The sequence below is a fragment of the Hyperolius riggenbachi genome, chromosome 6, assembly GCF_040937935.1.
Source record: "Hyperolius riggenbachi isolate aHypRig1 chromosome 6, aHypRig1.pri, whole genome shotgun sequence".
Lineage (NCBI taxonomy): Eukaryota > Metazoa > Chordata > Amphibia > Anura > Hyperoliidae > Hyperolius > Hyperolius riggenbachi.
Window position 1 is genome coordinate 104094692 of NC_090651.1, and position 288358 is coordinate 104383049.

The 288358-nt window shown below is 44.3% G+C and overlaps 3 protein-coding genes across 4 annotated transcripts; all 3 read left to right on the forward strand.

The window, feature by feature from the left end:
• Positions 1–11455: 11455 nt before the first annotated feature.
• Positions 11456–139801, forward strand: TLCD4 (TLC domain containing 4). 2 transcript variants are annotated; one of them, XM_068242589.1, is made up of 7 exons: positions 11456–11616; positions 55896–56056; positions 62816–62905; positions 94274–94332; positions 98652–98746; positions 133790–133863; positions 138966–139801. In XM_068242589.1, the coding sequence occupies exons 2-7, from the start codon at positions 55902–55904 to the stop codon at positions 139279–139281; spliced, it is 789 nt and encodes a 262-aa protein (XP_068098690.1). In that variant the 5' UTR covers positions 11456–11616; positions 55896–55901; the 3' UTR covers positions 139282–139801. The 2 variants fall into 2 exon arrangements, with proteins under 2 accessions (XP_068098690.1, XP_068098691.1); XM_068242590.1 differs by lacking the exon at positions 11456–11616 and adding an exon at positions 50116–50159.
• Positions 139802–171885: 32084 nt separating this feature from the next.
• HCCS (holocytochrome c synthase) lies at positions 171886–193673 on the forward strand. Its single transcript, XM_068239755.1, has 7 exons — positions 171886–171992; positions 186487–186612; positions 189521–189669; positions 189756–189904; positions 191352–191471; positions 192028–192114; positions 193313–193673. Exons 2-7 carry the CDS (start codon positions 186492–186494, stop codon positions 193509–193511), a joined length of 825 nt encoding a protein of 274 aa, XP_068095856.1. The 5' UTR covers positions 171886–171992; positions 186487–186491; the 3' UTR covers positions 193512–193673.
• An 11174-nt stretch (positions 193674–204847) lies between these two features.
• Positions 204848–216877, forward strand: RWDD3 (RWD domain containing 3). The gene is made up of 4 exons (XM_068242591.1): positions 204848–205043; positions 209070–209545; positions 212775–212890; positions 215986–216877. The coding sequence occupies exons 1-4, from the start codon at positions 204956–204958 to the stop codon at positions 216095–216097; spliced, it is 792 nt and encodes a 263-aa protein (XP_068098692.1). The 5' UTR covers positions 204848–204955; the 3' UTR covers positions 216098–216877.
• Positions 216878–288358: the final 71481 nt, after the last annotated feature.

A 288358-nucleotide genomic window follows, 5' to 3' on the forward strand; every position in this document is an offset into this window, starting at 1 on the left:
ATGTCACTGCCTGTTTGAATTACATTGGTACCTATGCGAATTCGCATGAAAATTCGCATACCATAGCCGCATGCGAATTTCCTATTAAATACATTAGCGGCGATTCGCATGCATTCCACTCGCAGGCGAATTCGTTGGCTCTTTTGTGCGTTTTTTTACCGCTGAAAAAAAAACGCACCTCAACAACGCTACAGTGGAAACAGGCCCATCCACTTGCATTACATGTGCGAATCCGCATGCGTTGGACGCATGCGGATTCGCGATAGTGGAAACGAGCCCTGAGGCTAGAGATTACTGGACAGTTCCACCAGCAATGAACCATGTCAGCGTTAACAAAACTGCAATGGAAGCATTGTTGGGCCCACAAGGCTTTGATTTCGGCAACTTTCGAGGGGTGACGTACCAGTGATATAGAATTTTATAAGCTTTCTCTTTTATTACTATATTTGATGAGCTTCAGATGTGGCATCATTTTTATGTTTCCAAGAATAGTAGGAACACCGGATTCATGGAGTAAGTAAGCAGGGTAAGATGATGGTAATATGTACTGACGACCACTAGATGGTGCAAAGTACTGTTTATAACTAGAGTTGGGTAATGAGACACTAATAAATTTGAGCTGATGCAAATTGACAATTTTAGGCAGGTTTATGTAACTCAGAACTGGACCTACCAATCAAAATCATCCTCCACAGCATTTGACTGGCTCAACTCTGAGCTGCACAATAAAGGTGGTTAATGAAATTCTGTCTTGTGTGCAATTTTTATGAAATATGGGATTCAGGCAATCAAAACTGTCAGGAAGCGCAATTGATCGGCCCAATTCCAAGCTGCATATAATTTGCATTAAATTGGCATGTTCACACTGGAACTACTAACACTACACACTGTCCATCTCCACGGCAACGCAGAACTACCTCTCCACTCTAAAAGATAAGGCACCGCATGAAAACCTTTAGGTGAAAAAAAAATCTTCATTACAATTTACAGAGATCCTAAAAAAGCCTGAAGATTTACGATTGACGTGGATGAACTTTCAGGAAGCACAGAAAAGGTTAAAGCCTGGTACAAACTTTCAAATATGATTGGCCACTCACTGACCAATCTTACCACTTCCGTGTAGTAGGAGGTTCAGTAGATATTGAATACTATGAATAGATTGTATAGGTAAACCCTAATACTACAATGAGGTGGTAAAATTGGTCAGTAATTGGCCAATCATAATTGAAAGTATGTAGTCTTTTCACAGCTACTGATAAGGCTAATCATACTCTGATGTAAACAAACACACACAACCTAGTGCAATGGATTTCTACAGCATTTACAGTATATGTGGAAGGAAAACTTTCTATTGTGTGCTGTGCAAGAGTTTGAGGCCGCTTTAAAATTAACATAGCATTTGCATCAACTGAAAATTAGGATCTCACTGACTGTATTAGTAGCTTCATCAAAAAGACACATCAGTCTGCAGTCATCAGGCATGAGCATTCATTTCCTTTGGTAAAAATACCCCTTCACACAAGATACTGTCCTACTAGCAAGTGCACAGAGGTACTCATTCACTGCACGCTGCTGCTGGTACAACATAAGCAACACTGAATTCCATATAGTGGGGCTGTCACAAATGCAGTGTCTAACAAGAATTTTGTATTGTTGCTGAAGGCGAGTCATGGCCATGTAGGATTTTTGGAAATGGGCAGACACTTTCCGGGCATGCTTCAGGATGTCCTGGAATCCAGGGTACTTGTACACGAAATGTTGCAAGATGAGTTTTAAGGCGTGTGCCATGCAAGGCACGTAAATCAGTTTGCCATTTCTCAGTGGAGACAACAGATTGGAACCGCTGCCATGCACGACTTTACCAGCACTGAGGTTGTGTGGGGTCAGCCACTCATCGGCCTGTATCTGCAGAGTGGACAGCAGTCCCGGTTTGGCTTTTAGCCTCCAGACACAACATCCGCAAGACAGCATGATACTGTCGTACCAGCATAGTGGAACAGACACTGGAGAGCACAGTGGAAGACGAGGACTCGGGTAGGAGGTGAAGAAGAGCCTGGCCTGCAAGTGAGTCATGGCGGTGCCACTGACTCCACTTTACAGTCCCTCTTTCCCCACTGTCACCACCATGTTTACCCAGTTGGCAGTGAAGGTTATGTACCTTCCCTGCCCGTGTTCTGAAGACCAGGTGTCTGTGGTCAGATGGACCTTAGCTCCAACACTGTGTGCCAGAGATTGGTTCACCTGCCACTGTACATGCTGATACAGGTCTGGGATGCGTGTCTGGAAAAAGTATCTTCTTCCAGGTACCTTCCACTGCGGTGCTGCAATCCATAAACGGTTTTTAACTCCTTAGATTCAACCAGCCGGCATGATAAAAGCAGGCAGGCTAGCAGTTCTGACAAGCCAGCTGTTAAGCATTAAGCAAGAGGGTTACTTGGTGACATCATTTTTGCCCCCTCAAACATCTAAGGGATAGAAAGCTGACCCTGTGACAATGACCATGAAGTGGGCAGGCTCGAAAGTGGAGAGGAGGACATCTGGGAACTAGGGAGAGGAGAAGGAGGGGATATGGAAGGTGGAACACAAGCAGGCTGCGCTTTGACAGCTTCTTTTTTTAAAGGCTTCCTGCCACAGGGCTTTGTGATGGGGCTCCAGGTGCAAGGGATCGTGGGCTCCCTGAACCAATCAGTGTGCCTAAAGGTCCGTACTCACAATGCAATTTTTATGGGGACTTTTTTCATGATGGGTGACAGTTTTTCATAGCGAATGATCGTTTTCACGATATTGTGTAACATTGTTTAATGAAAATTAGTTAAACGATGTTTAGTGATGTGCGCAATTGCGCCTGTTACGGCGGATTACTGTTACCGATTGCTTAGATCCCCATTGCTCGTTGTGATAATTTTACCAAGATCATTCAAACAATCATTTAAATGATCATTTGTGCCAATGTTATGGCGGTAGAGAAGATGGATCGGGGCATGATCGCTGGTCACCGCTAATCTCTAATCCATCAGCCAATCACCATGCGGGGATTGAAGCCGCATGGTGATTGGCTGGCTGCAGCACAGCTGCAAACTAACTAGGAATAATTGCCCAGACCGGGTAATGTTTACTTACACCTCTGCCTACTCTCACACTGACCAACACGAGAAGTCCACAGCACCACGTCAGTAATGTATAGCTCTTTTATTAAAAGAAATACAAAGAGATAGCCATAGCAGCGACAGACGCTGTTTCGGACAAAGTCCTTCCTCAAGCTGTATCAGGCTCTCTCTGAAATACAATCCAATTGCTACTCCTATATATACTAGCTGTCAAAACGACATAACCAATCAGGATGCAGGGTATATGGAGGACCTGATGGGGAACTGCAAGAAAGCCAAGTAAGCTACACCCACTAGGATAAAGAGCCAATCACTGTCAGACCCAAAAATTCAAATATTCCCTTACCTCCTCCTTCCAACTGACAAAAATGTGGAGGACCTGATGGGGAACTGCAGCTCACTCCCCGTGTGCCATGCCAAAGCACTTCCTGGAACGTCATGGTGACATCATGACGTACGCATTGACGCATGTGTAAACGTAAATATACGCGTCAAAAAACTAGAGATCTATCAATCGATGGCAGAGGTGGAGAAAAGAGAGAAGTTCCAGAGAGACAGTAACGATTACACGTCTGGCTTTGTGTATGCGTGGCAAAAAGTCTCATTTGGTAGGGGCAGAAGGCCTCCTATATCAAAACCAAAGAAACCTCGACATACATCTAAACGGGCACCTAGATCTGGTGGAGGTGATAATTCTACTGATGCCCCGATGTCGTCTGATGATAGCGCTGCTAGTGGCTCCCAACGAAAAAACGACGTGGTGGTAAGCGATTCAAGCGGAAACAACGACGGAGTACGCATGCCATCATCCAACAGGATGAACTTGAGAGAACGAAAGAATCAGACCCTCCGTTAGTTGTAAATATATCCAGTTATCAACTGAATGACACGGAGTTACGAGTATTGAACCATGGCCTTGGATTTTGTCCAACCAATCCGCCTGACTTTTTCCTCATTGAACAAGAGTGTTTCCGTTTTTTACGCAACGTCAAACTTAAAGTTTTTTTCGCTAATAATTCTTTTTTGTCTAGACCTCGATCCTCTGAGGAGGGAACTTTTTCAGCTAGAGAATTTGGCCTGAGAAATAAAAGTTCTTTCTCTCCGCCAAGCAACCCTGCAATTGACATGTTCGCTTCAAGAATTCTGGAAGATATACAATCTCTGGAGCGTAATTTTCGTAGTGGACATTTACAATATAGGTCCAACATGAATCAATCTGACAGGATTGCTCTTCAGAGACTGCAGGCGAATTCTAACATCACTATTAGGGCGGCTGATAAGGGGGGAGCAGTGGTGGTCCTAGATACGAGCTACTATAAGGAAGAAATTTCCTCTCAATTGAGTCAATCTGATGTCTATAAGAGACTAACTGGTGATCCTATTCACCATATACGCAGAAGAATACAGACTGCCTTAGATCAGGCCTATTCTAGTAATATAATAGATGAGGATATGCGTAGGTTTCTACTATGTGACCACCCTGCAACCCCCCAATTCTATACGCTACCTAAGATCCATAAGAACCTACTCCAGCCACCGGGGAGACCCATTGTGGCTGGGGTAGGTTCGATTTTTGTCCCTTTGGCCAAATTTTTGGACAAGTTATTGCAACCGTTTGTTGTATTATTAGATTCATATCTCAAGGATACAACCATGTTCCTTGATAAGTTGAGGTTGTTGAATGTCGGATCTTCTGATTTTTATTTGGTAACTCTTGATGTAGAAAGCCTCTACACCTCCATCCCACACGATGGGGGTGTAGAGGCTGTGGATTGGTTCTTACTTACCCAATCGGATCTCTCTGAGGGGCAGAGAAAATTTGCTATTTCTCTACTTAAGATTATATTGGAGGAAAACTATTTTGTCTTTGAGGGCGTATACTATCAACAGTGCAGGGGGACCGCCATGGGATCAAATGTGGCCCCCTCCTACGCAAACCTTTATATGGGCCTCTTTGAGGAGGCATTTGTCTACACTCATGAATATTATCGTAGGCATGTTGTGTGCTGGTTACGATATATATCGATGATATATTTTGCGTATGGAGGGGGCCCCAGGAGGCCCTGGCGGTCTTCCTTAATGATCTTCATGAGAGCTGTCCGAGTATTCGGTTGACGGCGCATGTGCACCCCGATCGTGTTGCCTTCTTGGACACTATGGTGATCCGTTCTGGAATGACATTCCAAACTGATCTATTTGTCAAACCAACTGACCGAAATTCTTTGCTGGAATTTACCAGCTTTCATCCTAAATCTACCCGTGAACATATTCCGGGTGGCCAGTTGGGTAGAGTCAGGGGGATTGTCTCTAATCCTGCCGTCAGGGAGACCCGTATTGTGGAAATGAGGGATAAGTTTAGGCGTAGAGGTTACCCTGAATATACCTTAGATGAATTGCCTTCACGTAGGAAACGTGCTTCTGGGCCAAGACTCCCCTTTGTTTCCCGTTACAATACCTGCAGCAATCAGCTGGGGTCTATTGTGAGGAAACATTGGGGCCTCTTGAAAGAATCCTTTCCTCATATTGAGGAGTTCCGCTATCCGCCCCTTTTCTCATTTAAGCGGGCCCCTACAGTAAGAGATAAAATTAAATCTAGGCCTGTTATCCCTGCGGTGACCTCTAGAAGGGGCACTTTCCCGTGTTTAGGCTGCCATTTATGCAGCCATATTGTGAGGGGAGATACGTTCGCGCATCCATCCAGGTGTGAGAGGTTCTCTATACGGGGCCTCTACACCTGTGATTCTTCATATGTTGTATATTTGCTTAGATGCCCTTGTGGGTTGGTGTACGTGGGTGAAACCACACAACGACTGCGCGAACGTATCTCCTCTCACAAATCTGCTATTAGAACACTTAATATGGAACAAGCTGTTTCTCAGCATTTTACTGTATGCCGCCATACGGTCTCGCAACTGAGAGTTCAAGTCATAGATGGGGTTCCCAGCGACTTTAGGGGGGATAGAGCGAAGGATCTTCTCAGGAGGGAAGCTTTCTGGATTAAACGCCTGGGAGCACTGGGTAATAGCGGACTTAACAGGGACTATGATCTCTCTTTTTGTATCTAACTCCGTTGTCTTCGATACTTGGTATAGCTTGGTTATGGGTGGAGGTTGGGGGGTGGCATGCTTGTGATATATTGTGATCCACAATCTCTTTCTTTTTTAGTGTAAGGGGTTGTTGGTTTATATCTATGGCTCTAATATTTGTAATGTGTGTCTCTTTTATGTGGTCGGGATGCAGATAGGATATGGGGGAACCTGTATTTTGACTTTTGATATTCACAGATAGGCCCACTTTTCATCCATTAATTTTTTATGGGTGAACATACTTTGGCTAATGTAGGTTAGCATGGTTTTTGATATCCCCTATTGTCATGCCATCATCACTTTGCATATTGCACGCTCTATATTTGTGTACATATTTATTGTGCCTTTTTGCATTTTTTCTATTTCCCACTTTTGGGATTCATGCGGACATTTTTACGCATGCGCAGACACTTGTACGCATGTAATCATGCAGATTTTTTGACGCGTATATTTACGTTTATGCATGCGTCAATGCGTACGTCATGATGTCACCATGACGTTCCAGGAAGTGCTTTGGCATGGCACACGGGGAGTGAGCTGCAGTTCCCCATCAGGTCCTCCACATTTTTGTCAGTTGGAAGGAGGAGGTAAGGGAATATTTGAATTTTTGGGTCTGACAGTGATTGGCTCTTTATCCTAGTGGGTGTAGCTTACTTGGCTTTCTTGCAGTTCCCCATCAGGTCCTCCATATACCCTGCATCCTGATTGGTTATGTCGTTTTGACAGCTAGTATATATAGGAGTAGCAATTGGATTGTATTTCAGAGAGAGCCTGATACAGCTTGAGGAAGGACTTTGTCCGAAACAGCGTCTGTCGCTGCTATGGCTATCTCTTTGTATTTCTTTTAATAAAAGAGCTATACATTACTGACGTGGTGCTGTGGACTTCTCGTGTTGGACTTTGCTGACCCTCTGAGGGCTATTGGGTCTTTCCACTCTAGCACACGTCTGTCCCCATTCGGGTGCTGGTCTATCCAGTTTCTACTCTCACACTGAAGCCTCCCTCTACCTATGACTTACCCTAAAACCCTCAGGTGTCTAACCCTAACCACTGCACCCCCGCTACCTAACCCTAATCCCCTGCATAAGTATACCAAGCCAGAAGGAGGAAGTGCACCATGGCGAGGCTTGCAACGCGACCAGGTTGCTTCGCTTGCAAGCCCTTTGAAATGCAGGGCGGGCATTGTTCCTGTCAAACTGCTTTCAAGTCAAGAGTTGAGATCCGTACACACGCCGGACTGGAAGCAACGACGGGTCCGTCGTCACCTCCCGCTGGGTGGGCGTTCCAGCGACAGTCCGGCGTGTGTACAGTCTGTCTGCAGACTGATACGGCTGTTTCTGAGCGATCCACCCGGCGGATCGATCAGAAACAGCCGTATCAGTCAGCCGACAGACTGTACACACGCCGGACTGTCGCTGGAACGCCCACCCAGCTGGAGGTGACGACGGACCCGTCGTTGCCTCCAGTCCTGCGTGTGTACGGACCTTTAGAGTTCGGTTATTCTTCAGTTGATGTGTTCTGCAATATTACCAAAGGTCTGACATGAGAAGTGAACCAAAGTATAATCTGTGATTAAGCGTACGGCCTGAAAGAGAGAGAGATAACAAAAGCCATGGAGATAAAGAGAACCTGTCAGTGAGAGATAACTAAGTTTGTTAATCTGTCAGCATTAAAGAAGATAAGTGGAGGAGGAGTTTCATTGCATCTTGTAATACTAAAGTGTGCTACAGTGAGAAGTGGAGTGATACCTGACAGAGATAAAGAGTCAACAAAGTGGATTTACAAGTTTTGCAACGTTACAAAATTAGAACTTATTCAGCCTAAAGTTCAAATTGCATATAAAGAGAGTTATATTGCGGGAGGGTGATATTGATGGTATAGCTGGGTGTATTGGTCACTTTCGCACTTTGATTTATTTATTTTTATCTTTATAAACCTTTTTGATTATTTGATTTACTCTTCATTTTTGTTTGTTATTTTGGGAGGCCCTATCCAAACGAGTGGTGCTCAGGGGTGTAGTGAATTGAGAGCTACAACATAAAGAGTAATGGCTCGTACACACGCTGCACTAAAGTCTACGACGGGTCTGTCGTCACCTCCCACTGGGCGGGTTTTCAGCAGACAGTACAGTGTGTGTACAGTCTGTCGGCAGACTTATAAAGCTGTTTCTGAATGATCCGCCCGGCGGATCGTTCAGAAACAGCCTTATCAGTCCGCCGACAGACTTTAGACACGCTGTACTGTCTGCTGAAAACCCGCCCAGCGGGAGGTGACAACGGACCCGTCGTTGCCTTCAGTACGGCGTGTGTACGAGCCTTTAGAGTCTAAGAGATGGACATTTGTTGGATGCCATATTGCCAACTAACAAACTGTGGAAACTGTTCAGTACCATATTGAAAAGAGTCATGAGTTCCCCAAGGTTTTGCTGAGCAATATAGCTTGGACTTGGTTTCAAGGGACTGAGACTGTTTAGGAACTGAATTGCTCAGTAGACCTGTCCCTACCCCAAGCCCCTATGCCCCAGTGAATGGTACTGTGATTTAAACATGCTGTAAAGTGGTTAATGATTGTACAAGAAGATCTGTTGTAGCTCAATTTCATCTAAAAGTTTCTGTGTAACTTAACCTTTTTATTCCGCAGCTTTTACCGGTGCACCGGCTATGAAGAGGAGAAGACTGTGTTGTTTTGACCTATGATTTGCAAGGGAAGTGTATTGTATAGTTAAAGTGTAACTGGATGAGTGAAGCTACTGGTGACCACTGTTAGGTCACAAATAAATCCTTGGTAATCGTATCTGAGTCAGTGTCTGGTGGATTCCTCTCAGCTGGGGCTGAGTGCTAACAGATAAATCGGGTTACAGATTCTTTACAATTTGTGATCTCTGGTTTACTTTAAGGTGGCCATACATCTCTTGACATGGCTGGTGATCGACCAGGATAATCAGTGCCGCCAAGGGCATGCTCGATCGACGATGCAACCAATTTTGGTCTAAAATCGGTCGCATGTATCGATCGGAAATGCTGCAAGATGTCAGGCCATCATGGTCGATCGGGTGCCCGGCGGTAACGGGGAGTGATATAGGGGCGAGCAACAAAACCGAAGCCGCTGTTCCCCCCGTTTATAAATGTGCCCCCTGTGTGTGCATGTATACATTACCTGTCCTGTGTCACCCACCACAACGTAGTGGGCGACACAGGACCGGCAATATATGAATACACACATGGGGGCACATTTATACACTAGGGGTCAGTGGTGAGGTGGTGGACAAGAGATTTCATGTTGAAATCAGTCAGGAATCGGCCTGCGGTGTATGGGCAGCTGACAGATTTCTCTCTAATTAGATTTGAGCACATTGGTTGCAAAGAGGGTTGAAGACACTGGCACTAAATGCAGCAGGGACAGATACAACCACACTGGGCTTACCTGCAGCGTGCTCCATAAATATTCCACAATTCAGTCAGGTAGAGATGAAGAGAGATGGGCACAGCTGCTAAAATACCCTTTATTAGTAACACACAAGTTACAACAGTGGAAGGATGGCGAAGTCTGACAGCTGTTTCGCAGGGACTAGCCCTGCTTCATCAGAGTCTCTGATGAAGCAGGGCTAGTCCCTGCGAAACAGCTGTCAGACTTCGCCATCCCCCCACTGCTGTAACTTGTGTGTGTCTACCCAGCCACTAATAAAGGGTATTTTAGCAGCTGTGTCCATCTCTCTTCATCTCTACCTAACTAGATTTGAGCACCGATAGATTTGTTTCTTGGTTGAATCTGTCCATTATCGCTAGGTGTATGGGCAAGTTAAAGGAAACCCAAGGCGACAGGGATATGGAGGCTGTCATATTTATTGCTTTCTAAACAATTACAGTTGCCTGACAGTCCTGTTGATCTACTGGCATAAGTAGTGTTTGAGTGAAAACCCTGGAACAAGCACATGGCTAATCCAGTTAAAACCTGAGTCACAGTACCTGATCTGCTGTATCCTTGTTCAGGATCTATGGCTAAAAGTATTAGAGACACCGGATCAGGAGGACTGCCAGGCAACTGGTATTGTTGGGGGGTGTCAATCTTACCTGTCTGACGTCTTCTTCGTCCGTCCCTCGGCGCATCCCACGATGCGCTCCAAGCGGCGGTCAGGTGATTACAAACACTTCCTCCTTCCGTGTTGAAGGAGGAAGTGTTTGTAATCACGTGACGCACGTGGGGAGCGCATCGTGGGAGGCGCCAAGGGACGGACGAAGAAGACGTCAGACAGGTAAGATTGACAACCGCACAGGTTTACTGGGAGATATCCGGATAGCAACTATCCGGATGTCTCCCGGTTTCGGTTTTGAGCAGCCCTAATGGCAGCCTCCATATCCCTCTCACCTTGGATCCACACTATAAGCGTTTTTGTGAGCACTTGCATTTGATTAGCGCTTGTTAAAAAAAATCTCTCCCATTTACTTTTATTAAAATTGCGTTAAAAATCGCAGCGATTGCATATGTTTTTCCATCTACACGATCGCGGTTATTTCTACAGCGATTTTAATGAAAGTGAATGGGATCGATTTTTTAATAAGCGCTCAGCAAGGGCTAATCAAACTCAAGCACTCACAAAAGCGCTTATAGTGTGGATCCGGCCTAAGTCTGATTGGATTAGCCGCATGCATATTTCAGGTTTGTAATGCAGACATTATTAATGCCAGAATGATCAACAGAGCTGCCAGGCAACTGGTATTGTTTAAAAGGCAATAAATATGGCATCCTTCACATACCTGCCACTTCAGGTGTCATTTTAGAAACAGTCTGATCGAATATCAATAGAAAACCTGCCACTTCTAGCCTTGTACCCTCTCACCCATGTTTGATTTGAGTAAAGAATGATTGTTTTTGTTCATTGTTTGTTCAACATATCGCCTGGGAGAGCCCTGTTCTTTAATAGAATTCCATCTGATACAAGTTTTTCACCAAACAAACGTCTAATCTATTAAACCCATCTTACAGTGTATGGGAGGCTGTAGTGTGGGCTTCCTCCTCTCTGAATGGGGCCACCTGATCACAGCAGCCAGTGATGGTGAGCTTGGCACAACAGGGGTTACCAGAGCGGCTGAAACCTAATCCAGCAGTAGCAAGCAGCAGCTAGATTGCAATACAGTGCAGCCCAGTGGCTGCTTCTCCAGCGGCAGCATCCCCTCTCCAGCTCTGATCACCGCCTCCTCCTTTCCTGCGAGGCTCAGGGAGGGGGCGGCAGAGCACAACACACAATATTCCCATCCACTCACATTGAATGATACACAGTGTCAGCGATCCGAGCTCCATTCCAGCCTGCTGCATGTGGACGCCTCATCCTCCTCCCCGCATCAGCCAACATGATCCCCTGCAGCTAGGACAGCTATGAGCCCACCAGCCTCACACTGGGCTTCATGTAGGACCCCTTCCAGCAGGTAAAGCACTGTTGCTTATGATCGCTAGGCCTCCTTTGTGCTCATTCATAGCCAAGGGAGTCCATCAGCCGTGTCTTATTTGAGTGGAGGTCTGATATGTATTTACATTTCTGCTATTCCTTTGTTGCAGAGGCATAACCTACAGGGGGGCAGTCCCTGCGACTGCAGGGGGGCCTCAGAGCTGAAAGGGGGCCCTAAGTACTACTTCACGTGCACAGATAAGGGGGTCCATGCTTCAGATCAGGTGTTATTGTGGCTATATTTGTTATGGGTGTGAAGGGTATGATGTCCACACTTGTTATATCACTCCTGTTAGATGGGCCACCAGGCTCTGAGTGTCACTAGGGGTATGCAAGGGAAATGGTGTTAACGTTGGGGGGCCTCAGTAAAGTTTTGCTGCGGGGCCCCTAGATTTGTAGTTATGCCCCTGCTTTGTTGGGCACACTTGGCACACTTGCTCCAGTCAAGCACTGATCGCTCTGTGCTGTGCTGGATTATTTGAATGATGTTTAATTAAGACGTGTGTCTGGGTAATGGCTTGTCCTCATTCTAGTTCATCAGTCTGTGTGTCAGATGTGTGCAGTGGTGACATTTGCAGGATTCATATGTTTTGCAGTGGGGAATGCAGCCTTGCCATGTTCATGCTAAAATAGTAAAGTGAACTTCATTGTCCCTGTGGCTAAAACTTGTCTCGGTAACGTTTATTTCACTTGTTCCAATGTTCCTATAGCTCTGGCTTGTGTATATAGCACCTGTCACCAAGGGAGCTTACAATCTCCTATACCACCACAGTTTTTGGATTGTGCCCTTATCTCTATTTTTAACTGTACAGTGCTCTAAAGTGAGAGGTATATGGAGGCTGACATATTTAAACAATGCAAATGTTGATCATGTGCCTTTTAATTTAGCCATAAACCCTGAACTAGCTTTTAGGTGTGATTCAGACACTACTGCAGCCTAAGAGATGAGCAGGATAGGACTGCCAGGCAACTAATATTGTTTAAAAGTTAAATGATACCTTAGTTGTTGCCATCTGTATGGAGAAGGGGACTGAGGAGAACGGGGGAGCGGTGGGCATCAGGAGAGCCCACTTACATATGCCTGCTCCCCCATCTTAAAGGAGAACTGTAGTTAGAGGTATATGGAGGCTGCCATATTTATTTCCAGGCTATCCTGCTAATCCTCTGCCAATAATACTTTCAGCCATAGGCCCTGAACCAGCATGCAGCACATCAGGCGTTTCTGACAAATTTGACAAATCTGACAAGATTAGCTGCATGTTTGTTTCTGGTGTGTTTCAGACACTTCTTCAGCCAAATAGACCAGCAGGGCTGCCAAGCAACTGGTATTGCTTAGGAAGTAAGGACATAAATATGGCAGCCTCCATATACATCTCACTACAGTTCTCCTTTAAATTTCATTAGGGCTAAGGTTTCCTTCAATAATAATAATAATAATAATAATAATAATAGTTATAATAATAAATGTGGCATCCACCATAAATACTTCTCACTTCAAATTATTTTAAGTGAGAATCAAACTCAGGAATAGTATTGAGCTGAAATTTTCTTTTAAAGGGGTTTACACTTACCTGGGGCTTCCTCTAGCCCCCTTGAGGCTGCTCAGTCCCTCGCCATCTTGCCGGGCCGCTCCTGTCTCCGCTGAATGGCCCAGTACTGTGGCTAAGTTGCACTTCGTCGTGCATGCATAAAAGCATGCGCTCCCCCATTATGCAATAACTACCATGCAGGCACAGAACCCTCCCAGCTACAAGAGTGCAATGGGGGAGTGCGCAGGGCCAGGCTGCTCACGCGTGACACAGCCAGAATATCAGGGCTGTGAAGTCGGAGTCGAAGAGTCAGAGTTGGAGCAATTATGGGTTCCTGGAGTCAGAGTCGGTGATTTCATGAACTGCGGAGTCTGAGTTAGAGTTTTTTGTACTGACTCCACAACCCTGCAGAATATCAGGCCATCCAGAGGGAGACAGTAGCGCTCCGGGGAGATGGGGAGGGACCAATCGGCCTCAAGGGGGCTGGAGGAAGACCCAGGTAAGTATAAGGGCTGGAACCCACAGGAGCGCTTTTGGCAGCGTTTTGGCAGCACTGCGATACGCTAGCAGTTTGCCAAAACGCTGGGCTAATGTTAATGGATGGGGCAACTTCCACAGGAGCGTTTGCGTTTCCCAGAAACGCAAACGCAGGACCTGCAGCATTTTGGGAGCGTTAGCGCTTCAATGTAAAGTATTGAAACGCTAGCAGAAACGCTCAGCAAAACCTAAACTGAGCAGTTTTGCTAACGTTTTGCGTTTCAGCACACTGTAACAAAATTAAAAATAATTCACAGGACCAATCAGGATAAAAACGCAAAACGCTACACAACCGCTGAGGAAAAAATACAATGTTGCAAAACACGACCAAAAACGCACATGAATCCGCTTGCAAACCGCTCAGACAAAACGCTAGTTGTTGCGTTTTGCGTTTGCGGTTTTCAGTGGGTTCCAGGCCTAAAACCTGAGACCTCTTTGGTGATTAGAGCTAGTATGATTTTGGTAACCCAATGAGAAAATCTATAGGAACAGTTCTCCAATCACAGCAACATCTAAAACTTGCAGCATTGTAATTAAATGAATAGTGTGATCATCATATTATTACAACCTATCTGAAATCTAGGAGTTTGAAAGGGTGCTGTCCACCTAATCATATTAGTGAAATTGCCTTATGGACTTTCTCGCTGGGAGACCTAAGGGCCTGTTCAGACTATGCGCGTTCCTAGCCGTTTTCAGTGAACGTGTCTGGGTACCAAAAACGCATAGAAACGGCTCCTAATGCTTTTGAATGGGCTAGTTCACATGTATGCGTATGAGACGCACACGTTTCTTATCCGCATTGCTGCATGCAGTTCTGTGCGTCACGCATAGAAACGGACGCAATGAAAGTCTATGGACGCGTATCAAAAACGCGTACTATTGCATTTTTAGCGTACGTTTCCTCTGCGGTTCCCATAATTCTTTTTTTCCCCTGGGTCACGTGTTTGTGCAAAACGCAATAGAAAACGCATTAGAACGCAAGAAAAACGCATGCGTTTTTCAACTTGCGTTTCTTTGAATTTATACGCGTTCTACAAACGCTGACAGTCTGAACAGGCCCTTAACCATACTAGCTCCAGGAGATTTTCTTGCTCTAGTCTAGAGGAAACAGAATTCCTGTGGGCGCAATCAGTAATTTGCACAGAGCTTGACAAATTTGGAAACCAGTGATTGAGTTACCAGTTAGATTTTTTTATTATTATTAAAGGGAATCTGAAGTGAAAATAACCTTACGATATAACGATTTGTATGTGTAGTACTGCTAAGAAATAGAACATTAGTAGCACAGATATGAGTCTAATGTTTCCAGTACAGGAAGAGTTAAAGTGTACCAGAGTTGCTGAAATGAAGTTTTTTTTATAAATACCTGGGGCTTCCTCCAGCCCCATAAGCTCGGATTGCTCCCATGCCATCATCCTCCGCTGTTTGCAGCTCCGGTACCGGGTCCCGTCACTTCAGCCAGTCGCGGCCAGTCTGACGTAAGTGAAGTGCGTATCTCTCTTTGCGTATCTCTCCAGCAGCCACTGGGGAGTTACGTAGAGAGTGCACTTCTCTTGTACCGCGACTGGCTGAAGTGACGGGACCCAGTACTGGAGCTGCCAAAGGCTGAGGACAGCAGCGAGGGAGCGATCCGAGCTTATGGGGCTGGAGGAAGCCCAGGTATGTATAAAACTTTTTCATTTCAGCAACTCTGATTTCTTCTAAGAAAATTCAGTTGTTATCTATGCAAAAGAGCTTCTTTGAGCTCTGCGACTTAATAAGTCGTGGACAGCACTGTCTTTTGAAGCACTTATCTCAACTGTGTCTGTTTCTTCTTTGTTTATGATCTTTCTGCAGAGAAAAGTTCAAGGGGTCAGTAGCCTGCTCTGTGAAATCATGTAAAATGCTAAGTGTATTGTGGAAACAGCAATTAGAGAATGATGCTATGTTATAAGAAGAAAAAAAAAGCTATATACTTGAAAATAAAAATGAAACTTTTGTTTGCTACTAATGTTCTATTTATTATCCGTATTACACAACCAATTCATTATATCATATTTTTTTTTATTCGCTTCAGTGTCACTTTAAGGCATTCACTATTTGTACTGGTAGGGTACCTGACATAAGCTTTCAGAATCTGATTAGCCCAATGTAAAGTTCCTGTGCAGGCCGGGGGAACTCACGCACTGTGTACAGTAAGAGAATGTGCTGTGTCCACATTCATATTGGTGCACATCCCTATTCAGGAATAAGCAGCAAATTTGGAGGTAGTATGGTTGAGGTGATCCAGCATGAAAGTATATAGAGAAGTTCCACTAACATGATTGGGTGGACAGTACCCTCTCGAACTGCAAGGTATCAGAAAGGTTGTAGTAATAATACACCCACACTATTTGGCCTATTAGAAAGCTGTAAGTTTGTAGACATTGCTGCGATTGGAGAGCTATGGACTTTGGCTGGCTCACCTCAACCATACTAGCTCTGAAAATGTTTCTAAAATGCAAAACCCCACTGACTGGAAGTTGAAGATGTGATGTACTAGCAAATGAAATCCACCTGCTATTGATCATAATGCAGCCATGTAACCTAAAGCTCATCTGAACTGACCCCATGATTGTTAAACTGTACATGATGTGTAGTATGGAGTCTAAATACTTAAAGCTCCCCATTTGCATGGGCTTCCCCCTTGATGTGAGGTTGAGGGGAAGCCAATGGAGTGGCGCATGCTGTGTTCACTCCACGCCCCCTGTAGTTCCTCTCTCACACCCGCATGTGTACAACATCCATGGGGAGCGTTGTGGATATGCGTACTTCAGAAGTGTTGCTCATACACAAAGCCAGTTGCCCATCCAAACAGGAGGACCTGTAAGTATTATTATTTTGTGAGCTGAAGGTAAACCGTGTCCTTTAACTTACCTGGGTCTCCTGTAAGCTTGTATGTCCCTTGCTGTCCTCCTGGTCCTTTTCCATGATCAGCTGTTTGGCTTCCTACAGCAGTCAAGTCAAGCAGTACTGTGCATGCTGCTGGCCATGGCAGGGCGCGTCCTTAATCGCACTCCCGTCATGTTGTTAAAGTGTACCAGAGCTATAAAAGTGTTATACATACCTGGGGCTTCCTCCAGCCCCATGCGCACGGATCGCTCCCACGCGATGTCCTCTGTCTTTTCCCTCTTCGGTACCTCTTTACAGACATATTTGGTCATTATGTATTTTTTACACCTCTTTACTGAACGTATTTATTTTCACAGTAGTGGGACTTTATTCGTCTGCCAGGGAATTGATCTACATCAGTGGCTTTCATTTGCTAGCTCAGATTCCACTTCCTGTTTCAGTGCAGATTTACATGTAAGGAGAATTCTACTCACATTCTATCTCAGGATCTTGGCAAGAATTTTGTGCACCGCTACTGTTTATAAAGGCTCGTACACACGTGCAACTTTTCCGCATAACCAACCCAACCACATGAGCGACCACACGAAAAAGCCATTGCACAACATTTTCCACACACCAACCAACTGAACGAACTCATATGCATACTATGCACGCAAGTGAATGACAGACTTCACGATGTGGCCACATTCAAAACAAGTACAAGTCATTCAAACTATATTAGCCCAACAGTCGTGAAAGTTGAATTGCCTGTTGTATCGGGCATACTGCCTGTTATCAGTCACTTTCTAGTTGTTTGTCACACGTTCACAGACCAAGTTTGGACAATAATTGGGGGGAAAGTTCCATGTGTGTACGAGTTTTAAAGGACAACTGAACTGTCAGTGCACCTAGTATGAACCAAGCCTTTAAGGACAACTGATATGGAGGCTGCCATATTTATTTCCTTTTAAGCTATGCCAGTTGCCTGGCTATCCTGCTGATCCTCTGCCTCTAATGCTGGGTACTCACGGTACGATTTTCCGTACGATGGATGGATCAGATAGATAAAATCCGTCATGTCCGATATTGCTCCCGATCGTTTCCGCGCTTGATTTCTCATAGCGGTGAATGGAGAAAGATAAGAAAAAGTTAAACGAATGCAGATAAGAGAATCAAGCGCGGAATTGAGTGTGGAATCGTGTCAAAAACGATCGGGTCGCAAAATCGCACAAAAAAAGTAACGTGTACCCAGCATAATACTTTAAGCCATAGACCCTGAGCAAGCATGCAGCAAATCAGGTGATTCTGACTGGATTAGCTGCATGCTTGGTTCTTGTGTGATTCAGACACTACTGGGGCCAAAGATCAACAGAACAGCCAGGCAACTGGTAGTTTTTAAAAGGAAATAAATATGGCAGCCTCCATATCAGTTGTCCTTCAGGCTGCTTACACACGGGGACGTTACAGGCGCCTGTAACGCTCCCCCAACGCACAGCAATGTAACACAAGTGGGCTGTTCACACAGCCCACGTTGTGTTACATGTAACGCTGCACGTTGTCGGGAAAGTGCAGCATGCTACGGCGTTAGAGCGGCTATAGCCGCGTTAGACTGTTTGCACATGCTCAGTGGGGGGGCGGAGAGGAGGCGGGGAGAGCCAGCTACAGTAGCCGCACACATGGCTACTTAATATTCACTGCACTGGCGGCCGCTGATTGGCTGGCGGGACCACGTGATGCGGAGTGTCTCGCTCCGCATCACGTGGTCCCGCCGGCCAATCAGCGCCACTCTGGGAGACCTTGTAGGGATAGAGCCGCCTAACGCGGCTCACTTTACCGTCCTTTCTTGCAGCACCATACGTTGTGTTAGGTGCACGTTATGCGACCTTAACGTGGCACCTAACGCAACGTCTTGGTGTGCAAGTAGCCTAAAGGTTTGGTTCATATAAGGTCCACTGCCAGACCGTTTCACAGAGCTGACCACAGCAGATCAGCGGACGTGCAAAATAGACTTATTCTTTCCTATAAGCCTGTTCACACATCTCTAGGTTTTTGTATGGTTTCCACAATGGGCAAATCAAACCTGCACAGCTTTTCTATGGCAGTGGATGCATTGCCATCCATCCAATAGAATAGCCTGAATCCACTCCCAAGTGCAGCAGACACTGCAACAGAGCTACACAGCACATCTGCACTATTCAGATACTGTATACTAGTGCTTTGCCTCCAGTAAACCTAGTTTGAACCAAGCCTCAGTGTTAAAGGGACTCTGAAATGATAGGGATATGGATGTCACCCTCTTCATTCTCTAAACAATGCTAGTTACCTGACTTTTAAATTGATACTCTATAATTTTGAGTCACTGGGCCAGAATGAGCATGCAGATCATATGCTTTCACTCTAATCTGACTCCACTGGCTGCATGCTTGTTGCAGGTGTTTGACTCAAAATCAACCACAACCAGAAGCTCAGCATGACAGCCAGTCAACTGGCATTGTTAATAAGGGGATGAATATGGCGGCCACCAAATTTCTGTTGCTTCAGAGTCCCTAGTACTTTTAGCTTGTTGTAAACTGAAAATGTATTTTATTGATAAGGTCTGAAAACATCTCCTCCCTCTAAGAAAACTCGAGTAAAGTTGACTGAATTGGGCTTCTGTCTGGTAATCCTTTCATAAACCCATATACTTGCTTTTGACAAGCATTTGTGTTGGTCTAGGCTTATGCTTCATACAAACAGCCTTACTATCCATCTGCAGCACTCACTTTATATAATAAAGTAGAAATTAGCCCCCACTGGTCTCCAAAGTAGAAGGGCACATTTAAACCTAAATAATGAACACACGGCAATGCGCTAGCCATCACTATGAATGTGGCTGCTGTGCTGGTTATAATGAATGTACGGTAATCATGGCCTTATGAAAGACATGCAAATAGAACTTGGTAAAATGCAGGTGGCATAATAAAATGGGCATAGTTTGAAAGGGACTGGGGTATAAACCAAGACCCTTTGGCTGCTGTCATTTCCCACCCACATAACCATATTCTGGTTTTTGCAGTGATGCATAAAATAGGAATGGTCAATATGATGCTATTTGTTCGGACGAATTCACATTTTGTATGCAAATTTCCGTAGCTTGAAAATGGGCCATTCGAATGCCAGCTTGCTGGGATTTAATTGGGCTGTCTTTCCAGCAGCATAAATCTGCAAAATCCTGTATGAATTTGAACCAATTGCATCTCAATGGCCATCCCTTGTAAAGAAAAAAAAAACTATGTATGACATATTCCTCCACCTCATGCCTGAAAGTCCTTTAGGGACAAGGTTTGGATGTAAGAGAATACATCATACCTTGGTTGGTGAGGTGACAAAAAAAGTGTTTTCTTCCAAATGTGTGACCTGCAGGATTATTGCCTAGCACTAAACTGACCCCATTCTCCACTCTCCTCTGCCTAACACTAACCTCCCCTCTACTCCACCTAACCCTAACCTTCCCACCTCTCCAGATTCTGTCATGTCCAAAAAAGTGACACGACACTAGGAAAATGGTGAGATGGCAGGAAAGCCATTGTACACATTGGCCGGCCAGTGTTGGACTTTGGCCTATGATGTTACAACTAAATTGGCCATTTTGAGAATGGCAGACCAGTTCCCACTTTGGCCGCCTTCTGGCTTTGGCCGTAACATGTACATCCTCATAACACAAGGGCCCATATGCAATTAACTTTTTCTCCTGAGTTTTCTCCTAGGATATTTTTTTTTTATCTTCCATTTAAATCAGCACTTTGCAACTAGAAATGTACCAAAACGTAGGTGAGAAAGTACTATCAAAATTATTTTAAACATTTTCATGTTTACTGGTGGTTTAAAAAGTATTTTATTCACAATTTTTAAAATATCACCTCAGAAATAACTCAGGAGAAAAAGTTAATTGCAAATGGGGCAATTATGTCTCCAGTACTGAAGTCTGTTGTGGCCCTGGTGTAGACTGCAGGTTTGTTTTCTGCTGGTTTTCTTTTTAGCAGTGGAGACCATTTACAAATGAAACCAGACAGATTCACTTTGAGGGCTGATTTCCACTATCACGAATTCGCATGCGTTTCTCGCATGCGAATTCGCATAGCAATACAAGTAAATGGGACTGTTTCCACTTGTCAGGATTCCTTTGCGTTTTTCTGTGCAGAAAAAATTCGCATGGCAGAGCCATCAGCATTCGCATGCCGCATGCCGCTATGCGAATCGCATACAATGTATTTAATAGGAAATTCGCATGCGGTTCGGGTATGCGAATTTTATGCGAATTTTCATGCGAATTCGAATAGGAACAATGGAAAATCACACCGGCACTGCCATGGTTAAATTCGCATACATCGTCATCCATTCGCATGAAAATTCGCATAGACCCGCATGCGAAATTTGCATCTGCATGCAAATTTTTACCGTGGCGATTCCCACCGCACAAGTGGAAATGCAGCCTAAAGGCAATATCCAAGCACAAGTCTATCTTATGATAGCTTAGCAGACTACCCAAGGCTTGTCTTTTTGTGTGAAAAGATGCTATTGCATTGAAAAAAATGTTGTTTTCAAAAGTTTTATTGAGTTTTGAAATTTTAAAGATCTACAAAAAATGTTCTGAAAAGTGACTCCCTTGGCTTATATGCAAGTCAGTTGAGCAGAACAGATGGTGGCGCAAGTTTTGTTACTGGCAGAGGAGCATAAGGATCGTGCACTAGTAATCCTGTGCTTGCCTGCTAGTTCCTTGCTCTGCCTGTGCCCCCCATCCCCTGCAACATGGTGTGTAGAGTGCGCTGCTCAAGACTACCTGTGATCCCTGGCTTGTGGAGCAGAGCGTGCAAGCAACGTGTCAGTGGTGCAATGATCAGGGATTCTTCCTCAGTGGCATTCATTTTCTCATATCTATGACCCCATCTAGTGGCGTCTTGAGACACAACTATCATCCCTGGGGCACATCTGGCTATGGGGAGGGGGGGCTGACTTGTACTGAGGGCACATCTGGCTACTGTGGAGAGGGCTATACTAGGGAGGGAGCTTATATGCGAGTCAATCACTTTTTCCTGGTTTCTGATGGAAAAGTGGGTACCTCGGCTTATACGCAGGTCAGCTTATATGCAAGTATATACTGTAAATACTTTCTGCCACAGACTCAAAACAGCTATGGACATCAGTTGCTGTGACTGAAGTCTGATGAGATTAGCCTCCAAATCCTCACTACAGAGTCTTTAAAAATGTTATCATGTGACCTGAAGTGGCAAAGCGTATAGCGAAACAACAGACTAGGGCAGCCTTTCTCAACCTTTGTACCCTGGAGGAACCCTGCAAATAACTTTTGGATCTTAAGGAACCCCTTGCATTTATTTTGCAGGAAGCATGGTTTTTAAAAGTATGTGTGACTGTTTATTTCACTACCCCCTATTACAGTGCCACTCATTTAGTACAATTTAGTGCTTATTTTTACAGTACTCCCTATTCTAATGTGCTCTATTATAATTCTCCACCACGATGGAGGAAAATGCCAAGAAACCCCTGCAGAGTCCTCAAGGAACCCTGGTTGAGAAAGCCTGGACTAGGGCTATTTTATTATTATTTATTTAGCGACAACATCTTTCGCAGCACTGAACAGAGTACATAGTCATGTCACTTAACTGTCCCTCAGAGGGGCTCACAATCTAATCCTTACCATTGTCATATGTCTATATCGTGTAGTGTATGTATCGTAGTCTAGGACCAATTTTAGGGGAAGCCAATTAACTTATCTGTATGGTTTTGGGATGTGGGAGGAAACCAGAGTGTCTGCAGGAAACTCACACAGACACAGGGAGAACATACAAACTCCATGCAGATGTTGCCCTGGCTGGTATTAAAACCTGGTACCGAACGCTGCAAGGCGAGGGTGCCAACCACTAAGCCACTGTGCTGCCCGTTTATGCCTCTAATCATACTGCTGAGACTATGTGGGGGGCGGGCTACAGGCTGAACTCTGTGAAAATATTGCTACCTACAGCTGTGCCAGTCTGTGACCCCGGAAGTGGGTGGTGAAGAGGTGCGTGAATGTTTATGTCCCACCTCCAGCACATGTATTTGTAGATCTGCGTAGGAAGTCAGTTGAATAACTTTTAGGCTTTGTTGACATCTAAAATCGAAGTCGCTGACGTCAGCGATTTTATTTATTTATTTTTGCACATTATTTTCACCCTCCCACCGCTCCACTGCGGCTACGATTTTGTGTTAAGCGCTTTATCAAAGTGCTTTTTCAGAGCGATTTATTTTTTCACTTCCTGAAGCAAGTCGGAAAGTGAACTCTTTGACCCGGAAATTAATAAATACAATGTATTTATTCTTAAAAGCGGGAACGCAACCGCCGGATAAAGTGATTTTTGAGCGTTTTTCTTTTTTCCTATACCTTCCATTGTAGCAAAATCGCCCTGAAAATGGTACAGGCAGCGCTTCTCTGAACGGAAAGCAGAAAGATTTCATTGCGCTATCGATTTTAGGGCATTTTTAAAAATTGCCGGCGCTCAAAAAAGACACAAAACCCCCTAGGTGTGAACAAGCAGTTAAAGAGAACCCGAGGTGTGTTTAAAGAATGTTATCTGCATACAGAGGCTGGATCTGCCTATACAGCCCAGCCTCTGTTGCTATCCCAAACCCCACTAAGGTCCCCCTGCACTCTGCAATCCCTCATAAATCACAGCCATGCTGTGAGGCTGTGTTTACATCTGTAGTGTCAGTCTCAGCTGCTCTCCCGCCTCCTGCATAGCTCCGGTCCCTGCCCCCGTCCCTTCCCTCCAATCAGCAGGGAGGGAAGGGATGCAGGCGGGGACTGGAGTTCTGCAGGAGGCGGGGAGAGAAGCAGATTGACACTATAGAGATAAACACAGCCAGCTCTGACAAGCTGTTTGTCAGCAGCGTGGCTGTGATTGATGAGGGATTGCAGAGTGCAGGGGGACCTTAGGGGGGTTTGGGATAGCAACAGAGGCTGGGCTGTATAGGCAGATCCAGCCTCTGTATGCAGATAATATTCTTCAAACCCACCTCGGGTTCTCTTTAAAGTCAGGAGCCCAGACACTGACCACTTCCTGCTCCACAGACTGTCAGGTCTTTTTTTAGACTGACTCCTTCTGACCTACACCCCCTTCCCTTGCGATCCCATTCTTGGTAAAATAGACCCCTGGCTTAAAATTAATGAAAGGTTTCCCTAATAATTTAGCTCTGCACTTAGGACAAAGTTATTGTGACCTCTGTAAACACCAACTCTGAGATAATGCAAGCTGCAGCAGCCTCTCCCATAGAACCTGAGGTCGGCTTCACACTGCAGATTAGGGTTGCTGCGGTATGACGGTATCCTGCGGTTTGATTGTGCATGGTAAACATACTATGCACAATCCCGTTTTGCCGGTTTTAGGGGCGGGGCATCGGGGGGAGAGCGGCGCATCGGCGGGGAGAGCGGGCAGTAAATCACCTTCCTAAGGCCACATGCGGAGGTCATCACAGGGGGTGCTGTTATTAACATGATGATGCTTGGGAAGAACAGATAGATGCCGCGTGTTGGCTGAAGGCAGGTGAGTTGTTCCTGTCCACTCTCCCCTGCCGCATGCTGGAGGCACCTATACCTATACTGGGGGCAACTATACTAGCTATCTATACTGGGAGTAACTATAAGTATACTGGGGACAAATATATATATATATATATATATATATATATATATATATATATATATATATATATATATATATATATATATATGGAGGCACCTATAATGGGGGCAACTATGCTAGCTAGCTATAATGGGAGGAACCTATATCTATACTGGGGGTAACTATATTGGCTACCTATACTGGGGGCACCTATACCTATACTGGGGACAACTTTACTAGCTATCTATTACTGGGAGGCACCTATACCAGGGGCAACTATACTGGCTACCTACACTGGGGCACCTATACTGGGGGCAACTATACTGGCTACCTATACTGGAGGCATCTACCTTGCTAACCTATCCTAGGGGCAACTATACTGGCTACCAGTACTGGAGGCACCTACTAGACTAAGCTGTACTGGGGCACCAATAGCTGGCCAGTTTGGGTATTGGCCGGCCAAATCCTAAAGTTTTCAAGTTCTGGCCATAACATACATAAACTTTAAAGTGTACCCGAGCCAAAGCTTGGGTACAAAATCAGATACTTACCTTAAGAGAGGGAAGCCTCAGGCTTCCCTCTCTACTCTCTTGCCCCCAGTCACGCCCCCCCCCCCCCCCTTGAAAGATTAGCAACAAGGCAATCATTTTGTAATACCGCGATACCGGCATACCGTGATTTTTTTTTAGACTGTTATCATACTGTCATATTGCATACCGTTGCAACCCTACTGCAGAACCGGTCTTCATGGATTACCGTGTTAGTAATCCCTGTATGACATCTGGCCAAACAGGAAGTGACGCTCACTTCCTGTTTGGCAACCGATGATGTGTGGTAGTTTATTTCCAAAATACGCTTCCACCCATGCGTGACGCAGATAACTGCGGCAGGTTTTTAAAATGTACGCACATTACCATAGGCTTACATGACTTCCGGCCCACTGCAGGTCGTTGCAGGAGGCGGGAGGTAACGTAGGTATTGAAATGCGTTAGATAGGGCACTTCCGGCGCAGCATACTGCAACGTGAGGAGTGTGAACTCCCCCATAGATTAACATGATGTGCAGTAAATTAACCGCACTGCACTGCCTCAGTGTGAAAGGGCCCTGAAAATGACTCTCTGAACCCAGCAGCTTCTGGTCATCTCAACAGCTTTTCAATGTGGAATGTTTAGCTGCTGAAGCCTCATTTCACAGATAAATATAACACTTGAGCGCTCTGATTACTGAGCTGTTAGATGGTATTTTTAGATCTGTGAATGGAGATGGCCTTTAGATAAATCAATTTTAATCAAGGAGCTTATAGACAGATAAAACAAGCCCTGTCACTGAGCGTCTACACAGAACTAGGGAAACATCTGTGGCGGGAGCAGAGCAGTGAAGCAGCTGTCGTTCAGCACGGTTGTAGAGAAGATGAAATACTGCAAAAGGTAATTCTGTGTTGTTTGTGCGGCTGAGCAATTGGCAGTTGTAAAGTAAGACCACTGCATCAGCAGCATTGGAACATTTTCCTTTTAAAGTGGACCTAAACTCTTGCACAGGACAGAAGGAAAACATATAGAAATACACCCTATATGTATTTTAGTGCATTTAGCCTGTCTAATTCCCCCTGTGATGTTATCAATATGTCTGCTTCCATGAAAGCAGGGAGTAGACACACTGTGCATTAATTGCAGGATTTGTATCAGCTGTAACCAGGGCTGTGGAGTCTGTACAAAAATCTTCGAACTCCGACTCCTCAAACCACTGACTTCAACTCCTCTAGGTACCCAAAATGGCTCCGACTCCTTGACTCCGACTCCTTGACTCCGACTCCTTAGTCTAATACTTACCAGGGCTGTAGATTTGGTACAAAAATCATCCAACTCCTCAGTTTATGAAACCTCCAACTCCAGGTACCCAAAATGGTTCAGACTCCTCAACTCCGACTCCACAGCCCTGGCTGTAACAAAGAAATGTTTTTCTTTAAAGGTTATCATGCTGTTGTGTATCTTTTAGAGCAGAGAGGACGGTCTGAGTTCAGGTCCGCTTTAATTTCTGATTTCAGTGAAAAGCGGAATACTTAAGTGAACCTTATGTTAATCATACGCATGTTGATAATGGCTCAGTTGTTCAAGTGAAAATCGATTGGGCAGATGTGATCGATTCTAAAGGCTCATACACACATCAGACCATAGTCTTTGGAAAATGAAAGATCACAGACCAATTTTACCCCCTACCATGTAGTATGAGAGCCATACCTACACAGTCTATTCTATGGAGCTGAACTCCCCATCAGACAGAAATCTTTGCAAGATGCTGCACACACAGATGCTGTACAGGCACAAAAGATCCGTTCCTGCAAAATGCATTCATAATATATGATATCTGCAGATCCTCATACACACCTTGTTTAACAGACATTCATCTGCAGATCAGATCCACCAGGATGGATTTTCAGATCTGCAGATGATTGTTTGATCTGCAGATGAATGTCAGTTAAACAAGGTGTGTATGATGATCTGCAGATCTCATAGACTATGAATGCAATTTGCAGGAACGGATTTTTGGCAGGAACAGATCTTTTGCAGATACTGATCTTTTGTGCCTGTACAGCATCTGTGTGTGCAGCATCTTGCCAAGATTTCTGTCTGATGGGGAGTTCAGCTCTATAGAATAGACTGTGTAGGTATGGCTCTCATACTACATGGAAGGGGGTAAAATTGGTCTGTGATCTTTCATTTTCCAAAGACTATGGTCTGATGTGTGTATGTGGCCTAAGGCCTTGTCATGATTAAAGGACAACTGAAGTGTGAAGAATATGGAGGCTGCCATATTTATTACCTTTTAAACAATACCAGCTGCATGGCAGCCCTGCTAGTCTATTAGGCTAAAGTAGTGTCTGAATAACACCTGAAACAAGCCCGTGGCTAACCTTGTGAGATCTGACAATAATTTCAGAAACGCCTGATCTGCTGAATGCTTGTATAGGGTCTATAGCTAAAAGCATTGGAGGCAGAGGCTCAGCAGCTTAATATCCCTCGCTTCAGTTGTCCTTTAAATTTCAGCAGAAACAAAGTTGACCTGCTATCATTTATGCCACTCAATGCAATAAACACAATGTTTAAAATGGCCCTACTTGAGGCCTGTTCACACTAGGTCTGCTGCAAGACCGCTCAGAGCGGACAGTAACAGGCTAACAGACATCCGTTCTTATGGCAAACTATCAGCCTGATCACACATGTCTGCCTCCACTATGGTGGAGTTAGCCTGATTTGTTTCTGCAGTGCACAAGCATGACCTGTAAGCTGTAGCCAAACAATAGCCCCCAGACCCAACTATGGGAGGCTATGGGGGCCTGTTTCTCCTCCCTCTTACCCTGCAGAATAGCGCTGAGAGATGTTTAAAGAGACACTGAAGCAAAAAAAAAAAAAAAATGATGATATAATATATTGGTTGTGTAGTACAGATATTTACTAGAACATCAGTAGCAAAGAAATATCCTCATATTTTTATGTTCAGTTATATAGTGTTTTTTTTTTTTTTTTTTTTGGTCATTTTTTAATATAACATTCTCTAATAATTGCAGTTTACACACTACTCAGCATTCTAAATGATTTTACAGAGCAGGCCAGTGAACTATTGACCTGTCCTCTGCAGAGAAAAAGAAAATACAATGACTGACAGTTGAGATAACAAGCTTCAAAAGACAGAGCTCTCTGCGAGTTTGAAAGTCATGGAGCTCAATGGCTCTTTTGCATAGATAACAACTGGAGTTTCTTAACTCTTCCTGTAGTGGAAACAATATTAGACTTATGTCTCTGCTTCTAATGTTTTATTTCTTAGCTGTACTACACATACAAATAATTATATCATAATTTTTTTTCCGCTTCGTTGTCTCTTTAAAAAGAACCGGAGGTGATAGGGATGTGGAGTCTACCATATTTATTTAATACCAGTTGCCTGTAAGTCCTCCAGATCCTTTGCCTCTAACACTATTGGCCATAGATGCCAAACGAGCATGCACCAGATTAGGTACTCTGGATTTTACTGGATTCGCCAAATGCTTGTTCCAGAGTTTTGACTCAGACACTAATTATGCCAGAAGATCAACAGGGCTGCCCGGAAACTAGCATTGTTTACAAGGAAATAAATATGGCAGCCTCCATATCCCTCTCACCTTGGGATATTAATATTAACTTGCTCCTGCTGTGTGTGATCTCCTCTTCCTCCTGGTAACCGCATACTATGCTATCATCTTCCGATGCATGTCACGTGATTGGGAGCGTGAGGATAGCGGCGTAGAGCGCGTGGCTCACAGGTGGAACGATGCATCATGGAACAGATAGCTATTACAGAGCTCCCTGTGCTACTATACAAGGGGAAAGGTATTTAATTAGAGTGACTTGCCCACTGCTAGTGCAGGGGCCATATGATCATTTTGCTTGGGAGTATGAGGGAGCTGTTGTTTCACCCCTGTTTGTACTTTTTTTTTTTATTATTAATATTTTTTGGGGGGACAGTGGATGTGACTCGGTTTATCTCATAGAATGGATCGAGAGCGACGGACATTGTCATGGACCTCTGGAGTGATGTACTCCACTACTTGGGCAGAGTGTGAACTGAGACTTAGAGTATTCTATTATAACGTAACTTTGATACATTCCGTGACATAGATGGAAGCCATGCATGGCACTTTGTCGCCTGGTCACATTGGCACTCACACTGCTGCTGGTGAAATTCTGGGCGGCATTAATTACTATTACCCATGCGCGGGTGATGCACTGTAGCATTGCGGCTATAGCTACACCAAACGCAGACGCGGCACATGACGTTCGCAGACAAGCCCTGCCTCGCTTGGAAGGTGTTGATGCCCTATACCAGGGGTCAGGAATCTTTTTGACTGAGAGAGCCATAAACGCCACATATTTTAAAATGTAATTCTATGAGAGTCGTATGTTTCAAACTGGGACAGTGCACATGTGCAGCAGAGGGCTCACGTCCCTGTTGCCATGGTGATGTGTATACAGTTGATCCGCTGGGCAGCAGAAGTGTCAGACACGTCCTCAGCTTCTCTTGAATTTCATTAACATCAGCAATTTCCCCGAGAGTCAGACAGGAGAAATACCGACTAACAGCTTGTACAATTAGCTAGCTGACTTGGGGGTTGATTCACTGTGTAAGATGAGTTCCCTGCACTTTGGCCCGATAGGCCGCCTGTCAAGTGACAGGCAGCTTTTTGGGCCAATCAGAGTACGAGGATCCCGTCCTACAAAGTCACTGGATCTGACAAGGTCCAGGGTGGGATAGTTGGAGCTCCCGTTAGTTTTGGGGGGAGCGCGAGAAAGCTAGTAGTGCATGCTACAGCAGTAGCTTGCCTACCTTGAAAATTTTACTTGCACTGTCACACTATGCGGTGCTGCTTGAGCAGTGTGGAAAAGTGAATCAACTCCTAACTGTGAGCCAGATGTAGTAATCAAAAGAGCCACATCTGGCTCCTGAGCCATAGGTTCCCTACCCCTGCTCTATTTGTGTGAAATCGTATCAGTAATAATGCCATTCAGTGCATATGTTCAGTGAATTTATGAGTCCCATGTGTGATCTGTACCAGGCCAAAAGTGAGATCTGATCTTTCACCTTGTCTCTTGTGGAAGCACTGGCTCTTATGATGGAGGGAATAAGCAAAGGACTGCAGGTTTTTCTGTAGCATGGCTGGAATGTGGAAGCAGAACTCGTAGAGCCGGTTTGTGTGCAGTCTTGCTGCACGATACCCATATCTGGTGACTGATAGGTGGGTTTCACCTCATTTTAAGAGAACGTCACTTCCTGGGGCTGCAGACGTTTTGCAATACTACTTGCGGTTGTAAGGGTGGAAGACACCATGACAGTGCAGAAACATTGGATCAATCTGCTGACTAACCGCATAACTATCACAGCTAAACTACTAGTGCAGCTGTCTTACGAATGTAACTTTGCCCACTGACATTGTATGAAAACACAAAGTATCATCATGATCAGACCGGAGCATCTGGCATATGCATGAAAAAGTAAACAAAGCTTGCTATAATTATAGAATAACTCCAATGCAGAAGGCTACATTCAACATGTTTTGCAGGTGTGTTTTCCTAATGGCAGGGCGTGCTGTGCGTTTCAGTGTCACCGTTATCAGCACTTACTGCAGGAGAAATTCTGTACCAAAACCACTATTGGTTGACCTCTGCAGAGTTCAGGACTAATACATTTGGGGGGGGGGGGGGGGGGAGGGGTGGTGGGTTGGTTGGTTGGTTGGTATTCAGCTTTGTTGCACTACTTAGCACATATTGCACTTTGTGAATCCTCTGTGTTACTTTTATCGTATGATAATAATGAATGCATTTTACATGCCCTACCTCCCTGTATTGGTTGTTTTTAATGGTTTTTGATTGGTGGTTGTCCAAATAAATGATGGATTGATTTTTTTTTGCCTTCACCAATTTGGTGCGGTGTATATGAGGTTCTGCTTTCTGTAGTGATTTCATATGATTTTTTTTGTCCTGTTCTGTACATTCTGGTAGCATGCATTATAATAATTTTCATGCTACTAAATAATATTGTTTCTGTGGCTTCCCTAAACTCTTTATAGCATAGTGTTCAATCCCCCCCCCCCCACTCCCCCACTGATGAAAGCTTTTGTTTGCTCTCTGCTAATGTGTGCAGTAAAATAATTATAGCAGTTCTTTTCTACCTGAAATGTCTGTGGTCGGACAGGCCTCAGGCCTCTGATAAAATTTTAAATGTAAGAAGAAAAGGTAGAATTAAAGTTTTTTTTTTTTTATAATGAGCCACATAGTTGGTATGCATGTTTAATGTGCTATTGAGATGCCCTGGGTGCTAAAAATGGTGTTTGGTTCACTTCAATTACTTAATCCTATCTGGATGGATATTTCCAACCAGATAGGCTTCACTACTGCCGCTGACCGCGTGCGCTCCTGCCCCCTTCCGTTAGCCCAGAGATCAATTAATGAGAACACAGTTCCCATTCATTGATCTAAGTCCCCGTATGAAAGACTAACGCGTCTAGGAGACGGCTCCGTCTTTCACAAAGCCCATTCTGTACCGTCCATGCATTACCTCTGTTTTGCGTACTACTATGCATACAGAAGTGAGCTGCGAAGACATCTTGTGGCCAAATAGTAAAATTACATCTGGAAATAAAAATTTCCAGATAATGACATTTTTTTACTTATAAAATTAGCCCCTTACCTCCCACACTCCCCAATAGCTACACCATTTTTTTGTTAAAATAAATAAAATATATACAATAAAAAAAAAACATAAATAGTTACTTTAGGGGCTGAACTTTTTTTTTAAGATTTATGGATTTATATATGTAAGTTATATTACTGTTATTTTTTAAATTATGGGCTTGTAGTAAGTGATGGATGCAAAATTGAAAAAATGCACCTTATTTCCAAATAAAATATTGGCACCATACATTGTGATAGGGACATAATTTAAACTGTGTAATAACCAGGACAAATGGGCAAATAAAATACATGGGTTTTAATTATGGTAGCATGTATTATATGTATCATTAAAAATTGGAATTTTTTCATTTTTTTTTCTTAATCTTCCTGTTAAAATGGATTTATAATACAATAATTCTTAGCAAAATGTACCACCCAAAGAAAGCCTAAATGGTGGCGGAAAATACAAGCTATAGATCATTTTGCACTCCAAATTGACAACTGATGGTCAAGTTGTAAGAGAATCACATGTGAGAGCGGCGGCTGCTCTGCAGTGACGGCGCTGGAAGTGCTCCCGCTCTCTCTCCGTGTCAGAGCGGTCAGCTGTTTGATGTGAGAATATATCGGCACCTGGTCCTGGGGGGGAGAGGGGGGTCGGGCAGACATAGGCATGCTCTGCATGCTCATCAGTATCTGATATGCGGCTTTGCGTCCTTAGCTTGGGCAAAAGGCTACATAGTAAAAAAATTAGATTGATTTTTAAGTTCTGCATTGGCTTTTTGGCTCACTTAAAGAGACTCCGTAACAAAAATTGCATCCTGTTTTTTATCATCCTACAAGTTCCAAAAGCTATTCTAATCTGTTCTGGCTCACTGCAGCACTTTGTACTATCACAGTCTCTGTAATAAATCAACTTATCTCTCTCTTGTCAGACTTGTCAGCCTGTGTCTGGAAGGCTGCCAAGTTCTTCAGTGTTGTGGTTCTGCTATGAAATCCCCCTTCCAGGCCCCTCTATGCACACTGCCTGTGTGTTATTTAGATTAGAGCAGCTTCTCTCTTCTCTCTTATCTTTTACAAGCTGGATAAATCGTCCTCTGAGCTGGCTGGGCTTTCACATAGTGAGGAATTACAGACAAGGGCAAAGCTGTTTGCAGGAAGAAAAGAGCAGCCTGAAACTTCAGTGCATGAGAGATGCAGGGGGAAAGAAACACAGAAATGATCTCTTGAGATTCAAAAGGAAGGCTGTATACAGCCTGCTTGTGTATGGATGTATTTTGTATGTGTGGACATACTGTACATCAACCTACTTCCTGTTTTGGTGGCCATTTTGTTTGTTTATAAACAAACTTTTTAAAACTGTTTTTAACCACTTTTAATGCGGCGGGGAGCGGCGAAATTGTGACAGAGGGTAATAGGAGATGTCCCCTAACGCACTGGTATGTTTACTTTTGTGTGATTTTAACAATACAGATTCTCTTTAAATACTAAATAAAACATTGCAATAGAGATTTAAATTTTATTTTGGGGGCTAACAGTTACTCTTTAAGACGAATGCTTGTACCTAGATTACTAGAGGACACTGTTAATCTTGTGGATCCCTTGCTTCAGTGTGTCTAAACTGTTTTGGTGGCACAAGGGTGGATATATGAAATATTCAGGCAGATGGCTTTACTTTAGTGTAGGTCTGTGTTAGCAGATGATATTTTAGATTATCTTCATGGAGTGATGCCATCTCCGGTTTAGCCCCTGGTATACTTCCCAGTGGGTGATTCATTCAGAAGATGTCATTTGATGTTCACTAGCTTTTTGCGACTGCTGGTGGGGAAAAAACTTGACCTAATTCTCTTTCCAATGTTTAGGACAAGAATTTGGTCTCCATTTGGTTATCTATCAGTTCGCGTAAAAGTTTTTGTATTTAGTACCATACAATCACTTAGTACCATTTCTGGTTACAGTGGACCTATTCCGTGATCAGTGGCCAGCAAGGCTACATTTGAGGAACCCTCAGCTGCTCATACCCAGCTAATGGTTATCTGCTGAGATCTTGCAAAATCCGCAGTCATTCAGCCCTTGATGTGCATGTCTAATAAGTGCTGAAAAGCAGCTGTAACCACTGTTGTCCACAGGAATTGGTCATTATCAGATACTGTATGGTGGATCTGAGGATGCCAAATGGCAAAATGTTACCCAACGCATGAGCTCCCAATGATCATTGATGCTCATTGAAAAGAAAGGCTATCCTGTCTGGTGTGACTCCATGAAGGTTTGCAACACAGTAATGCAGCTTGTGTATGGGGCTGCACAGCTGCAAATCGATGATCGATCGACATGTAGATTTTGGCAAGACATTTAATAAACACAATTCAAACAATGTGTGTGTGTCCAGTGTAGTTGTGGAGATTGCACCACTAGTTTGTTACTAAATGAGGCACATGTAGTATCATTTTAACAGTGACAAATTGTAGAATACATTTTGGTGTATCTTAAAGCTTGGATCCACGTCACATAAAAAATAGGTAGGGACAAACACAATCAAAACATAAAAATGTCATTTTTAATTAAAATGATGATCAAACTTGGGAAAGTTTTAGCAAAACTACAGGAGACATATGTGGTAACTGTAAGGCTTGGTGGTGTATCCTCCACAGTCAGCATGCAACGCATGAGCTGACGTGGAGGAGGTACACACACCAGCACAAGGAAACAGGCTATCCCTAGTATAGTGGAGGGGAGGACTGACTCCAAAAGGAGATTGTGGCGCACAGAGCCGGTGCAGATCCGACAGCCACAAACAATGCTTTCGTTATAACGTCTCAGCGCAAAGTAGCGCTGAGCGCATAAACCAGAACTGAGGAGATCATGACAGGTAGACAGAATGAACGCTTGCTAGCTAGCTGCTACTTAGTGACAGCAAGCGTCCACAACAAGACAGACTGGAATGAGGCAGCCAATGCGTTTGCAGCGATGGCGTGCCTCACAAAGACAGGACAGGATAGTCAGGAAATAGCAGGATCAAGATAGATGAACGTAACACAGACAAAAATACAATAAGTATGTTTTCCTAGCGTATTACAATTACAGCTATCAATGAAACTATTTGTAACGTCTGACTAACATATGTATATATCGGCAATGAACCGATATATGACATAAGCAGGAACACTGACTTAGACTGGAGCAATACAGGGAACAGGACTCAGAAGGATTCGCTATCTCTTCGCAGAGATGAACGCAATCCACAAATGGTAACAGAACAGGATTCAGAAGGATGCGTTATCTCTTCGCAGAGATGAACGCAATCCACAAACAGTAACAGAACAGGATTCAGAAGGATTCGTTATCTCTTCGCAGAGATGAACGCAATCCACAAACAGAACCAGGAGCAGGGTAACTAACTCAGCACGGGTGATCACGATACGCGCAACCTACCAAAACGTGCTGGAAAGCTGACTAACTGCACACAGGATATAAACAGTTCGTGTACATATACATCAGCGACACTGATGTATCCACGTAACACGAATACAAGGAAAATAATAAACGTGCTGGTATGCATATATATTGGCAATGAACCAATATATGATGCAAAGACCAGCAAAGTATCTTTAGAACAAGAACCACGATCGAGGGCTGAAGCAACAGCAAGACAGGCTTAAACTGAAGCTATGAAAACCCGAGGAGTCCTGCAGGAAGCAGATCTTTATACTGAGGTCATCCAATGGGAGCAGACATGCAGATTCCCACACAGGTGAATGATAATCAGTCACAAGCTGACAGCAGGGAAAGGCAGACAAAGCTATGCAGCTTGCATGGAAAGAGATCAGAACTGCCTGAGCTGCAGCACTACTACTTCCAGCAATACCTGCTGCAGCAGCGATCATGACAGTAACATTTTAACCATGATAAGTAGTAGTAGTAGTAGAATAGAGTTTAGAGAGTTTTAAGGTTGAGGCCCATGTTTTCTTTTTAGTCACAAACTGAACCAAAAGAAATTACATTTTTGGATATTCTGTACCAAAATAGAAGACTTGTAAAATGAAAACAGTGACAGAATATAAAAGAAAAAACATATATCGTTACCTTAGGAACTTGGCTTTTTAAATATGTATGCCATGAGGGTATATTACTATTATTTTTGCAAATAAGGTACTCATCGATAGTGTACAATGAGAACACCAAAAATCAGAAAAAAGACTCCTTTATTTCCAAATACAATATTGTCACCATACATTGTACTAGGAACATAATCTAAATCAGCGTTTTTCAACCGCTGTGCCGCGGCACACTAGTGTGCCGCGGGATGTTTCCTGGTGTGCCGTACAGGTCTGGTCTCTCGCCAGACCTGTTCCTACTGTAGGGCGCAGGAGGGGGGAAGCAGCGCTAGAAGGAGGGGCAGTGGAGGCAGCGGTGGGGAGGGAGTAAATATCCCCCCCTCCCTCACCTGGGACCCCTCCTTCTGCCTCTCTCCCCCTCCATTTAGCGGTGGCAAGTGCGGGCTCGGCGGCGGGGAGGCATGCGGAGAATTACTCACCACTTCCGCGTTCCAAGCGCCGGCAGCGTCATGTCGTCAGATCTCCGCCTTCAATGCCGCCCACTGTGCTTCCTGATTAGCGGAAGCACAGTGGGCGGCATTGAAGGCGGAGATCTGTGACGACATGACGCTGCCGGCGCTTGGAACGTGGCGTGGTGAGTAATTCTGCGCATGTCTCCTCGCCGCCGAGCCCGCACTTGCCACCGCTAAATGGAGGGGGAGAGAGGCAGAAGGAGGGGTCCCAGGTGAGGGAGGGGGGGGGGGGATATTTCCCCCCCTCCCCACCGCTGCCTCCACTGCTCCTCCTTCTAGCGCTGCTTCCCTCCTCTTGGGCATCTATACTGGGGGGAACTGTACTAGCTCTTCTGGGGGCAATTAAACTAGCTATACTGGGGGCAACTAAACTAGCTATACTGGGGGTAACTAAACTACCTATACTGGGGGCAACTAAACTACCTACACTGGGGGCAACTAAACTAGCTATACTGGGGGCAACTAAACTAGCTATACTGGGGGCAACTAAACTAGCTATATTGGGGGCAACTAAACTACCTACACTGGGGGCAACTAAACTAGCTATACTGGGGGCAACTATACTAGCTATACTGGGGGCAACTATACTAGCTATACTGGGCACTTTACTGGCTATACTGGGCACTTTACTGGCTATACTGGGGCACTACCTACCCATACTGTGCACTATACCCCCCCCCCCCCCGTTCCCCGGAGAAAAATGTGGTCAAAGTTTTCCCCGGGCTGGAAAAGGTTGGGAACCACTGATCTAAATGTTGTAATGACCAGGATGGATAAATAAATAAAATGTATGAGTTTAACTTATAGTTAGTACTGTTTATTGTAAAGCTATAATGGATGTAAATGGAGAAATAGTGTGTTTTCTATTTTCCCCCTTATTTTCCCTTTAAAATGCATAGAAAATAGGGTAATTACTAAACAAAATTATCACTCAATAAAAATTTGGTCCTGGAAAAATACAAAAACAGAAAAACATTTGGCAATCTTCCGCGGCACTTCCTGGCATCGTTGCGTATTGTCGTGTTTTGACCCCTGCGATGTGACACGAAAGCACGGAGTGTAGCAGATCCTGGGCGCTACATGTATCATCTGGAACAAAACGAGACAATGAAATTGACCAAATAACTGGAAAGGCCAGCATCATTCAGCAACCAAATGGATGGGCACCTCTAAAATAGATGGATGTCAGGAGAGAGAGTCAAGCACCTCATTCTGTCATACAGAAATGGGAGGAGGGAAAATGAGAAGGTGGAAGCATGACCATGCGGCTAACTTAGCAGATTGAGGATTATGATTTTTTCCCCAGGAAATGTAAAAGCACCGTAGCTTAATCCTGCTCATAAATTAGAAGAATGGCTTATAACTGTCAGAGTAATAAATATTACAAGAGTGGAGATGATCATTGAAGTAAATAAACAGTGAAGAACAGTAAACTATCACTAGGATAACAAATATGAAAGCAGCCATCACCTGCGTCATTGCACAGCTGCAATGCGTGATCATGTATCAACATTGTAGCCTACAATTTGTAGGACAATTTTTCCTGGATCTTGGGTTTAGTGAGTCAGGCTTGCTGGCATGAACCGCACCAAGCTGTGGAAAGACAACATAGTGAACTGTAAGGGCCCATTTCCACTATACCTAGGCAAATCCGCACAGAAGAAACTGCAAATTCAAATGCTCATTCGAATGGGCAGAATTCGCATGCGTAACCGATTTTTAAAAAATATTTTTTGCTATTTATCAATATAGACATTTGCAGGTGAAACTTGCAGACAAAACACATGAAAAACCCAGCGAAAATGCGTAAATGGCATAAAAAATTGCTACAGAGGCTGTCGTTTTTTTTCGCCTGGGGGGAGCGAATTTCGCCTGTGATGGAAACAGGCCCATTGAAATACATTGCGTATGCGAATTCACATGCGGGTAATGCACGCAAATTCACCATAGTGGAAATCAGTCTTACAGGGAGCCTAAACTGAGAAGGATAGGGATGTTTCCTTTTAAACAATACCAGTTGCCTGGCAGTCCTGCTGATCTCTTTGGCTGCTGTAGTGGCTGAATCACACCTGAAACAAGCATGCAGCTAATCCAGTCTGACTTCAGTCAGAACACCTGATTCTGCATGCTTCTTCAGGGGCTGTGGCTGAAAGTATTAGAGACACAGGATCAGCAAGAGAGTCAGGCAACTGGTTTTATTTTAAAAGGAAAAATCCATATCCTTCTCAGTTTAGGTTCTCTTTAAGGGCAAACATCTGTTCCGGGAATGTAAAGCCCCATACAAACTGGGAATGGGAAAGGTTCACACCAGCATAAAGAAATGGCGGTTGTCGCCAGGACAACAATGGGTGATGCCAGTTAATATAAAGACACGTTCACACCAATGCTTGTGACGACATTCACACCAATGTTTGTGCTTGAGCCTTGATAGGTATTGAATCAGAGAAATTGCCATAAAAAAAAAAAATACTAAAGGTGGCCACTAACGATCCAATTTCTAGTGAAAAATCATTTGAGCGATCAGATAATTCTGATCAGAAGAAAAATCGTTCACTACACCATCAGCGAACCAGTCTTTCCTTCCTATCTATCACAACCAACAAGAAAATCCAAATTTTGGTTTGACCCAAATCCAGTCGGACGATTATTTTTATAATCGTTCATAATTGATTGTGCCCATCAATGAAGATTATTTACAACCAATCCGATTAGAATTTCTAATCAATCTAACGATTTTTTGCTATAAATTGGACAGTTAGGGGCCACCTTAAGTCGTACGTGCTGTGGCATCAATTAATGGTTTTATTATTAGTATTTATATAGTGCTGACCTCTTCTGCAGCGCTTTATGGAGTATATATTCCTGTCACTATCTACCTCAGAGAAGCTCACAATCTAATCCCTATGACAGTCATATGCCCATTGTAGCCTAGGGCCAATTTTAGGGGTAAGCCAATTAACTTGTTTGTATGTTTTTTGGAATGTGGGAGGAAACTAGAGTGTCCAGTGGAAACTCTTGCAGACACTGGGGGAACATACAAACTCGATAGCAGATAGCGCCCTGGCTAGGATTCAAGTTGGGGACCCAGTACTGCAAGGCAAGAGGGCTAAGCACTACGTCACCTTGCTGCCCAGTGTTTTGTTTGTTACCTATGGTTTTCCCATTGCACCTTGCTGCTAGTGTGAGCCTAGCGTTAGTTTGCTTGAAATGATTACTCAGGTGAGTACAGATGACCACTGATAACTTATTAGCGATGGCACATGCAGGAAAATTATGCCTGATCGCTACTGTTCTATACTTCCTCACTCCCACACATCCCATCTCACTTTTCCATAGAGAACACAGAGATGGGCAGATAATTGAACTTTGTGCTGTACAGGGAAAGGCGGTCTAAAATGGTAGGTGTTGGCCAATCATTATGAAATGTGTGTGCAAGGCATAGATACTCACCAAATCCTTTCACGGCAGTGAGTTGGAATCAAACGATTATACCAACCTAGTATGTGTCCAATCCCTGTAAATATAATGTTTAGGAATAAATCAAAAGCTTCTCGTTTCTAGGGATGAGCAAGAAAGCCTCTGGCAATCACATGAGCATTTCCTTGAACTTTAGGTAGTCATGAAACAGTATTACAAATTAATCGATCAACGAAATGATCAATAAATTTGTGATTATACAAAAACAATCAATATATTTGTGATTGGAATCTGGAGCCATGCAAATACTTTGCTGTAACTTGTAACTAAAGTACACACAGTTCTAACCTATCTGAGGCCCCAATCCCACTAAGCAAGTATAACGGTTCGATTCGGGGGGGGGGGGGGGGGGGGATGTGTAAATGGATCCTATGTTACAAGGGAACCTAAAGATAAAAATGTGCCCCCAGTTACCTCTGGCTTCTTCCAGCCTCCTTATGCCCTCCTGGTCCCTTGCTGTTGTTGTGCTCTGTTCCATTCAGCCGCTGTACCCATCGGAAAGCTGTCTTACTGGACCAATCGTGGGCTACTGCACACACACGGCATTAGCAATTGCAACTTTTCCGAACGCTCTTGGCCAAAAGAGTGTGATCAAAGAACAGGAGGACTACAGGGAGCTGGGAGAAGCCCCAGGTAGCATAGGATCCATTTACACTTGGCATTTAAAGCGGGTCGGAATGGGAGCAAGTTGAGTCCAATACCATTTTTTTCAATATGGATCTAAAAGCAGGTGCAGATGGGCGTAGTTAAAGAGAAACTCCAACCTAGAATTGAACTTTATCCCAATCAGTAGCTGATACCCCCTTTTACATGAGAAATATAATGATTTTCACAAACAGACCATCAGGGGGCGCTGTATGACTGATTTTGTGCTGAAACCCCTCCCACAAGAAGCTCTGGGTACCGCGGTACTCTGGGCAAACTGCCACAATGTAACAATGTTCACAGACAGGAATTAGCTGTTTACAGCTGTCTCTAACAGCCAAAACAGCTAGAAGCAGCTACATAACCTGCCCACAGTAAAAATGTCACCATGTAATACATGTCAGAATGTGAATCTGGGAGAGGAAAGATTTTACAATGAGCAAACACTGACTAAATCATTTATACATAATTATGGTAAAAAATGAAGCACTTTTTTTACTACATTATTTTCACTGGAGTTCCTCTTTAAAGGATACCCCAACTGAAATGTGACATAATGAGATAGACATGTGTATGTACAGTGCCTAGCACACAGATAACTATGCTGTGTTCCTTTTTTATTTCTCTGTCTGAAAGAGTTAAATATCAGGTATGTAAGTGGCTGACTCAGTCCTGACTCAGACAGAAAGTGACTATAGTGTGACCCTCACTGATAAGAAATTCCCCTTTTGTATCTCTTTCTTGCTCTCAGAAGCCATTTTCTGCTAGGAAAGTGTTTTATAGTTGGAATTTCTTATCAGTGAGGGTCACACTGTAGTCACTTCCTGTCTGAGTCAGGACTGAGTCAGCCACTTGAATACCTAATATTTACCTCTTTCAGGCAGAAAAATAAAAAAAGGAACACAGCATAGTTATCTGTGTGCTAGGCACTGTACATACACATGTCTATCTCATTATGTCACATTTCAGTTGGGGTATCCTTTAAAGCCTATAAGAATGGATAGTGTCTTCCTACTAGGCTGTAACCGTACTAGTGTACCTTGTTTACTTATTTATTGTATTTATAAAGCACCAACATTTTACACAGCGCTGGACATTAGTTAGGGTTACAAACAATATTTAGGGGTGACATACAGCAATAAGACAATACAGGAAACTCATGCAAACCAGATCACACAGCACAGTATGAGCACAAGCTAATGCTTAGTCAATCACTGGACGGGAGCATGGAGATTAGGCTAGTCGAGTTCACTCAAGAGCTCAGATCCATAGGATGGGTGTACAGTAATGGAGGTGCGTGAACAGGTAAGAGACACAAGAAGAAGTACTCTGTCGAAGGCTTCCAATCTAGAGGGAGAGGTATGGACATGAAAGGTAGGGGACCACAGTTCAGCTGCGGGTTTAGAGCACTAGTGAGGGGGGGTAAGCCCCGAATAAAAATGTGCATTTTGAGGGCCTTTTTGAAGATGTCGAAGGAGGGCGCAGCCCTAATGGGGTTAGAGGTAGGGAGTTCCAAAGTGTTGGAGCAGCTCTTGAGAAGTCCTAGAGTGGTGCATGGGACTGGGTGATGCGGTAGGTGGTCAGGCAAAGTTCATTGGAGGAGCGGAATAAGCAGCTAAGTGTGTACCTCTCAGTAAGATCGGAAATGTAGGTTGGGCAGGTTTTGTGGACAGATTTGTAGGACCAGCGCAGTATCCTGAATCTGATTCTGGACTGGATCACAATATCACAGCAGGTGTCGTTTTGGCATAAGAGAATACAGACAATGCATTTCCACTTGTGGCGTTACAGCACTTATCCCCATGATAGTATCATGTTCATCACAAGATCACAGAGGATTACGTCTGAATTTAAGTTTTGAGTTAAACTGCGGGGTTAATGTGTAATCCTACAGCTATATGGCAGATTTTTTTATCTTGGATATTGGAAAGAAAAAAAAAATGATAAAAATGTTTGTTATACTCAGGAACACATGCATGTGTTGGGCATCCACTGGGCGATGCTTTAATATGCAATGGAGTGCATATAATCTGAGGGTCCTCCTTATACTTCATTAAAACTGAATCTGCCTGAGCTAATTACTGCACTCTTTTGTGAGGTACATACACACCTATGCCTAAAGCAAGGATACATACACTACTTCATACATACATATGACTATGGTTGGCATTAGATTGTGAGCCCCTCTGAGGGACAGTTATGACAAGACAATATACTCTGGACAGCGCTGCGGAAGATGTTGGTGCTATATATATACAGTACAGACCAGAAATTTGGACCCACCTCCTCATTCAAAGAGTTTTCTTTATTTTCATGACTATGAACATTGTAGATTCACACGGAAGGCATCCAAACTATGAATGAACACGTGGAAGTATAGTACATAACCAAAAAGTGTGAAACAACTGAAAATATGTCATATTCTAGGTTCTTCAAAAACTCTGACCTCCCCTATACCTTGTCCCCTAACACTGACCCTTACAAAACTACACCTAAACCCTTGGCAGATAATTACCTTATGTGGTCTTCCTTTTGTCAAGCATTGGTAAATTGCTATGAGCAGATACCTGGCACTTGGCTAATCTATAGGGGAGTCCTGGAGCCCAACTGCCCTCCAGAAAAAAAGCCACTTGTCTATAACTTTGTCTGTGTGTTTCTCTTTGGAGAAAACTCAGAAGAAAAAGTGAATTGCATATGGGTCCATTGGTCCATGGGTCATATGCAATTAACTTTTTCTCCTTTGTTTTCTCCTAGGTGCTTTTTTCAAACTTGTCAATAATATGCCTTTAAAACCACCAGCAAGAAGAAATGCTCAAAATAATTTTTATAGTTTTTTTTCCCAAGTACTTTATCAATTGCAAAATCGTGAAAAGTTATTTGAAATACTCTAGAAGATGAAAAATTATCTCCAAGGAGAAAAACTCAGGAGAAAAAGTGAATTGCAAATGATGCAGGACTGCCAGGCACTTGGTATTGTTCAAAAGGAAATGCATATGGCAGCTTCCCTATACCTCTCACTTCAGGTTCCCTTTAAAGAGAAACTGTAGTGAAAATAACCCAATGAATAAAATTGCTTATTTTTTACAATAGTAATTTATAGATTATTTAGTCAGGGTTTTTCCATTGCAAAGTCTTTCCTCTCCTTGACTTACATTTCGAAATATATCAGTGGTGGTGACATTGCAGTTGGAAAAAGAGGCTTGGTCATGACATCACACTGTGGGAGGGGTTTCACCACAATATCAGCCACACAGACCCCCCTGATGATCTATTCGAGAAAAAGTAAAGATTTCTCGTGGGAAAGGGGGTATCAGCTACTGATTGGAATGAAGTTCAATTCTTGGTTAGCGTTCCTCTTTAAGCCTGTATAGATACTGATAGGTGCACAATAAAATATAAGTAGAGTACAGATGCTGAGTGTTTTCTTTTTGTGTTTTGTTTTTTTGATCTGAAATTCTGTTTCGAATATAATACTTATAATTTATACTAATCAACATGATTGCATTGAGAATTTGCCTTCTTTGTCTTTTTTTGGGGACTAGACAGGCTTTAAGGAAACTCTTTATCTTCTTCATTGTCATAGCAACACGGGCCTAGTTTGGCGTGAATCCTTGCAAGCTGAGTAAAAGAAGCTATTCAGTCTAGCCAGCGTGTCTCCCTATATAGCCCATTAATGTTGGGAAGAAAGTCACATTGCATATAGAGTGGCTGCTACATTCCATTCAGCACCTGCCAAACAGGAAGCATGTGGCTCTTAACCATTTCTTGCCTAGATATCTGATCTACCGGTGTCTTCTGCTGTGAAGCCTGGACTGCAATACATCAGCACTATAGCACAAACCCTCTTAGAAGTACTTAGACAATATATGCAGATTCTGTGCAAAAATAAATAGAAGGTTCCTTTCAATCAGTGTAGCTCAAAAGGTTTAAATAATATATTAGATCAGTATCTTATTCCGGTTTATAAAATATGTATGAAAGTGTTTAAAGTCTCACGCCAAGCACGGTTTTAAATATACCATCTAATGGCTTAGTAATCAGAGTGGCCAAATGTTAAGTTTTGTGTCACAGGGAGGCCTGTGCATGGGGGCTGTTATCTGGCCATTATTACCGGGGTTATTTAAAGGGGGGGTTAAAACAACTGCCAGGCATCGGTTGGGGGGGATCTGATGATGGGGACACATCTGGTTAACCTGGGGGGGGGGCAACCTAATACTGGGGCACATCTGGCTATAATGGGGGAGCACTAATCTTGGGGGCACATCTGATTATAATGGGGACCATTTTATCCTGGGGACACATCTGACACTAATGAGGGTTGTATATCCTGGGGGTGCTACTGTCCACATTTGACTGTACTGGGGGACTGATATTGGGGACGTATCTGGCTATACCCGGGGGGGGGGGGGGGGGCTGCTACTCAGAACACATCTGACACTAGGGGGACATAAAACTGGCGACATTTTTTTTTTAATCACAATGGCGTTTTATATTTTTAAACTGGAATTGGTAAAGACTGAGAAATAATGCATTTTTTTTCTCTGTTCCCCATGCAAATGCCTAGACAAACATTTCTTTGGAATAAATACCCCCTATTGAAAGCCTAGTTTGTCTTGAAAAAAGATATATAGCTCATTTAGGTGTAGTGAGTAGGGATAAAGTTATTGCTGATTAAACAGGGACATAGCTAAAGTGTCAAAACAGGTCCATAAGAGGAAAACAAGGTCTGGATGCGAAGTGGTTAAAGTAGCCACACACATCGCAGTCTGACTGTACAATTTTTAAACAATCTTACCAACATCCATTTACTATAGAACTAATAGATTCACTGTGGCTTGGATATATTTTTCAGGCTGTCTCTTATACTACATTTTAGAGTTTCAAACAAAGTTGTCTTTTTATACAAAATATACAATACTAATTTTTTTATTACATATTTTTGTAAGTAGTTCAAAACACTTTCAGAGCACATTAAAAACCACCAAAAAGCATAGTTTATACTACATGTCCAAATCCAGAGTTGTCCAAAAATAAATAATTTATACACATTTCACCATGTTTAAAGCAGGACTCAACTTACACACAAATTCAACAGTCCACTAATGCCCAAATCAGAGGATTGCCTTTGTGATGTGGGTGAAGAGTGTTTCTAGATCACTAATGAGATATCTGATCAAAGCACAAGGAAACCCATTTTTTTTTGTGTGGGGTTTAACTCTGCAGTCAGCCATTAGATGGCATATAAAGGTAGTATGAATTTAATTTCGCACACATTTTTTTTCTGTATACTTTAAAGCAAAATTATAAGCCATAGTTAAGTAAAAAAAGAAAACACATACATCAGAAGATAATACTACTGTAGTTTAACTTGCACAAGATATTTTGTACTGTCCACAGTTTGGTTTTGATCATTTATAAAGTGAAAAAAGGGAAAACTATTCTTGGCATGTCCCATCTTTAGTGCCACTGATTGAAGCCAATCCTGATGTCATTTTCTCCCTTACTCTGTTTTGCTCCCCTATATCTTTTGTGTACATTTGCATGCCCTCCTCCCAGAGTTTACAGACACTTTTTTTCTGAGATCCCCGCACAGGCACAGCTCATCCTATCAGCTAACTCTCACCAGCAACTGCTAGCCCCTTCCTCTGTTGCTGGCAATGGCAAGATTAAGAGCCAGGGGACCTAGAATAGTACATAAATTATGCTACTTTTATACTTATAAATAAGAGCAGTACATAAGGCAGCACAGTTAGGGTCATAAAGATGTAAGTTTAGTAAACGCATTACAGTGATTTTCAAAATTTTGATTTTTGCAGTTTAATACCACTTTAAATCTATACTAAACTTGTCATCATACATTTCATATGTTGTAAAAGCAACAATCTTACCATCAGATTCAGTGCTGTTTTGTAAAGCAAAGTGCAAAATGTGGTGCTGTGCACGGTCTGCCGACTGCTGTTTCAGGGCTGTACTGTGCCTCATGTCAGGACTTAGATCCACAATACTGAGCTTGTACGGGAAACCACTCCCCTCTCTTGATCAAATCTTCAACTCAAGGCTGCGCTCCAGAGCTAAAAAAATAGCTAATGACCCGTCCCACCCAGGCTTTCGCTTCTTCAGCAGACTCCCTTTAGGCCGGAGATTCCGTTCCATCTACACCAGGACCACAAGGCACAGGAACAGCTTCTTCCCCTCAGCCGTCAACTACCTGAACTCTTGAACTCTAAACCTGATCGCATGGAAGCATATTGCTATGTAAATGTGCTCAAAGGCGACCAATTGCTGGAACTGTATCTTTGTATTGCTGATGCTTGCATGTAGTTGTATTGTATGTCCTGTTCCTTTTCTTCACACTTGCCCTGTACTTGCCAAAACCAATTCCGGGCACAGCCCAGTCGTGCTTGGCGAAATAAAATATTCTGATTCTGTGTAGACAGAGGTATCACCACATCACACCTCTGTCAGGTCATCATACATATGCACTGCATCATGGGAGCTTCACCACATATACAGTCATCTTGGCAGTTTTACCAAGATACATACAATGAAATCTGGAGCAAAAGTGAAACAGGTGACTGAAGCAACCAGTCAGAATCCTTGTTTCGTGTAACATCTGATTGGCTGCCTCGTGCAACTGATTCACTTTTGTTATACCTTTCTTGATAAAACCAGGGCTGTGGAGTTGGTACAAAAATCATCCAACTCCGACACCAAGTCCTCAGTTTATGAAACCACCAACTGCACTCCGACGCCAACTCCATTCAGTTACCCCAAATTGCTCGGACTCCTTAATCTAATTCTTCCTAGGGCTGTGGAGTTGGTACAAAATTCCTCCAATTATTCAGTTTATTGAAACCTCCGACTCCAGGTACCCAAAATTACTTTGACTTTACAGCCTTGGATAAAACAACCTATTTTTCCATTTAATAAGCACATTGTGATTCATTTATTAAGGTTGGTGCAAAAGAAAAACCAAAAACTAAAGCAGATTGCCTAAGAAATCGGCCATAATCTTTTTCTGCTTTACATAGTTACTGTCTGGCGCTAATCCGCTTCAGCTTAATCGCATCTGTGTCTATACAGGGTTTGGTCTATAGCATCATTTGTGTGACCTGTAAGCTGGAGGCATAGTTTGACTCTTATACAATAACTAATGATTTTTATTTAACTGCAGTACTTCTTGGTTCCGTAGGCGACCTATTTTTATCCATTGGGGGGAATCCAGGAACATTCCTGGAATTGCCTCCGTCCATTGCCATGTGTGGACCATTTGCAGGAAACATTCCCATATTTACATAATGTTGACAAATGCTGTAATTAACAAACGGCAGGAAATGTGTGGGCGGCAGCATGACTACTCATTTTGTGCAGCCTCTTGTATCCATTGGGCACTTGATACATGTCTGCTGGAAATAAAAGGAACATGTGGAGGGTTATCTTTTGTTTTCCCATTATTAAAACAACTGGAACTGCATGGAGTGTTGTGATAATAAATAATAATTTATAAAACATCAACATATTCCATGGTGCTGATTGTGATAGGCCAAACATTCTTCTACTATACTAATTGGCTTCATCCAAGAGGGCCACTAGACTGAATAATTAACACAGCTGTTCTTTGTTTGGATAAGCTTCTAGAGCAATGATGGCTAACCTTGGCACTCCAGCTGTGACAAAACTACAAATCCCATCATGCCTCTGCCTGCCCGAGTTATGCTTACAGCTGTCAGAGTATTGCAATGCCTCATGGGACTTGTAGTCCACCACAGCCGGAGTGCCAAGGTTAGCCATCACTATTCTAGAGACTGTGATTTGCTCATCTCCTTTCTCTTGCATGAGCTCAATTTGCATATTTGTCCCTTTTTTGGAATCCCTGATAGTGTGGTCTTAACGAAGAACTGTAACCAAGTATTGAACTTCATCCGAATCAGTAGCTGATACCTCTTTTCCCGTGAAAAATCTTAACCTTTTCTCAAATAGCTCATCAGGGGGTCCTGTATGTCAGATATTGTGGTAAAACCCCTCCCACAGTTTGATGACCTAGGTCCTGACAGTTTCCTGTCTGTGAGCCTAGTTGCATTGTGGGAAATAACAGCTGTTTCCAACTGCCAAGCAACCAGTATCTCCCTCTGTGCATATGTATTGGTATATCTATAAAACAAAAAAAACAAAAAAACTTTTGGCCTATTGCATTGTTAGGTGGTGGGGTTATAGAAAATTGCAGTTGGTGCTGTCTGTTTTTATTCATGTCTGCCAGTAGTTTCATGTCTGCTAGTAGTAAAGATAATTTTTTGCAGGCCGATTGTGGAGCAAACAACATGAATAAATGACATGGTGAATATCAACTTTGCAATATACTGATTTATTTTCTGCGCCTCATCGCTAAATTTAATTGAGGGATTTTTTTTCTCCCCCTAATCTGTAACTACATGATTTGCTAAACGTATTATATCTTGGAAATAATCCCTCCAAAAAGTTCCAGTGAAAAGCAATGGTCCCGGATTACTAGATGTACATTTTATTTTTAAGTGTGTTTGTATTGGATTTCTGAAAACGAAACTAGTAAACTATTGCCATGGCTGCATATTATTTCCTCCGCAGTGCTGTCTGCTCTCACAGAAAGGACTCCTTTGAACGACTGGTCAGCAGATCCCAGGTTTGGATCAAACTCTAGCCTTTGCTGTCGGCACACACCCTATCACTCGCCATGTGTAATCTCTGCCTGCCATCTGAGTTGTTTGAAATATCAGTTTATGAAATGGGTACATTGAAGGTGTATATGTAGTGTAATGCGGCTTGGATAGACCATTCCATGCAAGAAAGTTCAGCTGAATGTGCGGAGTCATGTCCCTGGAGAGTGTCACAAGTGATGGGGGATTGCCCTACTGAGGTAAGGCTGTATTACAGAGACCCATGACTGAAGCACTTAAGGGCCTATTTCCATTACATGCGGATTCCAAATGCGAATTTCCGCATCAAAAATGCAACATGTTAGTGAATGGAGCTGTTGCCATTCAATGCGAATTTTTGAACATGATGTGGTACAGAAAAAAATCTGGATGGTATGTTGCATTTTTCTGCATGCGGGTGGGATCTGGATGCAAATCGCAGCTAATGGAAGTCAATGGGGCCGTATAAATCCACGTTACAAATGTGGAAATTCGCGTTGCGAACGTGGATTTACCCAGCAAACACGTGACATATTTTCACATAAAAGCGGGTATGCGGAACGCGTATCCGCATTAAAATGGACACGGATTTCCGTATGCATTTCAAACGCATGCTAGTGGAAATGGGGCCTAAAGGATATCGCTGAAGCACGGCACCGCAGCAGAGCAGCCGCCTGGACGTGAGCATCATGTCCGGGCGGCTGGAATGGTTAAGGGAGTTGCTTGTTTTGTCGTGCGGTGTGTATTATTATCATGTGCACGTCAAGGTGTAACTTTTTATCGCTTAAATTTGTCTTCTCGTTTGTACTGAGCGTCCTTGGTTGAGCGTGTGTATGTGGCTTTAGGTTCATTGGATGGGGTAGAAGAGGGAATGGAGAATGGAGGCACCTTCCCTGGCTACCTATACTAGTGGGGCCACTCGCTGGCTTACTATACAGTTTTCTTTAAAGCCTGTCCAGGCACGCACCTATGAATTGGCCGCCTGTAGATTTGGGCGCAAGGTAAAGCCAATAAACGGCTAACCCTGCTTCTGACCAAGTCCCGGCAACGTTAATTACTATTCCCTCTACAGACTGCCAAGGATAGTGGGGGAAAGATGTAATTCAGCTTCCAGCTATTGCTGGCGGACAAATTACAGCGTTTGTAGTAATCTGAGCTCTGTCTTTTGACGGCGCCCAAATTATTAACTGAGCGCCACTATAGCCGTAATTCCTATTACGGCCTATGGTGGTGCTGGCTGTGCCCAAATCTCCTGCACTGTTTTTACAGTGCTAGGTCTTGGCTACCTCTCCATACATAGGTGTAGCAGATGTTAATAAGATAAGGATTCAGAGAACCAGTTCCCCATCACCACTGTTGCAGTCGGTTAAGGCAAAGCAAGGCATAGTGTGAAAGGTACAATAAAATGATATACTAATTCGTATGCATACATTATATGAAAAAGTGTAGAAACGTATCACTTGATAGAGTCCTTATTGTGCCAGGCTATCTTTAGGATCAATCTATACACAATCCTTTCATGACTGGGTTATGTGCTTGTAGCGCTTGGCCTTCTCATTCTGCTTGGTGAATGAACATATGTAAAAGTCAATAAATGTACAGACTATTGATGACTGCAGCACAGAGCTGTCATATTTTTTCTGAGTGCCTGTGGGATAGTCTAGAAACAATGCACATATTTTATACGGTAAACTAACCATGAAATGCCGCTGGGCAAAGGTTAGCAATTCATGTGAACTGTAGGTGAAAATGTGTTTACATGAACGCTTATGGTGAGGGATTCTGGTCCATTACCACAAAATATCCAGGTTTTCTTCTGTATCCTAAAGGCCACCCTGTGTCGTATAGAACCTGATTTCTTGAGGGGGGGGGGGGGGGGGGGGTTCGGCTGCTCCAATATGGGCCACATCAGATTCTATTTGTTGTGTTGTTGAGATTCTTGGCAGAGAAACGGCAAGTTCAGTTACTTGGCCATTTGCCGTCTCATAAGCACAATGCCACCCTGATACCTTGTGTGAAATGCAGCCTCTGCAGCTAAGAAAGCTAATTACATAATTTGTTGGGTCTTTGTGCAAAATCTGAAATTAAAAAGACATACTTTTGACATGGAAATGAAAGTGGGAAAGTCACCTATGCATAAAGACATAACAATGGGCAACGGGCGTAGCCTGAGAACCGCTCCGTAGGCCCTTTAAAGGCAACTATGGATGTGGGTTAGTTTAGGTGTCCTGTAGGACCAATTTACACCAGCATGGTAAACCTGTGTTACGTTACTTGGGGTAATGGAAGTTTATGGGCGATGCACGTAATGTAACAACGGAGTGTGGAGTAAACCGAAGGTAATCCCCGGGAATCTCTGACAGACTTCCTGCCAGCAGGGAGTACGTCACAGAGCATGGCTGCAGTTGTGCAGGAAGAGAAGAGCATCTCTGATCAGATTTCAGATCTACAGGATCCAGATGCTTCCCACTTCTTAGGTAAGCATTTCCTTTTTTGGCCCTCTTACACTATAAAGCTACAAAGTTGCATAAAGGCTCCAGGAACCGGAAGGACAATTTAATAGTGGGGACACAGATGATGGTAATAAACCCCTGAGTTTATAACACATATTTTACCCTACCCCCAAAAATCTTGGAACTGGAATTATGTATTGTTCTATTTTAAAGCAAATCTGAAGTTAAAATTTTTAATAAAAAAAACACAAACAAACACAGATACTTGCCTAAAGAGAGGGAAGGCTCTGGGTACTATAGAACCTTCCCGTTCTCCTTACGGTGTCCTCATTCCCCCGCAGGCTACTCCATTTGAATCTCCCACAGTGGGAGACTTCAGAAGCCTTCAGAAGCACTCGGGCTCCCAAAGACCGGTGACACTGTACTGCTCACGTGCGAGAGAGGGCGCCTGCGCCGTACGGAGCAGCTCGTCTTCGGAAGCCTGAGTGCTTCCGAAGACTCCCGAAGCCAGCCCAACACGAAAGAGAGGCTTACCTCTCTTTAGGTGAGTATCTGGTTTTTTTTGTTTTGTTTTTTTCTTTTTCACTTCAGACTCCCTTTAATGACTTGTAACACTGTCGATCCCGAAGTTGTTATGGGCAACCTCCAAAACTTTTTATTGTTTATACATCAGACAAATTGAGGTGAGTGGTAATACGCCACACCAGTACAAAAAGAATCAATAAAAACAAGTAGAGCTATGTTTCTGTGAGAATAAGTCCTATATTTCCTGGGAAATGACAGGCAGCTCAGTGTGGGGTTTTGTGTATCTACTGGAAATGCAGCCTGTTTCTCCTCCTGAGTAGCAGATGTTGTTGAACTTCAATGAACGTAGATTGTGAAATAGCTCTATATGCTGCCAATTCTCTGTTTATTTATATCATTCACAGCTCATTCGTGGTGGAAGACTTGGTCTAGGTGTGGTAACTGCTAAACAGTATTTCCTAGATAGCATTAATCTGGCAATTTATTTTTCCTTTCAATTTACTGGTCCTCATTTGCAGGCGGCCACACATCATACATTTTTTTTTTAATTTAATTTAAGAATCTGTACAAAGACGGACAACTAAATTAATCAGAGGGATGGAATATCTCACCAAGAAAGGTTGAACAAACTGGGTTTATTTAGCTTGGAAAAAAGGCGACTGAGAGGTGACATGATTAACATGTACAGTATAAATACATCAGAGAGAAATACAAAAGCATGGCAGATGAACTTTTTGTCTCTAGGATTGTACAATAGACAAGTGGACTTGATGTGTTGGTGGAGGAAAAAGTTTTTGTCATCTATTTAGAAAGTGGTCCTTCACAGTGAGAGTGGGCAAAATCTGGAATATCTTACATCTGGAAGGAGTTATGGCAAACGCTATTCGAAGCTTTACTTGCATTGAAGGGCATCCACGGCTATAATTCCCCTGTATTATTTGGGATATGTGTGGGTTTAGGATGGTGGGTGTTTTTTTTGTTTGTTTGTTTTTTCTGGTTGAACTTGATCAGTGGATGCCTTTTTCCAACCAAACTATGTAACTATGGAATTACAATCATTTTTCTCACTGAATGTAACAGTTGAAAAATATGAGTACCGCAATGTATCACACCCAAACTTTTAGTTTTTTCTGTACAACCAACCATTTTTATTGCTGTACAATTGAATATTTTTATTGTATCGTTTGGCCACCACATCTCTTCTTTTTGACAGAGATGGTCGACTTCTGCTTAAAATCTCTTAAATGAGGATTTATCATATGTCATTTGGCTGCAATTTGTGAATAAATGCTTTAACAGGACAGTGCCCGGTTCTTTCATCTTTATGTTTTTCATAATATCAAAAAATCCAGTGCATTAAAAACTCAATAAAACTGACCACGTTGAGACTAGGTGTAATATTCAGACACAGCCGGCTGTGTTCACCCATAGCGTATTTCAGCAAGCATTCCACAAACATACATGGGATCCTAAACCTCACAAACAGTCCTTCCACGATATCGATATAGCTCACTATAGAGCCAAGATCCTTCCAGGTAATGCTATGCAAGTGTCTCAATAATTTGTATAGAAGCCGCCAAGCAAGTCAGCAAGAAAATGCCACAGTCACAAGGAGCAAAGCTTCAGTCTAAACTTGCAGCTCAAGCCAGCTAATAAGCAAGGATAGCCATATGCAGCTGCATCGGATTGCAGCAATGGACTTTGCAGGAGAAAAACACAAGTTTGTCATGTACAGTCACCTCCTTGAGGCTCTCGCCCTCCTGGGGCTGATGATTTCCTCATGGTAAGTTCTGAGCTCCGGTGTGCTTTAAACTGAAGCTTTGCTCCCTGTGACTGTGGCATTTTTCTTGCTGACTTGCTTGGCAGCTCTATACAGTTATTGAGACACTTGCATAGCATTACTTGGAAAGATATTGGCTCTATAGTGAGCTATATCCATATCCTGGAAGGACTGTTTGTGAGGTTTGAGATCACTTGTATGTTTGTGGAATGCTTGCTGGAATACTCTATAGGCCCATACACACGTCCGGACGTCAAATCAGGCGTGTGTACAGTCCGTCGTTTGGCTGATAAGACTGGTCTTGAGCGATCCGCCAGGCGGACTGTACACACGCCTGATTTGACGACTGAACGACGGGACGTCCAAACGACCCGTCGTTTAAAAGAATCAGACGTGTGTATGGACCTTATGGCTGAACACAGCCGGCTGTTTGTGTCTCAACCATGGTCAGTTGTTTTTATAGGGTTTTTAATGCACTGGATTTTTTTATATTAAAACAGAATAAATTTAAAATATTGTGGTGAACATTAATTGAGCATTGACAACAATCAATTTTAGTGGTATGGATTGTTGAGATTGGGTCACCTTCCCATTAATTTGGGTTTTTATTACAAATAAAACGCCTTGAATTCTGCAGCAGTTTTTTGTATATGAAATATGGATTTAGGATATTATTTTTTTTCTGCTAATAGAGAAATCGTGGAGAAGTATGCAATTGATTGGCCGGATCTATTCTTATGTGATCATGTGTCAGAACTGGCATGTAATCGTATGACCGCGTCTAAAAACGGATCACTTGCTTCTCAATTTCATTTTGCAAAATTTAGATAGGAAAATCTGACCATCTGTAATTATTTGTAATAACTATGCAATATTGCAAGTCTGATTTATATATCATTGTTGCAATAGAAAGAACATTCCACCCAACTTCCGCCTGTAAGACACACCCCTTGCCACACCTCTAATTATGCTTCCATCCATTTTTTTTTTACCTAAAGGGAATCTGAAGCGAGAGATTACAGTGGATGACGTACTGTATATGTTTCCTTTTAACCACTTTACCCCAAAGACGTTTTTACTCTAACGTACAAGAGCGATTTTTCCCTTTCAGTGCTCATCCCTTTCATTTGCCAATAGCTTAATTACTACTTGGCAAACACTGACTAAATCATTTATACATAATTATTGTAAAAATTAAGCACTCTTTTTTACTACATTATTTTCACTGGAGTTCCTCTTTAAGCAACTCCTAAAACTTTCCAGTCAATCCAAAATGAATTCTAGTGTTTCTGATGTAAAAATGCATTTAATTGAGCTTAGAGTCTGAGCCAGACAGCATCTTCGATTTTTTTTCTTTTTTATATGTTTTGCTGTTAGGGCCAGTTTAGTTTAAACGCTGTCCATAGACAGTCACGGGCATGATTGTTTACCGTTCGCACAAACGCCACGCTTGATACCGCCTTTTAGGTTCATCTTGGATGCTACATGTAGTGTAGTGTGTCCAGGATCGGCTAACACCGGTGCTTTTGTGCCCCGCTGCAGGGTTCAAAACGTGACGCCAAATTCAAATGACAGGAAGTGCCGCCAAAAGTTGCCAAATGCGTTTCTGCTAGCTTGCAAAAAAGCATTTGAGTCAGACGCTGGCTGGTTCAGACTCCCGTCTAAGCCTGCCCTTAAGGCTCATACACACGTCCAACATGCACACAACCACATGACCATCATGACGAACCACATGACCTGTACGTACACATGCCTAGATGGCTAAACAACCAACTCAATTAACATACTGCGCAAGAGGACTGGCAGACTTTACACATTCACGATGCGTTTTTTCAGTCGATTTCCCGTTCGATTCTCTTACCTTTTCTTATCAATTTCCATTCACTTCTATGAGAAATCGAGCGGTAAAACGAACTAAAATAATAGCGGATATGACGGAAATTATCAATCGAACGAAAAAACGTAACGTGTGTTCCTAGCATAAAGTCAGATGACAATCAGGCTGCAGGTTGGCCGTGTGTACTTTGCTTTAGTCATAAAGTGTTACTGTCTATAAGGATGGCATTAGGACTTTCTCTTGTGTTGATATTAGATCTTTACCTTAGTTAAGATCCTTGAGATTCCGTGTCACACTGCAAGGTGTTTTTACTACACGCCAGTGTAATGGAATTCCTAATCAATTCTTTAATGTATACTTACACAGTTCAAGGGAATTAGTTAATGTGTCAAGGAGTTTAAACAGTGCTTGAGTATAACGTGCTGCATGGGAGGACAGCAGTGCTGGAACTACACTGAGGTAGTGTGTGAAGTAGCATAAACGGTCTTTCAACAATATCGGCCTTAATCTCAACTATTTTTTGTTTCTCCCTGCAGATTACCATGCCTAATTTCAGCCCGCTGACTGTTTGCATCTCTGCAACAAGCTTTTCCATATCACAGCTCCTGTTCCATGTCGGTAGTTCTTGGTTCTCCACACGTTTGACTTATGGCTTCAGCAAGCTCAGTTCGCAGCAGAAGATTGAATGGAATTCCAGGTATACACAAAATGCCATGTACTGTAGGTTGTAACAATGCTTTAAGTGTAGCAATCTACCATGTGATTGTGACTCTTGCTCTACAAGTTATAGGCTCGTGAGTCAGATGACTTCAGTTAAATGGATGTGTACCCATTACAGGTGACTAAACCACATGCTTTGAAGGGCTACAAACGTTTATATCATACTTGGTGTGAAGATGAGCTTTAACCTAGGATTGAACTTCATTCCAATCAGTGGCTGATTCTCCCCTTCCCACCAGAAATTGTTACCTTTTCTCGATAGATCGGGGGGGGGGGGGGTGTCCGTATGCCTGATATTGTGGTGGAACCACTCCCATAATGTGATGTCATTCCCATGGCCCTGACAGTTTGCTGTCTGTGAAGCTTGTTGCATTGTGGGAAATAATGTAGTTTTTCAACTGTCAAGCAAGCAGAATCTCCCCCTGTGGATAGAACTCTCAGTAACGAACATTCCGTACAAATCACCTGGCAGCAGTAAAGATGTCACCACATGTGATACATTTCAAAATGTAAACCAGGGAGAGGAAAGATTGTACAATGGACAAACACTGACTATTCTATAAATTAGTACGGTATTGTAAAAAAAAATAAATCCAATTTATTAAATGTTCTTTTCGATACAGTTCCTCTTTAAAGAGACTGTGTATCAAAAAAAAGTGACCCCTGGGGGGTACTCACCGCAGGAGGGGAAGCCTCAGGGTCCCAATGAGGCTTCCCCCTCCCCTGTAGCTGCAGGCAATCCAGCGCTGGCTCCCCCGAAGAGTCCAGCAATCCTCCCTCGACAAGCCTTACAAGCGCTGATTTATTTACGTCTCCTGGCTCCAGCGGGGGCACTTTTGCGGCTTTCCGGACGGAGATAGGAGAAAGTAGCCGATCTCCGTCGGGTCCGTTCTACTGCGCAAGCGCAGGAGACTTGCACCTGCGCAGTAGAGCGGCCCGACGAAGATCGGCTATTTCCGCCTATCTCCGTGCGGAGAGCCGATACTGCGCCTGCGCTGGAGCCGGGGAGGTAAATATTTACATCGCCGCCGTTTCGGAAAGATTTTCTCCGCTGCCGTGGTACCGAGGAGGACGGGCGAAGCCTCAATAGGATCCAGAGGCTTCCCCCACCCGAGGTGAGTACGCCCCCGGGGAGGTTTTTTCATTACAGATTTTCTTTAAATCAAAACTGTAGGCAAATAAAAAATAAAACCAAAATATATATGGAAAGTAACAGATCTGCGTGTCTTTCCACAACCGGCTGTTTCATGTGTAAATGGAAGTCCTATCTTTATGTATACAGCCATTCACAAGAGTGAGCATGGACTAATGGTGTTTGGAGCCTAAGTCTGAAGTCCTTTCCCTGCACTCATACTTGCTTTGTATTCCCAGAACTCAATATCCTCCCATTAAAGGAAAGTAAAAATACTCCTGTTGAGACATGTGAGCAAACTGAGCACCTTAAAAAGTGCTAAAGGCCCATACACACGCACAGTCATTGTCACCCGCCTAGGATTGGGACTTGATCCCTCAGGCTTACATTGCTGGGCTAAGGCTATGCAGACAGCTCACATGTAAGTGACGTGTTCTCTTTGCAAGGGGGGTGTAGCGCTGTGGGTGTGACCGCACACGGTGGGCGGGGTAAGTGGGGGAGAACAGTGTTCTCAGTCATCGTGATCTCCCTGGATGGAGCGCTAGGCAAGCATTCGGGGGCTGGTGTACACACGCTGGATTCTCGTCAGACGATCGTTGTCAGGCGTCTTTACTGGGTGTGATTGCAGATGATGTTCACAGATTCTGTTACCTAAGTAACAAGGGTCTGGCTACTCACGCAACATCTGGTCCTGCATATGGGGTTGTATACTTGTAGACAAGTCAGAATACCTAAGCTGACCTCTGTCCACCTCCGAAAGTACATACAATGGACATGTGGGCATCAGAGTTGGGGCCAGTGCACACAAAAAACGTAAAAGCAAACGCTTATCGCTTTTTTAACTGATTTTTTTAAGGCGATTCCAGGCATGTGCAGAGTGATTTTCTAAGCATGCCTAGCATTTTTTGGAGCGTTTTGGTGTAGCGTTTTTTATATTTTGTTACAGTAGAGCTGTAACTGAACAGTTTCTGTAACAAAAACGATTGGAAAATTGCTCTGATCTAGCACTTTTCAGAGCGATTTTCCACTTTCCTATACTTAACATTGAGGCTGAATTGCCTCAGAAATCAGCAAAAATGCTGCAGGACCCGCGTTTGCGTTCGGGGAAAAAAACTAATCGCTCTGGTGTGCACCTTCCATTGCAATACATTAGCCAAGTGCCTTTCAAAGCGCAAGGGTTTTTAAAAACGCTGAGAACCGCTCTTGGTGTGCCCCAGCCCTTAGAGAGAGAGAGAAAAAGGTGGGATGGACTGATGACTCCCTCCTTACAGCAGCCGCGCAGGAAGCGCTGCTGTAATACGACATGCTGCGAAGAGGAGAGCTGCGGGTGGAGGAATAGAAGGAAGGAAGCGGACGCCCGCTCATAAGGTAACAGGAGCGGCGGCCGGGGGGGGGGGGGGGTCACCTCTGCTAGCTACACTGGGGCAGCTATACTGGGGTAACTACTAGCTACACTGGGCTAACTGTACTGGGCTAACTGTACTGGCTACACTGGACTAACTGTACTAGGTATACTGGGCTAACTGTACTTGCTATACTGGGCTAACTATACTTGCTATACTGGGCTAACTGTACTTGCTATACTGGGCTAACTGTACTTGCTATACTGGGCTAACTGTACTTGCTATACTGGGCTAACTGTACTTGCTATACTGGGCTAACTGTACTTGCTATACTGGGCTAACTTTACTTGCTATACTGGGCTAACTGTACTTGCTATACTGGGCTAACTGTACTTGCTATACTGGGCTAACGGTACTTGCTATACTGGGCTAACTGTACTTGCTATACTGGGCTAACTGTACTAACTATACTGGGGTAACTATACAACCTAACTAACTATACTGAGGCAACTATAGTCCTTATACAGGGGCAACTGTGTTAGCTACCTATACTGGGGGTAACTATACCTAGATACCTACTTACCTATATACTACACTCAAAATCAGGGAAAAGAGGGGGGGCTGCCGCCGCCACTAACCACGCCCCCCCCCCCCCCCCCGAGGGGGCCCCAAAGAAAATTTTGGTCGGGATAGTGGGCCCCGGGCTTAAAAAGGTTGGGGACCCCTGCCCTAACAGCCTCCTGGTTAGCACACTGTGAAAATGGAATGTTGCCCACTTGAGCCATAGGTAAACTTGGACATTACCTTGCATATAAGTTGTCCTTTCAGTTATAACTGACAGAAACTGATATATAACTGACAACTGATATATTTAAGTTCTGATTAAATCTTGTCAGAAATGGAAGGGATCACTGTAAGCGAGGCAAGGTAAGTATGTAATATTCATTAGCAGGTGCATCGTGTTTACATGACATATTTTTACTTGGTTCAGGTTCACTTTAAGGCCTCTTTCACACCAAGATGTTGCGTTTTAGGGGACGTTAATGTCGCATAACGTGTCCCTAACGCAACACATGGTGGTATTAAAGTTGGACGTCAGATTGAGCCGCGTTATGAGGCTCTTGGTGCTATCCTGGGAAGTCCGGATCTTTTCAATGATTCGGATGATTTGAATCGGCTCATTGAAAAGATCCGGATCTTTGAACCGAATCTGTTTACTAGGGAAACAGGAAGCAGGGGTGCAGGAGAATGAGGGCACATTGAGGGTGCTAATGGGGAAGGGAGAGATGCAGCAGGAAGATTGTGCTTGTGCACAGAAGCTGCAGTTCCTGTTTCTTCCAGACATCCACTATGAACCAAATCCTTTATTGTGATGATCCGGATGATTCAACCCACAAAAAAGATCCGGATCAAAGATCCGAATCGTTCATGATCTGGACAACACTACAGTGCAGTGAATATTAATTAGCCATGTGGCTAGGAACAATAGCGGACTCTCCCCTTACTGAGCATGTGCAAACAGTCTAACGCAGCTAAGACCACCTATAACACACAGCATGCTGCACTTTCATTGAATGTCCAGCGTTACACTGTAACGCAACGTGGGCACTGTGAACAGCCCATTGACTTTTCATTACTGTGAGTTGGGCTGCGTTACAGGCTGCTCTAAGGTGCGCCTGTAACGTCCCACTGTGAAAGCAGCCTTAAGTAATCCTCCATATGGACTGTATTGTAGCTGACTCAAACCCATTTTCTTGCCTTCGCTACTTCCTTCCGAAGTGTACCTCAGCTAAGGTCATACAGCCCTGTTACTGGCTTTTGACAATTGTGCACTTATCAGTGGCTTGTAAAACAGATCACCGGTGCCATATGGGATGCTGATGGGGTTTCAGATTATCAGGGAACTTCTGGTTTTGTATAAGGCATTTCTTGGCCTGGCGTTCCCTGCAATGCACAAATGCTTTTTAGCTTTGAATTTCACTGACTGCAGTCTCTGGGTGTAATCTGATGCGCTGAGGGGGAAGTTAAAATAGCGTCTCTTTCTCTCTTGGCAACCGAACAAATGAATGGGCAGTAATCTACAGAGCTACACGGGAAAAGAAAAGTGATACAGGTTTTGGAAACATGATTTTGTAACGAGAGATTATTTTTATTGCTATTATCATTACTATTATGTATTTTATTTATTCCTTGTGGTAATCTTATCTGTCACGTATGCTGAAGATGAATGTCCGCAGAATCTCAGATATAGCATACAACTGACTGAGAGGGATAGGGAAGCTGCAATACACATTGCCCGGCTATCCTGATAATCCTCTGTCTCTAAAGGCTCATACACACATCAGACTATAGTCTTTGGAAACTGAAAGATCACAGACCAATCTTACCACCCTTCATGTAGTATGAGAGCCATACTCTACACAGTCTTTTCTATGGAGCTGAACTCCACATCAGAAAAAAATCTTTGCAAGATGCTGCATACACAGATGCTGTACAGACACAAAAGATCAGTATCTGCAAAAGATCTGTTCCTACCAAAAATCCATTCCTGCAAATTTCAATGATAGTCTATGAGATCTGCAGATCATCATACACACATGATTTAACTGACATTCATCTGCAGAATAGATCCACCAGGATGGATTTTCAGATCTGCGGATGATTGCTTGATCTGCAGATGAATGTCAGTTAAATCATGTGTGTATGATGATCTGCAGATCTCATAGACTATCATTGCAATTTGCAGGAATGGATTTTTGGTAGGAACAGATCTTTTGCAGATACTGATCTTTTGTGTCTGTACAGCATCTGTGTGTGCAGCATCTTGCAAAGATTTTTTTCTGATGTGGAGTTCAGCTCCATAGAAAAGACTGTGTAGGAATGGCTCTCATACTACATGAAGGGTGGTAAGATTGGTCTGTGATCTTTCAGTTTCCAAAGACTATAGTCTGATGTGTGTATGTGGCCTTATACGTTTAGCCATAGACCCCGGACAAGCATGCTGATCAGATGTTTGACTTAAAGGAACACTATCAATAACCAAGTGTTCTAAAATTACAATGTATAAATAATGTTTAAGTAGCTGTGTAAGCACTTTCCTACTTTGCATTTTAAATATCAGAGACAATAGCTATAATTTGTTGTAAGTTGTAGCTGCATTGGAACAAATCATTAGCGAAGGGGAGTCTGTGCTTCCTGAGAAATGTGACACAGCCGGTGCTGGTCTCTGCATATCTCAGAACACTACAGAGTTTCTCTTTGAAAGCCAACAAAACCCCTGCCTATGAAAATCCTGCCTTGGTATAACATTTCACACATAATTACAAATGCTTACTTTATGCATTACTTTATTAACAAGATACATTCCCTCTGATCTCAGTTCATTATTCTCCTCAGACAGCTCATTCAAAGAGACAAGCAGCTGCAGTTAAAGCTGGTGACACTTGTCATCTGCTAAAGATATAAAGTACACACAGGATAAACAGATGTAGGGAGAGGGATCCCCCCTCCCTTTACCTTCAGTCAGGGAATTGGGAAGAGATAAATAGGGGGAGATATACAGCAGTACTTGGGAACACTTATTACATATTATTCCCACAACAGTTTAAAACGAATGTTAATAGTATTCCTTTAAGTTTGACTGCATTAGCCAGATGCTTGTTTCAGGTTTGTGATTTAGACACTACTGATGCATGAGAGATAGGACACCAGGAAACTTCTATGGTTTAAAAGGAAATACATTTGGCAGCCTCCATGTCCTTCTCAGGTGAGCTGTCTTTTAAAATCTGAAAACAGAAACTCCTCCATGTGTGCCGCTGCTCCCACTAATCACACAATAATTACATTGATTACAGATATGAGATGAGAGTTGATTCCATGTTCAGTTGGTGCAAAATGTTATGCAAATGTATGCTTTTGCATTTGATTGGCTCATTTTTAAGCTGCATACATTTGCATCAACTTGGATTTATTTGCATCTCATTGGCCATCCCTATTGTTGAGTTCTTTTTAGAGGAAGGGGCATGTGATATTGGCAGATGGGCACTGATAAACATTAGGGCATTTGTGCTGATTTTCAACCTTGTATGAGAACCTTTTAACACTAGAGTAGCAAAACAGATCAAATTTTTGTGTTTTTCTGAAATTCAATCAAAATGATGCGGATGTTGTGTTGTAGGTGGACAAGAAAATGTATTTTATATTCTTTATCATCAGTGGTTGAAGATTTCTCCATGTGACTGTAGCTTCTTTCTTCCCCCAGGACGGTGTCCACATTCCATGCACTAGTAGTCGGGTGTTTCTGTCTGTATATTTTACTATACGATGATGCCGTTAATGCTGACCCAGTTTGGTAAGTGATGCTGCCTTTTATTGTTTTATTTTAACCTCTTTAGCATGCAGATGACAGAGGGCTGTTAATGGTTTGTAGCCCACAAGTCCATGCCAAATTAGTTTTGAGGGCATAACCTGACACAACATTTAGGCACAGCATGTAAATTGAAAATCTGATACCACCTCTCCCTTAACGTGGCCACACACGATACAATAAAATGATCCGATTTTACAGCAATTCGATAAATCTGATCAGATCTCCTGTAAAAATCTAAAGCTTTTTGTTCATTCGATTGAAAAATCTGATCAGATTTCCTGGTTTATTTTTCTATTTTTATCGATCCGGAATGCTGGAAAATTTTCTTCAGTTTTTCTATACATTGTATAGTGTGTGTTAGATTGTCAGTTTATTAATATACACACCCTATATTTATCATAAAATGCTGTTCCAATGAATTCTGCCTTCTCATTAGGTGTCCAAAGTATTTTGTTACAATCAGTCAGAAAAATTGATTGCAATTCTTGAATTGAACAGATATTTAAAAAATTGTATGGTGTGTGGCCACCTTAAAAGGAAATCTAAACATTTTTTGGAACAAATGCTTTGTGAAGCAGGCGAGCTGATTTAGCTAACAACGTGTCATACAGTGTACAGTCGGAGCTTTGAGTGTGGAGTTCACCAACCAATGTACTCTCTGATGGCTGCAGGTGAGCATGTCATAGAAGTCTGTAGAGATGGTTAATATGATGCAAATGATTCTGGCTGGATTTAGGCATTCTTTGTTTATCTCCTGTCCTTCAATGAACTGAAGGTTTCTTGTCTCCCAGCACCACGGTCAGAACTGGTTCTTCTTCCCATGTGGGCCACCGTATCAACCTTTCCTTCCATTAATAGGATTTATGAAAACAGTGTTTTAAAGTGTGGTGCACTTTTTACTCTAGTCACACCTAGTAAAGTAAGCTTAGAAATTTGAAACCACATTTTCTTTTTATAGTGCAAGCTAGGATCAAGGTAATAAAACCAATGTAATAAAAAGCAAAGATGTATTTTTGTAAAAAAATGTTCTCTAGTTAAAGCCATGGTTTTCCAGTAGTAATATATGCTCGTGAGAGTTGGACTATAAGGAAGGCTGAGCGCCAAAGAATCAACCTTTTTAGAATTGTGGTGCTGGAGAATCCTTAAAGGACAACCAAGGTGAGATAGACGTGTACAGTGCCAAGCACACAAATAACTAGGCTATGTTCCTTTTTTTCTTTCTCTGCCTGAAAGAGTTAAACATCAGCAATGCAAGTGACAGTCCAGGTCAGACTATACTATAGCATAACCCTCACTGATAAATAATTACAGCCATAAAACACTTTTCTGTCAGTAAATGGCTTTTGAGAGCAGGAAAGAGATAAATAATTCATAGATTTGAGCTCTAGCACACTTCAATGAAGGTGTCATTGAGCAGAGACAATGAAATTGTAAAAACTTAAAAACTAGATTTAAATATAAAATAAAACTGTGCGATATCTAAAAAAAGTCATTTTTAGGTGAAGGAAGATGAATACAATTGTTTTTCTCATCCGTTTATTTTCACCTCGGATGTCCTTTGCTACTTATGTTCTATTCATTATCTGTACTACACATACAATTTATATCATAAGGTTTTTTTCGCATTAGTGTCACTTTAACCACTTGAGGACCCACCCTTTACCCCCCCTTAAGGACCAGCGCTGGTTTGATTGATCTGTGCTGGGTGGGCTCTGCAGCCCCCAGCACAGATCAGGGTGCAGGCAGGGAGATCAGATTGCCCCCCTTTTTTCCCCCCTATGGGGATGATGTGCTGGGGGGGTCTGATCTCTCCTGCCTGCTGTGGGTGGCGGGGGGGGGCACCTCAAAGCCCCCCTCCGCGTTGAAATTCCCCCCTCCCTCTCCTACCTGCTGCCTCCCCCGGTGATCGGGGCTGCACAGGACGGCTATCCGTCCTGTGCAGCCTGTGACGGGACGTCCCCTGTCACATGGCGGCGATCCCCGGCCGCTGATTGGCCGGGGATCGCCGATCTGCCTTACGGCGCTGCTGCGCAGCAGCGCCGTACAAATGTAAACAAAGCGGATTATTTCCGCTTGTGTTTACATCTAGCCTGCGAGCCGCCATCGGCGGCCCGCAGGCTATTCACGGAGCCCCCCGCCGTGATTTGACAGGAAGCAGCCGCTCGTACGAGCGGCTGCTTCCTGATTAATTAGGCTGCAGCTGGCGACGCAGTACTGCGTCGCTGGTCCTGCAGCTGCCACTTTGCCGACGCACGTTATGAGTGTGCGGTCGGCAAGTGGTTAAATAGTTCACAAGTTACTACATTTTATGGTATACACATTTTATGGTAATTTTATGCAGACTTGACTTGCACATTACTTGTCAGGATAATAAAAAAAAATAGCTTTCATCCATTGCCCTACACGGCAATAATCCATCTGTTAGGCTTGGTGGTATATTCTCTACAGTCAGTATGTGGTGTATATCCTGACGTAAAGGAGGTACACACGCTAGCACAAGGAACCAGGATATCCCCAATTTAGTGGAGGAGAGGACTGACTCCATCAAGAGATGTGGTGCACAGAGCAGGCGTAGATCCGAACAGCCACAAACAATCCTTTCACTATAGTGGCTCAGCGCAAGGTAGCGCTGAGCGCATAAACCAGAACTCAGAAGATCAGGACAGGTAACAAAGTGAACGCTTGCTGAACTAGTCACTTAAGTGACAGCAAACGTCCAAGATAAGACAGACTGGAATAAAGCAAGCCAATGCGATTGCAGCGGTGGCGTGCCTCACAAGGACAGGACAGAATAGTCGGGAAATAGAGTCAAAGAAGGCAGACGTAATACACACAAATATACAATAGGTATGATTCCCTAGCGTACTACGATTACAGCTATCAATGAAACTACAAACGACTGACTGACATATGTATATATCGGCGATAAACCGATATATGACATAAGCAAGGAACACGAACTAAGAACTGGAGCAGGACGAGGATCAGGACTAAACTAGCTAAGCACGGGGTAATCACGATACGCACAACCTACCAAAACGTGCTGGAAACTGACTGAACACAGGATATAAACAGTTCGAGTACGTATATATCAGCGACACTGATGTATTAACGTGACACGAATACAAGGAAAATAACAAACATGCTAGTATGCGTATATATTGGTGATGAACCGATATATGATGCAAGACTAGCAAAGTAGGAATTACTGATAAACAGAACAGGACTTAGAAGGACTCACTGACCCCTTTGCAGGAGTCAGTGCAGTCCACACGAGATCTAGGAGCGAGGGGGCCGAGACAGAGTAACAGACTGATCTGAAACTATGATAGCCTGAGGAGCCCTGCAGGAAGCAGATCTTTATACTGAGGTCATCCAATGGGAGCAGACATGCAGATTCCCACACAGGTGAATGGTAATCATTCAATCCTGAGCTGGCCAGACCTGCAGAGCCACTGCATATGGAATTAGCAACTAGTTTGAGTGCAACCCAAACTATGCAAGCAAATGCATGTAATGACATCAAAAACTGCTTGTCTTCAATAAAACTGCAGCCAGCAGTACATGCTGCAGACGTGATCATAACACCATCAAACACCAACGTAATCATTATAGCCTTTTGGACATGACTGTCATGTCCAAAAGCCTGCTGCTGCTGCGCGCCCATGCGCTCCCGTGCCGCCCCCGTTAGCCCGGAGATCAATGATTGGGAACACAGTTCCCATTCATTGATCTAAGTCCCCGGTAGAAGGACCGACAGCTTCTTATGAGAAGCCGCGTTCTTTCTGAACAAAAATAAATAAATCACGTCGTCCTTATACTTCCTGTAAGCGAGAGTGCTCACTTACAGGATGGAATTTAAAAAAAATGACTGTGGCTATCTTGTGGCCAAATAGCTAAACTACATGTACATACATTTTTTTCCACACAAAACACAATAAATTACTTTTAAAATTAACGGTTTACCTCCCAAACCCCAAAAATGCCAACAAAAAAAATAAAATAAAAAAAAATTACAATTAAAAAAAAAAAAAAAACATAGTTACTTAAGGGTCTGAACTGTTTTAATATGCATGTCAAGAGGGTACAGTATATTACTAATATTTTGGTGGATGAAAAACTGAATAAATGCACCTTTTATTTCGAAATAAAATATTGGCACCATACATTGCGATAGGGACATAATTTAAATGGTGTAATAACCGGGACATAAAATGTGTGGGTTTTAATTATGCTAGCATGTATTATTTTAAAGCTATATTGGCTGAAAACTGAGAAATAATGAAATGTTTTCTTAATATTCCCGTTAAAATACATTTAGAAAAAATCTTAGCAAAATGTACCATCCAAAGAAAGCCTAATTGGCGGGGGAAAAAATAAGCTATAGATCAATTCATTGTGATAATTAGTGATAAAGTTATTGACGAATGAATGGGAGGTGAAAATTGCTCGGGTGCATAAGATGAAAAATGACTGAAGACTGAAGTGGTTTAAAACCTCATGATTGCGTAAAGTACAGAATTAAAGCACATGAGGTACAGTTACCACATGTGTGAAAATTTTATTACCACAATTACTGAACAATTGTAGCCAATAAGTGACATTATGTGACAGGGATGAAACTATTGTGATAGTAGTTTGTCTAGCTGGGAAGAGGTAGAGGGTGGCTGTCGGGTGGGCCCAGCAACTTACCATCACTTTGATACAAGTTACACACTCGGAGCAGGTGTTGAAGCCACATTTATTATAGTTGAGGGACATCACGGGGACCGCATTATGGGGAAATCCTGGTGATCACACTTGTTAATTGACCTGGTGGAATGGGCCCCACAGCCATGCGGGTCACCAAAGTGGAAGGGGTATAAACATTGGGGTACCCCACCTAAGTATTTCTGGGCATCCCATAATCTGTAGTTACAGTACTGGAACAATGTCATTCTACACACTTATCACCTCAAGAACAATCTGTCTGTTCAGCTTTTCCAGTGACATTTTATGACAGCTATAATGGAGGGGTCGTGTGTAATTATTTCTCTACAGCTTTAGAGATGTTCTGTTTGATGTGCTGACTAATAATTTGTTCTTCTGAAACTGCTACAGACAAGCTGTGTTTGAGCACAAGAGCAGCTGTTACTAGAGATCTTTCAAGCTTCATTTCTTCCAAAATGGATGAGTGCTTTCTTCCACTCAGGCAGAAGAATGCTCCAGAAACACTACAGTCCTCTTTTCCATACAACACATCTATGAAGAGCTGTTGTTTGGGTTTCATTTCTATGAACTTGTTTAAACTGCCACAAATGCTTAAATCCTAGAGATGCCGTTACAGTCAACAATATCTACCAGAGATCTCCGAGTTGCTTTTGTGAACCATATAAGTACAACTTGCGTTTTTGGAAAAAAGTAAAGTTGTCCATACATCTAGCAATGGATGGGCAGATGGACCAATAGACGGATCAAACCTGATATAAGAGAAATCTGCCCTTACACCACAGGCCCTTTCCCAATAGATTTCAGCATGAAATCTATCAGGAATCTGCCTAGGGGTATCGCCACCTGCTGCCTGGCCACTTGCCAAATGTAAATGCCTCCCCCATTGCCCGTGACTCCCGACCTTTCACCTATCCCACTGCCGTGACTCCCAACCTTCTCTGGTGTCACCACTGAGCCCCACTACATGGCCCGTGCGTCGCATGACGCATGCGCCTGCTGCTAGATAGCAGTTGAGCCATGGCAACGGGACAGGTGAGATTTGCACACAATTTTGAAATGTTATTTGAAGTTTTATTTCATACTATTTCATATCATTAACTTAATTGGTATTCTCAGTAATTACGGAAAGATCAGATGAAAATGTATATAGCTGACAGAGACAAGACAGAACAGGACAAGAATGTAGGAGTCAGAAGACCTGGAACTCATACCTAGGCTAGATAACCTGATTGAATGTAGACAGGACTTGGTAAGGCTGTGACTGGCTTATGCCAGTATATGCTTCCTAACAAGACACAGGTGTTGTCTAATTATTGGCAGCAAGTAAGCATAATTAGGAGCCTGAAAACTGCAGTGAGAAATACGCTGGTTCCCAGTGGAACTGAGCTGATAGGACTTTCTCAAGCTCATGTTCACCACTTATGACATTTTTCTCCACTTTACTGTTACTTTAGTACAAGTTTGTGAGGCTGTTATTCTCTTGCTTTACACCAATTATTTGCCTCATTTTTATTTTCATTGCTTTTCAGTAAAGATTGATTTCTCAGTTTGTTTGTTTTTTGGGTACTTATCCGTTAGCCGGGCGCATCCGGCAGGTGGCGCTAATTACTATTCCCCCTCCAGGCCGACATGGATAGTAGGGTAAGATGTAACTCTGGTGGAGTTTTGTCGCCACCTAGAGGATGCGCCCGGCTAACGGATAAGTACCGTTTTTTGTGTGCAAGGACTGTACTACTTTTCTGCTATTTTTCCAAGTTTAGTTTACCATTGGAGAATAACTTTTATTAAAAAACAAAACACAAATGAAATCTTAGATCACCACTGTAAATGGGCCCCATAGTATACAGCAGAAAGGTGCTAAAAGTGTACCTGATACCATGAAAATTAAAAAAAATATAGATACCTGGGGCTTCCGTGAGCCCCCTTCAGGCTAATTGGTCCCTCGCCATCTTCCCAGGCTGCCAGTCCAGCCACGCAGGCTCCCCAGACGCGCTCCTGGGGCTGGGCTGCGCATGCACAGTACATCCCGATTCACGGAGTTAATGGGGCATATAGCGGAGGATCTAGGCAGCAGAAGAGGACAGCGAGGGACCCATTAGCCTGAAGGGGGCTGGAGGAAGTCCCAGGTATCATGTATACATTTTTTTTATTTTTAACCATCTCAGATTTACTTTAACTACCTAACGACCATGTCACGCCAATGGCCGTGAACACCCCAATAGGCGTCAAGTCCTGGGGGTGTGTTTTGCAGGAGATCTGCGCATGCAGCTCCGCTTGAGTCTTTCAGCGGCTATCGTCGATAGACTGTTAGATGGTGAAACCACCGTCTAGTTACACGGTACAGCGCTTCGATCTACAGCACCGATGTACTGGGGACAGCCGTGTCAGTCGGCTGTCCCCCTGGGAGACACAGGAGTGATTGGCTGATGCCTATGACAGCCGATCGCGGTGATTGGCTGGCGGGGTAAGGGTGGGAGGGATAAAAAAAATCATAATAAAAAAGGGTACATTTATTTAAAAACATACATAAATAAATATACAAATAAATAAACAAACATTGGGGGAGCAATGAGAGCCCACCAACTAAAAGATCAGTTGGTGGGCAGAAAAAGGGGGGGGGGGAGGGAATCACTTGTGTGCTGAGTTGTATGGCCCTGCAGCGAGTCCTTAAAGCTGCAGTGGCCTAAATTGTAAAAAATAGCCTGGTCACTAGGGAGGTGTAAGCCTGCGGTCCTCAAGTGGTTAAAGAGGCACACGACATATACAGCACACAACATATAGAGCAATGTAACACATTATTCAGGATACCCAAGTTTGTTAATAATCCTGATTTCAGCATCAGAATTGACTTATCGACAAGCTGCAGGTAAATACAAGGCTAGCCTGGCGCTTATTACGGGGGGCGGGGGGGCAGGGCTGGTGGGCACAGCAGGCCCGGCGGGGGGGACTAGAGGCAGCTATAGATACAGAGGTATGTCATTGTGCAAAGGACATGTGTAACAAACGTTGGAGAAGCAGTTGCGGTGAACAGCGCTACCACCGCAGCTGCCTCCAGCTCTCTGCCTAGCAATCTATCAGTGCTTCGGGCGTCTAGCACGCCGAGGAAGGGTTTGTCAGTTGCACATAAGGTCGCCTTATCGCGTGTGTGCGCGCGCGCACAAACAGGACCCTTATGCAGGGAGGAGACGCGTCGGCTGACCGGCCGGTCGGCTGACGTCAGAGGAGACGCTCACCGCTCCTAATTGGCTGAGAGGAGTAGGCGTGACGGAGGGGTCTCCTCTGCTTCATAAGCCAAGCTGAATTACTCGCAACTTGTCTGCTGTTGCGAATACTTCGTGTTAGCGCTCAGACCTTAGATAGTTCCGGTGTTCTTTGATCCGGGAGGAAACCGGGGATTTCACACAAGATAGGAATTGTTTGATAGCTATAAGATTATTCTTTACTGTGTTATTATCTGTGCATGACTCTGGCTCGTTTTGACTACTCTTCTGCTCAGTGATTCTGTACCTCTGCCCATCTGATCTTGCTGCCGACTCTGCCTGTTTAAACCTTCCTGTCTCTGCCTGCCGATTTTGTACTGCATCTGTCTGTCTGTTGCCTACCTGATTAGTTTGACCACTCTACTCTCACCAGAGGGCCCTTGACTGTTAGTACCCACCAGCTCCTCTGGTGAGGTATAGCTAAACCTATCAGTACTACTGTTGCACCAATCACTATACTTGCTATTGCTGTCACATCAGTTGTCTGATATACCTGCATTATAGGTGATTCTGCAGATCACCATATAATCAGGTATATATCTGCATTATAGGTGATACTGCAGATCACCTAATAATCAGAATTCTGTTTCTTGCTGACACAAATCGTTACAACATGCCTCTGTGTTCTCTTTAAGGCAAAATGGACATTTTAAAATGTCCTTTTTGTGCTCTAATTAGTGAAAATAGAATCCATGACGGCTGCTGAATACAAGACAAGCCCCAGTGTGTCAGGCAGAATCCAACAACACAAATTCAGCAAAGGCCTAATGCAGCAGTCACATCTATCAATCTTAGCTGAAGATGGTGTACTGCGATTAGCAAAGAAATCAAAAAGGTTTACCAGCTCCTGAATTACAGTGTAAGGTTGTTATAATGGCGGGTACTGGGTAGCCGGACAATGTCCCATCCGATTCAGTCACAGGAAGTCAGGTGAACACAGTCCATACAGCATTATGCCTACAACAGGCAAGGTCCCAGAACTTTGCACATCAGCACTCCGGAATGCCAATCAATGTTCATGGTTTAGTAATAAATGCATTCATAAAAATAATCATAAGTGTAAACAGTTTAATGTGCAAAGAATAAATAAATAAATCAAAAACAAACTCATAAAGGGTGTCCCAAATTACAGGTTATCACAAGAAAGCTCTCTGTTTCAAAACCCAACAGTTTCAAGTGACCCAACTTGCAACATCAGAAAAACACATCCGTGGGCACCAATTGATATAAGCAGACTTTACTCCTTTAGATATCCGCATCAGCTTAAATGACAGTAAAGATCTTCATACGTCACCGTTTGTTGGTTGCTGTACAGCTCATAAAGACAAAGGGTGGTCCTTTGTTTCAAGTGAAATGTCTGCTGATGTGACTCCATAACACCTGAGGATGCCAGTGTGCGAAACCGGTTGGGTTGGATCACAGGGAACAAATTTCCTCTTCCTCTGAATTACAGGCTACACAGCAAGCTCACGGTGAACCAGAACTCATTGGAGTAGGGGCTACAATGGACTTGAATGCCCTGTTACTAAAATGCTATAGAAAAAAAAAGTTTGCTTTCTTAAAACAGAAGGTATTTGCAATAATTCAGGTTGGAGTGAGCTCCAAGATGTCTCGCAGTGCATCACTGCTGAATATATGCAAATTATCCATTGTTGTCCCTGATAGCTAAACAAACCTCTAGATCCGCTGGAATGCAATGATGTGTCAGCTTGTTAATATTACAGAGCCACACTAATCCAACATGCATACAGACTGTTCGGATAAAACCACAAGTGCCTTTCTAGGAGGCACACTTATTACTAAACTATGCAGCTAAAATGATCTGGCTTATGAAATCAATAGGCTGCTTCCGAATTTGTGTGCATGAAAAAAGTCTGTAGTAACTGTGTCCAAATCCTCATAACGGTGCACAAGTGTCGGTGTTCGTCTTGGAGATGGATGGCCGGCATTCGTGGAAACCCGCCCTTAACCACTTCGCTACTAGGGGTTTTTCCCCTTCTGTAACAGAGCAATTTTCACCTTTCAATGCTCCTTACCATTCATTAACCAATAACTATATTACTACTTATCTCAACGAAACGATCTATATCTTGGGGGGGGGGGGGGGCACCAATTAGGTTTACTTTGGGTGGTACATTTTGCTAAGAATTATTTTATTCTAAATGTATTTTAATGTAAAAATAAGAAAAAATATCATTATTTCTCAGTTTTCACCATTGTAGTTTTAAAATAATACATGCTACCGTAATTAAAACCCACACATTTTATTTGCCCATTTGTTCTGGTTATAATATTTAAAATATTTCCCTAGTACAATGTATGGCGCCAATATTTTATTTGGAAATAAAGATGCATTTTCTAAATTTTGCGTCCATCACTAATCACTAACAAGCCCATAATTTTATAAATAACATTAATAAACCCTTTTGACATACATATGATCAGTCCCTAAGGTAGCTATTTATGTGTTGTTTTTTTTTTTTATTTGTCAATTATTTTTAATTATATGTACAGTGCTGCCCATAATTATTCATACCCTTGGCAAATTTTGACTTAAAGTTACTTTTATTCGACCAGCAAGTATTTTTTTAACAGGAAATGAGATAGGTGTCTCCCAAAATCAGGCATTATTATGGAAAAAAACATTTCTCAGCTTTTATTTACATTTGAGCAAAAAGTGTCCAGTCCAAATGTATTTATACCGTTCTCAATAATCAAGAAGAAAGCCTTTATTGGCTATTATAGCAATCAAACACTTCCTATAATTCCAGACCAGCTTTTTGCATGTTTCCACAGATATTTTGCCCATTCATCTTTAGCAATGAGCTTCAAATCTTTCAGGTTTGAGGGTCTTCTTGCTATACCCCTGATCTTTAGCTCCCTCCACAGATTCTCAGTTGGATTCAAGTCAGGACTCTGGCTGGAGCACTCCAAAATATTAATCTTGTGTGTTTTTAAGCCATTGTCATGCTGAAATGTTCACTAGTGCCCAGGGCCACGTTTCTCTGCAGACTGCTTGATGTGGTCGCTGAGAATCCTCATGTATTGCTCTTTTTTTCATGGTGCCGTTTACTGTGATTAGGTTCCCTGGTCCATTGGCTGAAAAACACCCCCAAAGCATTAGGTTCCTACCACCACCATGTTTGACAATGGGGATGGTGTTCTTTGCGTTGAAGGCTTCTCCTTTTTTATGCCAAATGAAGGAAATATCATTGTGACCAAATGATTCATTTTGTTTCATCTGGCCTTAACACAGAAGACCAGAAGTCTTCTTCTTTGTCCAGATTAGCATTTGCAAAGGCCAAGCAAGCTTTTGTGTGCCTTATCTGGAGAAGTGGTGTCCTCCTTGGTCTGCATCCATAGAACCCAGCAGTTTGCAGTGCCCGTTGTATTGTCTGCCTTGAGACATTTCCACCAGAAGAGCCCAGATTCACTAGGATGGCCTTGGTGGTGTTTCTTGGATTCTTTTTCATCTCTCTCACTATCCTCCTGGCTAGCACAGGTGTCACTTTTGGCCTCCGACCGCGTCCTCTGAGATTTTCCACAGTTCGGAACATCTTGTATTTTTTAATAATAATTTGCACTGTAGCCACTGGAACTTGAAAACATTTAGAAATGGCCTTGTAGCCCTTTCCTGACTTGCGAGCAGCCGCAATACGCAGCCAAAGGTCCTCACTGAGCTCCTTTGTCTTAGCCATGACTGTCCTCAAACCAACTGCAGAGAGCTGCTGATTTTCACCTGTTGAGTTGATGTTCTTTGGGTTGAAAGCTTCTACTTTTTTACGCCAAATGAAGGAAACATCATTGGGACCAAATGATTCAATTTTTGTTTCATCTGAACATAACACAGAAGACCAGAAGTCGTCTTCTTTATCCAAATGAGAATTTGCAAAGGCCAAACTGTGCTCCATTTCATTCATCTCCACGCTAACGGGCAGCAGTGATAACAGGGAGAAAGCATGGCAGCCATCGTCAAAACAGACGAATATCTTTGTCCCTGGGCAGGAACTGTAGTCCTGCAGGACGTAGATATACAGTCTGTAACCACTTAAAGTGGATCCCAGATGAACTTATATTGCATAATTGTGTTCCTTTCCTATTATTTATAGGGCATTCTTCAAGCCAAATACTTTTTTGTTTTTGTTTTAATACTCTAATTCCCTATAAACTAAACAAGTCACGCCCACAGGTTTTCAGAGAGCCAAGGCACTTTCAGATAGTAGCAAGGGCTCATGGGAGCTCAGTCTGGGCAGGAGGAGGGGGAGGTATTACTAGCCAGAGATTTCAGAGGCAGAGAGGAGGAGGAAGAATTAGGTTTTTTGCTCAAGATGCAGATAAGCCTGCCTCCGTGTAATGTTTACAAACAACATGTCTGCTGTCATTGTATCACAGGAAGAAATAATCATATTCTATTAAAGCTGATGCAGCTAGATTTGCTGTGTAAACTATCTAAACTTTAGATAAAATATATAGAGAAGTTACTTGTTATAGTTAGTTTTTCATCTCGGATCCGCTTTAAGTGGTTAAAGAGGAACAATAACCCAGGATTGAATTTCATCCCAATCAGTATCTGATGCCCCCTTTCCCATCTTTATCTTTTCTAGGACAGATCATTGGGCAAGGGGGCTTGGGTCTGTAGGGCTGATAATGGGCTCTATTTACAAAACTTCTCATCAATGACTTATTTATCACCTAATTGATAAAAATAAACTTTCAGCACCTTTGCAACCCAAATAATCACTCGAAGTAAGTTGTTCCTGATTAACTTCATTTCAATATTACTTTTCTTACCTCAATTATATTATAGTTTTGCTCTTTGTGAGCTTACACATGTAACATAGATAAGGTGAAAACAGAGGAAAATCGGTGAAAAATCTTTGTGAATCATGCCCATTGTTGAGAAACCTCTTCCATACTGTGATGTCAGGACCAAGGTTTTGACAGATTGTTGTCTGTGAACCTCATTGCATTGTGGGAAATAATGGCTTTTTCCAACTGCCATGCAAGCAATATCTCCCTCTGTGCATAGAGCTCTCAGGAAACAAGGATTTGGTACAGATCACCTGGCAGGACTAAAGATGTCACCACCAGTGATACTGTGTAGAATGTTAGTCAGCGAGAGGAAAGAGTTTACAATGGGCAAACACTGACTAAATAATCTATAAATAAATATTGTAATAATAATTTGTATTAATTATGCTATTTTTACTCCAGTTCCTCTGTAAAGCGGAACTGTAGATACATTGTAAACACACTGTTTCACTTACCTAGGGCTTCTGCAAGCCCCCAGCAGCCATCCTGTCCCGCGCCGGTTCTCCATGAGCCTCCGTTCTCCTGCCGCCGCTCCGTTTTTTGACTTGTAAGTCGAGGCCAGCGCAGCCCTGCCACGCGTATCTTTTCTTTGTGTTCCCCGCTGCAATATCGGTATTGCAAACTGGAACACGAAGAAAGGATTTGTGTGGCCAGAGCCGCGCAGGCGCAGTTGCCTGCCGGCAAAACCAAAAGTAGCTGGCGGCGGGAGAACGGAGGCTCGTGGAGAACTGTTGCGGGACTGGACGGCTGCTGGGAGCTTGTTAAAAATGTATCTACAATTCAGCTTTAAGTTTAGGCATCACCTCTGGGGGGTGGTGAGCTGTGTGAGTGTAGGGAGAGCTTACTATGTGATTGAAGTAGTAGGATATCAGTACATTTACCGATATTCTACTGCCTGCTATTTTCTGCACCCTTTTCAACTGACATCTTTATCAAATGTATGCAGAAGTGTTCTCTAGATTCTCCCTTGAGTTTTGTTTGAACAGTGTAAGCTGCTCTCATGCAGATGTGCTATCCTTGTGTAAGCTGGTCTCAGGTAGAGGTGCTGTCCCTGTGTAAGCTGGTCTCAGTCAGAGGTGCTATCCCTGTGTAAGCTGGTCTCAGTTAGAGGTGCTGTCCCTGTGTAAGTTAGGCAGAGGTGCTGTCCCTGTGTAAGCTGGTCTCCGGTAGAGGTGCTGTGCCTGTGTAAGCTGGTCTCAGGTAGAGGTGCTGTCCCTGTGTAAGCTGGTCTCAGGTAGATGTGCTATCCCTGTGTAAGCTGGTCTCAGTCAGAGGCGCTATCCCTGTGTAAGCTGGTCTCAGGTAGATGTGCTATCCCTGTGTAAGCTGGTCTCAGTCAGAGGCGCTATCCCTGTGTAAGCTAGACTCGGTTAGAGGTGCTGTCCCTGTGTAAGTTAGGCAGAGGTGCTGTCCCTGTGTAAGCTGGTCACAGTCAGAGGTGCTGTCCTTGTGTAAGCTGGTCACAGGCAGATGTGCTATTCCTGTGTAAGCTGGTCTCAGTCAGAGGTGCTGTCCCTGTGTAAGCTGGTCTCAGTCAGAGGTGCTGTCCCTGTGTAAGCTGGTCTCAGGTAGAGGTGCTGTCCCTGTGTAAGCTGGTCTCAGGTAGAGGTGCTGTCCCTGTGTAAGCTGGTCTCAGTCAGAGGTGCTTTCCCTGTTTAAGCTCGTCTCAGGCAGAGGTGCTGTCCTTGTGTAAGCTGGTCTCAGGCAGAGGTGCTGTCCCTGTGTAAGCTGGTCTCAGGTAGATGTGCTGTCCCTGTGTAAGCTGGTCTCAGTCAGAGGTGCTGTCCCTGTCTAAGCTGGTCTCAGTCAGAAGTGCTGTCCCTGTGTAATCTGGTCTCAGTTAGAGGTGCTGTCCCTGTGTAATCTGGTCTCAGTCAGAGGTGCTGTCCTTTTGTAAGCTGTTCTCAGTCAGAGGTGCTTTCCCTGTGTAAGCTGGTCTCCGGTAGAGGTGCTGTGCCTGTGTAAGCTGGTCTCCGGTAGAGGTGCTGTGCCTGTGTAAGCTGGTCTCCGGTAGAGGTGCTGTGCCTGTGTAAGCTGGTCTCAGGTAGATGTGCTATCCCTGTGTAAGCTGGTCTCAGTCAGAGGCGCTATCCCTGTGCAAGCTAGACTCGGTTAGAGGTGCTGTCCCTGTGTAAGTTAGGCAGAGGTGCTGTCCCTGTGTAAGCTGGTCACAGTCAGAGGTGCTGTCCTTGTGTAAGCTGGTCACAGGCAGATGTGCTATTCCTGTGTAAGCTGGTCTCAGGTAGAGGTGCTGTCCCTGTGTAAGCTGGTCTCAGTCAGAGGTGCTTTCCCTGTGTAAGCTTGTCTCAGGTAGAGGTGCTGTCCCTGTGTAAGCTGGTCTCAGGTAGAGGTGCTGTCCCTGTGTAAGCTGGTGTCAGGCAGAGGTGCTGTCCCTGTGTAAGCTGGTCTCAGTTAGAGGTGCTGTCCCTGTGTAAACTGGTCTCAGTTAGAGGTGCTGTCCCTGTGTAAGCTGGTCTCAGGTAGAGGTGCTGTCCCTGTGTAAGCTGGTCTCAGGGAGAGGTGCTGTCCCTGTGTAAGCTGGTCTCAGTCAGAAGTGCTGTCCCTGTGTAATCTGGTCTCAGTTAGAGGTGCTGTCCCTGTGTAATCTGGTCTCAGTCAGAGGTGCTGTCCTTTTGTAAGCTGGTCTCAGTCAGAGGTGCTTTCCCTGTGTAAGCTGGTCTCAGTCAGAGGTGCTGTCCTTTTGTAAGCTGGTCTCAGTCAGAGGTGCTGTCCCTGTGTAAGCTGGTCTCAGGTAGCGGTGCTGTCCCTGTGTAAGCTGGTCTCAGGTAGAGGTGCTGTCCCTGTGTAAGCTGGTCTCAGGTAGCGGTGCTGTCCTTGTGTAAGCTGGTCTCAGGCAGAGGTGCTGTCCCTGTGTAAGCTGGTCTCAGTTAGAGGTGCTGTCCCTGTGTAAACTGGTCTCAGTTACAGGTGCTGTCCCTGTGTAAGCTGGTCTCAGGTAGAGGTGCTGTCCCTGTGTAAGCTGGTCTCAGGGAGAGGTGCTGTCCCTGTGTAAGCTGGTCTCAGTCAGAGGTGCTGTCCCTGTGTAAGCTGGTCTCAGTCAGACGTGCTGTCCCTGTGTAATCTGGTCTCAGTTAGAGGTGCTGTCCCTGTGTAATCTGGTCTCAGTCAGAGGTGCTGTCCTTTTGTAAGCTGGTCTCAGTCAGAGGTGCTTTCCCTGTGTAAGCTGGTCTCAGTCAGAGGTGCTGTCCTTTTGTAAGCTGGTCTCAGTCAGAGGTGCTGTCCCTGTGTAAGCTGGTCTCAGGTAGAGGTGCTGTCCCTGTGTAAGCTGGTCTCAGGTAGAGGTGCTGTCCCTGTGTAAGCTGGTCTCCGGTAGAGGTGCTGTGCCTGTGTAAGCTGGTCTCCGGTAGAGCTGCTGTGCCTGTGTAAGCTGGTCACAGTCAGAGGTGCTGTCCTTGTGTAAGCTGGTCTCAGGCAGAGGTGCTATCCTGTGTAAGCTGGTCACAGGCAGATGTGCTATCCCTGTGTAAGCTGGTCTCAGTCAGAGGTGCTTTCCCTGTGTAAGCTCGTCTCAGGTAGAGGTGCTGTCCCTGTTGGTCTTAGGCAGAGGTGCTGTCCCTGTTGGTCTTAGGCAGAGGTGCTGTCCCTGTGTAAGCTGGTCTCAGTCAGAGGTGCTTTCCCTGTGTAAGCTCCTCTCAGGTAGAGGTGCTGTCCCTGTGTAAGCTGGTCACAGGCAGATGTGCTATCCCTGTGTAAGCTGGTCTCAGTCAGAGGTGCTTTCCCTGTGTAAGCTGGTCTCAGTCAGAGGTGCTGTCCCTGTGTAGGCTGGTCTCAGGCAGAGGTGCTGTCCCTGTGTAAGCTGGTCTCAGTCAGAGGTGCTGTCCCTGTGTAAGCTGGTCTCAGTCAGAGGTGCTGTCCCTGTGTAAGCTGGTCTCAGTCAGAGGTGCTGTCCTTGTGTAAGCTGGTCTCAGGCAGAGGTGCTATCCCTGTGTAAGCTGGTCTCAATCAGAGGTGCTGTCCCTGTGTAAACTGGTTTCAGTCAGAGGTGCTGTCCCTGTGTAAGCTGGTCTCAGGTAGAGGTGCTGTCCCTGTGTAAGCTGGTCTCAATCAGAGGTGCTGTCCCTGTGTAAGCTGGTCTCAGGCAGAGGTGCTGTCCCTGTGTAAGCTGGTCTCAGTCAGAGGTGCTGTCCCTGTGTAAACTGGTTTCAGTCAGAGGTGCTGTCCCTGTGTAAGCTGGTCTCAGGTAGAGGTGCTGTCCCTGTGTAAGCTGGTCTCAATCAGAGGTACTGTCCCTGTGTAAGCTGGTCTCAGGCAGAGGTGCTGTCCCTGTGTAAGCTGGCCTCATGCAGATGTGCTATCCTTGTGTAAGCTGGTCTCAGTCAGAGGTGCTGTCCCTGTGTAAGCTGGTCTCAGTCAGAGGCGCTATCCCTGTGTAAGCTAGACTCAGTTAGAGGTGCTATCCCTGTGTAAGTTAGGCAGAGGAGCTGTCCCTCTGTAAGCTGGTCTCAGTCAGAGGTGCTGTCCCTGTGTAAGCTGGTCTCAGTCAGAGGTGCTGTCCCTGTGTAAGCTGGTCTCAGGCAGAGGCGCTGTTCCTGTGTAAGCTGGTCTCAGTCAGAGGTGCCATCCCTGTGTAAGCTGGTCTCAGGCAGAGGTGCTTTCCCTGTGTAAGCTGGTCTCAGTCAGAGGTGCTGTCCCTGTGTAAGCTGGTCTCAGGTAGAGGTGCTGTCCCTGTGTAAGCTGGTCTCATGTAGAGGTGCTGTCCCTGTGTAAGCTGGTCTCAGGCAGGGGTGCTGTCCCTGTGTAAGCTGGTCTCAGGCAGAGGTGCTGTCCCTGTGTAAACTGGTCTCAGTCAGAGGTGCTGTCCCTGTGTAAGCTGGTCTCAGGTAGAGGTGCTGTCCCTGTGTAAGCTGGTCTCAATCAGAGGTGCTGTCCCTGTGTAAGCTGGTCTCAGGCAGAGGTGCTGTACCTGTGTAAGCTGGTCTCAGGCAGAGGAGGTGTACCTGTGTAAGCTGGCCTCATGCAGATGTTCTATCCTTGTGTAAGCTGGTCTCAGTCAGAGGTGCTGTCCCTGTGTAAGCTGGTCTCAGTCAGAGGTGCTGTCCCTGTGTAAGCTGGTCTCAGTCAGAGGTGCTGTCCCTGTGTAAGCTGGTCTCAGGTAGAGGTGCTGTCCCTGTGTAAGCTGGTCTCAGGTAGAGGTGCTTTCCCTGTGTAACCTCGTCTCAGGTAGAGGTGCTGTCCCTGTGTAAGCTGGTCTCAGTCAGAAGTGCTGTCCCTGTGTAATCTGGTCTCAGTTAGAGGTGCTGTCCCTGTGTAATCTGGTCTCAGTCAGAGGTGCTTTCCTTTTGTAAGCTGATCTCAGTCAGAGGTGCTTTTCCTGTGTAAGCTGGTCTCAGTCAGAGGTGCTGTCCCTGTGTAAGCTGGTCTCAGGTAGAGGTGCTGTCCCTGTTTAAGCTGGTCTCAGGTAGAGGTGCTGTCCCTGTGTAAGCTGGTCTCAGGTAGAGGTGCTGTCCCTGTGTAAGCTGGTCTCAGGTAGAGGTGCTGTCCCTGTGTAAGCTGGTCTCAGGTAGAGGTGCTGTCCCTGTGTAAGCTGGTCTCAGGTAGAGGTGCTGTCCCTGTGTAAGCTGGTCTCCGGTAGAGGTGCTGTGCCTGTGTAAGCTGGTCTCCGGTAGAGCTGCTGTGCCTGTGTAAGCTGGTCACAGTCAGAGGTGCTGTCCTTGTGTAAGCTGGTCTCAGGCAGATGTGCTATCCTGTGTAAGCTCGTCTCAGGTAGAGGTGCTGTCCCTGTGTAAGCTGGTCTCAGGCAGAGGTGCTGTCCCTGTGTAAGCTGGTCTCAGTCAGAGGTGCTTTCCCTGTGTAAGCCAAATCCAAATCCAAATCCAAAAAAGCTTTATTGGCAGGACCAAATACATTTAGCATTGCCAAAGCAAAACAAAACAAAACATTAACATGGGGGGGGGGGGGGAATTGTGGGAATAAGGGAAGGATAAAGGGGGTTGGGGTATAAGGGACAGCATGGGGGACTGGGATATACAGTCCATAGGGGGGTATTGGGGGGGAATACAGTCCATGTGGTATCATGTTCCTCTCAGTTGGTGGCAGGCTGTGACATATCGGGCAGCTATTTGCACGGTTGTTTCCTCCTCCCCCAGTAGGATGTAGAGTTTCCTCTCCTCATCTGTGGAGGTAAAATCCTGGATGTGGGCGGAGAGTCACAGGTGCATATTTGCTGCAGTGTAGCAGGAAGTGGGCCTCATCCTCCAAGACCTCCTGGTCGCATTGTCTGCACAGTCTCTCCTCCCGGGGCTTCCATGTCTGTCTGTGCCGCCCTGTCTCTCGTCTCAGGTAGAGGTGCTGTCCCTGTGTAAGCTGGTCTCAGTCAGAGGTGCTGTCCCTGTGTAAGCTGGTCTCAGGTAGAGGTGCTGTCCCTGTGTAAGCTGGTCTCAATCAGAGGTGCTGTCCCTGTGTAAGCTGGTCTCAGGCAGAGGTGCTGTCCCTGTGTAAGCTGGCCTCATGCAGATGTGCTATCCTTGTGTAAGCTGGTCTCAGTCAGAGGTGCTGTCCCTGTGTAAGCTGGTCTCAGTCAGAGGCACTATCCCTGTGTAAGCTAGACTCAGTTAGAGGTGCTATCCCTGTGTAAATTAGGCAGAGGAGTTGTCCCTCTGTAAGCTGGTCACAGTCAGAGGTGCTATCCCTGTGTAAGCTGGTCTCAGGCAGAGGTGCTTTCCCTGTGTAAGCTGGTCTCAGTCAGAGGTGCTGTCCCTGTGTAAGCTGGTCTCAGGTAGAGGTGCTGTCCCTGTGTAAGCTGGTCTCAGGTAGAGGTGCTGTCCCTGTGTAAGCTGGTCTCAGGCAGAGGTGCTGTACCTGTGTGAGCTGGTCTCAGGTCTCAATCAGAGGTGCTGTCCCTGTGTAAGCTGGTCTCAGGCAGAGGTGCTGTCCCTGTGTAAGCTGGCCTCATGCAGATGTGCTATCCTTGTGTAAGCTGGTCTCAGTCAGAGGTGCTGTCCCTGTGTAAGCTGGTCTCAGTCAGAGGCACTATCCCTGTGTAAGCTAGACTCAGTTAGAGGTGCTATCCCTGTGTAAATTAGGCAGAGGAGCTGTCCCTTTGTAAGCTGGTCACAGTCAGAGGTGCTATCCCTGTGTAAGCTGGTCTCAGGCAGAGGTGCTTTCCCTGTGTAAGCTGGTCTCAGTCAGAGGTGCTGTCCCTGTGTAAGCTGGTCTCAGGTAGAGGTGCTGACCCTGTGTAAGCTGGTCTCAGGTAGAGGTGCTGTCCCTGTGTAAGCTGGTCTCAGGCAGAGGTGCTGTCCCTGTGTAAGCTGGTCTCAGGCAGAGGTGCTGTCCCTGTGTAAACTGGTCTCAGTCAGAGGTGCTGTCCCTGTATAAGCTGGTCTCAGGTAGAGGTGCTGTCCCTGTGTAAGCTGGTCTCAATCAGAGGTGCTGTACCTATGTAAGCTGGTCTCAGGCAGAGGTGCTGTACCTGTGTAAGCTGGTCTCAGGCAGAGGTGCTGTACCTGTGTAAGCTGGCTTCATGCAGATGTTCTATCCTTGTGTAAGCTGGTCTCAGTCAGAGGTGCTGTCCCTGTGTAAGCTGGTCTCAGTCAGAGGTGCTGTCCCTGTGTAAGCTGGTCTCAGTCAGAGGTGCTGTCCCTGTGTAAGCTGGTCTCAGGTAGAGGTGCTGTCCCTGTGTAAGCTGGTCTCAGGTAGAGGTGCTGTCCCTGTGTAAGCTGGTCTCAGGTAGAGGTGCTGTTCCTATGTAAGCTGGTCTCAGTCAGAGGTGCTGTCCCTGTGTAAGCTGGTCTCAGGTAGAGGTGCTGTCCCTGTGTAAGCTGGTCTCAGGTAGAGGTGCTGTCCCTGTGTAAGCTGGTCTCAATCAGAGGTGCTGTCCCTGTGTAAGCTGGTCTCAGGTAGAGGTGCTGTCCCTGTGTAAGCTGGTCTCAGGTAAAGGTGCTGTCCCTGTGTAAGCTGGTCTCAGTCAGAGGTGCTGTCCCTGTGTAAGCTGGTCTCAGGCAGAGGTGCTGTCCCTGAGTAACCTGGTCTCAGTCAGAGGTGCTGTCCCTGTGTAAGCTGGTCTCAGGTAGAGGTGCTGTCCCTGTGTAAGCTGGTCTCAATCAGAGGTGCTGTCCCTGTGTAAGCTGGTCTCAGGCAGAGGTTCTGTCCCTGTGTAAGCTGGTCTCAATCAGAGGTGCTGTCCCTGTGTAAGCTGGTCTCAGGCAGAGGTGCTGTCCCTGTGTAAGCTGGTCTCAGTCAGAGGTGCTGTCCCTGTGTAATCTGGTCTCAGTCAGAGGTGCTGTCCCTGTGTAAGCTGGTCTCAGGTAGAGGTGCTGTCCCTGTGTAAGCTGGTCTCAGGTAGAGGTGCTGTCCCTGAGTAACCTGGTCTCAGTCAGAGGTGCTGTCCCTGTGTAAGCTGGTCTCAGGCAGAGGTTCTGTCCCTGTGTAAGCTGGTCTCAGGCAGATGTGCTATCCTGTGTAAGCTCGTCTCAGGTAGAGGTGCTGTCCCTGTGTAAGCTGGTCTCAGGCAGAGGTGCTGTCCCTGTGTAAGCTGGTCTCAGTCAGAGGTGCTGTCCCTGAGTAACCTGGTCTCAGTCAGAGGTGCTGTCCCTGTGTAAGCTGGTCTCAGGTAGAGGTGCTGTCCCTGTGTAAGCTGGTCTCAATCAGAGGTGCTGTCCCTGTGTAAGCTGGTCTCAGGCAGAGGTTCTGTCCCTGTGTAAGCTGGTCTCAATCAGAGGTGCTGTCCCTGTGTAAGCTGGTCTCAGGCAGAGGTGCTGTCCCTGTGTAAGCTGGTCTCAGTCAGAGGTGCTGTCCCTGTGTAATCTGGTCTCAGTCAGAGGTGCTGTCCCTGTGTAATCTGGTCTCAGTCAGAGGTGCTGTCCCTGTGTAAGCTGGTCTCAGGTAGAGGTGCTGTCCCTGAGTAACCTGGTCTCAGTCAGAGGTGCTGTCCCTGTGTAAGCTGGTCTCAGGTAGAGGTGCTGTCCCTGTGTAAGCTGGTCTCAGGTAGAGGTGCTGTCCCTGTGTAAGCTGGTCTCCGGTAGAGGTGCTGTGCCTGTGTAAGCTGGTCTCCGGTAGAGCTGCTGTGCCTGTGTAAGCTGGTCACAGTCAGAGGTGCTGTCCTTGTGTAAGCTGGTCTCAGGCAGATGTGCTATCCTGTGTAAGCTCGTCTCAGGTAGAGGTGCTGTCCCTGTGTAAGCTGGTCTCAGGCAGAGGTTCTGTCCCTGTGTAAGCTGGTCTCAATCAGAGGTGCTGTCCCTGTGTAAGCTGGTCTCAGGCAGAGGTGCTGTCCCTGTGTAAGCTGGTCTCAGTCAGAGGTGCTGTCCCTGTGTAATCTGGTCTCAGTCAGAGGTGCTGTCCCTGTGTAAGCTGGTCTCAGGTAGAGGTGCTGTCCCTGTGTAAGCTGGTCTCAGGTAGAGGTGCTGTCCCTGTGTAAGCTGGTCTCCGGTAGAGGTGCTGTGCCTGTGTAAGCTGGTCTCCGGTAGAGCTGCTGTGCCTGTGTAAGCTGGTCACAGTCAGAGGTGCTGTCCTTGTGTAAGCTGGTCTCAGGCAGATGTGCTATCCTGTGTAAGCTCGTCTCAGGTAGAGGTGCTGTCCCTGTGTAAGCTGGTCTCAGGCAGAGGTGCTGTCCCTGTGTAAGCTGGTCTCAGTCAGAGGTGCTGTCCCTGAGTAACCTGGTCTCAGTCAGAGGTGCTGTCCCTGTGTAAGCTGGTCTCAGGTAGAGGTGCTGTCCCTGTGTAAGCTGGTCTCAATCAGAGGTGCTGTCCCTGTGTAAGCTGGTCTCAGGCAGAGGTTCTGTCCCTGTGTAAGCTGGTCTCAATCAGAGGTGCTGTCCCTGTGTAAGCTGGTCTCAGGCAGAGGTGCTGTCCCTGTGTAAGCTGGTCTCAGTCAGAGGTGCTGTCCCTGTGTAATCTGGTCTCAGTCAGAGGTGCTGTCCCTGTGTAAGCTGGTCTCAGGTAGAGGTGCTGTCCCTGAGTAACCTGGTCTCAGTCAGAGGTGCTGTCCCTGTGTAAGCTGGTCTCAGGTAGAGGTGCTGTCCCTGTGTAAGCTGGTCTCAATCAGAGGTGCTGTCCCTGTGTAAGCTGGTCTCAGGCAGAGGTTCTGTCCCTGTGTAAGCTGGTCTCAATCAGAGGTGCTGTCCCTGTGTAAGCTGGTCTCAGGCAGAGGTGCTGTCCCTGTGTAAGCTGGTCTCAGTCAGAGGTGCTGTCCCTGTGTAATCTGGTCTCAGTCAGAGGTGCTGTCCCTGTGTAAGCTGGTCTCAGGTAGAGGTGCTGTCCCTGTGTAAGCTGGTCTCAGGTAGAGGTGCTGTCCCTGTGTAAGCTGGTCTCCGGTAGAGGTGCTGTGCCTGTGTAAGCTGGTCTCCGGTAGAGCTGCTGTGCCTGTGTAAGCTGGTCACAGTCAGAGGTGCTGTCCTTGTGTAAGCTGGTCTCAGGCAGATGTGCTATCCTGTGTAAGCTCGTCTCAGGTAGAGGTGCTGTCCCTGTGTAAGCTGGTCTCAGGCAGAGGTGCTGTCCCTGTGTAAGCTGGTCTCAGTCAGAGGTGCTGTCCCTGTGTAAGCTGGTCTCAGTCAGAGGTGCTGTCCCTGTGTAAGCTGGTCTCAGGTAGAGGTGCTGTCCCTGTGTAAGCTGGTCTCAGGCAGAGGTGCTGTCCCTGTGTAAGCTGGTCTCAGTCAGAGGTGCTTTCCCTGTGTAAGCCAAATCCAAATCCAAATCCAAAAAAGCTTTATTGGCAGGACCAAATACATTTAGCATTGCCAAAGCAAAACAAAACAAAACATTAACATGGGGGGGGGGGGGGAATTGTGGGAATAAGGGAAGGATAAAGGGGGTTGGGGTATAAGGGACAGCATGGGGGACTGGGATATACAGTCCATAGGGGTGTATTGGGGGGGAATACAGTCCATGTGGTATCATGTTCCTCTCAGTTGGTGGCAGGCTGTGACATATCGGGCAGCTATTTGCATGGTTGTTTCCTCCTCCCCCAGTAGGATGTAGAGTTTCCTCTCCTCATCTGTGGAGGTAAAATCCTGGATGTGGGCGGAGAGTCACAGGTGCATATTTGCTGCAGTGTAGCAGGAAGTGGGCCTCATCCTCCAAGACCTCCTGGTCGCATTGTCTGCACAGTCTCTCCTCCCGGGGCTTCCATGTCTGTCTGTGCCGCCCTGTCTCTCGTCTCAGGTAGAGGTGCTGTCCCTGTGTAAGCTGGTCTCAGTCAGAGGTGCTGTCCCTGTGTAAGCTGGTCTCAGGTAGAGGTGCTGTCCCTGTGTAAGCTGGTCTCAATCAGAGGTGCTGTCCCTGTGTAAGCTGGTCTCAGGCAGAGGTGCTGTCCCTGTGTAAGCTGGCCTCATGCAGATGTGCTATCCTTGTGTAAGCTGGTCTCAGTCAGAGGTGCTGTCCCTGTGTAAGCTGGTCTCAGTCAGAGGCACTATCCCTGTGTAAGCTAGACTCAGTTAGAGGTGCTATCCCTGTGTAAATTAGGCAGAAGAGTTGTCCCTCTGTAAGCTGGTCACAGTCAGAGGTGCTATCCCTGTGTAAGCTGGTCTCAGGCAGAGGTGCTTTCCCTGTGTAAGCTGGTCTCAGTCAGAGGTGCTGTCCCTGTGTAAGCTGGTCTCAGGTAGAGGTGCTGTCCCTGTGTAAGCTGGTCTCAGGTAGAGGTGCTGTCCCTGTGTAAGCTGGTCTCAGGCAGAGGTGCTGTACCTGTGTGATCTGGTCTCAGTCAGAGGTGCTGTCCCTGTGTAAGCTGGTCTCAGGTAGAGGTGCTGTCCCTGTGTAAGCTGGTCTCAATCAGAGGTGCTGTCCCTGTGTAAGCTGGTCTCAGGCAGAGGTGCTGTCCCTGTGTAAGCTGGCCTCATGCAGATGTGCTATCCTTGTGTAAGCTGGTCTCAGTCAGAGGTGCTGTCCCTGTGTAAGCTGGTCTCAGTCAGAGGCACTATCCCTGTGTAAGCTAGACTCAGTTAGAGGTGCTATCCCTGTGTAAATTAGGCAGAGGAGCTGTCCCTCTGTAAGCTGGTCACAGTCAGAGGTGCTATCCCTGTGTAAGCTGGTCTCAGGCAGAGGTGCTTTCCCTGTGTAAGCTGGTCTCAGTCAGAGGTGCTGTCCCTGTGTAAGCTGGTCTCAGGTAGAGGTGCTGTCCCTGTGTAAGCTGGTCTCAGGTAGAGGTGCTGTCCCTGTGTAAGCTGGTCTCAGGCAGAGGTGCTGTCCCTGTGTAAGCTGGTCTCAGGCAGAGGTGCTGTCCCTGTGTAAACTGGTCTCAGTCAGAGGTGCTGTCCCTGTATAAGCTGGTCTCAGGTAGAGGTGCTGTCCCTGTGTAAGCTGGTCTCAATCAGAGGTGCTGTACCTATGTAAGCTGGTCTCAGGCAGAGGTGCTGTACCTGTGTAAGCTGGTCTCAGGCAGAGGTGCTGTACCTGTGTAAGCTGGCTTCATGCAGATGTTCTATCCTTGTGTAAGCTGGTCTCAGTCAGAGGTGCTGTCCCTGTGTAAGCTGGTCTCAGTCAGAGGTGCTGTCCCTGTGTAAGCTGGTCTCAGTCAGAGGTGCTGTCCCTGTGTAAGCTGGTCTCAGGTAGAGGTGCTGTCCCTGTGTAAGCTGGTCTCAGGTAGAGGTGCTGTCCCTGTGTAAGCTGGTCTCAGGTAGAGGTGCTGTTCCTATGTAAGCTGGTCTCAGTCAGAGGTGCTGTCCCTGTGTAAGCTGGTCTCAGGTAGAGGTGCTGTCCCTGTGTAAGCTAGTCTCAGGTAGAGGTGCTGTCCCTGTGTAAGCTGGTCTCAGTCAGAGGTGCTGTCCCTGTGTAAGCTGGTCTCAGGTAGAGGTGCTGTCCCTGTATAAGCTGGTCTCAGGTAGAGGTGCTGTCCCTGTGTAAGCTGGTCTCAGGTAGAGGTGCTGTTCCTATGTAAGCTGGTCTCAGTCAGAGGTGCTGTCCCTGTGTAAGCTGGTCTCAGGTAGAGGTGCTGTCCCTGTGTAAGCTGGTCTCAGGTAGAGGTGCTGTCCCTGTGTAAGCTGGTCTCAATCAGAGGTGCTGTCCCTGTGTAAGCTGGTCTCAGGTAGAGGTGCTGTCCCTGTGTAAGCTGGTCTCAGGTAAAGGTGCTGTCCCTGTGTAAGCTGGTCTCAGTCAGAGGTGCTGTCCCTGTGTAAGCTGGTCTCAGGCAGAGGTGCTGTCCCTGAGTAACCTGGTCTCAGTCAGAGGTGCTGTCCCTGTGTAAGCTGGTCTCAGGTAGAGGTGCTGTCCCTGTGTAAGCTAGTCTTAATCAGAGGTGCTGTCCCTGTGTAAGCTAGTCTCAGGCAGAGGTTCTGTCCCTGTGTAAGCTGGTCTCAATCAGAGGTGCTGTCCCTGTGTAAGCTGGTCTCAATCAGAGGTGCTGTCCCTGTGTAAGCTGGTCTCAGGTAAAGGTGCTGTCCCTGTGTAAGCTGGTCTCAGTCAGAGGTGCTGTCCCTGTGTAAGCTGGTCTCAGTCAGAGGTGCTGTCCCTGTGTAATCTGGTCTCAGTCAGAGGTGCTGTCCCTGTGTAAGCTGGTCTCAGGTAGAGGTGCTGTCCCTGTGTAAGCTGGTCTCAGGTATAGGTGTTGTCCCTGTGTAAGCTGGTCTCAGTCAGAGGTGCTGTCCCTGTGTAAGCTGGTCTCAGGTAGAGGTGCTGTCCCTGTGTAAGCTGGTCTCAGTCAGAGGCGCTGTCCCTGTGTAAGCTGGTCTCAGGTAGAGGTGCTGTCCCTGTGTAAGCTGGTCTCAGTTAGAGGTGCTGTCCCTGTGTAAGCTGGTCTCAGTTAGAGGTGCTGTCCCTGTGTAAGATGGTCTCAGTCAGAGGTGCTGTCCCTGTGTAAACTGGTCTCAGTCAGAGGTGCTGTCCCTGTGTAAGCTGGTCTCAGTCAGAGGTGCTGTCCCTGTGTAATGCTGGGAATACACCAGAGATTTTCTGGCAGATAGATGGTTCGATAGATAATTTCCAACATGTTGGATCTGATTTTCGATCGTTTTTCTATAGATTTTTCACAGAAGTGAATGGAAGTCGATCAGAAAAATGATTGGACAATCGAACGGACAGTAAATCTGCTGAAAAATCTTATTGTGTATTCCCAGCATAAGCTGGTTTGTCAGAGGTGCTATCCCTCCGTATCCTGTTGAGCTCCAAAAAATGCTTTTACGACTACTGTTATGCACAGAATGGATCAGGTTTTATTACCTTGTCTGCTGAGCCAGCTAATAGATTGCATAGGCATACTGTTACTTTATATTATACTGGAAAAGGGAACTGTCATACAAATGTAAATACATTTCGCCTAGCTGATAATGTTGCACTGTTTAATGGCACTTGATTATGGTAAGGAGTTGGTTATACGGCTTAATTATAGGCAGGAAATGAGTGCATGCTCTCTGAATGACAGCAATGTACATATGATGAAACCATTGCCTTGCACTGTCCATAAATAGCAGTGGCACTATTTTGGTTTGTAGGAATACAGCAAAGTCAGATTACGTCACTAGGCTGAAGCACAGCGCTGCCAGCATGTCGGCTCACACAAGATGACTGCTGCCACAGAACATAAAGCATAGCTGCACTGTGGTACAAAATCTATATCACATACAACTCTTCCACTGCAAGGCATTTCATATGCTATGAAATATTTAAATATTGCTTAATAATCTCTTTTATCTTAAAGTAAACCTGAGATGTAAAAAAAAAAAAAAAAAAAAAAAGAAAAAATATATACATACCTGGGACTTCCTCCAGCCCCATTCAGGCTCATCGGTCCCTCGTTGTCCTCCCAGGCCGCCCGGTTCTTTTGCTAGGTGGTCCCATAACTCAGCCAGTCGGGGGAACTGCACATGTGCGGCTCGGAAACACTTGTGTACCCTCTCATGCTCTTATCGCTGGGAGCGTTCTGTGCCTGCACGATGGGATAGCCCTGATTGGCTGAATTACCTGGCTGCCTAGAGGAGGAACCAGGCGACCTGGGAGGACGGTGAGGGACCAACAAGCCTGAATGGGGATGGGGGAAGCCCCAGGTATGTATATATTTTCTTTTTTTTTACGTATCAGGTACACGTTAAAGGAAACCCAAGGTGAAAATAAACTGATGACATAAACAATTGTATCTATCCTCCTTCTCTTCCTCCATAAAATTACTTTCTTTTAGAATCCCAGAGTTTAATTTTCTTATTGAACGTTAAAAAAAGTAAGTTTAATCTCGTATTGTTTCATACGACGAATACAGTTGTAATGTAATATAAATGTAAATGACACCTGCGCTAGGCTATCAGCAGCTGAATGGATAGAAGTATCCCTTATATACTCCAATGGCAATTAATAAACAATATATATCCACAGTGCTATTTAAAAAAAGTAGTTAAACCTTTAGTAAAACATTTGTAATCAGCAACATGAAGCACAAAATCTAGCAGCCCTAATGGGGGCATCTGCCCCTTTAAAACACCATACCACCTCTATCACATTCTGAACACTCACATAAACCCGCAGTGCAGTGATATATGAACGATTTATTCTTTTCATCTTTTTTCCTGCATTCAGAAGTTGTTCTCTTCCAGGAAAGAGTTTTATGGCTGTAATTCCTTATCAGGGAGGGTTACCCTATAGTCCGACTAGGTCCCGATCGGCGAGAAACTGTCACTTGAATATGTGAAAGTTTTACGTTTTCAGGCAGAAAAGGAACACAGACTAGTTATTTGTATGCTTTGGTCTATATACATACACATGCCTATCTCCTCATGTCACATTTCACCTTAGGTACTCTTTGGCCTCGATTCATAAAGCATTACCACATGCGGTAATGCTGAAAACAGCAGACTTTCCCGACCACTTAGCAATGTGTCAATTCATAAAGGCTGTTACCGCATGAAAAGCTGACATTACCTACCAGGGAGATAAATTACCGACTTGGCTGTAGTTACCTCCAACACATGTCAGTAAATTGTCAGCAAATGTCAATTCATAAAGCCTTCAACAAGCGGTAAGCCTTACTATAGTTACTGACACCTCTGGTGAGGCGTTAACAATGCAAAGTGCAGGGAGCCAAAGTCTGTGTGAGTCATCTGTGCAGGGAAAGTCTGTGCGAGTCATCTGTGCAGGGAAAGTCTGTGTGAGCCATCTGTGCAGGCAGGGAAAGTCTGAGTAATCTGTGCGAGTCATCTGTGCAGGCAGAAACTCCAAGAGAAGAGACCCAGTGTCAGGGGCCTGAACGGAGAAACAGGGTTTGACCACAGTTTGCAGTATACAGACATGAACCAGGAATTAAGGTGCAAAAATGTTTTATTGCAAATGCAATAATGCAAGCATACATACAAGCGTGAATGCAAATATCATACAACATATGCACAGCACACAATATATATATACAAATAACCCGGGAAGCAGTGACAAAACCTGGTGTCAGGAACATAGGTGACTAGAGACTCAGACCTGTAACAAAGGAAGAGGCAGACTTATATAATCCATGTAACAGGAAGCAGTTGGTGGTAATTGTCCCATTAGAGGCATCTGCAGGCCAGACATTGAACTGCAAGTCTTTTGCATAAGTAGCACACGGCCACCCACTGGAGGAAGGCAGAACTGCATAGAGTTCAGGATAGACCAGGTATATACTGCCGCCAGCAGGCAGGAGTAGGAAATACATGAGTCGTAACACCCAGCACTGTCTTCAAGTGTATTATAAGCTCTTTTATTATTTAAAGCATCAAAAGGACAAAAAGGGCAAGTCTGTGCAACGTTTCGAGAGAAGACTCCTCTCTTTCTCAAGCTGACAAGCCCTCTCTTGAGAAAGAGAGGAGTCTCCTCTCGAAACGTTGCACAGACTTGCCCTTTTTGTCCTTATAATACACTTGAAGACGGTGCTGGGTCTCTTCTCTTGGAGTTTCTGCTTGTTGTTCCTGGAGACAGAGGGACAACGACCAAAAGCACGTCGCATCTAGATGGTTGGGTGCTGCCTGTAACTACTCGTCCACATCTGTGCAGGCAGGGAAAGTCTGTGCGAGTCGTCTGTGCAGGGCAAAAGAGCAATATCGCCACACTGCTCTACTCTACCGCTTAATGGGCTGCGGTAATTTACCGACCTTCAACGGCAGCTGGGGAAATCTTTATGAAGTAGCACACAGGCCGGGAAAATACAGAGTGCGGTATTTTCCCGACAAGATTTTTTTTTTATCGCACTGCTTTTTATGAATCGAGGCCATTAAGTCTGCAGCTATTATCATTTTTGTTTATGGAATCCTGCTGGAAACCATGGCAACAGTACACTGCCTGGGGTAAAAGATGCTTGGAATTCTCCTTTCTTTCTCAATGGTTTATGAAACTGCACAAGGGAGGAAGTAAACTTTATTGTAACCTTTCAAAGCTTTACAGCTAGTTTTACTACAATGGTAAATTTATTCTGAAGGGATGCCGGAGATACTTTTATATGCATGAGTGATCACTCTTATCTCTATGGCAACTGATAACAATTGGGAAGTTTGAAGCATGTGCACATCTGCAGAACGTGGGCCTGTGACGCAGTGGAGTAAGCACTGTTGCGTCAGTCTTACTAAAATACTTGAAATGTATAGTTGTTAGAAGTATTATATTTTTCTTTGGTAAAATAGAAGTATCACTAAATATTTTTTTAAAATTTCAGGCCCACACAAGTCATTTTTAATGTTATTAAAATGACCTACAGCTTGCAATGATTTTCTAGAAACTGGAAATGACTCAAAGTATACTTCCTTGTGACCATGGTAACAATATGATGTATAGTGTACAGAAATGTTTGAAGTCTAATTTCTCTGCTTACGTGATGGTAAGAATCCCAAAGATTTATTTTATTATACTTAGACAGTCATTTCTCTGCTTATGCAAAACAGAAATATGCCTTCTTAGACCAGAAGGTATTTGCGATTATGCAGGTTGGAGTGAGCATATGATATCTCCCACAATGCATCAATACTGAATATGTTAATCATCCCTTTGTGGTGGAGAAAAAGGACCAAAAAGCCCTCTTATTAAAATGTTGTGCAAAATGGAAATATGAGGATGAAACCGTCTGTATGCATGTTGGATTATTATTGTAGCTCTGTACAATTAACAAACATATCATCACATCATTGTATTCCAGAGGTTCTGGAGGTGTGTTTCGACTTTCAGGGGCAACAAAGGGACAATTTGCATATTCAACAGTGATGCATTAGGGAGAAATCATATTCTCACTCCAATCTGAATAATTGCAAATACCTTCTGAAAGCATATTTCTGTTTTGCCTAACATTTTAATGAGGGCATTTCGGTCCTTTTTAGCCTCTTACACACTCCTAGGAGTTTTGGTTCAACATGAGCTTTCATGGCAATCTGTTTCTCTGCTTGTGTGAGGGGATTTTTTTCATCTATTACTCTTCGAAGATAGTCTATTTTTAGCACCAATCAAAAAGACAGAAAATATATGAGAGCAGTATTTATAGCAGTGTCATCTTGCAGGAGCCGGTATAACTTTAACCATCATATCCATTACATCTGTGCAGCTGATATTTTAGTCATCTTGACGTAAGGGGATTTATAGATCAAAACTGTTTGCAATGGGAAGGGCTTTCTAAATATCTAGTGCAGGAAGTTACAGTTTTTGAGAAAAAAGGATTTTTTATGTTGTTATGTCTTGTTGTTTTTCAGGGGAGATCCTTTTATGGTCAAGCTGAATGTTGCAATAACGTCAGGCTACCTCATCTCAGGTAACTGCATGATTGATCACCGTCGCTTTTCTGTACCAAGATTGCTAAACCTCAGCCATGTTTGTCCAGACTGAGCATTGCACTGATAGATGCACTACAATGCTGACCAACCTTGTGAGGAAATGGGATAAAATGTAACTTTAAATCTAAACACTGTAAAACTCAGCTCCTTAACCACTTGAGGACCACGGTCTTAAACCCCCCTAGTGACCAGGCTATTTTTTTTACAATTGAGGCCACTGCAGCTTTAAAGGTAACCTAAACTGAAAAGGATATGGATTTTTCCTTTTGAAATAATACCAGTTGCCTGACTCTCCTGCTGATCCTGTGTCTCTAATACTTTTAGCCACAGCCACTCAACAAGCATGCAGATCAGGTGCTCTGACTGAAGTCAGACTGGATTCGCTGCATGCTTGTTTCAGGTGTCGGATTCAGCCACTATTGCAGTCAGAGATCAGCAGGACTGCCAGGCAACTGGTATTGTTTAAAAGGAAACATTCATAACCCTCTGTTTAGGTTCCCTTTAAGGGCTAGCTGCAGGGCCGTACAACTCAGCACACAAGTGATTCCCCCTTCACTTTTCTGCCCACCAACAGAGCCCAGTATAGCGCTGCCGTAGATCGCTTATAGCTTTTAAAAAAAGGTTATTAGACTTTCACAAGCTATCACTTGTTTTGTGAAACCATTTTAATGTTCCTCAAGCTGTTGTTAATTTGATGAGTCTGATAGATAAGTTCATAAACAAGTATCTTGATTAACAGCTCCAATGAAAACAGATTTGTCCTTAAAGAGTAACTGTTAGGCATTAAATACAAAATTAATTTTCTAGTGCAGGCTGTTACAATAGTCAAGAGGTCGCTAACCAGGCAAATCCAAACTTTAAAAATACAAAAGGAACAGGAGCGCACTTCTAGTGCAATAAAAACTTTTTACTGCCAGGAAAATAATATAAATTGAAAATTAAATGAAAAGAAACCAAAACATGGACAGTGCATTACATCTGATATGCAAGTAGAGCAAGCATTTATTTATTTCTACTTACATATGTATTTTTTGTGGGGGGGGGGGCATATGATGGCTAACAGTTGTTCTTTAAAGTTTGCCTGACCTGAGGCAAAGCTACCTAAAGCCTCATTTACATGGTACAATTTTCCATCATATCATCATATCGGATCTATTAGATAATTTCCAACCGGTCCAATCGGATTGCGTTAGATTTTGAAATAGATTTTGCTTTGATAAGTACCCAAAATCTATCGCAAAATTGATCTGAAACAATTTGGACATCTATTCTACACAATGCAATTTCTTATTAGATCTATCTAATAGATCCGTCTATCTGATGCAAAATTGTACCGTGTAGATGAGGCTTAAAGAGACTCTGAAGCGAGTTAAAAACTCGCTTTTTAGCTTATAATCATCATGGGCATGTTTGCCCCCACTAAAATGCCGCTATTCTGCAGCTGAACGAGGGGTCTTTACCCCCCAAATCCCCCCTGCAAAATTCACAACCAACTTGGTCGTAGATTTTGCTGCTCATGGAGGCAGGGCTAACGGCTGCAGCCCTGCCTCCAAGCGCGTCTCTCAGCGGCAGATCTCCGCCTCTCCCTGCCCCTCTCAGTGAAGGAAGACTGAGAGGGGCGGGGAGAGGCGGCGATCAGGGCTGATAGACGCGCTGAGAGGCAGGGCTGCGGCCATTAGCCCTGCCTGAACAGGAAGCGATCCCCGGCGAGCACGGAGGGGATTTGGGGGGTAAAGACCCCCCGTTCAGCCGAGGGATAGGGGCGTTTTAGCTGGGGCAAGCATGCCCATGATGATTATAAGCTAAAAAGCGCATTTTTAACTCGCTTCAGACTCTCTTTAAGGTAAGCACAGAGGTGTGCTCATGCTGGATCCACATACCTCTGTGCATTGTCCCCTAAAGAGGCACTGTAGTGACCTATAGTAGAATGTAATGCATTATTTAAGATGCTCAATTTTACTAAGCAGGACTGCCAAGAACTGATATTGTTTAACCTCCCTGGCGGTACGCAGTTTCAGATGCTGTGTCCGCGGGAGGATTTTTTTAAATAGCATTTGATTTAAATGTTTAAGCTAGCACTTCGCTAGCTAAATATGCCCCCCAAGTCCTCCGGCACCCCTCTGATCCCCCCGATCTCTACTGGTAATATTTATCCGTCCGCGATCCCACGAGAGCCGCAGCGTCACTGTTTAGCTTCAGTCGTCGCTATGGCAATGTTCGGACATGACTTCATGCGCAGTCCTGATCCTCCCCATAGCGAAGCCTGGAGCTGATTGGGAGGCTGCGCCATTGCGGGATCCCTGGGAGATACGTATAATTGTGGTGATCGGGGGAAGAGTGGAGGCATTTGGGGGGAATATTTAGCTAGCGAAGTGCTAGCTTAAACATTTAAAACAAATTTTATTTTAAAAAAATCCTCAGGGGGCCATGCGATCCTCTCCAGCGGCTAGCCCGACACTGTGTCAGGCTTACCGCCAGGGAGGTTAAAGGAAATAAATATGGCAGCCTCCCTCTCACTTCAGGTGTACTTTAACCCTCCTGGCGGTTAATTTTTTATGCCAAATAGGCAGAAATCCATTTGTAACCACCAGAGTGGTAGCTACGTGAAACACCACTAGAGGGCGCATGTGTCCCTCTAGTGCGATCGTCGACGGCATCAATAGCAAACAGGGGAACGCGTATATAATGCGTTCCCCTGTTTGGCTTCTACTGTCACCATGGCGACGATCGGAATGACGTCATGGACGTCAGACGCCTCCGATCTAGCCCATAGCGCTGCCTGGAACTCATTGGTCCGGGCAGCGCAGGGCTCTGGCGGGGGCCCTCTTCCGCCGCTGCGTGCGGGCGATCGCCGCAGAGCGGCGGCGATCAAGCTGTGCGCGCGGCTAGCAAAGTGCTAGCTGCGCGCACAGCACTTTGAATGGTGCAAATCGCCCCACTAGGGGCTGAGATAGCCTCCTGCGCGGCATAGTCCGAGCTTAGCTCGGGCTTACCGCCAGGAAGGCAAAAGTGTACCTGCAGTGAAAAAAAGTGTCACAAATGGACCTCAATAGACTGACCCCTGTCCTCCTCCACTGGGCCATTCCAGCACTGGGACTTCCAAAACACCATCATCAAGCCTTTGTTGATGGCTCGCACCTGCACAGTAGTACGGACCCGATCGGGTTTAGCTTTTTCTGTGTATATCAGACTGTGTCTGTGCTACTGCGCAGGTGCAGTGCTAGTTCATGTACAGGAACGCAGCCGCAAAGTTCTAGGGGGTCCAGGAGGAGTCTAGAGAAGGATGTGGGGCACCTCTGGAGGATCCAGAGGCTTTCCTCTTCCTAGGCAAGTATCTACTGTACGTAACATTAAAAAAAACTAAAACTATTTTGATTTTACAATTATACACACACAACAGCAACATTATAGCAGTCCCCGTCCTCCAGCTGCCTTTAGACCGCATCTCTCCCCCCCCCCCCCCCATTTCAATCTTGCACAATGATAGCCAATATTTCCACAATTTGTAGACTTTCTTAGGCGAACCACTGGTTTCATATATACACTTGTAGGTGGGAAGATCTGAATTTACCCTTTTTTTTTAATCTGTCACTGTAGGTGGAACAACCTTTTCCCACTGCAAAGCAATAGCATGCCTTTCATACATCAACAGTAGTAGGGCTAAAAGTACCTTTTTATCCAGCAATGGAATATCCTCAAAGACACCCAGCAGTAGTGCTTTGGCAGTATATGGAATCTGATTGTCAAACAAACAGGATAATGTATCATGGACACCATCCCAAAATTCCTGCAACTTACAGCAAGTCCAAAAACTTATAAAATCAGTGTCCTTTTCACCAAATCTTCCCGTACGTAAGTTTTTTTTTTTTCATTGAAAAAAGTCACAGGTTTATCTACTATTTTTGGAGCGGTTTGTCAAGTATTCGGTTTCTCAAGTTTTCTTTGGCTCATTCAAACAGCTTGAGGCCTCTTGCACACTACATGCAATTTTTTCATACGATCTGATTTTTTGATTCCGATTTAAAAACGTAGCAACATGCAGTACTTTTATTAATTGGAATCAAAAATTGGATCGTATAAGAAATCGGAATGTAGTGTGCAAGAGGCCTGAGTCGGAAAGCTCCTTAGAGAGAGAGTCTGAAGAATTTTACTGTCGCTGTTGTAGGATGACATGTTTGTTCATAAATGCCAAATGTTCCTCCTCAACGATTGACCCCATGTTTCTTCACAGAGTCCTCTAACTCTTGTTGTTTTGCCTTGTATCCTGTGTAAGTGGCTGTGTTTCCTTCTCTTGCAGACTTGTTACTTATTGTATACTACTGGAAGGCAATTGGTGATAAATATTTTGTGACGCATCATGTGGCAGCTCTGTATGCTTACTACTATGTACTGGTGAGTGCCATATGAACTTATACTGCAGTAGTACAAGCAGACAAGTTGGCGAGGCTGGCTATGAATGAACTTCCCGGGCACAATGATCTGTCATGTAAGATCAGCATGTCTTAATACCAAGTAATACCTGAAATCCCAATTAGATTAACAGCAGATTAGGAGACTTAGCAAAGCCAGATTTTATTAACTGGTTGTTTCACTTGTACTCTCAGCTGTCCCCAACTAGTAGAAAGTCAATAATCAGTGCTTCAGCGCGAGGAAATGGGTTACACGGACATAGTGATTGACCGCTGCCTCTAATATGCACTGTGTGGGGGAGGGGCTGCTACAAAGGAATAGATGAGGGCTTCAATTGTTGACCTTATATAGAGCAAACCATGGTCTGAAATGGATGGTTTTGTCATTTTTCTGTTTAGTTTGATTATGTGCTAAAGTACAGATTTTTCCATTAAAAAAAATAAATAAATCAGAAAACTATGAAATATCTTTTTCAGAGCTCTGCCTCCTCCTGTAGTGAATAGTCACATGTGTCAGTTCCTAGCCCTCACATACATCAATCTAATTTACTGCTGATTTGATGGTGTGATAGCTGAATGTAAAGGTATCTGCCATTAATGGCCAAAACAGTCACTTTATAATGGCTGCTCTACGTTTGCACTAAGATATATTTATTGCTGTTCTTTGTCTGTGAGAATTTCCATCACTTCCTGTGTAGACAGGAAGTGGGTGAATCCCTACAAGAATGACAAAGACGTAAGCAAACCATTTTTTTAATGGAAAGAAGAATTAGAACCACCAATAATGTTTTTTACTTTTATTGCTGCTCCTCATTTCCTGTCTCTACGGCTGCTTGTTTTGATATTAAAGCTACAAAGCTCCATAGACGTCTTAGGGGCAGCTAGTCAGGGGACATTTCACTAATAGGAGTACATACAGAAATTATACAACATTTTCTAAGTCCTTTCCCCATTATTAAAGAGGACCAAGGTTGTTAATTTAATAAAGTTGAAAGAGGCCCTAATGTAAACCTCAGCCTTAGTGATAAAAAAGGCTGGACAGTTGCCAGTGTTAGCAACTTACCCTCTCACCCGTAAACCCACCCCCTCGGCTGGCCAATGTTTTTCAGAGCTCTGTAGCCATCCCCACCATTGTTGCCTGTCCCAGCTCAGCAGCCACCTATCAGGCCATGGTTGTATTGCAGATGGGTGCGCCCACAGGGGCTCAGGAACACTTTGGGAAAATCCACTGCAGCAGTTTTGCCAGTAATCTTGGTACTCTATATAGATAAATAAGGGGCTCTCCTCGGAAGCACTCTGCCCTGTTAACTCATCCAGTTAAACAGCCTTTAAAAGTTCATCCATGGCCAGCCTTGTGAGAACGTGGCTGAGTAGTTACTGCCAGGCAGTACCCAGAACACTGTGACATATGCTTGCTCAGCCTGTCTGGCAGTAATGGCTCTGAGAATGTTTGCATGGAATGCTGAATTCTCTTCTTCTGTTTTGTGTGACCTGTACTAACACCTTTCTGTCTGCATGAGGTTGTGTGTTGGAATCCGTGCATGTTTTGTCTGTGACAATAGTGGAGTGTCCTATGCATGCTCTAGTAGTGGTAGTAGTAGCAGCTGTGACTAGTGATAGGCTTGCATGTACTCAGGCTATTAGTATGTAGGCACTAACTGTATTGAGTGAAAGTGCTGAAACACATTCATAATGTATGAAAAATGGTTATGTATATATATATTTTTTTTTGTCTACAAAGTTTTAATGTATAATTTTCTCAAGCAGTCACCACTGCACAGTAACCTGCCCCACCCATGTTCTTGTTGTAGTGCCATAGCCATTCTGTATGTTGTCTTATCTCCCCAGCCACAGACCATCCATAATCATTCATAGTAATTCATACACTAAGGCTGGGTCCACACTAGGTCCGGAAACGTATCCGTGGCTGCGTTTTTCAAACCTGATGAAAAACGGAGTCCCGGATACTAATGTTTAAAATAGCAGCCAGCCTCACCCAAGTAAAAAACGGATCCGTCTGCGTTTGCAGGGATCCGTTTTCAAAACCTGAACGGAAGGTCCGGATCTGCTGCATTTTCACGCAACGGATCAGGACCACGGATACACGCAGGGGTAGTGAAAGTAATGAGAAAACGCATCTCCAGCTCCACAGGCAAAAAACGGATGTGAAAACGGATAGCCTGAGCTTTATGATTGGCCCAAAAAATCCTCCCACTCCTTCCTAATGATAGAGACGTTTTAAAACCTGAACGGAAACTGATACAAAACTGATGCAAAACTGATGCACTTTCATCAGTTTGCAGTACGGTGGGTACTTCCCCTGATCCGGACTGCAGTGTCCGTCCTGCAACCGGGTCTAGTGTGGACCCAGCCTAACTCAGTCAAGCCTGTTATACAGAAACACAGTTAACAAGGGGAAGAGTCGGAATGTTGTTTTGCATTGGACAAGACAATGGTTGTGCAGATATGGTGCATTTTTTTTCTGTTTTAATACGTTTAAATACAAATCGAGTCAAACAGCAAGATAACTTCACAAATCAGTTTTGTAACAGCCTCCTTAAGGGCTAGTTCACAGTGCCCAGTTGCGTTACAGAATAATTCTGCATGTCAACTCAATACCCATACAATTCTATGGACCTGTTCACAGTGCTATGTTGTAACTGGTCGCGCTATTCTAACTAAATAAAAAAACAAAACAGCCAGAAACGTAAAGTGAATGGGAACCGCATTTTAAAAAAAATGAAGCAAATACTTACCTAAGGAGAGGGAAGGCTCTGGTTCGTATAGAGCCTTCCTTCTCCTCTCTCGGTGCCCTCTATCCTGTGCTGGCTCCCCCCCCCCATTTCAATCCCCCACCGAAAGGGTATTTGGAAGTCTTCGGGAGCCGTGTCCTCCCGAAGACGTGCGGGTCCATACTGCAGAGGCGTGAGCGTGCAAGAGAGCGTGCTTGCGCAGGCGCAGTACAGGGCTGTCCTTCTTCAGGAGCACTCGGGCTCCCTGAAGACTTCTGTAGCCTCCTTCGGCCGGGTAAAGCAGTATTTGACTAATTTAGTCAAATACTGCTACCGGGCGAGCCAGCACTGGAACGAGGGGACCAGGAGAGGAGCGGTAAGGCTCTATAGGACCCAGAGCCTTCCCTCTCCTTGGGTAAGTATCTGTCTCATTTTTTTTAAATGCGGTTCTCATTCACTTTAAGGAGAGGGAAGGCTCTGGGTCCTATAGAGCCTTCCTGCTCCTCTCCCGATCCCCTCCGTTAAGAATCTAAACAAGTAAGGTGCGCTCCATAGTGTATTACCATAAAATACAGCTTTATTCACAAGAAAAATTCATACTCTCAATATGGGAGCGATACAATAGCTTATCAGCGGAGGGGCTTATCCGCTTAACACCCAGGCGGCAGGTACACACTCGCTGTCTCCGATGACACAGGAGCTCGTCTCACAAGGGGGTGGGTGGGGCCTACTCCCGGCATGCTTGTGAAGTCATTACGCCTTTTGGCAAACTGCGCCTTCGTCAGCGCCGAAACGCGTAATGATGTCACAAGCATGCCGGGAGTAGGCCCCGCCCATCCCCTCGCGAGACAAGCTCCTGTGTCATCGGAGACTGTGCTGCTGGCCACAACGCGTATGTACCTGCCGCCTGGGTGTTAAGTGGATAAGCCCCTCCTCTGATGTGAACAAAGCTGTATTTTACGGTAATGCACTATGGAGCACTCCTTACTTGTTTAGAGTCTTCCATATCCCTAATCTGGAGTGGTGCCGTTCATATACCCTAGAGGATTGAAAGAATTTGTGGAAGTGACTGATTTCTGCAGTGGAAGCACAAGGATTGTGTTTGTTTTTGGATATTCCCCGCCGCCGGGGGAATTTGGAAGTGTTCGGGAGCCAAGTCCTTCCAAAGACAGCTCCATATTGCACACGCATGGACAGTATGGAGTGCCCCTTCTTGGCGAGCACTCGGGCCCTGAAGACTTCCGAAGTCCACAGCGGCGGGAGACCAGAGCAGTATTTGACCAAATTGGTCTAACACTGCTACGAGGGAGCCAGCGCTGGACGGTGACTGAGGGAGGAGCGGGAAGGCTCTATAGCAGGGCTCCCCAACCTTTTTCAGCCCGGGGACCACTTTCTGACAACATTTTTCTCCGGGGGGGGGGGGGCATTAGTTGTGCGCAACCTAGTGGACAGTGTTGTGCGCAGCGGGTTACGGGGGGAGGGGGGTTGGGGTGCGGCAGCATAGCTAGCATAGTTGCCCCAGTATAGGGAGTTTAGTTGCCCCAGTATGTCTAGTATAGTTACCCCAGTATAGCTAGTATAGTGCCCTTGTATAGCTAGTATAGAGTATAGCTAGTATAGTCCCAGTATGGGCAGGTACTGCCCCAGTATAGCTAGTATAGTGCCCAGTATAGCTAGTATAGTGCCCAGTATAGCTAGTATAGTGCCCAGTATGGCTAGTATAGTGCCCTAGTATGGCTAGTATAGTGCCCTAGTATGGCTAGTATAGTGCCCATTATTCCTAGTATAGTGCCCATTATTCCTAGTAAAGTCCCCAGTATAGCTAGTAAAGTGCCCAGTATAGCTAGTATAGTGACCCAGTATAGCTAGTATAGTGCCCCAGTATGGCTAGTATAGTGCCCAGTATGGCTAGTATAGTGCCCAGTATGGCTAGTATAGTGCCCAGTATGGCTAGTATAGTGACCCAGTATAGCTAGTATAGTGCCCCAGTATGGCTAGTATAGTGCCCAGTATGGCTAGTATAGTGCCCAGTATGGCTAGTATAGTGCCCAGTATGGCTAGTATAGTGCCCAGTATGGCTAGTATAGTGCCCAGTATGGCTAGTATAGTGCCCAGTATGGCTAGTACAGTGCCCCAGTATGGCTAGTATAGTGCCCAGTATAGCTAGTATAGTGCCCAGTATAGCACCCTAGTATGGGTAGGTAGGTAGTGAAACTCCCCCCTTCGGCGGCCGCCGCTCCTGTTACCTTATGAGCGGGCGGCCGCATCCGTTCTTATAGTCCCCCAGGCGCCGCTCTCCTCTTATCAGCATCTCCTAATACAGCAGCACGTCTTGCGGTTGCTGCTACAGGAAGCCGCTGCCCTGCTTCCTTCCCTCCTTACAGCAGCCGCAAGACGCGCTGCTGTAATAGGAGATGCTGATAAGAGGAGAGCGGCGCTCGGGGGACTATAAGAAAGGAAGCGGCCGCCCGCTTATAAGGTAACAGGAGCAGGGGGAGGGGTGAGAGGCCAGACCCACGGCCCGGTGGAAAACTGCCAACGGACCGGCAGTGGGCCGCAGCCCGGTGGTTGGGGACCCCTGCTCTATAGGACCCAGAGCCTTCCCTCTCCTTAGGTAAGTATCTGTTGTTGTTTTTTTTTTTTTTTTTTTTTTCATAGTTTCAGGCTAGGTTCACTGTGCTCAGTTGCATAAAAAATGCAGCGGCTCGATTGATAAGCCTGCGTCGAGCCGTGTATGCCCAGCATTAGTTTTACTTGTGCTGTTTTGGAAGGTCATTGCATCTTCCATTATCTCTTAGGCCAGTGTTTTAGGGAACCTTGCAGGCTTTTGTTTTGTTTTGTTGTGTTACACTTTTTTAAATAAAGTTGTGATAAATGCATATATAAAAAAAAGAAAAAAAATTCTCCTGAACTTTGTCCTTAAAAGATCTCTACGTAGAGACTGTGCTGGTAAATGTAAAAAAAATAATCCATCTTCAGTGTCTGTTATAGTGGGGAGGGAGGTCTCAGTGCTGACCACCATGAAAAAGAGGAACGTTCACTCTCAAAGTGCCCACATTGCTCTTCGCAACCTCCTTTTTTTTTTTTTTTTTTTGTATAAGACACCATGAGGGAAGTATGCCTCTGGCAGATCAGTCCTTCTTTGAGCTGCACTCAAGTCCCTAGGAACTCTGTAGGCTTTATTGCTGTTCCCAGAGGACAGATAGGCCAGAGGCACACTTTATCTGGTGACCTGTACGCGGAAGAGAACTGCTTGAGTGATGTGTATTTGGAATTCTATTATATTTCACAATTCGTAACAGTCAGTAGGGTCTTCTTGAAGGAGCAAAGCTGCTTGCTCCCAAAGACTGACACTGCTTATCATAGGGATATGTCCTAAACTGGTAGAACCAAGAATCCAATTAATTGTCCCATGTTTTTCTATTACCCTCTCTGGCTGAGATAACAATCAACAACAACAATCCGAACATTTATATAGCGCTTTTCTCCTGTCGGACTCAAAGCGCTCAAGAGCTGCAGCCACTGGGACGCGCTCAGGAGGCCACCCTGCAGTGTTAGGGAGTCTTGCCTTGAACTCCTTACTGAATAGGTACTGACCGTAGCCAGGATTCGAACCCTGGTCTCCCATGTCAAAGGCAGAGCCCTTAACCAGTACTCTATTCAGCCACTACCAGCTAGACATCACTCTAGGCTCATTATAGCCTCCATCGGTAAACTCCCTATTCTCAAAAGAATCGCAAATCTGCTGGCACTGTGGAGTAGAGAACACTGACTGCTGGTACTGTGGAGTGGAGTAGCTGCTGCCACTGTCTTTCTGGTTTTCTGAGCAGAAGTGGCTTGCAAGCTTTGCACATCACCACTTACTGAAGTTTGCACCTCATGTGGTGATCACATTGTGGGCGGTGGCTTAGTCAGTGTGGTTTGCGGTGGTTGTGGTGTGCGTGTGCAAGCTTTGGGAGGTGGCGTGGTTGTGATGTGTGCATGCAGGCTTTGGTGTGCACATGCGCAAGCATTGGGAGGTGGCGTGGTTGTGGTGTGCGCATGCAGGCTTTGGTGTGCACATGTGCAGGCTTTGGGAGGTGCCGTGGTTGTGGTGTGGGCATGCAGGCTTTGGTGTGCACATGTGCAGGCTTTGGGAGGTGGCGATGTTGTGGTATGCGCGTGCAGGTTTTGGTGTGCACATGCGCAGGCTTTGGGAGGTGGCGTGGTTGTGGTGTACGCATGCAGGCTTTGGTGTGCACATGCGCAGGCTTTAGGAGGTGGCGTGGTTGTGGTGTGCACATGCGCAGGCTTTGGTATGCACATGCGCAGGCTTTGGGAGGTGGCGTGGATGTGGTGTGCACGTGCAGGCTTTGGTGTGCACCTGCGCAGGCTTTGGGAGGTGGCGTGGTTGTGGTGTGTGCATGCAGGCTTTTGTGTGCACATGCGCAGGCTTTGGGAGGTGGCATGGTTGGGGTGTGCACGTGCAGGCTTTGATGTGCACATGCGCAGGCTTTGGGAGGTGGCGTGGTTGTGGTGTGCACATGCGCAGGCTTTGGATGGCGGCTGGATTGTGGTGTGCAGGTGCATAATTGCATCTTTCATTTAGTAAATAGGATGAGTCTAGTGGGTATGAGGACAACAGTTACTAGAGATACTGCTTGTGCAGCAATTAAGGCAGCCATAGACAATCATGTAGCCAAATTGACGCATTCATTTATTCTGTGGATGAATTTTTACTTCAAATGATCTGTGGCATTTAAAGTAAACCAGAGCTATGGGAAAAAGATCTGACACTCACCTGCAGCTTCCTCCAGCAGCATAAACATTTGTGAGTCCCACACCGTCCTCCCGCGCATGCGCAGAAGACCCAGACTAGACCCGACTGAGCCTATTACCGAGGCTGATCGCGGCTGAACGGCAGACCGCGGGAGGACGGCGTGGAACTCACAAGTGTTTATGCTGCTGGAGGAAGCTGCGGGTGAGTGTCAAATATTCATTTTCCCACAGCTCTGGTACACTTTAAGGATGGTCAACAAGATGCTAATAATCCCAACTTGCCTGCATAATGTAGATTGTCAAATGCACTTCCTTACAATGCTGCCGCAATTATAAGTTGCTTACAGTTGGCATTACATTTGTATGCAAGCCAGAATTATCAGCATCTCATTGACCAAGTCTAGGGGTCTTGTCAACAAAGGATGGATGTCTACCAAAACACAGATGGCTCCATAGAATTTCTTTTACACAACCATCTGTGAGTTTCTGAGGTTCCTTGGTATTTTGGCTGATACTGAAGCAGCCTTTGCCAAGAATCTGCCTCTTGTTTTGGTGCCACTGCCACTGCCTCAGTTGCCAGTCATTTTGTAATGTTCCAGGCAAGATCTTTTCAATGGTAAATCATCCCAATGAACTGCTACTGACATTGTATCATGAGTATGGCCATCTTTATGGATCTGTTGCCAATGGCTAGGTGACTGAAACTGTAATTTCTTTCTATATAGTCTAATTCCCTTTTACACAAAGTTAAAGGCAACCAAACACGACTTTTTTCCTGGTTTCTAACAGGGCTGTGGAGTCGGTACAAAAATCTTCCAACTCCTCAGTTTATGAAACCACGACCCCAACTTCGACTTCGGGTACCCAAAATGCCTCTGACTCCTCGACTCCGACTTCTTAGTCTAATACTTAACAGGGCTGTAGATTTTGTACAAAAATCATCTGACTCCGAGTCCTCAGTTTATGAAACCACAACTCCAACTCCGACTCCGGGTGCACAAAATTGATCCAACTCCGACTCCACAGCCCTGGTTTCTAATAGCTACACGAGTTGCCATGCCCCTCTCTCTCCTTCTAGCTGCCCAGTATTTATCCGGGGAAAAGGTGTGAAGATAGCATCTATGACTTCTCTGAACTCTTTGAAGCACAGTGTCCTATGTCCCTATGTTCTGCTGATGAAAGCTTCAGTTTTCTCTCTGAAAATGTGTACAATAAAATAATTACATCACTCCTTATCTGCCTGAAATTTCTGCGGTTGGGCAGGTCTCTGAAGTAGTGTAAAAAGCCTCTGCCAAACTTTTAAATGTAAAAACAAGAGGTCAAATTTAAGTTATTTTTAATAATGTGCCACTACTGGCATGCATTTTTAATGTGCTATTAAGATGCCCTGGGTGCTAAAAATGGTGCTTGGTTCACTTTAATTATAATTTTGTGAATTACCATACTTTATTGTCCTATGGTCTTTTTTAATATGGAGGATAAATTAAAATTCCTATTAATAATCTGGTATGCATGGTTGGCACAATTGGGCTTATTTAAAGCATCTCATGTGTGATTGTTCTGTATCTGTCCTTGTGTGTTTTTATAGCCATTGCTGTCTATCACTGTGAAGTTTAGTGATAAATAAATGTATTATTATAGAACAAGTCTTTCAGGTTTACCACTGCAATTTTTTTTATTAATCTAATGACTCCCTGACAACTCTTACTAGACTAGCTAAACTTAAATTCTAGTTTTTGTTTTGTTTAACCACTTGTGGACCCTGGGCTTAAATCCCCCTAGTGACCAGGCTATTTTTTCCTAATTAGGCCACTGGAGCTTTAAGGCCTCGCTGCAGGGCGCACAACTCGGCACACAAGTGATTCCCCCCCCCCTTTTTTTTGCCCACCAACAGAGCTCTCTGTTCCCCCCCCCCACACACACACACATATTTGGAATCAACCTCACCATTAACTCCAATGGGTGAAAGTTAAGACCACTCAGCCACGCCCCCTCCCACATCCTAAATGGGAGAAGTAGGGAGTGGAAATGTTCAATGAGTTGGTAATTTTCATGTTTTGCTGCATGCAGCCTCGAATCCAGCCAATCAATTGCAGAAGATAGATGCTAAATTTTGATTGGCTCAGTTCAAAGCTCTGAGCCATTTACAACAAAATTGGTTTCAGAAAATTAATCTTCATGATCATCTAAATTAGTGAGCAATATTTTGGCCACACCTCCTCTATTGCAAGGCAGCTCAGGATGGTTGAATTCTGAGAGGTGGCCTGTGCAGAAAAGAGACTCGTGACCACTGCTATTAACATCAAAATAAATGGATTTACCAGCTTGCTTTGCTTGTATTTTCGTTCCTTGTTTTATATTGCTAGTTGAGGGGGAGGAGCCATTAGAATAATAAAATGTTGCCTGCCACAGTGACAAGGACATGGAAGCTGCCTGATCTGTTCATTTAAATTAAAAACAACAACAACAAAAAAACCACTTGCCCAGCTGTTATGCTGATCCTTCGCCTTTGGTCAGTTTGAGTCAGTGACCCAGATTAGGCTTGCAGATGAGATATGCTGAGACCAGTTGCTATAGGCTTGCTGCATAGTAGAGTGGACCTGATTGGGCTTGGCTAATTCCCCGGAGCCTATCGGAAAGCCGCTACTGCGCCTGCGCTGGACCCGGGAAGGTAAGTATTGCAGGCTCTACCGTGCCACAGCCCACAGGCTTGCCTGCTGATTTTTCAGGGGCTGCCAGCGCTGGATCCCTGAGGATTAGGAGGTTGGGGGAAGCCTTGAGGCAAGTATCCACAAAGGGGCTTTTAGCTCTGTAAAGCTATGTACTCACCTTGCGATGCAGGGAGATGGATCCAGCGACGTCTCCCTGATGACAAAGCACGCTAGTGCAAAATAAGGCTAAAGGTGCTCATACATCAGGCGCCTTGGCGGCCGATCGATCATCCAATTCGATTATTATAATCGAATTGGATGCCCGACCGACAAAGCAACCAATTTTGGGACAGAAATCAGTCGCTTTGTTTATCGCGCATGCTGCAAGATGTCGGGCCGAAGCTGCTTAGTCGGGTGGGCGGCGGTACGGTGGCGATTTCCAAGCGAGCGACAAAACCCCAAAACCCCCGCCGCAATGTATAAATGTGCCCCCTGTGTGCAATTATACGTTACCTGTCCTATTGCAGCCTCCGCGAGTTGTCACGTAACCTCTAGGCGGTATTCAGTATGCGCTACTGGCACATAGCATCTGACATCAGCGCATACGCCAGTAGCATGTACGGATAGCCGCCGGGAGGTTACGGGACACCGCGCGGAGACTGCCACAGGACAGGTAACGTATAAATGCACACGGGGCCACATTTATACAGGGGGGGCAGCAGGGTCAGGCCATTCCCTGTAGATTTAATGCTGAAATCGGACGGTAATCAGATTTGATTAGAGATAAATTTGTCTCTTTGTCGATTCTGCCCAAAATCTTTAAGTCTATGGGCACCTTAAGAGAAGACTTGATGATTAAAGCTTGGAATGTCAAGTATACAAGGTCCTGTAGTTAGTAGTTTGGATGTTAGCGGGAAGAAGTGGGGGGAGTTCAGGAGCTGAAACTAGATCTGGTGAGCACGGCTACAGTCATGTGGATGGAATTCACATCAGTATTGGGACCACGACCGTTTGGGAAGCAGAAGTGACACCTCAGTGGAAATGCAGCCTCGGCAAAATGGCCCTTACATAGAAGATCAGGAGTACTGTACTGTACATGTTATTGACAATTATCTGAGTTATTAATCAGACAGCTAAACAGAGGCTGCAGGTCAGGGTCCCTTTGAAATGTAAATTTCCATAGATAGTGTGATAGCGGTAAGAAATTCTGTAGATCTTTAACTTTGGAACATCCACGTTCTCTGCCAAAATACTGTGCATACAACACAAGAATCCAGATGAACCACATAGAAAACAGGTGTGAACAGGTAGTGGAGATATAATTTATGGTGGGGCCACACAGAATGTTCTTGTAGTGACTTGTGTTTTAAAAACTTCCAGATAATGATAAATAAGATCAACTTTCTCACAATAGACGTTTGCTTATTTTAAGGCTTTATGTACACTATGCAGCGCAAGTAATGCTGCATAGGACAGCTTTGCTTTGTGGGACACAATGCATGCACAAGTGCATATTTAGGACTTGCACCGAGCATACGTGGGAATTCTCAGTGTAGTATATGTATAATGTATTGTTGCACATCAAATCTGCATAGCTGCACGGTGGCGTAGTGGTTAGCACTCTCACCTTGCAGCTCTCGGTCTCCAGTTCAAATCCCAGCCAGGGCACTATTTGTATATTCTCACTGTATTTGTGTGGTTTTCATCTGGGATCTCTGGTTTCTTCCCAAATCCTGAAAACATACAGCTAACTTAATTGGCTTTCACATAAAAATGGCCCTAAAATATGAAAGACACAATTAATGGTAGGGATTAGATTGTGAGCTCCTCTGAGTGATAGTTAGTGACAAGACTATTTACTATGTAGAGTGCTGCGGAAGATGTCTGTGCTATGTAAATACTAAATAATAATAGCAATGCATAAGGGCCCTTCTCCACTAGCAATCGCAATTGCACTTTATCACTAATTTTTACACACGATCGCGATTTTGTATACGCAATGCATTGCATTGAAAAATCGCTGTAAAAATCGCTCCTGAACGTGATCATGCTTTTATAAAAATCCAATCGTGTTGGTGGAAATTACCTACTGCGATTCCTATGTTAACCACTTGCCGACCGCACACTCATAACGTGCGTCGGCAAAGTGGCAGCTGCAGGACCAGCGACGCAGTACTGCGTCGCCAGCTGCAGCCTAATTAATCAGGAAGCAGCCGCTCGTACGAGCGGCTGCTTCCTGTCAAATCACGGCGGGGGGCTCCGTGAATAGCCTGCGGGCCGCCGATGGCGGCTCGCAGGCTAGATGTAAACACAAGCGGAAATAATCCGCTTTGTTTACATTTGTACGGCGCTGCTGCGCAGCAGCGCCGTAAGGCAGATCGGCGATCCCCGGCCAATCAGCGGCCGGGGATCGCCGCCATGTGACAGGAGACAGCCTGTCACTGGCTGCACAGGACGGATAGCGTCCTGTGCAGCCCGGCTTACCAAAGGGGGCCAGGTAGGAGAGGGAGGGGGAGCATTTCGCCGCGGAGGGGGGCTTTGAGGTGCCCCCCCCGCCAGCCACTCGCAGGCAGCAGAGATCAGACCCCCCCAGCACATCATCCCCATAGGGGGGAAAAAAGGGGGGCAATCTGATCTCCCTGCCTGCACCCTGATCTGTGCTGGGGGCTGCAGAGCCCACCCAGCACAGATCAATCAAACTAGCGCTGGTCCTTAAGGGGGGGTAAAGGGTGGGTCCTCAAGTGGTTAAAGTGGCAACCCTAGCGATTCAAAAATCGCTATTGGTTTGCGTTTCAGCATCGCAATCGCTGCTAGTGGAAAATGGCCCTAAGTGAATGTAAGCCCTTAGGGGCCCTTTTTGGCTAGCAATCACAAACACAAGCGATTGTAATTTTTCATTAATTTTATTATGCGATTGCGATTTGCAAATCGAATCACTATAGTGGAAAATACTTCTAGAAGCAGTGTAGAAGCAGAGTGGTGGGCCGAATACTATCTTCATTGGCCAAATGTGCTTCCCATTGCAGTGCAGCTTGTTTTTTCTCTCTCAGCTGGTAGGAGGATCATGGGGGTGACTATAGGGGCCCCCAGATCCCCCCTTCCCTCTTGCAGAGTGGAGCTGTGTAATATATGTAACGATTCTCCTCACGTCTCCTCTTCCTCCTGGCAACCACTAGCTTTATGACATGTAGCATGGAATCGGACATGGAGCAGAACAAGTGTCTGCCAGGGGAAGAGGAAACAGGATGCAATGAGAGCAGGTTGGTATATTTACTTGGCTATGGCCTCGATTCATAAAGCATTTCCGCATGAGGAAATGCTGAAAACGGCTCACTTTACCGACCACACAGCCAAATCTGTATTCATAAAGGCTTTTTCCGCATGAAAAGCCGACATCCACGAGCAGAGTGATAAATCACCGCCTTGCGCGGTGATTATCACAGCAAAAGTAACAAATGTCAATTCATAAAGATTAGAGGTAGCGGTATGCGGACGGGTATTACCGCTACCTCTGATGTGGCGAGAAGCGTGCGGAATCCGTTGCAGTGAATGGGACAGACCTCCCAAGCAGCTGCAGAGAGAACACCGCACGGAGGGATTCCGCCTGCTTCTCCTGTTTCCGCATGCGTAGAACAGCCTAACGCCTTCCTACAGCGGAGTATCTCCGCACGCCTGTCACAACTAGCTAAATTTTTATGAATTACCACCCTGAAGGCGGAAATACCGACAGCGGTGTTTCCCCGCTCGACTTTCCCCGCTCGCAGGCACTTTTATGAATCGAGGCCTATGTTGCTAGTGGGCCTCATTGTTATTTGTTGGGGGCCCCAGAGGGGTATAGTTATGCCCCTGGTAAGTTAGGCTCCTTTTCAATGGACGGCAAATCCATCATGTATGTTGGGCAATTCAGCCTCCCAGCTGCCATGAGCTCCTTTCAGTTGCAACTTTATGCATCTGAATGGCAGCGTTTAGTAATACCACGTGGCATCCCGTGGTTGCTTTATATGCTGAAAGTCTGGCAGAGAATACACTTTTCTATATGAAGCGTAAGATGATGTATAGACGAGTTGATTTTAGCTAAGTGCAGGTATTAGCACATAGTCCTGGGGTTTGGCCTGTGCACGGTGATTAGCAGTGAGGTGGGTATGCTTGTGTTTGCTAGTCTTTCCACAAATGCTACTCTTTTTCTGTCTTGTCAGAAAGTGTGATAAATCATATTAGATGGTGGTCTGAGTGCATGACTATCCAACTAATGTTCTTACTCTCTGTATGCAGTACTAAATTATCAACAGTTCAATTACTCACTCTTTAACCCTTGTTTCAGCTTCCACAAACATCTAGTAGTAAGCGGGTTACTGACTTGTCTGTGTGTAATACTAATGGTGTAAGCTAAGCGGTCACCATGCTTGAGAATATGGATTTCCCAGTATGTAAGAGTACTGGTATAAAGACTGTTCATATTTGCTGCGTAGGAGTCACCTGTTGCTTTTTAGGTTTGTGTGTGTGGGCGGAGCTGTGAGTATGTAGTATAGCCTCTTAGGACAAAGAGATCATATTGATCCTTGTTTAATAAGAATGTACATCTTCCATGTCATGGAGGTGTCTTCCTGGTAAGAATTATTGCAGTTTTCATTCAGAAACAAAGGGGTAGAATGTTCCATAGACCTACAGAGCAGGGAATGCTGATTATTAGATCATTTCCATTTTATGTCTGCCATGGCCACATCTATTTTGTGTGTTTCTTCTCTAATACTCAATAGGAGTCATGTACACAGGGTTGAAGGAAACTAAGTGATCAAATGGCCCACAACAACCAAATCGGTTACCTCTTCCTAAAGGAAGGGGCTGAATGGTTGCAATGAACAATACTATTTGATTAAAGGGAACTCGATCGAAGTTCAGGTTCAAAAAGTTATTTACCTAAAGCAGGGATGTCAAACCAGTCCTACAAGGGCCGAGGTCCTCACATATTTTTGACACAACTCAAATTCATTGAATCAGGGTGTGAATCAGATAAGGTGTGGTCCATCAGGTAGAACATATTCCTCTCTTTCTCAGTCCATTCTAAAAACACTGGTATGAATCTGGCCCTCCAGGCCTGGAATTCGACACATGTGACCTAAAGAGAGGGAAGCCTCAGGATTCTATTGAGGATTTCTTCCGTGCTCCAATGTCCGCCCCTTAATCAGCATGGCCCTCCACTGTTACGAGCGCGGTTTGCATGCGCGGTAGCACGCAGCCGCTCATACACGAGCAGCTCCAGCTTAGTGTGTATGGGTGGCCACGCTGATGGAAGGGGAGGTGTGTGACCCTGATTGGCGATGATGCCTTGTCGATCTTCGCTCAGCAGGTGGGGGGGGGGGGATCAGATCACTGAGGGAAGCCTTAATAGGATTCTGTGGCTTCCCTCTCTCAGGGACGGATCAAGACCAAGTTGCGCCTGGGGCAAGGTCAGGTTTTGGCGCCTAAAGGTCAGGTTTTGGCGCCTAAACTGCCATTCATTTTGCTGCCTTTTTAAGAATTCAACAAACTGCGCCTGGGGCAAGATACCCGCTTGCCCCCCCCCCCCCCCCCCCTAGATCCGTCCCAGCCCTCTCTTTAGGTTAATATCTAATTTTGTACCCAAGCCGAAGCTAATCTGTAATGGAAAAAAAAAGTCAGATACTTACCTATGGAGAGGGAAGGCTCTGGTTCCAGTGCTTTCCTTAGCATAAATCTGCCTCCTCCGGGAGCCCTTGGAAGTCTTCAGAAGCACTTAGCGACGTGAGTGCTTCTGAGGATCACCGAAGGTGTATTTGGCCAGTTGGTTGAATGTGTGCGTCGGGGGTGACAGAGCTGGAACATCGATACCTTGAGAGGAACGGGAAAGCTCTATAGGATAAGTATCTGACTTTTTTAATTTCACTTCAGTTTTACTTTAACTTATTATGGTATTCCTAAAATATATGTACGATATCCCAAGGTAGTGTTCAAAAGTTCTATATATGACAGACAATCCTTTGATGAACCAATGTCACTAGGTCCTGATATCCTGTGGTCAGCACCTCAGACGAGACATAAAAAGAAAGACAAATGTGGGGGTAATAGTGCAGTATTGCTTGATAGTTTCTTGCACCTCCTCCTAACCGTGGTCACCAGTGAAGCACCCCTCCAGTGAAGCACACTAAGTATATAATGTGCTCACCAAATATTATGGCTGTTTAATCACAAACAGCAAAACCAGCATATATTAATCATCCAGATAGGCATCTGTTACAGCTCGTCTCCTCACTTCTATTGTACAGCACTTATACTCGAAAGAATCGAGATAAACAACAGACCATAGTGTAGTAATTTAGATACATCTCATGTTGTTACACATCAAAGCACCAGTGATCTGTAAGCCATCCAGCGTGACCACCACCAACACACAATGGCCTCAATTCACTAAACTTATCTCCTGTCTTTAATAACTCTTCTAGAGTTGTTGCCATGGTGATAAGGCATGTAGTATTCAGGAAACATTTTACCTCAGGCAAGCCTAAAGTTAACTCTTCTGTCTTTAAATTAACTCTCCAATCCTTAAAATAACTCCAGAGTTAAAGACAGGCTGTTAATTAGCTGCATGTGAAATTAACTACAGAGGAGGTAAATTAACTACAGAGGAGGTAAATTAACTACAGAGAAGGTAAATTAACTACAGAAGAGGTAACTTAAGGAATGAAGAGGTAAGATAACTCTCTCACGTGTGGAGGTAAGTTTTCTCTTGCCTTATTATCTCTAGCATGATCTTAGTGAATTGAGGCCAATGTGTGCTCTCACCAGATTATGATGCTGTCAAATCACAAACCGCATGAGCACTTATCCCTTTAAGAAGTCCTCAGTGCTCCGTGGGCCACAACCACCACCGCTGTCTCACATATGCTCTCACCAGATAATTATGCTGTCCAGTCACAAACCGCATCGGCGCTTATCACTCTGTATCCTCCTTCACTTCCTTGCAGTTCCCATAAGGTGCAATATACCGGCCCTTATAAAAACTAAAAACATGCTCCCATAGTGCATGTAAAAGTTTTAATTCCACATGTAAAATCAAAAGGTTTCCACTAACATTTCCTTCGACATAAAAAGCATGTAAATAAAAGTCCAGCGTCCCGGATCAACTCAGCATGCTCTCTCCGTTGTGCCACCCTGTAGCTCCGCCCAACACATTTCATCTATTGATTAATCAGGGATAGCCCCTATTTAGTGTGGTTCACTGGAGGGGTGCTTCACTGGTGACCACGGTTAGGTGGAGGTGCAAGAAACTGTCAAGCAATACTGCACTATTACCCCCATATTTGTCTTTCTTTTTATGTCTCATCTGAGGTGCTGACCACAGGATATCGGGACCTAGTGACATTGGTGCATCAAAGATTGTCTGTCATATAGGAACTTTTGAACACTACCTTGGGATACCGTACAGAGCGCAGACACCGGTGAAATTGACATAAGATGACTGTTTGGTGTTGCGAACCGGTATTTGAGACTAATTTATGTGGATAAGAGGAGCGCAACATCGTTTTCTTTTTGAGATTCCTAAAATATAGTTGGCCTCTTACAACTATTGTCTAAAACAAGGGATGTCAAACTCCATTCCTCAATGGCCGAGGTCCTCATACATTTGTGGCCCAGCTCAAATTAGTTCATGGGACTGAATCAGGAAGGGTGTGGTTTATTGAATAAGTCCTAAACACTAGCATGGATATGGCCCTCATGGACTGGCATTCGACACCTGTGGTCTAAAATGAGAACGGTCTAGATTGCCCAAAGCAGCCACAGTCTTTTGCTTTTGTTTTTTTACTATAGTAAGGGAAAATGATCAAGATGATTTGATGCTCTGGGCAAATACAGTCCTTGTTCCAGACATACTAACCTATGGTAATCTGTCTCCATTTTCACATAGCTTGTCCTGATTTCATGTTATCCTGTGATTTCTGTCACTTTTTCCCCATGTGCTTGGTTCACCTCAGAATGGATGTGTGCCATGACACTGTGATTTCTGTTGCTTTGGGCCTGTCATTCATAGCATTGCTACTATGGCCTGTCCAATTTCCGTCCACTGTCTGGAACAATTGTGGAGGTTGAGACTTTGCGTTCCATCACTGCAGTTGACCCCAGACCAGAAAGAACAGACCTGTTTTAACCAGGGGCGTAACTTAAATATCATGCACCCGTACTCCACCCCCCCCCCCCCCCCTTCCTCCAGGGCAGTATTTGGCAGGCATGAAAAAACATGATGCTGTCTCCTTCCTCAACACCACTGTCTGTGCAACTCCTGAACCCTCATCTGTAGAGCAACTGCAGCAGAGCATAACAACAGGTCCTCTTAAACTATGCTGCCATGCAAACTATCACCTTGCTGCATCCGACACTGCTGTCTTGTGACAGGCTTCGGGAGCGCAAGGTGATTGGCTGCATGGAGGTTACACTGAAGAGGAAGTGAACAGGATCTGTTCTGCCACCAGATCGAGGTAAAGTAAGATGCTCTGCTGTCAAGCTACTCTGCACCTCAGGACCAGGCCCTCCTAGCCTCCAGCCCTCCCATGATGACAGGGGTCGTGGGGGCTTTTGTTGCACCCCTGGTTTTCACAGGTCTGAACAGGGTCTCTGAACAGGTGTTGAACATATGATCTGTCAACATTTCGATTCACAGAATGGACCACTATGGACAAGTTGTCCATAGTGGTCCATTCTGTGAATCGAAATGTTTTTACTTCTGGTTTGAACCAAGATTATATTACTATAATCTTTCCCTTCATTTTCCAGTATTTAATAGCTGGATGGAATGTATTTGTTTTATGTTGGAATGTATTTGTTTTATGTTGTGTGGGCAGGCTGTGCCAGTGGTCTCTTGCTTACAACAAATTGGCTCATTAAATAACAGTGCAGTAGTCAGCGATATGCAACAACTCTTCAGAACCAGAAATCCTCCTCCAGCAGACTTTCTGCTCAAAGGCTGTCTAGATACAGGACAACTGTTCAGAAAATGTGAAGATCTGTTGCAACATTTTTATGCAAGAACAATTGCATACCGTTGCATTGATTAGTGCAAGGTCCCAGTTTGATCATTTTTTCAATAAAGTCCCTGTTGGAATCTATTGAAAATTGATGAGCAGAGTGTGGAAGGAATCTATTCCTTCCTGAATCTATTCCTTTTAGAAAGGAATTGATTGTTTTGCCAATATTGGGTGGCCGGTATATGGCCAGCTTAATTCTTAAAGGACCACTATTACAAAAAAAAATTAAATTTAAAATGCATATTTATAGAATGTACATTTGTTTCAGCATAAAATAAACTATACCTTTTCTTTCTTTTTTTCCTATGTTGCCGTCACTTACAATAGATTGTATAAATCTGGCAGATGTGACAGGTTTTGAACTACTCCATCTCCTCTTGGGGGATTGTCTGGGTTTTCCAACTTTTCAAAATGACCTGCTGAACTGCAGTTGTTTAGTCCAACTACCAAAATAGTGTACAAGCGAGTAGGGAGGCTGGCTCACATTTTTGTACAGATCCTTTTCACTGAGTGCTTTTGTAAAGAATAAATGCAATACTGAGAATTCCCCATTAAAGATGGACTAGTCCAGGTATGTCAAACCGGTCCTACGAGGGCTGAGATCCTCACACATTTTTGATATAGCTCAAATGAATTGATGGGTCTGAATCAGGAAAGGTGTGGTCCATCAGGTAGAACACATTCCTTTCTTTTTCAGTCCGTCCTAAACACTGGCATGGATCTGGCCCTCCAGGCCTGGAGTTGACACATGTGGACTAGTTCAAAACATGCCAGATATGTCTGCTTTTTACTGCTTGCTGAAAGTGACAGCAACATAGGAGAAAAGGGAGAGGACTCGGGGAGAAATGCACTTCTTGCACTTGTGTATTTAAAATTTTACGATTTTGCATGATATCGGTCCTGTAAATAGGCAGCTTAGATATGGAGTGGGGATTACTTCAGAATTAATTTTGTGGAAAATAAAGTTCAGTTGCAAAATCATTTAAGTTTTATCAGATAATCGGTTAAAGGTTTATTACTATAATGTGATCATTATTATGACGAGCGTCTTCATGAAGTCTTATATTTAAAAGAACGATGTGTAGGTCAGCCAAACCTTTATTATTATTATTATTATTTAGTATTTATATAGCGCCAACATATTACGCAGCACTGTACAGTGTATATATATATCTTGTCACTTACTGTCCCTCAAAGGAGCTCACAATCTAATCCCTACCATTGCCATATGTCTATATTATGTAGTGTAAATACTGTAGTCTAGGGCCAATTTTAGGGGGGAGCCAATTAACTTATCCGTGTGTTTTTGGGATGTGGGAGGAAACCGGAGTTGCCCGGAGGAAACCCACGCAGACACGGAGAGAACATACAAACTCTTTGCAGATAGTGCCCTGGCTGGGATTCGAACCAGGGACCCAGCGCTGCAAGGCGAGAGAGCTAACCACTACGCCACCGTGCTGGCCTGTATAAGGCCCAGTGCAAACCAAAACCGCTAGCAGATCCTCAAACCGCTAGAGGTTTTTGGAGCAGATTTCAGAGCGCTTCTAGGCATGTTTAGAGACGTTTTCTAAACATGCCTAGTGTTTTTGGGAGGGTTTTTGTGTAGCAGATTACAAATATTGTTACAGTAAAAGCCGTTACTGAACAGCTTCTGTAACAAAAACGCCTGGAAAACCGCTCTGATCTAGCGTTTTCCGCAGCGGTTTAAACTTTTCCTATACTTTACATTGAGGCAGAAACGCTTCTGTAAACCGCAAAAGTGCTGCAGGACCCACGTTTGCGGTTTGCTAAAAAACGCAAACCGCCGGTGTGCACCATCTGATTGAAATACATTAGCCAAGCGTTTTCCAAGGCGGAAGCGGTTTGCGGATCGTTTCAAAAACCGCTCGGTGTGCACCAGGCCTCAAACTGACAGTTAGAACCCAGCCCTGCTGCTTGCATTGTCATTAAATGAGCCAAAATGGAGAGATTTTTTTCATTACAGAATGACTACAAGTTCATTTCAGAGCTCCTCCAGGAAGTCACATTTTAATAAAACAAATGACTGTCATTATTCATTTCCATTCTAAATCCTTTCTCTCGGCAGATTAATGTGACAGCAGGTGCCTATTAGTAGGGAAGAGGGCTTTGACTATAACCCACAATTTAGAAGATGTGCCTCATCTTATTTTATTATCTCCTCTAGCGCGAACAAAATTAACTTGTTGAACTTGGAATAATAATTTGCTTTCTCTGATGCAGCTGCAGGTGATGAATATTGTAAACCTCGCATTAACTTGATTTGTTTAACTTTTTTTATTGAAAGTGGTAAGAACGCCGAGAGATGGTTATGTAATTAGAGTTCCTAAGCATGTCTATTGTTACATAAGAATTGTACAGACCCGTAGCTTATTGTCAATGTGATCCACCTGGTCTATGATCTTTGCAATTGATGGATGATAGAGTGTGTTTCCACCAAAAACGAAGGTTTCACCATTGGATGGATACAGATCGTTTGATAAGCCCGTTGGATTCTGTTCTGTCCACAGGTCTCCAGCAGTGAGATACATTCTCAATTAACTTCTTCTCCTCAGTTTTCTCTTAGATCATTTTTCATCTTTTCTTGTAACGTTTCAGCACTTTGCAATTGATAAAGTACCAAAAAGTAGGTGAAACCTACTATCAAAACAGTTTGAGCATTTTCTTGCTTGCTGGTAGTTTAAAGGCCCATTCACACTTGTCAGTCGCAAATTTTACGGCGAATAGCACGGATCATTGTACACTCTCTTGATTCAGAGTGATTCCGATTAGCACTTACATCATCCTTACAGCCTTGAAGGAGGAAGTATCGGAGAGCTGAAACACGACGTGGAATGCAGCGTCCAGCAGCAACAAGGGTGACTTAACACCCCCTGCCACTCTCTGCATGCACGTCCTGATCGGAACAAGGTTCCGAATTCAAAGAACCCAAACGTATCAACACGATCTGCTGTTATTAGTTTATTTTACGTTATATAAAAAATCCTGGGTGTTTGCTTTGCAATGGCCATGGGTAGAAGCAGAACTCCAAAGGGAATATTTTGCCAGCATAGTAACTAAGAGAAAAACATTACTTTGATTTAACCTGTCGATGTCTGTCCAAAACTGAAATGAGTATTTTGGCTGATGCAGTATTTTGTATTTTGAGTGATGCAGAATTCTTGCATATCAAAAACCTGATGGGACACATTCACAATTTGATTGCTATGAATGCAGTGATGAGTTTAACCTTTTGTATGCTTATATTCTGCCTGTATTCAAAGGGATTTTTCACTTGAATCCATTTGTGAACCACTGTTTGGAACTGGTATCTATTAGAATGTTTATGGTGGGTCCTCTTGTTCTCAAAAAGTACTGGGAACTTGGCTTTAATCAAAGATAGGTCATTGTAACTCGGAGGGAGAGGTAATTCAGTGTCTGGGGATAGCGTGCGAACTATAGCATTACTGCTATAGCCTCGCCGTCATCTGGCGTTACGCATCGCTGTGCATGCGCCCAGATGACCTGCTTCGAGTTGGTCATCTGAACATGTCCTCCTTTCTTTTGTAGAGACTATGTATGGATGATAGCAGATGGCTATGGTGACACTTGGTGGAGTTGGTTATACATATGGTCACTGCAAGCCATCAGAGTGTTAGCTGTAATGAAAACAAATAATCATTTTACCTAGCAATAGTTTACTGTCTGTCTTGATGGTCCTTTTACTTTTCATTTATGGGTATTAGGATTTATTGTGTTTTTCCATCATTGTATTGAGTAACGCTGGCCATTCACTTACAGATTTCTACCCAATGTTCCAAAATGATTGATTCCTTCCTGAAAAAATTAATTTAAAAGGAATTGATTCCTACCAATTATCAATAGATTCCAGCATGGAATCTATCGAACATCAAATTAACTGCAGCATTTTGCTGTTTAATGCAGTGCAATGCTATGGGCCATCAATCTACCAATGCTCTTTCCCCACCCCTTATCAACCTAAATTTTTCATCCTGACTGATCAATACTTTTGATTGATTTATGGTCAATCAATCAAGATCTGAGATTGTAGGGAATCTACTCCCAGCAGATGAATTGAATCTGCAGGGAACTGAATGGGAAAATCGATGAGTGTATGGGTGCTGGAACAGGCAGCAAATTTTACATCAAGAGGGACACCTTCATATTTCGCTGCTAACAGCAGATTCAGAGCAATGGTTCACTTATGGATAAAAGCAAGAAGCCTCCTTTGAGCAGGATGCACAACTGAGATATTCTCAAGTGTTTTTACATTGTCTTCAAGAACAGGATAAAACAGTATGCTGGACAAACAGATTATTTTCATTATTTTGTTAAGTTTAGAATATTTTGCTCTCTTTTAGATGAATGATTAAAAAGTAAATTGTATTTGTTCTTCAGTATATCCAGCCTGTGAGGTGAGTGGTGATTACAGGAGGACTTCATCTGAACTTCTGCTACAATGTTTTTTCAGTGACGGGTTAGAAAGTTCATCACTTTTGTAAATATTTATCATCCTCCTTGTTCCCTTCTGTATTTTCTAGGCTGTTAAATTATCCATTTTAAACTAGTGACAGAATCTCATGGAGTGCATCTGCATGGAATTCAAATGCCCATCTTTCAATTTAAATTCGAAGTCTGGCATTTTTTTTTAGCTTTGGGAAGATACATGTACTGTATACTCCCCTCCAGTTTGGAAATACCATTGCAACAGTAGCCCCAATGGCCTGAATCCCATCTCCACTGACTGGGGCAGGCCCCGGCGCTATGTGACCCTCTTTTTTTTTTAGATTGTAGCTCCAATCACTACTTGCTTTCATTAGGTCTTGTCACTCTAATGAATAGTGATTGGACAGGTGGCTGGAAGGAGGAATTGCTACTACGAAGAGTATTACTGCGCATGTCAGTTAGGGTGATTATCATGGTAAACACACATTAAGGTGCCTATCAGCAATGGGACTGCCACATCCAAGGTGAGTATACTTTTTTTCTTCCCACTGGCTTAATTTCTAAATTATTTAGAGTTCTGGCCTTTAAATGGCACTTCTTTAGGTAAATCCATGGCTGGAATCAGTTGATTCACCATACATTGAAAACATTGGCCTCAATCCACTAAGCAGTTTAGACTAGTCTACTGATGGTTTGGTCTAATGTTTTAGACCTGTTTTTAAACCTGGTCTAAAACATTTAATAATTAGGTCGGTAAAGCAGGGGGAGTGATCAAAAGTAGCAATTTACAAAGGCAAACAATGAGTAACCACGCCCACTTTTTCTGACAGAGATTAGACCAGCTGATTTCTGTCAGTAAAGTAATTCTGTGAGGTATTGTATCCAGAGGAGAGCTCATCAGAGCAGAAGAATGTCAGTCATAGCTACTCGTTTGTGAATTGCATCTTTTGATCATTTCTTCTGCTTTACCGACCTAATTACCGAATGTTTTAGACTAGGTCTAAAACAGGTTTAAAACATTTGGTAATTATTAGTGACTTCCCTTAAGATGCAACTGATTTACACCAAACCAGACTAAAAACCATCAGTAGACTGGTGTAAACTGCTTAGTGAATTGAGGCCATTGGCTCCTTTCGTTGTACTGGACTGCGCTCTGCAGAGAGGTGTGCACATGGTACATAAATTGTAATGTGAAATAACTGAATGCATCCTGTGAAACAAGTCATTCTTGTTCACTTTTCCCCTGTAAAGGACAACTGAGCTGAGAGGGATATGGATGCTGCCATATTTATTTCCTTTAAACAATGCACATTGCCTTGCTGTCCTGCTAATCCTCTGCCTCTGATACTTTTAACCATAGACCCTGAACAATCATACAGATCAGATGTTTAACCTCCTTGGCGGTTATCCCGAGCTAGGGTCGGGGCGGAAAACCGCAGCTAGGAGCGGTAATCCCGACCTCTGCTCGGGGTAGCCGCCGGTGGGTGAATTCAGAGCAATGCGTGCAGCGGTAGCCTTTCTACATACTGTATATACTCGAGTATAAGCCGAATTTTTGGGACCAAAAAAGTGGTCCCAAAGTGGGGGTCTCGGCTTAAACTCGAGTCACCTCTGTTGCTGACCCCCCCCCTTCGATGGCTGTGTGTCCCCTCAGCACGTACAGAGCACTCTCTGCTCTGTATCATGGCTGTATAAAAGGAATGGCCGTTAGATTACCGCATGCTGCCCCCAGACCGGAGCAGGATATGATGCTCGGTGTTCCTACTCAGTATCCCATAAGCACAGAGCTTTGTGGTTCCTATAGTTACCGGTCCCGGCCGTGATGTTTCCCCTCTAGCTGGTAAGTCAGACTGATAATCACTGCAGATGCGCCACTAACGGGCGTCATAGCGAGAGACTGCTGTGAGAAAGGAAACTGCCAGGACCAGTAAGTAAGGGAACCCCTAAGCGCTGTGCTGATGCCGGGGGACACTAGGGAGGAACACAGAGTGTATGCGTCACATCCTGCTCTGGCCTGGCGGGGGGTCGGCACTCAGTAATCTAACGGCTAATCTTTTTATACAGTCACGGTACAGAGCAGAGATTGCCCTGTATGTGCTAAGGGGAGACACGCAGCCATCGAGAGACAGCAACGAAGGTGTCTTACAGCGGCACACGGCCGGTAACTAAAAAAACAGTGCTGTGCTTGTTACTTTCTTGATGCACTGTAATAGGGAGTACTGTGGCAGCTGCCGGCTTCCCTAACCTCTTCCTCCGCTTTCTATACTCTGCACCTCATAACTATCTGTGTCTTGAATCTATAGTATTCCTAAAGTGTAGATAACCAAGAAGCCATCCAGTCTCTGCAGTGGAGCAGAATTACAATAGGATTATAACTGCAATATTAGTTAGAGGGCAATTTGTGGTTTCTTTAATATACTGTCATTACTTTTAGGAGTGTTTATCCTTGAAAGCTAACCTACTGCAAGAAGAGGCACACGGCCATTAATTTGCAGCCACCTGCACATTACAGATCAAAGAACAATCTTTATATGGTTCCGTAGCCTGCTCCATGTTAGCCTGTCAATCATATTGCTGCTTTAATTAGTATTTGCAGCAGGGCTTTATACCCTTGGTTTATACTTGAGTCAATCATTTATTCCCCATTTTTTAGGGAAAAGTTGGGTGGTCGGCTTATACTCGAGTATATACGGTACCTCCCGGGAATCCCGACGTCCGCTGGCATTCTTCTTCCTCTCCTCCGGGGCTCTGCTTCCTGCTAGTGAGATCGCTGGCTGTCGATCATGACGACAGCCGGCAATTTCACTTTAGAGTTGCAGCGCCACCCGGGGATGGAGGCCTAACTGCAGCGCTGGAGCCAGGGAGGTGAGTGATTGCTGGGCTGCTGCAGATCTCCCTGGCAGCATGATTTTTTCCAGGTTTTAGGGGTCTGAAAGAGTGCAAAAAAATTGCACCACTTTTAGACCCTAAAATCCGGAAAGAATCAGAACGCCAAGGGGGTTAAATGGATTCGCTGCCTGCGTGTTTCAGGTGGGTGATTCAGACACTACTGATGCGTGAAAGATCAGCAGTATGCCAGGCAACTGGTATTGTTTGAAAGCAAATACATACGGCAGCCTCCATATACCTCTCGCTTCAGGTGTCCTTGTAAACGTGGTGACAGGTGGTGTTTTGGTTTTAAAGCATATTTGTACAGTTATTGATGCTCCCTAATATCTCTGTACACCATTCCAAGAAATAATCTGAATACATAAAGATTGCTTGTATGAAGCATACATCTGTTATAACATGCAGCCCTCTCCATCAGATCCAGCCTGGGGACAGATGTGCAGGATAGCCTCACACTGAGGAGAATATCAGTGCTGAACCACAGACCTGACACAATATGGCTGAGCCTGGGAGTCAGTGAGGTACTCAGACTGAGGAGTCTGATCAGCCTGGAGTCTCAATCGCTAGGTGTGACCTATTTTCCACAATATTGCAGCCCTGCTGCTTTCCACAGCCCCACATACAGGTAGGCTTTCATTGTAGCTGTTTGTGCAAACAGCTGAAAAGCCTGTAACCTAACATAATTCTATACATAATTAATAGCTACAATGTTTCATTAATCGGGACAATAAACCTGTAGAGATGGAGGAATTAAAATATAATTACCTCTATGAAAGAAGCACACCTGTGTACAGATGCCTTTTTATGGGCTCCAGATTAACTATTCATTTTTTTTTTTGTTTGTTGCTTAATGCATCCACACCTTCACAGCAAGGAAGTGAATGCCACTACAGCAAGCTTTAATTAGTTATAAAAACTGCAAAGCAACACTTAGGACTCTTTCAGACTTAAAACGTGTGTTTGCATTGGAGGCGTCCATTCCCTGTTCCCCCTACCCTAACCACCAAGCGCAATCTTTATTGACCTGAGGAAGCAGGAAAAGCTCCCGCAAAACGCGTTATGTACTATTGTGCAATGAACTTATCTTAAAGAGGAACTGTCGCGAAAATCTTAAAGTTTAAAACGCAAATAAGAAGTACATTTCTTGCAGAGTAAAATGAGCTATAAATTACTGTTCTCCTGCGTTACTGTCACTTACAGTAGGTAGTAGATATCTGATATTACCGACAGGTTTTGGGTTAGTCCATCTCTTTATGGGGGATTCTCAGCATGGCCTTTATTCTTTATAAAGACGTTCCCTGAAAAAGTTTTATACAGAGATGCTGGGCATCCTCCCTGCTCGCTGCACACTTTTTTGGCAGTTGGATGGGGCAATTGCCATTCACTAAGTGCTTTTAAAAATAAAGAAAATCCTGAGAAAACCCCCCAGGAGATGATGGGCTAGTCCAAAATCTGTTGGTAATGTCAGATTTATACTACTTACTGTAAGTGACAGCAACATAGGAGAAAAGTCATTTATGGCTCATTTTACTCTGGAAGAAACATACTTCTTATTTGTATATGTTTACATGTATTTTAAATTTTGAGATTTTCGCGACAGAGATCCTTTAAACTGTCAAACAATGTTTTTTTCATCAGGTGAGGTAAGCCAACCACCTCTCCTTCTTAAAGAGACTCAGAGCTCTAGAAAATGAAAAGCTTTATACATACCTGGGGTTTACTCCAGCCCCATATACTCCGATCTCTCCCACACCCCCGTCCTCAGTCTTCTGCTGCACCGGCACTGAGTTTCGGCACTTCTGTCAGTCGGCTCCAGTTTACGCAGGAGAAGTGCACTCTTTGCATATCTCTCCAGCAGCTGCGGGGACCCGGTACCGGCGTTGCAGAAGACTGAGGACGGGGGTGTGGGAGTGATCGGAGCATATGGGGCTGGAGTCAACCCCAGGTATGTATAAAGCTTTTCATTTTCTAGAGCTCTGGTACACTTCAAGGAATTTTAATTTCCTACGCATGGTGTGTGTATTCACGTCAGTAACATTGAAATGCAAGCATTTTCCCCAGAAATGTATCCGTTTTTAAAGTCAACCTGTAGAGCTGCAAAACATGTACACAAGTGTAAACATCTAGGCCCTTATTCAATTCACTTTTTTTTTTCTCCCATGTTTTGTCCTACAAGATAGTGGCCTCAATTCACTGAGCATTATCAAACGTTTATCAAACACTTTATGAAACGTTTGATAATTTTCCTCATTGGTAAAATCTCATTTTGAATTCACTAAGGTGTTATATACTTGTTGAACGTTTTATCGGTAAAACATTCGATAAATATATAACACCTTAGTGAATTTAAAATGAGATTTTACCCATGAGGTAAATTATCAAACGTTCGATAAAGTGTTTGATAAATGTTTGATAATGCTCTGTGAATTGAGGCCACTGTAATTTTCCATCTTCTCTTTAAAATAACTTTTCAGCACTCTGGAATTGAAAAAGTACCAAAAAGTAGGTGAAAAAGTACTGTCAAAATTATTCTTAATAATTTCTTGCTTGCTGGTGGCTTAAAGGACATTTTACTGAATAGGTGTGAAAATATCACCTAGGAGAACACTAGAGAGAAAATGTGAATTGAATAAGGTCCTTCTGTTATGTGGGAATGTTGGAAAATAGCCTCTGGTCAGTTTTTGTGCAGCTGGGAGTCCCCTATATACACTATATAAGGGAGACTCCGCATTTAATATTAGTATTGTGCTTTTATGTACTGCTGACATCTTCCACAGCGCTTTGTAGAGTCTATAGTAAGGATGGTCTATGAAACGCAAATAATACAAATTGATACAGGGTTATGCAAATTTGGAATGCAAGTTTAAGGAACTTCGAAATGGACCCATGAAATCTAACCATGGTGACATAGTATTTGTTCCACTTTCATGCTGCATAAAGTTGAATACAAAATTTGCACAATCTAATCCAATTTAATATTATTTGCATCTCACTGACTTTCCCTAATGGTCATGTCACAGGCCTGGTTTAATCTAGTCTGTATACAGAGCTTTATTTTGATTTCATGTTGTCTTTATCAAACGTGAATGATGATGCCCTGCGGTACCAAATCTATGCCTATCATCATGCTAGGATCATTTACAAAAATGTAGAGCTTATACAATATTAAGAGTATGATGTACAGGATCTTCTAAAAAAATTAGCATATTGTGATAAAGTTCATTATTTTCTGTAATGTACTGATAAACATTAGACTTTCATATATTTTAGATTCATTACACACAACTGAAGTAGTTCAAGCCTTTTATTGTTTTTCTTATTGATGATTTTGGCATACATCTCATGAAAACCCAAATTTACTATCTCAAAAAATTAGCATATTTCATCCGACCAATAAAAGAAAAGTGTTTTTAAAACAAAAAAAAGTCAACCTTCAAATAATTATGTTCAGTTATGCACTCAATACTTGGTCGGGAATCCTTTTGCAGAAATGACTGCTTCAATGCGGCGTGGCATGGAGGCAATCAGCCTGTGGCACTGCTCAGGTGTTATGGAGGCCCAGGATGCTTCGATAGCGGCCTTAAAGCCAATGGGTACCACATTAAAAATAAAAAAGTCAGATACTCACCTAAGGAGAGGGAAGGCTCGGTCCTAATGAGCCTTCCCTCTCCTCTCCCGGTGCCCTCGGTGCTGCGCTGGCTCCCCCGTTCGCGTCCGCCGCCGCAGGGACTTCGGAGGTCTTCGGGAGCACTCGGGCTTCCGAAGACGGGCCGCTCCATACTACGCACGCGCGAGTGCGTCATAGAGGGCGCTCGCGCATGCGTAGTATGGAGCGGCCCGTCTTCGGGAGCCCGAGTGCTCCCGAAGGCTTCCGAAAGCTCCCTTCGGCATGCGGAAGTGGCAGTATTTGACAGAACTGGTCGATTACTGCCACGGGGGATCCTGCGCGGGACCGGGGACCGGGAGAGGACCGAGCCTTTCCTCTCCTTAGGTGAGTATCCGACTTTTTTATTTTTAAAATGGTAAACACTCACTTTAAGCTCATCCAGAGTGTTGGGTCTTGCGTCTCTCAACTTTCTCCTCACAATATCCCACAGATTCTCTATGGGGTTCAGGTCAGGAGAGTTGGCAGGCAAATTGAGCACAGTAATACCATGGTCAGTAAACCATTTACCAGCATGAACCCACTTTTGAACCAGAAACAGCGGCAGAAGCGCCTGACCTGGGCTACAGAGCAGCAGCACTGGACTGTTGCTCAGTGGTCCAAAGTACTTTTTTCTGATGAAAGCAAATTTTACATGTCATTCGGAAATCAAGGTGCCAGAGTCTGGAGGAAGACTGGGGAGAGGGAAATGCCAAAATGCCTGAAGTCCAGTGTCAAGTACCCACAGTCAGTGATGGTCTTCGGTGCCATGTCAGCTGCTGGTGTTGGTCCACTGTGTTTTATCAAGGGCAGGGTCAATGCAGCTAGCTATCAGGAGATTTTGCAGCACTTCATGCTTCCATCTGCTGAAAAGCTTTATGGAGATGAAGATTTCATTTTTCAGCAGGACCTGGCACCTGCTCACAGTGCCAAAACCACTGGTAAATGGTTTACTGACCATGGTATTACTATGCTCAATTGGCCTACCAACTCTCCTGACCTGAACCCCATAGAGAATCTGTGGGATAGTGTGAAGAGAAAGTTGAGAGATGCAAGACCCAACACTCTGGATGAGCTTAAGGCTGCTATCGAAGCATCCTGGGCCTCCATAACACCTGAGCAGTGCCACAGGCTGATTGCCTCCATGCCACGCCGCATTGAAGCAGTCATTTCTGCAAAAGGATTCCCGACCAAGTATTGAGTGCATAACTGAACATAATTATTTGAAGGTTGACTTCTTTTGTTTTAAAAACACTTTTCTTTTATTGGTCGGATGAAATATGCTAATTTTTTGAGATAGGAAATTTGGGTTTTCATGAGCTGTATTCCAAAATCATCAATAAGAAAAACAATAAAAGGCTTGAACTACTTCAGTTGTGTGTAATGAATCTAAAATATATGAAAGTCTAATGTTTATCAGTACATTGCAGAAAATAATGAACTTTATCACAATATGCTAATTTTTTTTAGAAGATCCTATATTTTCTTTCTGCAGAGATAAGAGTATGGACTCTATAAGGGCCATTTCACATGGGCTTCTGCCAACGTTGTGGTCAAATGCTCTTCTGCAAGCGTGCAGAAAAGCATTTGACCTCCTCGGGCGTCTTCTGGCGTTTTTCATCCCCGCAGGTGGACACAGAGATGCAGTGGTCTATGGTTTGCTGAACTGACAGGAAACATCGGGATTGGAACGCATTTGCGCAAACTACAGCAAATTACTGTTTGGGCACTGACCTTTCACTTGAATGGGCAGCGCTTCAACGGCAAGTGCCGCAGTCGGCGGTAAGTGTTCGTGTTACCTAGCCCTAAGGCGCTGTGAAAGATATGAACACTATAGAAATTTACAATATTGTGTTGTTGTAGAGAAGCTATAGGAGTTAAGGTACACATTAGAAGAGGTAGAGCATACCTTTCCCAGTCATCTTTGGCAAACACTCCCTCCGCCACTTGGGGGGGGGGTTCTATACCAATCCAGGCATAAGCTTAGTTCATCTCATAGTAACATAGTTATTTGGGTTGTAAAAAAGACATACGTCCATCGAGTTCAACCAGAGAACAAAGTACAACACCAGCCTGCTCCCTCACATATCCCTGTTGATCCAGAGGAAGGCAAGAAAACCCTTACAAGGCATGGTCCAATTAGCTCCAAAAGGGAAAAAATTCCTTCCCGGCTCCAGATGGCAATCAGATAAAATCCCTGGATCAACATCACTGGGAATTGCCTAGTAATTGTAGCCATGGATGTCTTTCAACGCAAGGAAAGCATCTAAGCCCCCTTTAAATGCAGGTATAGAATTTGCCATAACTACTTCCTGTGGCAATGCATTCCACATCTTAATCACTCTTACTGTAAAAGAATCCTTTCCTAAATAAATGGCTAAAACGTTTTTCCTCCATGCACAGATCATGTCCTCTAGTCCTTTGAGAAGGCCTAGGGACGAAAAGCTTATCCGCCAAGCTTTTATATTGCCCTCTGATGTATTTATACATGTTAATTAGATCCCCTCTAAGGCGTCTTTTCTCTACACTAAATAAACCCAGTTTATCTAACCTTTCTTGGTAAGTGAGACCTTCCGTCCCACGTATCAATTTTGTTGCTAGTCTCTGCACCTGCTCTAAAACAGCAATATTTTTCCTGTAATGTGGTGCCCAGAACTGAATTCCATATTCCAGATGTGGCCTTACTAGGAAGTTAAACAGGGGCAATATTATGCTAGCATCTCGAGTTTTTATTTCCCTTTTAATGCATCCCAAAATTTTGTTAGCTTTTGCTGAAGCGGCTTGGCATTGAATACGATTTAACTTGTTGTCGATGAGTACTCCTAAGTCCTTCTCCAAGTTTGATGTCCCCAACTGTATCCCATTTATTTTATATGGTGCTAGACCATTGGCACGACCAAAATGCATGACTTTACATTTTTCAACATTGAATTTCATCTGCCATTTATGTGCCCATATAGCCGTCCTATCCAGATCCTGTTGCAATATGTCACTATCTTCCGGAGAGTTGATGATTCTGCACAATTTTGTATCATCTGCAAAAATAGCAACATTGCTTTCTACTGTATGTACTAGGTCATTAATAAATAAGTTGAAGAGCACTGGACCCAGTACAGACCCCTGTGGGACCCCACTGCTAACAGTCACCCATTTTGAGTATGATTTATTGACCACAACTTTTTGTTTTCTGTCCATTAGCCAGTTCCCTATCCATGCACACACACTCTTCCCCCAGTCCTTTCATCCTCAACTTCTGCACCAGACTTTTGTGGGGAACAGTGTCAAAGGCCTTAGCAAAGTCCAAGTATATCACATTTACAGCATTCTCAATATCCACATTAGCGTTCCCTACCTCATAAAAGCTGAGCATGTTAGTCAAACAGGACCTGTCTTTAGTAAACCCATGCTGATGCTGAGAAATAAGATTATTTTCTACTATGAAGTCTTGTATAGTATCTCTTAGTAACCCTTCAAATATTTTGCATACAACTTATGTTAAGCTTACAGGTCTATAATTTCTTGGATCTGATTTTTTGCCCTTCTTAAATAATGAGAAAATGTGGGCTGTACGCCAATCCACTGGGACTCTGCCAGTTGAAAGAGAGTCACAAAAGATAAGATAAAGGGGTTTGCCTATAACTGAACTTAATTCCCTTAGGACCCGAGGATGCATGCCATCCGGGCCACATGCCTTGTCTATTTTTAATTTATTTAGTCTTGCCTTCACTTCTTTCTGTGTTAAGTATTTAATATTACAATTGGAAGATTGAGACTCTTCTGCATCTGTAATTTGCAACAGTGATGTTTCCCTTGTGAAGACAGAAGCAAAGACAGCATTTAAGAACTCTGCCTTACCTTGGTCATCCACCATTGAGTTCCCACCCTCATCCTTTAGGAGTCCAATACAGTCTTTTATTGCACTCCCTATAATTGCTTAATGCAGCCTTCGGCCCCCTACTGTTTTAGGACCTTATAGGCATTCTTTTTCCCCTTCATTTTATCTCTAACCTTTCTATTCATCCATAGAGGCCTTTTTTCTTTATTCCTAGACGTTTTGTTTCCATATGGGATATACATACTACAATATTGATTGAGAATAAGGTTAAAAGTTTGCCATTTCCCTTCAGTGTCCTCCCCTTGTAGTACATTATCCCAGTTGACCAAACTTAGTGCCTGCCTGAGTTGATTGAACTTTGCTTTTTTTAAAATTCATAGTTTTAGTGGTCCCGCTGCCCCGTGGCCTATCAGTCACCAGATCAAGCGCTATATTGTGATCACTATTTCCCAAATGTTCTTGAACCTGCACATTTGATATATTATTTGGTCTATTAGAAATGATCAGATCCAGTAACGCATTCCCCCTAGTTGGTTCCGTTACTATTTGAGTCAGGTAACTGTCCTGTAGTGATTCTAGAAATCTGCTGCTTTTACCAGAATGGGTAGCCTCAATACCCCAGTCAATGTCTGGAAAGTTGAAGTCACCCATAACTATGACCTCATTTAAATACAGCCCTGATTCTTTACACTCTCTTAATTATTTAGCAAGTTGCGAGCTTTCCAGTTAATAGCAGATGGCGGAGAATTCCACTGAAGGGGAAACGCTTTTCTGTCAGGAAGGATTCAGCTATGAAGGACTTTGCTGTCTCTCACAGGAGATTTTAATGACTTTAAGATTGTTTTTCAGCCAAAGAAAGCAATTTAAAACCAGTTAATGAAAATAGAGCTCATGATGTGGACTGAGATATATCAGTTATCTACAGCTGAGGACATGTCCAGCAATTCTGTACTATCCTGTTTCTTGTCTGTCATAACAAGTGTTTTCACCAGATTCACAATGCCCGCTTCACATTCCAGGGTGAAGGGATGTTGCCATATTTTGGTAATTTCCGCCTCCTAGCTGAATTCTCCACTCCTTTTGTCAATCAACGGTAGGTGAATCGCTTTCTGTGCTAATATTGTGATCTCTGTGTTTGTTCTTAACCCAAGCCAGCCTTCAAAGGAACCCGAGGTGAGAGGGATATGGAGGCTGACATGTTTATTTCCTTTTAAACAATGCACATTGCCTGGCTGTCCTGCTGCTTTTCTGCCTCTATTACTTTAAGCCATAGACACTGAACTAGCATGCAGATCAGATGTCTGTGACAAATCTGGCAAGATTAGCCGCATGCTTGTTTCAGGTGTGTGATTTAGACCCTGCTGACTACAAAGATCAGCAGGACTACCCGGCAACTGGTATTGTTTAAAAGGAATTAAATATGCAGCTTCTATAGGTTCCATTCTGTAAAAAAACCACGGGAGTTTAGGAATCTGAAACAAATCTGAGGGTCAGATATTATATAGTGGGAAAAAAACTCAACTGGACTCATATGAGAAAAAAAAATAAACAGTATGGCCATGTTGCGCTCAGCCTCACTTCTCCCTGGGCTCTGGGTATTAAAGTGTACCTGAGATGGGGATATAAAAAAATGTATACATACCTGGGGCTTCCTGAAGCCCCCTTCTGTCTGATCGTTCCCTCGCCACTGTCCTCCGCTGCCTGCAGCCTCTGCAACTGGCCTTGGAAAGTCCTCTGGTCCTGGGTATACTGTGCAGGTGAAGTTGGTCTGTGGGTGCTCTCCCATCATGCTCCTGTACTGTACAGGCGCAGAACATTTCCGGCGATGGAAGCGCGACAGGGGAGTGCTAACAGCCCAACTGTGCCGGAACCGACTAGCCTCGAATGGACGACTTACCGGGGCCAGTTGCGGAGGCTGCAGGCAGTGGAGGACAGCGGCGAGGGAACGATCAGGCCAGAGAGGGCTGGAGGAAGCCCCAGGTATGTACATTTTTGTTATATCGCCCCATCTCAGGTACACTTTAAACCCCCTCTGCACTTTTTATGTGGTAGGTGCCCAGATGACGGCTGGCCCTGTTTCTCTGCCCCTACATTACTGCACTTTACCCTATACATTGATATGGAACCACATCCTAGCTGTTCTCCTGAAGGAGCCTATGATGTAATGCCATTTACTGAACTCTAGGGACAGGTTGAGTCTAGGGGTAAAATACACTAAACTGTGTTAAGCAGTATTATGTGCATAAAGTCTTACGCACGATGAGTAGAGCGTAATGCATTGATGAGTATCGTGTAGGCCGTTGGCTCCCTCAACTTCCCTCGATCCAGCTCTGGCCGTGGCCTCAGTTGCTGTGTACTGCACATGCTTGGCCAGGCTGGCGGTGATGGACAGATTTACCAGGAAGGACAGCGGAGGATCGAGGCGGCCAGGAGGACCCAAGGGAGCTAACGGCCTAAAGGGGGCTGGAGGAATCCCCAGATATGTATGAATACTTTTTTTTTTTCATCTCAGGTACACGTTAAGGTGGCCACACACAATACAATTTTTTAAATTTCTTTTTTAATTCAAGAATTGCAATCAATTTTTCTGATTGTAACGTTTGAAAAATCTTACCAATGTACCACACACCTGTGTTAAATTTTTCCCCAATTATGAAAATAAATGATTGAAAACTCTGAGAAAATTGCTTGGGTCTGTACATCAAGAAATTGTCAATCTACCCTACACCATTCAATTTTCAAAAACAAGTATCAGAAAAAACCACTACTCCTGAGCGACTTGTATTTAAAAAAAAGGGAAAATGATCAGAGTTCTTGAACGAATAATAAAAAAAAAAAAAAAGCTTTAGATTTTTCTGCTCATCTGATCGTTTTTATCGATTCACCATAAAATTGGATCATTTTATTGTATCATGTGTAACCACCATTAACCAAACTGAACTCTGATGTCTTACCTGTCACAAACCGTTTTTTTTTCCAGTCTGTCTTCCTTGTTGTCCATGCAGAATGCCCCACACAGTGTTAGTCTGGAGGCACTGCCTTATATATTGCATCAGCTCATTGCTGGAAACAAATGCTGGTTATAAAGGCTGGCTCACGATTCAAGAGATTTTTTAGCACTAGTGATTTCAAAAGCTCTCACTAATCCAATGCTATGGGGGATCCTCTATAATTAAACCCCTGTGTCCCTGCATGTGCTGTCTCTGTGTAGCTGGGTCCGTGCTTTCAGCTACTGAGCATGTGCGCAGCACGGACCCAGCCTCACAGAGACAGGAGGACAGGGACGGGGCCAGGGAGCAAGGCGGGCGTGTGAGCGGGCGGCCGGGTGTGCGGCGGGTGCGCGCGCGTGCGCAGTACATGCAGCGGGCGGCAGCGAAAAACACAGACCATAGATCCCGTCTTTAAACGGGCTTGGGTCTGCTAGTTTATTATAAAATCGCATCGCTCAAGTGAGAACACACAAAATTAAATTAGCAAGAACTTTTCAAATCACATGTGCTTAGAAAAAGCTCTTGCAGTGTGAACCAGTCCAAAATGTCAAAGTGATGTCAGGAATATGTGGAAGGGCTGGTTCACATGGAAGGAGCTTTTTCTAAATGCTTGCGATTTTAAATGCTCTTGCTAATGTAATGCTATGCGTGTGTTCTCACTTGAGTGATGTGATTTTATAAAGAGCTTTTCCAATCACTAGTGCTAAAAGAAGCTTTTGCAGTATGAACCAGCCCGAAGAGACATTGTTAGCTCAATATTTTTGTACTGGGAAGGAAATCGGTCATCAACATTGAGCTCAGGCAGTATACTGCTCTTATTGATACTTTAAAGTCTGACATTAACCACTTGAGGACTGCAAGCTTACACCTCCTTCAGTAGCTGTAACCCCCTTTCCCTTGAGAAATTTTTTCCTTTTCATAAAGGGATCATCAGGGGGCTCTATATGGCTGATATTGTGGTGAAACCCCTCCCACAGTGTGATGTCAGGATCATGGTTCTGACATCACACTCTGGGAGCCTTGTTGCATTGTGGGAAATAACAGCTGTTTGCAGCTGTTTCCAACTGCCAAAAAAGTAAGCAGCATCTCCTTCCACTGACATCACCTGCCTGCAGTAAAAATGTCACCATGTGGTAAATGTCAGAAATGTAAATCGGGGAGAGGAAAGATTTTACAATGGGCAAACAGACTTAATCATTTATACATTATTATTGTAAAAATTAAGCACTTTTGTATTACATTATTTCCTCTTTAAATCTGAACAATTGTACAGGAATTTCCAGAAGGGTGAACTTTTCCTTCTTAGCTTAGATATCCTTTAAGCACGACCTTCCCCCTAGAAAAATTTGTTTGTATTATTTCTCATTTTACAGGTAGCATCAGTAATACATTATCTAAACTGATGGCATTGGTCCACCGATCCATTTTACCCTCACATGGGACACCGCAGGGTAAACTGGACTGTGTGTGACATGCTGTTAATTTTTTTATGTGTTTGAACAGTGAGAGACAGCAGCTCTTCCTGCTCCTGATATTGGGCACAGATCATGCAGCCAAAGACTGTTGTTGCCTAGCAACATCCTGAAGCTTTGTAGTGCATCGCACTTAACCCCTGAGAAGTGGTTAGTATGGGCTGCGGTATGCACGGGTAGTTTTCTGTGCATTTGTATCTCTCTGCTGCCTTTATCTCTGATCTGGAACCTGGGTCTGGTGACACGTACTGAGGTGTCCTCATTTATTAAACATAAAATAGGCTTTGCTTCTATCACTGAGCTATATGTGAGATGTTATTACTGTGTAATATCTGCATTCACTTAAAGAGGAACTGTACTAGAAATAACACAATGAATAAGATTGCTTTTTTTTTCTTTACAATATTGCCTTATAAATGGTTTAGTCAGTGTTTACCCATTGTAAAGTCTTTCCTCGCCATGATTTACATTTGGAAATGTATCACAGGTAGCAAATTGCCTGGCTATCCTACTGATCCTCTGCCTACAATGCTTTTAGCTGTAGACCCTGAATGAGCATGCAGATGAGATGTTTCTGACTAAAGTCTGACTGAATGAGCTGCATGCTTGTTTCAGATGTGTGATTCAGACCCTACTGCAGCCAAAGAAAACAGGAGGATTGCCAGGCAACTGGTATTGTTTAACCACCCTGGCGTTCTGATTAAATCGCCAGGGTGGCTGCGGGAGGGTTTTTTTTAAATAAAAAAAAAACTATTTCATGCAGCCAACTGAAAGTTGGCTGCATGAAAGCCCACTAGAGGGCGCTCCGGAGGCGATCTTCCGATCGCCTCCGGCGCCCAGAATAAACAAGGAAGGCCGCAATGAGCGGCCTTCCTTGTTTTGCTTACATCGTCGCCATAGCGACGAGCGGAGTGACGTCATCGACGTCAGCCGACGTCCTGACGTCAGCCGCCTCCGATCCAGCCCTTAGCGCTGGCCGGAACTTTTTGTTCCGGCTACGCTGGGCTCAGGCGGCTGGGGGGACCCTCTTTCGCCGCTGCTCGCGGCGGATCGCCGCAGAGCGGCGGCGATCAGGCAGCACACGCGGCTGGCAAAGTGCCGGCTGCGTGTGCTGCTTTTTATTTCATCAAAATCGGCCCAGCAGGGCCTGAGCGGCAGCCTCTGGCGGTGTTGGACGAGCTGAGCTCGTCCAGACCGCTCAGCAGGTTAAAAGGTAATAAATATGAAAGCCTCCATATTCTTCTTACCTCAGGTGTACTTTAAAGAATACCTTAGTCCATGAAAAAAATTAAAAACGTTGTCCTCAGTTTTCGTGCAACCGACCTTCCAAAGCTACATCCTGGCCGGAAGGGTCGGTAAAGACCGTGCAGATGCTGCGGGAAGCAATCTGTTCATCCGCACTACTTAATTGTGACGTAGTGCGCATGCGCCGAGCGCTGCCAGCCACCAGTGCTTGTACAAGGATGCACATCGCCAGGCAGTGCCTGCACAATCTTCACCGACTCACCTGAGGAGGAAGTAGCTTCTGAGGGTCGGTGCACGAAAACTGAGGGGGACGGAGGGAAGGGGGGGGGGGGGGGGGCATGAGTAGAGCCCACCACACATGCCTGCTCCCCGTTTTATTTTATTTTTTTGAAAACTTTAAGTGAATTACAAATGCTTATTTGTAACTTGTTCTCCTTCCATTTAGCTGGCTCTATGATTAAAGTTACCACCTCTTTTGAGTCTTACAGATGGTTCTTTGAAGTGCTTGGATACCCCAAACATTCCGTGCCCAACATGGTGAACGGAGTCTTGATGACAATCGTCTTCTTCATTGTCAGAATAGCCGTCATCCCCACCTATTATGGGCGTGTCTTCTCCACCTTTGGCACAGAGGCGTTTTACAGACTGGGTCTCGGAGCGCAGTGTGCGTGGATCATTTCCAGCGTATCTCTGGATATAATGAACGTCATGTGGATGATGAGGATCACTAAAGGATGCTATAAAGTCCTTTATCACACTGATGGCTATTCGACCAAAACTCAAAAAAACGGGAAAACTGAGTAGAAACAAGAGCGTCTCTTGTGTCTTCCAGCCAGCAGCCATTGGGGGCGTTTCAGGACCTGCATGTTTTTTTATTTTCAACATGTAATTAATGAACTTCCATTATTACCTCTTTGTAATGCTAATCACTCGTGGTCACACTCTCCTCTTCCATCCGCACATCGATCCAAAGACCAAAACCAGGTTTTTCCTTTTGTTTTATAGAAAGTCCCAGTTTAGTAGTGTAACTATTAAGGTTTAACCAATAATACAGCCTTGCATCCTGATGTCCACTTGCAGTGCTAAGGTGGTCCACAATTTCTGGCCTAGAGTTAAAGCGGACAATTTTTTTTTGCCTTTTTTCATATTGATACCAATCTGGAAATTTGCACTTGTTCGTATCTGTTGGATGGTCTTCACAATTGTGTCCAAAACGGAACATTCTTCTCCTAGAGTGGCACCAGCTGGAAGTGAAGAGGTTTGAAATGGTCGAAGGAATTTTTTATTTTGGATTAAAAAAATATATATACGTTGTTGAAAATGATGGATGAGATCCACTGAATGTTTCGCTTACATTTATGATGGTTTAATGGAGGATGATTAGATCCTCAGACATGCTCTCTAGATAGTAAGTTTACAAATCTACTCCTGTTTCTCAGAGGGATGAGGTGCATCATGGCACAGCAGGATTTTAATAATATGTTGGATTAACAGAATTTCATTTTAAAGTAAATTGAGCATCTGGACACTCCTAAATTCAGCAAACCCCCATGGAGGTTCATAAATGGTGTGGGTTTTTAGGGTAGCAGTGAACCATCATTCTCTGTGCCTGTACCCTAGCTTGAACTACATGCTGTGATGTTGTGCAGCAGCTGCAATGCATGCCGGAATATGTAGTTCATTACAGGGACCCTGAGCAGTGCAGAAAAAAGGAAATCGGGACTTACCGGGGGTTTCCCCTGTAGCCCACGACGTCCCCCGGCATCTTCCTTTACCCTTTCCTGGCCCCGCTGGCAGCTCCAGTAATTTGTCGACTTCGGCTAAAGTCATGCATGCATGCCCCCGTTGCATCATCACACCGGTTGCCGTAAGCATCCTGCTTGGTTCTCTAAAGACTGAACCGTGCATGCGTAGGACGCATGCGGTGACTGGCGTAATGACAGATGCATGCCAAGGGCATGAATGCACGACTACAGCTGAAGTCGCCTAATTAACGGAGCTGCCAATGGGACCAGGAAAGGGACAAGGTGGATGCCGGGAGGCTGGAGCCAAGCCCCAGGTAATTCCCGATTTCCTTTTTTCTGCACTGCTCAGTGTCCCTTTAATGTTTTTACATCTCCCATGGGAGATGTAATTACACCAATGGACTACATCTTCTGGCATGTGCTGCAGTGGCCTGGCCTTGAGACATCACCGCAGGGATAGAGAAGATGGGGGCCTGCATATAGACCCACAAATAAGTGACCGACCCCCTAAAAGCCCAAGACATTTTACAAACCTGCCTTACGGGGAGGTTCACTTGAAGTTTGCAAAATGTGGCGTCAAGCTCCCTTTAAGTGGTTACGATTGGTCACCATCTACATGGGTTATATTGGGTCGTAGTGACAGTTGAGTAGTATATATATATTTTCTGTCCAGTTAAATTCAAAATAGTCTGGGATTATTTAAAAAAACAAAACTTGACATTGCAGGAGACTACAGCTCCCAGTATGCATTGCATCATACCCAGGTGAGGGTTACAATCTGCTGGCATTTAAAAGCAGAAAGTTGTTAAACAATTCAGAGAATCTGAATTGGATTGGTTGATACCCCCTAGTGCACATTTTTAAAGTACTCTGGAGATGCATTAGTAAATCAAGTCGTTTTTGTCCTGCTAGTACAGCGGTGACGGTCTTCTGGTTTACGGCAAAGTGAGCCATGGTATACTATCAGGTGGTGCATTACCGCAGAGGAGTTATTCTGTATCCAGCTTTTAGTAACTTGTCAGTGAATATTTGGTGGACTTCCCAATAAGCAGTACCAGAATCTCCAGTTTAGCGCTGCTTAAAGTGTACTTGAAGTGGTTAAACAAGAACAAAAAAAAGTACTAAACTGAAAATTTGCCTGTGTACAGGAATTGCAGTTCCTACAAGCTGCAGTGCCAGTTTATTCCTCTTTGTATAGCGATCCGTGGTGTAGCACTAGGGGTGCAGAGGTTGCGACCGCACCTGGGCCCAGGACAAGAGGGGCCCTCCTTCATCCCCTCTACCAGCTGTTTATTGGTGTTGTGCTGGTAATGATCATGTCTACCTGTGCTTTGAATAATGGTATTCACCAAACTGTGCATCTCCCCTGATTACATGTCTTTGACACTCTGGCTGTCCTTGGCAGCTTTTGGTGCTCAATATCAATTGTTCTGTATAGAATGAGGGGGTCCCATGGAAAACTCACATTGGGGCCCATATCATCTTAGCTATACCACTGGAAGTGATCTTTTCTGTAAAGCTCTGGGAAAGTATGATTGTGAGAACCTGGAGCTCTACTCAGAAGAACTACCACATGCAGCAAGAGACAGGTGCATGGGAATTTACATCTTTCAATGGGCGGAGAGAGGAGGAGCCTGGCAGCATCTCCAGAGTGTGTCTACTCTGAAAGTTAAATTTGACAAAGGGGTTCATTACATTATACCAAGAAACCGGTATCACAGATTGTAAGTACCAGCACCCCTGTTCATGGTAATACATTTAACCCCTCCAGGGGCAAATCCAGGATTTTCAAGGGGGGGATTCCTGAAAACGGTGTGTGGGCGTGACCAAAACGATGTGGGTGGAGCCAAATACTAGCAGTTTCTAGGCCAAATTGCACTCAGGGTGAGGGCGTAAAATGCGCCCCAATGTGGAGACAGGTATAGGTGCCCGCAGTATAGGTAGCAAGCTACAGGTACACAGTATAGGTAGCCCATATAGTTGCCCCCAGTATAGGTTAGATAGGTATATGTCTGCAGTATAGGTTAGATATGTATATGCCCCAGTATAGATTAGATAGGTATATGCCCCCCAGTATAGATTAGATAGGTATATGCCCCCCAGTATAGATTAGATAGGTATATGCCCCCCAGTATAGGTTAGATAGGTATATGCCCCAGTATAGGTTAGATAGGTATATGCCCCAGTATAGATTAGATAGGTATATGCTCCAGTATAGATTAGATAGGTATATCCCCCAGTATAGGTTAGATAGGTATATGCTCCAGTATAGATTAGATAGGTATATGCCCCCACTATAGGTTAGATAGGTATATGCCCCAGTATAGATTAGATAGGTAGGCGGGGAGAGAGGAGTTTCCACTTACCTGCCTTCATCCTGCACGCAGCTTCTATCTTCAGCCTCTCCCGGCGCGTGTCACATCGGTAAGAGCTCCCCCTGTGATGACAGGCGGTTACGTCATCACAGGGGGCGCTGTTACCATAGCGACAGACGCCGGTTGGGACAGGAAGTACATAGAAGCCGCGCAGGAACCAGGCACCGTAAGTGGAAAGTCTTCTCTCCCCGCAGCTCTGCCTGTGCCCGTACGCCCGCAGCAAGCGAGGCCCCTGCAGCGCTGCACACACATTCTTTCGGTGCAGGGGGGGGGGGGGGGTCCAGACACCCTGGATACCCGCCTACCTGCGCCAGTGCCTTGTCCTCCAGGACGCCTGGACACTAGAGAGAAAGCTGGTTCCACTCCTAAAGGAAGCACCTCACAATTAATTTGGTCTTTATATAACTTTCCCCTCAATCCACCCTCCTCAGTTTTAGTTGTGTTTCACACCTAAGAAACATCTATCTTGAGGCAGGGTACCTGTTGGTACCCATCTCCAGCTTAATTATTGTGTCACCTTTACTCAAAGCCTACTTGTGGGACTGTGCGGAGGAGCTGTCCTTGCTCATGGGTGCCCAGGGGGAACACTGGATCCTGTGTCCAATAGTGGTTGGTGGCTGCGGCAGTGGTCATAGCTAACTGATGCTCTTTCGGCGCATTCTGCTCAGGCACGGATTTTCTGGTGGTTTTTTAATGGAAGTGCATTCATGGCCATTGGGGTTCCTAGCTGCTGGAGACACTCTTGTGGCGCAAAATAGAGCAATCAGACAACTCCACCACTGAGACAAACAGGCCAACGGCTTCCACGCTGGAGCAAACACCTGAGCAGATGAGCGGACAATTGTTTTACATACAGTAGGGGTTTGCTTTTAGTAAATATATTACCCCATTCTACATGTGTATTAGTGTAGTGTGAGATTTTTGCTTCACTATACTGGGTGACTTTGGGCTGGATTGTTTTTTTTCTTATATGTCCCTGGAAGTCACTCTGATTTCATTACTGATTCATTTACTGTACATGGTAGCAAGTCTAATTTGTTGTTATTCGGTTATGTGTTTTAGGTTACTACTCCAACTAAACCTTTTAAACATATTGACAAGTTCAATCGCTGCAAACAGTGTGAAAATAAATTAGCACATTTAGGGACTAGATGACTTTGCCAAAAAAAACTTGTGCTCTGGAACACCTGATCCTCTGGTGGTTAAGATGAATTTCATGGAAACCATGCAAAAGGAGTTTACCTTTCAAACTTTTAGGTCAGTTAGGTCTTCTCCCAGTCAGTGGGGAATCCCCCAAGCACCCCCTTCCCCACCCCCAGTACCTCCTGTACTTCCCCCACCACCAGTTCCGGTGGCTCAGCCTTAACCCAGTCAAACCAGTCAGCCTCAACTCATCAAAACCAGTCAGTACAGGAGCTAAAGATGACAAATGATCAGGGGCCAGTCTAGAGGAGACTTCTTCTATTTTCTCACCTTTGGAAGAACCTTACCCTGGATCCATTTATATTAGATCTAGTAAGCTCAGGGTACAGCATAGAGTTCTCCCCCCCCCCTTTCTGAAACAGGAAGGGGGGGGGGGCTAAACCCTTCTTAGAACTTACTGGTAGCTGTATTTCAATGAGTCCTTCCTCATTTCCATTTGCTTCTTGGAATTACTCTTACATAACTGAGAAGGGTGAATTGAGGGGAAGGTTATATAGGGACCAAATTAATTGATGTGTGACGATGTGTTTCCTTTAGGGGTGGAACCGGCTTCCTCTGTAGTGTCCAGCCCTCATGGAGGATTTATAGAAATACTGGTAAGTTCTAATAAGGGTTTTCGATTTAGTACTTTTAAACCACTTCAGGTACATTTCCAGGAACTGTAACAATGGATGCTACGTGAATATATGCTAATCTCTGTGGACATGACTCTTCTGATAAAATGTCATCTTCTTCATGCACTGTCCGGTCATCTGTATGGTTATCTTTCTGGTGAAGTTCCTGAGATGTTGTAGAGCAAGGTTTAATGAATCTACACGCTAGGCCAGTGCCAAGTTGAACAACTCAGGCTCACTTTTAACTCCTATGGGATTGGGAATCTCTGTCTGCTGTGCGGATAAACGTGCCCGGAATAGGTAATACAGTATAATGTTGACATCAGCACCTTTTCCATGACTGCAGCTTCTTTGAATTTGAGCAGAAAGCAGCAAAGCCTTATCTGGCATCTTCTCTGTTTTCCAGGTCTCCTCCAGTTTCTGTTATTGAACATTTTCATTGTACAAGCATAGCACGGCTCATTTTGCTACTATTTTTGTACAGCTTTTAAATAGCATTTGATCTGAATAGCTATTTTTACGTTTCGCTCCATCATACTCAGTCAAGGATTTGTTTTAGGAATCACTTATCAGCTATTACCAGTCAGATATTTATATAATTCTACTCAGTCTTCACATTAGTTGTAAAAAATGTATCCTAACTTGGGCCTTATTAGGTGTCTGTGGCCACCAATCAAATTCTTACCTTCTAAACAGTCAAACTGTTGGCTGTGGCAATGTAGTTATTTCAAAGGTAGTTTTCAGTGTACTAAACTAAAGTGGACCTGAACTCAGAACTTCCTCTCTGCTCTAAAAGACAGGTAACAGCATAATAACGTTTTAAAAGAAAAACATTTATTTGATATACTTGATACAAATCCTGCAATACATTTGCATTGTGTTTCTACTTCCTGCTTTAATGGAAGCAGGCATATTGTTAACATCTTGTGTTTACCAATTAGTTGCTCTGTTGTGGCAGCCAGCTGACACAGCTTCGTGATCAAATTACACTGGTGATTAGTCACAGATGAGGGGGGAATTAACAGGCTAAACTCTCTAAATACATACAGGGTGCATTTTTCTATGTTTCCCTTCTGTCCTGTGCAAGAATTTAGGTGCACTTTAAGCCAACATCATTGACTAGTATAAAAAACTCAGACTATCCTTATAAACATACTTGAGGGCCAGTGCACACCAAAAACTGCTAGCGTATCCGCAAACGCTAGCGGTTTTTAAAGCGTTTTTTTCAGAGTTATTCTAGGCACCTGCAGAGCGATTTTCTACACATGCTCAGTGTTTTTTGGAGTGTTTTGTTGTAGCATGTGTTATTTGAACAGCTTCTGTAACAAAAATGCTTGGAAAATTGCAAAATTGCTCTAATCTAGCGGTTTCCAGAGCGATTTTCCACTTTCCTACACTTAACATTGAGGTAGAATCGCATCAGAAATCCGCAAAACTGCTGCAGGACCTGAGTTTGCGTTTGGGGAAAAAATGAATCACTCTGGTGTGCACCATCCCATTGAAATACATTAGCCAAGCGGTTTTTAAGCCTCAAGCGTTTTTAAAAATGCTCAGAACCGCTCTTGGTGTGCAGTAGCCCTGTGCACTGCTTACACAAGCAGCAATAGCTACTGCCAAGCCACAGGCAGAAATAGCTAACTCTGAACAATAACAAATTGCATGAATAGATTGATTATAGTAATACAATGTTTTGTGTTGCACAACAGGGAGGAGTGTAGACGACCTTCTGGGGCAGGTTTGAGGCTGTTCAAACAAGCTGATCACCATCTACTTTGCAGTCTATGACAGATATTCAGAGATTTGTATGGCAAATCTTTAGTTACACTTTTAACTGGGCAAACCATTTATTAAAGAACTATCATTTTAATTATAGGTGTCCTTTGAAGGTGCCCTTAGATCAGACAATGTATGCACAGATCGGCAGAGATCTCTCTCGGATTGAATCTGACCGGAGAGAGATCTGTTGCCTTCCCATACACCAGGAGATTGCCTTCCCTGGGAATCGGCCTTGTGACGGCACCTAGCTTCCCTCGGGTACTGTCCCAACTAGTGTATATGTACCCCTAGTACCCCTGCATTAATACTGTACCTCTCTGCTGCTTTGTCCAGACTCCTCTTCTGGGTTTGCTCCCCACGTGGTTGCGCGACTGCGGAAGAGGAGTCCGGGCACAGCAGCGTAAAGTATTAATGTGGGGTACATGTACACTAGGGGGGACAGCGGCCAGGGGCTTTCATGAAAAAGGTGTGTGTATAGCTTTGTCTCTGCACAGTTGTTTTAATTAAAAGATGGCAGTGTTTTCATAACAAAAATTAAAACAATTAGCTGGTGATGTGCCACTTATTCTGCGTCCTATGTGGAAAAGCACTGTTTGAGTGGAGCAGTGTATCTGCCAGTTCCCGCCCACTTATTTTTATACTTCCTATGTGGGGAACTCGTATTTGAGCTGAGAAGTGTATTTGTTTGCATGAGCTTGCCCACTTATTAACTACTTCCTGTGTGGGAAACTCATGTTTGATGAGCTAAAGATTGTATTGGTCTGTGAGTGCCCGCCCACTTAATATACTACTTCCTCTGAGGAAAACTCATGTTTGAGCTAAGCAGTGCATTGATCTGTGAGTGTCCATCCACTGAGATTCATATTTTCATTCAGAAAGTAGCAGTAAAGTCATGAAACAATTCAAAATGCATTTTAAAAGACTTGCTAAAATCATATAAAAACATAAAAAAATGTTTACAGTATTTATTTCAGAATGGCATCTAACGTTCTGTGCTTGTATTTGGTTTTCTGCTTGTCATTTGTCATTATGTTTTAAAGACCTACTTTATCTGTTACAATCAAAAGTGGAATTACTGGTTTTTTGTTTTTGTTTTTTTTAATAGGGAGGGGAAAAAGAGTCAGAACCTCTGTTGTTTTATTATTATTATTGCTGTATTTTTCCCAGGGAAATCTTCTCTCACTTCCTGTTTGTTTTGTTTTTTTATCCTACAGGACTCAGGATGAGTTGAAAATTCTCATGATTTTCAAGTCTTCGCTGTGGTGGTAGCTGCACAAGCAAATGAAAGCCACTATATTTATCACTTAGTTAACTGGTACCAGGTGGCTTTCATTTGCTAGTGTGTGACTTCCACTTCCTGAGTCAGTAACCATTTACAGTTTTTACTCTTAGGCCTTGTTCACATTATAAATCGCAAGCGCTGAGCGATTTATTGAGCTTTTTTTTTACAGCGCTTTTCGCTTAGAAAACCGCTTTTATGAGCGCTTTTGCTCAGCGATGATTTTTTTTCACTTCCTGACGTCAGTCAGGAAGTGAACTCTAAGGCTGGTTTCACACCAGGACGTTGCGTTTTAGGGGACGTTAAGGTTGCATAACGTGCACCTAACGCAACGCCTGGTGCTCTCTGATGTGGACGTCAGAGTGAGCCGCGTTGTGCAGCTCACTCTGGCGTCCGTGATGCCGTGATACGCACTCTTGCACGCATGCGGCATCACGTGGTCCTGCCCGGCCAATCGCCGCACAGAGCGGCCGCTCAAGGAAGTAAACACTGCATGTCACTGAGTGCAGTGAATATTAATTAGCCATGTGCCCGGCCGCTCTCCGCTCCTCCCCAACTTTACTGAGCATGTGCAAGCAGTGTAAAGTACTGCATGCAGTACGTTGTGTTATGGCGCAGCGTTACAATGTAACGCAACGTGGGCACTGTGAACAGCCCATTGATTTTTCATTGCTTTGCGCTGGGGTGCGTTACAGGCTGCTCTAACGTGCGCCTGTAACGTCCCACTGTGAAACCAGCCTTAACCCTGAAAGTGAATAAATGCAAAGAATTTATTCAAAAAAGTGCTCGGGAAATTTTTCAAGCACTTTGCGATCTCCTTATACCTTCCATTGAGGCAAAGTGCTCAGAAAATGGTACATGTAGCGAGTTTGCGATTTCAATAGAATCAAAATGCTTACATGTGACCACAGTCATAGGAAATCATTACATAAGCATTTTTAGGGCGATGTGCAAAATTGCCAGTACTTAAAAAAAAAAAATTCAGCAAATGCTGACAGTGTGAACTAACCCTAAGAGCCGCAATGTGATTATTATTATTTTTCTTTTTTTTTGAGAGAGAGAGAGTTCTATCTATACCCTGCCCTATTTACAGAGTTTACAGAGCCTGATGTTCTGATCCATACAGCAGCAGGTCCAACCTACAGAGGCTGCTGTTAATTCCTTCAGCTGGGGTACTTTAAATCAAGTGAGCACATTTTCACATTTTTTGCTGCAGAAACCTCATTTGATTAAAAATGTGTAATATTCAGATGCTGCTTAATAAGCTTTCATATGGCGTATTTGGGTCTGTGCATGGAGTTTGGCGGTAATGAATATACAACCTTGAACCGTAAGAAGTCAGAATATATAATAAATAAATTAATAACCCACTACGGTACGAAAATCCAAATTAACAGGAACGACGAAATGGAAAAAGAAAAATATTACATTGTTCTTGTTCAGGCTTGTTCTAAAGGACGATTAATTATTTAAAATCTGAGTATTCCTTTAATCATCTGATACAACCGTACATTCTATCTTTTGTCACCGAGGGCGTCAAGTCAGGTGTGCTTTGCATATTAATTCCATTCACATTTTACACTGTGAATAATTTATTTAGCGCAGGTACAGCCTGAGCTCAGTGATACAGAACACTTTTTAGGAACAAATTGCGTACTTTTTGCATTTACAGCAGGTATTCCGAAACACGTACTCAGGTTATTTTGATAGTGGTGTTTTTGTTCTCTTTTTTGTTTTTTGTTTTTAGGTGCTTCATCAATAAAATTGTTTTAGTAGAGGGTAGGATTAATCCTGGCATGCTAAGAATCGTTGAATTCTGCTGATCCCTAAATAATTAATATCACTTTGCATATTTAATGGATTTCACTGTCATTTACATGGTAGGGCCATTAGGGAATTTTCCATCACACTCACTGAAGCTTTTTCTATTGCTTTTTGCATGGGACTAAACTGTGTACAGGGGATTGTTTTATTATTTTTATTTGTGTTTTTATATAATGAGATTTATTTGATATGGCAAGGGAGCAATGGTGCAAACTGTTGTACGCTACAAAGAATCCATTAAAAATTGTGTTTCTTTTTTTACTGTTTGCTTAACATTCGACATGCAAAATGTAATTTTTAATTATTGCTCCACAAAAAAAAAAAAGATATATCTTCAAGTGCAACTCTGCTTCCTCGAAGAAATGAATAGAATGTTTGCTGGTTACTCATATTTATTTTAGTAATTTCTTAAAATAATAGCCTTTAGTTGGCTGCCATCTATGAATTTCTGAAATTGCCCGAAAAATTAAATTTCACTTTGTTGCAACCATGGTGACAGTAAGGCCTGGAACCCACTGGGAATTTGGGATTCCCAAGGCTTAGAAGCGTTGTACAGTAAGTTGTACAGCACTTCCACCCAGCAATTCGCATGTTTTGTTTTTTTAAACTTTGCGGAAATCCAGACACCTGATGAGTATAATAAAGTTTATTTAAATTGTAATTGCTCTTTCAAAGCAATTTTGCAGCACTTGTATACTTAGCATTGAGCGCAAACTTTGACTCAAAATGCTGCATGTCCTGCGATTGCAATTACACCTAATCAGAAGTGCACTAGTGGGTTTCCCACCAACCCCTTTCATTGGCAAAGCATTGTTGGGAATCACTGGCAATTGTCGTTGATCCCAAAATGCTGCCAAAAACACCCGTAGTGGGTCCCAGCCCGTAATTGGTTTGGTCTACAGAAGTCCCCTGAAAATCCACCTTCCAGCATGAGTCATTTTTTAGGCTAGGTTCACAGTGGCCCTTGCATTCCCTGTAGCAGTAGGAACACAACAAATCAGGAAAGCAGCACCACGCACTATTCGTATGTTGCGTCACGAACAGTGAAGCATAGTCAACGAAAAGTATGCTTAACTGTTAATGCGTGCTTTGAGGTATTGCATTTACGATGCCGCAAGCTGTTATATTGCAATGCACCCACTGCACTGTGAAAGTGAGGCTAGATTCACAGTGGGACGTTGCGTTTTGATGCCACGTTAAAGTCGCACCGCAAGCTTACAACGCAACGCGCCCAAAAAGTGGCAACGCAGCGTTACCGTCGCATACAGCAGATACAGTAAAAAATACAGGCAATGAAAAGTATGCTTCCAAGTCATTACTGAGCATGTGCAAACAGTCCAACGCAGCTAATAACGTGTATAACGCACTGCATGCAGTACTTTTACTTAACGTGCAGCGTTAGACACCAATGCAACGTGTGCACTGTGAACAGGGCATTGATTTTTCATTGCAGTGAGTTATTCTGCGTTAAATGCTGTTTTAACGCGCGACTTTAACGTCCCACTGTGAACTTAGCCTCAGAAAAGTGGTGCAGTGTTGCAAGCCATGTTACAAAGTGACCATTATGCTGCAATGCATTATTCTGAACGTAGCCCAAAGGTGGCCACACACCATACAATTTTTCTAAATATCTGTTCAATTCAAGAATAGCAATCAATTTTTCTGACTGGTCAGATTTTTGAAATGTTACAATGTACCACACATACGTTCAATTTCTACGTAATTATGATAAAAATAATTGGAACCACTGAGAAAACTGCTTGGTAGTATATATTAATAAATTGACGGTACTTTTCCGTTAGCCGGGCGCATCCGGCAGGTGGTGCTAATTACATTAAATGTTCACATTAACACAAAAGTGTTAATGTAACCGCTTGTCGGCAGGTGGCGCTAATTACATGAATACTTGACGTCACTTAAAATGTTAATGTTGCCGAATGTATAGTGTTTGAAGTGGCCGGCTTGCTGCAGCCAAATGTATGTTAAAAAAGTGAGTTAATTAAATGACAAATAAGCCGGCGGCAATGTAACAGATCAAGCCGCCTGCTTCGTGTCTCGCTCTCCTCCCCCCTTGCTCTCTCTCCTATAGAACACAAGGGGGGGGGGGGGGGGGGAACATGCGTGTCCCCCCCAGAGTCGTTCGTCGCAATAAAACAAGCAGGATTCCCTGCCACGACGAACGACTCTGGGGGGACACGCATGTTCCCCTCCCCCCCAGGGCTGCCAGTGTTCTATAGGAGAGAGGGCAAGGGGGGAGGAGAGCAAGACACGAAGCCGGCGGCTTCATCTGTTACATTGCCGTGTCAGTTATAACACACTACACATTGGGTTGATGCACTAAAGTGCGGTAATGTTGCTGTGTGCAGACAGCACATGGCAGTATTACCGTTACTACTGGCAACATGTACCGTGAGTTGCGCTATTAGTTATGTCAGTGTTTCTCAAACCTGTCCTCATGACTCCACAATAGTGCATGTTTTGCAGGCAGTCTCACCTTTGCCCAGGTGAGGTAATTAGTGTCTCAGCTACATGGAAACCACCTAGCTGAGACACTAATAACCCCACCTGTGCATAGGTAAGGCTGCCTACAAAACATGCACCGTTGGGGAGTCATGAGGACAGGTTTGAAAAACACTTAGGGCTGGTGCACACCAAAACCCGCTAGCAGATCCGCAAAACGCTAGCAGATTTTTAAACGCTTTTTTTTATTTTTATGAGGCGTTTTGCTAGCGTTTTGCGGATTGCTGCTGCGGTTTTCAGTATAGTAGATTTCATATATTGTTACAGTAAAGCTGTTACTGAACAGCTTCTGTAACAAAAACGCCTGCAAAACCGCTCTGAAGTGCCGTTTTTCAGAGCGGTTTGCGTTTTTCCTATACTTAACATTGAGGCAGAAACGCACCCGCAATCCCATAAATGCCTCACCCAGGCATTTTTCGTTTCTGCAAAACGCCCCCCGCTCTGGTGTGCACCACCCCATTGAGATACATTGACCAAGCAGATCCGCAGCCGCAAGCGGATCTGAAAACGCCCAAAAAGCCGCTCGGTGTGCACCAGCCCTAAGGGCCCGTTTCCACTAGGAGCGGTGCGATGCGGCTACATAGCTGCATCGCACCGCGGGTGTGCTGAAACACATGCACGCCAGTGGAAGAGTTTCCACTGCGTGCATGTTGTGTGGTGCTGAGCGATCCGAAAATCAGCAGCATGCTGCAGGTTTTCGCACGGCCACAGCCGCGTCCCTTCTCCTCAATTCACTTCCGAATCGGGAGATGCGGAAGTGATGGGGCTACGTAGTCGCATTCGCATCACTTACTAGTGGAAACCTGCCCTTAGCTATGTTAATGGGGGGGAGAGGGGGGAGGAATCACCATGAGTGCACCGGGGGAGGATACATGATCTAAATTATACCCCTGCACTGCAGTCATCTGTTTCAGAATCTCTACATCAGAAGAATGTAATAAAGTTTTCTAATATCCATGCAATGTATATAGTTGTACAGGAGAAAGTTGCTTTTCATTTCATTGAAAGCAGAAATCGGTTTCCTGCAGGTTACTGCATTTTTCCATCATTGCTCTCTGCCTTATCTTTTAACAGTGGACTTAAACTCAACATTTAGACCCTCTTTAAACAAGTAGAGAGTCCGGGTAGGGGGTATTAAAGAGAACCTGAAGGAAGGGGAATTTTTTTTTTCTTATTTTGTTCTAAAGCCTTCTACACATTTCTACAACTCATATGCATTTCTATCGCCCGGTAGGGATCGGTACTTGATCCCTTGGGCGACAGTGTAGTGCCGATGCTGTACACATACATTACTAGCATTCAGGCTAGCAACGTATCTGTTGTTATGGAAGGGAGGAGCGGAGAGACAAGTGTCGGAGCAGTTTACTGCAGGGTGGGGAGAATCTTTTGCAGATGTTGGAGGACTGCTGTACACACACTGGTTTCTTTCAAGATTCTCGGCTTAGGCAGTCTTTATCCTTCCCCCACGGCCATTTCAAAGCAGCATATCTGTATGCAGCTTAAAGGAACACTATCAAACCAAGTGTTCTAAAATGACAATGTACAAATAATGTCTAAGTAGCTGTGTAAACAGTTTCCTACTTTTCATGTTGAATATCAGAGGCAAAAGCTTTAATTCATTGTGTGTAGGATTTAGCTCTATTGGGACAAATAATTCTCAAAAGCGGTGTCTGCTTCAATGCACAGCCAGTGTTGTTTTTTGCTTATCAGATTACAGAGTATTTTTCTCTGAAAGTAAAAAAAAGTATGAAAAGCTGTGGTGTCAGAAACAATTATAAATGTTTATAACATGTTACATTTCCTTTGGTCTCTTCAGACACTTCAGTCAAAGAGAGACACAGGCACCTCAGCTTTCTCTCACACACACATGGTTAACAAATTCACTGTGAGGGAATTCCCCCTCCTCTCATGGCTCACTCTGTCAGTTTAGAGAGAAAGAAATTTGATACAATAAACAAAAGATATACAAGTAAATTTGTATACATCATTATTTACCAGCACTTCAGGAACTCTCTTAATCCCAGATTAAACATTTTTTTTAATCGATAGTGTTCCTTTAAGAGAAGGCCAGTGGCCTGGATATCCTGCCTATACAACAGTCTGCTACAGAGGAAGTGTCATTTACAGCCCTGGATTCCTATTGCTTACCGTGGTTAAAAAAAAAAAAAAAGAGAGAGGAACACAGCCTCGTTTTATGTAGGCTTGGGACTACATACACGTTTATCACTTCATGTCACTTCAGGTACTCCTTTTAAACTTCAGCAACTGCACATTGGAGAATAGGGATAGTCAATGAAATCCTAATAATTCTGGTTTGCCTTTAAATTTCAAGCAACTCACATGCAGCTTGGAATGGGGCCAATAAAAATACACTTTGTGCTAAGTGTGACTGTCTCGACTCCAAGCCGTATACAGCCTGGATTAGATTTGTATCCCATTGATCATCTTTAGGGCTGGAACCCACTACAGTGATTTTATGAGCGTTTAGGGAGCGATTCAAACCACTAGCGATTTCCCTAAATGCTCAGCTAATGTTAATCGATGGGCCAAGTTCCACTGGAGCGATTGTGATTACCAAATCGCAAAAAGCAGGACATGCAGCATTTTTAGCGTTAGCGGTTTTGCAATGTAAAGTATATAATCAGCGCTGCGTAATATGTTGGCGCTATATAAATCTAATAAATAATAATAATATAAACGCTGGCATAATCGCTCATCAAAACCTACACAGAGCGATTTTGCTAGCGTTTTGAAGTTACTGCACACTGTAAAAAACAATTGAAAGGACCAATCAGAATTAAAAACGCTATTTGCTAATCGCTACACTACCGCTGGCAAATTGATTACACTTTTTTAAATCGTTCCCTAAAACGCTCATGAAATTGCTTACAAACCGCTCATACAAAACGCTAGCGATTGCGATTAGCGATATCGTTTTGTAGTGGGTTCCAGGCCTTACTGAAGAATGGAGCTAGCTCACCGTGCTTATCTGCTGCAGACCATGTGATGTAAGCCTGAGCACACTTGCCTGCATTTTTCAGTAATGCAGTCTGTAACATTGGTCGGTTGCTGAAAAATACACAGAAAGGCCTGGTGCACACCAAAAAACGCTAGCAGATCCGCAAAATGCTAGCAGATTTTGAAACTCTTTTTCTTCTTTTTCTGCAGCGTTTCAGCTAGCGTTTTGCGGTTTTGTCTAGCGGTTTTGGTGTAGTAGATTTCATGTATTGTTACAGTAAAGCTGTTACTGAACAGCTACTGTAACAAAAAATGCCTGCAAAACCGCTCTGAAGTGCCGTTTTTCAGAGCGGTTTGCGTTTTTCCTATACTTTAACATTGAGGCAGAAACGCCTCCGCAATCCAAAATCTGCAGCAGCCCATGAGTATGCGTTTCTGCAAAACGCCTCCCGCTCTGGTGTGCACCAGCCCATTGAAATACATTACCCTAGCGGATCCGCACCCGCAAGCGGATCGCAAACCGCAGCCGAACCGCTCTGGTGTGCACTAGGCCAAAGACAGACGTGTGCTCAGACTTTTAGGGCTCGTTCACATTGCGTTCAGCTCGCGTTCTAATTGGGGGTTTTTGTCGCAATTTTTTTTAGATTCCAGGCGCTTGGGTGGGCGTTTTTGTAACTTTTTTTTTTTTCATTCACTCCCTGACGCAAGACTCATTGACCAGGAAAATAATACAATGTATTTATTCTTTGAAACGCGAAAGCAATCACTGCAGAAAGCGATTTTGTGAACGTTTAGCGCTCTTCCTATACCTTCCATTATAGCAAAATTGCCCCAAAAATGGTCCAGGCACTGCTTTGCTGAACGCACAGCACACGAACCGCGCTGATATTAACCACCTCATAGAGATTCATTGCACAAGCGTTTTGAGGGCGATTTTGAAAATCGATTGCGCTCGAAAAAAGGGCAAAAAACGCTCCTACCTTTTCCGCGCCATCCAAAAGCAATCTGAATTAGATCGCAAAATGCTGGTAGTGGAAAATGGCGCTTAAGTCTCCTCTGGGCCCGTTTTACATATTTCTTGCATTGTGATTGGGATGCATTCCACTGCAATGCAAAAAAAGACAAACTTATGACCCTGCGACAGAGTATGCTGAAAGGGTCTTGTGCATAGGCACGCCCCCCCCCCCCCCCCCACTCAGTGACATACTTCTTGCTGGACAGGAGGTACGTCACTGGGATTTCTGGCGGTCTGCCGAACTGCGTTCTGTCGTTTACACATACTCGTCTCCCATAGACTTCCATTACCCAAGCTCCATACATTAAAGGGAACCTTAACTAAAAGAAAAAAAATGCACTTACCTGGGGCATCTACCAGCCCCTGTAGCCTTCCTGTGCCCTCGCAGTGACTCACGACTCCTCCGGTCCGCCAGCTAGTTTTGTTTTTGCCGACTTGGAGTCAGTTGGCCGCCACGGGTACCTTTGCATGCATTCCCGCTGGTGCAGGAAGCTATCGCGGACATTAACACGTACATTTTTACGAGTTGCAGGTGCAGCGTGTACATTTGTATGTATGTGTTAATGTCCGCGATAGCTTCCTGCAGCAGCGGGAATGCGTGCAAAGGTACCCGTGGCGGCCAACTGACTCCAAGTCGGCAAAAACAAAACTAGCTGGCGTCGGGGGACTGGAGGAGCCGTTAGTGACTGTGAGGGCACAGGAAGGCTACAGGGGGCTGTTTTTTTTTTTTTTGAGTTAAGGTTCCCTTTAAGCCCAGTGCTTGCGGTAACATGCTGCTGCTGCCCATGCGTCGAATCTGATACTTGCGGCGCACTGCAAGGGACCGCATTAGGTGCGACAGTCTCTATAGACCTTCAATGCTTTTGTGGCCCCTTGTGAATAGGGTAATGCAACGCAGGTTGACCCTGCTAGTGTAAAAGGGGGGCCTTACATGGTCAGCTGCACACAGTGCATTCACCACCTGTCAGCTCCTACTGGCATAAAGTGGAGAGGCATCCACAGCATGGGGGAATATCTGCCTGATAACGACAACACATTAAATACTGGCACATAGGGCTACAAACACTCCCATTAAGCTGCAGACAGGAAGCTCTGTGGCTGGCGGATCGGAGGCTGATCTGTGTACCAAGTATGCGGCTCAGCCTCCTATGGTAAAGGCCTTACTAGGTTTAGAACTAGGGGTGATCAATGAGATGCAAATATTTCTGCGTCCATGCAGGATTATGTACATGTTTATGCAAATATATGCTGCTTGAAAATGGTTCAATCAAGTTCCACCAAGTTTTAGGCCTCTTTACCACAAACTGTTTACAGGCAGTGAAATGCCTCTCAAACGCTCACAACTGCTCACTGCTGCTTGGTAACTGCTTGCTGTGCACACAGTTCAACAGTTCGTGGAAAGGAGGCCTGAGGCCCCATTCACACTAGAGCGCTTTTCAGTTGATTTCAGCATTGCTGGAAATCACTAGCGTTTTGAAAAGCGCTTGGTCAATGTTGAGTATATGTGGCTGTTCTCACTTAAGTGCTTTGTGTTTTTCAGCGATTAGCTGAAACGCAAACTCGTAACCTGCACCATTTCTGAGCGATTTTGAGCGATTAGCGCTTCAATGTTAAAGATAGGAGCGCTTCAAAAGCGCTGGGCTGTTCACAATAGTCAGCGTTTTTTTCCAGCGCTTTTTACTCAGTAAATATAGCAGACTACCCATAAAACACCTCTGTTTCCTGGCTAGCAGCCAACTCCTGGAAACCGCTGAAAACAGCTATCCCATACAGTTAAAAAAGCGCTCAAAATACTATTGAGAAAAACGCCAGAAAACGCTTCAGTGTTTGCTTTTGCGTTTAGCGATTTGTAGTGTGAACATAGCCTAAGGCCTCTTTTCCACGAACTGTTGAGCTGTGTGCTCAGCAAGCAGTTGCTAGGCAGCAGCAAGCAGTTGTGAGAGTTTGAGAGGCATTTCACTGCCTAACAGTCCGTGGAAAAGAGGCCTTAAACTGGCCATTTCAAGCTGCATATATTTGCATACAAATTTACATAATCTCGCATGAGCTTGAAATATTCACATCTCAATGATCATCCCTATTTAGGACAAGTGACTCCTAACTAGAGATGGTCAATGAGATGCAAATTGTTTCAAATTCACATAGGATTATGCAAATTCTGAATTCAAATGTATGCAGCTTGAAAATGGACCAATCGAATTCTGCCAAGGTGGAATTACTAGCTTCAATAGGAAGAGAAAATCCGGGCACCAGAGGTGTTGCAAAATCCACTCGTTTATTTCATCTCTACCCGACCAAACACACAATAGGGCTAAGTCTGACAGCCGTTTCGCAAGCTTAATGCTCGCTTCCTCAGAGACCTTCCTCTGAGGAAGCGAGCGTTAAGCTCGCAAAACGGCTGTCAGACTTATCCCTATTGTGTGTTTGGTCGGGTGGGGATGAAATAAACGAGTGGATTTTGCAACACCTTTGGTGCCCGGATTTTCTCTTCCTATTGAAGCTACGAATACGCTGTTTTCTGGAGGCACAGTAGGTGAACCACCCAACCTCACCTAGGCTGCCAGCTGCATCTAGTGCCGATTACAAAAATCTTTCATTGTGCAAGGTGGAATTACATTGGTCCATTTTCAAACTGCATATATTTGCATACAGGATTATGCAAATTCTGAACGCTAATGGTGTGTACACACTTGAAAGACAAATGAAAGATCACAGACCAATTTTACCACCTTCCATGTAGTATGAGAGCCATACTCTACACAGTCTATTCTATGGAGCTGAACTCCCCATCAGATACAAATCTGTGCAAGATGCTGCACACACAGATGCTGTACACAAAGACGCTGTACACATTCAAAAGATCAGTATCTGCAAAAGATCAGTTCCGGCAAATTGCATTCATATTCTATGATATCTGCAGATCATCGTACACACCTCGTTTAACAGACATTCATCTGCAGATCAGATCCACCAGGATGGATCTTCAGATCTGCAGATGATTGTCAGATATGCAGATGAATGTCTGTTAAACAATGTGTGTATGAGATCTGCAGATATCATAGACTATGAATACATTTTGCAGGAACAGATCTTTTGCAGGAACAGATCTTTTGAATGTGTACAGCATCTTTGTGTGCAGCATCTTGCAAAGATTTTTATCTGATGGGGAGTTCAGCTCAATAGAATAGACTGTGTAGAGTATGGCTCTCATACTACATGGAAAGTGGTAAAATTGGTCTAAGATCTTTCATTAATCTTTCAAGTGTGTACACACCATAAGGCCTCTTTTCCACGGACTGTTGATAGGCAGTGAAATGCCTCTCAAACTCTCACAACTGCTCACTGCTGCCTGGTAACTGCTTGTTGCTTCCTGGTAACTGCTCGTGGCTGCCTGGCCACTGCTTGCTGAGCATGCAGTTCAACTGTCCGTGGAAAAGAGGCCTTAATGATTTGCATCATATTGACCATCCCTGATAATCAATGAGATGCTGATTTTCTGAGTGTATTGCAAGTTGTGTGCATTTGTTTCATTTCTAATGCCCTCGTCGCCCCTCTCTAACTGGTTCAAGCAGACATAAAGTTTGAGTTTTGCTCTGCTTTAAGTTAATGTAAAAAAATGTTTTCTTGAAACCTGTAAATAGATTTTACCTTAGCTAATAGTTTGATATGTTTCTGTTTTCCGTGCTACTGCGGTGGCGATTTGCTGCCCCCGTTAACATGAGACTTGATACTTTTGTGTCTGCGCACAAAAATGTTGATATTGATTTATTTTTCCTAATTCTAGGAGGGCAATAAATAAACAGAGATTTTATTTTCTTAATCTCTTTAATGTCCAATAACACAGTTGCTTGAACGCAATGGATTCTGATGTTTTGAAAGGCTATAAATGTTATTTTTGTCTAGGTGAGTTGTATCACGCAAGGGCCGTCCTGTATATATACATGTAGGCCCTTTTCAAATATATGATGCTATTTTGAATAATGAATGCAATAAAATTTTCTCTTAAACCATAATGGTCTGAATTGCCTTTATTGTCTGTTTGCATTTTTTTTGTTAACTACTACGAAAAAACTAAAATAAAAAAATGTTACTGCAGTTAAAGGACAACTGTAAAGAGAGATATGGAGGCTGCCTGGCTCTCCTGCTGATCTTCTGCCTCTAAGGGCCCGTTTCCACTAGTGCGGTGCGAATCGCTGGGATTCCACCGCTGACAAAATCGCATGCGGATGCGATTCCGCATGCGATTTTTGCCGCGATTTCGCATAGGCAGGCTATCAGCGATTTTAACCATGTCACTGCCTGGCTCAATGTACATTAGTTTTAGTGCGAATTCGCACGCGAAATCGCGGCAAAAAACGCATGTGCGATTTCCCCTATTAAATACATTGCCTGTGAATCGCCTGCATTCCACACGCAGGCGAATTCTGCAGGCCCTACCGTGCAGAAAAATCCTGCACAGAAAAACGCACCAAAAAACTGACAAGTGGAAACAGTCTCATCCACTTGTATTGGTTATGCGAATCCGCATGCAGACAACGCATGCGGATTCGCTCTAGTGGAAACGGGCCCTAAAGGCTCATACACACATCAGACTATAGTCTTTGGAAAATGAAAGATCACAGACCAATCTTACCACCCTTCTTGTAGTATGAGAGCCATACTCTACACAGTCTATTCTATGGAGCTGAACTCCACATCAGAAAAAAATCTTTGCAAGATGCTGCACACACAGATGCTGTACAGACACAAAAGATCAGTATCTGCAAAAGATCTGTTCCTGCCAAAAATCCATTCCTGCAAATTGCTATGATAGTCTATGAGATCTGCAGATCATCATACACACATGATTTAACTGACATTCATCTGCAGATCAGATCCACCAGGATGGATTTTCAGATCTGCGGATGATTGCTTGATCTGCAGATGAATGTCAGTTAAATCATGTGTATGATGATCTGCAGATCTCATAGACTATCATTGCAATTTGCAGGAATGGATTTTTGGCAGGAACAGATCTTTTGCAGATAGTGATCTTTTGTGTCTGTACAGCATCTGTGTGTGCAGCATCTAGCAAAGATTTTTTTCTGATGTGGAGTTCAGCTCCATAGAAAAGACTGTGTAGGTATGGCTCTCATACTACATGAAGGGTGGTAAGATTGGTCTGTGATCTTTCATGTTCCAAAGACTATAGTCTGATGTGTGTATGTGGCCTAATACTTTTATCCATAGACCCTGAACAAGCATGCAGCAGATCAGGTGTTTTTGACATTATGGTCAGATCTGACAAGATTAGCTACATGCTTGTTTCAGGTGGGATTCAGACACTACTGCAGCCAGATAGATCAGCAGAACAGCCAGGCAACTAGTATTGTTTATATGGAAATAAATATGGCAACCTCCATATCTGTCATTACAGTTGTCCTTTAAAATATTTTAGGAAAAATAGCAATTTCTCAGTAGGCCCATCCTGCAGCTACTGGAAAGATATAAGCCTGAATGATGGCATAGATCAGATACCACGCTGTAGATTAACTCAGATTGGAGGCACACTAGGCCTGGAACCCACTAGAGCATATTTTTTTTTGAGTGTTTAGGGATCGCTTTCAATCGTTAGTGATTTCCCTAAATGCTCTGCCAATGTAAATGGATGGGACAAATTCCACTAGAGAGATTGCGATTTAGGAAATCGCAGGACATGCAGCATTTTGGGTGCGTTTCCATTCTATGAATTGTATAGGAACAGGGAATCGCTTGCAAAACGCTATCACAAATCGCCAGCGATAGCACTTTGCGCTTTCTCGTGGGTTCCAGGCTGAACGTCACATGGTCTGCAGCAGATAAGCACTGTGAGCTGGCAATCTCCATTCTTCAGGACCCTGGACTAAAAATGCAATTCTTCAGTAGAAATGGGCGATTGCAATAGCGCTTTGTGCTTTCTAGTGGGTTCCAGGCCTCACACAGCTAGGCCAGAAACCCACTAGGAGTGATTTTTCTGAGCGCTTTGTGATTTGAAAGCTCTTGCTAATGTAATGCTATGGGTGTGATCCTACTGGAGTGATGTGATTTTATAAAATTCCCCCATAGAATTGCATGAGCAAGAGCTTTTTCAAATCACTAGCGATTAGAAATCGCTCCTAGTGGGTTTCTAGCCTAAGGGCTCATTCACACTATGAGTGTTTGCAGGGTTTTTAAGCTCTGGTGATTTTAGAAATCGCCCCAAAGGCGTTTGTGCGATGATTCCTTATGAGAGTGTTCACATGTAAGCGTTTTGATTTCATTGAAATCGCAAACACGCTACATGTACCATTTTCTGAGTGCTTTGGCTCAATAGAAGGAATAGGGAAATTGCAAAGCCCTTTTGTATAGCAATTTCCCGAGCACTTTTATGAATAAATACATTGTAATCCTTGGCAGATTTTGGTGCACCGTATCAATTGTTATGCATAAAGTGCTGGTGGAGCCCCCATGTAAAACTTGCACCAGGGCCCATAGCTCCTTAGCTACGCCACTGGCCGGAACCCGCTAGGGAGATTTTGGCAGAGTTTTTGGATTGCCGACAATTGTTAGCAATGCCAAAAAAAAGGTTTTGCCAATATATTTAAATGGCTGAAGCCTTTGACAGCCGATCACGCTGATTGGCTGTCGGGGAAGGGAGGGAGCGGTACAAGAAAAAAACAAAAACTTAAATAAAAAAAAAAAAGGAATAAATATTTGTAAAAAAAAATAAACATGCTGGCAGGGATCATAGCCCACCAACAACCTCTCTATTGGTGGGCAGAAAAAAGTGGGGGAATCACTTGTGTGCTGAGTTGTGCAGCCTGCAGCGAGCCCTTAAGGCCCATTCACACTAGAAGCACTTTTCTGAGCACTTTTTAAAATCGATCCCATTCACTTTCATTAAAATCGTGGAAAAATCGATGCAATTTTCATGGTACGTGATCGCAAAATCGTGGCGATTGTTTTTCCACGATTTTTACTACAATTTTACTGAAATTGTGGGTGGAGATATAGGAAGCCCCAGATAAGTATATTTTCTTTTTCAGGCCCCATCTCAGGTACACTTTAAAAGGATAAAAGTCTTTTTTGTTTTTTTACCTTCTGTGGATGAAGTATTTGAAATAGGACAGAAAACTGAATTGTACTTCACGCACGTTCCATTTTAAAAAATCTCATCTTTCTTTCTGGGACCAATGAGACAGGTGCAAAGAAAACTGGAGCAAACAAGAAGCAGGTGCTGAGATCCACCCACCAGGGTATTTGTCATTCAACAGCTTAACCCCTTCACTGCCACTATGATACGCACCATGATGAGAGATGGTCAATGAGACACAAATAATTCCAGTTTGCATGCAAAATTAATGACAAACAGGATGCAGCTAGAGGCTGGGTTCACATATGATTTTGTTCTCTTTTCCATGGACTGTTGATCTGTGTGCTCAGAAAGCAGGTGCCAGGCAGCAGTGAGCAGATATCAGGCAGCAGTGAGCAGTTGTGAGAGTTTGAGTGGCATTTCACTGCTTATCAACAGTCCATGGAAAAGAGGCCATAGCGTGAAAGGCTGCGTTTAACCCCCTTGGCGGTATGAAAAATACCGCCAGGGGGAAGCGCAACAGTTTTTTTTAAATTTTTTTTTTTTTAATCATGTAGCGAGCCGAGGGCTCGCTACATGATAGCCGCTGCTCAGCGGCATCCCCCCAGCCCCGCCGATCGCCTCCGGCGATAGGCGATCAGGAAATCCCGTTCAAAGAACGGGATTTCCTGGAGGGCTTCCCCCGTCGCCATGGCGACGGGGCGGGATGACGTCACCGACGTTCAGCGACGTCGGGACGTCATTGGGAGACCCGATCCACCCCTCTGCGCTGCCTGGCACTGATTGGCCAGGCAGCGCTCGGGGTCTGGGGGGGGGGGGGCCCGCGCGCCGCACCGGATAGCGGCGATCGGGCGCGCGGCGGCGGCGATCGGGGTGCTGGCGCAGCTAGCAAAGTGCTAGCTGCGTCCAGCAAAAAAAAAAGTAAATCGGCCCAGCAGGGCCTGAGCGGCACCCTCCGGCGGCTTACCCCGTGTCACACACGGGGTTACCGCCAAGGAGGTTAATGTCATGTTTTATGTAAATGTTGTGTGCGTTTGCTATGCGTTTTCAGTGCTTTTTAATGTGTTTGCGTTTTGCATATACAAAACGCGTATGCGTCTTGTATGCGTTTTTATATTACTATTTATTTCCACACTTGGAAGACAACAGGAAGCAAAAATACAGAGAAAACATTTTTGGGGGAAAAACGCATATAAAAATGCATGGAAAACGCATGAAAAATGCATACCATTGAGTTCCCATTGACTTTCATTATGTGTGTTTTGGCAGCTTTCCTGCATATTATGCAACAAAACTGAAACCGCATATGCATTTTTATATGCGTTTTTGGTACTTATCCGTTAGCCGGGCGCATCCGGCAGGTGGCGCTGTTGTAGCGAATTTCATTCATGCTTAGTTAACGTAGTGCTGTGTGAATGGAAGCGCCGCAGGTGGCGCTAATTACATTGATACGGCACATAACAATAACAGTGTTAATGGGAACTAATATGTATTTCAAGTGGCCGGAACTGTTACTTAATGCAATTAAAATGAAGGCGGCGGCAATTTAACAGATGAAGCCGCCGCCTTCGTCTGTTCTTCGTCTTCTTCTCCCACTTTGCCCTCCTCTGGCTTCTATACAATGCTGGCAGCCTGCGGGGACATGCGTCTCCCCCCAGAGTCGTTCGTCGCGGAAGGGAATCCTGTTTGTTTTCTTGCGACGAACGACTCTGGGGGGAGACGCATGTCCCCCCCAGCTGCCAGCATTGTATAAAAGCCAGAGGAGGGCAAAGGGGGAGAAGAAGACGAAGAACAGACGAAGGCGGCGGCTTCATCTGTTACATTGCCGCCGCCTTCATTTTAATTGCATTAAGTAACAGTTCCGGCCACTTGAAATACATATTAGTTCCCATTAACACTGTTATTGTTATGTGCCGTATCAATGTAATTAGCGCCACCTGCGGCGCTTCCATTCACACAGCACTAACGTTAACTAAGCATGAATGAAATTCGCTACAACAGCGCCACCTGCCGGATGCGCCCGGCTAACGGATAAGTACCGCATTTTTCTTGCGGCCCTTAGATTTCCTTAAGCGGGGAAAAAAAGTAGTGTTTTACGCAACGCTAGCGTTTCTGCAAAATGTGCAATCAGACAGAAAGTAGGTCAGTCAGATGTAATCTGACCCAATGCCCAGCTGCATACAATTTGCATTACATTTGTGTGTAATCCGGAATTTAGGCCTCATTGCACAGCAAGCAGTTACCAGGCAGCAGTGAGCAGATATCAGGCAGCAGTGAGCAGTTACCAGGCAGCAGTGAGCAGTTACGAGAATTTTAGAGGCATTTCACTGCTTATCAACAGTCCGTAGAAAGAGGCCTTATCTCTTCGCCCTCCTTTAGGGCCCTTTTCCACCAGCGCGTTTGCGCTGGCTGAATCACAAAACCGCAAACCGCTAGCGATTTTACAATCGCTACGGTTTGCTTTTTAACATAGGAATCGCGGTAGGTCATTTCCACTACCGCGATTCGCTTTTGTCGGGAACGCGAACGCGCGGCGGAGCGATAATTGCCGCGATTCTGCTATGCAGTGCATAGCATAGCAAAATCGCGGCCGCAAACGTCGGGGGAATCGCCGGTTTTGCGATTCAGCAATCGCTAGCGTTCAGCATGAACGCTAGCGATTGCAGGTGGAAAAGGGCCCTTAGGCCTCTTCCATGGACTGTTGATCTGTGTGCTCAGCAAGCAGTTCCCAGGCAGCAGCAAGCAGTTGTAAGAGTTTGAGAGGCATTTCACTGCCTATCAACAGTCCATGGAAAAGAGGCCTAAGGGCCTGTTTCCACTAGGAGCGGTGCAATGCGGCTACATAGCTGCATCGCACCGCGGGTGTCCTGAAACACAAGCACGACAATGGAAGAGTTTCCACTGCGTGCATGTTGTGCGGAGCGATCCGAGAATCTGCAGCATGCTGCAGATTCTCGCACGGCCGCATCCTCCCGCAGCCGCGTCCTATCTCTTCAATTTACTTCCGCAACGGGAGAAGTGATGCGATGCGGCTAGGTAGCCGCATTCACATCACTAAGTAATGGAAACTGGCCCTTAGTGATGACTGCACCTGTCATAATCATTGGGCTCTATTCATAAAAAACTTGTGGCGTAAATACTCGTAGAGGTAAAATACCGCAGCGGTATTTTACACTTCTGGGTGGTCATTCAAAAAAATCTTGAAAGCTGCGATGCAAGAGCGGAGATCTCCCGCTGAAAGCTGGCGGTAAGCTGTCGGAAGGCATGCGGAAACACTTCAGCCGGCAGAGTCCCTCCGTGCACTGCTCTCTCTGGGAGGTCTGTCCCATTCACTTGTATGTAATCCGCAAAATCAGAGGAAGCGGTATTTCCCGTCCACGTACCGCTTCCTCTAATCTTTATGAATGGCCATTTTGTTACTTTTTTCTAGATAAATCTAGAAAAACACTGGAGAAGGCGGAAATTTCTCGCTCTGCTGGGGGATTGTAGATTTTCATGCGGGAACAGCTTTTATGAATGCCCACTTTGCTAAATGGACGGGAAAATCCGCTGTTTTGAGCGGAAAACTTGCGGTAAAGTTTTATGAATAGAGCCCTGTGTAATGAGAACCACTTTGGGGCCATCAGAGTTAAAACAAGGTTATCACTACAACAGTCTGCAAGCTTGTTTTAGGCCTCTTTTCCACGAACTGTTGAGCTGTGTGCTCAGCAAGCAGTTGCCAGGCAGCAGTGAGCCGTTACCAGGCAGCAACAAGCAGGTACCAGGCAGCAGTGAGCAGTTGTGAGAGTTTGAGTGGCATTTCACTGCCTATCAACAGTCCATGGAAAAAAAGGCCTTAAACATGAACGTGCAATTTGTTCACATTGTTTAGGGCTGTTTTCCACACGCAGTTGATAGGCAGTGAAATGCCTCTCAAACTCTATGAACTGCTTGCTGCTGCCTGGTAACTGCTTTCTGAGCACACAGTTCACCTGTCCATGGAAAAGAGGCCTAATGCTGCATGTCCTAGGATTGCGATTAACCCTAATTGCAATCGTACTACCAGGCGCTGTAGACAGAGATGGGCTTCCAAGTAGTGAACTACTTGGAAATGTAATGAAGTTTAATTACTACACGTGTGACCGCTGGATACGGTCGGGTAACTTACCCAGAAGTCCATGGATCCTATGCGTCTCATTGCTCTCATACGCGACCTATGGGACGCGTTCTACCACTCACTGTGAGTACCGTGGTGGGATAGGATCCATGGACTTCTGGGTAAGTTAACCCCCTGTATCCCGCGGTCATACGTGTAGTAATTAAACTTCATTACAGTTGAATGTGTGTACAAGGCTTAAGAGGTGATTCATAGGACTGTCCGATTATTATTTATAAAGTGCCAACATCTTCTACAGCGCTGTACAGAGTATATTGTCTTGTCACTTTAGAGGGAAGCCAATTAACTTATCTATATGTTTTTGGGATGTGGGAGGAAACTCATACAGACACTGGGAGAACATACAAACTCCTTGCAGATAGTGCCCCGGCTGGGATTCGAACGGCTGGGGACTTCAGCACTGCAAGGCGAGAGCCCCAACTATTACAACACCGTGTCTGTCTGATCACCTGCTTTATCACCTCTATCAACTGCAGCAAGTACCCCAGTCCATTGGCACACTCCTAATGGGACTTACTAAATTAGCAGTATTTTAATGTAACTCTATAGGCTTTCTGTTTTAGGAAAACAAATGTGGTTTAGGGGATCTATAAATGTGTGTTGTCTGAGTTTTCCTGGGACACGCAAAACTGACTTGGCCACCTAGATTTAGGTGGTGAATGGGTCAAACTTGATTGGTTGCTTTGGGCGATTGCTCCAGTTTTGTTTTAGGTTTCTGTGCACTTGTCTTAATATATCAGCCTCACAGCATGTTTGCGTGCAGCCAATCAATACTGGGTTATTACCAGGCAATGTGCCAGAAATGGGCCGCTTCTATACAGGGAGCAAAGCACCCAGTACGCATCCCATCGGGGTCCTGCTTTCTCAGTCACAGCCCCAGCTCAAACACTGCTTTTTCATTATTTTTAAAGAAATTGGGAATAAAATTTGTTAAAATCACAATTTGCAAAACATAAAGCATTACATGGACATGCCACAAGAGGTGAAGTGATTACTTTATCTGTTTTTATTTTGCTGAGTTTAATTTAATTAAATGGGTGTTAAAAAAATGACTGGGCTTTAACCCTTTCCAATCATGGGTCAGACTATGGGGTCAATTCATAAAGCATTCCCGCATGCGGTAATGCTCAAAACAGCTGACTTTCCCGAACACTTAGCAAAATGTCAAGTCATAAAAGCTGTTACCGCATGAAAAGCTGACATTCCTGAACAGTGAGGTAAATTACCGCCTTGTGCGGGGAATATCTCAACACATGTCATTAAATGTCAATTCATAAAGATTAGAGCAGGCGGTATTGGGACGGAGGATACCATCTGTGTAACAAAGGTGATAAGAGAGCGGATAACAGCAAAGTTAATGGGGACAGATCTCACAGGCAGCAGCGGAGAGGGGGGAACAAAAAAGCCTTCCAGGAATACCACAGGCTGTGTTTTTAACCTCTTGGGTACCTGGTTTCAGATAAATTGTACACCAGAAAGCCTGCATGTGTAACATTTCTTGAAGTTCTTCTAAGCTGTGGCAATTAAATAGATTGTTTAGAAAGACTAATAGACAGATTCAGCGCAGATTCAGGGCAAACAGAGGCAGTCTAAAAAAAATGCACATCTAATGGGAAGTTGGGGATGCCTCTTTTATTGTAACACTGCCTCTGCACGGAGAAAATATCAACTCAGGCAGCACCGCCAGCTTAGTTTGGGAAATCCCTGAACTTCTATCGCAACCGTGAACATTTTTATGAATTAGCACACAAAAGTATAAAATACCGAATGCGGTATTTTCCCGACAAGATTTTTCCCCGCACAGCCTTTTATGAATAGAGCCCTATGTCTAGCATTAATAGGAGGGAGGAGGCGTCCCAAGATGTGATGTGTGGAACTGATAATGTCAGCTGGATAAAACATAAATGAATATGCTTACCTCTAAAAGAAGGGGGTATCCCAAATAAAGTAATAATATTTTTAATAGAAATCAGCACTTGAATGATAACGCGTTTCGCGGATTGCAGTCCTTTTCCTCAGATCAAATAAAAGTGTCTCAATACTAGCGATTTCCAAGCAGGGAGCACCTCTAGGTGTTGGCCGTGTACAGGATCTTCTCAAAAAATTAGCATATTGTGATAAAGTTCATTATTTTCTGTAATGTACTGATAAACATTAGACTTTCATATATTTTAGGTTCATTACACACAACTGAAGTAGTTCAAGCCTTTTATTGTTTTTCTTATTGATGATTTTGGCATACAGCTCATGAAAACCCAAATTTCCTATCTCAAAAAATTCGCATATTTCATCCGACCAATAAAAGAAAAGTGTTTTTAAAACAAAAAAAGTCAACCTTCAAATAATTATGTTCAGTTATGCACTCAATACTTGGTCAGGAATCCTTTTGCAGAAATGACTGCTTCAATGCGGCGTGGCATGGAGGCAATCAGCCTGTGGCACTGCTCAGGTGTTATGGAGGCCCAGGATGCTTCGATAGCGGCCTTAAGCTCATCCAGAGTGTTGGGTCTTGCGTCTCTCAACGTTCTCTTCACAATATCCCACAGATTCTCTATGGGGTTCAGGTCAGGAGTGTTGGCAGGCCAATTGAGCACAGTAATACCATGGTCAGTAAACCATTTACCAGTGGTTTTGGCACTGTGAGCAGGTGTTAGGTCGTGCTGAAAAATGAAATCTTCATCTCCATAATTTATGAATAGAGCCCAAGATATTTTCCCCCGCACAGCCTTTTATGAATAGAGCCCTATGTGTGGTAGATTTGACAGACAGCTTTTAGGGATAGCCAGGCAGCCAATAGGGAGAGCCACACAGCCTGCTTTTCACACTGATTTGATGCCACAGGGTATCGGGCAGGTCTTCACTCTCACACAGCAGAAGAAGGTAACAGTTTTTGAGGCTTTTCTGCATCCCTTTAGATGTGAAAGTCTGTATTCTTGCATACAGAAGAGCTCCCCTTGGTGGCTGCAGCACATCTAAAGGGATGTCAGAGAATCATTGGATGGAAGTCCCTGACTTATACACGTTCTACTTCTAAAGCTCAACACACACCATACAATCTTGGTTGTACAGATTTACCAAATCTATGTAGTATAAGGGCCATTAGATTGAAAATACCTTTAATGATTGATTGGATAAGCTATACTACATGAAAGTGGTGAGATTGAACAACCAAGATTGTATGGTGTGTGTTTAGCCTTAGACAGCACACCTCTCTTGCCATGCTGGCCGTGCCAGGTCTAGTCCGTGTGGCTGGTACGGACTTAACGGAATCCAGAAAGAAGTTATGACCAGCACTGGCAGGATTTTATTCACTTGCACATCCATGAACAAAACGTAGCTGTAAACATCCGAAGACCTCAAGGATGTAGTTATAGCTCGGCTCCAAGTATTTAAAGCTATTTTCTGCACACAAGCAATCAAGGACATCGTCCAGAGATAGGTTATGTCCTCATTGCAGCCAGATCTGCCCACACAACGGACACCGTTTCGAACGGATACACCGTTCACGCTCAGGTGAGAACGTTGCGCGATTCCCGCTCAGGTGAGAACGGGCTTGTTCACACTGCAGGCATTTTGTTTTTTTTTCGCCCACCTGCAGTTTTTAAAAACGCCCCTCTACCGCGTGGACAATGAATGTCTATGAGAAGGTTCATATCAGCGTGGGTCGTGCGCTGTCCGTTCAGTAAAGCGGTACGTGTACCATTTTTGAGGCGATTCTGCCTCAATGAAAAGTATAGGAGCAATGCAAAACGCTCTCAAAATCGCTTTGTGTAGCGATAGCGGTCGTGTTTTTAAGAATAAATACATTGTATTTATTCTTTTATGGGTCAAAGAGTTCACTTTCTGACTTGCATCAGGGAGTCAATTACAAAACCGCTCAGAAAAAAGCGCTAAAACAAAGCATAAAAACGAATTGCCCACCCAAGCGCCGGGAATTGGAGAAAAAAACACGGACGGACACATGAGCCGATCGCAACGTGAACAAGGCCTTAGGGCCCTTTTCCACTAGCAGTCGCTAGTGTTTGCGCTAAATGCTAGCAATTGCGATTCAGCCAAAGTCCTTTTTTCCCCTGACGATAGCGAATGCGATTTTGCTATGCACTGCATAGCATAGCAAAATTGCGGCAATAATTGCTCCGCGGCGCGATCTATTAAAAATCGAATTGCTGTAGTGGAAATTACCTACCATGATTCCTATGTTATTTAGCAAACCGTAGTGATTATAAAATCGCTAGCGATTTGCGATTCGCAAACGCTCTAGTGGAAAAGGGCCCTTACTGTATACAGATTTTGTGCAGTTTTACCCTAACCCATACTATGACAATCCCTATATTTGGGGTGCTTTAAAAATATTTTTATCAAATGCCTTGACAACATTTAAAGGGGAACTGAAGAGAGAGGTATATGGAGGCTGCCATGTTTATTTCATTTTAAACAATACCAGTTGCCTGGCATCCCTGCTGATCCTCTGCCTCTAATACTATTATCCATAGCCCCTGAACAAACATGCAGCAGATCAGGAGTTTCAGACAAGACTAGCTGCATGCTTGTTTCTGGTGTTAATTTTAGATACTACTGCAGAGAAATAGACCAGCAGGGCTGCCAGGCAACTGGTATTGATGAAAAGGAAACAAATATGGCATCTTCCGTATACCTCTTACTTCAGTTCGCCTAAGGTGTGAAAGAGCGCTTATGGCAACTTTATATCAAGGGGAATCATGGGTCTTGTGCTTTTTCAACAACGCATCAAGTAAATCCGAAGCAGATCTGCGCCACCAGCACCCTCTACTGGCCAATACTTAATAGTGGTTACCTTGGTAACAGCCAGAACGAGGCTTGAGTTGTATAAGTTTCAGCCCGTGACGTCGCTTTCCTGCGCCGTGTCCTCGTGTTGTGGGGTGAAGCTGCGGTGGTGTGTCTGGTGTTGTGTCCGGCAGAGGGATAGAGGCGGAAAGCCGAGGTGAGGGGTCTGGGGATCGGCGTATAATGGAGGGGGATATAGTATCTGTATATGAAGTATGTGTCAGAGCTGAGGGCGATGCGTTCCATGCTGTGACCTCTGCTGAGTGCAGGACGCCGGCTGCATCCCTCAGCAGTTTCCTGCCTGCTTGTATAATGCTGTCTGACTGCAGTACTGTGATACGGGACAGTCCTCATCATGCAGGGAATACAAATGATCATAACTATGAATGTCACCCAGTTTCTCTGTTAGTGGGCGTGAAACACTGTGCCCTTACAGATGTCTGATTTTTCCTGGCAGATTTGATCCTTAGGAACCAATTTCCTAGAGATTGATACTGCAATGTAGAAATTGAAACTATTAATTGGCTAGAAAAATCTTTCTAATGGTGGCCATACATGGTACATTTTTTTTTTTTCATACAATCTTACCATTTCTATTTAGTATAAGGGTAAACTAAGTGAATATACTGAAAGGCAATCAATTACACAAACGGAGTGTGCTACCCCCTCCCAGTGTCCAAAACCCGTTCCAACAGTCCTTGTAACAAATTCCTTTGCTGTTCAGCATCCACTGTCCGGACACTCCAGGATATGTATCCGTGATGAAAGTTTCACATATATGGAGAGAAAACCAAAAAGAAAAAGACAATCATAGTGCAATCCTGTAAATATCAGAACGCAAGGACCTTCACCCTATGGGGCCCGACTGTGCGACTTTTATTGCGGGTTCACCTCTGTGTGAGTGACCATCAGCCAACAATTGGCACGCTCACCTTTTTGTAAGGCTGCCCAGCCCTACAGAAAGCAACTGCACTTTCTGAGGTTTAACCGACCTCCTCCCAACGATCAGGTCATATCCAATCTCAAACAAACCAATAGAGAAATATCATAGTGCAAGTATGTTTGTAATCCAACTACTTCATATAGCAACACATCTATTATTCTCCTGCTCACCCTTTGCTGCTGCTGCCCACACTCACAGGCAGCTGTCCTCACTCACTGGGTGTGCAGGCTCAACCCCAATCCTTGCAGGTATATTCCACCTTCTTATAAAACGATATCAAGCACACATCTAGAACTGAAAGGCTTCTGATAGTATAAAACCCACGGTTTTATTTATAAAAAAACAAGTATTGTACTCACAAACATAAGTGTAAAAAGCGCATGTAAGTTTAAAAACGATCAGGGGACGTCTCCTCCTGCTGCTGGTCGCTTCCCTTCCAGGCTCTGCCTTGAGATGTACATGTGGCATCTGTGTTTGAGTTGCAGCAGGCCCTAGGTTAGAGGGGAGAGGGAAAGGAGGGGAGCGCAATTGAGAAAGTCTTTTTTGAATGTACAATACTGAAAGGCTAATTTAGGCAGTTCCCTTATACTACAGTGTATTGGTAAGATTGGATGAAAAAATTGTACCATGTATGGCCAACCTCAGAAGGTGGGAGGTGGAAGATCTTGTGGCATGATCGATGCCCATGTCCCCCACCCTCATCTAAAATGTGCTTCCTCTGGTCCCATGGATTCAAGTGGAGCGTGCACTCACCTGCTATGTTCCTTATGTGTCCTCTTTCCTTTGCTGCTCCTTTGCCTTTATTCCATGACCCGACGGCATATACATGATTATGTATGTTCGCCCTGACCAGAGGAAGGTATGCTCTGCTGAGAACACTATGGGGAGATCGACCAGGGGACAGATCACTCTGATCAAATTTACTCAGAGATCTGTTGCCTGCCCATACACTGCAGACCGATTCCCATTATATTTCAGCATGAAATCTACCTGGAAATGTCCCGGTGACATCACCTGCCTGACCACCCCAAGTGTAAAGTGTTATTCCCTGCACTCCCCCATTTACCCTGGTGCTCATGCTTTAAAAAATCTCATCTGTCCTAATGGGGTGCCTCAGGCGTCCTCCACCATTCTCTCTCCCCCCCCCCCCCCCCCAATCCCATTACTGTGAGTGCTGTACCGTGTGGATGGGCATGTCAGCAGAGGATGCTGGAATCAAGCCAGTGGACAGGTGAGAATTTACAGAGCACAAGCACTAGGGGTCTGTTGTGGATGTTGGTCGTCACAATATTGATCAAATTGATGCATACAAATCAAACATTGGGTAGAAATGTTGTGGTGGTGATTTTCATCCGATTTTCCTAAAATTTGTGTGTACTGGAGACCCCTGAGGACCCCAAAAAACCTGAACCCAGCATGCTGGCTCTTCAGTGACGTCTGACGCTCGAATGACCCTGGGCACATTTCTCCCTCTTGTCCTGCCCACCAGAAGCTGCCTCCTCCTACAGTAACAGAAGCGTTGCTATCCTCTTTCCGCACCTTGCCAGCACAGAAATAAAAGGGCCCTTTTTACAGTACAGTGACAGGACAAATGGCTGATGGGGTGCCACAGTAAATGTGACCTTGCAACTGTAAAGAAAATGCCTGAAGACTAATTATATGACCTTGTCAGGGAAAGTCATGCGCAAAGTGTGATGTGCGCTGGATGATTCCATGGTAACATCGTACTAACATATAAACCTTGTGAGCCTGGCATGGTGACATGGAGATGTCAATCTGAACCTGTGCTAAGGTGACCTACAAGTGCCTGATGATCACAAATAAAGCAACATTTTTTTTTTTTTCTTGTTTCCTTAGTCATATTTTTTTACCTAACAAGTACTTTGATCTGTCAGGCCAAGAAGCTAGAAGAGCGAATGGGTGTCATGTGTCAGGCCCACAGTGTTTACGTGATGCACTTTGGCAGCATGGAAACATTGCACGGCCGGCACAGCAACAGGGGTAGGGATAAGAGGGTATGATCAACATGAAGTCACACCCCATGCAAAAGTGCCTGATGAGTGCTTCCACGTGAACTAAAGGATATTTCAATGTCTACATTTTTTAAAACGCTTGTTTCCATAGTACAATGTCAGGCACCAATGAAGTCTATCAAGCTAAGCTGGGCTACTTCAACCTTGTAAACTTTCTGAAGGACATGCCACGACCATCCTCAGGATCTAGTTCGCAGGATGCTTCAGAGGACACCAGCGACGTAGTGTTTGATGCAGAGGAAGTGTTCCTACACAGCACGGTGAGTACAAATACAGTTACGTTTGCTGTGCGCTGCTACATACAGTACAGTCCCAAGTATCCAGCACCAGTGGGAATCGCCTGATGCCGCATACATGTGCTTGCCGACAGGGCTGTGGATTCGGTACAAAAATCCTCAGACTCCTTAGGTTAGGATACCACCGACTCTGACTCCTCTAATTTGCATATTACAATTTTGTTGGTTGAAAGTATGTAACGTGAAATGCATCTATTAACTGCCAACGCTTAGGAATTTTAAAATACAACTGAAGTGAGAGGCATATGGAGGCTGCCATATTTATTCCCTTTTAAGCAATACCATTTACCTGGCTAGCCGGCTGATCTTCTGCCTCTAATACTTTGTCATAGACTAAAACTAGTCCTTGGTAAGAGTACTTGTAGAAGACAGGAACAAAGAACATCTATCCTGCCCTAGGCAATGTAACTCTGGGTACGTGTAAGGCCTCATACACACATCAGACTATAGTCTTTGGAACATGAAAGATCACAGACCAATCTTACCACCCTTCATGTAGTATGAGAGCCATACTCTACACAGTCTTTTCTATGGAGCTGAACTCCCCATCAGCTAAAATCTTTGCAAGATGCTGCACACACAGATGCTGTACAGACACAAAAGATCAGTATCTGCAAAAGATCTGTTCCTACCAAAAATCCATTCCTGCAAATTGCAATGATAGTCTATGAGATCTGCAGATCCTCATACACACGATTTAACTGACATTCATCTGCAGATCAGATCCACCAGGTTGGATTTTCAGATCTGCAGATCTGTCAGTTAAATCATGTGTGTATGATGATCTGCAGATCTCATAGACTATCATTGCAATTTGCAGGAATGGATTTCTGGCAGGAACAGATCTTTTGCAGATACTGATCTTTTGTGTCTGTACAGGATCTGTGTGTTCAGCATTTTGCCAAGATTTTTTTTCTGATGGGGAGTTCAGCTCCATAGAAAAGACTGTGTAGAGTATGGCTCTTATACTACAGGAAGGGTGGTAAGATTGGTCTGTGATCTTTCATTTTCCAAAGACTATGGTCTGATGTGTGTATGTGGCCTAAGAGTGATGTGCAGGTACTCTGCAAGGGAATGAGGTGATTCTTCCTCTATTACACATTCTTCATGCACAATCTGAACCAGGTTTATGGGTGATAAACAACGCTGTGTTCAAATGTGCACAACATTCTCAGTGTATTCTCTGCAGCTCTGTGGGGAGTGCATATGTATTGTACTACTGTGTAACAAAGTAAACCTGAGACAGATGAAATTTTAAAGTTTTTCTTTTTCTTTTGTTTTTATACATACATGGGACTATCTCCAGCCCCCTTCAGGCTAATCAGTCCCTTGCTGTCATCCTCCGCCACCTGGATCTTTCTGCTATGGGTCCAGGTATTTGAGCCAGTCGAGTGTAGTGCGCATGCACACACTCCGCCGCCGGGAGCGTACTACACCTGCGCAGCACTATTGCACAGGTGCAGAATGTTCCTGGCTGTGGGAGCGGCATGCGGCCAGACTGCGCTGACTTGCTGAATTACCAGGACTCATAGCAGAAGATCTAGGTGCCAGAGGACAGTGAGGAAGCCCCAGGTATGTATAAACCTTTTCTTTTCATCCATCTCAGGTACCCTTTTAATTCGTAGTAACCAAACCAAATTTTGACAACCTATCAAATTATTTGCTTTCATGAGCAAAGGGAGTGCATACATTTGCATCAACGCAGAATTATTTCCATCTCATTGGCCATCTCTATTAGTGACACAGCTACATATCAGGCTTTATTCTTACAGCATAGTTATTTAGTATATATGAGATTCCTGTGTACACATCATATATACAGTCACAATCAGATGTGTATCTGACTTTAAAGTGGATCTGAGATAAACTTTTACTCATTGCATAATTGTGTTCCTTTCATATAGTTTATAGGGCATTCCTCAAGCCCAATACTTTTGTTTTAATACTCTAATTCCCTATAAACTAAACCAGTCTCTCCCACAGCTCCTTTTGTGTCTTGGCACTGTAGCAAGTGCTTATGGGAGTTCAGTCTGGGCAGGAGGAGCATGGGCAGAAGGGGGTTACCAGCCATTGATTTCAGAGGCAGAGGGGAGGAATTTACACACAGGAAAGTTGATGGCATCTCCAGCCCTCAGCCTGTGACAATCAGAACATGGCTGCCATCATTGTATCACAGGAAAAAATACTAAAATTTTTGAAGCTGTTTGCAGCTAGATATGCTGTGTAAACTATCTAAACTTTGGATAAGTAACTTGGCTATATCTATAGATCTTGTTCTAGTTAGTTTTTCATATTTGATCTGCTTTAAAAACCCAAGCACTGCTTTATTGAAGCAGCACAAGTAACTATTTTTGATTGGATTATTTCATTTTTGAGGACGAAGCACAGCTATTACTGTATATATACATTATTGACTATTATATGAGAAATAGAACATTTTATCATATTTTCTATTTGGATTAGTTTAAATTCAGTCTGCATTTTTTCCTGACTCCAACTCCAGGTACCCAAAAATTGCTCCGACTCCACAGCCCTGCTTGAGCGACTGGCAGAAAAAGCACAAACCTCCCACTCTAAATACTTATCAAGCCTCCAGAAATGTGTATCGGCCTTCCTTTTACACCTAGTGTTCTTATAGCGGCTTTGTGGCTTCCTCAATGCACGGAAACTGGAGTGTCGTCTGACCTGCATAGGGCCACATGACACGCCAACTTGTGTGCACAGAAGCTGATATAAGCCCGCTAGGTGATGCAGGAAGGCTGCTAGACATCCCTGGAGGCTCGGTAAACATTTTAAATGCTCTAACACTGCCCAAATCAAAGTCCCCATTATCACACAGGCATGCTGGTTAGTTGAGACTTCCGGTTGCCTGAATTCCAGATAACAGGGAATTTGCTGTACTTAGGCTTTGCTCAATATATGGTTCTGGAATACCAAGTACTACAATTGCAATATCTGATCCCTGGCCATACGTGTTCTAGTTTTTGCTTCAAAGCCTTTGAACTTTTTGGTTTATGACATCTGTGTTTTCTTTGTTTCAGCCTCTGGAGACACCCCAGAAGCCTGCCCAAGACTCTCCATGTTCTTCAGTTTCAGGTACCCAAAGACCACCGATACCTCCACTGGGAATTGGAGCAAAGAAACGGAAAACCTCAAGTAACTCACAAAGCGACTTAGCAACCGTTTTGGAAAAGTTGCTGCAGGCAAAAGAACTGGACAGTTTTGATTTGATTGGCCAAATAGTGGCAAGTAAATTAAGAGCCATGGCTAAGGAACAAAGTACAGCAGCAGAGGTGTTAATATGCGAGGTACTGTATCTTGGACAACAAAACAAATTGAACCCGGACAATCCCCGGGACATTCTCCGGGACACAAACCCACATCCACCCCTTAGGTGCTCACCCATGCAAAATGTTCTAAGGACTCGTGTCAACCAAACTACCTACCACAAAGACAAACCCCAGTACAGTATGGACAACCAACCTACCCACCGCAATGACCAGCAGCACCCCCAGTACAGTATGGACAATGATTACATCTATCAAAATTTGTAGTTTTCTGCTTGACTATTATTTGTCTTATTTATAGAATTGTTGTTTTAACTTGTTCATAACGAAAAATAAAGTTTATTTTGATATCGTTTCTTGCATGTGTCGCTTTCTCACTATCTCCCTGTCTGTGTCAGGCCCACAGTGTTTCCAGCAAACGTGCAGAAACTGCGCCAGGAAATTTGGGTGAAGCCGAAAAATGGCTTGCCCTGCTCCTGTAAATGTCCCGGTGGTGTTAATTACCATTCCCACCCCTGGTGGGCCACCATGGACTCGAAAGGGGGTGGGGTTATGTTAGGGGAAAGATGTAATTCGGCTGCCAACTATTGCAGGTGGCCGAATTACGCTGTTTATAAAGCTGTTGCTGTAATTCGCATTACGGCCTATGGCGGTGCATGGTACACCCACATTTTCCTGCAAAGTTTTTTTTTTTTTTTTGTGCTTTTTGGTGTTTCCATGCTTCTTATGCTTTCTATGCCCCCAACAACCTGCACATTGTGGCTCTGACAGCACCAGGGAGGAAGGATTGCTGCATGTTCTGTCATCCTTTTGCTGTGTGCAGTCCACAATCTTTCTGTGCTTCCAAACTTCAGCATGGAAAAATTGTGGGCTGGACCTAGCAAAAGAGACGAAGGTGACATCTGATCCAGCTTGCTAGTTGGCACAACATAAACTAAAAGTTGTGCTTTATCACTAACCTGATCTAACAAATGAAACCTGAATACAGAAGTATGAACAATATATGACCAAAAAAGACATTCTACAAGTCGGGGGAATCTTTATCCTTCCCCATGTTGCTGCGCAAAACCTGCAGTGTTACCATACTGCCAACATCCAGCCCAGAAATGTGGATGTGGCACAGCAGCAGACAGATGGATGTGACACTCCGTATTTTTTTTTTTTTTTTTTTTTTTTTTTGTTCACAGAACATAATGAACAAAATTTGCTGCACTTTAGTAGAAGAATTCTCCACAAAAACGGGAGTATGTATCTGATTATACAAATATTAAAAACACAAATTCAAAAAAAATTAAAAACGTCCAAAGTGGGGTTATATGCAGCAACTGGCTGGATGACTTAGGCCCAGTGCACACCAAAAGCCTCTAGCAGATCCGCAAAACGTTATGTTTTTGAAGCAAATTTTCAGGGCTCGTTTCCACTATTGCGGTGCAGAATCGCCTGGATTCCACCGCTGTTGAAATTCCATGAATTAGCATGCGGATGCGAATTTTTGCGCGTTTTTTGCCGCGAATTCGCATAGGTGAGGGTATATGCGAAATTAACCATGTCACTGCCTGTTTGAATTACATTGGTACCTATGCGAATTGGCATGAAAATTCGCATACCATAGCCGCATGCGAATTTCCTATTAAATACATTAGCGGCGATTCGCATGCATTCCACTCGCAGGCGAATTCGTTGGCTCTTTTGTGCGTTTTTTTTACCGCTGAAAAAAACGCACCTCAACAACGCTACAGTGGAAACAGGCCCATCCACTTGCATTACATGTGCGAATCTGCATGCGTTGGACGCATGCAGATTCGCGATAGTGGAAACGAGCCCTCAGAGTGATTCTAGGCATGTTTAGGGAGGTTTTCTACATGCCTAGTGTTTTTGTGTAGCAGATTACATACAATGTAATGGTAAAGCTGTTACTGCACAGCTACTGTAAGAAAAACGCCTGGGAAAATCTCTTTTGCTCTAGCGTTTTTTTTCAGAGCGGTTTCCACTTTCCTATACTTTTACATTGTGGCTGAAACGCCTTAGAAATCTAAAAATGCTGCAGTCCCCGAGTTTGTGTTTGTGGAATAAACGAACTGCTGTGGTGTGCATAAGCCATACATTAGCCAAGCGTTTTTTCTATCCCGAAGAGTTTTTAAAAACGATACAGAACCGCTCTGGTGTGCACCAGCCCTCAGTGTCACAATACTGCTTAAAGGGGAACTCCAGTGAAAATAATGTAATAAAGTGCTTTATTTTTACAATAATTATAAATGATTCAGTGTTTGCCTATTGTAAAATCTTTTAAATCCCTGATTTTACATTCTGCTGTTTTGGCAGTTGGAAACAGCTGTAAATAGCTATTTCTCACAATGCAATAAGGTTCACACACAGAAAACTGTCAGGAGTATCATGGTCCTCAGTTTCTTGTGGGAGGGGTTTCACCACAATATCAGCTATACAGAGCCCCCTGATGATCCGTTTGTGGAAAGGAATAGGTTTCTCATGTAAAAGGGGTTATCAGCTACTGATTGGGATGAAGTTCAATTCTTGGTCACGGTTTCTCTCTAAGTGGGTGCGGTCCAAGCTGGCTTGCATATATGCTGCTGTTTTTCTGGTAGAGAAAAATGTTTCAAACCCCTCAAGCTAACACATTGGTCTTTACTTTTTCTTGGGCTGCGTTGATGAACGTGGAGTTCATTTTCCACTAGATCCCTGACCTGACAAAAAAAAAGAAAAAGTTGCACTTCTGGGTCAGAACACTCTCATTGGAAAAAGCAAGAGGTTTTAAATCAGGATGATATCATTTATAAAGTGTTTCTTCAAATATTTAGAAGGGCAAAGCCTTCTTACAATAGGAAGACAAAGTTCAGGCTACCAACGGTGTATGCGCATTGTTCTGATGTCTATGTGCTCAGTAACCCCTCCATGAGGCATTTTGTTTTCTTTCCTACTTGCATCATTCGGAACCTATGCTTCACATTCATTAGGGGGGCATCAAGATGGCAGTAAGAACTCTATAGCTCTTAAAGTATGAACTAAAATTATGAGTGGGTGTATTCAAATGTGCTGCTCCTCTGCAGTTGGGAAACTGTCAGGTATCTGAACTGGGACACCACTGCCTACCAGTTCTCGAGTGTAGTTGAAAACTGTCCACTTAAAGACAGGAGACTTCAGCACTCTGGTATTGGGCAGCTCCCCACCACAGAATGGGTCTTCATTGCCAGGATGTGCTCACTGTGTGAAGAAATAAATGTGGAGTTTAGTCACCTTTCAAAAACGTAATTTTATTGATCCACAAGACACACACTTGTCCCATTATATTAAAGTGCTAAGCGGTGGGTGAATAGTGGCTGCAAAGCAGTAAACAGAATGGCACTACGACCTATAGACACTTGTTCACATGCTTGTTTTGGTGTTTTTGGATGTAGTTAAAATTGCCAAACGCAAAACAAGATGTAACTATGCAGAATATGCACTAAGTGCAATATCTTCTTGCAATACATTACTTTCAAATAAGCCATAGTAAAAATGGCTGGGCCACTGAAATCTTGATAAATTCAACCTTTTTAATGTCCAAAAATATATTTCTCAATATTAATATATCGCACCATATTAAAAAAAATGCATGCAGAGCAACAGTAATCGCAAATGAACTAGACAAAAACAAATACCCCATGTTTACATTCAGCCAGGATACAAAGTGACGTGCCAAGTGATCACAATCAATAAAATTCATAAACATGCAAACCATGCCAATTGCATTAAAGGAAGTGTGGTGCAAAAAAAAAAATGTCAGAACTGGACAAAAAAAATGTATATACGAAGCTCATGGAACAGGTCCACCTCTGATCTGATCATGTCTTAGGAATGAGTCCAAGCAGAAGAAAACTTCCTATGGGTAATATAACTGGACAGTTGCCAAGAACTGCAGTGACAAAAACCTTTCCTCATGAATGTGACTTGCTTCCTGATTCTTGGGCCCACCTCTCGCAGCAGTTCCTGGAAGTTTGCGTCTGTCATGAGGACATCGTTTTTGTAGTTCTTGGGATTGTGTTCGCTTAAGGCGCATACACACCTTTAAGTAAAGTTGCCCATTGGGGATTGGCACCCAGTACCTTGGGCAACATAGCTGGGCTGTGCTGCACAGATGCGATGCATTCTGTTGCTAAGCGGTCAGAAGGGCAATGGAGCGGCACGTGCGTGGTGTGGGTGGGGGAGCGCTGTACACAATAGTATTGTCTGTTGCGTGGGATGAGTTGATCCACGTATTGCCTGTTGGGTATTTGGGGACTAGTGTACACATGCCTGATAATCAGCTGAGGCATTAATTTTCAGATGCTTCAGGTGACTTTAGTCACCTGAGGCGGTTGATAACGAGAAGAGCTTGATCCCAGCATGTCACACTATTCTGTAGATAACCGTTCTTAATACAAAATAGTACTGTATGGTGCTCCCTCAAATTAGCATCGTTTTTCCCAAAAAAGCACATATTCCAGATCGTGATTGCAATGAAAAGAAGCATGAATTGCAATTGCGAAAAGTACAGTGAAAAATTCCACCGCAAAATGCTATTGCTAATCGCTAGCGTTTTGCGATCTCAAGTGTAAATAGGCCCTGACAGTCGCTTCTTCAGAGGCAATCAAAAGTATAATTTTCAGTGAATATACCTACATAAGCATATGTCACTCTACAAATGGATAAAAGACACCTCAGGCGGGAACACAGTAGGCAGTGCGGGAAAGGTAGCATTTTGCTGCATATGCATTTGTGCGTTTTTACTGTGTTTTTCCGTGCGTTTTTTTTTTACCTGCACATGTGTATTGCGTCTCCTCTCCTTTAAAAAAAAAAAATCACTACAAAAGTTAGAAAAATGTATATGTATGTATCCATATCATATCTTGAAACAACAGAAAAAATATTGAACATACTCTACCATATCCATGCAAAAAAGTTATTTTGTTGGTGCAAGGGCGTACGTTAAAAAGGGGCGCTGGGAAAAAAGGGCGCCAGGTTTTTAACGATAAGCATGGATAACGTTTAAAAATGTATTGTACTGTATTTCGTTTAAAATTAATGTTTTATAAAGTTATAAATCATTAAATAATGTGCATTAAATCGGCAATTGTAAAAACGTTAATCTTTCGTTAAAATAGCGAAACGTATAATAACGTTTTAAAAAAAATTACTAAGTAACCCTCCCTGTACCTACCCCTAACCCCTAGACCCCCCTGTTAGTGCCTAAACCTAAGACCCCCCTGTTGGTGCCTAAACCTAAGACCCCCCTGTTGGTGCCTAAACCTAAGACCCCCCTGTTGGTGCCTAAACCTAAGACCCCCCTGTTGGTGCCTAAACCTAAGACCCCCCTGTTGGTGCCTAAACCTAAGACCCCCCTGTTGGTGCCTAAACCTAAGACCCCCCTGTTGGTGCCTAAACCTAAGACCCCCCTGTTAGTGCCTAAACCTAAGACCCCCCTGTTGGTGCCTAAACCTAAGACCCCCCTTTTGGTGCCTAAACCTAAGACCCCCCTTTTGGTGCCTAAACCTAAGACCCCCCTTTTGGTGCCTAAACCTAAGACCCCCTGTTGGTGCCTAAACCTAAGACCCCCCTGTTGGTGCCTAAACCTAAGACCGCCCTGTTGGTTTTTTCGTTTAAAATTAATGTTAAAAAAAAAAAAAGTACTGTTTTTCGTTTAAAAATAATGTTTGGAAAAAAATATTGTACTGTTTTTCGTTTAAAAATAATATTTAAAAATGTATAAATCATTAAATAATGTGTAATCATGAGAAACAGTAATAAAACATTAAGTCTCCGGGCGCCGCTTTTAAAACGTTAGTTTTCTCCGGCGCCCTTTTTTCCTATCGGGCGCCCATTAAACGATATTTATTATAGGAGTGAATGGCGGCGCCCGATTTGTCCACTAGCCTCAGGCGCCCGAATTTACTGTTACCGGTGCAAGGTATGGAGACACACACATACATTTTTCTAACTTTTGTAGTGATTGTTTTGATGGAGTGGTCTCTTTTGGATCCAGTCCATTGTCGAGATAGCTATTTTCGGGGGAAGAGCTGCGTCCATGATTTGGGAGCCAACATAGGCCATAATGTGAATTACAGCAATAGTGGTGTTGCAGCACAGATTCTCTTTCGATTTGGTAAAATTATCGGATTGGAAGGTCAGTCAGGCTGCAGTATTGAGTGAAGTATGGGTACCCTTAAGAATACTGATCTTTTTAGGACAAATCAGACATAAGGTGTGCGTTTTGGACCTTATCCAATCAGAATGTGTTGGGATTTGAAGAGACACAAAATCGAAAAAAAAAAATATATAATGAATTCTATGTGTAGTATCGATAATTACTAGAGCATTAGTAGCAAAGAAAATATTCTCATTTTTATTTTCAGTTATATACCGTATATACTAGCATATAAGCCGACCCCCCAACTTTTCCCTGAAAAAACAGGGAAAAATGATTGACCCCCATATAAGCCGGGGGTAGGAAATGCCGGATTGGTGCAGCCCCCCAGTGTGTCCCAATATAGCTAGTATAGTGCCCAGTATAGGTAGGTAGTGTCCAGTATAGCTAGTATAGTGCCCAGTATAGCTAGTAAAGTGCCCAGTATAGCCAGTATAGTGCCCAGTATGGGTAGGTAGTGCCTCAGTTTAGCTAGTATAGTGCCCAGTTTAGCTAGTATAGTGTCCCAGTATGGCTAGTAAAGTGCCCAGTTTAGTTAGTATAGTGCCCAGTTTAGCCAGTATAGTGCCCAGTTTAGCTAGTATAGTGCCCAGTTTAGCCAGTATAGTGCCCAGTTTAGCCAGTATAGTGCCCAATTTAGCCAGTATAGTGCCCCAGTATGGCTAGTAAAGTGCCCAGTTTAGCTAGTATAGTGCCCCAGTATGGCTAGTAAAGTGCCCAGTTTAGCCAGTATAGTGCCCAGTTTAGCCAGTATAGTGCCCAGTTTAGCCAGTATAGTACCCAAGTATGGCTAGTAAAGTGCCCAGTTTAGCCAGTATAGTGCCCAGTTTAGCTAGTATAGTGCCCCAGTATGGCTAGTAAAGTGCCCAGTTTAGCCAGTATAGTGCCCAGTTTAGCCAGTATAGTGCCCAGTTTAGCCAGTATAGTGCCCAGTTTAGCTAGTATAGTACCCAAGTATGGCTAGTAAAGTGCCCAGTTTAGCCAGTATAGTGCCCAGCATAGGTGGGTAGTGCTCCCCCCCGCGGCCGCCGCTGCTGCTATTACCTTGTTAGACAGCGGCCGCTTCCTAATCCGCGTTCCTCTTCTTTCTCAGAGTGTATCACAGCAGCGCGCCCGGCGCTGCTGCTGTGACGATGCAGGGGGCTGGAAAGAGCGCGGCTCCCTATAGCGGCGATCTGTATCGCCGTTACCAAGGGAACCGCTCTTTCCTGCCCCCTGCATCGTCACAGCAGCAGCGCCGGGCGCGCTGCTGTGATACACTCTGAGAAAGAAGAGGAACGCGGATTAGGAAGCGGCCGCTGTCTAACAAGGTAATAGCAGCAGCGGCCGCGGGGGGAGCGGGGAGGGGGGGGGGAGCGGGGCGCGGACCACCCACCACTAGACCACCAGGGAAGACTCGCATACAAGCCGACCCCCCAACTTTTGACCCCCTTTTTGGGGGTCAAAAATTCGGCTTGTATGCGAGTATATACGGTATTTTTTTTTTTTTATAACATTGCATCATTCTCTAATAGTTGCAATTTACACACTACACTCAGCATTCTAAATGATTTTACAGAACAGGCTAGTGAAGTTTTGAACTGTTCTCTACAGGGGAAAAACTAATACAAAGACACTTGAGATAATAAGCTTCAGAAGACAGAGCTCTCTGTGACTTTGAAAGTCGTGGAGCTCAATGGCTTTTTTGCATAGATAACACCTTTAGTTTCTTAACTCTTCCTGTACTGGAAACAATATTAGACGTATGTCTCTGCTTCTAATGTTTTATTTTTTAGCTGTACTACACATACAAATCATTATATCATAATTTTTTTCCGCTTCAGTGTCTCTTTACGTAGTCTTGTTATGTTTAGTGATGCATCAGGTAGCGCAGCATGTTATAACTATGCATGCTAACATGTCTGATTTTTGCAGGTGAGATGGGTGCTTCATCGTCAGCTCCAACTGTCCTCCAGCCATCAGCAGCTGCTGTATCAGAGCCAGCTCCACCTGCAGCATCTCCTCCCCCTGGATGTCCCATGCATGAGAAGAAAGTGAAAGGTAGTCATTTCATAACATCTGGAGTGATCATGCATGCATGATGGTTATTGTGGAGAGAAGCTGATTTATGAAAATGTTTTTGTTAGTATAAAGAGTGTACTTAACATTGGATTAGAGCTTCATGAATAGTCATTGGATTTGGATATTCACTACGAATGTTTTAAAGAGAATCTGTACTCTAAAATTCTTACAATAAAAAGCATACCATTCTATTCATTATGTTCTCCTGGGCCCCTCTGTGCTGTTTCTGCCACTCCCTGCTGCAATACTGGCTTGTAATTTCCAGTTTTAGGCAGTGTTTACAAACAAAAGACATGGCTTCTAATCAGAGTATGATAGGCTGAGAACCGCTCACTGTGTGACTCATGCAGAGCTTGGAGAGGGTGTGTAAAGCTTCTGCCAATGAAAAGCAGTGCTGCACATTCAACACATCCCAGCCTGAGCCCGACAGAGCCGACAGAGGAAAGAAGATAATATTTATTACAGAGACAGTGAAAGTAGGAAAGGCTGCAGTAAGACAGAACACATTAGAACAGGCATAGGAACTTATAGGATAGAAGAAATAAGGCTCAAAATTTTGTTACAGAGTCTCTTTAAGTTAATGCATTTTTTTTAAATGTTGTCTCTCACAAATTATGGTGGGGGAAAGAAGTATTTGAACCCTTGCTGATTTTGCTCATTTGCCATCTAAGAAATGACTAGTCTATAATTGTAATGGTAGCTTTATTGTAGCTGCGAGAGACAGGACAACAACAAAACAATCCTCAAAAATGAAGTGCCCCCAAGTCAGAGCTTAAAGGGCAACGGAAGTGAGAAGAATATGGAGGCTGCCATATTTATCTCCTGTTAAGCAATACCAGTTGCCTGGCAGCCGGTTGTGCCTCTGCCTTTAATACTTTAGACCCTGAACAAGCATGCAGCAGATCAGGTGTTTGGCCTGGTGCACACCGAGCGGTTTTTGTAGCGTTTTCCAAACCGCTTCCGCCTGTGAAAACACTTGGCTAATGTATTTCAATGGGATGGTGCACACCAGCGGTGTGAGGTTTTTAGCAAACCGCAAACGTGGCACCTGCAGCACTTTTACGGTTTGCAGAAGCGTTTCTGCCTAAATGTTCGGCGCCATACATTGTGATAGGATCATAATTTAAACGGTATAATAACCGGGACAAATGGGCACATAAAATACATGGGTTTTAATTACGGTAGCATGTATTAATTTCAAACTATAATGGCCAAAAACTGAGAAATGATGAATTTTTTAAATTTCGTTCTTAATATTCCTGTTAAAATGCATTTAGAAAAAAATAATTCTTAGCAAAATGTACCACCCAAAGAAAGCCTAATTGGTGGTGAAAAAAAACAAGATATAGATCAATTCATTGTGATAATTAGTGATAAAGTTATTGGCGAATGAATGGGAGGTGAAAATTGCTCGGATGCATAAGGTGAAAAACGACTGAAGGCTGAAGTGGTTAAAGAGGGATTGTCAGCCACAAAATCATATTCCATTTATCTACTGCTTTGTGTTAAACATGTAGCCTGGAACCTTACCCTGCATTGGAAGCACTCCAGTCTATTCAGAAATGTTCTGCTGTAATATATCATCTCAGTCAGCCTAGCTTTATTTTTGCCATTGCCAACGAGAAGGAAGCTTGTCATCACCCCTCCCACATCCCTGCTCCTCACTGATTGGCTGAGGGCAGTTCAGGGCTGAGGGATTGGCTGAAGGCAGGAAAAAGAAAAGTAAGGGAGGAACTGACATCAGGATTGGCTTCAGTTAGAGGGAATCAAGATGGCAAATGGCAGGAACAGAATTCTCTTTACCATATAAAATCCACAAAAATCAAGACGTGGACAGTACAATATGTATGTTATGTAAGTAGAACAAGTATCTACTTACCGTCTTTCCCCGAATATAAGACACTGTCTTATATTCTTTTGCGGGAAGAAATATGCGCTAGGGCTTATTTTTGGGATGGGTAGGGGCTTACTATCCGCAGAGGGGTAGACGCTTTGTGTATGGGGAGGTGTGTGGTCTCTTACTGCACCTCTTTTGTGTCTGCATCCCCCTCCGTTCCAAGTAACTTCTCCGGTGAAGGTCAAAGGGCTCCCTCACAGATTGAATAATATGCCGCCGCTGACACTGGAGAAGTTACTCGGAACGGAGGGGGAAGCAGCCACAAGGGAGGTGCGGTAAGAAACTGCACACCTCGGCATACACAAAGCATCCCACAGCTAGGTCTTATTTTTGGGGGTAGGTCTTATTTTAGGGGAAACACGTTATGTATGTGGGTTTTTTTTCCACAAAGATTTTCACCTGTTTTCACCTTATCTATGTTACTTTTTTAAGCTTCCAAAGAGCAACAATATAATTAAGATAAGAAAAGTAATATTAAAATGAAGTTAATCAGGAACAACTTGTTTTGAATGGTTATTTTGCTTGAAAATGTGCTGAAAGGTTATTTTTATTAAATAGGTGATGAGTTATTTATGTAGTTATTTAGTAACACAGGCAGCAATAAAACACAATGGGCTTGATTCACCAAGAAAAATAGCATTATCAAAGTTAGCACGCCTTATCAGAGTAGCATAGCGAACGTATGCCTGCTAATGACGAGAGCTCCACTCGTCCTGACCTGAGCCCCTGCGGGTTCGTAGTGTTTGCTATGCTACTCTGATAAGGCGTGCTAACTCTGATAAGGCATGCCATTTGTCTTAGTGAATCAAGCATATTGTGTTTTATTGCTGCCTGTGTTTCCAGTGCAGAGACTACCCACTATTGTTGCAGGGAAAAGACAAGATGTGGTAGTAACACTAAAGTCTTTTTTTGTATCCTGCGTGCTTGTTGCCGAAATAACCAAGTCACAATGCCTAATGTAATGTTTTTACCGCTTGTCTTATTTTGCAGCATCAGGATGTCCAGTCATGCATAAAGAGGCTCCGCAGAATGCTGAGACTCAGAGCAGTTCAGGCCCAGCCCATCAGGAGAGAGCCTATGAATTTGTCCATTGTCCAATGAGAGCAGCCAACAAAGAAGAGATTGATCCCAGCAATATGGTATGATCTTACTGATGCCTTCTTCTGGTCACACGTTGGTCTTTTGGCTTTTGTTTCACACCGTTATATTTTTTCCTTTTTCTAAGATGCCCCCTCCAAATCAAACTCCATCCCCAGACCAGCCATTTGCTCTTTCTCTCAACCGAGAAGAATCCACTATTCCACGAGCTCAGACTGATGAAAAGTGGGTGTATCCTTCAGAGCAGATGTTCTGGAATGCCATGCTCCGGAAGGGGTAAGTTGGAAATGAAACATGCCTTTGACATAGAGTGATCATACTGCTGACCAGATCTGAGTGTAGCACAGTGAGGTGCTCACATGTACTTCTAACCTTTTAGCAAGGTTAACACTTTTATTTGGCTGCAGGGTATTTCCTGCTGCTGGGGAAGCGTGCCTTCTCCAGCCTGGCAGGCTAGGCAGGGTATGCAGAGCGGCACACGGAGCTTTTATAGTTACCTGTTCCGGACACGTGACCGGCTTCCTCGTCATCCACCCGCAGTGCTGTACTCCTGGCATCCTCTTCTGATTTCCCATCGTGTTATTACATTTGATTGGGGCTCAGAGGATAGCGTCAGTGGTGCAGAGCCACCTGGTGGTGGAAGAGGGGTGATGGAAGAGTGCACTGCTGCAGGTGGATGTAAGAGGAGAAGCAGGTACCGCTTTCAGAACAAGTAACTATAAAAACGCTCCCTGCGCTGCTCTGCATGACCTCAGTAGGCAGAGCAAGTTCTGCCGGTTGAGATTAAAATCCATCTTTGAGGATGCTAACGGGACTCGAAGGATATTGTCGGTAAGGGCCATCTCTAAGGGGTGTGTACAGTGGTACCCGATTCCTCACCAAGAGAACCGGAGTGCTGGATTATCAACCGTTACGTCATGCACTGGGCTATCACTTTTCCTTCCCCTTTTTATTGGAACAGTTTTCGGCTCCTAACTGACACCCCAGAGACTCCCGATCTTTGTGAGTGAATGTAGTGCATGTGTACCCAACCCTACAGGACCTGTGTAGTGATGGTAAGCTAGGACTTTTGTAATGGGATTAAGTAAGCAAGTCAGTTTTGTGAATATCTTTCTTTATTACAAATGTCATCTATATATCATGCTTACTACACTATATTGGTGCTCCTGGTAGTTTCTGTGTTTTGGAAGCTCTGCCTCCTGCTTCCCACCCTTCACATGAGGAGGAGGTACTCAACTGTCCTGCAGTTAAAGTGTACCAAAGATGGAAAAAATAAAAAAGGGCTTCCTCCAGGCTGATCGCTCCCTTGCATCCTCCTCCACTGCCTGGATCCTCTGCTACTCGCGCGGGAAAGTCCTCCAGTTGATGCATGCGCAGTCAGGCTGTGTGCGCCCCCCCCCCCCCCCCCCCCCGGGAGCGTTATGAGCCTGTGCAGTAGTACTGCAGGTGCAGAACGCTCCCGGCGATGGGGGTGAGGCCAGGTTGCGCACATGAAGAACGGCCCTGACCAGAGATATTTCAGAGGGAAGGAGGACGGTGTGGGAGCGGTCAGCATGGAGGGGGCTGGAGGAAGCTCGAGGTATGTAGATTTTTTGCTTTTTCTATCCAGTCCATCTCAGGTTTACTTTAAAGCAGAGTGTGCTGGAGCTGCTAATCACATTACAATATTCACATCTCAAGCTTTTGAAGTCTCTTACACCAATTCTATGATTGTGCCCTTCAGGTGGAAATGGAAGAAGGATGATATACAACCTGAGGATATGCAGAACATCATTAAGATTCACAATCAAAACAATGAGCAGGCCTGGACTGAGATCTTGAAATGGGAATTCCTTCATGCTAAGTGAGTATTTGTGCAGAATGCAGGTGTTGCTATCACCGAGACAGTAACACTTACAATATTATGCTGACAACACAGGCCAGCTGTGATCCTTTCAGCAGTGCATTATATTTACTGTATAAAGGCCATAGTAACAGTCGATTGGTTGTAAACGCTATGGTACATGTCCCACTAAGATCCAGTACTCATCCTTCAATTTTGGTGTCCTGAAACAATTGTTAAAGGATACGTGCAGGCAAAATAAAATAAAATCCACTTACCTGGGGCTTCCTCTAGCCCCTGGCAGCCGTCCTGTGCCCTCGCCGCAGCTCTGGTGGCTCCCGGTCTCCTCTGCTGCAGTGCGTTCCACCGCGTGGGTCCCGTGGTCGTGCTGACGTCATCAGGACGGTACTGCGTAGGCGTGTGATAACGCGAGCACAGGACGGCTGCAGGGGGCTGGTAGAAGCCCCAGGTAAGTGAAACTTTTTTGTTTTTGTCGCTTCAGTTAAAGCTCCCTTCAATATCTGAAGATGTATAATTGTCTCTTATTTAACTTTTTCCTTATATCTGTGCATTCTAGAGAATGTCCATGCGGCCCAAATCTCGTCCGTTTCGGTGGTAAAGCAAAGGACTATTCACCTAGAGCAAGAATCCGATCATGGATGGGGTATGCTTTTTCTTTCAATTACAGTCCTTGTTTCTCAAAGCAGCAGTCCTCTATTTGCCATACAACACAATCCAGTGGCGCAACCCTGAGTGTGCGCAGCAAACACTGTTTATGGTGTCCTTGTGCCTCATGCAGTTATGGTTGCATCAGATGGTCCCCAGTCAAGGGCTGTAACAGATATTTATGACCAAATTAAGTGTTTTCATTAAAGGAACGACTGCATGCAGTAAAATGTGTAATATTCTATGGAATAAAATAGCACTTTTTTGAAAAAATGTAATTTTTACATCACATTAGCAAGAGCTTTAGCAAATCACAAACACTTAGAAAACGCTGCCTGTGGGTCCTTTGACTTTCTTGAGGAATAAAACTGACCTTGAACTATAAACTGGTGTGCTGACCTAACTTTCAAAATATTATTTAAATATAATCAGCCTCTACATCGTCCCTACTACTATATGAGTTCAGCTACAGTGTAGCCAAATGTATAACTGGTCCTTGCGTTGTCCCTACTACTATACGAGTTCAGCTATGGTGTAGCCAAACTTAAAACCAGCTCTTGTGTTGTCCCTACTACCATACGAGTTCAGCTATGGTGTAGCCAAACTTAAAACCAGCCCTTACGTTGTCCTACTACTATATGAGTTCAGCTACAGTGTAGCCAAACTTAAAACCGACCCTTCCGTTGTCCCTACCGCTATACGAGTTCAGCTATGGTGTAGCTATTACGTTAGAGTTGCCCTTTGAAGGGTTACTAAAGCACTCTTCCGTCATCCTGTGCCCACACCGTCCTTCCAAGACCCTCCAGCGAGCAGCGGCAACCCCTGAAAGCTGGCCAGTTGCGACCAGTCAGTGGCTACTGTGCATGTGCAGCTGCGAGTCGCGCACATGCTGTTCACACTGCTGGGATCACCCTGCACATGCGTGGCAGACAATTTCACTACTGCGCATGTGCACAACGCTCCAGGCAGTGGGCCCGGTGAGGGTGTGCTTGGCTGACCAGCTTTGCGGGGGTTGTCGCTGCTGTCCGGAGGGTCTAGGAAGGATGGTACGGGCACAGGAGGACTCCAGGAGGCTGCAAGAAGCCCCAGGTAAGCTAAGCTGTTTTTTTTTTATTTTTTTGTCCTTCTTAGATTTCCTTTCTTTCCAAGTATTACATTTCGAACTAGTTTTCACTTCTTGCTCTTCCCTTGTACAGCTATGAGCTCCCCTTTGATCGCCATGACTGGATTGTGGATCGCTGTGGGCGGGAAGTCCGATACGTCATCGATTACTATGATGGAGGAGAAGTGGACAAAAACTATGAATTTGCAATTCTAGATGTCCGGCCTGCGCTGGACTCCTTGTCTGCGGTGTGGGACAGAATGACAGTAGCGTGGTGGCGCTGGACCTCCTAATCTGTTGAGTTCCAACATGGCTGTCTCTTACAGAGCAATAACAGCTGGACTTTATTGTAAAAGTTTACCTGGATCAGTTAACAAAAGCAGAGAAGTATTTAATGCATTGTACATAGATTGATGGTGTTTAAAAAAAATAAAAACTCTCAAAAACCAATAGAATGGAAGCACTGGTGGCTGTACAATTGTAATTTCAATAGTTTTATTAACATCTTTGTGTAAAAGAACAATACAGTGGGGTTGCTTACACAGGACACCAAATCTGAGCCTTTGGCATATGTTTCATAGCTGAGCTCTGAATTCTGACTGCCGTTTCATAGTAAAGACCTTTGTTTGGTTTCTTACCATATATCCATGAGTATGTATTGAAATCTCCATTTTAGCCTGAGAGAGCAGGTAAAAATGGTTGACTATTAAAAACCAAGGGGCCATTGTTACTGCAAAAACACTGGTTTTCCAGCCAGTCCAACCACCACTATTATGTTTCCTGGCTGATCCCATTTTCAATATATTTCCCCTCCTTGCACCCTGCTAGTACCACCCCCATCTTCCCCAAAGCTTATTGGACATATAGCTACCACACCTGGTACCAGCTATCAGCCTCTGCTTGTACAGTATATCCTCTGGGACACTGTGCTGCTGCTATCTGAGGGATGTATTGTGGCGCCGGGAGATGCTTCTAATAGTAAAATATTGGTCATTTAAATTACTGATATTTTACTATTCACTGCCCAATACCTATCCTAACCTTAAACCTTTGGACTAAGTGCCTAACCCTAAAAAATAGAACCCCCTATCCAATGCCTAATCTTAACTCTCCCCCCCCCCCCTTTTCCTCTATAGGTGCCTGACACTAATCCAAAATTACCAATATTGGTAGCTGATTGTTTACTATCAGCTACAACTATTCAATATTATGTAGTAGCTGATCAGTGCCACATCGTGCACTCAAATGACCGGCTAGGCGCCAATTTACCGAAAATGAACAAACTGGTCTATTAGACTGCTATCTTCTAGACTCGTTGTGGGTTCTAGTGTTCACTGCCTAACTCCAGCTCCGTTGCATCAATGAGTTTGATTTTCAGCAGTGGACAGTGGAACCAAGAGCAAGGTTGGAATTGGGGGCAGTAGAGGGACAGAGAGGAGGCACAGATGGGTGGTGACTGAGAAGATGTGGCACATGCAACCAGGAGAAGTAGTCGTACCAATCCCTCTCTTGCACACTATGCTGCATATTCTGCACAGGAGTAGTTGAACACGGTTCTCATTGGGTTGGGGTTTCATTGCAGTACATCATAGGGAGAGATGTCATTGCACATTCTGCCTAGACCCAAATACAAGGTGAGATTTCACCAGGCCATTGTTTTGCGAGATGAATCTTTGTATATATTCGAGGAAATATATTCTAATATGTGGCATGTTGTAAGTATATGTTATTAAATCACAAAGACTATAGCACAGGAAAAGGTTTTTCTTTTGTGGCAAAGCGCATATTTCCCTCTTTCTCCATGACCTTGTGTAAGACCTCTGTGCTGCCGGAGCATCAAAAGAAGGGATGTTGTTGGCATGACGATGAACAGAACTATTCTTTAGTACTGCAATGAGGACCAAATGGAAATGTATATTTCAAAAAAGCAAAAGATGATTTTTTTTTAATCTATACAGTTTCTTGCAATTATGTGCCTATCCCCTTTATGCACATTATCATTTTATTATGACTTTGCCTGCTTCGCTTTTCAGGCGATTTTTTTTTTTTTGTGTTAGTCATACACAGCGCACCTATAAAAACAAGAATTTCCTTGTTTGTGGTTTACACATCTATGTACTATCCAAAGTAGCTTGTGGTTGATCTTCAGTGTGCTTCTTGAAGGGATGTTTTCTTTCTTATACGTTTGTGTTGTATGTATTGTATGCCTGTATCCTTAGAAATGCAGCAAGTCCACAATCGGGTCAGCACCATCAAAACAGCCCTTTTGCGGCTGAAAAAAGCACTGCTGCGGGTCTTGAAAGCAGTTTTCTGATTTCTAAAGCTGTTAACTTTCGATGGTGCTGACCTGATTGTAGACTTGCTGTTGGTGGTCCCCTGGTGTGCAAAGGGGCCTTAGGATCATATTGAAGAGCCCTCCTATGCATGGGTGCTCTCCCTACATTACTGCTGTCCTGAGATATACAAATATGGCACCAAAGATGCAAAATTTAGGTTTACTCATCATTTCATTTCAGCTATTGTGTATATACATCCCCTGATGTCACTGGTCTCCTCTCTCGGGAGGCCGCTGGAAATGGCGACTATCAGTTGTGCTTTTTCACCCAGCCACAATGTAAACCTATTTGCTTCCAAGTATGTACTGCTGTGCTGTGGGCATCTATGAGCTATACATCTCTGAAAGCTATATTTACATCCTGCTACCGTATAAATACTGGATGATGGCTATATATCCACGCTGTTTGTGAATAAACTACACGTTGAAAATCTTTGGTGCTGGTCACTCTAATCACTTGAAGACAGGTCTCCTCTCTGACAATGGATTGCTTTCACTGAACTGCCATTGGTCCTGCATAAACTCCCCCCTCCATTGAACGTAACACACTGGCCAGCAGGTAGCTGAGCAGCAGGTCTGTAAAGCACTAATTCCTAAACGCCTTCTCTATTGATTGTGTTGGGCAAATATAACTGTCAATGTATATCTAGCGTAGGGCTCATTTCCACTGTAACGCAGGTGGTCGTACGTCAGCATGGCCCTGCGTTCCATCAAGTGATTCCCTGAGGCGACGCTTGCAATCCATTGCATTATAATGAATGAGATTGCAGACACAATCGCGCCAAAATGCCTGCAACCATGTGCTGCGATTCAGTGGTGAATCGCAGCGCATGTATGGAAACATCAGACAGTGCAGTCTATGCACTCTGTCCCTGCAATCATGTTTTCATAAGCGTGGCTAAAAGTGCGTTTAGGGAAATGAGCACTTAGTCTGGTTAGTATTTAATCCTCAAAGAAGTCTAGAAGCTGATTATTAAATGTTTCAGAAGGCTCCTCTGAAAACAGCGTCGCAGTACTGAAGAGGACTGCATTGTTCCCCAAGAGGAGGTTCTACAGTGGTGGGGGTATCACATATGCAACTTCCCTAACCCGGCGGTCATATTAACCACCCCCTGTTCAGTGATCCAACTGGGTGTCCTCTGTGCTGCTTACCTTTTCTCCATACATTGCTTAAAAGAAACCAGTGAGAAAAACTGTACCCCAAAGGGGTACTCGCCCTGGGAGAGGCAAGCCTCTGGTTACTTCAGAGGCTTTCCCTGGGTGGTTCCAGCGATGTCCCGGCTGCAAAACCCATCCACAAGGGCTTGTTGATGGCTCTCCCATGCGCAGTAGCAAGGAGCCAATCAAGCTTTGGCAGAAAAAGCCAGAGGTCGTCCGAGCCCCCAGTGCTCTTGGGAGTTCCTGTTATGGATCAGCTTGGTTGAGGAGGTCGGGTAGCCTAGACAAGGCACCTGGTCCAGATGGCATCCTCCCCCGGCTGTTAGTTGAGTTCAGTAATAGATAAGCCATTTACCTTATTTTCTGTGATTTCCTTTCAAGTGGGCCAGTTCGCTATGACTGGCGTACAGGTGATGTTTTCCCCTTATTCAAGAAAGGAAAAAAATTTGAACCAGGATACTAGACTTTTGAGGTTAACATCAGTTGTATGTAAATCATTTAAAGGTATCATAAGGGGCGCTACACAAAATAATGTTGTGCAGAATAATCTAATTTCAGTTCAGCAGCATGGGTTTATTAAAGACTGGTCCTGTCTCACAAACTAGCTCAGCTTTTATGAAGCGGTGAAAAAAAAAATGTAGATCTCGGGAAAGCTATAGATGTAGAGTTCTTGGACTTTACATGATTTGTATAAATACACAGAGGTAGTTAATCAGCTCTGCTGCAACACTACTCCACCTGTGACTGTGTGTGGTTTTCTGCAAAACGTACTGTTGGTGGGCCTTGAGGACAGGGTTGAGGAGTATGGGATATAGTTTTGGGCACAACCCTATAGAAAGGACATTGCCATACAAAGACAGATAGCTAAATTAATCAATTACCAGGCGCTACATAAACAATATACAATAATGTTTTTATGAAGTGGCTACACACCCCTCATAACAATTCTAGTAGGGTTTTGACATATGGGGTCTGTGACTTTGAGGTAGATTCACGCGGTAACTAAAATACCGTACGCAAAATCTTATGCATGGTGAGTGGAGCAAGATGCATTGCATGTAATGTATTGCATGCATTCTGTTCTACTCATCGTGCAATAAGACTTTACCCACGTTATTCTGCTTACCACAGTTTAGTGCAGGCATGGGCAAACTCGGCCCTCCAGCTGTTATGGAACTACAAGTCCCACAATGCATTTGCTTTTATAAGCCATGACTGTGGCTGTCAGACTCCTGCAATGCATTGTGGGACTTGTAGTTCCTTAACAGCTGGAGGGCCGTTTGCCCATGCCTTGTTTAGTGAATACACCTCTGCGCCAGTAAGGTGTAGCTCGCTTTGTAGTCATTTGTGTATCTTTGATTATTTTGAGAAGCAACATCATTTCTGTACATTGGTGTTAGCAAACTAATCTACGGTACAATCTTTTTATACATTTAGGGTAGGTGCCTTGCCTTGGGAATTGTTGCCTCCCAAAACTTCCAAGCTGAAATATGCCCATGTTGCTTTAGAAAATTGAGTCATCCTAGTACTACTAGCAATCAACGTTTGCGATGTGTTCAACATTTTCAAAGTGATTTTCAATGAGGTTTGAAAGGAAGAGAGGTTGCTGCATATGAAAGCAGAGGCTGAAAATGGGAAGCAACACGTGAGAAAGGGAAACTGTTGCCCAAGGAAACTGTTGATGAAAGTGAGGGCCTACAGTACATGCATGATAGCAGTAGGAGAACAGAGGCGCCAGCAGGATAAAAGCGGATAAAAACTTTAAAATTTGCTGGGAGGAAGTGGTGGACTTACCTCCATAAAGCAGACACGAAAGACTGTCTGAATAGTAGCAATCACATTTATTAAATAGTACCCCAAAAAAGCACTTTTTTGGGGTACTATTTAATAAATGTGATTGCTACTATTCAGACAGTCTTTCGTGTCTGCTTTATGGAGGTAAGTCCACCACTTCCTCTCAGCAAATTTTAAAGTTTTTATCCGCTTTTATCCTGCTGGAGCCTCTGTTCTCCTACTGCTATACCGTGTCCACCCCTGGTGGAGGGGTGATCTACCTCCTTTCGCATCTACAGAGAGCGACTTCTTATCCCTGAGTGAGGACAGGTCTAATCTCCTCACCTGCCTATACAGTGGTTGCCTTTGTGGTAACCCATGTTTGTGAGTATAATTTTCTCACGATAACCTTTATTTCATTTATGCTTAACATACTACACTATATTGAGCTCTCGGTTTCTCTACACAGTACATGCATGATGCACATGGAAGAGGGGCCTACAGTACATGCATGATGCACATGGAAGAGGGGGCTACGTATGGAATCGGAGAGGTGCTGCTGCTGCACATAAAAGAGAAGCCACAACATTCTTGCTCTAAGAGCACAAAAAGTATAAATCCGGCGTTGCTCATAGGGTTCCACTGTGCTAGTGCTTTACCAATCATCAGCAAGCGCATGGGAAGCGCTGCTAGTTGGTGCTAGTTGGTACCAGCCCTAACAACTGGTAAAAATCTGCTCACTTTTGCTGTCCTCAAGTAGGGAGCGGTGTAGGCATGTAGCAAAGCCTCTTGGTTTAAAAAGATTTTTTGTGTTTAGTCACTTTACTATTGTGCACTACTGCTGACTACATTACTAGAGATACAGCTTTGTTTTCCTTTGACTTGCAGTGTTCAATGAGTTGTAAAGGTGGCCACACAAAATACAATAAATGAACCAATTTTACAACAATTTTATATATACGATTGGTTGTAAAGAACGACTAAAAGTTTTTTTTTTGTTGTTGTTTTTTTTAATTCATCTGAGAAAACGGATCAAATTTCCTATTTTTTTTTTTACCCCCCAGTAAAGGTAGATTGATTAATGATGGATATTTCTGACCAATTTTCTAGTAACTTTGAATGGTGTAGGGCAGATTGCCAATATTTTGATTTATAGTGCCAATCAAATGTTTCAGCATTTTAAATCTTTTTTTTTTTTTTTCCCCTCAAAATTGAGAAAAAATACTTTAGTGCGTGATACAGTCTTCAGATTTTTGAAATGTTACAATTACTTTTCCACTTTTTAATGCAATAATGCAGTGATGACTAACCTTGGCACTCCAGCTGTGGTGGAACTACAAGTCCCATGAGGCATTGCAATACTCTTACAGCTCTAAGCATAACTCAGGGAGGCAAAGGCATGATGGGATTTGTAGTATTGCCACAGCAGGAGTGCCAAGGTTAGCCATCACTGCAATAATGTATGCAGCTTAATAATAGAACATTCAAATCCAACCCCAGCTTCATTCGGTCGCTCCATTTTCAAGCTGTATATATTTGCAGAAAAAGATGCAGAATTCTGCATCTTACTAACCATCCCTATCGTTCAGCACTCATAGGATTTTATAAGGCAGGTTTCACACTACCTGTTTTTGTGCACGTTTTCTGCATTGGGAAACACATTTAAAGGGATACTGTAGGGGGGTCGGGGGAAAATGAGTTGAACTTACCCGGGGCTTCTAACGGTCCCCCGCAGACATCCTGTGCCCACGCAGCCACTCACCGATGCTCCGGCCCCACCTCCAGTTCACTTCTGGAATTTCAGATTTTAAAGTCTGAAAATCACTGCGCCTGCGTTGCCATGTCCTCGTTCCCGCTGATGTCACCAGAAGCGTACTGCGCAGGGACAGACCATACTGGGCCTGCGCAGTATGCTCCTGGTGACATCAGCGGGATCGAGGACACGGCAACGCAGGCGCAGTGGTTTTCAGACTTTAAAGGGAAGGTTCAAGCAAAAAAAAAAAAATGAGATTCACTTACCTGGGGCTTCTACCAGCCCCATGTAGCCATCCTGTGCCCTTGTAGTCACTCACTGCTGCTCCAGTCCCCCGCTGGCAGCTTTCTGACCTCGGAGGTCAGGGCCACATTGCATACATTTTTACGCATTCCAGCTAGTGCAGGAACAAAAATGTACGCGTTTCACCACTAACGCGTAAAAATGTATGTGTTAATGATCCTGCACTAGCGGGAATGTGTAAAAATGTACGCAATTTGGCCCTGACCTCCGAGGTCAGAAAGCTGCCAGCGGGGGACTGGAGCAGCAGTGAGTGACTACGAGGGCACAGGATGGCTGCATGGGGCTGGTAGAAGCCCCAGGTAAGTGAATCTCATTTTTTTTTTTTTGCTTGGACCTTCCCTTTAAAGTCTGAAATTCCAGAAGTAAACCAAAGGCGGGGCCAGAGCATCGGTGAGTGGCTGCGCTGGCGCAGGATGTCTGCGGGGGACCGTTAGAAGCCCCGGGTAAGTTAAACCCATTTTCCCCCGACCCCCCTACAGTGTCCCTTCAAAGGATACCTGAGGCGAGAGGTACAGGGAGGCTGCCATATTTATTTCCTTTTAAACAATACCAGTTGCCTGGCAGTCCTCCTGACCCTATGTCTCTAATACTTTTAGCCATAGACCCTGAACAGGAATGCAGCAGATCAGGTACTCTAAGGCCACATACAGACATCAGACCATAGTCTTTGGAAACTGAAAGATCACAGACCAATCTTACCACCCTTCCTGTAGTATAAGAGCCATACTCTACACAGTGTTTTCTATGGAGCTGAACTCCACATCAGAAAAAAATCTTTGCAAGATGCTGCACACACAGATGCTGTACAGACACAAAAGATCAGTATCTGCAAAAGATCTGTTCCTGCCAAAAATCCATTCCTGCAAATTGCAATGATAGTCTATGAGATCTGCAGATCATCATACACACATGATTTAACTGACATTCATCTGCAGATCTGCAGATCTGAAAATCCATCCTGGTGGATCTGATCTGCAGATGAATGTCAGTTAAATCATGTGTGTATGATGATCTGCAGATCTCATAGACTATCATTGCAATTTGCAGGAATGGATTTTTGGCAGGAACAGATCTTTTGCAGATACTGATCTTTTGTGTCTGTACAGCATCTGTGTGTGCAGCATCTTGCAAAGATTTTTTTCTGATGTGGAGTTCAGCTCCATAGAAAAGACTGTGTAGAGTATGGCTCTTATACTACAGGAAGGGTGGTAAGATTGGTCTGTGATCTTTCATTTTCCAAAGACTATGGTCTGATGTCTGTATGTGGCCTTACTCAGCTGACTTCAGGCTTTTGACTCAAGATACTACTTATGCCAGAAGATCAACAAGGCTGCTAATTGGCATGGTTTACAAGGGAATAAATATGGCAGCATCCATAACCCTCTCACCTCGGGTTCCCTCTAACCAATGAGAACCCATGTTACTCAATGGGCTGGAGCCTGAAGGGAAAAAAGTGCCCCTGTGTGGTACTTACCTCGGGTGGGGGAGTCTCTGGATCCTAAAGAGGCTTCACCTGTATTCCTCAGCAGAGGAGATCCAGTGCTGGGACTCCCAAAAGTCTGCTTGATGCCGCTGGATGCAGATGTACTAGCAGCTTTCCACTCGGGGTCTGGCAGAAATAGCCAAGTCCAATCGGGTCCGCTCTACTGAGTAGGTGCAAGTTTAGTCAGGGCCGGATTTACCATAAGGCTCTGTAGGCACTGATGATGAAAAGGCGTCTCACTCTCCTCCCTGAGCGTCCTGATGACAGTGTAAATGAGGTGTTACTAACCTAGCTCTCGGCATTCCACTGATGAGATTTCCCTTCAGTCTGGGGCACCTCTAGCTACCTAACACTGAGGTTCCTCTAGCTACCTAATACTTGGGGGCACCTCTAGCTACTTAATAATGAGGGCACCACTGGCTACCTACTGCTCCTGTAGTTACCTAGGATGGGCAAGGTAAGTAAGAGAGAAGTGACAGCTGGGCCAGCCAGCACACTTGCGGTGTGGTTCAGTGGGGGTTTGTAGGTTTGTGGAGGGGGAAGTCGAAGGCAGGGGCGTAGCAATAGGGGTTGCAGAGGTAGCCACCGCATCGGGGCCCGAAGGGCCCTCCCTCAACGACCGTATTAGCTTTCTATTGGTCCTGTGCGCATAATAATCACTTCTATAGATACTTTGAATAGTGGTAATCATTAACATACTGTTCCTCATTCCCTTCTTGCACCTCAGACACTGTAGTTGCCATTGGCAGGCTTTGGTGTGCCATATGAATTGCTATGTATAGAGTGCTTGGGGGCCCCAATGTAAAACTTGCTAAAGACCAGGCCAACTTTCTCTAAATTGGCCACTGCAGCTTTAAGGCCACGCTGCAAAGCCACACAACACACAAGTGATTGCACAACGCGGCTCACTCTGACGTCCACAACGAAGAGCACCAGGCACGTTATGCGACCTTAACGTGGCACCTAACGCAACGTCTTAGTGTGCAAGTAGCCTAAATTACACACACACTGTGCGATTCCCATAGGCTGCCGCCGAGTGCCTGCAGTGTGTGGTGGATGACGCAGATGTAAAAACGCGTACTAAATGCCAAACATTGTTAGTGGATAGTGTGGCCCCCAGCCTTACATTAGCTGCTTTTAAAAAAATGCATGTGCATTTCTGCCTACAAACACTCATAGGGGCTTGATTTACAAAAGAGTGCTAACTGTTAGCACGGTCGTTTTCGCGCGAATTTTCGCGTTCGCACGTAATTACACAGTTTTGCGTGAATTTGTTATTGTTTTCGCGAGCAAACACGAACTTTGGGCGAAATCGTTAACATTTTCGCGTGCGAAAACGATAACGATTTCGTGTGAAAACGTTTAATTGCACGCGATCGTGAAAATTCGCGCGAAAACGGCCGTGCTAACAGTTAGCACTCTTTTGTGAATCAAGCCCATAGTGTGCTAAAACCGCGTGCATAAAAATGCACACAGAAAACTCACACAAGTATGAACTCTGCCAGTCACATAACATGGGTTGCTGCACTGCAATGCACCAACTATGCAACGTTCACAGTGGGGCGGGTGTGTTGCGGCGTAACGGCATGTGGCATCGTAATGTACTGCATGGAGTGCGTTACAGCAAAACGTGTTAACAGTAGCAGTGAAGCATACTGTTAGATACTTACCTGGGTAGAGGGGAGTCTCGCCCCCAACGTTGCCTTGCACAGACCCTCTGAAGATATCTGGCATTCCCTGCCGTGTATAAGGGGCTTCTGGCTACTGCGCAGGTGTGGTGTTGTGCAGGTGCCGTACAGCCGCGTGCATGAAAAGGAGCGCATCTGTGAACTGTCAGAGGGTCCTGGGCAGTGTCAGTGGTCTACTGGGGGGCGTGGAAAGCCTCTGGAGCATCCAGAGACTTCCCTCTTAGATAAGAATCCAACTTTTTATTTTAACTACTTTCCGACTGCTCCATGCCACTTGGCGCAAACGCGGCGCCAGCCCCAGGACCGCTCAACGCCAATTGGCGTGAATACCTGGGGCGGGGTTTTCCAGGAGATCGTGTGAGCATCTCCTCTTGAAGCATCAGTCTCTATCACCGCTAAGAGACTGTTATGGTGGCCATACATGGTACAATTTTTTTATACAATCTTACTATTTCTATGTAGTATAAGGGTAAATTAAGTGAATATACTGAAAGGATAATTTAGGCAGTTCCCTTATATTACATAGAAATGGTAAGATTGGATGAAAAAATTGTACCATGTATGGCCACCATTAGAAGGCGAAATCGCCGTCTATTTACACTGTACAGTGCTGTGATCTACTGCACTGGCCCCTGGGAGGCACAGAAGCGATGGGCTGTCATAGGCTGGTCACTAGGTGACCCTTCATTTGTGTAATCACAAATTGTAATCTGATCTCTCCCGAGTCACATGACTGCCGTGGCAGATGAGGCAGATAAGCTCATTGGAAAGCACAGGATGTTAACCATATGTCTGCTTCCATGAATCAGTAAGTAGAAACTGCAGATTTTATTTCAGGATTTGTATCAGCTGTAACAAATAAATTTGTATGCTGTTGCATATCTTTCAGAGCAGAAAGGAAGTACTGATTACAGGTTTGCTTTAATTAATTATAAGGATCTATGGATAAGACGTGAAAGAACGAAAAGGAGCTGCATCTAAGAACAGCTGTGCGCTTTAATCATTGTACAGTATCATGTTAATTTTGGGATCTGATGAATACGTGTGAATACTGTGCAATTCCGGAGAGTGGCAGCAGCACCATCTAGTGGTTTGTAGCGGAGCCGCATGTTGTGCAACAGCGGCGTGTTTGTGCAGTACAGTGACGGTGACAGCAGGAATGGGAGGCGGAAAGGGAAGTCCTCAGCCTGGCTGTCTGTGTGTGTAATATGACGTGATGTCTGCGGTGCACATAAAGCACACTCATGTCAGCAGAGATAGTGCTGGAGGAGCTGGATGTGCTCTCAGCCATATACTGTGAGCCGGGGGAGTTTGAAGTTCTCTCACGTTCAGGTGAATGACATTTAACTGCTCTTATCTCTCAGTAACGCTGGATAAACCCATTGATTTCTCATTATTTAATGTATGGATCGTTTTAATCCTAGCAATAGCTGACAGATTAAAACAAAAGTTGCTGAGGCTACAGAGACAGTATAAACAACGTTTATATTGCAGTATTTACACTCTGCACAGGGCTGTAACAAGCTGAGCACATATTTTTGACTCTTCAACTCATTTTATTTTGCACTGTTAGCCTAAATAGTAAGAATGCAACTTTGATGTCAGAAACTGAGAAATCAGCATCATCATTTAATGCATTTTGCATATAATAAATATATCAGGAACTGCAATGCAAAATTACCCGTATATTCCGGCGTATAAGACGACCCCCCAACTCTTCCAGTTAAAATACAGAGTTTGGAATATACTCACCGTATAAGACTACCCCTCTTCCAATGCACACCAAATAAAAATTTTAAAAAATCCTATACTGGTGCTATGTATGAACAGATACTGGTGCTGTACTGTATGTGGTACCCAGTATATAACAGTATACAGGTGATTGACCGGTTGGATTGGTTAACTCTCCTTGTCTACCTGTTTATCAGGTGCCAATAAAACACGCCTCTTTCACCTTTCTGGCCCGCCCATGTATCCTATTTACCTTCTTCTCTGCCTCTCAGAACTCGCACATGTGCGCCTGCGCTGCTTCACTACAGTTCCCAGCAGTGAGATCTGAGAGTCAGTAACAGAATAGGGCTTATCACCTGGCATCAATGACGCCTGGCGTATAAGACGACCCCTGACTTTTCAGAAGATTTTCAAGGGTTAAAAAGTAGTCTTATTTGCCAGAATATACTGTAGGTGCATAACAAAATTCCACCAGCCCCCTTCCAGGTCTCAAGTAAAATTCATATGGTTCCCCCTGCACATATCGTTTCGTATAGCAGTTAGGAAAGGTGTTAAGATGTAGACATGCTTTTTATAACACACTCTGGTAGGATGTGAGAAGAGTTAAATACTTTGTTGCACATTGAGTAGGAAGGAGTTGTAATGCTGCAGTGGGAGGAGATGGGCTGGGTCAGGTGATATGCTCTATGCTGGGGAAGGATTTCTCAAGTGGCAATAAGTAGCTACTGGGTGTAGCCAGGCAGGGATTTTCAACATGCCTATTGGAAAAAGTATAGAGAGGCAATGCAGAAATAGTGTGCATCGCTAATTAATGCAAATTTACTACTGTATCTATGCAGGATAAGCTGAATGCTGTTCCATAACTGCATTATTACAAACAAACAAACACACACAGAACATTTATATCGCGCTTTTCTCCGGGCGGACTCAAAGCGCCAGAGCTGCAGCCACTAGGACGCGCTCTATAGGCAGTGGCAGTGTTAGGGAGACTTGCCTAAGGTCACCTACTGAATAGGTGCTGGCTTACTGAACAGGCAGAGCCGAGATTTGAACCCAAGTCTCCTGTGTCAGAGGCAGAGCCCTTCGCCAGTACACTATCCAGCCCCCCGCTGGAAACCTGTACACCCCACACTGGCCTCCTGCCACAGGCATGTGTACAGACTGGGTCGTTTACTGACAGTGATTTTTTTTTAGGGTGCTTAAACATCTCTTTTCTTTTTTTTACCCAAGTGGTTCAGTCCCACTTTAATCTTACAAAAATGTAGATGTAATCACATTAATGGACTACGTCTCCCGGCATGCATTGAGGTGGGCATTGAGGTACAGTGTCACAGTGGGCACTTTAAACTGCATCATCTGCGGCTGGCACAGAGAAGATGGCAGAACGGCTGAGGATCTAGTGTGTATACAGAACCCGTCAGCCCCCCGATGTTGCCTATTGATCTGGCATGCCAGATGTTTAGTGACATCCAATCAACCCCTTCTCCTCCCTGCCCACCGTAAACCGCTCTGTTGTTCACTGCATTGTGTCCCTGATCTTCCATTTACCAACCAATGCATCACCAGGGCTGTGGAGTCGGAGTAGAGGAGTCATAGTTGGAGTCGGAGCCGGTGGTTTCATAAACTGAGTAGTCTGATTTGGAGTCGGATTATTTTTTTGTACCGACTCCACAGCCCTGTGCGTCACTAGCCTCTTGTCATGTGTACAGCACTCAGACTCAAACCTTCACCCGAAGGAGTCCCGATCGTTGTGGGTGACATTACTTGCATGTGTACAAATCTTTGGACTGTGTCTGTGTGAACAGTCCTGTTATGCAAAACATCCAACAAATGGCAGCTCTAAATGCCAGTGTTAGCAAAGCTTTATTCTACCCATATACTACGCCACCTCTGCTGCACAGGCTACTGCTACTAACAATGCTATAGTGAACCCTGGTGAGTTCAGGTGTTAGGCTGAACTTCCTTATTTGAAAGCCCTTCCACTCTTGCCCTGCTCTCTCCTGTTCCCTGCTATGCCCCCACCCATATCTGACACACCCTTCCCCTGCTAGCCATGCGCCTCCCAGTTCCTGGGTGTACCTATTATATAGCTGCCGGGAGATTTTGACGCAGGGAAAAGCAGATAAATGGCTTACCCTGCTCCTGCAGAAGTCCTGGTGGCGTTAATTACTATTCCCCCTCCAGGCTGCCATGGATAGTGGGGGGAAAAGATGTAAATAGCTGGCAGCCAAATCACAGTGTTTTTGCAGTGATTAATGTTCCATCTTCTGACGGCGCCCAAATCACTCACTGAGTACTGCTATAGCTGTAATTCCTGTTACGGCCTATGGTGGTGCTGGAGGCGCCCAAATGTCCTGCGCTGTTTTTACAGCGCTCTGTTTCCTGGAAGGTCCAGTCCAGAACTGTACAGATGACACTTTTAGCCACGAGTAGTTAGTTTCTAGCTGGAAAGGCCTGGCACACAGCAGTCAAGAGGCTTTCAAAACTGATTTTAGCAGCAAAATAACACAGTGGCTTCAACTCATTAAGACACGATCAGTAACAAATAAAGGGGCTGTAAAATACTGCATTCAGTGTTTTAGACTTTTTTTTTTTTGGAATTCGGTAAGGGCGGGTGCACAGTTGCTTAAAAAACATACCCGTTTGGTTCACTTTTTAAGACATTTTAAAAGCACATTGAAAACAACCAAAAAAACATAGTTTATACTTAATGTCTAAATCCAGAGTTGTCCAAAAGTCAATTATTTATTCACGTTTCACCATGTTTAAAGAGAGTCTGAAGCATTTTTTATTACCCATTTTTACTCTGCAGCCATCTTCAGCATTAAACTCCAAACTGACTCTCCACAGAAGTGCCCTAAATTGATTCCAGGATTGCAGCACTTTGCTTCCTGGTAGAGGCAGAGCTGTGTGCAGTAGCTCTGCCTCCTATCCAGTCAATCTCAGCTAATCTCTGCCTTTCCCCATCCCTCTCAGTCTTCTTTCACTGAGAGGGGCCACTGAGAGGGGCGGGGAGATCAGCGGAGATTGACTGGATAGGAGGCAGAGCTACCGTACTGCGCACAGCTCTGCCCCCCAGGGACAGCAAAATCTGCAACCTGGAAAGTTGTGGAATTTTGCCTGGGCATATCAGTTAGTTAAATTACCTCTTTCTGCTTCGGGGATTTGGCGAATCAGCTTGTATCTTAATGCTGAAGTCGGCTGCAGAATAAAAAAAGGTAATAAAAAGAGCTTCAGACTCTCTTTAACACAGGACTTCACTTACAAAAAAATTCAACTTACAAACAATCTCCCGGGATGGAACAGGTTTGTAAGTAGGGGACTGTCTGTAATTGCATTAATGAGGAGGAGACTTCAAACCCATAAGCAAAATGCCCTTTATTGTCACAGTTACTGTTTAAAATCCCACCATACGATATAGAATGTTAACATTTTGGACAGAGAGAATAATTCCACACTTTTTTAGTATCGGGTTCAGCGTGACGGCGGACTGTCCATTAAAGTTTGATCCTTGAAATCCTTAGCGCAAGATGAATGACCCACAGAGCTATTGGAAAATGTAATTTCCTTCTGATTTATTGCTGTCGGATATTGCATTGCAGCTGATTGAGTTTCCATGTTTTGCAGAGAGCGGAGTAACGGTGATGATTCAGACAAGCGTGCAGCGGGTAACGGAATCAGAAATTCGCCTACGACTCATTTTTGATCTGCCAGTTACATATCCATCCAGCCTACCGAATGTGTCTGTCAGCTCCGAGGGGCTCACCAGAGTGCAGTGTAAGGAGGTCAGAGACAAATTACTCGCCCAAGCCGCCCAGCGCCTCTCACAGCCGATGATACATGACTTAGTGGTGTGGACGCAACAGAATCTTAACCATCTAATTGGGGATTCCATTTGCGATGAAAGCCGCCCCCTGTCAGAGGCCACAGTGACCGACGAGGGGACCTGGACAGTCATTTTACATTTAGATCACATGAGAGCCAAGAACAAATATGTCAAGACTGTGGAAAAATGGACAGTGGATTTAAACTTAACTGGAAGGCTGATGTTCATGGGTAAAATAATCCTAATACTTCTGCAAGGAGACAGAAGTAGCATTCGGGTGAGTGGTGAAGTACTTCTTTCCTTTATTGAGCTTTTGTCAAGTTTGTAGACTCAGTGTTTCTCAATGTTATTACAGTGTAATAACAATGTATTATTGGCAGTGTTTGCCATGTACCCCCTTGGGAGTAACTTTGTTTTAAAGTGAATCTCAAAACTATCTCCGATAATCTGGCTTCAAAAAGTTTAAGTAATTCCTGAACTCAACAGGCCTAGGCTCTGAGGTACATGTACTGTGTAGTGTAGTGCACCCAATTGTACTCTTTCTCAAAGCACGCCTAAGGTAAGAAAAGAGGTATGTTCATGCCTAATCCATATACCTTTGTGCATTGCCATTCCTCTGCTCGTTCCCCACTGGTCCCCGTAATCACTCCCTGAAAAATCAGGTTTTTGGCTAAAGTCAAACTTTCTGACAGGAAGAGACAGGCTTGAGGCAATGTTCCCTCCCATTCCCTTCTTTTTCCTGCCCAATTCACCCCCCTTAACCTCCGTAGCTCTGTGGCCCCAGGAGTCCCCCATAAATGTTCCTAATGGCCGTAAATCCTTTAGCTAGCACTAGGCTAGCTAGTAAGAGTTCCCGGCACCCCCCGATAATACGTTCCCCCCCCCCCCCCCGGATCCAGCGATCGCGCAGCCTACCGGCACAGCTCCGGTCTCTCTATGGGGAGGATCGGGTTTGCGCATGACGTCATCTGCGATCCTCCCCATAGTGAAGACCGGAGCTGTCCGGGGAGGCTGCGCTGATCGTTGGATCCGGGCTGGGTTATGTATAAACGGGGGAGCGGCGGCGATCAAGGGGTTCCGGAGACTTCTTCTAGCTAGCCTAGTGCTAGCTAGAGGATTTACAGCCATTAGGGAAAAATTATAATAAAATCAGGCAAAAAGTAACAAAGCCTCCTGAGCGGCGTAACGCTCAGGAGCTTAAAGGATCTTTGCAGCTCATGGCTTCAAATAGCTGAAAGGGCTGCCATGTTTGAGAAGTTAATTCCTTGCTCCCTTTCCCATGCCCTTATCCAGGTTTGGTGTGATGTTCATCAAGTGGGACTTTTCTGTTTGAAGCACAGTGTCTCCCCCCCCCCCCCCCCATGCTGAATGTTTTTTTAATCAGTTTCTGTGCAGTTTAAAGGTGCGTACACATGCCTGACTTCTTCGAACTACAGGTCGTCATACCCGCCCGCGGGGCGGCCGTTCTGACGACAGTTTGCCGGTGTGTACAGTCTGTTGGCAGGTTTTCACCGATCTGCCAAGCGGATCAGTCAAAACTAGCCTTATCAGCCTGCCGACAGACTGTGCACATCGGCAAACTGTTGTCAGAACCCGTAGTTTTGAAGTAATCGGGCATGTGTACGCACCTTTAGTCTAATTAGAAGAGTCCCTACCTGCCTTCCATTTTCTGCTGCTTGCAAATGGCTTGCAGACGGAGGAAGTAGAAGAATGCTTCCTGTAATTAACTCTTAAATGTAAAAAGATAAGGTAAACTGTTTTTTTTTTTATTAATGAGCCACATTTTTAGCATGCATTTTTAATGTATTGAGCTGCCCTGGGAGTTAAAAATGATGCTTGGTTCCCTTTAAGATAACAGGCAGGCAGGATAACTACATGGGAAATAAGGAGTTGGGAGACAGATTTTAATTTTATGTTATGCCAAACTGTAATTCCTTTTTAAAACCAGTGAAGTATCTAGCATCCAGTTATGTGTAAATGTGTTCCCAAATCCGTCATTTAGAAAAATTTGGAAGGAGCCATTACCGATGTCACTATAAAATAGAAATAATGCTACTTGTCAGACCATTGCTCTGATCATCTGCTTTTAATGCCATGAATTATTGACTTAGTATGAGTACTATGACTTAAAGGAAATGTGAAGTGAAGATAAACTGATGAGATAAACAATTGTCTATTCTCCTTCTACTAATAATGATTTTTTTTAGATATCCCACAGTTTTATTTATATTCAAATCTATTTTATTTACTGTTTCATTGTCTCTGCTCAATGACACATTCATTGAGGTTTGCCAGAGCTAAAATCTATGAACTCTATTATCCCTTTTTATCTCTTTTCTCAAAAGCCATTTACTGCCAGAAAAGTTGTTTATGGTTGTAATACCTTATCAGTAAGAGTTATGCTATAGTCCAACCCAGTCCCAACCCGCACAGAAACTGTCACTTGCATACATGATTTTTAACACTTTCAGGCAGAGAAAGAAAAAAAGGAACACAGCATAGTTATTTGTGTGACTGGCATTGTACATACATACACACATCTGTCTATCTCATCATGTAACCTTGTGTATCCTTTAAGTATAGACCTGCAGTTTACAGGAAGTGAGAATTCAAGACCCCACCTTCATCATAATAATAATAATAATAATCCTAACATTTGTATAGCGCTTTTTCTCCTGTAGGACTCAAAGCGCTCGAGCTGCAGCCACTGGGAAGCGCTCAAGAGGCCACCCTGCAGTGTTAGGGAGTCTTGCCTTGAACTCCTTACTGAATAGGTACCGACCCTAGCCAGGATACAAACTCTGGTCTCCCATGCCATCAGGAAGCCAGCACAGTGCTGGCTCTTGCATCTGCAATGGCTAGGTATACAGTTGCAAAACAGATTTTTGAACCTGAAAATGCTGTGCCCAAAAATAATACAGATTTAAACTACTTCAATGTTTCATCTTAAAGAGAATCTGTACTCTAAAATTCTTACAATAAAAAGCATACCATTCTGTTCATTATGTTCTCCTGGGCCCCTCTGTGCTGTTTCTGCCACTCCCTGCTGCAATCCTGGCTTGCAATTGCCATTTTTAGGCAGTGTTTACAAACAAAAGACATGCCTTCTAACTAGTGTGACAGGCTTGAGAGTAGCTCAGTCTCTGACTCATACAGAGCTTGGAGAGGGTGTGTATAGCTTCTGCCAATGACAAGCAGTGCAGCACATTCCACCCTCAGCAAACAGAGCGGACAGAAGAGAGAAGATTAGATCATATAACAGAGATAACACAGCCACTGTGCAACTAGAAAAGTCTGCAGTAACACAGACCACATTAGAACAGGTATAGGAACTTATAGGATAGAAGAAATAAGGCTGAAAATGTTGTTACAGAGTCTCTTTAAATACTATTTTATTAAATTATACCTTTTAAAAAGTTAAATGTCTACATTCCTCTCTTCAGGCTTCCTTGAGGTACTTGTTTCCCCTGGAACAAGTCTTTATGTAATTGTGATCTATGTTGTAGGAGTATCTGGTCTTGCAGAAAACCTGTAAAGTAGATGTGGACTCCAGTGGAAAGAAATGCAAAGAGAAAATGATCAGTGTTTTATGTGAAGTGAAACTGCCAAAGGAGCACAAGAGGTAATGTGGCCTGATTGTAGAAGCTCAGCTCATGTGCCCATAGCGTATTTAGAGCATGACTATATCAAATTCAGCAGCTGCTCGTCAATTATCTATCAGCTGGTCCATTAATCTCCTTTCTGTGTCAGGGTAAATTGTGAGTGTTGGGAGAATTCTTGCTCATCACTACTGAGCAAGATGAAGATTGATAAGGCTCACTATATATTAGTAAGCCCCATACACACGCTCAACAGCGGTCTTTCTAGGGCCCATTCACACATGTGCATTTTCAGAGCCATTTCAGCATTGCTGAAAATCGCTAGCGGTTTAAAAAACGCGTGTGCAATGAAAGTATATGGAAGTGTTCTCATCTAAGCGATTTGCTGAAACGCAAACTTGTTGCCTGCAGCGTTTTCTGAGTGATTCTGGGGCGTTTCTCCAAGGCTTATTGAAACTTATTGAACTTGAAATCGCAAAACACTAATCGCTGAAAAAACGCTGGAAAAACAATTTCTAAACAATGAAAAATCGCTGGGCAATCACTAGGAAAAAACTCCAGAAAATCGCTCAGCGTTTGCGTTTAGCGATTTCTAGTGTGAATGGGCCCGTATGCAGCACAATTATTACAATTGCTTTGTCACAACAAACAATTTTTGTTGTGACAAAACAAAAGTTGTTTGATAATTGTGCTGCATAAAAGACCGCTGTTGAGCGTGTGTATCGGGCTTCAGACTTTTCTAGCTAAAAATAGCTGATACATATTCAATTGCACCATGCTTCAGTCAAAGCCAAGGCAATGTATATCGTATTTATATCTCACAGCTTTGCAAAATATATACATGGGGTGTTGGTGATAAGGAATGTATTATTGGGATAGGTTTAGGTGCCAGGAATGGAATTTAGCATTGGTAAGGAAGTTAGGGTTAGGTTCCACGAAGGGTATTTAGTGTTGGGAAAGAGGTTGGAGTTATGTGCCAGGAAGGGATTTAGTATTGGACGAGAAGGTTAGTTAGGTGCCAGGAAGAAGAATTGACATTGGGAAGGATGGTAAAGTTAGGTTCCAGGAAGGGAATTCGGTGTTGGGGGAGGAGTTGGGTGCCTGGAAGGGTTTAGCATTCAGGAGGAAGGTAGAGTTAGGTGCCAGGAAGGGAATTCAGTGTCGGGAGGAGTTGGGTGCCTGAAAGGGTTTAGCATTGGGGAGGAGGCTAGAGTTAGGTGCCAGGAAGGGAATTCAGTGTCGGGGAGGAGTTGGGTGCCTGGAAGGGCTTAGCATTGGGGAAGAGGCTACAGTTAGGTGCCAGGAAAGGGTTTAGCGTTGAGGAGGAGGCTACAGTTAGGTGCCAGGAAAGGGTTTAGCGTTGGGGAGGAGGCTACAGTTAGGTGCCAGGAAAGGGTTTAGCATTGGGGAGGAGGCTAGAGTTAGGTGCCAGGAAAAGGTTTAGTGTTGGGGAGGAGGCTAGAGTCAGGTGCCAAGAAGAGGTTTATCATTGGGGAGGAGGCTAGAGTCAGGTGCCAGAAATAGGTTTATCATTGGGGAGGAGGCTAGAGCTAGGTGCCAGAAATTCGGTGTTCGGTAGGAGGTTAGAGTTAGGTGCCAGGAAGGGATTTTAGCTTTGAGGTGAAGTTTACGGTTAGGTTCCAGGAAGGGAATTTAGTGTTGGGGAGGAGGTTACAGTTAGGTGCAAGGAAGGGAATTTAGTGTTGGGGAGGAGGTTACAGTTAGGTTCCAGGAAGGGAATTTAGTGTTGGGGAGGAGGTTACAGTTAGGTGCAAGGAAGGGCATTTAGGGCCATATGCAATTCACTTTTTCACCCGAGTTTTCTCCTAGGAGATAATTGTTCATTTTCTATTTAAAATACCATTTCAACACTTTGCAATTGAAAAAGTACCAAAAGGTTGGTGAAAATATATTATCAAAATTATTTTGAGTATTTTCTTGCTTGCTGGTAGTTTTAAATGTATTTTAATGACAATTTTGGAAATATCACCTAGGTCCTAGGAGAAAAAGCAGGTGAAAAATTAATTGCATATGGGCCTTAGTGTTTTGGAAAGGGTTCAGGTTAGGAACCAGCATGGGGATTTAGCATTGGTGAAAGAAATTCACTTCAGGTATGATACTTACATAAGTAGAGGGAAGGCTTTGTATTGTATAGATCTGCCCCATTCCTCCACCTGGCACTTCCACTGCTGTCCACTAGTAAAGCTGTTCAACCTTCTTGGTCAAACAGCTCTTCGGAACTACTTGTGTTGCCCACTCAGGGACATTAGTAGTTCCGAAGAGGTGTTCACCCGTGTAGATATTACAGATTTACCGGCAGACAACACTGGAATAAGGGGCCTCTTGAAGAACCGAGAAGGTTTTATACTATCCAGAACATTCCGTCTACTTAGATAAGTATCAAGTAAAGAATTTCTCACTTCACGGTTGCTTTTAAATGACTGTTGCTGAAGCACTATCGCAAAACAGAAATAGCAGAGTATCAATAACCTCAGCATTGTTACTCTGCTTAAAGGACACCTGAAGCGAGAGGGATATGGAGGCTGCCATATTTATTTATTTTTAAGCACTACCAGTTGCTTGGCTGTCCAGCTGATCCTCCTCTTATACTTTTAGCCATAAGTCCAATTTACACAATACGATTTTTTGTGCGATTCGATTACGATTCTATTTACGATCCGATTAAATCCGACATGTCCGATCGGGATTCGATTCAGTTCGATTTGTTATTGAAAAACCAAATTGAATCGAGTCCCGATCGGACATGTCGGATTTAATCGGATCGTAAATAGAATCGTAATCGAATTGCACAAAGAATCATATTGTGTCGATGGGGCTATAGACCCTGAGCCAGAATGCAGCAGATCAGGTGTTTCTAACATTATTGTCAGATCTGACAAGGTTAGCTGCATGCTTGTTTCTGGTGTGATTCAGAGACTACTGCAGCCAAATAGGTCAGCAGGGCTGCCAGGCAACTGTTATTGTTTAAGAAGAAATACATATGGCAGCCTCCATATAATTCTCATTTCGGGTTCCCTTTAACAGCGCATAGTGCTGTCGTAACAAACCATGCTGGATACAGATATATAGATATATACATTTTTTTTCCTCATTACAGATATTCTACCTTTGAAGTAAAGGAATATGCATCAGTTAATGAATTACGGGAAGAATTTGACACAGTGGGACTCTCGTCCCTATTCACGGAGTATGCTCACGCTATTCTATGATAAGAGCAGCATTTTATGCCGATACTACTGAAGAGATAAAGAGAAGAATTCCACATCAGAATCTCAGCACCGCTTCATCATCTTCTTTCTTTCTGTTTTTTTTTCCTGTGAAGGACATTTCATCGAAATTGCGACGCCCAGGCTTCAGTTAGAACACTTGAAAGTTTATTAAAACTGTAAATTCATGGCAGAAGGTTAACTGTACATGACAGGCTATACTTTACTGTCTGTTCCATCCATGTTCCCATATTTTCCCAGGTGTTTCATCTTTTATTAAAATTACACTTGGCTTTGTGCAACACTTTAGTCAAGAAATTTACATACCATCTGCGGTGACAGCTCTGCTCATTTCAAAGTTGGTTTGATGTATAAAATGGTTTTAATACTTTGCTGAAGAGAAGTGTTGGAGTTACTGGAATTATTTCTGCAATAAACCTGTGCAGATTTCTTCTTTAAAGAGACTGCGTCATAAATAGGCATTTATAAGTATAAGAACCCTACCACTTAAAGTGTACCTGAAGTGACATTTGACATGATGAGATACACATATAGTATTAGCCCTGCAAATACATTATCTTATTAGTCCTCTTTGTTTTCCAGTACAGCAAGAGTTGTTGATAACAACTTGAGTTGTTATCTATGTAAAAGAGCTTGTCAGCAGCTTTTAAAGCGTTCTTATTGCGCACATCTTCTTTTTAGCTTAAAAGGCGGAGTGTGGATTTTAAACTGCAGCTGAGACAGTCTGATGCAATCTTAAAAATAAAGCACTAAAAATAACAATATGAGACTCTTTTCTATACTACTAATGTTCTATTCATCATCCATACAATTTATTATGTCATAAGTTTATTTTTACTTCAGGTTTACTCTAACCTGTAGGTAGTATCTTGAATTGCCCTCTGCATAATATAAAGTAAGCAGATTTGAAAAAAGAAAAACATTTCAAAAAAAATATTTTTTTGGAGGGTCGAAAGATTGCTATTAGGTGACCTCTACACAGTTTCTGTTTGGGAGTGTCTTCTGTAAGGATGACTGCAGGGATTTTGCAGAATTGAAAATTCTTTCAATCGACTTTTGAATCGAAATTTCTTAATGTCAAGTTGAAAGTCAGACTTTCAGCATCTTAATTCCGATAGTTATGCTAAATTACATTCATATAATGTGTAACATACTGTAAGCTTTCCGCGTAGTCTGGAAGGTGCCATTTTTGAACGGGACAGAGGTGGACCAAGAGCAGAGAGAGAGGGCCGGGAAAGCTTGATGGGATCCAGGGCCTTTTCTTAGGTGAGTATCTCAGTCTTTTTTTCAGGCCACTTTAGGGCTGCTTTTAAAGTTAACCTGTAAAACCAAAAATCTCCCCTGGGGGTCATCGCTTCAGGAGGAGGAATTCTCTGGATCCTAAAGAGGCTTCCCCTGTCCTCTCGGTCCTGCACTGGAACCCCTGAAGTGTGGCTTCCCTGTGCATGCACGTTAGTGCCCTCCTTCTTGGGCTCTGGTGGAGAAAGCCAAGCCTGATCGGGTCTGCTCTTCAGGATCCAGAAGCTTCCCAATTCTGATGTGAGTACCCCATAGGGGCACTTTTTTGTTACAGGCACACTAAAGCATATACAGTGGTTTGCAAAAGTATTCTGCCCCCTTGAAGTTTTCCACATTTTGTCACATTACTGCCACAAACATGAATCAATTTTATTGGAATTCCACGTGAAAGACCAATACAAAGTGGTGTACACGTGAGAAGTGGAAGGAAAATCATATATGATTCCAAACATTTTTTTACAAATAAATAACTGCAAAGTGGGGTGTGCATAATTATTCAGCCCCCTTTGGTCTGAGTGCAGTCAGTTGCCCATAGGCATTGCCTGATGAGTGCTAATGACTAAATAGAGTGCACCTGTGTAATCTAATGTCAGTATAAATACAGCTGCTCTGGAGAATATCTGGAGCAACAACACCATGAAGTCCAAAGAACACACCAGAAAAATCAGGGATAAAGTTATTGAGAAATTTAAAGCAGGCTTAGGCTGAAAAAGGATTTTCCAAAGCCTTGAACATCCCACGGAGCACTGTTTAAGTGATCATTCAGAAATGGAAGGAGTATGGCACAACTGTAAACCTACCAAGACAAGGCCATTCACCTAAACTCACATGCCGAACAAGGAGATCGCTGATCAGAAATGCAGTCAAGAGGCCCATGGTGACTCTGGACGAGCTGCAGAGATCTACAACTCAGGTGGGGGAATCTGTCCATAGGACAACTATTAGTCGTGCACTGCACAAGGTTGGCCTTTATGCAAGAGTGGCAAGAAGAAAGCCATTGTTAACAGAAAAGCATAAGAAGTCCTGTTTGCAGATTGCCACATGCCATGTGGGGGACACAGCAAACATGTGGAAGAAGGTGCTCTGGTCAGATGAGACCAAAATGGAACTTTTTGGCCAAAATGCAAAACGCTATGTGTGGCAGAAAACTAACCATGCACATCACTCTGAACACACCATCCCCACTGTCAAATATGGTGGTGGCAGCATCATGCTCTGGGGGTGCTTCTCTTCAGCAGGGACAGGAAAGCTGGTCAGAGTTGATGGGAAGATGGATGGAGCCAAATACAGGGCAATTTTGGAAGAAAACCTCTTGGAGTCTGCAAAATAACTTGAGACTGGGACGAAGGTTCACCTTCCAGCAGGACAACGACTCTAAACATAAAGCCAGGGCAACAATGGAATGGTTTAAAACAAAACATATCCATGTGTTAGAATGGCCCAGTCAAAGTCCAGATCTAAATGCAATCGAGAATCTGTGGCAAGATCTGAAAACTGCTTTTCACAAACGCTGTCCATCTAATCTGACTGAGCTGGAGCTGTTTTGCAAAGAAGAATGGGCAAAGATTTCAGTCTCTAGATGTGCAAAGCTGGTTGAGACATACCCTAAAAGACTGGCAGCTGTAATCGCCTCAAATGGTGGTTCTACAAAGTATTGACTCATAATTACGCACACCCCACTTTGCAGTTAATTTTTTTTTTTTAATATTTGGAATCATGTATGATTTGCGTTCCACTTCTCACGTGTACACCACTTTGTATTGGTCTTTCACGTGGAATTCCAATAAAATTGATTCATATTTGTGGCAGTAATGTGACAAAATGTGGAAAACTTCAAGGGGGCTGAATACTTTAGCAAACCACTGTATGTGTTTCTTACTATATTATTGAGCATTCATATAGTTTTGACAGACAGTCTATAGTCATGTCACTGACTGCCCCTCTGAGGAGCTCACAACCCTACAAAGTCACAGTCTAATTTCCCTATTATAGCCCGAGGACAATTATTAAAAAAAAAAATTTGGGGGGGGGGGGGGCAATTAACGGATCGCTATGTTAAAGTACAAATGTAATATTCTTTGCAAGAATGATTAGTTGCTCAGAGTTGCAGTTTCCACTTTTCATTTAACATGCATATTTTGACTTTTGATGCTTAACCCCTTCCATTTTCTCTGCCTCTATACTTCTCTTCTTTAGTTAGACCCACAGCTTCTCGATCTATAAGAAAGTTTTGTAACTCCGTTCTTTCAAGTCTCACTTTAATTTTCCCCAGATTTCGGCAGCTTATATCTCTGAAATGCAATTTGCACAGACGATCACCTCAAGCGCCGTGCTTTTCCATCACAGGGCAACGTTTGTTTTGCCCTACGTGTGACAGGTTTGCTTTAGAACGCAGTGAGCGTAGCTTATTGAAAACCCGGCGCATTCTTTTTTGGCAGGCGCTTAAATAATTTTCCGGAACGCAGCACTATCTTTCTCTGTTACCGAGACTATACCACGGAGAATGTGTCACTCAGGCGGACCAGTCAATAGTTTTATTTTTTCTTTCTTTTTTTTTTTTTTTTAAATCGAATTGAGAATGTCTAAAATAATACACACTTTAATCCTTCATATTTCTTAACAAGTATCCATCGACATTGTTTTCCAGCCTGAATGACTGTCAGATTGTTTAAGAAAAGCTATATCTACAATTTCTGGAAAATGGGGTGAGTTCTGTGTTGATGACAGCTACAAGTTCTGGACTCACTATAGATTTTCTGCTTAATCTGGCATACTTTAATAACCTTATACTCTGGCAGGTGATACAAGTATAGCTTGTCGGCTGCTGAAAAAGAACATGAAAGCCAATGTCCTTCTTTTATTCTATAAAAGATGGTGTTTTAACCTTCCAGTCAATCTTCTGTGTATGCCGAGAATTAAGAAGCAGTCTTGTGTGAAGGTAGAAGAAACACGCAGCATTGTTTGACTTTGCAGGCAGTATGTAGTGGTTTTTTTTATTATTATTTGATTAAATAACAATGTGTAGTACTGAGATGTATAAACTAAAAAATAAATCTTAGTGCTGTGCCAAAGTTTTAGGCACCATTAAAGGAGTGATGCTTTCAAAAATAATGCAGTGAGTAGTGTTAATTTGGAAATAAAAGGACACCTGAAGTGAGAGAGATATGGAGGCTGACATATTTATTTCCTTTTTAACAATGCACATTGCCTGGCAGCCCTGCTGAGGCTATGCCTCCAATTAAACTTGAGCCATAGATCATGAACAGATCAGATGTTTTTGACTGAAGCAGGGTTGTGGGTCAGCGGGGGCCCTGTTAATTTTTGCCTGGGGCCCCATGTTAAGTAGTAAACACCTCTGGCAGTCTCAGGAAAATGTCATCAACCTTCGGGTGGTACCACAAATTTTCATCAAGGCTAATTTGCGAATTAAAATTATGTAAAAAAAACACACTCTCCAGCGCTGGAAAAGTTCCTTTACAGCAAGCTGCGTGTCTTGTGGAGGGGATCCCTTAACCCTCAAAATACGTAATTCACAAAATGATATATTACTGACGCGCTGGATAGCTTCAACAATTTATTAAAGACTTAAAACACATAAATTCAGTCAATATCCACACATACCTTCATTACACATCCATACTATAGAGAGGCCTCTCCATTCACTTTAAACTAACTGTTTCCACTACTCAATCTAAAAAAATATATAAATATATATATCCCCTAAAAAAAGGCTATATCTAATTGATCGTCCGTTTCAGTCTCCTTAATCAAAGATCATTCCATTTGCAGGTATTAGCAGTGAAAAAAATCCTCACTTCAATCTCTGCCGCTTTTCTAATCAAAACATCTTAATCTTTGTTAAAAGAATCGTTTTTGATGTAGTCAAACTCACGGTCTCCTTTATAATGAATGCACCGCTTCTTTGGAGAGTCCTTTTAAAGTCCTGGCTGGTTTCTGTCCGGCTTACAAACAGCTCAATATCTCCGGGTTCTTTGTGAATGCCCGCCTGTGGGGTGCTCCTACACCTGACCACCGGTGGTCTCTGACACTACCTAGTTTGCCAGTGTGTAAGAGTTCTTTCAAGAGAGTGACCTTCACCAGGTTTCTTGGTACCCCGAGTGGAGTCAGGTTTGTGCATCTCCACCTGCCTGCAGTGGTCGGTTGCCCTTCTGCAACCTGCCTTTGTGAGTATTATTTCAACACCATTTAATTTCTTCATCAATCTCTGTGACATACTGCACCATCTGGGCTCCCGTTGTCTCTGTGTTTCTTTCCATAGGGTGCATATACTCACCCTCAACCTTCGGGCATAAATTGGTTGCATTAATCGGTCAGACATGCTGCAAGATGTCAGGGCCATCGTGGTCAGTCGGGGGCGTTAACTTATATCGGGACGAGCGACGAAACTCCTGGTGCTGTTCACCAAATGTATAAATTTATATGTATGTGCATGTATGTACATTTATACATTACCCGTCTTGTGTTGTGCTCGTCCTCTTCCAAATCCACCGCTGGCCATTACACTTTCCATACATGCTGCCGGCATCACATGCACCACACTGGCCTGCATTTATACGGAAAAGTGGCGGATCTGAAGACAGACGGGCACCGAAGCCCGACAGGTAATATATAAATACACATACATTTATACATGGGAGAACAGCGGCGAATGCAGCAGGATCGGCCGATTCCGGCAGATTCCATGCTGAAATTGATCGGGAATCGGTATGCGGTGTATGGGTAGCCAATAAATCTCTCGCTAATCAGATTCGATCAGAGAGAAATTTGTCTCTTGGTCAAGTCTGCCCATCATCACTAGATGTATGGTTACCTTTAGGCTAGGTTCACAGTGGAGCTTTGCAGTATGTCTTAATGGCCACATTGTAACGCAGAACATCGCACTGCAATGTAAAAGCAATGTGATGTTCACAGTGAAGCTATTGTAGTGCAGTCTGACAGTGTGGTATCCCAATGTTTACCACATAAAGCTCACGTTAACAGTACAGTGAAGTAGTGATGGTCAAGTAGATGCAAATAACTCAGAGTTGATGAACATTTATGCAATTTTTATGCAAATGTATGCAGCTTGAAAATGAACCTCAGCAGGATTTGATTGGTTCATTTTCAAGCTACATACATTTGCATAAAATTGCATCAACTCGAAGTTATTTGCATCTATTTGACCATCACTACTGTAAAGCATAATCTTCACGCAACATGCGGTTAACCTCAGTGCCTTTTTTCCATTCTGTTGTATTGTAATCCTGCTGTTACAGGGAATGCAACATAACCTAGCCTAAGGGCTTATTCACACTTTAGAACGTATGCACGAACGTGATTTCTTGCATGCGTTCCCATCGCACAGAACACACGGCGTGGTGCATTAAAGCGGACCCAAACCAAACATTTTTTTAATTCAAAATATTTAGTTGCACCACTCTGACACATACAAAGATAAATAAACACTCCTTAAAGCCTATGCGCATTTCAGTGCATCTTTTTCACCCTTCTCTTTTGATAACGGGTTATACAGGTGGCAGCCATTAGCAATTCCTTATTTGCCGGACACCACCTACTCCACTAGTTTGCCGGATTCTGTCCCGGCAATATGAAAGGAAGGGAGGGGTTCCTCCAATAAATGTAAAATATTTTATAGTTGTCCTCATGCAGCTGAAAAAAAGACTGCTATTTTTTATTATAATTTAGAAAATAGATTTTATTTCTGAAATCTTGTATTTTTAATTTGGGTCCACTTTAAATGCAGACGTCAGTAGCCACAACACAATAGAACCCATCGGGAAAACGTGTGTGTCGTGCGGTAACATATTCCCAGATGCGTTCATCATAACGCATGGGAATGCACATCTACTGTGAATGGTAACATGAAAGTCTATGGACCATGTAGCTCATCCTATGTGCACCGCGTCAAAACTGCCAGCGCAGCACATAGTGTGAATGAGCCCTAAAGCTAGGTTCACAGTGCTCAGTTGCATTGCAGAATAATTCTGCATGTCAACTCACTGCCCATACAATTCTATGGGTCTGTTCCCAGTACTGAGATGTAATGGATCGCGTTAGTGTAACGTTCTGCATGTTCCCACTCATTAATGCATGCGTTCTGCAACTGACCACTATGAATCCAGCCTTGGGCTAGTTCACACTGGGAGCACAGATCACAATTTTTGCTGCACAAAATGTCATGTTTTTACTGTGATTTGCGATTCCTGGTCAATAGAATGAGAATTGCCCCCAAAATGCTGCATGCAGTGAGTTTGCGATTTATGCAAAATGCAAACTCTGCAGTGAGAATTATCCTATAGGGATAAATTGGTCACATCGCTTTGCTGATCGCCGCCGAAAACCTCCCGAGTGTGACCCAGCCCTTTGGTGAAATCTTCCCACAAGGACACCTAAAACAAACCTTTTTGTGAAACTTGACTGGAGCTTGACTTTGAAAATGTTTACTTTTTTTCTTTATTTGTATTTTATTCCACAATAGCAGTTACAGCAGAGAGAGTTTAATCTATGACTCCCGCGCTAATTTCACCATGAATCAGGCTGCAACATAACGTTAAGCACAGACACACATAACATTAACTAAATATTTGGCAAATTATGAAAAAATAATGAAATGCATATATAACTGGAAGCCCGCATGTCTCGGGAGAGAAAACAAATAAATTGAACGATCTCGCTTGTCAGTTTCTCGTATTTTTCCTCCCATTTGCAGCTTTTCTTAAGAGATCAGCTCTTAAAGATTTAGGGGGGATATCAACGTGGCTTCTGTGTGAATTAATGCCGGCATATTTTCTAGAAAGATGGCTCGTAAATTAAAAGGTTCCCGGGAGAGGCTCGGCTTTTAATTAAGTTGGGGATTTAAATTTTCTATTAATACTTCAGTCTTATTTGTGATCTTATTCACCTTCACATTTTTAAAATGGATAAGTTATTAAATAAGACTTGTTTTGATTTTCAGATGATGCTGTTCTAATGTAGACTGCAGGCCTAATGCATCTTCAAACAGCCTTTGCCAGCCAGGAATCTTATTAAAGCAAATATCTGCAGCACAAGTGCTGTTAACAAAAAAATTCATTTAGTTTTACAAGTTTGCTTAGATGGGTTTGTGGTGTCACCTCCGTCACTGACGCTCAAACGTGTTTATACCTGAGCTCAGATGTCAGAGCGATGTTTTTCTAGAAATCCTGCAGAACTTGTTATTGTTCTGATAGCGTCGCCATTTTGGAAAGGAAGCCTCTCTTTGGTAGCACAAAGGCGCTCAAATCTTGGCTCTTTACACAGTGAGGCACTTGATTTGGCCCGAGGAACTGGGCAGGGACCCACGAAACGCGTTGCCAGTGCTATTACAGTTCATTTTATATGAAATTGTCTTTATTGAGATAAGCCACCTCAAACTTTATTTATTTTATTGTTGTTTTTCATTCATTTTATCATTTTCTGGGTGCCTTTTCATCCTGTTTGTGCATTGTATACCTCCCTTGGCTCAGGGTAGGGGATACCCTTGGACTCTGTTTACGGCCCCTAGGGTGCTTTTCTCGAAAAGTGAGACCATACCTGGCTAGCCTGGACCCCCGAGTGGAGTCGAGTTTGATCTCAACCTGTCTGCAGTGGTCGGTTAGCCATTTGCAACCTCCCTTTGTGAGTACCCTCGTTTATATTGTTTTGCTTCTCATATCATTTGTGACATACTGCACCATTTGGCTCCCGGTGTGACTGTGTGTTTTTCATTCCAGGTTGACTGTTCACCCTCCACTTTGTCTACTCTGTTTTGGTAGAGACTGCGTTTAAAGGACAACTGAACCGAGAGGTATATGGAGGCTGCCATATTTATTTCTTTTTCCATTAACAATATCAATGATCTTCTTACAGGGCTTTCACATTGAGTGCGGTGCAGCGTGGCGGGTTACGACGAAGGGAAATTTTGCGCAGGTTTCTGAACAAATATGGAATTTTGAACTTATTTCTGAATTTTACGGTTTCCATGTTTACATTGAGAAATAGTGAAATTATAAATTTATTGTGCACATATTTTTGCATTAATCATTCATAATATTTGTTATGGGTAGTCCGTATTCATGCAAATACTATATGTTCACAATAGGTTACAGTTACGCATACAATTTTCGCATAGACATAGAATTTTCTCTAGGAATTGTATTACTCCCTGTGAGCATGCTCAATAGACATTGCATGACAGTGCAAAAACGGTTTTTAGCGATTTATACTGGAACAGTTCATGTGTTACATGAGCATAATTTTGCAATATTTCTCAGAATTTTCCTCAACTTGAAATTGCAAAATCTGATGCATAAATGCAATGGAACAGGAAAGCATTGCTGCACGTTATTCGCACATTGCGTCGCTTACAGTGAAGCATACAGTCAATAAAAATGTTTTACCGTCACTGTTAACGCAGTAATGCACTGATACTGCATGCTGTTATACACACTGCACTGTGAACCCTCGCATAGGTGGTGCATTGCAGTGCGGCAAGCCACGTTACAATACAAAGTGGCCTCTACACCCAGAGCCAGGTTAAAGAGAAACCGTAACTAAGAACTGAACTTCATCCCAATCAGTAGCTGATACCCCTTTTCCCATGAGAAATCTTTTCCTTTTCACAAACGGATCATCAGGGGGCACTGTATAGCTGATATTGTAGTGAAACCCCTCCCACAGTGTGATGTCAGGACCATGGTTGCGGAAGCCGTCTTGCATTGTGGGAAATAACAGTGGTTTCCAACTGCTAAAAAAGCAAGCAGCATCTCCTTCCACTGACATAACCTGCCAGCAGTAAAAATGTCACTATGTGATAAATGTCAGAATGTAAATCAGGGAGAGGAAAGATTTTACAATGAGCAAACAATTACTAAATCATGTATACATAATTATTGTAAAACTGAAGCACTTTCTTTTTTATTACATTATTTTCACTGGAGTTCCTCTTTAAGGCCAAATGGGGCCCTAAGCAAAATAGCAGATATGTCCCCCACCCCCGCATCATGTCATTATAGAGGGTGTGACACAATGAATATATTCATTACATTGTACAATATATAATTATATGCCCCCAGGCACGGCAGCATACTGCCTGCTGCCAGCCCAGAGCGCCACTGCTGCACTGCCTACTTACTCTTTTAAACTATACTAGCCAACCCGCGTCGTAGCATACGCCGCATCTATGTATCTAATAGAGTACGTGCCTCAACCTTGATGCAAGAAGTAGGCTTTCCATGAGAAAATGTATGCGTGCTCAAACACCAAGTTTAACCCTAGCAAGTCTGGCTTTGCAAATCCGGCCTAATTGGCTATTCATGAGGCAATGCTCATGCAAATATGCATTTGCTTTCGCATGCCAAACTATGCAGGGTCAAAAAACCAATACTGCAAAGTGCTCTCTTGCTGCCTGGGAACCACAGCGGCACCCCGGAGTGGGAGGCTGGGTGGCGCAGCCGCCCCCCCCCCCCCCAAGCGTGGCCAGCGCTGGGGAGAGCCGTCCGCGCCCACCTCCTAATATTAAAAACAGCCACTTACCTTAACGTCCATTGGGTTCTGCTACATGCGCATTAATTTTCTCATGGAAAGCATTTTGTGCAGTTTGTATCCTTTGGAGGCAGGTGGTGGATGGCTTGCTCCGGTGGTGTGAACCCTGGAGTGAGTGCGCCTGTCCTCCCCCCCCCCCCCCCCCCTCTGGAGTGCTGTATGTGAGCCAGCCCTGAGCTCTAAAGCTCAGGGTGACCCATGCTTCTCTCCTTTCTCATGTGGTGCCCTCAAATTAATGCGCATGTAGCAGAACGCAATGGACGTTAAGGTAAGTGCCTGTTTTTAATATTGGGAGGTGGGTGCAGACGGCTCTCCCTGGCGCTGGCCACACTTGGGGGGGGGGTCGTCCACGCCACCTAGCCTCCCCCTCCGGGGTGCCGCTGTGGTTTCCAGGCAGTGAGAGAGCCTGGGACCCTGCGGTCCCCCCAGTTGTATAAAAAGGGGGCATTGGGAATCCTCCCCGTGGCGCTCCTGGAGGCCTGGAGCACACCAAAAACTGCTAGCAGATCCGCAAAATGCTAGCAGATTTTAAAACGCTTTTTCTTATTTTTCTGTAGCATTTCACCTAGCATTTTGCGGTTTTGTAAAGCGTTTTTGGTGTAGTAGATTTCATATATTGTTACAGTAAAGCTGTTACTGAACAGCTTCTGTAACAAAAACGCCTGCAAAACCGCTCTGAACTGCCGTTTTTCAGAGTGGTTTGCGTTTTTCCTATACTTTACATTGGAGGCAGAAACGCCTCTGTCACGGACGGTTGCGGGGCCGCAGGCGCGTCCTGTAACCGCCCGTGAAGAAAAGCGATCGCACTCGATTCTCTGCGTCGATTGCGCTTCAAATCGATAGAATCTGGATTTATTGTGTAGGAGGTCTGCAGTCCTTTCTTAGCAGAGGAATAGCATCACCTTAACTGCAGGATGGCTCTTTTGATATGCTAATGAGCCTGGGCCCAGAGAGTCCCTGGCTTCAAGCTGTGCTGATGGCCCATCCATCAGGTATAAGGTGACAAACACCATGACAGAACCAATTTAGAGTGAGGAAACTCAGACACTCCGACTCCTTTTCCCAGCAGGGAGCCGACATGTGGCTTGCTGCTGCCAACTTCAAAGAACCTTTGCCTGGGAATGACCTGGTATAAATCCCAGGGGTCTCTCATATTCCATAAATTGCTATATGTATCATATTTTCTGTGTTGCCAGGCTGGCAGACCCTCCAAACTAACAGAGCAGGTAGGGCCCTGCCTGGCGTTGGTTCTGAGAACATTTCAGAACCTTCTGAGGTAAAGACTGCCCGTTAGGCAGTCCAACAGTGCCCTAATGGTACCACAGGGGTCCCACCCCTCATGTTTGGTATCAGACTGCTGGGTACATCGAGGCAGATCTGAAAATATTAGTAAATCTGCCCTGACCTGTACGGTTCTGTGAGATAGAGCCCATATATGGGTAGATATGATTTCTAGCCCCAGTACAAGAGGAGGGCTCATCTCATCTTTGAAGGAGGTGTATAGCTCCCCGCCCTCACTCCCTCCTACTGAAGCAGGGGCATAAGAATGGCTGAGGACCCAAACTCAGGGTCCTCCACTCTGAACCATCTTGCACTCATCAGATGCCAGCTTGAGGATATGCTGGCATCCACCTGGTCTGAACTCTGAACTCTGGACTTTGAAACCAAGGACTTTATGATTCTTCCCACAATAAGGACATCTTTCCAGGAACTAAGTATTTTTCTCCCTTCTTTTATTTTTCATACTGGCTATTACTGTTTTAATAATTGTTGATTTTCATAATTGCCTGTATATATTAATTATTTATATTGCGTGAATAAACGACTTTCCCCAAGTCATTCACTGTTTCGCTACCCTGCTTATCAGCACACACAGAAATGATCCCGGGTCTCTGAAGATACGCTACTGTTTGTTTGTTGTTGGCTAGACAGAATATCGTGTGTTTAACCGTTTTATTCGCAGGATTAGTCAGTCAGTTAGTGGGCCCCACGGTCCCATAGTAACCGCGGTGGTGGCAGTTTACTCTGAACCAGTAGGTGACGTTGTAATTACCCGTGTCTCACAGGCTCCCTTCTGAGTTGTCTGCGGCTAATTCTTAACGGTTCCTGCGCATTGACTGCGACCAGAGTTCGCACGATCTGTGCGCTGGCACCGTTTAGAAGGCTAAGTGCGGTCAGCCACTGAGGGCTCCTGTGACAGTGTTAGGCAGCGGTTGGGACCTGTGTTGTGCTGAAAGTATCTGCGATAGCGCTAGCGCTATCGAGAAACGAACTAATTCGTTGGTGTAGCTGGAAGGCAATATATTTTTTATATATACAGAGAGACTGTGTAGCCAGTACCCCTTCCCCAAAGTTTTATTTTATTTGGCATGGAAATGTCCGGGAACTACCAGAACATGTGCCTAGCAGACCTGGAAAATCTTTGCGAAGAGAGGGGCATTGGCATCCTCCGCAAGACAAAACGGGACCTGATAGCAGACTTGTCCAGATGGGATGCCCAGCAACTGCGGGAGCCGGGAGTGTCCGCTGAGGTGGATACCAGCCCATCTGACAATCAAGGGGAACCAGAGGCTGAAGATCTTAGGCGTACAGAGGTTGAGCATCCTGCGGGCCCTGTTGCAACAATTACGCCAGAGACTGTCAGTGTGGTCCCCAATCTTAGAGGTTCTGAAAGTACTCGCCCGGAACCGGCCAGTACTGGACTGTCCGTTTGTACTGATCCGCTAATGCAGCAGGCATTACAAAAGCTGATGGACACTGACCTGGACAAGTACATGCAGTACATGGAAGCACGAGAGGAACGGGAGCGCCAATCTGCAGAACGCCACGCAGAGAGGGATGCCGCTGAGCGAGAACGGGAGCGCCAACGACAGCATGAGCTAAACTTGGCAAAGGTTCAACAGGCCAGCCGGAGTTCACCGCCCAGCCTCCCTGCTGAAGGAGCTGCACCACCCGTAAGTGCAAAATTTAAATTTGCTAATATTGAGAAAGACACAGACATTGACTTGTTTTTGCGATCTTTTGAAAAAGCATGCCGTCAGTATCGTCTGTCCCAAGACCAGTGGGCCAGACATCTGACACCTTTGCTGCGCTACAAAGCGCTTGATGCCTTCGCAGAATTGCCTGCGGAGAAGGATAATGATTATGCTGCTATAAAAGACGCTATCATTACTAAGTACCAGCTGACGCCAGAAGCCTATCGGAAAAAGTTCAGGGCCTGGCATAAAAAGCCTTCTGATTCGTACCGAGATGTGGCCAGCAGCTTGCTCACCACACTCCGCCAGTGGACACTAGGCCTCACCAAAGGGTCTTATGATGTCTTGGAGGACTTGATAGTCCTGGAACAATTTCTGAACATTTGCCCTGCTGATGTACGCCAGTTTGTGCTAGAACGCAGGCCGGCTTCAACAACTGTCGCTGCAGACCTTGCTGAGACTTTTGCAACTACCCGGGTGGCTGATACCCGCAGAACTGTCCCATCCAGCTGGAGAGGAGGTCAGCCCAATACCTCGGCAGACCCTCCTGCCCCTGTGAGCCGTCCGCCACAGAGGCCACCCAGCGCAGCTGCTGCCCCCAGGCCTGCAGCGCCTGGAGAGGTCACCTGTCACTACTGCCGCCAGCCCGGACACATGAAATTCGACTGTCCGGAGCGGAGACAGACACCACCAGCACCTGGATCATCTGCATCACCTGCACCTCACCCACAGCAGAGGCAGCCCGCCAGCGAACCACAGCCTGGATCATCCGATTTTGTCCTGTTTGCCCGCGGAAAGGAAATCCGCGACCGAACCGACCAGCAGCAACTTGTTAGAGTGAACGGCAAAGTTGTCACCGGATTTCGAGACACCGGAGCTGACATCACGTTAGTTCACTCACATCTTGTGCCAAAGGAGAGCATCAGCTCCAGCCGATCCCTTGCCCTTACTGGAGTAGAGGGCACCCTTTTCCACATAGCCCACGCCAGAGTGAAGCTGGATTGGGGAGTGGGAGGGGTCCACGAAAGGGTTGTTGGGGTTATGAAGGATCTCCCAGTCCCTGTGTTGCTAGGGACTGATTTGGGCAAGCTTGTGTCCTACTATGAACCTGCCACGACCGCCTTGTCGCTCACGGAAGGAGACGGACTCTCCACCCACCACCAGGTACTTTATACACTTGGGGGAGCACCAGGGGGAGGTGGGTTAAATGTGCCCAGTTCAAGGGTACCCGGTTCAATAGTGCCTGCTTCAAAGGCACCTGAGTTTGATGTACAGACTGTCTGTTGTGATGATGCTGTAACTGTACCTGAGTTTACTGTACAAACTGTCTGTGATGAAAATGTTCCTGTTACTGTTATAAATGCTTGTGACAATGATGTAGGTAATGCCAATATGTGCCATTCTGACAGTGTACCTGTGCTAGCCATACCGCGCAGCTGCACTGCTCGGAACCCGAGCTCAGAACAGGTGGAGGGGGTTCCGGCCTCCTCCCCCTCCTCTGACCGCAGGGATGAGACCTTTCAGCCGCTGGCCTCGTGTGACATGAGCCAGTTGGCTGAAACTGACAGCGCCGTATTCTCAGCCGCACTACAAAGTGACCCAAACCTGGAGGTGCTCCGGCAGCAAGCCGCTGAGCCCCTCGCAGACGGGGCCGCTTTCGAGGTGTACTGGGAAGGTGGGAGACTGTACAGTGAGTCTGTACAGCCCCCTACCGGTAGATCACACGCGAATACCAAATGGCTTGTGGTCCCGAGTGCGTTCAGGGGACATGTGCTGAAATCCGCACATGGTAATCCTCTGACAGGGCACTCGGGTGTCCGCAAGACACTCGCCGGTATTCGGAAACAGTATTATTGGCCCCGGATGAACAGGGATGTAGCGAACTACTGCAGGGCATGTGCCGTCTGTCAGGAGCTGGGAAGGTCCAGGGATTCCCGCGGGGTTCCCTTGGGTCCACAGCCACTTGGCAGGGGAACCCTGCGTGGGCTGGCTGTTGACCTAACCAACCCACTGCCCGTTGTCAGCAGTCCCGGCAGACACCACGTCCGACTGCAGTGGCGCAAACGCCCTGTCCAGAACGGTCCATGTCGGGTCAACCCTGAGGGTAGCAGACTGCGACCGGTCCAGGGGAACCGAGCCACAGGCTCCAATAGGTTTTCCCGCCGCACCGGCAACCCGAGACACGTCAGCCAGGTTGGCCGACCCGCAGCGGGCAGCCGACCCCAGAGCGCCAACGGGGAACTAGATCAGATCTCGCAGGTTAGCGGCAACGACACACATCTTGCTGATGAATGTCTATCTGCCTTCTCCCCAGGGAGGGCTGTCACGGACGGTTGCGGGGCCGCAGGCGCGTCCTGTAACCGCCCGTGAAGAAAAGCGATCGCACTCGATTCTCTGCGTCGATTGCGCTTCAAATCGATAGAATCTGGATTTATTGTGTAGGAGGTCTGCAGTCCTTTCTTAGCAGAGGAATAGCATCACCTTAACTGCAGGATGGCTCTTTTGATATGCTAATGAGCCTGGGCCCAGAGAGTCCCTGGCTTCAAGCTGTGCTGATGGCCCATCCATCAGGTATAAGGTGACAAACACCATGACAGAACCAATTTAGAGTGAGGAAACTCAGACACTCCGACTCCTTTTCCCAGCAGGGAGCCGACATGTGGCTTGCTGCTGCCAACTTCAAAGAACCTTTGCCTGGGAATGACCTGGTATAAATCCCAGGGGTCTCTCATATTCCATAAATTGCTATATGTATCATATTTTCTGTGTTGCCAGGCTGGCAGACCCTCCAAACTAACAGAGCAGGTAGGGCCCTGCCTGGCGTTGGTTCTGAGAACATTTCAGAACCTTCTGAGGTAAAGACTGCCCGTTAGGCAGTCCAACAGTGCCCTAATGGTACCACAGGGGTCCCACCCCTCATGTTTGGTATCAGACTGCTGGGTACATCGAGGCAGATCTGAAAATATTAGTAAATCTGCCCTGACCTGTACGGTTCTGTGAGATAGAGCCCATATATGGGTAGATATGATTTCTAGCCCCAGTACAAGAGGAGGGCTCATCTCATCTTTGAAGGAGGTGTATAGCTCCCCGCCCTCACTCCCTCCTACTGAAGCAGGGGCATAAGAATGGCTGAGGACCCAAACTCAGGGTCCTCCACTCTGAACCATCTTGCACTCATCAGATGCCAGCTTGAGGATATGCTGGCATCCACCTGGTCTGAACTCTGAACTCTGGACTTTGAAACCAAGGACTTTATGATTCTTCCCACAATAAGGACATCTTTCCAGGAACTAAGTATTTTTCTCCCTTCTTTTATTTTTCATACTGGCTATTACTGTTTTAATAATTGTTGATTTTCATAATTGCCTGTATATATTAATTATTTATATTGCGTGAATAAACGACTTTCCCCAAGTCATTCACTGTTTCGCTACCCTGCTTATCAGCACACACAGAAATGATCCCGGGTCTCTGAAGATACGCTACTGTTTGTTTGTTGTTGGCTAGACAGAATATCGTGTGTTTAACCGTTTTATTCGCAGGATTAGTCAGTCAGTTAGTGGGCCCCACGGTCCCATAGTAACCGCGGTGGTGGCAGTTTACTCTGAACCAGTAGGTGACGTTGTAATTACCCGTGTCTCACAGGCTCCCTTCTGAGTTGTCTGCGGCTAATTCTTAACGGTTCCTGCGCATTGACTGCGACCAGAGTTCGCACGATCTGTGCGCTGGCACCGTTTAGAAGGCTAAGTGCGGTCAGCCACTGAGGGCTCCTGTGACAGCCTCCGCAATCAAAAAAATGCCTCACCTCGGGAGTATGCGTTTCAGCAAAACGCCTCCCGCTCTGGTGTGCACCAACCCATTGAAATACATTACCCAAGCGTATCCGCAGCCGCAAGTGGATCGCAAAACGCTGCCGAACCGCTCTGGTGTGCACTAAGCCGGATAGTGCTAATGTAGCATGTAGCAGGGTGACTGCTTTGTGGTATTGGTTTGTGAATGCATTTGCATGAGCATTGCCTCATGAATAGCCAATTAGGCCAGATTTGCAATGTCAGACTTGCTAGGGTAAGGCCTCTTTTCCATGGACTGTGAATAGGCAGTTAAATGGCTCTCAAACTCTTACAACTGCTCACTGCTGCCTGGTAACTGCTCACTGCTGCCTGGTAACTGCTTGCTGCTGCCTGGTAACTGCTTGCTGCTGCCTGGTAACTGCTTGCTGCTGCCTGGTAACTGCTTGCTGCTGCCTGGTAACTGCTTGCTGCTGCCTGGTAACTGCTTGCTGCTGCCTGGTAACTGCTTGCTGCTGCCTGGTAACTGCTTGCTGCTGCCTGGTAACTGCTTGCTGCTGCCTGGTAACTGCTTGCTGCTGCCTGGTAACTGCTTGCTGCTGCCTGGTAACTGCTTGCTGCTGCCTGGTAACTGCTTGCTGCTGCCTGGTAACTGCTTGCTGCTGCCTGGTAACTGCTTGCTGCTGCCTGGTAACTGCTTGCTGCTGCCTGGTAACTGCTCGCTGCTGCCTGGTAACTGCTCGCTGCTGCCTGGTAACTGCTCGCTGCTGCCTGGTATCTGCTCGCTGCTGCCTGGTAACTGCTCGCTGCTGCCTGGTAACTGCTTGCTGCTGCCTGGTAACTGCTTGCTGCTGCCTGGTAACTGCTTGCTGCTGCCTGGTAACTGCTTGCTGCTGCCTGGTAACTGCTTGCTGCTGCCTGGTAACTGCTTGCTGCTGCCTGGTAACTGCTTGCTGCTGCCTGGTAACTGCTTGCTGCTGCCTGGTAACTGCTTGCTGCTGCCTGGTAACTGCTTGCTGCTGCCTGGTAACTGCTTGCTGCTGCCTGGTAACTGCTTGCTGCTGCCTGGTAACTGCTTGCTGCTGCCTGGTAACTGCTTGCTGCTGCCTGGTAACTGCTCACTGCTGCCTGGTATCTGCTTGTTGCTGCCTGGTAACTGCTTGTTGCTGCCTGGTATCTGCTCACTGCTGACTGATAACTGCTTGCTGCTGCCTGGTAACTGCTTGTTGCTGCCTGGTATCTGCTCACTGCTGCCTGGTAACTGCTTGCTGAGCACACAGCTCAACAGTCCGTGGAAAAGAGGCCTTAAACTTGGTGTTTGAGCACGCATACATTTTCTCATGCAAAGTACTTCTTCTTCTTGTTTGAAGGTTGAGGCACTTAGTCTATTATATATATATAGATAGATGGCCGTCCGCCATCCCAGTCCCGACACTGAGAGGAACGTCAGCGAGCCAGGAGAAGAAGGGGCGGGACTCGCGCAGGAAGAGTCTGACGTGACACACGCTAACTCAGTCAGTCTCTGCACAGGCCAGGCTAGAAAGAGAGCAGCGCTGCCTTCTGGCACACAGCGACACGCGCAGTTCATCGCTATGGCAACTAGCGCTTCCTACCTAGGCTGGGGCAATTTATACAGCAGTGGCCCAGCCTAGCCTAGTGATGTATATAAAGGATGCCAGGGCTGGATTATGTGCTGATGGGGCCCCTTAGACTCTAACAGGGGCCCCAATCACCTCCTTGGGATGCTTAGTGGGATAATCCGGCCCTGAATACGCCACACTGCAATGCACCACTGTGTACTTAGCCAAAGTGTTACAATTTTTCGCAATATTGCTCCTTTAAAAAGTTGCAGATACATGGATTGCAATCACATACGAATATTGCATTCAGAATGGATGCAGCTAAAAACTGGGCCATCCAAATCAACAGGAAGTGCTTATGATTGGCCTAATTCCAAGATGCATACAATTTGCATTCATTTTGTATTCAAGTTAGAAAATTTTTCATTTCATTGACCATCTCTGTGAACAAAACTTTCAGCCTTGCTCTCTATAACTACATATAATCCAGCTGAGGCTTGCAAAACTATTTCCATCCAGAGGCTTCGCTAGAGTTGGTGTCACCCGGTGTGGAAAGTCATGGTGTCACCCCTCTCTTACCCCTTGCACCTCCAACCTCACCAGGCTGAACAAAACCAATTAGCAAAAAAGCATTTGGGTCAGCACCACCAATAATCATAAAACAAGCTCTTTTCTTGAAATATTTTAAAAAATCCATAGAGGAACAAGAAGAAGCTGGCTTGTCAGGCGACAGCCTGCTGTTTTGGGCGACTGCCCTTTGTTAACGGGACTCAGAGCTCTTGAACATAGAAAGATTTATACATAGCTGGGGCTTCCTCCAGCCCCATCTGCTCCGATCGCTCCCATGCCGCCGTCCTCAGTCTTCTGCACCCCCGGTACCAGGTCCCGTCACTTCAGCCAGTCGGCTCCAGTCTACGCAGGAGAAGTGCGCTCTTTGCGTATCTCTCCAGCAGTCGCTGGAGAGATACGTAGAGGGCGCACTTCTCTTACGTCAGACTGGCTCTGACTGATGGAAGTGCGGGGACACGACACCGGCGCTGCAAGAAGACTGAGGATGGCGGCATGGGAGTGATCGGTGCGGATGGGACTGCAGGAAACCCCAGGTATGTATAAATCTTTCTATGTTCAAGAGCTCTGGTGCACTTTAAAGGGAAGATCCGCACATCTTAAAAAAAAAAAAACTGCACTCACCTGGGGCTTCTTCCAGCTCCTGGCTGTCAACCGGTGCCCTCGGCGAAGCTCCTCTCCCTTCAGGCGTCCAGAGCGGGTCGGCGTCATGTGCGTTCCACGGCGCGGGTCACGTGATGTACGTGACGTCATCGCAGGCGCAGTAGTTCTGCATCTGCGCAGTAGAGACCCGATGACGTCTCTACACCATGTGACCCCCCGCCGTGGAGCGCACGGAAGCCGACATGGAAGCCGACCTGGCGAGGTCGGCTTCTTCACCGCTGGACGCCCGGAGGGAGAGCAGCTTTGCCAAGGGCACCGATCAACTGCCAGGAGCTGGAAGAAGCCCCAGGTGAGTGCAGTTTATTTTTTTTTAGTACCGTGAACCTTCCCTTTAAGCCTTAGGGCCGTATCACACTGGGGTGGTGCGCTGCGTCAAATTGACGCACTGCTACCGCACTCCAATGAAAACCTTTGGGGGAAATCACAATACCTGCGTCTCAAGTCCTAAGCCTGATGTGCTTCCAAAACTACCTTCCCGCGCGTACTTGCATTGCTCTGCATTGGACCAGAAGTCATGTAAGTCTATGGCAACGCGTGTAAGTGTAGATGCCCACCGCAGGTTTTACGCATCGCGTATGCATATTTTATGCAATACACTTCCGTGCACTTGATCGCTTGGCTGGCAGGAAGTGAGCGTCACTTCCTGCTTGGCCGGATGCCACACAGGGAATACCGCTCAGTAACGCGGTCTTCCCTGAACGCCTATTTCTGGAGTTGCGGTAAGGCTGCTGCATTGCACGGCCAATATGCAGTGTGAAACAGGGCTCGTGCCAGGCTGCTATGCATAGCATTCCTCTATGGATTTTTAAAAAGTTATCACGAAAATAGCTTGTTTTATATTTACTGGGGATGCTGATCGAAGACCTTTAATTTCTCATTGTTAGTCTCAGGTGCAGAGACTGTGGGTTTTAGCACACATTTATCCTAGGAGTGCTGCCTTGCCTTATTCCCATTGAAACAAAACCAATATTACTTTTTTGTAGCAAAAATGGTGTATATTTACATAGCCTTATTCCACTTTGCCTTAGCCCGGACCTTGGTGTCACCCACTTTGCTGATGACACCTAGTGTGGTCCTCACCTACCGCAATCCCCTAGTGACTCCACTGTTTCCATCCATCAATTACCATCTAATACCGGGTCCTTGCCTAAAGGTGGGTACACACGTCAGATAGAAGTCTTTGGAAAATGAAAGATCAGACTAATTTTACTCCCTTCCATGTAGTATGAGAGCCATACTCTACACAGTCTATTCTATGGAGCTGAACTCCCCATCAGATAAAAATCTTTGCAAGATGCTGCACACAAAGATGCTATACACATGCAACAGATCATTATCTGCAAAAGATCTGTTCCTGCAAAAGATCCATTCCTGCAAAATGCATTCATAGTCTATGACATCTGCAGATCCCATACACACCTTGTTTAATGGACATTCATCTGCAGATCAGACAATTATCTGCCGATCTGAAGATCCAACCTGGTGGATCTGATCTACAGATAATTGTCCATTAAACAAGGTGTGTATGAGATCTGCAAATATCATAGACTATGAATGCGTTTTGCAGGAATAGATCTTTTGCAGGAACAGATCTTTTGCAGATAATGATCTGTTGCATGTGTACAGCTTCAGTGTGGGCAGCATCTTGCAAAGATTTTTTTCTGATGGGGAGTTCAGCTCCATAGAATAGACTGTGTAGAGTATGGCTCTCGTACTACATGAAAGGGGGTAAAATTGGTCTGTGATCTTTCATTTTCCAAAGACTTTTATCTGACGTGTGTACCCACCTTAAGTTTGCAGAATGGCTTAGGTCTGCAGCCCGGGAGGAGCTCCGTAAATCAGATGCCTGATAGATAGAAGGAGCAGCCGGAGGGCTCAGACCATCAGTGTTACGCCATCGCTGGAATTTCAGGTTGCCGTGGAGTTAACCTTTCATAAATATTCTTTTTTTTATTTCAAAACACTTCATCCAAAACCAAGAGCAAACACAGACAAATTGCTTTTTCAGCTACACATTTTATTGCTGAATTTTATGTCTGGCCTGGACTTCTGCTGCTGTGTTTTTTTCTGTGAATGATTTTCTTTTTTAGTTGTTTTGGATGTCGTTTGTTCTGTATGGACGTGGCGGTGGGTTTTAGATCATCAGTATTCACATTGCTGCTATTTTTGCAAGGTTTGAAATAACTTCTGAAGAAGATAAAAGGGAATGGCGTAATGATGACAGAATAACGCTACATATCGGATTAAGTTTAGCTCAGGGAATCTCCTTACTGCCCGAGAAGAGGCATTACAAAGGCGAATTGCCGTTTAAATTGATTATCTTGACTTTTTTTATGGGTAATGATATGTTTTAGTTTTCCTTAAAAGACCTTCATAAAGCATTATGAAGGAGTATTTCTCATGAGTCAGTGCAATTCATTTTCAAAGGGAAGTTCCGGCTTTGTGAAGAAAAACAAAATCCAGTCAGTTGAGAGCTAACAGGATAAGGCTAGATTCACACTGACATGTTGTTACCTCAGACAAAATGATCGCATAGAAACCGCAATGCAATTATATTGTAATGGTAAAGTCACATCAGTGCATTAGCAGTGCAGTGTGGGGGAATCCATCAAAATACCGCAAGGCATGCTGGGAGGTACCAGATTACGAGTGCATTTATAGTTGCAGTGAAGTATACTTTTTGTGATCCTGTTTTTACAGAATGTGCAGCAGGACCCACCAGTGTGCAAATAGCTTAAAGGACAACTGAAGTGAGAAGAATATGGAGGTTGCCATATGTATTTCCTTTTAAACAATACTCATTGCCTGGCAGTCCTGCTGATTTATTTGGCTGCGGTAGTGTCTGAATCACACCGGAAACAAGCATGCAGCTAATCTTGTCAGCTATGACAAGAATGTCGGAAGACATCTGATGTGCTGCATGCTTGTTCAGGCTTGTTAAGGCTAAAAATATTAGAAGCAGAGGATCAGCAGGATAGCAGGGCAACTGGTATTGCTTAAAAGGACACAAATATGGCAGCCTCCATATAACTCACTTTAGTTGTGCTTTTCCAGGAGCAGTTGATCGGCAGAGAAAATACTCTCAAACTCTCACAACAGCTTGCTGCTGCCTGGTATCTGTTCACTGCTGCCTGGCAACTACTTGCTGCTGCTTGGTAACTGCTCACTCAACACACAGTTCAGCCACCTGTGGAAAAGGGCCCTAAAAGGCAAATATAAGTGCAGCTTTATTATTTTGGTTTTTGTGCCTGTAAAACCAATCCATTACGGAAGGCTCAAATAATAGCTAGGAGTCAGTGACTGACGCATGGTGTCACTAAACTTTGTTTTTTTAAGACACTGTATTAAGTTTTAAAGGGAACCTAAACTAAGAGGGATATGGATGTTTCCTTTTAAACAATACCAGTTGCCTGGCAGTCCTGCTTATCTCTTTGGCTGCAGTAGTGACTGAATCACAGACCTGAAACAAGCATGCAGCTAATGCAGTCTGACTTCAGTCAGAACACCTGATCTGCATGCTTGTTCAGGGGCTGTGGCTGAAAGTATTAGAGACACAGGATCAGCAGGAGAGTACAGTGTCAGAAACCGGCCCGTGGCACGCCTACGTATATGGTTCCTGACTGCGGGTTTGACCAGATCGAGAGGGGAAGCAGCCTTAGTCAAGCTAAAACAAGGCTGTGACCCCTCAGAACACTTCTCACTGCCACCACTAGCTGTTGCTAGACACGTCCACTCGGCTGTCGAGTGCTCAGCATGCAATCCACGTTTTCGTATTCGGGTCAGCTTTGCGCTTTAGGCCGAATATGGGAAAGCCACGCACACACACACACAGTACAGTTGTACAGTAACACGGCACCATCAGGCACTGACTTGTAATGCAAGTTACACTGTAGTGCAGCAAAACCACTAACAGTCGTTCCGAACGATACTGTTAGCCACTCTGCTGTCGAGCACAACAGTGCCCATACACACAATGCAATTACAATCTCATACGGTAGGGTTGCCCAAACGTACAATCAGGCATGGACTTATACACAGTTACACTTCAGTCTCTTCTAGGCTATGAGTGTTAGTTTAGTACAGCGGAAGTCAAACTTATTAAATAACAATTTAACATTCCAGGAAAAAAAATGGAACAATGCAGAAAATAATATATACAAAAGATTTACAAAAACAGTAAAAGTTACCAAATAAAAGCTACAACGATACACAAAAGGATATTTGCATAAAAATAAAATGGGGATCAAAACGTTACCAACTTGAAGATCTAAACGTTGTTTGCGGGAGAACGCGGTTCCGGCCAGTAGCCGGGGAAGTTCTAGCGTTGTTGCTATCTCCTGGAACTACGATTTGTGACTGTCCCAGGCTGGGGTTATATAGTCTTCCTCAACATTCCAGCAGGCCTGTCATATGTAAATGTCAAACATTCCTGTCCACTTTGAACTTAGCAGACTCACTTAGTCAGATATTGTTTTGACCAATAGGCAGCCATCTACATTAATACAAAAGATCAAAGCAATGCCCCACATTTGCAGGATGCCAGACAAAAGGGAACCTAATTACCTGGCTGTCCAGAGGAATTGTATGCTAATGTCGGTCTATTGCCCACACACACGCAATCACATTCAAAGTCCATGAAGCTAGCTGCCAATACCTTCAAAGCCAGACTGGCTGACATAATACACAGCGGATAGAAAAATGATAGAATATGTTCCTGTATTACCGCAACATCATAACTAGCTGCTATATCATGACATACAGCACCTGGTATTATTTTAAAAGGAAAAAACCACATCCTTCTCAGTTTAGGTTCCCTTAAAGGGATACTGTAGGGGGGTCGGGGGAAAAAGAGTTGAACTTACCCAGGGCTTCTAAAGGTCCCCCGCAGACATCCAGTGCCCGCGCAGCCACTCACCGATGCTCCGGCCCCGCCTCCAGTTCACTTCTGGAATTTCAGACTTTAAAGTCTGAAAACCACTGCGCCTGCATTGCCATGTCCTCAATCCCGCTGATGTCACCAGGTGTGTACTGCACAGACACAGACCATACTGGGCCTACGCAGTATGCTCCTGGTGACATCAGCGGGAGCGAGGACACGGCAACACAGGCACAGTGGGTTTCAGACTTTAAAGTCTGACATTCCAGAAGTGAACCGGAGGCGGGGCCGGAGCATCGGTGAGTGGCTGCGTGGACACAGGATGTCTGCGGGGGACCATTAGAAGCCCCGGGTAAGTTCAAATCATTTCCCCCCAACCCCCCCCTACAGTGTCCCTTTAAAGGAATCTGGCAGAGACCCATGAAATGCGTTATCTGTTTAGCATTCAACAAAAAACTTGTTTTACCTCACGAAAGTTGCCTCCTTAATTTGAGTTAAGCAGTGTGCCAGATTAAGGTTTTAAGTTCTGTACCCACTGTGATTTTTCCGACAACCGGCAATATTGCGACACGGGTACAAGCACGCGATTGCCCGAACGATGTTTAGCGATACGTGGTGATAACGACCGACATGCCGGATCGGATCTTTAATATACCCAATGACTCCGCGCATAGCACCATGATCGCTTGACTTCCTGTTCACGCTCATCGTGTGCTATTGTGTGGCATCGCGTATACCTGCAGGCCGGAAGATGGGTCTTCCTTTTGTCGGGTGGTGAGTATTCAGCTAAGGAATGAGCTGTGCACTACTGAACACAGCATGGTAGGTTCGTATTGCAAGTGACCAGAGCTCCTGGCGGCTGGATAGTGTACTGGTTAAGGGCTTTGCCTCCTTCACAGGAGACCTGGGATTGAATCTTGGCTCTTCCTGTTTAGTAAGCCAGCACCTATTCTATAAGAAGACATTGGGAAAGACTCCCTAAAGCTGGCCTCTAACGGTCCAACTACTAGCGAAAAATCGGTAGAGCGATCAGAAATTCTGATCGGACGAAAAATCGTTCGCTACACCATCAACTAACCAATCATTGCTTCCCATCTATCACGACCACCAAGAAAATCCAAATTTTCGTTCGACGAAAATTCATTCGGGCGACATTTTTTTCACTCGTTCATAATCGATTGTGTCCACCAATGGAGATTATTTACAACCAATCCGATCAGAATTTCTGATCGCTTGAACGATTTTTCGCTAGAAATTGGACCGTTAGTGGCCAGCTTAACACTACTACTGCTTATAGAGTGCACCCCAGTGGCTGCAGCTCTGGTGCTTTGAGTCCACCAAGAGAAAAGCGTGATATAAATGTCCTGTGTCTTGTCTTGATAGGATACCGTGAAGTAGAGGCCTACACGGGTCTAATTTTTCAGACCCTCACCCGACCCGCAACCCGCTTTCTAGTGAATCTGGTACCCTGCCGCAACCCGATTAAAATCAAAACGGGTACCTGAACCCGACCCGTATTTCGGTTAACCCGTAGGTACCTGACCTTATTCCCTGTGCAGGTCTAATTTTTCAGACCTGGACCCAACCTGCAGCCCTGCTATCCGCACCCAAACTGCAACATGCTTTCTGGTGAGTCTGGTACCCGCACCTGCAGACCCGCTACCCGCACCCGACCCGCAACCCAAAATAAAATCAAAATGGGTACCCGAACCCAATTCACATTTCTGGTAACCTGCGGGTACCCGACCCGATGCAGGCCTCTATCGTGAGGTGGAAAGCACTGATTTTGAAATCCATTTCAATGTACTGCATATATATTGCATGATAATGGATTGAATGTGAACTTGATCAAAGCTTGTTAAACCTGTGCTCAGGGTAAGCCCTCATGCTTTCCAGATATTCAAACAATTTAATGAGTGTATTAATTAAACACAGTTTAAAGCAAAATGTTTGTCCTGTCCATTTGCATGAAGCTAGACTAAAAAATGAAATGAGGAATATTTGCATTCACCTGAATTTTGAGCTTACAGTTTGATATCCCTCTCTAAAGAAAAGGTTAACTAGTGTATTTGAATGGAAGTAGGAGGATTTGGTGCACACTATGCTATGCTTGGATGCTGTGTGGTGCTAGGCTGGGGTGCCTATTATCGGCAGACACTATGGGCATGGGCGTCCACCGAAAATTTTCCAGGGGGGGGGGGGGGGGCAAAAGGAGGGAGGAAGAAGCGGGCGCCGAAAATTTGGGGTGGCGTTGTGCGGCTATGTCATGCCGAAAAATGGGTGTGGTCATGAACCAGAATGTGGGTGTGGTCGCGGGTGCAGACAAGTTTACATGAACTTAGCAATGTGAGACATTAGATTAGGACAGTGGTGGCGAACCTTTTGAAGGTCGAGTGCCCAAACTGCAACCCAAAAGTCACTTTACTATCGCAAAGTGCCAACAATTTAAACTAAACTTAAGGCTAGTACACACTAGCAATTTTGATTGGCCAATGATTGGTCAATTTTACCACCTCCATGTAGTATGAGGGCCAAACAGATTTTCTATTCTATGCAGATTATATAGGTAAATGGTCATACTACATGTAGGTGGTAAAATTGACCAATGATTGGCCTATCAAAATCTCTAGTGTGTACTAGGCTTAAATACAAACGTTTTAACTCATACATGAACATTATGGAAAATCCAAGTTGAAAATAAACTGTGAAGATAAACAATTTCATCCATCCGACTCCTGAAAAATGTGTTCATAGAACCTCCCAGTTTCATTTTCGGTTTTAAAAAGATGAAAAAGTAGGTTTAATGCTATTGTCTCATATGATGATGATCCAGCTTTTTCCATAGTCTCGCAGTTAGCAATCATGTGACCCTCAACAAGATAAATTCAGCAATCATGAGGCCCCCCCCATCAAGACAAATTCAGCAATCATGAGGCCCCCAACATGACCAACTCAGCAATCATGAGGCCCCCAACAAGACAAATTCAGCAATCACGAGGCCCCCAACAAGCCAAATTCAGCAATCGTGAGGCCCCCAACAAATCAAGAGGCCCCCAACAAGACAAATTCAGTAACCATGAGGCCCCCAACAAGACAAATTCAGCAGTCATGAGGCACATAAATAGACAGCATTTCACATAAATAGGCAGAATGCCCCCTTAACATGGTAGACACCTCTCACCTGGCAGCAGTTCCCTAAAATACACTCAATCTGACAGCAGTGGTTCCCCAAAAATAGGTAGCCCCAGCCCCCAGGTCTATAGGTGTCCCCAGAATAGGTGGCCAGCGGTATAGATGTCCCCAGAACAGGTAGACAGGGGTAGAGATGTCCCCAAAACAGGTAGCCAGGGGTATATGTGCCCAGTATATGTAGGCAGGGGTATATGTGCCCAGTATATGTAGTCAGGTGTATATGTGCCCAGTATATGTAGTCAGGGGTATATGTGCCCAGTATATGAAGCCAGGGGTATATGTGCCCAGTATATGAAGCCAGGGGTATATGTGCCCAGTATATGTAGCCAGGGGTATATGTGCCCAGTATATGTAGCCAGGGGTATATGTGCCCAGTATATGTAGTCAGGGGTATATGTCCCCAGTATATGTAGTCAGGGTTATATGTGCCCAGTATATGTAGCCAGGGGTATATTTGCCCAGTATATGTAGTCAGGGGTATATGTGCCCAGTATATGTAGGCAGGGGTATATGTGCCCAGTATATGTAGCCAGGGATATATGTGCCCAGTATATGTAGGCAGGGGTATATGTGCCCAGTATATGTAGCCAGGGGTATATGTGCCCAGTATATGAAGCCAGGGGTACAGTGGAGGAAATAATTATTTGACCCCTCACTGATTTTGTAAGTTTGTCCAATGACAAAGAAATGAAAAGTCTCAGAACAGTATCATTTCAATGGTAGGTTTATTTTAACAGTGGCAGATAGCACATCAAAGGGAAAATCGAAAAAAATAACCTTAAATAAAAGATAGCAACTGATTTGCATTTCATTGAGTGAAATAAGTTTTTGAACCCTCTAACAATAAAAGACTTAATACTTAGTGGAAAAACCCTTGTTTGCAAGCACAGAGGTCAAACGTTTCTTGTAATTGATGACCAAGTTTGCACACATTTTAGGAGGAATGTTGGTCCACTCCTCTTTGCAGATCATCTCTAAATCCCTAAAGTTTCGAGGCTGTCTCTGTGCAACTCTGAGCTTGAGCTCCCTCCATAGGTTTTCTATTGGATTAAGGTCCGGAGACTGACTAGGCCACTCCATGACCTTAATGTGCTTCTTCTTGAGCCACTCCTTTGTTGCCTTTGCTGTATGTTATGGGTCATTGTCGTGCTGGAACACCCATCCACGACCCATTTTCAGTTTCCTGGCAGAGGGAAGGAGGTTGTCGTTCAGGATTTCACGATACATGGCTCCGTCCATTTTCCCGTTAATGCGATTAAGTTGTCCTGTGCCCTTAGCAGAAAAACACCCCCAAAGCAAAATTTTTCCACCCCCATGCTTGACAGTGGGGACGGTGTTTTGGGGGTCATAGGCAGCATTTTTCTTCCTCCAAACACAGCGAGTTGAGTTAATGCCAAAGAGCTCTATTTTGGTCTCATCAGACCACAGCACCTTCTCCCAGTCACTCACAGAATCATTCAGGTGTTCATTGGCACACTTCAGACGGGCCTGAACATGTGCCTTCTTGAGCAGGGGGACCTTGCGAGCCCTGCAGGATATTAATCCATTGCGGTGTAATGTGTTTCCAATGGTTTTCTTGGTGACTGTGGTCCCTGCTAATTTGAGGTCATTCACTAACTCCTCCCGTGTAGTTCTAGGATGCTTTTTCACCTTTCTCAGAACCATTGACACCCCACGAGGTGAGATCTTGCGTGGAGCCCCAGAGCGAGGTCGATTGATGGTCATTTTGTGCTCCTTCCATTTTCGAACAATCGCACCAACAGTTGTCACCTTCTCTCCCAGCTTCTTGCTAATGGTTTTGTAGCCCATTCCAGCCTTGTGCAGGTCTACAATTTTGTCTCTGACATCCTTGGACAGCTCTTTGGTCTTTCCCATGTTGGAGAGTTTGGAGTCTGCTTGATTAATTGATTGATTCTGTGGACAGGTGTCTTTTACACAGGTGACTAGTTAAGACAGGTGTCCTTAATGAGTGTGACTAATTGAGTAGAAGTGTCTAACCACTCTGTGGGAGCCAGAACTCTTAATGGTTGGTAGGGGTTCAAAAACTTGAAGTGAAGTGTTGTGCAGCGGCTGGGCAGCGGGCGGAACTTACCTCCGTCTCGTTCAGGCGCCGGATGGATTTGCCGCTAGTCTGGTCTGGACCAGACAGCGGCACCAGAACTTCCATCGCTTGGAGCGAGACGGAGGTAAGTTCCGCCCGCTGCCCAGCGCTGCACAACACTTCGTTCTGGAGGGGACAGCGAGGGAGGGAGAGCCCCCTGAGGTGAGGGAAGGGGGGGGGGAGACGTCCGCCCTTCCCCACTGTGCCCATAGCTCTCCCTCTTCTCTGCGCTGCTCCCCCTCCTGCTAGGGGCACAAAGGAGTTTAGTGCAGGGGAAGAAGTTAGGTTTAGGGATCTGGAAGGAGATTTTCCATTAGAATTATTCGATCAGAGAAGGAGATATGTAAAAACACAGCTGAAACTCAAAATAGAAGAGTATTGGTAGTTTTACTTTTGCTATTTTGCTTATTGCTAGCTGATGCTCCAATACACTGCACACAACCCATATGTGCTTTATTTAAAGAGAGCCTGAGGTGGGCTCATGAAATTACTAGGCTACCTGATCCGGGGGGGCTGAACGGATCAGGTAACCTCCAAAACCGCCACTCCCCACCACTCCCCACCACTCATGTGGTCCACAATGACTTACTTTCACTTTCGCGACCTCTGGGTCATGACACTGGAATGAGGGGTTCATTCTCTCATTCACAGCGGGGGAGTGGCAGGGGGTGCGGCCAGGGAGAGAGAGCTGCCCAATGACAGCTCTGGAAACCCCGCAGGAACACCCCTGGCTGGCATTTTAAACAAGGAATCCCTCTCCCACGTGTTTACCTCTGAGATAGCGACAAATGATGTAGTTAATCTCAGGGGGCTATAGTGCGGTGTGAGGACACAGAGGCATGTCATGAGGCAGAGAAAATGCCTCTGTGTCCCATCTGCCCCCCAAAAAACCACCTCGGGTTCTCTTTAAAGATCTCTCGGTGCAATCCTAAAATCTTGGCTATGTCCAATGGGAGAATAGAGAGTTGTCACTTGCACAAAGGCTAAGCCATTGATGTATATACCGGTACTTACTGTACTGTTCAGAAATGCTGCAGGCTGGGAGCCAGAAAGTCAATACAAACAATTATACTGAGAGCACTTCCCCAATATCACACCACTGTAGATTGCAGACAGAGAAACCACCTCGGCTAAAATAGTGGAAGCAGCAGGTACAATTTCCGACACAGACATTCCCTACAGGCACCTAGAAATAAAGACAATCTCATAGCAAAGAAAGTATTACATAGAAGCCAGATATGTATTATTTTAAAACAGCAATTTCTATATTTTCATGTTTGTGTTACTGCACAGAACTCGGGCACAGGAATACTCTAATCACTTCACCTGTAATGCCTTAGATTGTAATATATGACCTGTGGTCCCTGATCACAGGCTGGAGAAACATTGTTATAAAGATAATAAAATCTCTACTAAGATTATAATTCTCTCTATAGTGTGTATAACTCCACAAATTAATGTCTTTATTATTACTTTTGACAGTCTTCTTCAAAGAGGCAATGTAACAACATATACAGCAGTATATTGTAGTAAATTATTCAGAATACCGTCTTTTACAGTCATTTTTAGTTTTAGCATCAGAAACCCTTCCTATATCTTTATATTGCTGTATATTGTTGTGTAGCCCTTCCCGCCGCCCCTTACCCCCCCTTCCTGTTGTGATGTCAAGCCAAGACTGATTAGCTATGTGCCCTTCTTATCCCAATGCACTCTGGGAGACCAGCGCCCATATGCAATCACTTTTCCTCCTTAGTTTTCTCCTAGGTGATATTTTCACACCTTGTCATAAAATGTCCTTTAAATCATCATCAGCAAGCAAAAAAATACTCGAATAATTTTCATAGTACCGTATATACTCGCATACATGCCAATTTTTTGGGACAAAAAAAGTGTCCCAAAAGTGGGGGGGAGGTCGGCTTATATGTGGGTCCTGTGTAGTTGGCCCCCCCCCCCCAAGAGTATAACACCCACCGCAATGAAAAATAAAAGCTGTCCACTGGCGGCCACGTAACCACCCCATCATGTGCTTACTGTGTGCTGCAGGTAAGGTGGCCGGGTTCCCCTTCAGTGCGCCACCAGATAAGATTGCTTTGAATTCCCCTCTACGTCTCTCTCTCTCCCCCGAGTGTCTCCGCAGAATTATGCAAAGTAGTGCCGCTTCTTGCCTCCGGGCCGCTGCCGACTGCCAAGACTCTTCCATAACGGAAATCCATCTCATCTCTATGATCCCCGCCCCGCGTCACACAAGGCATCACTAGAGGGCGTCATAGCAATGAGACTGCTATGGACTTCAGTTACGAAGGCGTGTCGGCGGCGGTGGCTCGGAGGTAAAAAGCCGCACCACTTTGCATATGGCTGCGGAAAGACTAGGGGGTACAGAGAGACACAAACGGACCCTTCAAAGCTGCCAGACATTATTGTCTGGTATCACGCTGGGGGGTAAACCACACCATTTTCCATAAGTCTGCACGGAGACTCTCGGGGGGGGGGGGGGGAGAGGCTTGGAGCAGGGGGAGAGAGGGAGACGCAGAAGGCACTTCAATGCTGCCAAACATTCTTGTTTGGTGGCGTGCTGGGGAGTAACACGGCCACCTGATTGTACCTGCAGTACTGAGCACATGAGTGGGGAAGGGGGATCACGCAACAGGCAGCAGATAGCTTTTTCTTTTACATTGTGATGGGTGATGCACTCGGAGGTTACTACCGGGGGGGTCCTGCAGCCTTCAAAGCTTAGCTTTGTCTTTTATCATATATTGAAGTGGGGGCTGCATCAAGAGGGGGAGGCACTAATGACTGTCCTGAAGTCCATAAATGCACCCATCTTCTGCCAAAGCCTGCAACAAATTCAGCACAGTGGAGCACTCTTATCGTTTTTCTGAGTCTTCTGAGGATTATCATTTCCATCTGCACCAGTACAGCATTTCCTACCCTCGGCTTATATGCGGGTGAATCATTTTTCCATGACTTTTTAGGTAAAAGTTGGGGGGTCGGCTTATATGCGGGTCGGCTTATATGCGAATATTGCAAAATGCTGAAAGGATATTTTAAATAAAAAATGAAAAGTAGGAGAAATAGATAATCACATATGAGCCCTTACCAATACAATACATTTTAAACCATCAGCAAGAAAAAAAATACTCAAATAGATTTGATAATACCTTTTCAGCTTCTTTTTGGTACTTTTTCCATTGCAAAGTGCTGAAAAGTTATTTTAAATCGAAGACAAAACATTATCTCCTAGGAGAAAACTCGGGAGAAAAAGTTAATTGCATATGGGCCATTGTGAAAGAAAACCTGAGGTGGGTTCTAAGAATCCAATTAGCACACAGAGGCTGGGTCTGCATATAATACCCAGCCTCTGTTGCTATACTGTTTCCCCCCAGGCCCCCCCTGCTCTCTGCTGTCCCTCATAAATCAAACGCCTTGTGTGTCGCCAGCAGGGTGTTTACCTCTGAAGTGACACTCTCGCCGCTCCCCGCCTGCGTCTCTTCCCTCCCCGCTGATTGGGGGGGCCTGGGGGGAAACAGTATAGCAACAGAGGTTGGGTAGTATATGCAGACCCAGCCTCTGTGTGCTAATTGGATTCTTAGAACCCTCCTCTGGTTCTCTTTAATTAAACACATTTTAAACCATCAGCAAGCAAGAAAATACAAACAATAATTTTGATAGTACGTTTTCACCTACTTTTTCTGTACTTTTTTAATTTTTTAAAAGTGCTGAAACATTACTTAAAATAAAAGATGAAAATGTATCTCTTAGGTTAAACAAATTATTGAATAAGCGCCCATATGCAATTAACTTTTTCTCCTGCGTTTTCTCCTAGGTGATTTTTTTTACATCTTAGAAATAAAATGCCTTTTAATCCAGCAGCAAGCAAGAAAATGCTTAAAATGATTTTGATAGTACATTTTCATCTACTGTTTGGTACTTTTTCAATTGCAAAATCCTTAAAGGGAACCATAGATGAAATGAAAAAGCTTTTATACATACCTGGGGCTTCCTCCAGCCCCATACGCTCTCATCGATCCCATGCCGCTGTCCTCCGCTGCCCGCAGCTATGAGAACTGGCTCCCCGCTGTTCCGTCAGTCGGAGCCAGTCTAAGCGTAAGGGAAGTGCGCTGTTTGCGTATCTCTGCAGCAGCTGCTGGAGAGATACGTAGAGGGTGCACTTCTCCAGCGAGCCGGTTCTCGTAGATGCAGGCAGCGTGGGATCGATCAGAGTGGATGGGGCTGGAGGAAGCCCCAGGTATGTATAACATCCTTTTCATTTTCCCGTCTAGGTTCATCTCTGGTTCCCTTTAAGTTATTTTAAAAAGAAGTTGAAAAATTATCTCCTACGAGAAAACCAGGCCTATATGCGAGTTAGGAGATAACTTTCATATTCTCTTTAAAATAACTTTTCAGCATTTTACAATTTAAAAAGTACCTAATAGTTGGGAGGCAAAGTGCTATCAAAATTATTTTGAGTATTTTCTTGCTCGCTGGTGGTTTAAAAGGCATTTTATGACTAGGTGTAAAAATAATACCTAGGAGAAAAGTCAGGAGAAAATGTGAAATTTCATATGTGCCCAGGTGTTTTTTCTGCTCAGCTCAGAACACACAACACTCCACCATTTTTCTGTGATGCACCTTGCTAGCAGTAAAGACATTGCCACCTGTGATAACTTTCAGAATGGAATTCAAGGAGAAGAAGAAATATTTTACAATGGGCAAACACTGACTAAATATTGTAAAAAAAATAAGCGTTTTTATTTATTATGCTATTTTCACTACAGTTTCTCTTTGCAGAAGCATGTTGGGTTCACCATGAAGGTAAGAGTTTTGCCTGAGTTTCTGGTATCTCGGAATCTTGTACAAGAGAATGCTTTGTGAATAAGAACAACTCATGAAATATTATAAATGACCCCTAGGAAATATCAGTCCTCATATCTTGGTGCAGTACCTGTGCATGCTTGTTATGTGGTATTGTTCACTGATTTTTATGTGGCACGGTAGTCATGGGAACCAATCGTTTTATTCATAGAAAGAAGTATTAGTGTTGTACCATGTAAGCCCCATCTACACCATACAATTTTTTGTGAGATTCGATTCATCTATTCCATTCGATTAAATCCGACATGTCCGATCGAGATTTGATTCGATTCAATTTGCCATTGCTTTGCAAAGGCAAATCGAATCAAATCCCGATCGGACATGTCGGATTTAATTGAATTGATGAATCGAATCGAATTGCACAAAAAATTGTATGTAGTAGATGGGGCTTTAGCCATTAGTAAATGCACGGAGTTTTGAATCAGGATGATACCATTTATTGGCTAACTTAGAGATAAATAAACAGTAAACTTTCGCTTCATTATTAACAGCAGAAAAAAGGATATTACAAGATACACTGATCTCTCGATACCCACACACTTTTGTTTACCTGGACACAGTTTTAGCGATTTTCTCGTCACTGTATTAATGGGTGGCTTCAAATCGGAAAAAGTGAGACTAACACAAGAAACAAAATGTATACATTGGTTCAATACTGTAGAAGATGGTTTAAACAAGGACTGTAACTTCTTGTGCTGGTACGATGGGGTTTAAATGCCACAATTCTTTTTATTTTTTCTATCTTTTCATTATTGGTGTCATATGCTGGTAAGATGGTGTTTACTGTCACTATTCATTTTCTTTTCTTTCATGTGCTGGGTAGATGGGTTTAAATGCCACAATTCTCTTTAGCTTAGAACTAATGGTGTATGTAGTCAGCCCAGTCACGTTTGAACTCGGGATTTACGACTCTACGTCTCCCGATCACCAGAGTCTGCTTAATGTTATGTTATATTATGTTGTAGGAAACTGTTGATCTTATCAATTTAGCCAGGATGCCCGGGTAAGCCTCCTGAAGTAACAGTTAAGGCATCTAATTACATTTATTTATGTTTGCTAAAGAATGTTTCTCCTCTGTATGTCAGTATATATGTTATTCACAGAAAGCAAACACTTGAATCTCATTCACGCAGATGGCTGAGAGAAAATGGTTGCTTACTGAGAAAACAAGCAGCCGTATAATATATAGGAATGTCCGGTATGGTACAAGCAGGTTGTCGTTAGTGGAATTTGGCGTTGCAGTTACTGAGTATAGAAATTCATTGCCTGCGGTATCTCAAGGTGGTTCTCCTCTCCTAGATGTGCCGTTATTTGTTGCAGAGTTCTTAGTGGTGGTTTTCAAGAGTGTCCCACTCTGGCAGCTACTGCGTGTTTGGGATGGTGCTGAGGCCACAATAGAGGGCGTTGGCAATCATGAGCTCAGAAGAATCATGAGCTCAGCAGACTCAATGGATGATCCTGTACGATTCTACGGTCCTTTGCTTTTTGGTGATATCAATCTTGCATTGATTGCTTTTAGCAAATTCATGCTAACATTTTAATAACTTAATAATGATAATGTAATCATTGGTCAGCTTATCAAGTTATGTCTAAATTGCTTTTAGGGAAAAATCTTAAAGGGACACTTAAGTCTGCTAAAAAAAAAATTAGTTTTACTGACCTAGGGCTTCTACCAGCCCCCTGCAGCCGTCCTGTGCCCACACCGACTCACTCGGATCCTCCTGTCCCCCATCGGCAGCAACTTTCAATTATGGTGACAGGCCTGACAGGCCTGGCCACACGTCTGATACTTTGCGTTCCTAGCCTCAATATCACCCTCTATACTGCTATTGCTGCCAGGAAAGCGAAGTATCAGACGCGTGGCCAGGCATGTCGGGCATGTCACCAAAAGTGAAAGTAGCTGCTGGAGGGGGACAGGAGGATCCGAGCGAGTCTGCGTGGGCACAGATGGCTGCAGAGGACTGGTGGAAGCCCCAGGTGAGTAAAACAATGTAAGCAGGATAAGAATAGGTACATTTTAACGGATACCCATACATACCTGAGCCAAAGTGCTCTGTTAAAATGGTGGCTACTGTGATGTTTGGGCATAAGTTCTGATGCTTACTGGCACTTCTGATCACTTCCATGCCCCTCCGTGCTGCTGCAAAAGGCACCGTTAGCGGTTGCTACTTGGCTAATTGCCGATCTTTAACCTGGACATACTAGGCTGGGCATGCGCTGTATGACCGATCCACCCCTGTGTTCTGCGGTCTGGATGGGAGCGCACACAACGGGAATGCAGAAGCTATTAGGGAGCGCAGTCGCGGGCACTAATGGCCCCTTTGCAGGGAATGGAGGACCACAGGAAAGATCCGGAGGAGCAGTTAGCATCAGGATTCATGACCACACATCACAGTAGCCAGCATTTTAATAGAGCACTTTGGCTCAGGTACCCTTTAAAGAGACACTGAAGCGGAAAAAAAATGACATAATAAATTGGTTGGTTGTGTACTACAGATAATTACTAGAAGATTAGTAGCAAATCTTCTAGTATTATTCTAGTATCGTCTAGTATTCTTCTAGTATCTTCTAGTTATATAGTGATTTTTTTATAATATTGCATCATTCTCCAATATTTGCAGTTTTATTTGCAGTTTATACACTACATAGCATTCCAAATGTTTTTACAGAGCAGTCTTGTGAACTATTGACCCCTCCTCTGGAGAGAAAAACAAAATACAGTCACAGACAGTTGAGATAACAAAGAAACACCACAAAAAAAACAGGATATCAACCAACAAACTATAAATTGTATATAGTGCTCGTCTCACCTCATAATCTATTCATACAGAAAACAACTTTAACAAGGGAGCACTGAGCTGATATTAAAGCTATTTATTGAAAATTCATTGCAAAAAGACAGACTAACAAACACATAAAAAAACCCCCTCAAAAACAATGAGATCAAATGGGCCTGCTGCAAGCATGTGTCCCTAAATAGGAGTGCACTTCCTATATATGCCCGCATACCCATGTGGATGGACGAAGGAACTCCCACACCACATCAGCCTGTCTGAGTAGTGAGGAATCGCGTGGGGAGCTCCAGTCCTCCTGGCCGCAATCGTGAGTGATATGCATAACGATCTTAATGATCCCAGGTTCGCAGTTAAGCTAGTTGAGGTTTGACATGGGATGTTTTAAATGTCAGTAATGGTTGTGTTGTGAGTTACAGAGGCGTGCATATCCTGCACACGGGGAAGGGGGGGGGGGGGATTATACAGAGCCTAACCTTGCATTGGATGTCATGTAATGATCAAGCTGGGCCTGAAGAAAAAATACATGCATGTTTGAATCCTGGATATATAGGAAGTGCACTCCTATTTAGGGGCACATGCTTGCAGCAAGCCGATTTGATCTCGTCGTTTTTAAGGGGGGGGAGGGGTTATGTGTTTGTTAGTCTGTCTTTTTGCAATGAATTTTCAATAAATAGTTGAGATAACAAGCTTCAGAAGACATGACTCTCTGCTACTTTGAAAGTCCTTGAGCTCAGTGGCTTTTTTTTGCATAGATAACAACTGGAGTTTCTTAACTCTTCCTGTACTGGAAACAATATTAGACTTATGTCTCTGCTCCTAATGTTTTATTTCTTAGCTGTACAACACATACAAATTATTATATCATAATTTTTTTTCGCTTCAGTGTCTCTTTAAGTATGACCCACAAACCTTATTAATTATCACTCCGGGAGTCATGGCAGAATACACACTTCATTTCTTCTGGATCTCTGAATGATATGCCGTTCCCTTTTCTCCTCTACTGAGGCCTAATGTGCAACATCAGTATTTATTCCCCAACCTCGAGAGCTCCTCTGTCAATGTAGCCATGTGAGTTTTTTGGCTGGATCAGGAGAGCTGAAAATAAGCTTAGCCATTTTGCAATAGGGGCTATGTAAACACAGTTAGATAGTGATAAACTAGGGGTGGGTCCATCTGATTTGCTCTTTGAAATAACTGTGGAAGGAGTAGTGAGGCCAAGATAGCATCACACACGATTACATGAAAAAAAAAGGCGCCTGGAAAAAGGGTCGCAGGGAATTGCCGCTAGTAGAATAACGTTAAAATGAGTGATATTCTTCCACAGAATTCAGATAGTAAAATACCAGTAATCTTTACCGATATTTTACTACGACTAAACCTAATCCTACTCTCACAGAAAGCCCTCCCTTTACCAATGCCTAACACAGAACCCTCCCTTTACTGATACCTAACACATAACCGTCCTTCAACCTATGCCCAGGCATGGGCTTATGAGTAGTTACGAGTCCCTAAGGACCCGTTTACACTTAATCAGTTGGTGTGCGTTGGTATGCGTTGATGCGCGTTTTTTCCATAGCAGTGCATTGTGAAAAAGATTTCAGTTAAAACGCGTTAAGTGTGAAAGGTGCCATAGGAAACAATGGGCATTACTTTGAAAATCTGTTTTCTTTCAGTTATAACTGAGAGCAACTGATTAAGTGTAAAAGGGGCCTTAGGACTCAAATTCTATGTTTTACCGGCTTTGCATTTTATCAGGTGCCCCCTGCACCCAATTATACTCTCACTGCCACAAATCGTGGCTCTGTGGCGGGGGGTAAGGTTTAGGCACCACCAGAGGGAGTTAGGCGCCACCATGGGGGGATGGTTAAGGGTTAGGCAACACCGGGGGAGGGTTGGTAAGGGTTAAGCATAGGAAGGCATGGGCTCACTAGTAGTTACGAGTCCCAAAGGACTCGAATTCGTAATTGAAATGAGGCTTAATTGCCTCAGGTGTGAGGCTAAATGAGAAAGGGTTAGTTACCCATAAATCTGTCATCCTCCCTGTGCTCCAAACATCTTGCACACGTCCTATTGGATACGTTGCAAGCCTCACTACGCGCACTTCCTCCTTCAAGCCGGAAGGAGGAAGTGCGCGGTGGTGAGGCTTGCAACACGTCCAATAGGATGCCTGCTAGCTGTTTGGAGTGCAGGGAGGACGATGGATTTAACTAACCCTTTCTCATTCAGCCTCACACCTGAGGCAATTAAGCCTCATTTCAATTACGAATTCGAGTCCTTAGGGACTCGTAACTACTCGTGAGCCCATGCCTACCAATGCTTAACCCTTACCACCCCTCAGCGCGGTGTTGCCTAACCCTTAACCATCCCCCCATGGTGGCGCCTAACTCCCTCTGGTGGTACCTAAACCTTACCCCCCGCCACAGAGCCACGTTTTGTGGCAGTGAGAGTATAATTGGGTGCAGGGGGCACCTGATAAAATGCAAAGCCGAAACTTTCATAGCTGGAAGACTCAGCGCCTGCTATTTTATCGGGTGCCTCCCTGCACCCATATTTCCTCGGATTACTGCAAATCGCAGGTTTTATAATGGGAGTGTATGGCACACCCCCCCCCCCCTTTTTTTCCCTGTTTCGTCAAAAAACAACTGGAACATGCCTGTTTCTCAGCAACATTGCACAGCTATATTGTGCCACGTCTGTGACTACAGCATTTCATTAGCCATGGCATCTTGCTTTAAGAAGCACAGAAAAATAATAGGTTTCTGAACTTTATTTTATGGCAGTTCTTAACATCAAAAACAAAATATAATAACCTCCACTTAGCCGGCATACTGCTGGAAAGAAAGGGGAAACTATAGTGCTGAGTATGTAGAAGTGCGATTAATAAACCCAGCTTTTTAATTTTCCTTTTAGTTCAAAGGTAAGAGGAAAAATCACTCAAGCATAATCAGTACAGTTAAAAATAATAGAAAACAAACAAAAGCCTACAAGCTGCACTCTCCTCCGCGATTCAGGAATTCTAATTATTATTATTTTTAACGGCTCTTTATAGTATTTAAGACCATATCATTTGTGTTTATGCAAAAAAATGAAAGTGGCGTTTTATACAGAACATTCATTCAATTTGCTTTCTGTGTTTTCTTCCTGCGTGACAGGCAAAGCCATTAGGAGGCAATTAGCATAACAAAGACGTACATTTATACATGGTGGAAGCGGCATTCTTATCTTGACAAACCAGTGGCGGCAATTTGATGGCACTGCCTGTGTACCCCCATAATTTGTCCCTTTTTTAATCTCAGCATGAATGTATAGCTTTCCAATTGTGCTGGCACTGCTGCAGTGGTAGAAGTAGCGGCAAGCTCCACCAGGTGGCGGTGTTGCACTTCCATTCGACGATGGAACAAACGCTCCTAAAGGAATAAAAAAAAAGCCACTGAAATCTCATACAAATAACATTGTGTGTTTGACGTTGAGTAAGTGTCAGGAGTGCCACAAATGAAATACCTCTTAGTACTTATCATATTCCATACATCACTAACATCAAGAAAAACTATACAAAGACAGGTGTCCAGGGACATGGAGAGATCATTTAATTTTTTTCCTTTAACGTAGAGTGTGAAGGTTTTCTCTAGTTTATATTACTTTATGCTTCTAGCTGTGGTTCTTAAACGCGCGCCGCTGTCTGTTCCGTAATTACTCTCCACCCCAGCGACCATCATCATTTCAATAGTTTCGCTTGATGTAAGGAGGACAGTATGGTGGAGACCTCGAACGGGAGACTTGGCAACGCCGGCGACACAAAGGGGAAAATAATACCTTTACCGGTAAACATTATTAAAGGTAGCAATGTGGGATAATTAATCACATCCCACAGGCAGATTACTTAAACCCACCTGTAATTAGCTGTAGCCAAACTGAAATGGCAGAGTAGAGGCAAAGTGTAGCAAAAAGCGACTTTATCTGAATTACGCTTTCGAAATTTCAAGAAACACTCCAAAAATATTCCCCAAATGATATTTTTTATGGCAATTCTTGTGAAATATTGGGTTCTTGTTTGTAATCTGCTGTGCAATATTGCTAAATACAGCCTGCTCTGCTCTTACGGTGGCTCTGTATTGAGGCATGAGTTTTGGGTACTGCCTCACCCAATAGTGTGGGCAATAAAAAAAAACTCCTATTCAATAGAACACAGCTATTGGAGGTCACTTAGGGCTGGTTCACACACAAATCTGCACATTTCCGGTCCAGTACTCACCTGTCCTGTCAGTTTTGCATCCATTTTCTATCAGTTATCCCTGACTGGACCTGAAATGTACACCTTGTATGTGTGAACACAGCCATAGAAACAGATGCAAAAGTGGTACAAAACTCACAGGACTGAACCGGACCGCAAATGTACACCTTTTATGTGTGAACAGATAAACAGATACAAAACTGACAGGACTGGACCGGACCAGAAATGTACAGATTTATGTGTGAACACATGCAAAACTGATACCAACTGTCAAAAACTGACAGAACTGGATAGGACACCTTTTTATGTGTGAACCCAGCCTAGGTAATTAGTTATGAGTTCTGCAGAGCTCTGATGCTCAGATTCCAAATTCCGATTGAAAGTTGCTGTATGCAAGCCTATAATTGTCGCAATCCACATCCCTCCAACGGAGCAGTGCTTTTCAGCGCTGCTAGATTTGGGGCGCAGCCGGCGCCTCCATAGACTACAATAGGAATCACTCCTATTGCAGCGCTCAGTGAGTAACGTCGGCGCCGTCAGAAGACGGAGCCGAGGTTGCTTAAAAATCACAATAATTCGGCCTCCAGCAATAGCAGGAAGCCAAATTATTTTATTCCCCTACTATCCATGGCGGCCTGGAGGGGGAATAGTAATTAAAACAGCCCGGACTTGTGCAGAAGCAGGATCAGCCATATACCGGAGACTTCAGTGTTTCTGTAAGCTGCCCATGGAAGAGAGGCCTGGGGTTGAGAAAGATCTTACAATTTCTGCCAGCAGTATCCATGTATGTCCAATATTCTTACCATTCTGGGTATTTTTCACCACTTGGCATTCAAGGCACCATTACCAGCTTTATTCCGATCGATACATCCTGCAGCACAAGGAAGAGATCGTGTCGGGTCTTTATGTGCAGCTTGCGCCAAGCTGGGGTTGAATCCTCTGCCGCTAACAGCTTGAAGCTATTGGGTGAGTGGTGATGCTATGGATATGGCCAGTGGCCAACAGGAGTGCTCCCTCAGGAGTGCAGGAATGTAACCCCACCCACCAACGTATTTCGCCCATCAATGACCCTAGTGAAAGAGAGATATGGAGGCTGCCATGTTTATTTCCATTTAAACAATGGCAGTTGCCAGGCAGTCCTAAAGATCTCTTTTAGCTTCAGCAGTTTCCGAATCACACACCATAAGCCAGTGTCAATTTAAAGACATATTGTTCTCTCTGACTAGGAAACGCTGTAAAGACATGCACATTCAGGATTACTACTAAGCCTGCTTTTTCTATGAAGAAATTATAGGTGATTACTGTACAGATCATTGGCAATAAGGGAAATGATTGGGTGGCAAACATTGAATATTTGAAGAACAACTATCAGCCATACTATGCTAGAGAAAAAACAACCACATATTTAAGCAGTTACTTACTTGCTGTACTTGCTTTAGAGATGTATTTCCCTGTACACGTTTTGATTGCTGTGTATTTTATATTGGGAAATGGACAGAATTCTGTCCATGGCAGGGGCCATCTTGGGTCCCACAGGCTCCGGCATCCTCCCTCGCCCTGCATCTCCTCTCCTCTCCTACCTGCACTATTACTCAGCGAAGCGGGGAGGAATAAAAGCAGTGTGCACAGACTCTCCTCCATATGGTTCCCTACGCTGGAGTTTCCGTTTATACACTCTGCAGTACCGCTGGCAGTAGTACAGAGTATATAGAGGGGAACTCCAGCGCGTGGAACCATATGGAGGTGAGTCTGTGTGCACTGCTTTTATTCCTCCCCGCTCCGCTGAGCTTTAGTGCGAGGAGGAGAGGAGATGTCAGGAGGCATGCAGGGCGAGAGGGGGATGCGGGGCGAGGGGAGATGCGGCAGGAATGCAGAGAGAGGCACACAGCAGGAGGGGGGCCGAGATCAGTGACAGAGGACAGCTTCTGGCCCCCCTCTCTGCACCCTAGCAGCTGCATGCAGCTAAACAGGCGGCCAATCAGAGAAGAGCAGAGGTGAGGGACAGAGGCTTCAGCCTATCAGGCTGAATTAGCATGCATTACAACTTATCTTTTGCAGCCAGCGTACAACAAAAGAGCCTGGGGACAAATAATCTATTGTAACAAAAAGTGAGTTGATTTTAAACTTTAGAATTGCCTTGCTAGCATCTTTTTTACTTACTTAACAGTTTTTAATAGAGCATTGATTATGAATTTTACGCCTGACAGTTACTATTTAAACCATTCTTAATTGCCAGGTAACTAGTCAAGTACATTTTTAGGGATAAGTTACCTTGAGGTCAAAGGTTAGTATTAAGCAGTAGCTATTAAGATAGGGTAATATGAGACTATTTAGGGCAGTGGTCCTCAAACTATGGCCCGCGGGCCATATGTGGCCCCCTGAGTTTTTTTTACCGGCCCCCCACACACCTATGTAGTATAGATGCGGTCAACTACATCTTTAAATATTGGTGGTCTGTATATAGAATGAAGCCAAAAAGCAGTAATTCGCTGGTTTCCAATCAAATTCCACATCAGGTTACATTGTTGTCCAATTGGACTGCAGTTTGTCACCTGGATATGCTTCACTGTCTGTTGCACAAACATTTTATGTATACTCCGGCCCCCCAGCAGTCTGAAGTATGTTGACCCGGCCCTCGACCCAAAACGTTTGGGGACCCCTGATTTAGGGTTTAAAGTCTTAAGGTGGCCACACAACATACCATTTTTTAAATATCTTTTCAATTTAAGAATTGCAATCAATTTTTTGTTACTGATTGTATCATTTCAAAAATATGACCAATGTACCACTCATATATGTTCAGTTTTTCTCCATTTATGATAAAAATGATTGGAAACTCTGAGAAAATTGCTAGGGTGTGTATATTAATACCTGGACAATCTAACACACACCATACAATCTTTAGAAAAATTGAAGAAATAGAAGAAAACTTTCCAGCATTCCGGATTGATAAAAAAATTGAAATCCGATTGGATTTTTCAATCGAATGAAAAAAAAAAGCTTTAAATTTTTCTGGAGATCCGATCATATTTATCGAATTGCCGTAAAATCAGGAAAAGCCAAAGTAAAATCTAAGGGTTAGCCTAATCTTAGGCTTTTCTATATGAGCAAACCATAATAAGAGGTTAAAGGTTGAGATTAGTAGTCAGGAAAGGGCCAATGTTAAGTTTGCAAATTAGGGTTAGGCATCAGAAACGGAGGGTTTTCCTTATGGAGATTGAATTGTGGTAGTCAAAAAAGGGGGAAGAAAGGTGAAACCATCACTGAAAATGGCGCCATAACTCCAAAGCATAGAACTAGCGCCAAAACGAACATTTCTGTTGAAATGTATGCATTGGAGCTACTGTTTTTGTGTTGCTCAAATAAAGTGTGTATTCCTATGGAAAATACACCATGCGGCAGTTTCTCTAACTTCATAGTAGACTTCATCTTATTGGCTCAATAGAAAGTGTCAAGAATAAAGAATGTTGAATTTTGATTGGGTGGTAAAGCTTACTGCTCATTGCAGCTTAGTGTATGTAACCTGTTGTGTGTCCATTGTCTGCAGCGCTACAGCGCAACACAACGGATGCAGAATAGCCTGAGCCTCAGACTTTTATGTATCATTCTGTTGAACACTTTCATAAACTTTCACCTCATTTTCTGTTTTCCCAAATGACACACTTTTGAGTAAGTGCTGTTCCTCCAATAAAGAAAAATCTTTCTGAGAAGATGATGAAGCAGCATTTCCCTTCATCTAGCTATGTCCCCCTGCTGGGTATCGACTTACTTATGGATCCTTCAAAGATTCCCTCAGCCTTACTAAAGATTGTTATCTCAGGTCTTTAAAGCACAGAATGGTGTCTGCTGGCTGAGCTCCTCTCTACCATCTCCCCTGCCTGTGTTGGGAAATATTCCCATAGATTGGTGCTGAGCCAATTATGGGAACTGATGTTAAAAAAAACTCAGTGGAGCTGATTTATCAAGACAAATGCAAAGGAAACTTGGACAGATACCCAGGACAGCCAATCAGGTTTCAGCTGCTAAAGAGGAACTTTAACTCAGGATTTAACTTCATTCCCATCAGTAGCCAATAGCCGTTTTTCCACGAGAAATCTGTACCTTTTCTCGAATAGATCATCAGAGACATCTGTATGGCTGAGATTGTTGTGAAACCCCTCCCAATGTGTGATGTCAGGGCAGTGGCCGTGACTGTTTCCTGTCTGTTAACCTTTTTGCATTGTGGGAATTAATGGCAGTTTCCAACTGCAAGGGCAAGCAGTATCTCCCTGCTTGTGTGTATATAAATAGGTGTGTGTGTGTGTGTGTGTGTGGGGGGGGGGGTGTTAGGGTTAGGTCAGTAGGGTGTGGTTAGGGTTAGGCATCGGTAGAGGGAGGGTTCTGTGTGAAAATAGGGCTAGGTTTGGTTGTAGTGAAATATTAGTAATATTTGCTGATATTTTACTGCAGTAATTTCCACTTTTAACACATAGAATATTGGTTGAACTCGATGGACGTATGGTTGAATTCGATGGACGTACCATATTTTTTTGGAATATAAGTAGCACTATTTCTCACCCAAGATTTGGGTCTAGTGGTCTAAAGATACAGAAAAATGAATGCAGATTTCGCAGGGAAGCTACCGCTATACTTTACCTGCTCCTGCCGCCGCTATCCTCTCCCCTGGCTCTGGCTCCATCAGCGATCCTCTCCTGCGTGTCCTCTCCTCCTTGCTCCCCCAGTGCGCTCCTCTTCAATGACAGCGGTAGGCAAGGACACTGGCCGCCTACCACTATGCTGAACAGGCGAGTCCTCCATACCGCTGTCTGCATCCATGCCGTCTCCGTAGACTAGCGGCGCACATCGCGGGGGTCAAGCATGACGTCTGATTTTTGCCCTGTTAAGCAATCTTATATTTCTGCATCTTATATCCCGGAGCATCTTGTATTCCGAAAAATACATTATGTCTCTTTTCGACCCAAATAACTATGTACTATGTAATCAGTAAATTTACAGATATCCTACTAGATCAAATTTCCCTGCACCTCTTTTTCATGTATGTGAGAGATGAACCTACTGCAGTTCCTGTATCTGGCCATTTAACACCTCTTAAATCACCGCCATAATCTTATACACACAGTGATGAATGATTAGACACAACTGCTTTGGATAAGAGTCTGATAATTAGGCAAATGAGGATGTACATGTCAAGATTACAATGTTAATTTATGCCATTACATGTGTGTGTATATCAAATTTAGCATAATTTAAACAATACATTTCCACAGAAGGTAAAAAGCTACAGTCATGTTCCATATGAATAATTGTGTTCCTACCAAATTCTGCTGAAGGGAATGATGGGGCCTGCTTCGTTCATTTGATACAGGTATAATTGTTCTGTTCTCCATCCACTACCTCACAGTGAGTGGATGCTGCATGCAGTAACTAGGCAATGGCCTTGTGCATGTTTGGTGCCTGCACCACAGATCACACATGAGGCAGGGAACACACTTGCACTAACGATTTTTTGTGAGTTCATTTTTATGCCAGAGCTCTGCAATTACGATTTCTTTACAAGTAAGCTTGCATGTTGTGTGTGTTGTTCCTATTCCTCCCAGCTGCACTGTGAAAGCATTAGCTGCAGTCATGCGCACTTCCACAGCAGTCAGAGCACTCAGACCATATCTTCCTTGGCAATCAAAGCACTGAGAGCCCATGTTCCTATGCAAGCAGCGAGAGCCTATCTTCCTCTGCAATTAGAACACCAATATTTTACTAAAAACATATATCTTCCTCAGCAATCAGAGCATTAAGAGCTTATCTTCTTCAGCAATCAGAACGCTGAAAGCTTCTATTCCTCAGCAATCAGAGCATTGAGAGCATATCTTCATCAGCAATCAGAGCATTGAGAGCTTCTATTCCTCAGCAATCAGAGCATTGAGAGCATATCTTCCTCAGCAATCAGAGCATTGAGAGCACATCTTCCTCAGCAATCAGAGCATTAAGAGCATATCTTCCTCAGCAATCAGAGCATTGAGAGCATATATTCCTCAGCAATCAGAGCATTGAGAGCATATATTCCTCAGCAGTCAGAGCATTGAGAGCATATATTCCTCAGCAATCAGAGCATTGAGAGCATATATTCCTCAGCAATCAGAGCATTGAGAGCATATATTCCTCAGCAATCAGAGCATTGAGAGCATATATTCCTCAGCAGTCAGAGCATTGAGAGCATATATTCCTCAGCAATCAGAGCATTGAGAGCATATCTTCCTCAGCAATCAGAGTGTTGAGTGCATATCTTTCTCAGCAATCAGAGCATTGAGAGCTTATCTTCCTCAGCAATCAGAGCATTGAGAGCATATCTTCCTCAGCATTCAGAGCATTGAGAGCTTATCTTGCTCAGCAATCAGAACATTGAGAGCTTACTGTATTTTTCAGACTATAAGATGCTCCTGACCATAAGATGCACCTAGGTTTAGAGGACAAAAACCAGGGGAAAAATATATACTAAACCTGGTGCATCCATAGTGAAGGGGCATCTTGTGGATTATGCCCCCTTTGTACTTCATGGTACCTTGTACCTCTTGTGTCCTCTTCTGTCCCCCTTGTATCTTCCTGTGTCACCCATGTGTCTGCCTCTGTCCTACTTGTGTCCTCCTCTCTGTCCCCCTTGTATCCTCCTGTGTCCCCCATGTGTCTGCCTCTGTCCTACTTGTGTCCTTCTATATGCCTATTTGTGTCGCCTTGTGGCCTCTTCTGCATGGGCACAGTACAGGGAGTCCCTGACATTGGGCTGGGTTGGAGGTTGGTATTGGTAGGCGTTCACAAGTCAGGAACTCCCTGGATTTGGACTATGAGACACAATGACTTTTTTACCCCACTGTTGGGGGAGAAAAGTCCAAAAAATACAGTTCAGAGCATTGAGTGCATATCTTCCTCAGCAATCAGAGCGTTGAGTGCATATCTTCCTCAGCAATCAGAGCATTGAGAGCATATCTTCCTCAGCAATCAGAGCATTGAGAGCACATCTTCCTCATCATTCAGAGCATTGAGAGCATATCTTCCTCAGCAATCAGAGCATTGAGAGCATATCTTCCTCAACATTCAGAGCATTGAGTGCATATCTTCCTCAGCAATCAGAGCATTGAGTGCATATCTTCCTCAGCAATCAGAGCATTGAGAGCATATCTTCCTCAACATTCAGAGCATTGAGAGCATATCTTCCTCAGCAATCAGAGCATTGAGAGCATATCTTCCTCAGCAATCAGAGCATTGAGAGCATATCTTCCTCAACATTCAGAGCATTGAGAGCATATCTTCCTCAACATTCAGAGCATTGAGAGCATATCTTCCTCAACATTTTAGAGCATTGAGAGCATATCTTCCTCAGCATTCAGAGCATTGAAAGCATATTTTCCTCAGCAATCAGAGCATTGAGAGCATATCTTCCTCAGCATTCAGAGCATTGAAAGCATATTTTCCTCAGCAATCAGAGCATTGAGTGCATATCTTCCTCAGCAATAAGAGCATTGAGTGCATATCTTCCTCAGCAATAAGAGCATTGAGAGCATATCTTCCTCAGCATTCAGAGCATTAAGAGCACATATTCCTCAGCAATAAGAGCATTCAGAGCATATCTTCCTCAGCAATAAGAGTATTCAGAGCATATCTTCCTCAGCAATAAGAGCATTGAGAGCATATCTTTCTCAGCATGGATAGTGTACTGGTTAAAGGCACCACCTTTGACATGGGAGACCAGGGTTTGAATCCTGGCTAAGTTAAGTACCTATTCAGTAAGGAGTTCAAGGCAAGACTCCCTAGCACTGCAGGGTGGCCTCTTGAGCTCGTCCCAGTGGCAGCAGCTCTTGAGCGCTTTGAGTTTGACAGGAGAAAAGCGCTATACAAATGTTCGGATTATTATTATTAGCATTCAGAGTATTAAGAACATATCTTTCTCAGCAATCAGAGCATTGAGAGCATATTTTGCTCAGCAGTCAGAGCATTGAAAGCATATCTTCCTAAGCAATCAGAGCATTGAGAGCATATCTTCCTCAGCAATCAGAGCATTGAGAGCATATCTTCCTCAGCATTCAGAGCATTGAGAGCATATCTTCCTCAGCAATCAGAGCATTGAGAGCATATTTTCCTCAGCATTCGGAGCATTGAGAGCATATCTTCCTCAGCAATCAGAGCATTGAGAGCATATCTTCCTCAGCAATCAGAGTGTAAGGATCCCTCCTGTAGCGTATTCTGTCCTTGCAGTGGAGCTGCAAACGGACAGTTCTGGCTTGTCTGCTTGCATTCGGTTGTGCATTTGCAATGGGTCTCATTGTCATTTGCGATCACTCTGCAGTTCTGGGCAGCTCAGGATGCTGTCATCATTCCACCAATTGCTTGTTGCAGCTGAGCTGCTGCCAAATAGCCCTGGAGTTCCTGCATGCATGTTGTTACATAGTACTGCATGTATTTCTTATGGGGGTCCTTTGCATTCCCAGCCAGCTAGCAAATGGTAATCAAGCCAGCTAAGGATTGAGTGATTACCATTCAGCTGTGTGGAGATTTGCATACCTGCATCCAATGGCTGATGCCAGCATAAAAGTCTGCCTCCCATTCCATACCCCGCCCGTCATAATGGTCAGTACGCTGATCTACTGGGCACCTTGTTACTCTGTATAGTTCTGTTATTGTAGTTCTATGTGACCCTATTACTTGTGCTTTAGCTAGTTCTTGATAAATATATATGCAGACTTGCTAATATATATTTATCCGTTAGTTGAGCTGTTTGATTTTTCTTATCATTGTGTATTGCCTAGTTCCATGCTTGATGGACGTTCACTGCATCCGCGGTGGATCAGTGAAGTCCATTATCCAGATAGCTTGGATTCTGCCATCACCACGTTGGTGACTAGTATTCCTGCTACTCTAGTTTCTGGGAACGTAACTATAGGCTGCAGTTGCTATTAGTTATGTTCTATCCTGTAGTCTTGCCTGGGTGAATGCTTGCTGGTGACTGTTGTTAGCCAGCTTGCTCTTCTTCTGTGGACCTGACTGGGAGCTGCGGTTGCTACTAGTTACACTCCAATCTATAGTCCTGTCTTGTACCTGTCTGAATACTTGCTATCGCTAAGGCAGCACAGTGCGAACTAAGGCAGCGCAACATCGCACTGCGCTGCCATTGTGTTTTATTTGTAGCGATATCGGAAGCCCAGAGGTGCAGTTGCTCTGGGCAGCCTGTGTAACCTCTTCCATTATCCAGCTCTTAGCCTTGTTGTGCTGGGTGGTCAGAAAGTATGACCCCCCAGCATTACACAGAGCATTGAGAGCATATCTTTATCAGCAATCAGAGCATTGAGAGCATATCTTCCTCAGCAATCAGAGCATTGAGAGCATATTTTCCTCAGCATTCAGAGCATTGAGAGCATATCTTCCTCAGCAATAGGACATGTTATTGAGGAAACAGAAAGACGGTTGCCATAATATCTGTGGGAAGCTATAGGAGGATAGGAAGGTTAAGGTGGCTACTTTTGTTTTAAGGGTAGAGAAGACTGAGGACTGAACTAATGTTTTCACCCCTGAAATCAATATGAGGCAGGAACGGGGGGTAATACTATTCAAGTTTTGCTGGGTGGGCACGATTTGAAGTTATGCCACTGCCTTTAGGTTATATTGCATCTCCATATATTTTAGCATCCTCAGATTTGTAATGTATTTCAAAATGGCTGATCTGACATATGGCAGAATTTCCAATATAGGGATGATCAATAAGATGCAAATGATTCCGAGTTCATGCAGGAATATGTACATTTTTATGCAAATATATGCAGCTTAAAAATGAACCAATCAAGTCCCTCCCAGGTTTAAAGGTGTTGTGTGGATTATTAAAACAACAAAAACTGACACCTGGGGCTTCTATTGGCCCCCTGCAGCTGTCATTTCACGCACCGTCCTCCTATGATCCTCCATTCCCCACCGCCGGTCCCGGTCCACTCAGCCGTCTGACACAGCTGCGGCTGCATGGCTGCTCACTCCCGCTGCGTCTCTGGGAGCTTACTGCGTAGGCGCATTGCGAGAAAACCTTGTACTGCACCTGCACAGTAAGCTCCTGGAGATGCGAGTGGGAGCGAGCACTATTTGTCTAGTTAGAAGAATAATTGACTGGTGGCGGTGGCGGGGAACAGAGGATCGTAGGAAGGCGGCGTGGGACATGACAGCTGCAGGGGCCGATAGGAGCTCCAGGTAAGTCAGTTTTTTTTTAATCATCCACAGACCCCCTTTAAAGTGATTGGTCCATTTTCAAGCTGCATATATTTGCATAAAAATGTACATAAATCTGCATGAACTCAGAAATATTTGCATCTCAATGATCATCCCTATCCAAATGTATGCATATGCAGTGGGGATGTGTGCAAAATTAAAACTCCCTGCGTATAAATGTTAAAGGGATACTGTAGGGGGGTCGGGGAAAATGAGCTGAACTTACCCGGGGCTTCTAATGGTCCCCCGCAGACATCCTGTGTTGGCGCAGCCACTCCCCAATGCTCCGGCCCCGCCTCCGGTTCACTTCTGGAATTTCTGACTTTAAAGTCAGAAAACCACTGCGCCTGCGTTGCCGTGTCCTCTCTCCCGCTGATGTCACCAGGAGTGTACTGCGCAGACACAGACCATACTGGGCCTGTGCTGTGTGCTCTTGATGACATCAACGGGATCGAGGACACGGCAACGCAGGCGCAGTGGTTTTCTGACTTTAAAGTCAGAAATTCCAGAAGTGAACCAGAGGCGGGGCCGGAGCATCGGTGAGCGGTTGCGCAGGCACAGGATGTCTGCGGGGGACCATTAGAAGCCCCGGGTAAGTTCAGCTCATTTTCCCCCGACCCCCCTACAGTATCCCTTTAAGTTATACAAAGTAGCAATTACACCAAAACAAGTTTTTGGATTGCGCTTCAAAAAGCGCTTGGCTAATGTATTTGTATGGGATGGGTCACACCAGAGTGATGTGTTTTTTTCCCAAATGCAAATGTGGGTCCTGCAGCATTTTGGAGGCAATTTAGCCGCAATGGTACACTTAGGCTCAATGTTAAGTATAGGAAAGTGGTAAATCGCACTAAAAAATGCGATAACAGGATTTTCAAAACTTTTTTGCAAAAGCTGTTCACTTCCAGCTCAAACTGTACAAAAAAAATGTCTACACCAAAACGCTTCAAAAATTGACAGGCATAACTAGAAAATTGCTAGGCACATGCCTGGAATCGCTTAGAAAAATCGATTCTAAAAACACTTAGCAATTGCGATTACACTAGCGATTTTTGGTGTGCACTAGCCCTTTCTTGCACGAGACTCGGACATATAAAGTTTTCCACTTACTTTAAAATATCCTATTATGGGCACGCAGTGCTTTTTTGAGAACTGCACTTTAAGTAATGGCAGCAAGAAAAAAAAGTTGCCTAAAATACAGATTTTCACAATGGAGCTTTCTGACCTCCAAATATCACAGCCTGGGAAAAAACCCTTTCCAGGCTGCCTCATTATCGGACTGCCCTGAATATATTCCACTAGCGTCGGAATAAATAAAAATGGCTTGCATGCCTGATATACGCCATTCTGCATCTTGATCTCCGGTGGGGTCGGTAAAGGTCAATAAGTTCAGAACCTAGAAAAACTCGTAGCAGCGATATTAATAAAAGATGCCTTGCATGGAAGTGCCTGGATCCCTTTAAGTCGTACAACACAATGTATGCTGCACTACCAACCCGTAACAAGCTGCAAAGTACAAAAGTCTATTGTATGCAGTATTCAGGGCACTTAAAGTGAGTAATGTTCTGCAGATGATACAATGAAACCCGCCAACAAAGTATCGGGACGTAGTTTTTCTTTAAGTATCAAGCAGACTTTTTTTTTTTTATCTCGAATCCACTTTGAAGAAAGCTTTTAAGCTGCTGGAGTATATTCATATCCTTGAGTATAGTATTCTGTCAAAGCCTGTCTTCTTCCCCCCATTCTCTGCCTGTAGAAATAAAGTTTTTACAGTGCATGTAAACGAAGTGAGAGGAGAAGGACCTTTCATCATGTCTGGGTTTCTACTCCCTGAGGCACATGATTTTTGTGCGAGAAACAAACAGAACTTCTATCTCTATTCACGCCGTGTCCATTGTGAGCAGGATTCTATTGTGGTTTTAAGGGAGCATATATTTCTATGTAAAACTTCTATAAAATTGTCTGGTGGGAATGGAAGTGTTAGGTAGCCGCAGCAGTTTTGCCGACGATGGTCTGTATCTGGCATCAGAAATATACCAAATATGTAAGCAAAATTCCATCCTTTGTTCAAAAGATATCGCTATCGGTGCTCCTCAAGTTATTCTGTATTTTAACCCTTTCCAATCCCATTGCAGACATGGACTATTTACATAGTCCATGATTGGCCCTTTCCTCCATAGTTCCAATGCAGGACATAGTTCGACATAGGAAAACTGGCTGCTGCTAGACGGTTCTGTTGCCGGATAAATTCAGGTACAGCTTCAGCCCCTTTAGATCAAAGTCTGACTTTTTGATCGCTGCTGGCCCCATCCTTCCCCATTGTGCAGTGCAATAGAAATAGTATGTGGGCACATTGTGAGCTGTCACTAGGGATGCCGTTGGGGTTCTAGTCCGGCATGGTCCAACACTTAGATCTCTTCCAGCACCATGAGCTGGCACAGGCCCTGCAGCCTCCCTCTGATGCCGGCTCACCTCCTTCCTCTAGATCAAGAATTTAATGATACTCTGGATCACAGCCACCACCACAATTTTACAATCACCTACGCCTCCATCAGCACACCAGAAAATGGTAAGGGGGGGAGAGAGACATGGATGACCACAAAATTGGATTGGGAAGAGTTAATGTCCTGTTTCAGGTTTGCGCTTATTCAATGCATATTGAATGGAACAGATCAATAATCTGCAATACATAAAGTATTGTGTTTTGCACATAAACACTTTTTGCATTACTCATTTTTATTATCTGGCTGGCTGGGTTATGAAAAGCTGGCTCCTTTTGTCAGATACTGCTCGTCAAAGATCAGTAAGTCTATGAGCTGTCCAGGCTCCTCCCCCTATCCAGTCGGAGAGGAGTTGGGAGTGGCCACCTGCTAGGCTTTTACTCTGAGCACAGAGCATGTCCCGCCTACCTCCTCTCTGTGCTCCACATAAGGAAGCAGTGGGAGAAACTGCGTGGGGCTAGATGATGGCCAGTAGAACAAAGTGTTATTGCACAGAGGAAAGAAGCCATGCACAATTGTTTATTCTACTGGGCATGCGTGGACCTTACTTGTGCAAGCCATGGCCGCGGGCACAGCCAGAAGATAAAAAGGGACTCGTCACTGGAACAGTGGGCTGTTGGAGGAGACCCACACTGGCACAAAAGGAGATGGCCCTAACCAATACTCACCTTCCCTCAACTTTGGCAGCCATTGTGACGTTTGGGCATTGGTTATCAGTTATTATATAACAGAACACCTGGTATTAGGGTATAGTGTGTTGTAGCACTCAAACATTACAAAACTGGTGCCGAAAACTGACTTCTTGAAGCCAGTTACCATTGAGCCAATGGCCGTGTCCAACTGAAGCTGTGCTTAAAGGATTACTCCAGTGAACAAAGTAAATCTGGCAGAACCAACAGGGTTTGGGCAAGTCCATCTCCTCATGGGGGATTTTAAGGGTTCTCTTTGTTTTCAACAGCATTTCCTGAACAGCAGTTGCAAATTCTATCTGAAAAAATAGTGTGCAAGTGAGTAGGGAGGCTGGCTGGTATCTGTTGCTCAGGAAACACTGTTGAAAACAAGGAAAACCCTTAGAATCCCTCATGAGGAGATGGACTGGCCCAAAACCAGTTCTGTCAAATTTTAACTGCCTACATTTATTGCGATACTGGTCCTTTAAAGTGTACCAGAGCTCAAAATAGTAAAAAGATATGTATAATACCTGGGGCTTCCTCCAGCCCCATCTGCTCGGATCGCTCCCACGCACTTACGTCAGTCGGCTCCAGTCTACGCAGAAGAAGTGCGCTCTTTGCGTATCTCTCCAGCAGCCTTTAAAGGCCTCACTTTATGAGCTGCTTGATTTTTTTCATACTTTATTCTTGCTTTCAAAACTAACTATGCGAAACTTTAGCACGCTGTCTTCCTTCCCACTCATATCAAAGTGTAGATAGACATAAAACTTTTAATCGATGTGTCCTTGACCAGATGCAGCGTATTTTCAGAAGTGAATGAATTGCGCTGCTTAATGATAAAATGCCTCATTCGACACCGCTATGTCAGGAATAATTGTTGATACCTGTGGTCTTGTATGAAGCAAAGTGTGATCAGAGATGTGGACCGCGCCGTTTCCTAGTTACTGCATCTCGGTGGGCGCCGTTTACTATTTCAGTCTAATGCAAATTCAATTACAAGGTCAAATATCAAACATGTTCTATAAATGTATGCAGCAGGATATCGGGGAATGTAGGAGAAAGTCAGGTGTGGGTTACATGTTTCACACCTGCCTGCTGTCATCTAATCTAAGGAGAAACTGCAACCTGCAGTGATGGATATTAAATCTTACAACGTATTCTTACATTAATTGCACAAAACAAACAAGTATAAAAAGTATGACTGGAAAGAGCAAAGAGGTTTTTTTCTGGAGTGAGTAACGTAAATGAGAAAAATGGCTATTTTTTCTTAAAGCAAACTTCTGTTTAAAGTACACCTGAAAGGACAATATAGTAACGTAGTTCCTCAGTGAGGAAGACACACACAAGGGGACACAGGGACATGAAGTGTAGTATTAATGGCCCAATGGAAAAGATTATATCGGAAAGGGTACTGTGGACTTGGTGCGGTTTTACTTTGTAAAGCTTCAGGTTCACTGCAAAGTGTACCCAAGACTGTGAAAAAATAAAAAAATTATACATACCTGGGGCTCCCTCCAGCCTTCTTCAGGCTCATCGATCCCTCATCGTCCTCCCAGTCCGCCAGGATCCTCTGCTAGATGGCCTGGTAATTCATCCAGTTGGGTCAAGTCAGCACAGTCTGGCTGTGTGCGCTTCCCCTTAATGTTCCTGTCACCAGGGGTGTTCTGCGCCTGCGCAGTGGCTCTGTGCAGGTACAGAACCCTCCCGGCGTCGGAAGGGCGATGGGGCGCTCCACTTAATAGCAATGGGGTGCTTGGGGGCCCATGTAAAACTCGCATTGGGGCGCCAAGCTCCTCAGCTACGCCACTGCTAATGTATCTATTCAAAGTAAATCCACAGTGCTGCACGGTGCAGGTGGACAGAGCTGCTTGTGCACAGAGAAAAATGCCATGCGCGAATAGGTCTGTGTTACTGCTCAGGCACAGACCGTACTTTGTGCCTGTGCAGTGTGGCCACGCCCGGACACTTTAATGTAGAAGATTGTTAAGAGGGTCTCTGTGCAGCTCAGGAGGGGTGAAGGAAGAATAGGGAGGCCTTTGGACTATCCAGAGGATTCTACTTACAGTTCTACTTATAGTTTAATAAAAAAAAAAATTAAAACACACACACACTTTTTTCGATTTTACTTGATTGGCCGCACCCAGGCTATGCATATACATAAGTTAGGATTTAGTTAGTGTTAGGTCCCCTCCCATCAAGGATGACTTCTCCGCAGTGGGAGGGACGAGTACTTAACAAGTTGCATGCAAGCTGTTACAGGAAACCAACATCCTTCAGTGGTAGACAGGTCATGTGTATGCTAGGTGTGTATTTTATCCCACAAGTGGGGCTTGCACTCTCTTGCAGGTAGGCACTTATCTGCTTTTAAGTAGCGCTGTTAATTTCCTTGCCATGTACTAATTTAATTCATTTTTGGTCAGCTGCTCCCACTCAACAGCTTTGCTTTTGGTGTATATGCAGAGCTTCTGTTTGGGTTCAAGGTGCGTTTGCAGTTTCTGGGGGGGGCTCAGCGCACCTCTGATTGGAGACCATTCGGAGGCGGCCTGGTGATGCGCTGATCCACCTTTTGTGCAACTTTCTATATCCTTTAGGAGCATCCTGTCCCAGTGCTGGTTGCCCTTGAACATATTCGACAAGACCTTGTTAGATATATTCTCGTGGTCGTGCTTCCACCCATGTATGAGCGTGCCCATACTGTGCATGCATGAGTATGGTGCACACATGCTCAGTAGAACAAAGATGCTTGTGCACAGATTTTTCCTCTGTGCATGATTGGCTTTCTTCTACTGGGCATGCATTGAACGTACTCATGCATACGTAACGTAATACAGACGTGCTTGTACAACAGAAAAGAGTATCCTGGGCATCAGCGGTGGGTTCAAGGAGGACAGGGGAAGCCTCTGGTGCTACCAAAGATGTCCCACTACAGCAAAGTCCCCGTTATCTGGCACCAGTTAGGATTGCCTGACGCCGGATACATGTGCTTGCCGATTGAACAACTGGCCTAAAAAGCACAAACCTCCCCCCCGTGCAGTAATAAATACTTACCGAGGCTCTAGCGACGTCTTCTAACCTCCCTGTAGCTCCATGTGGCTTTCCCATGTCGGGTCACGTGATACGCCGTGGAGCCGTACACGGATGCCGGAAAGACGCTAGGAGCTACAGGAAGATTAGAAGACGGCGCTGGAGGCTCAGTAAGTATTTCAATCCTTTTAAATCCCCCAAAACGCAGTCCCCGTTATCACCTCAGGCATGCCGGTTAGTTGAGATTTCCAGTTGCCTGAGTTCTGGATAACGGGAACTTTGCTGTACTTAGGTAAGTATCTAACTTTGCACTTTTTTCTTCTCCCGGGTTGCTTCTCACAAGTGTGCGTAATCAGTAGGTAAAGCTCTTACAAAAAATTGTACCATTTCTTGCACCATTTTGTATACTCCTATTCAAAAGTATTTAAAGGGTACCTGAACTCAGAACGTCCTCTCTGCTCTAAAAGATACATAACAGCATAATAAAATCAGAAAATACATTTGCACAGTTTCTACTTCCTGATTCATGGAAGCAGACATAGGGCTTGATTCACAAAAGGGTGCTAACATAGTTAGCACGCCTAAAAGCTTTGAACGTGCAAACTAGGGTGCTAAGTAGTTTGCACGTCTAAAGCTGTTACTGATCGGGCATAAGTTGGTGCGCCCAAAACATCACACCGTTGCGCGCAAAAGTCGCACCGTTTGCGTGCAAAGTACGCCAGGCTATTTTGCATACGACCGGTGCAACGTTTTGCGTGCACCGTGCAGCACTAAACTTTGCGCGCGCAAACTTTTGCATGAATATTAGCACGTGCACATGCTAAGGGGCTTTTCACTAGCGTGCTAACACTTAACACGCTTTAGTGAATCAAGCCCATATTGTTTACAGCCTGTGCTTTCAAATGGGCTTATCTGCTTATCTGCCGTGGCAGTCAGGTGATGCAGGGGTAGAGTTCGAATTACAACTTGTGATTAGCCACAAATGAAAGGGAATTAAACAGGCTAAACTCTCTAAATACATTTAGGCTGGTTTCACAGTGGGACATTAAAGTCCCACGTTACAGCAGCCAGTAACGCAGCCTAACTCACAGTACTGTAAAATCAATTTGGCTGCTCACAGTGCCCACGTTGCGTTACAGGGTAACGCTGCACGTTCTGGGAAAGTGCAGCATGCAGTACGTTATATGCGGCTTTAGCCGCGTTAGACTGTGTGCACATGCTCAGTAATGTTGGAGGAGGAGGTCTCCCCTCCTCCTCTGCGGCCAGCCACATGGCTAATTGGCTGGATAGTGTAATGGTTAAGGGCTCTGCCTCTGACACGGGAGACCTGGGTTCAAATCTCGGCTCTGCCTGTTCAGTAAGCCAGCACCTATTCAGTAAGGAGTTTCTTGGGCAAGTCTCCCTGAGGCCTCGTTCAGACTATACGCGCTGCCGTCCGCATTTTGGCAGCGCGTATAGTGTGCGACACGCAAGAACGGTAGAAGGGCATAGACAGCCCTTCTACCGTTCCCATCATATGCGCTGCGTGGCCGCGCGATTGCGCTATCGTGTGCTGCACGCATTTTTGGGAATCGCAGCGCAGATCCCATTCATTGTAATGAATGGGATCTGCAGCGCAGCGCATAGGAGCGCAGATGGCGTGCGATCGGACGCGTTGCGTTCCAATCGCACAGCCATCTTCGCTAAATGATGTGAACGAGGCCTAACACAGCTACTGCCTACTGAGTGCACTCTAGTGGCTGCCTCACAAGCGCTTTGAGTCCGACAGGAGAAAGGCGCTATACAAATACTGCAATTAATTAATATTCACTGCACTGTGAAGACTCATGGTGGGACTGCAGTGTTGTCCGGATCATGAACGAATCATTCATTCGGTTCACAGTGGATGTCTGTCTGGAAGAAACAGGAACATACAGAATGTACAGTGCAGGGAAAGTAGTGTCCTGCTAGTCATTTCACCCAGTCTGCTTCCCTAGTAAAATGATTCAAATGATTCGGTTCAAAGATCCAGATCTTTTCAATGATCCGATTCAAATGATCCGAATCCTTAAAAAGATCCGGACTTCCCATCACTAACCTGGAGCTGCTGCTTTGAGAGCTGCATAACGCAGCTCAATCTGAAGTCCAACTTCAACACCACCATACGTTGTGTTAGGGGCACGTTATGCAACCATAACGTCCCCTAAAACGCAACGTCTTGGTGTGTAAGTAGCCTTAGGGTGCATTTATCTACGTTTTCCTTCTGTCTTGAGCAAGAGTTCAGATCCACTTTAAACATATTTTTATATAATTTTTCAGCGCACACCGTAAATAATAAAAGAAATTTGTTCGAGATACTAAACATTCCTTTTTAAGATAACACAGAAATTACGATTTCAATTAAGATTTATTCACCTGTGTCACTGGTTCCTTTCTAGCCAGACTGTGTGATCCGTATAATTACCAAAGTATATAGCGGGGGAAAAAAGATGTGAACAAACATTATCGTAGGAACATCACAAAACTCCTCCCCCCCCGCACATTAATTAGCTGGTAATTTGCATGCATGCAGATTAATTATAACAAGTCATCTTGCTAGCTAGGAAACAGAAATTTTGATATGATAAATATTTTGGACCACCTACGCTGGTACCTATTTACCTTTGCATACCACAACATTAAAGATTCCGACAGTGGAGCCAATTACTGTAACTGAAACATGCTTTACATAACACAGTTACAAAGGGAATTTTGTGCCATTAGGAGCATGTTAATACTCTCAATAATGTCTCAGGATGCTTTGTAAAGTCTCTTGTTGAAGTAAGGATTTCTTTTTATAGTTTGCTTTTATAGTTTAATATTATGCATAAAAAAACGAATTGAAAAGATATTTGTAGGAGCGTTTAAAGCAGGGCATCAATCAGTTACACAAAAAATGGCAAATTGTCCGTACAACCGTTTATTAAAGGATAACTGGCAGTTTCGTTTTATGTGAACAAAGACACCCACATGAAAGCCACATTATGAAGACACACACAGCAACTCAATAAATAAATGGTATATATATGTAATGAGGGAAGCTCTACAATTATCTCATGTCCTTAAGTGCCCCCATCTATGGCTGGGTAATGTGGAATTATTTATTTGGTGGGAAGCCAACAGATTACTTAGAGAACTATCTATACTGTATTTGATTAAGTTCAATATGTACTTAAAGGACCACTATCGTGAAAAATTGTAAAATGTAAAATATATGTAAACACATACGAATAAGAAGTAAGTTTTTTTTTCTGAGTAAAATTTATATATATAAAAGTGTGTGTGTGTGTGTGTGTGTGTCCATCACTCGACAACGCCTTGACCGATTTCAGTGAATCTTGCTATACAGATCCCTTACTACCTGGAAAGATATGTTCTGGGTGTCTTGTATCCCCCCTGCACACCTGGCTGGAATCACAAACAGCCAATCAGATTTCACCCATACATGTCAAGGGAAAAAAATGTAAAAGACTGCCATTCTTACAGTAATCAAGCCATAGTCCCCACATTTGGCACAGTTGGTTTCTTGGTGACCGAGGTGAACAATTCTGGGAAAGTGGGTGGAGCATAAAACAGCCAATCAAATTTCATCATTTTTTTTCAATCACTAAATGTGAACTGCAGCCATTCTTAGACTGTTAATCGCAGGGCTTTCGAACTTGGAACACTTGGTCACTGGGTAACTTGGGTAAACATTCAGGAAAGTGATGGAGCCTACAAAAGCCAATCAAAATTCTCCTATTGATTTTCAAGGGGAATATTTAAACTGCTGCCATTCTTGCACTGTTAAGGCCAGAGGCCTCAAACTTGCTACAGTTGGTCATTGGGTGACTGAGGTTCAAATTCACTAAAGGGGGCAGAGCCACAAAAAGCCAATCCAATTTGTTTTATTTCTATGGGAAAATCTTAATTATTGATGCCTAGGAACCCGAAAGCTCACAAACTTGGTCATTGAGTGTTTGTGTGTTAAGGTTAGAAAAAGTGGATGGAGCCAACAACAGCCAAATACATACCCGTACAATGCCAGGTCTTCAGCTAGTGCACCATAAATTACTCTTCTCTTATGTTGCTATCACTTACAGTAGTTAGTAGAAATCTGACGGAACTTTTAGCTGAGGCTCACACTGAGGATTTTAACTAGTCCATCTCTTCATGAGGATTATCAGTATTTCATTTATTCTTTACAAAAACACTCCCTTGAACATATTTGGGAGTGATGCATCATGTGAAATCACAGTTGCTCACTTAAAGAGGAACTCCAGTGAAAATAATGTAATAAAAAAGTGCTTCATTTTTACAATAATTATATATAAATGATTTAGTCAGTGTTTGCCCGTTGTAAAATCTTTTAAATCCCTGATTTACATTCTGACATTTAATACATGGTGACATTTTTACTGTTGGCAGGTGATGTAGCTGCTGCATGTTTTTTTGGCAGTTGGAAACAGCTGTAAACAGCTATTTCCCACAATGCAGCAAGGTTCAAAGACAGGTAACTGCCAAGAGTACGTACTCAGATTTTCTTTGTGGGAGGGGTTTCACCACAATATCAGCCATACAGCACCCCCTGATGGTCTGTTTGTGAAAAGGAATAGATTTCTCATGTAAAAGTGGGTATCAGCTGCTGATTGGGATAAAGTTCAATTCTTGGCCGGAGTTTCTTTTTAAAGCTGAATTATCTTCTGTTATAAGAAGGTAAATGATAAAAATCTTGATGAGATGTTGACTTAAAGAGAATCTGTACTCTAAAATTCTTACAATAAAAAGCATACCATTCTATTCATTATGTTCTCCTGGGCCCCTCTGCACTGTTTCTGCCACTCCCTGCTGTGATCCTGGCTTGTAATTGCCAGTTTTAGGCAGTGTTTACAAACAAAAGACATGGCTGCTAACCAGAATGTGATAGGCTCAGAGGAGCTCAGTCTGTGACTCACACAGAGCCTGCAGGGGGCGTGGAGAGGGTATGTATAGCTTCTGCCCTATCACAAGCAGAGCAGCACATTCTTGCCTGAGTGCCTGAGCCCAACAAAGCCGTCAGAGGAATGAAGATTAGATTATATACCAGAGATAATACAGCCACTGTGCAACTAGGAAAGGCTGCAGTAAGACAGACCACATTAGAACAGGTATAGGAACTTATAGGATAGAAGAAATAAGGCTCATAACTTTGTTACAGAGTCTCTTTAATGTGAACCTGAACAGAATAAAATTATGTAAAATAAACATCTGTTGTACCTACAAATGAATATTACATATTTACCTCGCTGTCAGTTCCTCTCGGAAACTCACCATTTTCTTCTTAAAACGAATATCACAGTTGCTGTCAGTTATGTATCAGGTGCTGTCAGTTATAACTGAAAGGACAACTGATGTGCAAGGTAATGTCCATATTTCCCTATGGCTAAAGTGGGCAATAGTACAGTTTAACAGTGTGCTGACCACGAAGCTGTTATGGTGTAATGGCCCTTTTCAAAATGGAAGATGGAGAATTCCATTGATCATAGTGGACAAACAGGAAGCAGGATAAGAGACAGAGATTGATGAGTAGACTACACATGAGGTAAGTATGACATGTGTATGTTTATTTTGACTTTTAATTTTCAGTTCAGGTTTTGCTTTAATGTCAGGGGTGCAAGGACCTCTCATATGTGATTACTGTATATAGCTCTCCACCATGTACAAAAATAGAACATCAGTTTTGTGTAGCATCACACTTTAACTGGTAATCAAACACACACACTTTTCATTTTCAGGGGAAAAAACAACTAACTTTAGCACACAACCTTATCAGAATCTTTTTGAACGTTTCCTCTCATATCACAGTTTTTACATGATTTATTTCCAATATCTAAGTAACGTTTATACCATTCAGTTGTATTTAAGCTACAGTCGTGAGTTGTCACAATGAGAGCCCTGTATCTCACAGGTAGTATATGTTCTGTACGATAGGCCTGTCGCTATGGCAACATCTTTTTCATTCCTATTTAGCAGCGATGGGCACAGATGTGCACTTCCCATTAACGTTCCTATAGCAAACTAATGCTTTCTCAGGAGTGTAGTAAGATGTGTTCCTTTCCTGCTCATAATTGATTCAAAGTTTTATTGCCAGCAATATCAAGCCGGGTACTTTTAGAGGAGGAGATGGCACGTTTTGCAGAAAAATAGGAAGTAAACTTTATCACAAAACAAACAGTAAGCACTGTATACATCATAGCACTACACTACTAAACATAATCCTACAATAGGTCCATGCAAGGTTTACAATAGAGAGTGGGCAATGAGGCTACATTACAGCTGTATGTCTTTTTAGGTCACTTTTATTATGCAACTCCTCCAACCACTGAGCTAATAGTTGAACAGTGCTGTATAATTCATAGGATACAAATGAACTAATTCCATGTGGAACTGAGATAACTTTCTGCTGTGTTTCTTTATTGAAAATATGCAAAAGAAGTAAAAATAGAAGGCTTCTCTTAAAGGGTACCTGAACTCAGAACGTACTTGCTGCTCTAAAAAGATACACAACAGCATAATAACCTTTAAACAAAAAACATTTTTCGTGACAGCTGGTAGAAATCCCAAAATAAATCTGCACAGTTTCTACTTCCTGATTCATGGAAGAAGACATATTGTTAACAGCCTGTGCTTTCAAATGGGCTTATCTGCCATAGGCAGTCATGTGACACAGGGGAGGATCAAATTACAACCTGTGATTAGACACAAATGAGGGGGAATTAAACAGGCTAAACTCTCTAAATACATACAGGGTGCATTTCTCTCTGTTTTCCTTCTGTCCTGTGCAAGAGTTCAGGTTCAATTTAAAGGGTACCCGAAGTGACATGATAACATGACATGTATGCAAAATCCCACTGCACTCATTGTAAGGCTAGATTCATAGTGGCCAGTTGTATAATGCATGCATTAAAATGAGTTTGAACTGCAATGGAGAATGGACTTTGGCCTCAATTCACTAATCTTATCTCCTGTCTTTAATAACTCTTCTAGAGTTGTTACCATGGTGATAAGGCATGTAGTATTCAGGAAACATTTTACCTCAGGCAAACCTAAAGTTAACTCTTCTGTCTTTAAGTTAACTCTTTAATCCTTAAAATAACTCCAGAGTTAAAGACAGGCTGTTCATTAACTGCATGTGAAAATAACTACAGAGGAGGTAACTTAACTACAGAGGAGGTAAATTAACTACAGAAGAGGTAACGTAAGGAATGAAGAGATAAGATAACTCTCTTACTAGTGGAGGTAAGTTTTCTCTTGCCTTATTATCTCCAGCATGATCTTAGTGAATTGAGGCCATAGACTTTAAAGTGGATCTGAACACTTGCGCAGGACAGAAGGAAAACAGAGAGGAATGCACCCTGTATGTATTTAGAGAGTTTAGCCTGTGTAATTGCCCCTCATCTGTGACTAATCACAACTGTAATTTGATCTCTCACCTGTGTCAGCTGGCTGTCTTGGCAGAGCAGTTAATTTGTAAACTCAGCATGATAAACCTATGGCTACTTCCATGAAAGCAGGCAGTAGACGCACTGAATATTTATTGCAGGATTTGTATCAGCTGTAGCAAAGAAATGTTTTTCTTTAAAGGTTATTATGCTGTTACTTAACCTTTAGGCTACATTCACGGGGCTCAGTTAGGTTGCGTCATAACGGAGGTTTTTTAACAGAGAATATCGCACAGCGATGAAAAATAATTGCGACATTCACTGGGCATGCGGTGCAATTTGCGTCAACGGGGTACATAAACATAACACAACTCCTGCTCTGCGTTTATGCAAATATATGCGTTGACACACTCAATGTTAGTCTATGATGATGCTGGCATGTTTGAATTTTTGTGTTGCATTGCACTACATCACAGAGGCGCTGGGCGTTACTACGACATCAAACTGTTTTAATACTCCTTCTTGTTATTGCCTGAAGAAGCAGGAATATACCTGCGAAACGTGTTGCTTTGTATTCTGGAGTATGTGAATAAATTTAATTTGTTTGAAAACTGACAGTTTCATGTCTGCTTCTGGGAGGTAAGTCCACCATGGTCTCCCTAGCACTTTTTAGAAATTTTAGCATATTTTATCCTATTGGCACCTCTGTTCACCCTCTGCGATACCTGTGTCCACCCTGGGTGGAGGGATGGTATATCCTTATTTCTTCCAATATACAGTGAGCGAGATCTTAATCCTGAGTGGGGACAGGTCTTAATCTCCCCACCTGCATTTACACTGGTTGCCTAAGGGGTAACCCTGGTATGTGAGTATTATTGTTACTTACTGTCATTTACCCTATTTCAATACATACTACACTATATTGGGCTCTCGGTCTCTCTTCTTTTTTACATTACAGACGTTGCACATGCACTAATCTGTTTTTAAAAAAGGCGGAGCTTTACAGTTTTAATATGCGACACAAACGGCGCAAATCTGTGATGCAATTTTGATTGTTATGCCTCTGTTACATTGCATTCCACTGCAACCACATTACTTGCTACTTTGCGTTGCGTTTTAGCTGCGTTGTGTAGCAATGCAACAAATGTCTGCACTGTGAAACTGGCCTTAGAGCAAAGAGGAAGTTCTGAGTTCAGCTCTGCTTTAATACAAAGTCTGCATGCATCTAGTTAAAATAAGGGGATCAGTTACAACGTAGTCCCTTAGCCCACAAACACTGGTTCACATGACAGCCTGGACTCTCTCACTGGCCGGGGCCCCCAAACCACCATGGGATACATAGAGGGAAGTGCGGGTGGGCCCCGGAACTGTGAACAGACCCACAGAATTGTTTGGGCAGTGAGTTGAAATGCAGAACTTTCCTGCAATGCAACTGATCACTGTGAACAGGGCTTAGAGTTAGGAATCCAGGGTTGTAAATTACATTTGTTCTGCAGTTGGACTGCAGTACAACTGTATCATGACTCTCAGTGATGTGATAACTAACTAGGGTTCAAAAACTCTTTGCTTTTGTCTGTATGGAAGCTGAAAAGCATTAAAAAAACTGCCATCAAAGTTTAAATTTAGATTTAACCTTTAAAGCGGAACTGATATAAAAATAAAAACAAAAGTGTTTCACTTACCGTTCCTGCACGATTCTCCGTTCACCCACTGCCAGCTGCTTTAGGTATCGGCGCACCGTCAACTTGTAAGTCGATGGCAACTACGCCTGCGCGTCCCGGGCTGTGTTCCCACCCGCAAAAGCTTCCTGCGTGGCTCAGGGCGCACAGGCACGGTTGCGGCGTTGGCGATACCAAAACTAGCTGGTGGCGAGAGAATGGAGGATCGTGGTTGACTAGCGCGGGACAGGAAGGCTGCAAGGTCCTGGCAGGAGCCCCAGGTAAGTGAAACACTTTATTTTTATTTTAGGTCCGCTTTAAATACAAAAGAAGACTGAGATTCAGGAAAAGTCCTATCTAGGAGACAGCACAATAGAGAGCCCAGGGCAGTGGCGGCTCCAGGAATTTTTTTAGGGGGTGCTATGCAGGTGCTGGACCAATTTCCGGGGCAGCTGATGACCTGCGGCGCACCGCGGCAAAAATGGGCGTGGCTACAACCTAAATGGGAGTGGTCATGACCGGATGAGGGCGGGGCTAACTGTAATTTAAAGTGAACCCGGGGTGAGAGTGATATGGAGGCTGCCATATTTATTTCCTTTTAAACAATTCTAGTTACCTGGCAGCCCTGCTGATTTATTTGGCTGCAGTAGTGAACTGAATTACACCAGAAACAAGCATGCAGCTAATCTTGTCAGTTCTGACAATATTGTCAGAAACCCCTGCCCTGCTGCATGCTTGTTCAGGGTCTATGGTTGAAAGAATTAGAGGCAGAGGACCAACACGGCAGCCAGGCAGCTGGTATTGCTTAAAAGGAGATAAATATGGCAGCCTCAATATTATTCTCACCTCGGGTTCTCTTTAAAAGTGCAACGCAAAGACAGAGGGCCCAAGTTTTGGTGACCCTTTCCCGAGAAAATTCACATAATTGTGCAGGTTTTCTCAAGAAAATACACGTAATGTGAGCAGATTTGAAAAAAAAACACGTTCAATAATTTGGCAGATCTACCCCAATATGCACAATCGTTAGCAGATATGACCCCAATATGCACAATCGTTAGCAGATATGACCCCAATATGCACAATTGTTAGCAGATATGACCCCAATATGCACAATTGTTAACAGATATGACCCTAATATGCACAATCGTTAGCAGATATGGCCCCAATATGCACAATCGTTAGCAGATATGACCCCAATATGCACAATCGTTAGCAGATATGACCCCAATATGCATAATCCTCAGCAGATATGACCCCAATATGCACAATCCTCAGCAGATATGACCCCAATATGCACAATCATTAGCAGATATGACCCCAATATGCACAATCGTTAGCAGATATGACCCCAATATGCCCAATCGTTAGCAGATATGACCCCAATATGCACAATTGTTAACAGATATGACCCTGATATGCACAATCGTTAGCAGATATGGCCCCAATATGCACAATCGTTAGCAGATATGACCCCAATATGCACAATCATTAGCAGATATGACCCCAATATGCACAATCGTTAGCAGATATGACCCCAATATGCATAATCCTCAGCAGATATGACCCCAATATGCACAATCGTTAGCAGATATGACCCCGATATGCACAATCCTCAGCAGATATGACCCCAATATGCACAATCCTCAGCAGATATGACCCCAATATGCACAATCATTAGCAGATATGACCCCAATATGCACAATCGTTAGCAGATATGGCCCCAATATGCACAATTGTTAGCAGATATGACCCCAATATGCACAATCGTTAGCAGATATGACCCCAATATGCACAATCGTTAGCAGATTTGACCCCAATATGCACAATCCTCAGCAGATATGACCCCAATATGCACAATTGTTAGCAGATATGACCCCAATATGCGCAATCCTCAGCAAATATGACCCCAATATGCGCAATCCTCAGCATATATGACCCCAATATGCACAATCCGCAGCAGATGTGACCCCAATATGCACAATCCTCAGCAGATGTGACCCCAATATGCACGAGCCTCAGCAGATATGACCCCAATCAGCAGCACCACCTGTTGAAAAAGAAAAACCCATTTACTCACCTACAGTCAGAAGACCTCCTGTCCCGACCTCCAGTCCCGACCTCCTTGCGGCGCGCAGCTCCCACGATCCTCTTCCTTCCGGACGTCACGCGACTTTCTGCCTGCATACTGAGAGCAGGGCTACAGGAAAATGGCCGCCCGAAGCCCTGCACTGCAGACTCAAAGTCTGCAGAGCAGGGCTTCGGGCGGCCATCTTACCGTAGCCCTGCTCTGCTGCTTTGGGCTGCCGCTGTGAACTGACTCGGCGTCTCTTAGACGCCTGAAGTCAGTTCACGCCAGGGGGTGCTTTGGGGGTGCTTGAACAATTCTAGGGGGGGCTTGAGCACCCAAAAGCACCCCCCTGGCACCGCCCCTGCCAGGGGTATATAAAACAAGGTTAAAAACACTAAAATTGAAAAAGGGGGAGGTGGCTTACCTAAATAACGACAGTCACATATGTCAATAAAATTCATCAAGCACAGGCAACACGTTTTGTGGGTTTAAAGAGTCCCAGAGATGAAGAAAGGGGCCGTTTTTTACTTATCCGGGGCTTCCTCCAGCCCCATAAGCATGGATGTGTCCCTCGCCGTCCTCTTGCTGTCCTCCGTTAAGCCGCAATCTTCTCCGGTATGCGGCTAAGTGACGTCAGCAAGGGGCCTTCAAGCGCAGAAGGCCCCGGCTGACGTCACTTAGTCAGACTGAGCCCGACTGAGCCGCGTGCCGGGGTTTGATTGTGGCTAAATGGAGGATTCTGGGCGGAGGACTGCAGGAGGACGGCGAGGAAAGCATCCATGCTTAGGGGGCTGGAGGAAGCCCCGGGTAAGTAAAAAACAGCCACTTTGTTCATCTGAGAGTCTCTTTAAGCCCACTTTCTCAGGCCAAATACAGTGCCAAAGGATTATCAAGCCAGCGTATTGAGCGCTAATTGAGAATAGCATAACTGAAATGACACATCTATAGCCAAACTGTGCCCTTAACCACTTTCCCCTCCACTACAGTATATCTACGTCAGCTGTGGCACCCTCCGAGCCACAGCGACGTAGATATACTGACCTCCTTGCAGCCCTGTTGTGCAGGAACAGGTGCGCTTCAGAGCGCACCCCCTGGCACTCTCGGCTGCCTTACTAATTGGCAAAAGGGAACATGTTGTAGCCAATTAGTGACCCCCCCCCCCCCCCCCCGCGGATGAACGATCACCGCTGTAGCAAACAGCGTGATCATTCATCTTTCCCCCTCCGTGGTCGGATCGTAAAAAAAATGCCCCTGCAAGATGAATATCTCACCTTACCTTGTTCCTGCGATCATCCTGCAGCTCCAGCCCCCATTCACCGCTCTTCACTCAGCCCTGTGACGCTGAATATCCAGGTCCCGGCTTGATGACATCATCAAGCCGGGACCCGGATGTTTGGCATCAGAGGGCTGAGTGCACAACGGTGAATGGAGGCTGGAGCTGCAGGATGATCGCAGGAACCAGGTAAGGTGAGATATTCATCTTGCAGGGGCTTTTTTTTAACAATCTGGCCGGGGGGGGGGGGGGCATAGTGGTAAGGGGGGGGGGCACATCTGGCTGCCCATAACAGGGTGGGGGATCCAAATCTGAAGGGGGGTGTAGTTGAAATTATTATTGGGGCCCATCAGGGTAATGGGGTGGGGGATTTTATAATTGGGGCACATCTGTTGGTCCTGAGGGACATAACTTAATGCTGGGGGCACATATGCAATTATGGGGTGGGGGCGCTAATCCTGGGGGCACATCTGGCTATAATGGGGAACACTGATCCTGGGGACACATCTGGCTATAATGAGGGGTGCTTATTTGGGATACGCAGCTGTATATATATGTGGGGGGGTCGCAAATGCGGGGACACATCTGGCTATAATGGAGGCTGATATTGGGGAGCACATCTGGCTATACTGGGGGGTCTGATACTGGGCACACATCTGGCTATCTATCCTTGGGGGACTTAATACTGATGGCATGTCTTTTACCTACTGTAGCACTTTGTATTTTTTAGTAGTATTGAAGAAAACCTGCGAAGTAATGCAAGTTTAACGGTTTTCCCTCTTTTTTCCCGCAAAAATGCGCAGAAAAAAAAATTTCTCGGGACAAAATATCCCCCAATGAAAGTCTAGTTTATCCTGAAAAAAACGATATCTAGATCATTTAGGTGCCATGAGTAGG

What these genes read in the sequence shown, in the direction of transcription:
- RWDD3 (XM_068242591.1), top strand. Translation starts at nt 204,956, where the DNA reads ATGTCAGCAGAGATAGTGCTGGAGGAGCTGGATGTGCTCTCAGCCATA. An exon ending in GAGACAGAAGTAGCATTCGG is followed by an intron (nt 209,546 to 212,774) that starts GTGAGTGGTGAA and finishes TCTATGTTGTAG; the next exon opens with GAGTATCTGGTCTTGCAGAA. An exon ending in CTGCCAAAGGAGCACAAGAG is followed by an intron (nt 212,891 to 215,985) that starts GTAATGTGGCCT and finishes TCCTCATTACAG; the next exon opens with ATATTCTACCTTTGAAGTAA.
- HCCS (XM_068239755.1), top strand. Translation starts at nt 186,492, where the DNA reads ATGGGTGCTTCATCGTCAGCTCCAACTGTCCTCCAGCCATCAGCAGCT. An exon ending in TGGGAATTCCTTCATGCTAA is followed by an intron (nt 191,472 to 192,027) that starts GTGAGTATTTGT and finishes TGTGCATTCTAG; the next exon opens with AGAATGTCCATGCGGCCCAA. An exon ending in AGAATCCGATCATGGATGGG is followed by an intron (nt 192,115 to 193,312) that starts GTATGCTTTTTC and finishes TCCCTTGTACAG; the next exon opens with CTATGAGCTCCCCTTTGATC.
- TLCD4 (XM_068242589.1), top strand. Translation starts at nt 55,902, where the DNA reads ATGCCTAATTTCAGCCCGCTGACTGTTTGCATCTCTGCAACAAGCTTT. An exon ending in AAGATTGAATGGAATTCCAG is followed by an intron (nt 56,057 to 62,815) that starts GTATACACAAAA and finishes TTCTTCCCCCAG; the next exon opens with GACGGTGTCCACATTCCATG. An exon ending in ATGCTTACTACTATGTACTG is followed by an intron (nt 98,747 to 133,789) that starts GTGAGTGCCATA and finishes TTCACATTCCAG; the next exon opens with GGTGAAGGGATGTTGCCATA.